The sequence below is a fragment of the Hippocampus zosterae genome, chromosome 18 (assembly GCF_025434085.1).
Source record: "Hippocampus zosterae strain Florida chromosome 18, ASM2543408v3, whole genome shotgun sequence".
Classification (NCBI taxonomy): domain Eukaryota; kingdom Metazoa; phylum Chordata; class Actinopteri; order Syngnathiformes; family Syngnathidae; genus Hippocampus; species Hippocampus zosterae.
Genome location: NC_067468.1, coordinates 11654914 through 11895824, shown reverse-complemented (window position 1 = coordinate 11895824; position 240911 = coordinate 11654914). Strand labels below are relative to the sequence as shown.

Genomic DNA, 240911 nt, shown 5'->3' with positions numbered 1-240911 from the left:
ATTTTGAAGTTAGAATGATTGGAATTATTTGAGAAATGATGAATAAAAAAATAGAGCATTTTCTCATCCGTTCTTAAAAAAAATGAAATGATTAGAATGGGAATCCGTGCTCGAGTCTCATTAACCCTTAAGTGGACAATCAGGTTACAGGGTGCATGAAAGGGTTGAACTTTTAATTCTAATTAAGAAGAATGGTGTTAACCTATGTCTTAAGAAATTATTCCAGAAATGCGTGAGAGAACAAAAACACAATTATTTGGGTCTAGAAAATGTCATTTACTTGACAATCCTCATTAGGAAGCAGAGGGCGAAAAGGGACAGCTCACACATACATACATTATGTACATACATATTTCAACAACATACCTCATCATGTCCATAGATATAATAATTGCACTTAATAATTATAGAGACACTTTTTTTCCCCCCCAGCCCCTATACAAGTCAACATAAATAAATATAATACAAGCAGTGCAGACACACAAGCAAGTACCCGCCGTGATGTTTTCAATTGCGTGTCGGCGGCACGACATTCCAGAGTTGTGGAGAGGAAATCAAAAAAGCAGTACACCTGCACAGTCTCGTGAGATCCGATCCAAGAGTCATATCGAAATTTCAGAAACATCTCGACACTTGCGAAGGAAGAATTTCGGCTCTTGTATTGGATTGAAACTGTTAACCCAGTAAGTTCAGTGAATGCTTGTTTCTTAAAATGACCCCAAAACAAACAAGAAACCTCCCCACCCCCCAGGTCAAAACACAATCAAAGGGCACGTTCTGCTTAGCCTGACCTGCGGCGGACAACGTTAGAATCAACTAAAACGTGACAGAATATTTATCATCGTGAGTAATGCGCAACACAGAAAAAAAATATTCACATCTTTATCCCCTACTCCCACCGCCATACAGTGAGCGCAAGAATCATATTGGAGAAGCCTGAGTGTTCATGATTCTCGACGAGCGGGTCAGCAGATTCTAGTACAGTACCTCTGTGTTTATTGTAATTATTATTATGATGGTGGCGGAAAATGCTCACTGTTAGCGCTCTACATCAGTGTGAAGAGTAATTAGCATCTCGGCTCACGATTGCCGTTTTCCTAGCAAAGTCCTTTCACACACGGGACTGAAAACTGATGGCGGACTCTCAAAATTTGGAATTCAACCCCAAATTTCAGGGTGGGGGGCGGGGGGAGTCAAACAATGGATTAAGGATTCAAAAACACATGCAATGCTTCGGGTTCCTGAGGGCTGTGATTAAAAAAAAAAAAAAATCGCCTCTGGTGGTACGCCAAAGAATCCCTGCCCAAGTGCAGTTCATTTGTATTTAGCGTGTCCGTTCAGTACATTAGCACGGTTTGTTTTTCAGCATTTAGGTAGGATTTTTTTTCATTGATTTTTTTTGTTTTTGTTTTTAATGTACAATACATTTTATTTTAATCAATCAGAAGTTTTTTTGCCCTATATTTAAGTGCAGTGTTAATATTCAGACAGTGCATAAGGTTCCAGTGATTTACAACAGTACTACATGTACTTTTTTTTTTTAGGTGGGGTGCAACAGTCATTTCTCGTCTCATTTTTGCTGAACCTTTAGGTCTGCTCACTACTGTATTTTAATTTTAGTCATTGTGGCAGTCGTTGGAGAGCTCGGAATTTTTCACGGTGGTCCTTGGTGTAAAACGTTTGAAAATCACTGTTCGACTTATACGGGCTGGTACAACTGCTAACCACTAGCTGATCTATAATTCTTCAAGGGGGGCATAGTGTGCATTTTTTTGCTGCTTCTCCTGCGCCCCCTCCACCGTGGTACCGGTGCTTTCGTAACTGTAACGACTGGGGGCGGAGCTACAGTATGAGGGATGCGGCCAGACGAGTGGCTACTCCTTGCAGAGCCTCGAGTGTGGGAGGGTAAAAGCACAAATTGAATTTTCACTCGCGGAGGCAGAACTTCATGGCCAAGATGCCCTAGCGACACTTGTCAAGTAACGGAGCGAATCTGTGCAGACGCCGCATGACCATATTTTCTTACGCCTGTATTAGAGCAACGTGCTAAAATTCAAATTCCGTGTTTTGGTGAGAATTCCTGAATATTTTGGTCAAAGATTTAGTGCGTTTTTCTGTCCAAACGGGGGCAGACTGGATTTCAAAGCGAGTTGCCTCGCGTCTCATCTGTAGACTGGAAGCTGGATGTGGGCGTGATGATGAGGCTGCTGCTGTTGCTGCTCCAGCATCTGTTGCGTCCCGGCGGCCTCGTACCCGTGGCCCAGCATGCGCTCTTTGATGCAGGGCGGCTGGATTTCACTGATGAGGCACTCCAGAGACTGCAGACTTCTGCTGAGTGCTGCGGCGTGGCATAGACTGGCGCCCGGCGGCCCGCGGCAGGCATTTTGCTCTGTGCCGTAGACCTGAGGAAAAAAAGAAATTGCAGTAAATTCCCTGAAAAGTTTTCCGTGATATTTTTAATGGGGAAATTGAGAATTTTGGAATTGAAAACATTCAATGGGAATTGAATACGTTTTTTTGTCATAAGAAGACATCCATGTAAAATGGAGATCTCTCCTTCCCCACATTCAAGGGCATTACAGGACCTTAAACACTTTGTTCCACTTGAATCAAGTGGTGGTCTATCTGAAGCTCCCCCCTCCCCAAAAAATAGACCAAGCGATGGCTCATAACTCTGAAATCAATTTGTTTTTATTGCGAATATGCTAAAATTGGGACAGGAGAAGTTAACCAATCTCTTTTTTCGTCAATGGATGCTACAGCTTCTTGTTGACTTTGAAACTTAGCTTGTAGCCGACGTGTGCACATTTTGAGCATGACGTCTCTGATCCACTGGTTAAAGGACACTTTGATTCTCTCCTCTTTCATCTCAAACCGCTTCAAACAACAAAGCGTGTGACGGAAAAGTGGTTAGGACTGCACGACTGTCTGTGTTTTATGTTATGTGTTGTGTTTATTATTTTACCTTATGTTAACTGTTTTGTAAAGCGCTTTGTTACAGCTGCCGCTGTTGTGAAAGCGCTATATAAATCAGCATGTATTGTATTGTATTGTATTGTAAAATGTATTTTTGAAACCACAGTGAACCCCCGTCATATTTGCGGTTTGGGATTCAAAAATTTGCCAATTCACAGTTGTTGGTGGTGGGGGAGGAAACAATTGGAAGTGAGTCGAACACTTCAATTAGACACATGTAGTTCTTTGCCGCGCTATGTTGACAATTACAAACCCATTTGGGGGGGGGGGGTGTCAACTATTCAGATTTTCGCAACAGGGCTCCTTCCCGAAACCACTTAAATAGTGGGAGTTCATTTATTAAGAGGCGACTTTCGAATGAGCAAATTCCTGGTTTATTTTTATTTGTATACAACTGTTAAATCCCATGGAATATTTCCAATTTTGTGAATTGCACCTCTACCTGAGGATGAACTGGAAGAGGGGGAGGATGGAAATGTGTCTGGTGGTGTTGGCGGAGTTGGGAATGCGGGGGCGCCATGGTACCCGGCACCTGAGAAGCGTAGCAGTCGCCATTGGGCGTGGCGGTGAGGCCGTCCCAGAGCGGCGTGAAGAAGTGTCTGACGGACAAGTGACCCTGCATGGGTGGATGCACCCCGTAAGAGGAGGACGCCAAAGTTAGGCAGCTTTCGGGAGATTGTCCCACGCCGCAGTCGGCCGCCGCGAGGTTGTACATCCTCGCCGCTCCCTGTCGGTAGACCTGATGGCTGCGCTGCCACACGGCGTAGTCTGCTTGGGCCACGTGGGCGGCGCTCTGCGTGGGGACCACTGCCCCGCCGAACGCCATGCTACTTTGCGTCGGGGGCACGCCCGCGCCCAAGTCCGGGCGCGCCACCGCCGCCACCGCCCGCAGAGAGGGGCTGGCCCTCGCCTCGCCCCCTGGCCGGGGGACTCTGTTCAGCTGCCTCATCAGGCTCTGAACCTCCGCCAGCTCAGAGTGAGGGAGCAGGCCGTGATCTCCGGAGGGCAGCTCGGCACGAGAACAAAGCGTTTCCACAGGAACGTCGGGCTTACACGAGTTTACGTGATAGGCCTTGTGCCCGTGCCGGTTGCTATATCCACCATTCACTGGATTTTTATACGGCGTCAGACAAGCCTGATTGTGCGTCTGTTTGGTCCTTTTCCCCTCAGAGTTCTTCACCACACCCTTAACCGCCGCCGCCTTGCCGATGGCTAACAAGCCCCGGTAGCCTCCGGAGTAGGGCTGCGAGTAGGGGCTGTAGCTATGGCCCGTGGTGTCCAAGCCGTTCACCGTCTTGTTCAGCTGTTTGTGTTGCGGTACCCGGATGTCCGAGGGAAAGATCTTGATGCACAGTGGATTGTTGGCGGTCTTCTTGGCGAAGGCGTCCAGCTCGGCGGGAGACGGGTAGCGGGAAGCCGCCGAGGGTGGCTCGCCTGGTAAAGAAGGGAGACGGAAACGGGACATTAATCCGGTTTTTCCTCAGCGAGTAATAAGAAGAGCGGACGTTGTATCGGTCTGTCGTGGTGAAGAAGGAGCTGAGCCAAAGGGCGAAGCTCTCAATTTACCGGTCGATCTACGTCCCAACCCTCACCTATGGTCACGAGCTATGGGTCGTGACCGAAAGAACGAGATCCCGGATACAAGCGGCTGAAATGAGTTTTCTCCGCAGGGTGTCCGGGCTCTCCCTTAGAGATAAGGTGAGAAGCTCAGTCATCCGGGAGGGGCTCAGAGTCGAGCCGTTTCTCCTCCACATCGAGAGGAGCCAGATGAGGTGGCTTGGGCATCTGATTCGGATGCCTCCTGAGCGCCTCCCCGGTGAGGTGTTCCGGTCATGTCCCACCGGGAGGAGACCCCGAGGAAGACCCAGGACACGCTGGAGAGACTATGTCACCCAGCTTGCCTGGGAACGACTCGGGATCCCCCGGGGAGAGCTGGAAGAAGTAGCTAGGGAGAGGGAAGTCTGGCCTTCCCTGCTAAAGCTGTTGCCCCCGCGACCCGGCCCCGGATAAGCGGTAGATGATGGATGGATGGATGGTAATAAGAAAAGCGATACACGTCACTGAAAGATGGGAGTTTGCCGTTTTCAAACCGCTAGCAAGATTTGAACATTAGCCTCACTTGACTCACTTATATCCAACTCTTTTATGCTTTCATCGATCACCTCTGACTCAAATTGGCTGGCGATTGTTCCAGGGGTTGGCCTACCTCTCGCGTCTGTTGGGATGCGCCGCAGCTCTTTTGAAAATGGTCGCGGTGCTCAAACCGTGACGAAAAATGGTTGCGGATGGATCGGCAAGACCGAGCCGTGATTGAATCGCAAGCGGAGAAGTCGACGGCGGGTTACAAACGGCGGCTGGATTTAAATGTCATTAGCCGGGTAATTTCAAGGCTGCTTAACGCTAAGCGACGGTGTAAAGGTTGGGGGGGAAAAAAGGCGGCCCCGTTTCAAACCAACGAGGCCCGGGCCGTCCGTTGCAGCCAGCTCGGAGTGTGTCGCTTTCATTAAAGTGGACGCGAGTCAGCTGGGATCATCTAAAGAGAAGACTGTGATCTGCAGTGAGAGTAAAAAAAAGTACACTTCATTTAATTCTCAATAACAAAACCAATTCCAGCTTTTGCGGGGGCGAGCGAGCTTGCTCCCGTCTCAAATTGATTCGGGAGTTTATTTCGTTTAAGGCCCGCGGTGAGCGCCCCCCCCCCCTCCCTACCTCCTCCTACCACCCACCACGCCTGTGAAAATGATTCAATCGACACGATCCTTCCCATGAAAGAAAGAAATTGGGTGTTTAAAATGGAGGGAAGAAGGCGAGGAGGAATGTTCAATCCAGGAGGGAATTGAACAGAAACACCACAAAGCAAAACAATGCTTGCTTAGTATGAGGAGCGCTACCACCGAAAACGATAACATCCGCCACGTCGGGACTGGAGAGACCTTAATACTCATGGTGTGTAACATGATCCATTTCTGAGCCGTTTTTTTTAACAAGCTTTCCCATCGGGAAAAAATAAAAAAATAGAAATCACAGGGTCACTGTTGCCATTACGAAACATGTACTGCAGGTTGTCGGATTACGACGAGGTTGCGTTTTTTGTGCGCCTTTCTAATTAGTTTGTCAGAACGTGCCTCACTCCCCCCCCCCCCCCAAAAAAACCAAAAAAGTTGCATCTCAGATTTTTAAAAAAAATGCTAAATTTGTTGACCATCTCAGGATTAGGATTCATTTAATTCCTGCGTTTTTTGTGCGCCTTTCTAATTAGTTTGTCAGAATGTGCCTCACTCCCCCCCCCCAAAAAAACCCCAAAAAAGTTGCATCTCAGATTTTTTAAAAAAATGCTAAATTTGTTGACCATCTCAGGATTAGGATTCATTTAATTCCTGCGTTTTTTGTGCGCCTTTCTAATTAGTTTGTCAGAACGTGCCTCACTCCCCCCCCAAAAAAACCCCCAAAAAAGTTGCATCTCAGATTTTTTTAAAAAATGCAAAATTTGTTGACCATCTCAGGATTAGGATTCATTTAATTCCTGCGTTTTTTGTGCGCCTTTCTAATTAGTTTGTCAGAACGTGCCTCACCCCCCCCCAAAAAAAACCCCAAAAAGTTGCATCTCAGATTTAAAAAAAAATGCTAAATTTGTTGACCATCTCATGATTAGGATTCATTTAATTCCTCCTTTATTGATAATACGTTAGGGTTGGTCGTGTGCTAATCCTCAACTAGATCCAAAAAAAAAACAAACGTGTAGCCTTTGACAAATAATTGAATATTTATGAACATAAAGGATAAAACTGTTCACGTGAGATGATTGGGGGGGGGGGGGGACGCGCAACGATGCATTTCGAGCGTAATTGTAGAAAAGTGCTGTAATTTTCCGTCCCAAATAATGCGAGCCAATTACGAGCCGCGGCTAATTTAGCGAAGAGAAAAAAAAAGACGTCGTTGGCGGTGAAAATGTCGCCGAGTGTGTGGAGCATGCATTGCCTCGGCAGGGTGTCTGGTTTTGTTAGGCCAGAGATTAGAGCCCTGTCAGAGCCGCCCAGACACAACACAGCTGCACTTCCCACTGTGGCTGCATGGCTGCGCTACTATGGAAACCTCATTAGTTAATAGGCACGAACACCCCCACCCCAAAACCCATCGCCTCCTCGTCCGAGCCACCCCATGCTGCACGCACAGATTAATCAACCAGTCAAATCACGGTTTAGTGAAAGGTTTTGGTGATTAGATATCCAATATGTAATTCGTTTTTTTCCGTTTTAGGTGTCACTTTTAGTCCACTTCGACGGGGAGTGACAAACGAGCTTGAAGCAAGTGAGCTCTTTCGAAAACCGTCGTCATGTGAGAGTCTTCTTTGCATTTCCTCAAAGTGATGTTACACGGTATGATCGTCCCCCTTTTTTGACAGCGCGACAGTGTGAACAGACAAAAAGGTCAGGGATACTTTTTAAAAAGTATGCTTTCATAAATACATATAAATCACACACACACACATATATAATGACTGCTCCTCATCAACAAAAACAAGCAGCGAGCGCCAAGGTTCCCCCGAGCAACCAACAAGTGTTGTCAGGTATAGAAATGGCACGCAAAGATAATTAACAGCCCGACCTTGATCACCCAGAAACCTGCCGACCGCACGCTGCGTCACAGGCGGGGGGAGAACGACCGTGTGGAAAAACAAGCATAGCAGACGACATCATGCGGTGCTGACAAATTCGGTATTATTTGACCTCCTCATGCTTGCCCCTCTCCGCAATGATTGAAGTAGATGCCGTTTACAAGACTTTGCTGACACTCGATGCGCTCCCCAGATAGCAGTAGTTCTCATTCGGGGGGCTTGCTCATTCCTCAAAATAGAGTCATAAATTGAGGCATTGTGATGCCCTCTCACGTGGGCAAGGTGAGCCACGATTTGCGCTTTCAGTTGGACGGAACAAACAGTCAAACGTGCAAATAACGAAACGAGAATGCTCACGAGAAGCCGCGAAAGGCCAATTCACGCACAGACGTTCACACTCAGACTAACTGGCCAACCCCATTGTAGCTCCTGCTGTGCCACTAGGCCACGCCCTGTAAAGGCAAACACTGAAGACGATACGTACAGTAATTACGCGATATAATCTGATGCAAGTGTGATTAAAAAAAAAAAAAAAAAATTCTCCCTCACTTCGCTGTCTTTCCCTATGTGACATTCGTGCACTCGCGGCCGACAATGAGGCGCTCTAAAGCAGCCAGTCGTACGGACCGCGGAAGGGAATGATTTTCGGGTTAACTTGCGAGCTAATAGCATGTTGCCGCGATGTTGGATAATCATTGATGTGAACGAAGATGCTCAAGTTAGTGGGGTGGGGGTGACCCATGTCGAGACCAAGGTGCATGAGTGGTGCCCCATTTTAGCCACCCCCTCCCCCCCAAAAAAAATCTTCTTAGACTTTACACAACGTTTCTGCAATTATCCTTAAACATCCATCCATCCATCCATCTTCTACCGCTTATCCGGGACCGGGTCGCGGGGGCAACAGCTTTAGCAGGGAAGCCCAGACGTCCCTCTCCCTAGCTACTTCTTCCAGCTCTCCCCGGGGGATCCCGAGACGTTCCCAGGCCAGCTGGGTGACATAGTCTCTCCAGCGTGTCCTGGGTCTTCCTCGGGGTCTCCTCCCGGTGGGACATGCCCGGAACACCTCACCAGGGAGGCGCTCAGGAGGCATCCGAATCAGATGCCCAAGCCACCTCATCTGGCTCCTCTCGATGTGGAGGAGAAGCGGCTCGACTCTGAATGAATGAATGAATGAATCCTTAAACATGTGTCAGGTAATTTCGAAACAAATGTTTGAATTCACTTTGCGGGTGCTTGAACGATTCCTCGGGGTTTGGTGTTTTGGCCCCTTCAATGATTGCGGTGGCACGCTGATTGCCAAGTGCAACACTTTCGCAGGCGAGTCATAATCCCCATTTCATCCCTCCGTGCAATCATCAACTTTCAAGCACCGCCGTGCATTGTGTGCACGTTTCGAAGTTATGCAAACACGGGTGGCGAAACATTTGGCTGGGGGCTGTTGCGCTGGTATGTAAATGGCCTTTCATAAGCTTTATTCCTCCCCCGAAGAAACCCTCGCCATGCTTTCTGCCTCTTAAAAACAGGCTAATCTTTTTCCCGTGGTCACACTTGAAGCCTTACACCAACCCACCCCTGCGCGCCCGCCACCCCTCCAGATTAGAGTGGATAGCTCATTGTTTGGGAGCGGTTAAGAGTTAATCACTGATTTATGGGCAAAGCAAGCCCCTTGCACGACCTCCAGCTGTTACCCGCAGGGGACGCTTAACGCAGAGGGCCCGCCGGAGCCGCCGATTCTCACGCGAGATAACGCCGCCGTTCATGCATTATTCTGCGATAATAATTTCCCCAGCACGAGCGCGCGCCCCTTTTTTGATTTCACGGCGAATCCTTTTCTCCCGAGCACTTTGCTGTGATATCACGAGTGCCGAGCAGAATGCCACTCGACGCGTACTTTAATTACAGCTCGGCGCACTTAGCAAATCGTGATATTTAACGTAACGGCCCGAGACCGAGCGCATGGGCCTTTGGAACGTATTAAAAAGCAAACCTGGAACGGTCGCCATGACAACCTCCCCGATGCACACACTTGGCCCAGGAAGTCCAGTCATTAAAACCTAGTAATTAATTGTCATTCCCTGCAGTCGTCTGTTATTTGCTGCACAACACTCGGCACCTCAACCTGTCAATGCTGAGCTCGGCAAGCGGCGAACAACGGGCCATCGCACCCCCTTATGTCCGTTGGGGGTGCGCCAGATGGAAGACTCCGTGTGAGTGTACAGCATTCCCCCGCTTGGTCGCGGTTCCTCTTGTGTGCCCCGTGTGTGGGTTGTGGGTTGCAAATATTTTTATGGATTTTCACAAAGGCTTTATGAAGTATTTTTATATCGGATTACTGTATTCTCAGAAGAATCACTTTTTTTTTTATTGGTGCCAAAATAGACTCAAACTGTATGTTAGAGTGAAATATCTAAAGTAGAGCATGAGTAGGTTCCTTGATGTTCAGATGCATGAATATTTATCTGGCTTCTTCACGTCTCCCCTGTGGTCGACGCAACCTCGCCGCCGCTGTAGACGACAGGGGGAAATGGGAAATGGGAAAAAAAAGCAGACGCGGGGGCATGTTGACACCGGAGCACACGCTCTTGGATGTCCCTCACACTAACTCTCTATTTATGACACGTCTTTCATAAACAGGCTGGAATAAAAATATACAGTGAATCTCTGCTCCCGGGGTTAGGGACCATGTCCTGAGAGGAAAAGCAAAAGTATATATGAATGCCACACAGGCCCCATTAAGAAAAAATAAAAAATAAAAATGGCTACCGGTATATAGTGGTGATACAAGTTTTTTTTTCCCATGTCCACACCCGTAATTAATTCATATCGCCAATAATTTTTACAAATGGATGGGAATGCCATGAATCCACCCCCCCCCCCCCCAAAAAAAATACGTGGGAAGAGGACCTTAAAAAAATTCACAGATTAAATTGCAATTGCAATTTTGAGCGGAAGAAAATCATTTGATGATTTAAAAAAAAAAAATCTTTCAACCGATTCAGGGTGTCCCCCGCCTACTGCCCGGAGACGGCTGGGATGGGCTCCAGCACCCCCCGCGACCCTAGTGAGGATCAAGCGGTACGGAAGATGATGAATGAAATGATTTCAGCAATATTTTTCAATTTTTTTTTCCATGTACTTTTGTATCTGTTAACAGGACTGAGTGACATGACAAATAAAAAGTGTACCGTTGACGTTTGTGGACAAATTCAAATAGTTGATTTCTTACCATTTTTTTCCCTGAAAACACAACAAATAATCTTTAAATTAAGTAAGTTTAAGTTGTTCATTTTCCCAAAATATTGGTATCCTAATTGTCCTGCAATTCTGGAATGATCAGGGTTCATTTTTGTTGGCTAATAATTTTATATTCCGTGGAAAAATTTATAAGTGGTTTACTGTACCATGCTCCCAATCACTGCATTTTTATCTCCTTTACATCGCGTCGAATTCATGCAGTATGACCTCGGGGCGCGCGCACACGCTCCTCAGCGCCCGTGTCACTACCCATTTGTTTCCGTGGCGCTTGGCCCAGCACGGGCAAAGTTTCCCTCGTCTAAACCAGGCCCGGGCAAGGCCATCAGCACAGGGAGAGAGTGAGGGACAAGGGCAGGCGAGAGAGGGATTGGGGGTGGGGGGGGGGGCATTTTCAGGCCTGGCTTTCAAGTCGAGATAAGAGAGCGGGTCGTTCATTCATTGCCGATCGCATAATTCCTTACAGTGGTTTCACAGAAATGGGACTCTTGGGCTTGCGAGCTTTCATGTCCGCTCCCTTTCCATTTATTGACAGCTAAAAATGGAAATGGCTTTGAAAAGCGCAGCTCAAGGATGTCCCCATTTAACTGGATCCAACAAGGACTCATTTAGCGAGCAGGCCACACAGAGTGAGCCCCCGCTGCCATGCTCCCACTTGAAATGTCAGCCTGGCCGCCGCAGGGGGGCTGCGCACACCCCCGGGGTGGGTGTCCCCGCAGGTAAACAGGATGAGAGCGCTGATCACCCCCCCACCCTCCTAAAAAAAAACATTCAGCCCGGAGGCCAACGGGGCCCTTCTGTTCCAGCATTTAGTAGACAAGCTCTCCACTGATTCCCAATTAATATTTCATAACAGGAAAGGCACAGACTTCACCGAGGGAGAGGGAGAAATGGGAGCATAGAAGGATGGAGAAAGTCTCTTTCCTCCAATTGAACCCGTTACATCAGAGCTTTTATGGCTCTTTTAATAGGTTCCGTGACCTCAGCGAGCATGAAACAAAAACCCAACGAGGGCTAATTACCTCAAATGTAGCGCAAACACTGAGCGCTGGATTCAAACAATGGAGCAGTGATTGGCGGAAAGACACAGGACAGTAGAGCCTCACAACCAGAGGGCGGCAAAAGGAGTCACACTCCGTGCAGTGACTTGCACTGACTTACACGACCCCAAATTTAGGAGTTTTTCCAACCTGCTGCTTCGCCGAAAGTTGGCTTTGTATTTAAGTTGCGAGCAAGCTAAAAAAATAGCGTTAAAACCACGGCCCGCTGAAAAATAGATTCTGCTTAGTTTAAGATTAAGATTAAGATTAAGAAAACCTTTATTAGTCTCGCAATGGAGAAATTCCAGATTCCAGATTCACAGCAGCAAAGTTAAATGTCACACAGCAACAGTAAAAGTTTAGCAACTTTCTTAAACCTACGCATCGCTAGCTACATGTTCAGTTGAAACCGCTAGAATATATCTCACGGGTTCGTAGCGGGGCTAGCTCATGAGCGAACGGGCTCCTCCTTTCGGTCGGCAGACGGGCGGCACCGTCATCCACGGTGTCACCTCTTCGTTATTTAAATAACGCCACCGGGCTGTTGTGCAAACTGGTTTACAAGGAAGATGTATTTTCGGGGCATAGCAAGCTAGCTAGCTAGCTGGTTGAAATCGAAACTACATAATAATTACAGCAGATAACCATGGATGTGAACAAAGGTGTTCACATTCTTGTGGGGGCGGGGGGTGAAGGAGTGATTGGTGGCATGACTGGGTGCTCTTTTAGCCACAAAACAAATTATTTTACTTTAAAGTAAAAGTTAAAAAAAAAGTTCAGACATGACATTTTTGTTTATTTTGGATCACTCAAGTTGTTAAGTTTCAGGATAAAAGAATGACATTTAGGGTGTTTTTAATTGCTGGTTTCCAAGGAAGATGCATTTTCGGGGCATAGCAAGCTAGCTAGCTGGTTGAAATAGAAACTACATCATAATTACAGCAGATAACCATGGATGTGAACAAAGGTGTTCACATTCCTGTATGGGGGGGGGAAGTGATTGGCGGCATCACTAGGTGCTCTTTTAGCCACAAAACAAATTCTTTTACTTTAAAAATTTTAAAAAGAAGTTCAGACATGACATTTTTGTTTATTTTGGATCACTCAAAGTTGTTAAGTTTCAGGATAAAAGAATGACATTTAGGGTGTTTTTAATTGCTGTCAATGTCACGGCCGGTCAAGTTTGACCTGAACAGTAAATACGTTTTGGAAGACGCGAAAAGAGACGAACCCCGTTCAACTCGGACTCACCTTTGCTAGTGTGTGGCTGCGACGGCGGGGGCGCAGGTAGCAGCAATGGTGGCGTCAGGACATCCAGGCTTGTCGGCACGCAGGTCAAATGCTGCGAAGACAGGTTCTGCCGTCTTTGAATGCAAGCCAGCATGGTGGCGCTTAATGGCTGCACACAGCCTGGGTGCACCTGCTGGGGGGGTGGGGGTGGGGGTCGAAAAACAATCCAGATCTTAATACAGGATATCTTGCGAGAACGTTTTTATGAGACAGTGGGGATGTTGTTTACGGGGGAGTTGGAAACGGTCCTGAGAACATAATTTGGTGGTGTGTAAAACTTGGAGGTTGCTTTATGTTGTCAGACAGACTCGAGGGAATAATTTTAACATTTCCCTCATAGGGGGGAATTGAAAAGCAGCATGTCAGTTGTCAGCGGAGCAGGGCAAGTGAGCCTGTAGCCGAAGCTGTTCCTCTTCCTGGAGAGGCCGCTGTGCTTTGTTGGATGTGATGGACAGAAGCTTGCTCAGCGTCGGCGTGTCTGCCACAAATGTCAGGCCGCTTCCTCCTCAACTCTTCCAACCAGCTCCCATGTGTTGGTCTGCACTTTCAAAATATATCTTGGCGACATCATGTTGTATAGATTATTTTTCAGATGACCAAGTTCTGACTTTGTGGTCTCTGGACCGCAGTTTGAGAACCTCAGTGTAGTTGTTGCCCTCCCCCCAAAGCCGACAAAACTCACTTACAAGTCGTCACCTTCCACGTCTAAAGGGACCAAAGACTCCATGTTGAAATGTCAAAAGAAGCCCTCCATTAGGGAGTGCCAGGAAAGGGGAAGGGAACAAGCCGGAGAACGTCTATCTCCTGGGAATCCCCTTTTACTTGGCAGACAATGAGATGTGAACGTTTCATTATGACCATAATTTGAGGATGGGACAGATTGGGGGAGAGAATACAACAGGGCGGCCATTATCATTGAATCAAGAACATACTTGGCGTGCCAATCAGTACAAACAATGACATTTTGCCATCTCAATTGAAATGGATTCATGAATAAGCAAGTTTGGAACATCGCAGCTAATGTTTTTGCATGCAGAAAGTGCTGTGCACGGCGACAACGCTTCACGCTAAATCGGGGGGAAACAAAATCAGAATTGGATTATTTTACAGAATTGTTGAACCCTAGCTCTGATGCAGACATTTTGCGGGCTTGGCGTGTAACACACATTTGCTTGGTTGCTCCGACATCCTCCCTAATAGGGTCAATGGGCGTCCTTCCTGTTACAATAACATTACGGTCAGGGCTTCCAAGTGGGTCCTCTTCAATCAGCGGATAATGTGCGCTGGATACATGATGCCAGAGGTTGGAGAGCAGATGTCTGGCGTCTTCACGCTTCCCTGCAAAAGCCCCCCCAAACCCCCTCCCTCAACCCTCGCCGACGCCACAATTTGTGAGGTCTCCCTAGTTGAGCATATTGTACCTTTTCCTGAAGTTCACTTTTGAACTTTATTTTATGTGTGACATATTTTAATCCATCATTTCAGTAGTTTTATTTAGGGGGCGCTATAGCACTGTCACAAATTTGTGTAGCCCCAGTTAAGCCACTGCAGCTTTTTACTTGATATTGTAAAATATACAGTAGGTATACATTATTTTTCTAAGCTCCCCTAATTTATTGGTCATGCCCCCCACCCACCCTCCTTTAACCCCGCTTCAAAAAAAAAATCCTGAAGCCGCGGGTAGGAAAAAAAAATCATCATCATACAAAAATAGTCCAATACAGTATTACAAAAAAAAAAGTTGTATTTGTTTTAGAAAAACGACAATCCTCCACCACATACGTGAGGTCTCTTGAGTTCAGCGTAAGGCTTTCTTTCTTCTGTCATGCATCAGGAGGAAAAGCCCCAGAAAGTTTAAGGTGCACGGGCGACTAATCTTTATCTGTCTCCAGTGACATCCGTTGAGGGGATAAGCGGCACAATGAGGCCCGGAGAAGGCTCACCGGGGGCGATAAAGACCGTGTGCTTTGCCGTCCATCTGCTGTACCCTACGGTGTTTCCGATAAGGACGCTTTGGCAGTCATTTGGATTTTTTTTTCCCCCCTATCTTTTCCCCGCACAGATTATGAGATGGCACTTTGTGGGACGATAGCAAGGTCAGGAGGCAAGCAGTCAGGGGCCGCTTTTAAAAGCGGCTGTATTAAGCTTTAAATGTTAACTAAATTTTCGTGACAAAAAAAATATAAAGGGCAGTTATATTTGTGTCGTCAAACTGGCAGTAAAAAAAAAAGCCGCTGACAATCTCATTGCGTTTTGCTGAGATAACCAAAATAGCACTCGAGCACGGACCGTCGCCAAGGTTGGCGCGTTCCGCAATCCGCAGCGTGTGCCCTGGCAATAATGAGGCAGTGGATGGCAACGAACGTCCTTTATTGTGAAACCGCACACAATGGACCTTCTTAACAGCCATGTCGCTTCGTGTGCAAACAGAAAATCTTGTCATTAAATGCAGTGTATGATACAAGTCAAATTGTCAATTGTATGCCACTATACCAACTAGTAAAGTGTCAGCCTCTTTCAGAAAAAAAAAAAAAAAACGAACTCTTGCTCAAGGCTCATCGTTATTATTACCGATAAAATGTAGCACCGTCGTAGCATAGCATGAGGCGTCATCAGTCAATGTTGGGGGTTTGGGGTGGGCCTTGGGGGGTCAAAGGAGCTCTGTTAAATTATGCAGGAAGCAGTGCACCTGTCTGACCCCACTGGCTCACCTGTGGCCCCCGGTGACCCTGCAGGAGTCACGCTGAATATGGCAGCTAATTACTAATCCGGGATGTGTGCCTCGCTCACTCCGGAAGCTCGGTAAATGATTTGATGGGAAGGGTGAAAAATGGGAGGTGAGATAAGGCTTTTCACTCACTGGCTGGATTAGCATAAGATTGCCATGCTAATTTCTATTACCCCAACCCACCCCCAAAAAACAAAACAAATCAAGAAATGGACACAAAAAATAGGTCAATTTAGATTAACATAGTGGATGAATAACATTATTCTTATTGTGCGAATGAACGATGCATTCTTTACTATCATGTAATATTTTATCAAGTGTAAAAAGAAGTTGTTAATAGTAAAAAGGATCCAACGTGCAGTCCATAAAGCCATTTTCTCGTCCTCCTCAGTCACTTACTGGTCACTAGTGCGCTAACATTCACACCTGGGCAATTTAGAGTCTATAATTAACCTGAACTGAATTTTAGTGAGAGAAGCAAGGTTGACCCATGACTGGTCTCCAGCCAATCGCAGCATTTATACACAAAGTTTACAAATAACCCTTCACCTTTACAATACATTCACACCGATGGACAATACTGAGTTTTTAGTGAACCGAAAGTAACTTTTGGTGAAAAAAATAGGGTACACACACCCTGGACTGGTCACCAGCCAATTGTAATTGACCCCCACCCCCAAAAAAAGGTTGATAATTACCTTGATTAAACTAGGGCCCCAACCAATCAATCGGCTAATGGATAGCTAGCCTTTTAAAATGGACAAGTGTTAAGCGACCATAAAACAAGTTATTGTATTCATTGTATACAGTATGGCGGCCCGGTAGTCCAGTGGTTAGCACGTCGGCTTCACAGTGCACAGGTACCGGGTTCGATTCCAGCTCCGGCCTCCCTGTGTGGAGTTTGCATGTTCTCCCCGGGCCTGCGTGGGTTTTCTCCGGGTGCTCCGGTTTCCTCCCACATTCCAAAAACATGCATGGCAGGCTGATTGAACACTCTAAATTGTCCCTAGATGTGAGTGTGAGTGCTGGCAACCGATTCAGGGTGTCCCCCGCCTACTGCCCGGAGACAGCTGGGATAGGCTCCAGCACCCCCCGCGACCCTAGTGAGGATCAAGCGGCTCGGAAGATGAATGAATGAATGTATACAGTATTTTAAAATGAATAAAAATTCTGCCAAATATCAGCATCACCCAAAGAAAATTTTGGATCGGTCAGGCCCTAGTTGAAACCATCTACACACCCTACTTTGATCCCAGAACACTTTAATAGCATTTCAAATTTAGATTCTCATATAAGGCAGACACAAAACGGCTCATTTGGTTGTAAGTAAATGACTAACAATGAGTGACGGCGGCGCAATCGATGAATAACAAGCTTCTTATTGTGTAATGAATTCCTTATTATGTCTGGAAACGCTGCAGGATGCTGTCTTAATAATGGGAGGCAGCAGACAAGTAGTTTGACACACACTGACTGAAATAGATGGCAGTGCAGCTGCCGGATTCACCCCCCCACCCCTCCCGCCCCCTTATACCCTTCATACATTTTTAATAGAATCTATTACTTCTGGATTAGCCGATAAGAGCCGGCCTGCTTAAATTCTATAATAGCTTGCATAATTGCTATCAGCGCGCCCGAGAAGATTTTTCCCTTTTCTTTTTCTGCAGAAGATATTTTTTTTAAGTCACATTAAGGTTTGCGTGAGGATAATTAAACAACCTGCTCTCAACCCCAAGGTTCATCAAATCCCATCCAACATATGTAAAAGAAACGCCTCGGCCAACAGGAGGACAGATGTCCGGGGCATTCGGTGGCATGAAAATCATGCTGAGCCCGAGCTGGAAAAACATTGTGATTATTTTTCTCCGAGCTGCCGCTAAAAGCCAAAGTGAAGACACAATAAGATGATGTGTCTTACATGAAGCGCCACAATTGACTTTTTTTTGTGTTTTTTTGGCAACTGGTCCACATTGCGGCTCCACTGCCAAACTATGCAAATGAATCGCGAGAATCATTGTAGCGTAGAGTGCCAATGTTCAACTGTAAAGTGAAATGCGACAATAAATCCACGATCTATTTGCCACCCAAAAATGATCTTGTTGCATTTTGTGCGCTTTCGGAAATGGTTGTAAGATGCCACCAAAACTCTGTGTCTATACAGGAAAGTAGCACGCTAGTGATAGTGAAACTGATGCATCTCGAGCGAGAGACAAGCTCTATATGTCGGGGATGGGCTAAGTTTAGCGTGGGTTGGTAGTTGAATACCAAGCGTCTTTACTACAAAGTGCTAAATGTGAGCAAGTATCATTTTAGAATTTTAAAAGGGGTACTATTAGAGCCAAGATGTCAACTAGTGCATACTTTTGTTTAGCTAGTAGCAAGTATAGCAGTACCTTAAGATAGAAGTGACCCGAGTTTTTATTTTTTAATGCACTAATGTAATGTTTCCATAAATGCAGCCCATGCCTCAGTTCCTATTTCTGACTGCCATTATATAAAAGTTGCCGTAACTTTTCTTTCAGCCAGATACAGACAAGATTTGTCTGGCATTAAGAAAGGAAAAAATAGTCGAATCAAGTCAAGAGTTTGCATTCTTGGACCACAACATTTAATTTTTGTGGGGATGGGCTTGTGATAAATGGACACCGTGTGCACATGTAATTAGCCCCCCCACCCCCAACCCTCAAAATTTGAGCCATTAACTTTTTTTTTCCTGGGCAATCACACCAAGCCCAAGGTAAAAGCAGTACACAGCAAGGGGTCCTATCTTATCCTCATCCCGGTGCGCTCGCTACCGAAGGACGACGGCTACGCGGTCCAATCTTTGTAAAAAAGCCTTGACTTCAAAACACTAACAGATGGTAAAAAACTTCGACAGATAAGATCTCAACATTTGATCAAGCCGTTGAGACATATTCTTTTTTTTTTTTTTTTTTTTGGTATTTATTCTCATTCAAAGCACGTTTGTTTGATCTGCGATGTACCAATTGCACTGGCAAAGGGAGCGGCATTCTAAAACGGGACACGTGCTTGACGTGCTCCAAAAGTACGGCCCTGCCTCCCTGTGTCACGTCATTAAAGAAGCCAATAATTCTCTTAAAAACTTGGAAATCTACCTGCTTTGCATCTGGTTTATTTTTCTGTTTCGTTAAGGTTAGGGTCTGTTATTCATCATGCCGTGCGAGTGTGCGTACGGGCATGTTGAACTGGTAGAAGATTGGCTGCTTGACTAGTCGATCTTAGGCCAAAAAAGTTTGGGCACTTCTGGTGTACATGTATTTGCGCCACCGTTTGTGTTTAAATATACATCTCCTTAAAACCACGATAAGCGATGCTAACCGTTAGCGTGTCAATGGTGTTTTAGAAAAGCAGTGATGCAAATCTTAGAATGGGGTGTCATTTGTTATTGGGGGGTGCGGGGGGGGGGGCACGTATTTTTGTGAAAGAAAATTAAATTGTTTTTTTTCTAAGGCCATAACTCCCAGTCATGGCAACAATAATAATAAATGTGTCTTAGTCTGTCCTCAGGCCGCTTTCAGTTCACTGCTTCGCTGTGAAAGGTCAACGATTCCCTCAAATCATTCAAATCCAAGCAGCCCGTGCATGTAATGCTCCCTGTAGGCGATAACCTTATGATAACCTCATAGAACGTTCCAGAGAGGCTGGGGGGGGAATTGGGTCACTGACCCGCCCTGCGAACCAAGCGGTGGGGGGGGGGGGGGGGGGGGTTCCTTTAGCAAGTGGCGAATAGTGATGCCTTCACTTGTAATTTGACAGCCTGCATTATTAATTTGAAGTAATGGCTAACCGGCACGCAAGCCAAAACAAAGATAAGCCCAACGCAAAATAAGCCTGGCAGTACTGCACCCGCCGCCCTCCCCCCCCCTCCTCTCCCGGTGACCCGCGGAGGCCTCTCCTGCTCCTTAACCTCCCACCCTTAACCCCTCTTTCTCTGCCCCTGGAAAGAAAAGACTAATTAGACACATTTCAAAAGATGGCAGCCGCCCTCTAATTACACATGGCAGCTAAAAGGTGATCACACAGGGGCGTTCAGCGCTAAACCAGCCTTGCCAGGCTGTGAAGGGCGATCAAGAGGGAAGGCGCCACCCCCTTCAAGTCCCCTACACTCCCCCGTAGGACATAGACGCTCCATATTTCACCAATTCAATGGGCAATACACATTTCAAGCTTGCCCTGCGTCCCCAAAAAGATCATTATTATATCATCTTCTCTAACTCAAAAATGAAATCCATCTCACCCTATCTGACTACCTCTTTCCACTTGACACACTTTTGCATCTCAAATGTTGCTCATATCTCAAGACAAAAAAAATGGTCACGTGACAGCTCGTGTCTCAAACCTCTTAAATCAAAGCATTGTATCTCAAGGCATCACTTTACATTTGGGCTGAATGATTTTGAAACAGAATCTGATTGCGTTCCCCCCCCCCCCCCCTCCACTTGAATATTGTGATTAAATGTGATCATTTTTTCAAGGTTCTCTTCCTGTGTATTTTCCCTAAAATGCCTACATTTGGTGACTTTTATGGCTTTTTGAGGCCTCCCAAGAAAGGCGATTCCAAGAGCACAGCCTAAGTAGACAAGTGTCCAGCCAAGAGAAACTCTTGAGTGCTTCTGTAAACATGTAATCCCACTAAACTGCAGTTTTCCTCTTCTCTGTGAAACACCCTACCTCTGCTGGCAATAAACATGATAGGATTTCACACCTGGCCAGTAATCATCTTAAAAAAGAGAGACGTTTTTTCTTGAGCGCCTCCAGGCCAACCTTTCCACCCTGTGCAGCAAGCGAGGTGCGAGCACGCCACCTCCGGCTTGCACACAATGGACGCGGAAAGGCGCTTTGAGAGAAGGGGGGTGGGGGAGGATCGGGTGGGGCGGGCACCCCCGTGCTGAATAGGGCCATGATAAAAACACTTCAAAGTGCTTCCCGGATCCGCGGAGATGCTGCTGACACATGAGGCGCCTTTCAATGGGGGCACAAAAGCAGCGTCCATTGCACACACATGCACAGTATAAACTGGAAGTGCTGACAGGCAAGACCAGGGGAGGGTAAACTTTCAAGCTACAGGGCCACGTTTTGATTACTAAACAGATGGGCCATGTCACCATAGACAAAGTTAAGAGAAAAACAAAAAAGTAAAATATTTGAAATATGTAACATTGTACATTTTAACAATAAATTAATGATTCCTTCTCTTTGTTTTAATTATAATGAACGACTTACTTTATGATTAAATACAAATGTTATAATTATATAATTACAATTGAATCAATTTCATTTTTATTTGCAAATCTATGGTTTAGTTTACAAATGCTATTACGACTATACTATTATAGAATGAGATTTTTTCTAATCACTTAAAAAATATAAAAGATGAACCTTTTCGTTTTCATAAATCAAACTACTTATGGAACTATAATAACAATGAATAAACTAATAATAATAATACATATGTATTATGTATACATATTTTCTCTCAAATATTTTATTATTAATAATAAAAGGGATGAAAACATTTTCATCAACCAATTTTAGTGTAAATGAATCCACCAAATCTGCATCTTAAACGCTTAGCGGGCCAGATTTAAAGAACAGAGCAGACCGCCTGTGGCTCCCCGGACCATACTTTGCCCACCACCTGAGACCCATTTAGATGCAAAACCTCGCTTATGACTTTACAATGCAGTATGTGCATCTTTTAATTTACGGTCATTAATTAATAAATAAGCATTGAACACGACTGTTTTTTTTATCTGTAATACACGTCGTATTGGAGCGTGAGTGCACGTGTAATATGTCGTCCATAAAAGGTTTTCTTACAGAGTTTTCTCCTCATGCGGCTTGTTTATCTTCTCCGCGGCTGGCTGGTTGGAAGTGCCAGTGTTTTCCTTCCCGCAGATTCCGCGATGCCATTGAACTCCTTGACGAAGCCACCGCGACGATTTTAATCCTTTCTTTCGCCGACCCCTTGGCCCCGGTTTGTTCGTCCCAGACAGCCCCGTAGCTCCGCGGAGGAAGAGCCGGTGTTGTAGTGCTGGCTTCCCCGCTTTGAGAGACGTCGCTGAGGGGAAATGATGAGTCCAGTCCGGCGCTCTGGCCAAACCGGCTCCGTCCCCCGGAGCCAATCAATCAACGCTGCCTCCGCGGATATTCCCACGGTTGGGCCAATCAGAGGACGGAAAGGGAGGGTCAGTGTGATGACGCCATTCCCGTCAAGCGAAGCACGTTGCTGTTTCGCCGAAACGCTTAAAGGACTCGGACGTCGAAATCAGGGGTGGGGGAAATATGTAAAAGTTTGTGATTTCAGGCGGTGTCACTTGAATTGATTAATCGCATATTTTGAATTTCCATAGTTTGTAATTTAGGTGAGAAAGTTTTGTTTATTTAGCTACATGTGCTCTGCCTTTCACTGTCCAGGGAGACTTCAGTTTTCTTGTAATTGTAAGAAAGACAAGCATGAAAAGAAATGACTTTATGGATAAAAAATATTACTGGCAAGTCTTGTTAAAGTGTTAAAAAACTTACTGAAAAGCATAACGCTCTTTGTTGCACTTAAAAAAAACTCGGGGAAGAAGACATGTTATTGACTACCTTAAATTTTTGTCATGGCCCGAGGTTGCTTAGCAACCAAAGGACCTTCCTTCCAGGCCAGTCACCATCCCCGGCCTTGAAATTGCCCCATACATAACATTCTTGTTTGCCTTCTTGTTGAGGGATAAATGAGAAAATCAATACCCCTCTTGTACTTGCCTTATTTAGGACACAGCCAGCAGTGCCGGCAGACAGCGCTTGCAGTCGTCATACAGGTGTATTTTCTTGGATATATTTGTTACCACATAAAAGTGAACACAGTTGAAGTCATTATTAACTACATTAAGAGGTAGACGCAATGTACACATCATCACAGCCATTCAATGTAAGTGTATTTAAAACAACGTTCACTTAGCTTCATGGTAACAAGCAATGGGAAAAGATTATTTACATCCTAACGTTTAGCATCATTAGTCAGGAGACTCAACAGAAACTGTGGACCAACTCTGTACTGTAGACCGGCAATAGTGGTTATCAGCAAACATATTTTTGAGGCCGAGTTAAAAAAAAAAAACACCTGAGTGCATCAGGTGTTATAAATGCTGAATGATTTCAGCATGTGAGAATGTCTTCAAGACAGGAGAGCAGGATGGACAAGTTTTAATTTAACAAAGGCAGAAGGCGTTGGCGACCACAAGTTTATGGTTATGAATAGATAAAGATCAAAGGCGGATGAGTGACTGACCTCCAGGCATTCTGTGACAAACTTCAAAGCCAAATGAGGATACGATTCATCCATTTTAAAAGTGCTGAGTCAAAAATAACCCAAATCGGGTGAAATGGCGAACCCAGCACAGGGTCCAAAGGTTGGGTTATTCATTCAACCCAACTTAGAGCACACATAACCTAATTTGCCCAAAATTTATAGCGGCCCAGCATTTTTTGGGGGGGGGTTCACCCTGGAAGACGGTGCATGCAGGGCGCACTGACAAAAAAAATATTCACACATCCACACCTATGAGCAATTTTGAGCCTTCAATAAACCTAACACACATTATTTGGAATGTGGTCAAAAATGCCACACAGGAAGTCCTGATTTAACCCCTGAACCTTAAACTGTGAGACGGATGTACTCACCATTAATGTGCCGTGCTGTTTTTCCAAGACAGACCCTCTGACCCACTGCCATGTGAGACACATGATTAAATTGTTTCTTGACAGCTCCCGCAAGTGTCACCGGAATATGAATAGACCTGCAGATGGCAAAGCAGGTTACCATGCCAACTCGTGTCCCCTATATTGAACGTGCAACATTGGAAATTGTTCTCCCACTTAATTACTTTCTTGTTGTTGTAGTACAGCTTTTCCGCTCGGGCTCACATGACTTTACGACTTACCAATTGCTGCCTCACTGTCAGCAGTTTCAACATGGCAATGAATTGCCTCCAAAACGTGGGGTTCATTTGATGCTTATATCGCAAAAAATAAGAGGAAGTGTTGTTTCGTTCCATTAAATACACTTTAGGACCTAATTTTAAGGGTCGATTCCATTTGAGGTTTGCCTTTTCATTGACTTTGTCACCATAGAAGGTTAATAAGGGGGCATGAGGAGGTTGAGTACCAATTTGGGCAATGTTCTGCATTAGACCGGCCTGGGAAATTGAAAGTGCTTTGGACTTTTAAAATAAATAATGAAGACTTTCAAGTGTAAAGATTCAAACAATCAGCAAAGACACAGATTTAAGTATCAACCTGATGCATTTTAACAAGTACCAGTGGAATGATAGGAAAAATCATAGATGACTGATTCAGTTATTTTTTGTTATCATCCCCACATCTCTCTCTCTCTTTTTAATTCTATTTAATTAATTAATTAATTAATTTGTTTTTAGTTCTCTTCTAAGCACCGTAGTGAACCTGGTCGTGACAGCAATGCAAAGCTCCATCTGCACCTGGCAGACATGAGCAAATTAGCCCATTAAAGAACAGTATGGAGAAATTAACTGTTTTTGTTCTCATGGCAGATGTCATCAGCAATGTTGTGATGAAGAATAGTGATTGCAGCGGTAATTTAGTACAAGCCTGTATGAAAAAAAAACGTTCGAGGATTGATGCATAACACAGAGGCATAAAAATCGGATTTTAACAATTGCTAAATTGCGCGACAGTAATCTTCAATGTAATGTTCTGTAGCGCTCCCTACTGGAAAATAAACGCTTTCCCCAAACATTCCTAGTACGTACTGTAAGTGGATTGACATCCTCCGGAGTTAGGCAGAATCCTCATAACTTTCATATTCGACCGTTTAATAATTTAAAAGTATTAAACAATTTCTTGAAATATAACAAATAATCTGCTATATAAGAATTGTGAATAATGTGCTTTGTAATTTGTACCGTTTGTGTCGAAGGAATTCTGTTCCAGTCCAAAATGTTTATTTTAATTTTTTCGTTTGACATTTTTGGTGATAGCTAAGCATTTTGCCTACCCGGGTGGGGTTTAAAAATAATATTCTCCACTTCTCAAATGATCGTTTTAATCACTGAAATGCCTACAATTAATAATTTAAATTAAAAAGTCCGTCTACTCTCTGTACGTATCGATTTTCCGGAGACGTCACCATGTATGCCGTTCCTAGGGCAACGGCTAAAGGCTTCTGCCCGAGAGGATCATGGGAAAATTGTGTTTCCCATGAAACGGAGGGAGTTTCGAATTCTTTCTTATCGTTCGCTTTGCTCAAATGTGATCATCACTCGATAAGTGAACTACTAAAGTAACGCGTCGTTCAAGCGAAAACATAAGTACGACGAATACGTTAGAAATACTTGGGCTTCCTTCTCTCCGTACAATTAGCTAGGTGGCTAATGCTATGAGCCGCTACGCGCAGTCGTGAGGGGCAACAAAATGCGCAAAAAAGAAATCAGTCGAGCTCGTTTTTGGTAAAACTTGTTGTTAAACGTGCCAAGAAGTGTTACTCAATTTTCACAGCATGGCCGAAGCTATCAGAATGGCTCAGCGAGGATGGCAGTGGTGATGATAATGAAGAAGAGGGCGTTTCATCCAGACCTGGGTATGTACAACGTAGTTAGCTAAACGTAGTACAGAATGTAGGGACATTTGTATTTGTTAGATTTGGCAATTTTGTCATTGGCGTAACCCACATGCTAAACTACAAATACGTGTGATAAATCTACCAAGAAGCATTGTTAAAACAACTAATCTTACCAAACACAAATTTCCTTACTTTTTGTGATGTTTCCATTCACAATCCCCTCACAAAAGTTGTTTGTTTATTTGTAACATATTTCAAAATTCATCTCCCCTGAAATGGTGCATTTTCCGAACACAAATAATTCTCGTTTTCTTCCCTTCAGCTGGTCCATGGTTGATTATTCAAAGGAGGCACGTCCATAAGATCGTTCTGATAGCATCGTTAAACACCGATTGTGTCTCGCCACAAGCATGGAGCTAAAGCTGGACGTCGTCTTGTCCTCCAGGATCAAACGAAAAAAGCCATGGCCTCGATTTTGCTGGCTTGGACAGGTACAGAAACAAAACAAAATCACCCCTGTTTCCAATTGAGTAGTAGAGTTGTAAAAAGGTGTCCAGTTTCCCCCAAATTACCTATTACGAGGTTAAGATGGGAAATTTTGGAACATTTCCACTGGAATTAATTGGGAATTTAATGAAACTCTATCAGATTCAACCATAAATAGTAACAATTCATTTAGTCATAAACAGGCATCCATTTAAAATTGATAGCTGTTCATGCAAATTCACTCCTGGTGTTGCAGGAGAAGGAATGCGTCTTCCTGTTCGACGACAAACGGATCAGCGAGATCAACATGGTGTCCGGTCGTACCAAGAAGAAGACCCCAAAACTCCATCCTTTGCTCAACAATGTAGTGACGATGGCACCGTCCCGCAATGGCAAGTTTAAATGTCAGGAGTCAAAAGTGTCCGCTACTTCACATAAAACATTCAATGTCCTTTTTGTGTTTCCCAGGGATGTGGTTTTGTGGACTTTTAACCTCGGGTGAGCTCTTTTTATGGAACAAAGACAACGACTCGTTGAGGACTGCCACAGCGGTCCCTGAAGTCATTCAAATAATTACTGCAATCCAAGGTGGGCCCCCAGCACTATTTGGACTGAGTGATTTAGTTTCAGACTTTAATTGTATTGTAAATGCGATATGGGATTGTGTACATGTTAGATGCATAGTGTTGGTGCATGACAAACCCGTTTTGCAGGAGGGCGTCCGTTATCGGGGTTTCACTGTACTTTTCAGATTCTTGTTTCTAAGGTGATGTTCAAATATTTTGAGATGATGAATTTTACGTTTTCATAAGCTGTTAGCTATAGGAAAGATTGATTATTATTGCAGGGGTACCTAATGATGTGGTGGTGAGTGTCTTATAATCTTGTATATCATTGACGCATAGTTTTAATGCTTTTTATTTTATATTTTATTTATTTGCAGGTAATTCTACCCGGATATCTGTCCACGTATCAGATGATGGGACGCGTGTGCTGTTGGTCACTACACTGGGGCAAACATTCCTATGGGAATGTACAGACATGGAGGATTTGACTTTGGTGTGCGATGGCTCAGTAAAAGGACACTGGGCGCAACTGCAGATGCCCCAAGACACCTCTCTGCCCACTTTGAAGGAAAAAGAAGCATCCCAGTCCAGCATCTTTGTGAGAAGCCAGGTACCACGCTTAACTGCAATCTATTGTCCCCGAGGTTAACATGTGTACCCAATGATGTACAGCAACCGCTATGCTTGAATTACAGACTATGGGTGATGTCTGCTTATCGGCGTTTGTATTCACATCTGGGAAGAAGCTTATAATCACCTGCCTCAAAATTGAATGGCTGGATCAGCATGTGCACTTTGGGTAAGTGTGCATTCATAGTTTTAACTAGGGGTGGGAATCTTTTTCCAAACGGGTCAGCATGGTGGGGGTAATGGTTAGCACGTTTGCGTTACTGCTGAGTGGTCCCGGCTTTGAATATCAAGTCAAGTCAAATTTATTTGTATACACTTTGATCACATAAATAGAAATAGAAAAAAAGTTCAGTTGGGGGGGGGCGGATTTCAGCAATTGTGTAAGTTGCTTAAAAATGGGTGAAAAAATACAAAGCATAATTTCGAATTTCATCATCACGCGCAGTTGACACCGAAATACATAATGAGAACACTAGCAAAGGGCTACAATAAGTCACTCTCTTTGTTCTCTAAAGTAACACATACAACACTTGTACTATATGTACGGCTTGTCCCAACGTACAATAATTAATTACACTTTGGAAAACCTGAGGATTGTATACAATGGACAGCAGCTTGTTGAATGTCCTATAAATATCACAATATCACATTTCTTTGATTAGCTCTTTGGGATACAGCATCCAGTGGGCCACCAAGACGTACCTCATGTCACGCCTCACCCCACCCTGCCAAGCCGTCAAATCCAGGGGGGCGTTGGTGGTTGACTTCTCTCCTGACGGACAACTGCTAGCCATCGCGCTGAACCAGCGGCAGCCCAAGGTGAGCGTCTACATGTTCTCCGTCTCATCTTGTGCATTTGAGATCAGTCTGTGATGTATTTTTTTTTCAATCTAGGCTACGCAGGTTCTGTTTGTGAGCACACAAAATTTTGTCTCTGTGTCAAGCGGTCTTGGAAGATGTGGATGTAAAACGGAGCAGGTTCCTCCTAAATACACAAGGTGGACTAATGCTAATGGAAGTTGTTGTGATTATGCACATAACTTACAAGCTTTTTTCTTTTTACATTTTTTTTGCTTTAGGTCATTCTGGGTAGGCAGTCTAAGTTGGTCACATGACAGCCTTTTCCTGGCCTGCGTTCTGAAGCGAGGCGCCCTCTTGGTCCTGAGTCGTCTCGGCGGGCTCCTTTCGCTAACCAGCTCCGGTTGCAATATCGACTTTGGAGCCGCGCACTTCCTGCCCCTTCACCCACTGGTCACTTACCGGTTGGTCTTTGTTAAAATCGACTGTGTGGTTAGCCTACTCAGTTAGACACCAACAGCGGCCAGTGAGGTCAGTATAAGAAGAAATGTGTTTTTTCACCATGCAGACCTCCAACTGGAAGCGCAGAGGCCTACCTGTCCAGCTCTAGTGTGTCGGCGCGAGACGCCATGAGGCAGCGCTATTCCGTCACGTGGCACCCGCGCCTCTTGTACTGCATCGTGTCCGACGGCTACATGGCCACCGTACTGAGGGTCCTCAACAGGCCTTCTCCCGCAATGCTGGTGAAAGCTCTGTTGGATAACACCGGCAAGGACCTTCAGAAGGCCTGCCAGCTTCTGGATACATCTCAGGTACTCGAACAGGAACTTAACTGATGGTGATGTATTAAACCTCCCCGAATTCCCACTTTTTTACAGAATTACGAATCAACATGGAACAATTCCCAAATCAAAGCATACATTTTCCAAACTCTCCCACAGTACTCAACCGATTCAAACCATTTCAGAACATTAGAAGAGGTTGTTTTCTGGTTCATGTTTTGTTGGTATTGCTCACTGTAGATGTACGTGAGGACGTGTTTGGAGTCCTACCTCGATCTGGACGGCAAGTCATTGACCGCGAGTGGGCCTCACCGTGCGGACTCGATCATATCTGCAGCCACGCAGGATTCCACCTTACCTTTCTTTCTTCAGGACCAGGGCACCTTCAGTGGCACTAAAGAGTTGTTCGAAAGAGTTCAGGTCTGTCCAATCTAGATACGTGATAGATTAGAATATGATTGGCAAGGTATCCCGTCTTCATTTCAGTGGTTCGATTGAAAAAGAAAAACTCGCCTATAGGGTGTCCCCCACCCCAAAAAAAAAAAATAAATCATTTGAAACATGGATATCTAACGAACTATATGATCTCTTCATTTTGTGTTTTGGGGTGCAAATTATGACTCCGAAAGGCCCTAAGATGCTACGAGATGTTGTCAAAGTCGTGTCTAAATAGGAATTGGTGTCAAGGAAGTATTTTGAAATAATCAACATCAGCGTTCGCTCCTTATCCTTCTTAAATAGTTGTATTGTAATAACTGTTCTCAACTAAATTAAACATTCCTTTATGTTTTTCTACCAATGTGATTTTCGCAGTCCTTCTTTGAAGATGACTCCGATATCGACGGCCCTCCACCCGGCTCACAGCTGGCGGACAGCGGACACTTGGAGTTTGCTTCCATGTTCGATACGCTCCACGCTTTGGACACAGACACTGACCTCAATCAAGATCACGAAGAGGACTTTGAGATAACCATAAGTCATCTTCGGCGGGATCTCAGTAAGATCCAAAATGGAATATTGACAACGTGGGCTCTCTGCATGTCTATGGGAAGTGCAGTGGAAAACCGAGCCCACCTGCTTAAATGTACCACCTTTCGCGTGGCGCAGCTTGCTGCTCTGTTACACTTGATGCCAAACGATGCAGCTCATTCTGGCAAAAGTGACCACTCTGGTTCTGCTTGCATCCTGGAGCTCCTCAAAGCGCTTTTCTCATTCCTCCCGTGGGATAACACTCACTTGGATGGGCCTCCTGGCCTGGGGCTGGCGGTGGAGCTTAGTCAGCGGCTGGTCCACCTGCTGCTCGCCCCGCCGCCAGAGTGCCACCCAGCAAGTTGTGTCAAGAGACTATCCGACGCTGTGCTCATTCTCCAGCTCGCCTCTGAGGCCCTTGACTGCGCTTACAGCCTGCAGCAAAGAACCATTTGGTCCTCGGTGGAGAAGGACCCTCCACTCTCTTCTTCAGATGTCTACCATGTGCCACAGTTACAGGATTACAGGGAGCACCGATGTGACCCTTTTCATCAGGTTCTGCCTTTACCCCAGCGACCGTCCAACAGGTTTGTTTTGTCTTGATCAAAACAGACAATGCGCAGCCCAAGTGACATTTTGAGCCACAGTGCTGATAACAGCAAAAAGAGATGTCTTTCATTCCCATTTCGGCATAAAATTGAGTGGAATGTGCTTGATTAATTCACAAAAACACAAATGGTAATAAAAATATATCCTCTTTGCCAATGGTAACACACTTGTCTTGCTTGTCATATTTTACGTTTGGTATTTTGATTCCAAATGGCCTCCAGACTGTTTGGAGTGTGGCAGTGGGTCTACAAGATCAGCCAGGATTATAAGGAAGGCTTGCGAGGCTTCAAGGACGACGATGGGTCGGAGGAAGGTGGCGAGGAGCAGTTGTCAATCATCATGTCCAAGATTCAAACAGCTCTGCAAGCAACCGGAGAGAAAATAGAAGAGGGTCCCGCACTGCTAAATCACACAGGTTAGAAACAACCCTTCGTTTTTCTTCTCGGGTTGAACAGGTTAAAAGGCACATTAATGTGATTATTTGTGTTGTCTGGGTATGTACGGGTGACCAATTTGTACAGTTTGATTATGTTATGCTGGCATTGATGCGCTACTGCTGATCTTGGTGTTTTCATTGCTCTCATATTGACGGCTGTCTGATACACACGAGGTTCAATATTCACATTTGTAGGAGGCCTGATTCCCACGAGTGTATCCTCGTTGTACCGTTTGAAAGCACAACACTGTCATTATCATTTCCAACCATCCAGGGTTCATTCATTCATTCATCTTCCGAGCCGCTTGATCCTCACTAGGGTCGCGGGGGGTGCTGGAGCCTATCCCAGCTGTCTTCGGGCAGTAGGCGGGGGACACCCTGAATCGGTTGCCAGCCAATCGCAGGGCACACAGAAACGAACAACCATTCGCACCACACTCACACCTAGGGACAATTTAGAGTGTTCAATCAGCCTGCCACGCATGTTTTTGGAATGTGGGAGGAAACCGGAGCACCCGGAGAAAAACCACGCAAGCCCGGGGAGAACATGCAAACTCCACACAGGGAGGCCGGAGCTGGAATCGAACCCGGTACCTCTGCACTGTGAAGCCCACGTGCTAACCACTGGACTACCGGGCCGCCCATCCAGGGTTCATCCATCTTAAATATAATAATATTGATGATGATGATATTGCTTTCTCAGGTGAAGAACTATTCCTATGTGGTCTGTACCAACACAGCACTGAGACGTGGCGGACACAAATTTGGGAAGAGAGTAAAAAGAGTATGTTATTTTCATTCTCAAATGGACATAATACTTTACAATATAGTCCAAATATGTTTCTCTCTCTCTCTCTCTCTCTCTCTCTCTCTCTCACCTTTTAGGTTGTCGTCGTAGCGCCTTCCAGGAAACGAGACTCTGTCTGGCTCTACTCTACAACTTGTTGTCCCAGTACCATCTAAAGGAAGCCGTGGAGTTGGGAGAACATATGGCCCACTTGGCGCTGCACAACGCTGCTCACCACCATAAGCATGCGACTTGCACAACAGGTCAGTCAGTTCAGTTGGGCAAATGCATCAAAGTTTCTCCAAGGTGCTTAGGGTTGAACTTTGTGCTCTGCAGCCGACCCCCTCCTGCCGACGAACCTTCACATCGACGCAGTTGTTGCCGTCATTCACACTCTAGGGAGGTTTATGGCTGCTTATTTTACCAATCAGCCACTCAACATCCTGCCTGCGCACCATGTGGCCGTTCTGCCGCCGTTACATCTACCTCATGGTTTGTGTTGTTAAGGTTGTCTTGACGATCACATTAAACTCACATCAAAATGAGTGAAGTGAGTGTAGAAAAAAAGGAAAATCAGAAAATGAAAACTTAAATATTTTTTGGGAGAGGAAACACATAAAAAAAACACAAAAAAAATACATTAAATGACAAAACCATTACAAAGTAGTCAGTAGTCCAGTTTATATTTCTGATTGGAGCCTAAAATGCGAATATTTTCATCTTTTTTTTTGGATGAGAAAAAAAACCTTCAAAAAAATGAAGCACCATTTTCATGTTTTAATTTTGATTGCCAATAAAAAAAAAAAAAAGTCACAGCAACCCAATCTCTTTGATTTCCTCTTGTGGCCCAGCCTCAAATCTAGGACGCCTGGTGCCTCTGTGTCAGGAGACAACGGCTCGAGCAGTTCGCCAGCAGTACATGTCAGAGAAGTGGACCGTGGACTACGCCGTGGACCTTCTCCTGCTTGGGGGTCTGCTCCCCGAGACGGCGTGGCTGGCGCACAAACTTGGGGACTGGAAGACGTCAGCCTCTGTCAGCCTTGCTTATGTGTATTACTGTGCCGGCCACTTGGACATGACACGGTCAGTGTGTGATGGGAGTGGTTTTGTGCTCTCTTCACTTTGTTTTCTGTACCACTCCGTTTTTTTTTTTTAAACAGGATCAGCAGACCGGAGCTTCACCTTCCAAAAGCTTTACTCCCCAATAGCATTTTTCAGACAGAGTTGCAGTGTCTTGTGGACAATGATAGTGGCGAGCACAGCGATGTCAATGATACAAGATTTACAGGTTTGTGAACATTATAACACAGCCACTTTTATCCATCCACTTTTATCCATCAATCCACATGTCTCTTTGATTAGAACACAGCCACTTTTATCCATCAATCCACATGTCTCTTTGATTAGATCCTGTGGAAGCGCAAGACTTGGATGCGTTGCAGGGGTCCGCCCAGGAGATCCTAAAAGCATCCGTCATCGCTGGTGTTGACGTTTTAACGTCACAATTGACTTTCTTACTGGAATCGGCCAAGGACCTGTGCTCAAGCATGTCTGCTCTAGTCCACAGTGGGCTGTATTTGCCATCCCCGCCTCTGTATTGTCCTCAGCCTTCCCCGAACACTCAGGTACTCAATACAAAATAACATGTTCATGTTAGGCTGGGCCATAAAGCCTTAAAACAAAATCTCCATTTTTCTTTTCTCACAAGCATCAGATTTCCAATTGCGCATAATTGATCCCGCCCCCTTTGCATGGAAAGCAAGTGACATTTTTTAAAAAACAAAATTTGTCATAGTTCCCTCAATATTCCCCTTGTGTCGACTTTTTTATCCACTGTGTATCATTCGCCTGACAAGAGTATGCGTGCATCTTTCAGGATCCTGTGGGGACACCGGGACAGCTCGCAGAAGTGGCAACACGCCACAAAGTGTCCGGCGTTCTTCAGAGGATCCTGCTCCTCCTCAGGTCTGCTCGATGTTGCCACCCTGCTGCTCAGTGGTATGTCGGCAACCTGCGGCGGGCCCGTCACCTACTACACAAGGTAGAGCATCTTCGACATTAGATGCTTGAATGAATTAAGTGAGCCATGTTATAAAATATACAATATTGTTTTTCTTTAGATCAAGACGAAGTACGCTTACCCATCCTTCCCCAAAGAAGAAAAGGCTCTCCCAGAGGGCCTGATGAAGTTTGTCAGCCGTGGTGGATTCTTCAGGCGGAGCCATAGCAAAGCTCTACACCCTGATTGTAGTCAAACTATTAGTAAGACACCACTCAATATGCCGTGAGTCAGTGGCTCTCAACCTGATTTCTAATTTGCAAGAAAATATGCTGTATGATTTAAGAGTGGACATACCTACAGGTACACGTGTCAAAATTTAAGAGCTGAATGCAAATGACGCCAGATCTACTTTCTGTTCCTTACTTAATTTTCAACCTAAAGTCTGTTTTAGGGAGCTGTGTGGTTTATGTTGGATGCTTCATGTCAGGGACCAGCTTTCTGTTGCCTGCAGGAGGTTTCAGGCTGCCAGAATGCAACAGGTATGATGGTAATGTTGAATTGGGGGTAATTTATCTTTTAACTGTGCAAGGCCTGAAGATTTTGCTTTTTTTTGTGTGTGTCCCCGCAAAGGACCCTGATAATTCACAAGTGCATTCATCCTGCATTAATGCACTTCTTTGGGCCACTCGCTATCTGCCTTTCTCTCACTTCCTGAACACAGAGGAAATCCTGCAGGACCTCCTCCTCAGCCTGTTGGCTGAATTGCCCCCGATGGCTTTGGTGAAATGTCTTTTTCATCCGTTTCCTCCCCAAGACATGGGAAAACGATAACTCACAATTTGTTGCTCTTCCTCTCTAGGTGGCAGACACCCTGGTACTTGCCTTCCCAGAGAAGGAAGAGTCAGTCAGAGTCTCCCTGAGGGAGAAGTACAACTCACTGCTGGAGGGCTTGAAGCAATGCAGTGTCTTTGGTACAATTTCATATATGTTAATATTACCAACACTTAATACATTTTGCCTTTTAAAAATAAACCTTCAGGATGTGGTTGTAGTGTGCATGTGTTCAACTGTACCGCATCGTACAATTTTGGAAGGTACAAAAGTTATAATAAATTTTTTTACATAATCCAATTACAATGATAAAATGTCACATTTAAAATATGAGGCGTTTCTTCAACTGCTTTCATGAAACCTCACAAAGTAGCCAATGAATATAGAAAGGGAGCCTTAAACAGCTTTCTCTCCTCCAGAGGAGGGCAAAGAGCCAGACAGCAAGCCCATGAAGGCTCTGATTCAAGAGAAACTCAGGCAGAGGAGAAAGCATCGAGGGCGCTTGCTGAGGCACCTGGCCCCCCTGGAGCTTTGGCTGTGGGAGAAAGACGAGGACGACAAACGCCAGGCGGCCACTCTGAGGCCATGCTCAGCAGGCGCAAGTGTGAGCGCCAGCACCGTAACCGACTGCGTTGATGGAGAAAGATCGGAGGCCACCTCTGAGGCTGTCTTACCTGATCCTGACATCTCATCCATAGCCAGGTAGCCAGTGCCATAATGTCAAACTCATTTACACCGCAGGCCACGTCGTTGTTTTTACTTCCTATTATAAGATTGTAATAATAATAATAATCTGTAATCGTAAAATGGATTAATCACCCTGCAAGAGAATCAACAGATTTTCTGTGGTGTGATTTATTGTGTTGTCTTTCGACAGGGAGGTAAAAGTGAAAGCAACGGGGACTGCTGTTGCGACTAAGAAGGCGATTAAGGATGTAGCGCCACACTCACTTCCAGTCATTGGTACCTGGGAGTTTGAGCTAGAGGATGATGAGTATCTCACCTTCCTCGAGCTTTTCCTCAGCTACATGTTGGAGAAAGAGAATAGCGACGGGGGCGAGCTTCCCTTGCTTAAGTCCTTTCACGCCGCTCTGCGAGACAAGGAGCTGCACTCGCTCACCTTTGACGTGCTCACCACGATTCACCGCCGCCAAAGAAACGGGCAGGAGCTCCCGGTTTTCAGAGCCGGATGCTGCCATAGGCCGGCAAAAGGCGGTACGACCCCCGAGTCACGGACCTCAGCAGCCTTGAACGGTGCTTGTGAAGCCAAAAGCAACTTATTTGCATCCCCGCTGTCGGAGCTTCGGACAGAGAGGCAAACGGGTTTGTTTAGTCTTCGAAGTCAGAAGAGAGCCTCCGGTTCTGACGGTAACCAAAATGCCTTGGCGTTCGCCTCCTCAACCACTGCGGAAGCCATCGTAGAACTTCAGCAGGTCCCGGATCCTAAATTAGAGGCCCGCTTTCCAGTGCTGGGCAGGCTGCTGCAGTGGATGCTGCGCTGGGCTGACAAGAGGGTGCTCCTTGGGCACACTGGCAAGAAGAAGAAGCCAAAGGGAGAAGGAATGTGCGAGGATGGGATAGTCATCCGCGTCAAAACTTCTGCGCCAGCGCTGCTCACTTCGCTGAGCCTGCTGGAGCGCAGGTTCATACATCTTCTCCGGCCAGGCTGCCCGGAAGCACGATGGGCCATCACCCTGTTGCTGCAATCGGAGGCGGACACGAGACTGGAGAGGCATAGCACTGTTGAGACCAGCCGCCATAGATCAGTTCACACTCCAGTTGCTGGTCTGGATCACATCGTAGATCAAGGAGAACTGTCTATGTGAGTATTTATTTTTCAGGTTTGATTTTTTTCCAGAAATGTTTCTTGTGTGTCGCGTATCAGAAACCGCCATTGTGTACTATGTACAGTATTAATTACCAATTTAGCAATGAGCCTTGATTCAACTTTTGTGGCTCACCATGACTTGGATAACTAAGAATTTTCACACAAATACAATCTTTTTTTTTTTTCATACCTGTGTATGCTCTTGTAGTTGTTCTCACGTAGACGAACCAGAAGAGTTGAAGTCTGACAGGATGTCTCTCCCCGATGAGCCAGAAGAACTCAACTTGACCACTCCGATCCCGAGCTCAAGATCGCAGCGACCGTGTTTTGATGATTTGGATGTCACGCCAGAAAAAGAAGGCACGATGTCCCAAACAGTCAGTACGTCAGCTGCAATAAATCATCTTAAGTGAACGTCAACATGTTTTTGTCACAGGCAAAAGCAGCGATGACCGCATGGAGCATTCGTCGTCTCTCTCAAACGGGATCATGTCTGAAAACCTTTTCTCGCCTCAAGCGGTCAATATCAATCTTTCACTCTGGCTATTACACACTGCGGTTTGCATTTATAAACAAATGTCTGTGTTATCGTCTTTTCAGAGTTTCAAGCTAGAAGACCTGATTGAGACGTTCAGCTCAACATCTGCGTGAGTTCTGAATCTCAGTTGATTCCGCATGTGAATAACAATTTAGAAACTTTTGCATTAAAGGTCCTGGCTTTGTCAAGTTTTATATCTCATAAAATAACAATGCGGCAGTAATAACATATTTATTGCATCACTCGTTTTGTTGTCCAATTTTCAGTCAGGTGGAAAACCATCCAGTGATCCGTGCGCCGGATGGTCCAATCCCACAAATTCCTCCGTCCGTCCAGCCTCAGGCATCGCTTCACACCGAGCTCCCCCATCCGAGAGCAAATCTGTACCCCAACACACCGTTAGACCATGCAGGTTCTCGACCTCACACCTCAACACCTGGCGCACCTGCTCTGGATCATTTTGGCCCAGACCAACCACCCTCACTTCAGGCTCCGCCAATGAGACAGCGTCTGGGTGAAGATTTGTACCGACTGGTCCAGGTAACACTTCCTGATTTGCCTCCATAGATGCATTGACGCTTACCTGCTGATTCAACTGTTGGCCCTGTGTTGCAGAACATCAACTACATGAGCCTGATGGATGTTTTGGGAGCTTCATTTTCCAATCTTCAGCTTGCCCAGCAGAATTCCTATTTAGCTCAATCCAATATGACCCCCCATTATGTGCCTTCACCTTACATGACCAATGTGCCACCTCAACATTATCCCCAACCTGCGCAAAACCCTTCAGTGTCTCAATCACAAATACACGTGCCTGACCAACACTCGAGCAACCCCCCATATGCCTACCAGACTCCCACACATAGCACACACGGACCTCATCATGTCAGCAACGTTGCCTATGCCAGTCATGACGCAGGAGGAACCTATCAGGTGTGTTATTACTTGATACATACCCAGCTAGGTTTTGGCGTGGTGTTGAATTTCTGCCTTGCTGTGTGAAGTTTGCTTGTTGTTGTTCTTTGGTTGAGAGATTTCACATACTCATGTTGATCTAGGTGGAAATGTACATCTCGTAGGCCACCCACAAATTTGGCTAGGGGTAGCACCTGACAAGTTACAAACAAAAATCTGCCTAATTTTGAGGTACATGTTTATCATGAGTTGATACAAAAAAAACATGCTACAAAAGGTAGACGTGAAGCATTTTGGTTCAATAGGTGTATTTTTACCATTTGTCGGTGACCTTGGATTATTTTAATCCTCGGGATTTTTAGCCAATTGCGTCCGAATGTGAATATTTATATATGTGCCCTGCAATTGATAAACCCGTTCAGGGGTAACTCCGCTCCTCGCAAAGTGACATCCAATCCACTTCCGATCACGGCAACCCAAATCACAAAATGTTGACGCTCCTAGCCCTTGGGCTGTGTTTTACGTGTAGGTTGTCTCGTCAGCAAGGCTATTTGTTCACACAACGTTCGTGTGTTTAACGAAACACAAACAACGCGCTATGAGTAGATTAGGATCGGGCGAAAAAAAAACTGATCAAGGAACTATTTATGTCCGTGTTATGGTGCAGAGTTGCGTGCGTAATTACACACTGCGAACTTTACCGTAATGTGTCCAGTTAAAAAAAAAAAAACTCTTCTGTGGTTTTTCCCAGAAGCGTTTCAGTTGATTCAATTTTTACATTCGTGCTGTAACGTGCATTTCATTTCGTCCATACACCCGCGGTCGTGTTAAATACGTCATTCAATGCGAGCTACGTCATAGTGTGAGCGCATCTGTCTGTTTAAAAGATGACGCGTGGTGACGCTCTGTTTGTTTCTTGTTATTTTCACACGACTAATTGAATCTGTACTACTTTGTCCCATTTGTGCTTCAATGGAGCCACACGTCTTCCTTTATTAGCACTCATTTTAATACGTTCTTTCTTGTATTATTTCTCTTTTTCAGGAATTTACCCCCCTCTCTGTGCAGGCCGAGTCAACAGACATTCACTTTCAGGAAAGCATTAGGTTAATCCCATCCAGCGAAGGGCTTCTGATCACCTCAAGCACTAATACGATAGCGCCCTCTATTGGTAGTATTTATGCAGAACCGTCCTCTCAAAAATCGGGCCTCAAGTTACTCCAGCTGCAAGGTGGTAGGAAGAGAGACAAGAAAAGGACAAAAGGCCCGTCTTTGACTCCAAAAAGACTTATTCGGTTCAGTCACAGTACTCAAACCGAGTCTTCTCCTGCGAGGAGCTTTCGTCCCCAGAATCCCACGTCTGATGTGACACATGGCCTTCGTCTTCTGCACCTGCAGTCTGGTGCACAAGGATACATCAATCTCCCTAAAACACATTCAACACCTCTTCCCAAGCATTTCTTTCTCCCTGCAGTGCCGCTGGGTGAAACGCCCAAACTTCAGCTTCTACATATAGACCGCAAACCGACAAGGGTGAGTATTTTCTACCCAGAGGTTCAGAAATGTACTCGAGTACAAAAGGAAACAGTGCAAAATAATGAATCTGCTATGAAGAGGGAAAAATTATTGAAGACGCCGCCAAATCAAATGTCCAGTTTTACAAACTGATAAACAGATTATTAGCTAATGATTACACCCAACCATTTTTTTAGATTAGAACTTTAAAAATGCCAGATTTGTTTTTTTGGTAAGGCTGACTCAAGACTCAACACAATTGCCCCAAGTGGTTATTGTAGGCGACAAGTCAATTCTGTTCATTTTATTCCGCAGATGTCCACCCCGGCACCTCGCTCATCTCAAAAAGCTCGCCTCATCTCCCTGGAGGAATTGGCTGGTTTAGTGGCAGGGAGGCGCAACTCGGAAGAAGCTCGGCTGCAGCTGCTCAGAGTCAACGACTCTGCCGAAGCACAGCGAGGGGCTACACCTTCCTCCAGCTCCAGCAAGAGGCACAATATTATCAACTTGTAATCCTGACGACCCGTTTTCATCATAGCCATTTGACTGACTGTGTGATTATAGGCAGAAGAGACGAGAAAGGGCACTGAGGACAAATCTGCCAAATGAGCAGCCCATCATCACCGCACAAGAGGTAAATCATTTTTAAAAATTAAAACAATGCAAACATTCTTGTTCATTTTTTTTTCTTAGCCTAATGTTGACCAAGAGGAAATCACCACTCCACGGAATGCTTCCATTCAAAGTGAGCTGCACACAATATGATAAAATGTACATTTATGATTGGGCTATCTGTCATGAAGTCTTTGTGTTTCTACTGTTATCAGCCACCATTCCAAGTCCCTCAGGATCCAGCCACTCTGTTTCGAATGGTCGCACATTATTAGACAGGACGAGAACGACTTCAGCCGAGCTCCATGCCTTCGCCTCCACGTGTAAAAGACCCCCAGAGTGCCTCGATGCTTTCACCAACACGGAGCCAAGTAAACCTTTTGGTTCTCCCCTATTACAGTATCAGCTTTCATAGCCTCCATCTAACCTGTGACCCAAATGAGGACGAGCGCTCTCGAAAATGGTTAGAGGGATTTTCAGACGGCGTATGAGAAAGCATCATGCTGTTTATTTTTTTCCCCCCGGTTTTCAGAATATTCTCCCATGCTTGTGGACAAAGCAGTGTCAGTCCAAGCCTCACTATTAGCCGCCACTTCTACAGGCAAGTCAAAAGAACACACTCCGGAGAAACTGTACAGAGAGAGCCCTCAAGACGCAAATGTTATCCCGCCTTTACAAGAGAGGAAGAATTTGGTAAGATCGCAGTCTTGAGACACACACTATTGAATGCAGGAATGTCAGTGGCAGTGAAACCCACGATAATGTCCGAGTGTAGAAAAAGATAAAAAATGGTCAGGTCATATCACGATCTGGTTCACACCCGATACAGTAATAATATTAATAATAATACATTTTATTTATAAGCGCCTTTCAAGACACCCAAGGAGGGGAACTTCATTAATTTTCAATGCCTGAAACAACTAAAAGTACATTTTTTTTCAGCAAAAGATATAACAAAAAAATCTTGTTTAATTTTAGAGCAGATATAGAGCCAATTTTCATGTTTTCTTGAGATTATAATGCCTTAAATGACTGAAATTCTTGCGTTAATAGCTATGACATTCTAATTCCAAAAACAGGGGCATTCGGAGATGTCATGTTTTGTTTTCTGTCTGTTGGTCACATGATACACTTTTAGTGGTAACAGGCACGAAAATGAACATGGTCTTCTTACACCGGTCACACTTAAGGTTTTTTTTTCCATGACTCTTGTTCTCTGCAAGGAAAATATTGTGTTTGACATCTAGGATCCAGTGAAAAAAAAACAAAAAGCAAATACCACAAGGCCATTTTTGTCATTCCTGCCAGGATCAGCGCGGCCGCAACTTCCTGAGCGTCGTAGACATCGAAGAGGGAACGCAGCATCGGGATTTGCCCCCTGCCAGCTCCAGGATGAAAGAAGCTTCTTCCATCCCTCCTGTGCTCACGCCTGCTCAGCTTCACATGCTCGCCACTTCCGGCATTAATACTGCTCACCATGCCGATCAGAAGATTCCCACAACTGTCACTGAAACAGGTCTGATTTGAGAATCTCATCATGGGTTCAACCAATCATTCCCAACCGCTGCTGCAACACATTAGTCTGAAATTATCCATTCTCACTTCATTGGTTTGAAAATGATTATTTATCAAGTCTATGCCCGAGACTTATTTTGCCAGGCGGAACAACTAACTGTTCCTCCACTAGGTGGGATAAGGTACAGTACATAATAAACATATGTATCAGTTGTCATTCATAAAATACAGATTTTTGTGGTCAAATAAGAACTTAAACCCGTATCTCAAGGCACCGTTGTATTTGTGTTCATATTCTAGACACCCGCAAGAGCACAACCGAGCCCACCAGGGAGCCAGAAAGAGTCTACTCTGAGAATGTAAACGATGGGGAGGTTTATAAAGCCATTTGGACAAGAAGAAGAGAGAGACCTCACAATTTGGAACCAGAGAGCCTCTACTCTGAGGAACGACTTGACTCTGAGCTCATGATAGCCATGAAGACACAGAGAAGAGAGAGACCTTCCCACAGTGAAGATTCAACAGACTCCGAGCTTTCTACATCCATCAGGACCCCAAGACTTGACGAACCTCGCAACCATCCGTCTGAAATCGCCGCGGTCTGGTTCTCGTCCCACCTCTCCAAACTGGATTCACAGCTGGCTGCGCTGCAGAACATCGCCGACTGTCTGGAGAAGGACCTGCCTCAGTCCAGAATTCCAAAAAAGGTATTTTAGCCTTGTGTTATTCATCCTATTCCGATTTTCATACGGGAATGCGGTCACATTTTATGTTTGTGTAGCCATACAAGCCACAGCAAGTCTCCCCAGTCTCACCTCCGAATGTGAAGCCCGCAGTACGAAAAACAGTAAGACTGTTTCTCCCAGCGGAAGAGCCCAAAACACAGCCAAAACACACTCCCATCAGCGTGAGAAAGCCCATCATCGAAACCAGTAAGTTTGTTTGTTTTTAACCCTCCTCTCAATATCAACGTCATAGATCGGCTAACGAATACGGTCAATGTCGCGCTTGGTTTCCCAAAAGGTAACAAAACATAAATGGAGCGTTGAAAATAAACCTCTTTCATAATAATTTGCATTGTAATCACCAAATAAGGAGCCGCGCCGCCTCCACCTCCACCTGCACCAAAACATGACATCCGCCAGGTTGAAGAGGACGAGAAACGAGATGCGTTCCCAAATGTCGATCACAATCCCGACCGAAAGCTGTTGGCTGCGCACCCGACTTCTTCCTCTCAGCTTTGTCATGGCCACCAGAGCCTTCCAAGTAAATTCACCTCATTCACACAGCGGCCAAAAACTGCACTTGTGGTCGTTTTAGTACCTGTTGTCCATTCGCGACCATCAATTCTTGTTATCTTATTGTAATATTTTATTCCTTCAACAGAGCAACTGTCAACCGTAACATTGGAAAGGTTTGACGAGTAAGTGCATTTTCATCGGACAGTAACACATTTTGAAAATCCTCTTGGTTTGGGTAGAATTTTATTAGCCTTTTGGTTCACACCTGTTCATTAACTCACATTTTAACTGTTCCGTCATCCCGCGTGTGCATGTGTGTGTGTGTGACCCCCAGGACTCCTGATGAGAGTCTGGACCACACGGGGTTGTCTGATACAGCGGAGATCCTTGAGGGTTTGGTGCGAGAAGGTTATATATCCCAGAATGACCTGGACGCCTCTTTATCCAACGCGCTCGACAGCGGGTACAGGTCTTACTCAATTATGCATGACTTGTGAGTATTGCAAAGCCGAAATACAACGTGGCTCTCACGAGGCAGGAAAGAGCAGCAAGAACCGAGTCTGCAGATTTCCCCGGTGCGTGCCGCCCGTGACGAGGACGACGAGAGACGGGAATTGAAGATTTGGATGAGACGCAAGCAGAGGGAGAGACACTCTGTGTATCAAAAACAAAAAGCCAGCCTGCGCGAGAGGGAGATCAAACCTTTTACCAGAACACCGGTCGGATCATTCATCGGGACAAATATTTTTCCACCAGGTTAGATCCATGTCGTTGCTCATCTGTGCTCTTCTTCACTGCAGAAATCCACCAGCCAAGTGACCAGCGGGCAAAAGACACAAGAAAAGCAAAAGTAAGATTTTTTTTTTTTTAAAAGGTGACATATTATGGTAAGTTGACTTAATAACAAATAGTCGTCTCCTTGAGTTTGTGGCCGCTCATCATGTGTGCAATGATACCACATCGCAGTGCAGCAGGTGTAAAGTCAGATGGGTGTGTGTTTGTGCAATGCACATTTGTAGTTTACAAACATGATTCTCATTTTCTTTACCGTGGCAGGTCCTTGCTTTTGAAACGATTCAACCAAAGGCTCCGCGACGCCAGGTTGTTGGCAGATCAACTTCGCACCAGCCCCTTGCCTGGCTCTCATAGTTTAGTCAATGATGCTACGGCCGTAAGATCCTCCTCCGCTCTGGCCACAGCTGTCAATCACAGGTACTTTTTTTTTTCCAGCAGTAAAATCTACACCTCTGTCTCATGTGTGAGCGAGACCCTAAGAAATTTGCGAATTGTCTTTAAACGATCTTGCCTGCATTTGATGACATTCAAATCTTATGTTTGGGTTTTACAGGAAAGAGAAAAGTCTGAAATATCCCTCAGGCCAAACGCACACCCAGCGTCGTCCTTGCACTGCTGAAGCGACTGGAGGACCTTCAGAGGACAGGGGGAGGCCCGAACTCCAGCAAAGGCCAGGTAGCAACAACAAATACCACACTGACAATTCAACAATAGCATGACAATCCATTCAATGCTTTTGCATCATTTTTCCACATTTCTTAATGATATGGCCACCTTATTCTAAAATGAACTGAATTCACTTTACCGTAAAATTCTTCACTTCACATGACTGTTTGACGTTCTCTCTCAATATCAGGGACCTCTCTGTCGAAGGAGCGTCCAGTCACCTCCGCCAGTGACCTCGAGGACCAGCATATGACCCAGCAGGGCGTCAATCTGTTACTGTCTGAATTAATAGACGAGGAGGACAGCGGCACCAGAGCGGGTGTGCCAGGTATGGAGTGGCTAGACAAACTGTCGGAGAGCGGCGGCAGCCTCAGCGAGGTCGACTGGGAGGCTATCGAGAGGATGGCGGCCATGGCACAGACCTGATTGTCTGCATCTCAGGCAAAATTTAACACTGAAAGGAATTTATCTGCCTTCTCGAGAAGTTACGAGTCATCGGTTGGGCACTTGTTGTTTTAATTTTTAATTTTTGCTTTGTGTTGCTCGCACAAATTTTACTTGCACATCAGCTTCAGCACTAAATGGCAGCAACAAACACGTCAACAACATCCAGCCACTGTCAGTTTACGTTGTTACCTGCAGTGAACACTTTGCCATCATATTTTATTTCCTAATAATGGGGCCTAGCCTAAGAAACTGAATGCTAAGATGAAGAAGTGCGATTCTGTCCTTTGAGCTTCATGGCAAAGACTATGAATACTTATATATACATGTGATTTCTCAACATTTTGTTAGTTTAGCACATTGAATTTGGAGAGAAAAAATGAAGTCAATCCCTTCTGCAGTAAGGTTGTAAAATGTGGGGGGAAAGTGTGAAGCTCTGCGAATACTTTTTGGATGCACACATATGTGCACCATTTGTTAAAACTGTAGTTGTGTGCCACATTTCTGCTTGAATTTTTCTAGTTCCTCACTTTTGTACACACTGTCTTGGATACATTTCACTTTTAATAGTTGAATAGTCTTTTGAAAAGGAACATTGAAAATGTACTTTATTTTGGGACAGGTAAGGTAAAAACGTCTTGGCATTAAAAGTGTAACACACTTTGAACTTTGTGCTTACTCTTTGGATGATTACAAATGCAAATAAGGTATCAGTAAAATTCTAAATTATTTTCCCAGTGAAATTCATTCAGCTATGTCTGACTATTATTGATCACCATATGAAAATGATCCATGTATTTGGCAGCGATTATTTCCAGACTCGTTTGGTTACTGAGTCATATGATTAAGAACGTCAGTAAATACTTTCCGCTCTATAATGGTTATTTCATATTTCAGACGTGTAGCTAAATAACTTTTAACCACTAAACGGTAATCGGGCATCGTTTTGGCATCTTGCACCTCGTTTATGAAACACTAGGTGGCACTGTAATACTAACGACAAGAAGTAGCGAAGCATCTCCGTAGAAGAAGAATCTTCGTTTCAAATATGGATCCCAACATCGGCCAAGGTACTCACTTTTGCTCTTATTTGTCATTTATTTTCACCTGATTTCCAATTGGGAGTTTTATACGACTCTCCGTCGACAATGTTTTCTCACCTTTCCGTTCCGTCTTTGCAATAAGGCTGTAAATGCGAAGGAAATTGCGCTTTTACTTGATTTTTAGCCCGTGTTGCGTTGTCTTAGCCACTGTTTTCCTCTCACAAACTAGTAATTTGTCATTTACAGGCAAGATGAACAACGATGGAGACATCACTTCTGTTATGGGATTCTCTGGGTTTGGTATGTGTGAGGTGGGGGGTGTTGATTGGAGTACATATAATCTTTAAAGTGCTCTTAAAATGAACGTTTTAAAACTTGTTGCCACTAGGAAAAAAGGCCCGCACATTTGACCTGGATGCCATTTTTGAACAGACCCGGCGAACGGCCATTGAGAGGAGTCGCCAAGTGCTAGGTAACTAATAAAGCCACATGCTTGTCCTGCTAGAGTCAACAGTGTTGTTAATGTTTTGTTCAGATGAGAGACAGAAGGAAATAGAGGTGCAAGGGGAAAGCTCAATGTCAGTCCACACACAGAAAGACGCAGAGAAGGCAGCAGCCACCTCCAGGTAACCATTTTGTGTTGTCTACCATTTTACATATAATTGAGGGCTTCAACATAGGGTTTCAATTCACCTTCAGGTTTCAAATTATGGTTTTGGGACAGGGTTTATGGTTTAAAAGTAGGGGTTTCATTCATGATTAGGGCTTCAAATTAGAGTTGTTTCAAAGTAGGATTACAAAACACCGTTAGGGTTTTAAATTAGGCTTTAAAATAAGGGGTTTCAGTACTTGATTACGTTTTCAAAGTCGGTCTTCCATCCCGATTGTGTCATTTACAGAAAGGAGGACACGGACAGCAGCAGTTCAGGCTCTGAACCTGTTGGCCCTCCACCGCCTGGAAAAGACTCAAAGGAGGTGGAGGAGGAAGATGAGGAGGAGAATTTGGTGGGACCCCCTGTTCCTCCTGGTTACGAAGGCGGTGACGCTCAAAGCAACAGCGACGACGAAGATGAGGAGCAAAATGAAGAGGACGATGATGACGTATGTGACATGCACCCAGCGATGTTCAATCAACAAATGAAACGAAACGAAAAAAGTGGGGCGAAAAAATGTGATTATGCTTCCAGAGTGTGTTGTTGTTGCTTTAAGCTGCCACAAGATAGCAGCACCAGAAAACAACACCTACCATACCTGCTTGTAGGTAAAAATAGGATACAATTACAGCAAAAATGACATTAAATGCTGGTAATAGTAAAAAGAAAATTTAAAAGACAATAAAAGCATTTGAAAAAAATCATGTACACATTTTTTATTTGAAGCAAAACTGTAACCAAATAAACGCAACCTTAAAAAGATAATAGAGGTATAACTTTTATTTAAAATAAAAAAAGTGAAAAAATGAACAGAACAAAGATGCATAGATCATTTATTAATCTTAACAATAATTCCAGAAAATGTTTACCCAGAACTCGGCTTAACCACTTGGCAACCATTACATCGCTGCATCTTTCACAATGAATCTCAAAAGCAGGCTCCAAAAAAAAAACAGTTTACCCGTTAACTATTCCACCAATATGTGTTCCCATTTTCCCGCCTCAGAATCCCGTCAAGAAGATTCCGGATACTCATGAGATAACTCTCCTGCACGGCACCAAGACGGTACCCGCAGCTGTCTTCCAGCCTCAGTACACTGAGTCTCTTTTTGTCAACTTTGTTTGACTTTGCGTCCATTTTCTCAGGTGTCCGCTATGGCCTTGGACCCGTCGGGCGCCCGTCTAGTGACGGGCGGCTACGACTTTGACGTGCGCTTCTGGGATTTTGCCGGCATGGACCGAGCTTTGCAGGCCTTCCGCTCCCTGCAGCCATGCGATTGGTGAGTCCACTTTACTGAGAAGCAGAATTGTTAAAAGCGACAGCTATAGCTAAGGTTCAACGAATATCAATATTTATGGGGGCGAATTCTGATATTTAGCAGAGAAAAAGTCGAACAGATGTTTTGGTACCGAAAAAATGTGAGGAATAATAAGCATAACATTGAGTGCATTTCAATACTCGGCAATAGTATAAAAAATCTGCTAATATATTTTGAGGGGCTGTTACAAATTGTTTTTTGCTTTGTTTGTCTCATGTAGTATTGTAATAGATTAATCAATTAACTCTAGTTTGACACTTTTTAAAACCAGTTCATTTATTTGCAGTCTTTTATGTCACTTTTTTGTGTTTTTATACAATGCAGAGTTATTTTTCTTGACAAAGCACCGGAACAGATGAATGAAATTTCAAATAATTTTACTGGTGGAAAACGGTTTTGATTCGTGGATAAATTAAGCGCGGTCACGGAACGAATTAAAGCCATAAGTCAAGGTACGACTTGACTTGTGTGCTCTGTTGCTTCCCACCACTGCCGAGAAACCCTGAGACATCTGCATGTCGTGCCACATCCACATCGTCCACGCACACACATTTATTTATCCTACAAGCAGATGGAAGCGGCTGTTTGTTTGCATGATGTTTACGCCATGATTCACCGGCGCAAAAAAAAAGAAAAAAGAAATGAAAAGGTTCAAATGGCATTTGTTGTTTCCAGAGCGCCGGAGCAGGCCTGCCCATTTCGTACCCGTACACAACATTTAAGTTGATTACTTCTCTCTCCGGGAGCTTTCGTGCTTCCGACTCCACAGATGTTTCAGACTCAAAGATTTAGCGTTTTGAGCCGACATTTCATTTTCACTTTGAACTTTTTGGACACCGTGCAGCCGATATGTTGATGCTCCGTCTACGTCCCGCTGTGTTAATGCTATTTGATAGTGACCTAAATTGCTAATCTCACCCGGGTTAAGTGGTGCGCACTTGGCTCGCATGCACTGCCGCCGCGCACATGCGTGCAACTTAAGACTGGACGGTATGGCCTTGAAATGAAATCTCCGATTTAATTTTTTTTTTTTTTTGCCACAAAAATCTCACTTTAAGTGATATTTTTTCCACCCTTTATAATAGAAAAAAAACAAATGACAGTGAAATATTCAAATGTATTGAACCTAAACGTGAATTGTACTTGTATAAAATATCACAAATGGCACTCAGACCATACCCTGAGAAGCATTGGTGGAACGGAACTGTTTGTGGCTTTGTTGCTGGTTCAGTTGAACTAAAGAGATTTATTTTTTTTGTCCCTTGAAGTCATCAGATCCGAGCATTGCAGTACAGCATCACCGGTGATCGCATCCTGGTGGTGTCGGGGAACGCACAAGCCAAAGTGTTGGACCGCGATGGCTTTAATGTGATGGAGTGCATCAAGGGAGACCAGTACATTGTCGATATGGTCAATACCAAGGTACGCTCTTGCGTCAATTTAAAAAAACCCAAATTAACAGATTTGGTGCTGGCCCTTTCTAATGCTGTTTTTAGTACATGTCCTGTTCTGCTTATGCGCAGGCGAGTTTTAGTTTAGATTGGTGCAAAATCATGTGATAACACGCATTTGTGTGTAATTATTAAGAAAAAAAATTGTGAAAGGACCAAAAATAATGTATTTTATTAATTATGTATTTTTCTAATTAATTTGCCGATTCATCGATTACTGAGATTTTACTCTGTCAAATATTGGAATTGGCATCGGCCTAAAAAAAATAAATCCATATTGATCAGTTTAAATACCCTTGCTTGAAATTGTCCATCGCATGAATTTTTTTTCTGCAGCAGCATAAGTCTATTCGTAAGCATTGTGCCACCGCTGGTGCTGAGACCAAGCTGAGTGTGTTCTGCTGTGTTGTTTGGTGGGGGTGGAGAGTGTGGGGAACCCCGCCAATGCTTAATCGTAGCAAGATGGACACAGGAGCGACCACTTAGTAGTGTCCAAAACATAATGCTTTTCCCTTGGCACCGCGAGTCACCACTGGATCCGTTGCACCTGCGTCTACAAAGACCAATGCTAATGGCTTGGTCATGTTTGGGTTTGTGTTTAACTGAGCGGATTGTTGGTTACCCAGGCAAATGTTTTTTCCACGGACGATTGATACCTCCCGTGTAGAAGGTCTTGTATGATGGACCGGACCTGAAAGCTATCTGGGGAGATGTTTGAATGCCATTATCGCTGTCTTATGTTGTAGTGCGTTAATGTTTCGAATTTGGCATTTAAAAAAAATCATTTGTGTTGATTTTGAAAAGAGCTAATATTGGTCGAGGGAAGTCCCACTTTGGTTCAATGACAACATCCCAACCCATCAGCCGTGCCTCGTCCCAGTCAATGAAAAGACATCACACGCCTCTTCCTCGCACACGAAATGCTTCTCTTTGTCGGTGGGTGGGTTGGGGGCAAAGGGGGCTACCCCTCTGTCACCGCTTTGATTCATTTGTTATGAGGAATTCCCGCTGAGGAACAGGGAAAAGAGGTCACGCCACACTCTACTTAAACTTTAGTTTTTCCTTTTTTTATGGCCAATTTGGTCGTTAATCTTGCAGAATTCCTACCGGACGTGTGTTTTAAAATAGCCTGCAGGTACATTAAACTTGGTTTAAACATAACTCAGGACTAGATGCGACCAATTTATAATGCAATTACACACCGCAGGTTGTACCTCAGCTCGGTTGTCATATTGCACTGTATTTGTCATTTGGTAAATAACTATGAAAAATGATCTATGTTTCGGCACAACCATAATCAACTCATTTCACTTAATTCAAGACTTTAGCTGTTTTATTTCTTTCCTGCTCCCCACAGGGCCACACGGCGATGCTCAATGACGGCAGCTGGCATCCCAAAATAAAAGAGGAGTTCATGACATGCTCCAATGACGGGTAAGTCCCTTTGTCATTTTAATTGTCATGATTTTTTTTTTTCCGAAGCCTATTTACCTGATAGCTACACAGTGCATACAAGGGGAATGCTTTCCTTTGCCACCAGCAGGGAGTCCTCTAATCCACAATTTACTTCTTGAAAGGATTTACAAATGTCCCCTGAAACATGCAGTGGGTATAAAAAGTGAACACACCCTTGTCAAAAAACAACATTTTTAAAGCAGATCCATGGCTTTTTAATATTAAGATAAATAACACACTTGATGGTTGACCGAGCCCTGCTGTGAGTAGACCCCCCCCCCCCCCCCAACCTTACAAACAAAAATGTTATTAATTGCCCATAAAAGCCACAGGATGGTGATGAAGGACCACTTTCATATCAGTGAAGCTCCTCAACTCACTTTAAATCGTATGCTTGGCACTGAATGGCTCTAAACTTCAAAGTCTTAAGCAATACTGTTCACTGAGGATTATTTGCCGAAATTTTTCCATGTAACAAATGCCAAACTGTGAACATGCAGTGTTTCTCTGTATCTGCACAAAAGTGAGAACAAAAAAAAAAATTTGAATCAATCTTGCATAATATGTCTCCTTTAAAAATGTGAGTCGAGTCTGATTGAATGTGACAAGCATGTGGTGTAGAAACCCACCGCGGTGGTAATTAATTAGAAACAGGAAAGACCTCTGCCCGCTGTTTATAGGCAGTACAACCCTCCCAGATGTGGCTGTGTTTATTTAGCTCTCGCTGAAAATCCTCCCCTGGCACGTTAGTGCCGGTTTAGCGTAAGTGTCTGTATGCGGGGGAGCAGCCGCAGGTGCAGCACGGGTCGGCACGGTGATTCGAGTCTCGCTCGGTGACGGAAACTGTCTTTTTAGCGTCTCATCACCTGCCGCGCCGTTTAGCATGTCTTCAATTGGCAGTTGATGAGCAGGTGACACATGCGTCGCATTTCCTCAAAATGTGTCTCTGTACATGGTGGGTTTGAGACTGTGTTTAAGCCCTCTTGGAATCATTGTTTACTGGTATGCAGAATAATTAATTGTCTCTCGGGTGTCCTCATTGTGTCTGAAAATGTTTTGCAAGGGCCAGTATTCCAGGGTGGTTGGGAGGGGAGGGGTTGCCTAATGTCTCCAAGTATGAATGAAGCTGGTGTTGTGTAGACCTGAAACACACCTACCAAAGGGCGCTTTTATTGTAAATCAATCCTTTTATGACAAAGAACCAAAATTCAATTGAATGCATAATGAAATTATCAATGGTCAGCATCAATAGGCCTTTTTTTTTCTCTCGATGAAGCCCGGTCCTCCAACTATACCAGCGGGTGTTTGCAACTGCCTTCTATATGCCTTTAATCTTCATTCTGACACCATTGTGTCCTGAATCCCATTTTCTCTTTTGTTGTTTATGTGAAAAGCGTATTAAGCATGATCACTGGACCGCCCAAACCTTTTTCATTAAAGTTCCAATTCGCATTCACGGCAGCTGCGACCCGGCTTCTCGGATATATTCACTCGCGCAGAATGTTTTCTTCTGGAGGGGAAGTAGTGCCAGCAGGTGGTGGTGATTGTCTTGCAATTTTTGTTTAAATATAGAAATGGCACCTAAAAAAAAGGCGGGGGGGCGTATTTTGACAATCGCTACACAAAGACAAACCTATGCCTGCTTCCGAAGCCATTTCTGGATCTTGTCAGGTGGTTTAACAAACCTTGAATCAGGGCTGTTATGTCTTTGAATGCTAACAAACTTCATGTATTTATAGTATCATCGGTAACAGGAGAGCTCTGTATTCCTTGTATGTTATTTCCTGGTGCCCCAGGTGAACATATACACGCAGCCCAAAGGGAGTCAAGTGAAGATAGGATGAATGGCCACTGGCTAATGGAACCCACATGTCACACACACACAATTCACACCCTACAAACACACACAATTTGAGGAATGTTTCCAAGGATTCCCGTCAATCTGGCCTGCTTACAAGGTCGCAGCTGGATTTGAACGTGAGGCCTTTTAAGGGACAGGCTGCTTACAAAACTGTTTGTAAACGATAGTAAATTTCCTACCAATCTAAAAAATATAATAATAATAATAATGTATTTCTTCAAATAGATGCCATCCCTTTTATATACTCGTGGACAAAACTTTTGTTCTGTCTAAGACGGTACACCATCAGGGTTCTTCTGAATAGTCCAATATTATTGTGTTCGCCCATGTCTGGAATTTTTCTTATTATTTTTTTAAGTGTGTATCTTGGGTCTTGATGTCAAACTTTCCGGCACAAAATGTGCTGGTATACTTTTGCTCTAGAATTGCCATGATAGTCTGGAGATGTCATTGTATATGTTTTGCTTGAAGTGCCAGTCACCCGACATAAATTGTACAGAAATGGCCCTCGCCCACTGTTTTCGGAAATATCAGAACAGATCATTTGTACCACATTTGGCAGTTTGTTCAATCTAAGTTAATTTTTGACACCCTTGTTTTGGTTTGATCGGACAGTGCTAGCCAGTGCGCACGGGGGACTCTGCTGGTGCTCGGACCGCAGTAGATTTTCTTGATTTTATTTTGTTTTGTTTTGCTCCCATTTTGCCCCTAAACCCTGACACGAACCAGAACCTTTCCCTTACCTGAACCCTTAAACCCTTTAGCCAAATACCAATCACCCTTCACCCCTAACTGACCTTCTCTGACCCCAAGTCTGTTTTCGTAACGTCCAGTTCACGGGAGCGGTGACTTTGCTCGGACAGCAGTGCCTTCTCTCCAGCTTTCCTGCACCAGTGCCATGATGCCTCCTCCTAAATCCCCCTCCAATTTATTCTGTTCAGCTCTGATGGAGGACGGAGCATCCTCAAATATCCCTCCTAATCCTTCTTTCCCAAAACACAGCCCCAGTCAGTCAGTTAGTCAGTCAGTCAGTCAACCTGCTATTACACAGCACAACCCAGTCAGCAGAACCTGACCAAAAAGTAACCCTATGCAAGCTCTGTGCATCTCTCTTGCCTTTATCTCTACATCGAGGAAATGGATCACCATCACTCCCGCTAGGCCTGTAACCTGATGGACGGATAAAACCTGGGAGGCCAGCGCAGTGGGGGGAATTGTCTCTTCTCAGATGTGCTAACCGCTGGTCTACCTCATAAAGTGGCCACGCATGACTGGAGATGTATGGTCCTCATTTTATTTCATTCACTTGAAGCCTTTGTGTTGCGGCAACGGGGAGGGAAAAAAAGGGGGACTGCTGACTGAATGGAAAAATAAGGGTGCAGGGATAAGGAACGGGGACCAAAATATTTTTGCTGGCTTCTTCAGACTTGGTGTTACTTTTTCATAACAAGCCGCATTCTTCAGAGTGACTCAAAAAGATGCCTCCCTTTGTGTGAAACACTCTGAGCGAAGGGGCCACTGTGCTTCGGGTGTCATTGGCAGATTGCCAAAGTGGTGTTGTTTTTGACCCCCCCAAAAAAGTCCTTGCTTTGTGGCAGTCGGCGCCTTTTTGTAATGTTACTTACTGCCACCCACAGGACTGGAGTGGAACATCACTGTCTCGCATTGTCAGATTTATTTGTCAATACATCAGACGGACATGTGTAGGATTATTCCACCTCGGGGGCCTGAGTGCTGTTCTTGTTTGCCTCGTTAACTCCTTTTGCTTTGTGTTGATTCAAGCACGAAGGCGGATCAAACAGAGTTTTCTTTGACCCTTGCCAGCTCTTACTCAAGCCGTAAGTCTTGAGCTGGCATTTGTGTCACATTGTTAGACTTTGTCCAAACACGGGCTCGAGAGTGCACGTCTGCGACGTTCTGGACTGCAGCGGAGGAGGAATTCTGTTAGTAGTAGCGGCCCCGACTGCGTGTTTACGCACCTCGGCCTGACCTCATGACCCAAAAGGTCTCGGTGTTAGCTACAACACACAGCGGGTTGCACACAAATTTGGAGTCTTGTTCCCTTGCTTGATCTTAGAATAGTCCAAATGTAGACTTGTAAAAATCTTTGACATCACATTGTCCCTTCACTGAAAACGTCATTGTAGTGAGCTGTCCACTCTAAATTTTCAAGGTATGGGTATGTTGAAATGCTGTGCTCAGCAGAGGTAAGTGAGACTCTGGTTTCATAGCAGTTTCAGGCCCACCCGCCTGATCTACTGTTTGCTCCCCTCCAACCTGTGAGACCACATGTACTTGCTCAGTGTATCTCTTTAGGATTCTGATTTATCGCCACACGGATATCTCTAATGACCCAATATGTTTGGACGGCGATCTTTTTTATGACTTTGATTCACGGCGCTCGGTTGAAGATCAATGACATTCCCATTCCCGTTTACTTCTCCGCAGCACCGTGCGAACGTGGGACGTAACGTCGGAAAAGAAGCACAAGGCTGTGTTCAAGCCTCGCTCAGTCCAAGGGAAGAAGGTCACTCCCACGTGCTGCACCTACAGCCGTGACGGAAAGCTCTTAGCGGCCGGTTGCCAGGACGGAACCATCCAGATCTGGGACAGAAACCTCAGTGTAAGTCCGAAACATATATATTGTATTATCTTCCCTTTAGCGTATCTCCATCTAGTGGATGCATGATGCAACTGCAGTCACTATTGTAGCTTTTAGTCTATGTCGTGCCAAAAATCGGCCATTCATTGAAGCTGCGCCGAGACGCCTTGTAGTGCGGATAATACGGTTGTTCAACGCTCGCTGTTTAAAACCACAAAATCTTATAGGCCTGTACAGTCGTAAACTAAGAGCCCTCAATATTGGCACAGGTCACTGCAGTCTTTTTCAATGGTTTGTGCTTTTGGGGTTTCTCTCTTCAGTTTTGTCTTTAGCAGTCAAAATGTTTTTATTCTCTTCACTGTGCAGCTGCGTTTTAGTATTGCAGTGATTTGGATAAAACACCAACAATGCCGTCACTGTCATGTTAAAGATTGTCAAGTGGAATGTTTGTGTTGTAATGCCTTGTAAATGTCATCATTATGAAATGTATCATTTTTTTCAACATTTATCAAAATCTTCCATCCACCTTCAATCTCTTAAAAATGATGGCAGAGCAGGAACATCTGAGCTGTCATCCAATTTTTTTTCAATCATCTGGAATTCATAGAAAAGATGTGGGCCAGTCCATTCAAGCAGATGTTCATTGTCAGGTTATGTCACCTGCTGGCACTCGGAGAAGCAAAGTCAGAGGTCAAGCCCGGAGTCATTAGGATTAATCATTGGGGCACCGTGCGTGTCTGTACCAAATTTCGTGACGCTCCCTCCTGCAGTTGTTTTGGATATTTCATGTCTGGGCTGGACAGCGCCTCGCTCACTGACTCGCTGCAGTTTCTGCCGTAAAAGTATGGAAGAAACTAAATCTAAACAGTTATGTAAGTGGATCTGACATGCTTTTTAGTTGAGATGCATGGGAGTCGATGAGATGCTCAATCAACATCACCGTTTGTACATTTTCCACTATTAGTGCACAATTAGCAATCACATTCCATTCTTTGAGAATGCTGAAGTCACTCGTTGATTTTGGCATTGTTGGTTCTCGGATTATTTCACATCCTCCTGCAGCCATGCATCACATCCAATCAAGCCCTCGTTTATTATTATTTTTTTGACTCATCTTTTTTTAAAATGTATTTTTCACTACTGTTAAAATGTTTTGATTGAAAAATAACGATTATACATATTTTTAAAAAGTCATCCTTAAAAGGCTGATCTGATCAGGGTTTTATGCTGTAAATTCAGATACAATCATCCATGAGTGAGAGAGGCCTGTACCGATTCTGATACTGCTCGAAAAGATTAGCTGCACCATTTTCAGTTGCACATCCACTTGAAATTCGATTGAGGTGAAAACTAGGGAGAGCATCAATGCCACTTTTTGACCAAGTACGAGTTTTACATTTTCACTAGTCATTAATCAGCACAAAAGCCATTTTTCACCCAAAGAACAAACAAAATACAACGAAAGGTTATCGGTACCTCCACTTGTCAAAACATACAATATAGTGTTATGACCTGCATGTCCTTCACAAATGGTTGTGAATACATTTGCGGGGCATTCTTTGAGATTTTGAGACCATTTCCAAGGCCCCCGTTTTGCTAATGTTATTTCATACAAGAACAGTGACAGTTAAACTGCAGCTAGCGAGTTGGAACGGCTCTATTAGACCGAGGAGCTAATCCAGATTAGTCGAATGTGAGTTAGGCTGCACCATAACTACTCACTCAATGAACAGTCAACTTTGTCATCAGATAACAACGCCAACAATGCGTTGTCGTTTTAGTCGTGAGTGACCGTGCTTTTCATGAGTCACAACGGTGAAGATTTTCTCTCTTCATTCCACTCTCGGCTGCTCGTAACAACACACTCCTGAGAGACTGGATTAAAGCTCTCAAAATTTACGACTGCTCCTTGTCCAAGCTAAATATTTACCATGCGTCCCATAGCAGCTCACAATAGTCATGTCTGTTCCCTGACCACTGGAGCCTGCGCCTGTCTGAATGGCTCGAGAATTTTCGCCGGTGCCCTCTGCCCTAATCAGGAACCTGACTTGAATTCAGCCACAAGCCTAAAAAGGAGTCGACCTTGTTCTTTTATTGCTGCTTCCCTCCCCCCCCTTGTCTGTCTCTCTCCTGTATTACTCATGGTCAGACTATGCAGAGCAGATCAATCACCATCAATCATGTGCAATACCTTGATCTGGAGACGCGCTATTGGGGGTGACATGGGCTTGATTAATCCTATGATGGCCAGTTGAAGTCGGTCCTCCCTGTGAACTCCCACAGCAAGTAATTGCCCGCCTTCAAACTGGTCGGCCCAAATCAGAGAAAAAAAAAAAGGCCTCTTCATACATGGCGCATGGAGTCTGCAGGCCTCGGTTCCAAAACATTACCCCAGAGATCGGTGGAATGCTATGAGATCATTGACGGCCTTAGATGTGAACGCAATTGTGTTATATTACAAGGATATTGACTTTTTATTTGCTTGTACAATTTTTTTTTGTTTAGTCTGTGTAGTTGACTAGACGACATTATGCAATGATGACAAATTCACATAACTGTCCATGCTCGATCAGGCAGCTTGGCTCGGACCAAGCGCCACCGCTTTCAATTTTTGACGCCCAGACTACACTGACTATAACACAAGAATGCGTTAGGGTAAACCAGAGCTGTGTTGAGTTTTTTTTGGCTATATGTGCGGCGGTGCGTTAAAGACAACGCAACGGGAGCGCTGCCGCTCTTCTAAAATCCAACGAAAATGTTTTGAAAACTATCAAGTAACCGATGACTCACTAAAGACTGCTTGATGATAAACATCTGTGTTGTGAGCTTCGAAATAGTCGGATCGTCTTCCTCGAGTCCAATGTTTTTTTTTTTAACAGTAAAACAGTAGTCTGGCTCATCGCCATTACATTAACGCCTGTCGTCTACCAATGAGCTTTCACATTTGCTGTTTGGCTTGGAACGTACCCGATCCTTGGAAAGAACCAAGATCGTTCTGGTTGGAAGGAGCCCCAAGTTTTACCCCGCCAATAAAGATTGGTTTGGAATTGCCGAGTGTGTTGTCGACGCAATAACTCAAAAGCGAATACACTGTCATGCATGAACGCTGCCTCAGTATCACCACTTGTTGACTTCCATGAAAGATCCGAGCAGCTGTCCCGGGCCGCGGTTTGACCACTTGATCCCCCCCACAAAGAAACAAAGGTCAGCGTGAGATGTCATTACTGGCTGCACAGTGGCCCTCGTCGAATGCTTCTTAGGTGTGTGCCTGTTAAGGTTTTGATGTGGTGGCGGCGGTGAGGGGGGAGCACGTGGTGGAGTGGCGGTCGGATAACTTGGTGAGAACATTTGGCCCCTGCGGTCGACCGGTATCACTGACGAAACCCGACGCACTGTTCTCTCTGCGATTTATCAACCCTCGCATCCGCGTGTTTTGATGGTGATTGGAGCACCATGAATGTCGGCCGCCAACCGAAGTGGGAGAAGTACTCGAATGCTTGTACTTCTACTTTTTTATTTTAGGTTTAGGATCTACTGTTTGCTCAATACACATGTGATCTCAAACCATTCGCCTTTCAGATTCTCTTTCCCTATAGAAATGAGTGGAAATGCAATTAATCCGTTCCAGGTCCCCCAAATAACGTCCAAAATTATAATTTTTTTTTTTAGACTCAAGTTGTTCTCCTGTATGAAATCACTTGTGCTGCATCAAAAGATTTATATATTCAGTTAATATGTATCGATGATTTTCTTAATTGATATAATCTGATTGAAAAATTTCGTTCATTTCCATCAATTCATCCAAAGACGGAACATTTCAAAAACCAAGTGACAGTGATTCACTTACTGGTTTCTCGGCAACATGTCAGAAAACGGACAAATATGTCGATTGTTGTCCAAAATACAACAAAATCTTGATGAACCACCAAGATAAATCTGTTTTCATTGAGGCCCCGCATAAATCTTTACTGTTGGGAGGGTAAAATTCTGAGGATTTGAACATCTTTTCAATCTAAGGTCTCAAAACGATTCATTATCAAAATAAGGATTAATCAATTCAATGATCGACAAGTTGTCGCACCTTTAAAAGCACGTGGTCAGAACGTTTGCTCTCCACGTATCTCGAACAAAGAAAAAGCAAGGGGGAAACAAACCTAGAATGCACCTAATGTAGTGTCCTTGTTCTTCTGTGCAGTATCCAGGCAGAGATGACGAACCAGCTTAATGCTACTACGTTACTGCTACTGACTGAAATTGTGACGATATATTTCTATTTTGTCACTTCCCACTACTGGCCGTGCACGAGTTTCTATGTACAGCATGCCAATGACACCCCCTTGGTTCGCCCGAGACTGTGACGCCCCCGAGAGAGAAAGGGCACGGTTTGCAGAGGTTGTCACACGGTACTTGAACGACGTACACACCGGGGTCCGGTTTCATGAGCGACTCTGTAGCTTATCACAGGAAGCAAACGCCCCGGCATCCAGGGACGCCGGCCAACATGGGGATAGTAAATAAACGCTCCGCATTTTCACAACAAAAGTATACAGGCTCGAAATAGCCGGAGAGGGGTCGATGTAACTACCCACTGGCAGCACCTCTGACAGCCATTATTACGCAGTTTGACGTTATTCCTATTGCATGCCGTCAAACAGGTTTCTTATTTACCAGTGATTCATCAAAGAGCTTCGCTACCCCCAGAACGATTGGGCGGAACGAATAATTTTCAATCCACAGGGTTGGATTGAGAAACATGTCTGCCGAGTGCCGTTCCAGTCCTTTGTCTGTTCAGATTTGTAAAATTTACGAACAAGAGTTAACATTTATCTCCCACGCGAGTCTATATCGTAAATATTTAAACAGATGTCGAGGAACTACTGTGCTAGGGGCGCAAAACACGTACAAAAGTTAGTGTAACTGTGCAAGAGACTACCGCATAAGAGCCATAAACGCAGCGAGTGCTAACCACAGATGGTATTCATTTTAGCAAGAAAGCTATCAACTCAAACAGGTTCTTTTAATTTACAGGTTAAACAGGAAAAAAAACTATGCCTGTGGAGAACATGTGACAACCCCCCCCCCACCCCCAAAAAAGCTTTACATATAAATAATAAAGCTTACAGTTACTTGGAATACTACCTTCCACCGCTTGGCTAGCGCTAACGTGGGACAAAGTTGATAGGTCTCTCGAGCTATCTGCTAAGGTGCACTGTTGAAGGCACACCTGTTCTTGGAAACATATTCTTAAAGCTATGTGCCACTACGGAGAAGAATAAAGATCTGGCAAACGATGCCTGGCGACAGGGTTTTCGATGTTACAAAAACCCCCGGCGAAAGGCTTGGTGAGAAGTTGACAATGAGAGAGAAAAGTTGAGTTGGCAGTCGGAGCCCAGACACCCACCCGCCTTGACTTGAGAAAATGTCATTTACTTTTCTTAAACTGATCCCCTTGGCTTTTATTCTGGGCTATGCAAAGGAAACGGTAGATAATGAGAGATGGGGGGGGGGGGGGGATGAAAGTCAAATGAGCCTGTGGTCAATTATTATTAATTTAAAATGACGTCCATGGAGAGACAAAACAAAGTGTCCAAGGCCAAGCCTCTGAAAAGTGGAATCCTGGTTATCTCCAGTTCAAGGTGACACGCTTATCTCTTTTGTCTCCGTTAATAACCTCACTCCATTTACTTTGCAATTCAGATATGACCTCAATTCCCTCCAGCATCGTGAGGGCACATCCCTCTTTTCACCTCTCACTCTCCGCACTAGCATTTCTCTTATGCTTCTCTATCTTATCTGTCATGGGCACTCGCCGCACTTAAAATTCCTTATCCGCCCCCAAAAAATCCTGTGTTGCCCCATTCTCTTTTCACTCGTTTATTTGCGCTGCGTTTAGAATTAATCAAATTGTCGTGGTATAAACCGAGGTTATGTTTGTTTGGGTGTTAGCAAGTCCACTTGTCCAGGCTATTGCTTCACAGGCATCTTTTAATGATCGATCGCTGTTATCTGCCTCGGACACAACCAAGTCACACGCAGCAGCATCCTCTTCCAGTTACTTTTTATTCGAACGTTATGTCTATGTGTTAAAAAGAGGTCCGGTTGTTTGTGCCACAAGGATGAAGGATTCAAAAGGATGAAAATTCAAAAAAATGTATTTTTCAAGAGAGACCTGGCCAAGAAGGCAGCATTTCACAGCTAAGTTATCTGACAGACAAGGCAGCTTGAGCTGTTACATTTATCAGGAGACCCCCCCCCCAACCCCCCGTCCCTTTAAAAACGACTGCACTTGAGTAAATTGATCCGTTCAGCTATTTTGAAGGCCTTGCAAAAATCATTTCAGATAGACAGGACAGTATATTTGAAAGTCTTTTTTTAACCTCCCAGGTTCTGTCCTTACCCTTAGGATTTGTAAGTAGAAGCAATTTGGGGGGGGGGGGGGGGGCTATGGTGAACATTTTTTCAGAGACGTGATGGAAGAACGCCAAGAGCAGCTTTTCAGATAAAAGTGAGCCAATCCTGAGATTGGGGGTTCAATTCTCAGCTTCCTGTGTGGCATTTACGTGGGTTTTCTCTGGTTAGCCTGGATGATTTGTGTGTTCCGTAAGACTGATTGTTAGTCCAGTATGTGCCCTGCGAATGGTGCACAGTACTCCGGTTCTCACGTCAAAAAAATAGTCGCTTGTCTACATGTGCCATGTGATTGACGAGATACCAATCCAGGGTGTACTGTGGCTCTTTCTCCAAAATCCAGCCAGGATAGGTTCTAGTTCACTCACAACACTGAATATAAGCAATTTATATTAAAAAAAAAAGTGTGATCCATCTTTTTTCCATCATGGATCACATTTGTGTTTGATATCAAAAATATGAGACAAGAAATTATTATTAGTGGTGTAGCCAACCAAAAAGCTTTATTTGGGTAGAAAACGGTACATATGAAGGGCAACCATATTCTGCTGTATATGTTAATTCTATGGCTTTTTCTCATTATCGTAGGTGCACACTAAGTTCCACTGTCGGCAAGCCCACACTCCAGGATCCGACATCTCCCGCCTTTCCTTTTCCTACGACGGCACCGTTCTTGCCTCACGTGGAGGTGACGAGTTGTGATTTTTCCTGAAATGAGACAGTTAATTTTATTATGTTGCTAACCTGTTGTGTTGTCTTTCAGGCGATGACACACTGAAGATTTGGGATATCCGCAACTTCAAGAAGCCATTAAACATGGCCAACGGACTGACTAACTACTTTGCCATGTGAGTCATCGCAGTCGCAGGACCACAAGTAAAGACTGGAATGACGCTACAACACGACAATTTCACGTGTTTACTTTTCATCCTGGGCAGGACCGACTGCTGTTTTAGCCCAGATGACCAGCTCGTCATGACTGGGACCTCAGTGAAGCGAGACGAAGGCAACGGGAAGCTGGTCTTCTTTGACAGAGCCACCTTTCAGCGGGTCTATGAGATAGAAGTCACAAATGCGGTAAGAGGCTCAGCAGCTTATTCCTTTTAGCTTGTTGCTAATGAAATAAATCACAAATTTATATTTAAAAGGTTCAATTAAGCCCTTCAGTTTAAAACTCCAATTAAGGTTTATCAAATGTTTTTTGCAAGTGTGAGAAAAGATGCTGCAGTTCGCGGAGTGAAGTGCGAACGCCATGTAAAAGAAAAACACGTTTCCTAGTTGAATAGTTTCAAGCATTTTTTTTTTTTTTTTGCGGGTTTATTAAGGAAAAGCAACTTGTTTAAGTGGCCGCTGAGTGGATCCAAATGTGCTTCTGACAGTTTGGAAGTCTCTCAATTCAAAGCTCGGCAGCCACAAGGGGGACAGCGCTTGTGTTTGACTTCAAGTCAACTGACTTCCTGTCATGTAATATTACGCGAATGAAGGAGAAAGTGTGACTCCTGCAGTCCCACTCGGCGTCAAAACTGAGAATGAAATCATCTGAGGAACTTAAAAATTGGGTCTGAGGACCCTTTAGAATACCTCACTCCCAGATCTGCCGTAAAAATAAAATATATATAAGTGTGGTACACACCTACTGATAAAATGACTCCGCTTTTCTTGTCACAGTATCTTTTTTTTTCTCCCCTCTTTTCAGTGTAGCCCTAAGACTCATTTCTAGATTCTGCCGCTTCTGTTAAAATAATCTGAGTCAAGAGGCGTGATGTATGTTATGTACCTCTGTAAACTGCCTTCCTCAGGAGGATCTCCGATGTTGTGTGGACCGCGGCTGAGTTACAAGTGATTGGTGACCCTTTGCATTTCGCTTCCTCTGCCCGCCTGAACTGCACAGCACTTAAATTCTTAGGCCGTGGGAGATAGTGACGGCTGGTGTAAACATAGTAAATACTTCATTCATCAGGTTCACCAAGTGTATTCCCGCCGCCAAAACAAAACAAAACCACAAAATGGTTTGGAAAAAAAATCTGGAAGAGCTATTAATAATATTTGGCTTCATTGGTAAAGCGACGACTTGGCAGTAAATTACTAAATACATTATCACGCGACCGGTCTTAAAAGTCCATTTGACATGCCAGAAACAAAAAGTGAAGCGGTAAATGCACTCAAGTGAGATCACAGTCATGGGCCAGTTTTATAAACAAGCGCGTCACTCTTTCTACTGTACACAAAAGAGACGATTGTCTGTTCCAGCACACTGTGAAATAAGGAGGCTGCACCTGCCTGCAGACTGCACTGCGTTTTTGCCACTGCATCGGCCCGACAGTGGATACAGAAAGTCTACACACCCTTGTTCAAATGCCGAATTTGCAGGATATTAAAAAAAGAACCAAAAAAAGTCTTATTACCGTTCTAGCTGAAGATGACAACTGCTTGTATTTAATCATTTTCACATTTTAATAAATCATAATATTTAAATTGCAGGCTTTAAAAATGTTTAAATCTGTGTTGGACCAAGTTAGCGTGAATGTGCGTGTAAGATCGACACTCCTTCCGCTGGTGTCCTGGTGGGACGCTGAACAGCTGGACGCTAAGCAGCTTTCCACCCTCGCCGAATCTGGACTACCCACCCCCCATCCCGCACACGACCGTCCTAGACCACCGACCCACCCCCCACACTGGTCTGTTTGTACGCGTCGAGCACTTTGTCCTGTGCGGCGCACCTACAAATCTCAGCGGGTTGTCCCAAATGTTGATGGACCCACACAGAAAGGAAAGTTCAGGACGCCAGGACATTCCCGTTTGATGCCTATATCGCTTTTTTTAAAAACACTTATTTCCATTCAAGGAAAGCAAGCTTGTGGGTTTGACTTGAAACACCCCAGATGTGCAGATGCTTGAATGGCTTGTCAACTACTCTGACAAGGAATTAAATAAAACACTAATATTTCATGTTGCAGGGCATTTAGTTGACCGTAGTTTTTTCCTCATTGATTTCAAAAGAGGGGAACCACCACATTACTTCATTGGAGCTCGTCGGCAGTGACTTTGCTTGTTGAATGATGGACGCACTTCTAACATATCATCTTCAATGTTTATATACATCTAATGTGGCATGTCTCGGATGGCCAGACCAATATGCTTTTTTTTTATTAGGCTGATGCTGATTCTATTTGGCAAATTCCGAGAACCGATTAATCAGCAAAATAATTGTAAAATAATAATAAGAGGTGAACTCATGGCCGAATGGAAGTGCGTCATTTGGTGCAGTTTAGCCACAGCCGCCGCGAACGATCGGGAAAACTGATATGGTTTGCAAAAAAAAAAAGCAAGAAACAAAAAAAAACCCTATCGCTCCACAATTGAGTACTACTTAGTCCTCAGTCTGCACGTCTTCAGCAATTGTTTTCAAACATGTATCATGTATTTCGAAACAAATCTCTGAATTCACTTGACGTGGTCATGTTCTACCTTAAATGTCACATCCAGTATTTACAAAATATGTACACCTATAATGTTGGTTAATCTCATTATATTTATACACCTCAAATGTAGAATGTTGCGGGACATGTACGTTTGAGACTGTTCGTGTAGCCTCAGACACATTTTACACACACACACACGCATGCACACGCACAACCCCATGGATAAATGTGGTCACATTTGCCTATTGGCACTGGGCCATCTGTCGCACACACACACATGCCGAGGGATCCGACTCCCTCATCCCCAACCACCAAATATAGTCAAGTAGAGCAGCGCGGCACTCTCGTACCACCACCAATCCCAACCTGCTCTCACACACAATGCATGAACAGTATGACGGCCGAACAGGCAGACCTGGAGAAAGCTTGCACCCCGTATAGCGCACAATAAAATGTCCATTCTTTCTATGTGTGTGTGTCTTTGTCATGGCAGAGTATTGTGCGTTGCCTGTGGCATCCCAAGCTCAACCAGATCATGGTGGGGACCGGAAATGGCCATGTCAAGGTCTACTATGATCCCATTAAGAGCCACAGGTATTTTCACACACACACACACACGCGCACACACACGCACGCTTGCACTGAAATATGTTCCAAGAGTCCTTATTGTCGTCCATATTCTGTATGATTGACGTGTCGACCGTCCATCCAGGGGAGCTAAGCTGTGCGTGGTGAAGAGCAAGACCAAACAGAAGCATGCCGAGGCGTTAGCCCAGGAGTACGTTATCACACGTAAGTTCACGTAAAGCCGCGTTTGCACTGAGATCCGACCAAAAAGTTTCATCAATGCCATAAGTGAAGATAATTAGAGAAGAAAAAGTCAACACACCCCTGTTGAAATGCCAGTTTTTTTTTTAATATGAAAAAAATGATACCAAGATAAATCATTTCAAAACTTTTTCCACCATTAATATAATCTGAGGCGGTCCGGTAGTCCAGTGGTTAGCACGTCGGCTTCACAGTGCAGAGGTACTGGTTCGATTCCAGCTCCGGCCTCCCTGTGTGGAGTTTGCATGTTCTCCCCGGGCCTGCGTGGGTTTTCTCCGGGTGCTCCGGTTTCCTCCCACATTCCAAAAACATGCGTGGCAGGCTGATTGAACACTCTAAATTGTCCCTAGGTGTGAGTGTGAGTGCGAATGGTTGTTCGATTCTGTGTGCCCTGCGATTGGCTGGCAACCGATTCAGGGTGTCCCCCGCCTACTGCCCGAAGACAGCTGGGATAGGCTCCAGCACCCCCCGCGACCCTAGTGAGGATCAAGCGGTTTGGAAGATGAATGAATGAATGAATATAATCTGATACATGAGCAATTTTCTTTTTAATTTTAGTTTTCAAATAATTGAATATGAGAAGTGGGTGTTAAATTTCACAAAGAGGGTACCGGCATTGCGTAATACCTTTTCTGGCTCCGATACTACCGCCGAAGTTGTCCTTAAAAGACTGAGCCCGCGGGCAGAAGGAAACCACGCGGCGTTCACGGCCTTCCATTAGCTGATGGAGCGTCCTGTCGCGCATGAGTAGCTGACCACGCTGCCGCCACGTGTCCCCTTAACGCTCGATCACACCAAGGACAAGCGCCTCTCCTGCTGTCTCTGGCGTGATGTTGCGAACCCAACCACCCCATCCTCACCCGCTCCCCTACCTGCCATATCGCCCTCTCACCCTGCTGTCAGTACAATTTGGACAGAATTCTCTCTTTTGTTTTGGGTCGTGTGACCACGGCGTGAAGTGGAGTGGTGCTCCGAGTGACGCATTTGATGCCCCGCCGTTGGAAAATTAGAGGACCCATTGAGCAGGGAAGCGGGGGAATCTGTCAAGGCGAGCCTTTTTGCTTAATGTGGCGTAGCGAAGAATTAACCACGATGGAAAATCACTTCATCTGAACCTCCGGCCACACACACACACACGCGCAAATCGTTCAGTTACTCACGCACACTTGCACACTCGTGGCGTAAAAGTGCCTGAGAGGCTTTTATTGTTAATAACGTTCATTCAGGTGTGAAAGGAGAACCTAAACATGGCATTACGTTAGCCCTCAGAACCCAAACATTGCAACCAAGCAGAATTCATAGAAAATAGTGAATGAAGGAACTTTGTCGGTTTCCGATGATTAGTCACCATGTGTGAAACAAACTGCCATGTTGAAACATGAAAGTTTGTGAATGAGACTGATTTTCCCCCCTTGTCGTCTCCGGCAGCTCACGCCTTGCCCATGTTCAGAGAAGCCCGGCAGAGGAGCACTCGCAAGCAGCTGGAGAAGGACCGACTGGATCCCAAGAAGTCCCACAAACCCGAGCCCCCCGTGTCCGGACCAGGTGAGGCCACTTGGTTTCATTGTGTCGTGGACAGAGGTGACAAAGGTCATGAAACTCGGTACTTATGTCGAAGTACTGCGTGACAAAGGCTCTGCTTGTGTACCCTTGAGCATGTGCGTGTGCTGCAGGCGCCCGAGCAGCTCTGTGAGCGCCAAGGCAACTTTGTCCACTTCCAGCTGGCTCGTCACTCGCAGTGTTTTGTTTCGCACTCGTCTCCTGACGTTTCCACTGCGAACTGCAGCGTTGCAAAGTTATTTCAAGCACGCCAAACCCGACATATGCTCGCCAAATGCTCGTAACTGTGGCGAGGCTTCCACCAAATATTGTTTCATTGTTTTAAAAACCGAAGTGGGGAACCTTTGAGTGCCAGTTGGTGCTCTCGTTTTAATGGACACTAGTCAAACATGAATGTAAGTTTCAGGGCCAGCTAGAATGTAAAAAGTGGGAAAAAATACGCGACAAAAAATTTGTATGTACTGTATGAAATATTGTTCAAGTATGGCTACAGCTAGCTCGGTACAGTACTTTAAAAGTAAATAACCACATCTGCAAATTCCCCTGTAAGTTTGGACAACGTATATGTTACTTATGTAACCAATAAGCGTGACTTTTTTTTTTCTCTTTTCATTCTAATGCGTAATTGACATAAAATCGTCACAGGACTCGATTCACCCACCCGTCTTTTGTTCCAGGCCGAGGCGGCAGAGTGGCAGCTCACGGCGGCACCCTGTCGTCGTTCATCGTGAAGAATATCGCCTTGGATAAGACCGATGACAGCAACGCTCGCGAGGCCATCTTGCGTCATGCCAAGGAAGCGTCAGAGAACCCGTACTGGGTGGCGCCGGCCTACAAGAAGTAAGATCATCCTCAAGGAGCGCAATGTCGACGTGAGGGCTCGGGGTTTCCTTCGCACCTGCTTGACGTGTAAATGTTTAAAGAGACGCTCGAGTTGTACAGGTCCTCATTGAAAGATGATAGACAGCTTTAGATGGTTAGAACAGAAAGGACTCCGTTAGATGGCTATCACACGCCGGGGGTGGAACGAAGCTGCCAGGCCGCACGTCCGCATGTTTGCACTCTCGGGCAGAAGCAGGTGAGCTTGGAGCTACCAAGTCGAAACATTTCCGAGTTGTATCAAAACATGCGGCACTAGATTGATCCAATAGAAAACCAAAGTCATTCAGAGCAGTTTAAATACAATTTTGTCGAAGTTGAATGACGTGAGGTTCGCCATTTCTTTTCCATTGTAGTTTACTTGTTAATCAGATTGAACATATTTATTTATTCGTAAATGTGCTTATTTTAGTGTTGTCTGGCATCAGAATAGACGAGAAGTGAATGGAGATTCCTTAGCTTGGAAAAGTATACAGCTATAGCAACTTTTTTTCTTTGCGTGAAGAATCATACAGCGGTAGTTACTTGATTATTTTAACAGTTGGCTGGTGCATTTCAACGTGGAGAGACTTTTAGCTCTGAACCTCATCCTTCATCCTTAATTCTGATTGATTGTCTGGCGATTGGGTTTGTCCTGCAGAACGCAGCCCAATCCTGTATTTGCTGAGGACTCCGAGGAGGACGAGGAGGCTGACAAGGAGCCAGAATGGAAGAAGCGTAAAATCTGAAGCCTTGGAAATCCGAACTTCTTATATTAAGAGGATAAGCGGACTCGCGGTTGCTTTCATAAAACAGGCCCAGAACGCAGGTACTGTTTGGGGGCTGTACTTGTATGACTTTGTCAGTGCAATTGTGATCTCGGTGTAAGTAAACTACACGTCTATGGTTCCCATCTCCCACCTGTTATCCTTCATCCTTCAGATTTTTAATAAACAGACAGGACAGACATGTCATCAAATCATTTGAAATCATTTGACTGAAATGCATGAGTCAATCCAGACTTGGAGTGGAGTCTTGTGATTACAGCACATGCTCTTCTAGTCTCAAGCTGGCATCAGCAAATAATTTACAAGCTCTTTTTTTTCTCGTCTATTAATTGTGTGCCACAATTTTGCCTATGTTATGCATTGTATTCATCACGTGATGTGTGATTGGTTAATTTTTATTTGGTGGTTTTACTGAAGCTTGGTCATCTGAGAACAGTTCAAGGTCATACTGTATAGCATGTAGTATGTCCGATGTAAGTAGGTTCGTACTACTTCACACAGGTTTCCCCTCAATTAGGATGAAGTCAATTCATCTATTCTAAATGTCTGTAAATACGGATGCTCGTCTTTGCCAATGGACGTCAGAGATGCCGAAGCTTCTTCATTTCCTCATATTGAGTCTTTTTTCACCTGGAGATGACTCGCTGTTTATTGGAGGTAAGGCTTTTTTAAAATGTTTTATTTAATTTTTTTTGTGCTCATGACAGAATTGAAACTCATTTTCTATCATCTAAATTCAGTGCTTGTAAAAGTGATTCCAAAATCATTTCAAATAGCTCTTGCCCACCTGCTAAAATAGTCAAATTTTTGGTAAGAAATTTTTTCATGCCTTCCTTGCAGTTAAAACATATGACATTTTTAATATATTACCCTCTGAAGTTGTGATTATTAACATCCATGTTAACTCACACAATCATTTTTTAGCCATCTGGAGGATGAGAAAAACGTTGAGCTACACGACTCAACAAAAATGTTGTCATCAAGCGAATCCCTTTTGGATAGGCCAACGGTAAGTCCTTTCCTTCTTCTTTTTGATTCTTGTGTTTTTAGTCATTTAGGAGTGTGTCACATAATTCAAAGCAACTGTGTTCCAAATGTTACCAGAAAAAGACCTTTTCAAATCCAAGGTTTTTTTTTTCTCTTTTCATTCAGTAGCTGGTTGTTCTTGACCAGTTAGCATAGCAGCTAACAGCTAGCATGTATTCTTGAGCAAAAACTCAACCCTGTCACTCAAAATAGTAATACTGAAATCAATTTAGTCTTGAAATACGTTTGGACTTTTGTAAAACAGTTATTCAGCAGTATTTATTTCATCGTGTACACTGTTCAGGTGTCGAACAGCCAAATTGGAAATATTTTGAAAGATCACCAACGCCCCGCGACGTCTATTTGAACCCATTAGTGTGTGAAGCTATATGTTACTTTGGCCTTTTAACTAAAGCTGTAATATCTTCCCATCAGAATGTGCTGCACATGATTGTTTTTACTCCATAGAAACAAGTCTTGAGCCCCCTGACTCACGTTTGTGTTTACTGTACGACCCTGGCGGGCGGGTGGACCGATGGGTGGGCTGGCGTTCAGGAATGCGGCGCAGGAAGGGGGTGGGTGGGGGTGTGTGTGCTGCTCTCCTATCAACTCCCATCCTCAATTTTACATTGAACTGATATAAACACACAGCAAGGCAAATCGGCACCATGTGTCACGTACTAAGAGGCAGAGAAACACACGTAGAAACAGATTTTTATTCTGTAAAAAGTCTTATAAAATGAATAGTGTACAAAAATAAAGTTTGCAGAGAGCTTTGGTTCTGGAACACGAAACGACAGAAAGCAAAATCCTTCACACTGAGGACTCGTTCACATGTTTACTTTCCCTTTGCAAGCCTCTTTTCTGCTGATTAGCTCTCCCTTTTGCACCCGATTCCCAATTTTAGTTGCACCTCAGGGTCCTCAAATACAGACAAAATGCATGATGGTTTGCAAGAACGTGGACGTAATACTGTACATCAATTCTGACACAAGCGGCAACCCGAACGTAAGCGTGACAGTCCTCACTAGATGACTAATGAACAAAGAAAAATAGGGGACACTTGAGTTTGTGCTGTTTACTGCAGGGGTTCACAAAACCTGGGGGGTAGGGGGGGTTCTTGGAGAATAGTTGTCTTTTCCACAAAGAAAGCATAATATTACAAGGATAAACGCATGTTTACAATTCATTCGTTAAACTAAAATAAAATGTTATTCTCATCAGAGGACGCATTTTTATCTAGGCAGACTTTATTTTCATAATATTACAACTATTTTTTCCCCATACAAAAACCCTGAATTGAAAATTATGACATGTACGGTATTCATGTGTAATTTGTGTTACGATTGATTGTTTTTTTTTTCCCCCCTTGTACCCAAGAAGTTTGAGAACCCCTGGTGGAAAGAAGCGGGACGCATACGATGGGCTTCTGGGAAGTCTCCAAAGTTGTCATCTGGAAAAAAAAAAACTTGTGGACCAAGCAGAGATGATGATCCAATTGATGAGGTATGCTGCGATAAAAGTAAGATTTTCTCCTTCCTTGTGTTTGGCCTAAATTCATCTCCATGTTGTGGATTTGTGTGTGTGTGTGTCGAATGGGGGATTACATGCTGTAAAGCTGCCTCGCTTGTTGCTGGGTGGGCACAGATACCTTGGTCCCCTAATCCGTGGTAACGTCAAGACCCTCCCCGAGGAATCATTCTTCCACTCGAAGTGCTCGCCTGTCCGCTCTGCCTTTATCCGGGATGTTGATATGCCCTCAATTGAACATGTTATTGCATGTAGAAAACACGCAGGGACCCCTCCCCTCCCGGTTCCATCTTATTTAAACGTTTTTGCTTTTGTTGTAACATCAATTTGACGCCGACGGCGGTACAGTAGCGAGCGTCTCCCTTAAAACTGCCTTAGCCGGCGGGGGATGTTTGCTTAAGACTCATGTTCAAGGGGGATCACTTTCAAATCCTTTTTTCAGAGTGGAAGAGTTGGGGGGCCTGCTCCCCCCCCCTCGGGGATGAGACTAAGCGTTTAGGATTCGGATCGTTGATTGGCAGGCGGCTCCTTTGACTCCTAAGTCCTCAGAAACCACTGCTACTCTTTTTTTTTTTAATTGTATTTTCTGCTTGTAAACATGCAACCGGTGGCCAGGACTCTGATTCTCAGTCGGTCATGTGAAAGAAAAATTAACCAGGCTAAGATAAACCCAACCAAAAATAATAATAATAATAATGACAGTTTCTGACCATTACTTTCTTTTGGTCCTGAGTCACTAAATCCTGTCATACAGAAATGCCCGTAAAATTGGTACATCTGAGACGCAAGAAACGATGGGACACTGGGAAAAAAAAAAACCCCGATGTGATGTGTGAAAGGGGCCTTTGGCTGTAGCTCCAGATGTTTCCACCTGGTCACGTGCCAAACTAAAGACAAACAAAAAGCCCAAAAAGTAGAGGGGGAACAAAAAAAAACATCGTCTTCTTTTGGTCCTTGTCCCTATCCACTTTTTTGCAACGTTTTCGTAAAATTGCCAAATCAGAAATGTAATCGCAGATGGAACAATGCCCCGAGAAGCCGGCAAATTCATGGTCAACGTTGACCCTTCAACCTTTCACACAAAACAAAGACGTGAAGAAAAAGATGCTTTTGATGCATGGAAGTGGCTGTTGATTTTTGAGCCGTGTCACTTCCAGATGTTTCTGCCTGGCCATCTGACAGAGATTGAAAATGAACAAAAAAAACCCCCCACCAAACTGAAAAAAATGGATTGCAAAATATGCACATTGCTGGCGTAACCCACCCAGCAAACCAGGATATCCGGGTGTCAAACTTGACACCCGCGTCCCGTTTTTTGCCATCTCCTTTCAACCAGCCTCCGTCCTGCCTTTCTGATACTACCCTCAGAAGACGGTAAATTTGTGGGTCGGGTTTGACGAGAATCAGCAGGGTGGGGGGGGCATATACAGGTGACAAACTCTTGGCCTCAAGAGGCAATTCACTGAAATCTAACCTTGTTTTCGGATGACTTTGAATGGATGAAGCTTCCAGAATGGACGTGAACATGTTGACAGCGTCCAGGACAAACCAAGCGTCTCAATAAATAAAGACGACAACTTGTGTCGTAAACGAAATAAATAACAATAAGTTAATTCCATCTTAATAAATATACCTCTTCCACACAAGTGTATTCATACATACAGTATATACTGTATATATAGAGAGAGATATTTATACACAGTATGTCTATATATTCATATGATGGGGGAGGGAGGGGATCTGCTGAATCCTGTTGTTTCCGAAAGAGTCCTCACCAAAGAAAGAAAGAAAAGGATATTTCCTTGAGGCTTTCCAGAAGAAATATTGTTTTTGTCTTTTTTTTTTTTTTTTTTTAGAAAACGCAGTTAGGAAAATGAGGAAATGTAACAGTATATTATTTGTAAGTTCCATTGTTTAGGATTTTTTTTTTGAGTCAGTCTCACACACAAGCGCACCTCTTAGCCGAGTGTTTCTTAAGCGTGTGGTAGACCACGTTATCATCCAAGAAGGACAGGTCGTCGTCGAAGGCGACCGGTCGGCAACAGGTGCGAGAGGGCGCGTCCCTGTCCAGCTTGTTGCCGTGGCTGAGGTTGCTGAGGATCTTGTCGTAGTTGGTCTCTGCCTCGGCGCACGGGCCGCTGCAGTAGCGGAAGATCAGCTCCTCTTTGGTCTGGTAGCCCAGACCCAAGTCCGTCACGTTGAGGTGGACCTCCTTCAGGAGGCAGCCTCGACCGGCACGGGCCGACGTCCTCCCCCGTCCGCGTTCGCCCCGTCCCGCCTTGCCTCCGCCAGCCCCTCGGGTCCCGCCTCCTCTGCTCCGACCTCGCTTCCTGTCGCCGCCGTGTGCCTTCCCTCCGCCTCGTGTGTTTTTTGCCGCCCCCCTGTGCCTTTGCTCCCGCTCCTTTGGGCCCCGGGAGTCCGAGGATCGTCGCAATCTGCCGATTGTCGCCTCGATGAAGTCCATGACATCAGCAAACTGCTCCGAATAAGGACTCGCGTCATCTGCAATGCACGTGGAACATGGAAATGTTCAGTTTCTTAAAATCATTATTCTTTTTTTTTTTTTGAACCACCTAAGAATGTACTTAGATTGAATGCAAACGTATGGAAATAAAAACAAATTTAATACAACGGAACTGTATCTTTCCCCTACTTTGAGAGGGAGCCCGAGTGTTTAAAAAAAAAAAAAAGTAAATATCTACACTAATTATGACAAATTTAAACTATGTTCTAAACCGAGGACCATTCTTGGTCGAATTGACATTTATCAAGAAAAAGATATTCAAACTCCACCTGAGAAAACCAAGCACCCTTTGCGTCTTGTCCTACTACGTTGTGCCAAACGGCTTGTTGGCTGTAAAAACTCTGCTCCCAAAAAATCTGGTAGGATGTTCCGAGCGTGTCAGTCAGAACTATAACAAGTGTAAGAAATTTATCTCATGACTCATGCGTCTGTAGAAGTGATGACGAGTGGATGAGTGAATGTCTCAGTGGTTGTCAAACTCTGGTGTGTTAGCACCGCTGGATAAATGATTAATTTAATTTAAAAGAGTTTTAGATTCAAATGGCATTTCATAAGCATTATGTGGAAGCGCTTGGAAAGATTTCTGGTTCCCCGAACCTAAAACGTTTGAGAATCTCTGGTCTAAAGCGGTTTTCATGTTTGTGAAAGGACTAAATGTTCACCTATACTCCAGCTGCTTCCTATCTCTTAACAAAACACATGAAATCGAGCTAGCGTATTAGCTTGCGCCATAACGCCACTGAGGAACAGCTGCCGCCGTTTTGTTTGGTGCCCTCTTCAAAGGACACCGGGAACTGATGTGTTTTCATGTGAATTATTTAGAAGGAAGAATACCATGATGCGCCGCAAACATCTGCTGGCAAGGAGCAGGTCCAAAAGGCTTTTTTTTGGGGGGGGGATCTCACGCAGTGCCGCACCACACGTTGCTTCAATTACACACAATAATGCGAGCATCTGTACCTCCCGCTCGATCATCTAAGGAAAAATTGTTGTTCTGTTGCATTCCTCCCATGTCAAGGCAAGTCGGTTTTATTTAGATTGCGCCGATTCACAACAGAAGGCGCTTTTACGCATTGAGCAGGTCAAGAAGCGCACCCTCCTCATGCATTAATGAAAAGCAGTCGAGGGACAGACACGATAGAATGTTGGAGCGATCGGGGGAGGGATGAGAGAACAATGGCCGCAACAACAACAGTAATTCCATGATGGCAGGTGTCTGTGTCCGGCTGTGAGGCCTGGCAGGTTGCGTTGTGGCTTTGCGTTGTCGCCAGACTTTCCTTACTCAAGAGCTGATTGGATCCAAGTGGAGAGGAGGCGGAGTCTAGCTGTTTCGGCACCTTCGTTATACTTTGGCTTTTCCCAACATACCGTAATTAGACTTTTTGTTTTATGGTGATGTTATTTTTGGTTTGTTTTTTGTTTTTTTTGTGGAACGACTAGAAGGATTAGCTTGTTACTTGTAAAAGTGAGTTTGTCTTGTCATGGAGCAAATCGAACTGGTAAATCAAGGTACCACTGTACATACAGTAAACCTGCTTCTATTGCGGATTCTTTATTCACTGGCTGCGTATTTCACACATCTATTTATTAATTTACTTATAGGGGTACAGTTGATAGAACTTTTTTTTTCCGCCTCCCATTTCTTCTGGGTGTAATTCCGCTGTTGGCTGCTAGACGGCAGCAAATTTATATTTGCGCCATGTCATTTGGAAGAAGAAGAGTGAAAACAGGAAGTATTGAATGTGACATTGTTTTTAAGCCGGCCTTTTATGGCTATGGGTTGATTTTATAATCGATCTCTGGGAATGATTATCGTCGTTTATTGCGAGATGAGTTTGTTTATCTGGAAATTGGATTTGATGACTGTAAACGGAGAGGGTTCGGTACACCGCACCACTGTTTTTGTCTTAAATAATGCGGCTAATTCTTCTCAATATATTGTTTTAAATGTTTGTTTTTCAAGACCTTAAAACTAGTGATGTAACTTTACTTATCACTGCACTTCACAACCGCGTACCCCCATATTTATCCACACAATTTGGAGATTTGCCTCGACGCATATCCAAAATTGGCCCCATGGGATTGAAAAATGCGAAGTGGGTCACTTGGGTGGTGTAAATGCAGCCTGAAGACTGACGGGCAGCGTGCACCTGCCGCCAGCCAGCACACTGCGACTGGTTGCGCAAGTTTGTGCTGCAACTTATCAGCAGCACACAAACGCTATCAGAGTCACAATGCTTCAATTTCGCCATTTTTTAACACCCCCCCCCCCTCTCCCGACAACACTGCTTCTCTCCAATGTGGGCTTACACCGGTGAATCCCAATTTCACTTAAGTGGTCTAAAAAACTGTTTATTTGTACCGAATAATTGTGGGACGAATAAAGGATATCTTATCTTATCTTATCTTATCTTATCTTATCTTAATGCAGCTTTTTCTCGCTATTTATTCCAGGGATGTATGGTGACAGGCAGAACAATAAAATGTGAGAAATGTTTAATATATTTTTTTTTAAAACAGGAAGAAAAAGCTGGTCTTTTTTTGTGACGAATATTGGCTACCTAATTTCGACTGATTAAATTGGCCAGCTCTTTAAAAATAAATGAATAAATTGATAACAAAATAAAATCCACGGCGTGAATATTTTGGGCTTCTGCGGCAGCACCACGTGATTTCAACGCGGCGCAAACAGAAGAGAGGTGGCAGGTTAAAGCCTGGCTCCACATGTTCCATTCCCTATCCACTTCTGAACACCCCCCGCCCCCCCATTCTGCCTCCTGGGTGAAGATGATCCAGTGTCACGCAAATCCAAACAAACTAAAATTCCTGCCCAGCGTGGCTGTTAAACGCACACATAAACAAAACGCTTCAAACTTTCCACTCCTGGCCGACGCGCTTTTGAGCGTCGAAAAAGCACGCCGTTGATTTCTGACTTCAGGTCGCGGAGGCAGTGGTGAATGTAAACAGCGGAAGAGAGGCCAAGTGTTTGGCAAGCGTCCTCCGCGCTCATGGTTTGGTTCATGAGACGCGCCTGTTTTGACACGGGGGTGATGTAACACGGAATAAAACACAAATTACATATCTGCTGCCCGATAAGCTGTCGTCTGATGACTTTATCTGTGGGCCACGCTCCACCGGACTGATAATGGTGGGAAATCCGAACCGCTCGCTCGAAGAACTAACCAGGAAACCTTTGCCACTTGTATACGGTATGTCGTCTAACCAAATTAGATTCTTTCGATTTTTAACGTTTTTTAAAAAATATGATTTTTTTTTACAATACGGGCAAGGTCAACTTTTAGAATTAGCCATATAATTAACAACTGATTCACTGCCAAAATGTCATATTTTGGCAAATATATATTTTTTAACAATACAGAAACTCAATCCCAGGTACGCATTTATAATTATTAGAAATGTTTTCACGTAATAGATTAAAGAGGGTTTGAATCTGGCTTCCACTGAATGAGTTTTAAGTGCAAGAAAGTGGCAGAGAAGGCCCCCTAAGAGGTGTTCGCGAATAATCGCCGTTACCACAAAGCAGAAAAATGTATGCCTGTGATGATTATTGCAAGCTCTTTGTGTTTTCAAGTGGCAGTTCTTAAGAGGGTTCTAATTACTGGCACATCTATGCGAATTTCCATTAGCCCGCCTATGGCCTTTTGCATCATGTTTGCATTACGCTAGCTGACGTTCGTTAGATAAAAACCAAACAATTGACCTCATTTTAATTGTGATCACACTTTTGGCTACCGTAACCAAACCTGATCAAATGAACGAGGACTTTGCGAGCAAGAGCAACTAAGGAATACTTTGATAGTCTGACTAAAAATCCAACAAAGGAATACTGTGATTAAAGTATATTTTAATAGGTTTAACTTGTGCTTGATAAGTCAGACGGTCTCTCTTGGTTATTAGTTATTATTGCTATTAGTTAACAGCAGAGCCAATGCTGTCTTTCCGTTTGCTAGCCAGCAGGCTACTTTGCAGTTGACGGAGGATTACATAAGGGTGGCGCAGACGTTGGTCGAAAAGCTTACATTGATCCTCCATGGATATCTCCTGCAGGTTGCTTTCGGCACTGCGCATCGACAAGTTGGCCCCCTGGTCCTCCGCGGACTGGTGTGCAGAATCAGAGTAGCTGGCAGGGAACAAGGTCCTCTTGGCTGGATGGATGTTTTGGTAGAGAGGCCGGGTAGCGACAGAGCTCAGGAGCAACAAACACATGGCCGCCACATCCCATAAATTCATCTTAGACTCAGTTCCTATGAGGAGAGCTGCAAAATAGGAGAGAGATCAAATCCGACATCCTGTCCAGAGTTAAAGTGGGGGTAAATTAATTTGTGATCACGAATGAAGTACAGCGTGCGCATGTAACGACAAAAAAAAAATGTGGGTGTGAAATAGTTAAAATCTGCACACCAAAAAACTTAGGTGGCATGGGATCTGAATGAATGTGCACAAAATACTCTCTTGTGTCCATGAAACGGCTACAAAATAGTTTGATGTGCATACATAATATTGATTTGTGGCTACGAAATGTGTATAACATGCAAACGAAACACAAATTTGGGGCCACCAAATAAGACATAACGTATTCAAAAAAAATCCGTCCCCACGAAATCCATTAGAACGTGCAAACTAAATATGAACTTGTGTCCACGAAATCAAAAATATCACAGCATATAAAATCCTGATTAATGACCTTGAAAAGGGATAACATGAGCACAAAATGCATGTGCTCAAGAATTTGTCGCCACAAAATACCGTCGGTATAACGTACGAACAAAATCAAGACATGATGTGGCCACAAAATACTAATTTGTGGGTTTAATATTATTCCGATGAGCAACCAAGACATCCAGGTAAGCAAACCCATCAATTATATTAACATTATTAATTTGTATTTAGCGCACACATTATACATACATCCTGACCACATTCTTTTTTTTAATGTGCATGTTATGCGCGGCCACAAGAGTGTACAGTTTCGTATTTCATATGCATGTTCCATCATCATTATTGTAGCCACACTGCCAGCGAGCAACATATAGTGACAGTCACGACACGATACAGTAATCCCGTGTCCACCTGTTGCCATTCATGCAACCGCCCCGCAGTTCACACTGAGTCAATTTGTCAGACAAGTGAGACGAGATCATTATTTCAGTGTTCATACATTTTGGTTTGTTGCTCGTGCCCCGCAGTCCAGCTGCAAGATGAATTTGAAAGTGAAAAGAAATACTCAAGATGTTGTGCCGGTCGGGTCTGGGAGGAATTTAGATTGTCGTTATGTAGAAAAAGAAGTGAAAGTAATTCCAAGAGCTTTTGAAGTGGATTGAATTTGAAAGTGCAGTTTTAAAAATTAAAGGCTTGCGACTTTTAAGTTTTGTGCCTTTCTATGCTCAGTTTGAAAATGGACAGGCACGTGATTTGTTTAGCATTAAAACAAAGGGGAAAACATTGATTTATTTATATTAGTTATGTTACAACTGTACTGCCTCTCCCATGACAACAAATTATACCGAGTTTGACACTCACCTTAAAGATGGCCCATGCAGACCTGCACCTCGCTGCGGTTCAAATCCAAACGTCATATGTTGTCCTCGAGTGCATCCCAAAATAAAAGGTCGAGAAAAAAAAATCCCCACTTGTTTGCGCGACAGTTTTATGTCCACCGGTGGAAAAAAAAACAGCTGAAATGCCACACAGATCCAGAACGTGTGCGCACTTTGGACCTCGGGGATCAATGAAACACAATCTGCTCTCCACGCTGGGAATCCCAAAGAGGCAATCTCCCACTCCACGGGTAGCACAAATTGTTAGTTTTTCCCCCCGCGCCGACGCGTCCTTCCTCGACGCGCCGTCACATCCCGCGTACAGAGAAGAGCGTCGAGGGGCGAGCGGTCTCCATGACCACGCGTGGCTTTCTCGTCCTCATCGCGCAGCCGAGCAGCGCCGAGCCGCGCTCCGCGGGCACTCCGGAGGGATTTATAGTCCGTCGCGCGCCCGCTTAGTGTCCGCCCCTCTGGGAGAACAAACGGGAGAGAGTAAGAGCGCACGGGCATGCGTGGAAATAATACACGCTTCGCAGCCACTCTGGTGTAGTAGTTAAGGCACTTGCTCCATCGTTATGAGGGGGGAAATGCTATTTATCTGTTCCAGCCCCCCTCCCAACCCGCAAACCACAATTTTAAAAAAAAGTGTTTTAATAAGACTAATAGCTGCACAAATAAAATCATACATTAGAAATTAAATTAGTAATTAAATAGAGCAGTGGCCATGTTGCGCAAAGGCGCCTTGAGATGCGAGCAGTCGTTCACCCATTTTTAGAAAAAAAATTCAGCTAAGAAATCCCTGTAGCTTAATCTCAACTAATGACTCACATTTGTAACATCGTATTATAGCCCCTTTTGCAATGACAACTGGAACACAAACGGTGGAGCAACACCATTGGTGTTCAAATATATACATTTTTAAAAGCTTTATAACTACCGCAACAGTGATGCTAATTTTGTTAGCGCATCTAGTGTTTCACATTATGTATTAGATCGCGGATTTAAGGGGTGTGGGTTGATTAGCACATGCATTTTTAAAAACTATTTTAGAAGCTAAAATAAGTGGATTTGAACTTTTAAAATGATAGTGAAAATTGTCATTTTCATTTCCCTTCCAAAGCGAGACGGCAATAAGGATTTAATACTGAATTTTAAGTTCCATTCGGCATTGCATTAACTGATGGCTCAACCAATTTGGTGATTTCATGTAGTTCTTTGGCCGCTTAAGAGAGGAGGCACACTTGAATGCGTGAAGATAATTTACTTGTAAAAGTTGATTTACTCCTGAAAAATGTGTCTCCCCCTGGCCCCCCCAACCTCTCCAAGTTCTGAAACAATGGCTGCGCCCCTGGCCGCCTACCTTCACTGGAGCCCCCTGTTTGGAGTTTTTAGATATCTCTGGGATTATGTCACACATCCCCTTGTCCTTGGATTTGGATGTCAGAATGTGGAATGTGATCTGGGCACGATTGGAACCTCATCATTGGCATCAAGTTCCCGTTCTGCTTGGCTTCTTGTTGTTGACTAAATGTAAGGTTATGCTTTAGAAGGTTATGTATTAGAAAACACAGCAGTCCTTTTTCTTGAACTTCATTGCAACATTGATGCTGCAAATCCACAAAAGTTCCACCTGCCCAAAAAGCTCCCGACTCGGTTGCAGCAGGGATGAGCGTTCCTGTTCAGACACGTTTTTCCTTACTAGATCCTGGTGTGCCGTGCCCTCTTCATAAAAGTCAGCGGGGTGCCGAGCCAAATGCTGATTGTATGAATTCCTCGCTGTCAAGTTCTCACACGGCCGCATTTAGTCAGATGACAGCAATCCGTTTCTATGTATTGTGTGCTTGTAATTTGCCTTGCAGCACTTCTTTTAATTTTGTTTTCCTACCATGCTAATTGTTTTGCCCCGTTGCTGCGAAAAAAGCCCACTGTAGCCTCTCATAGTTAACATATGATTGACCCCCAAATCATTTGACATGCTAATGGTCCAGACACACCAGCATGCTGTGCGTTTGGTACTTGGGTTCTTCAGTGAAGACTTTCCCGACATATATCGGCCACCTCCTGATATGACTATCAAATCGCAATTTAAAAAAAATAAACACACACACCGTTTCATCTACATCACAAGGAACACATTACTGTTATTTATTGAATGACATGACAATAAATATACAATTAAAATACATCATACTCACCAGAGTTATATATTATTTATCATATTAACATGTGCAATTTTCTTATCTCAATGACAAGATATACTGTGCCTCAAACGAAATGTCTGACCTGCGGAGTTCCCCAAGACTCAATCCTGGGACCCTTATCATTCAATCTGAACATGCTTCCATTTATAGCTTCTGTTATTAAAGTGTCCTAAAACCACTATGCAGATGACACCTGTTCCAGTTAAGCGGGCAAGTGACATAATTTTCAACCAACTAGCGATGTTTGAGGGCGGACAGTACAACAAAACTTGTACATCTTAGGAATTCGAAAAAACCATCAAAGTACCGCCCCTCCCTCTTCCCAGGTGTCTTCATAACATGTCTTTGTCAATTTTGCTATTGATAACTTGATCAACCCAGTGTCCTAATCAGCACCGTAGAAGTGATGGAGCGGGATGGAGTGGCCCCTAACATTTTAGCACTGCAAAGCATTTTGGATAACCTTCATTGACGTGATGATGTCACAGCCTTCGAAGTGTCAGACTTATTTTGGGGCATACAGACTGAGGCAACATTGTCTCCTTGTAGCAGAGTCACCAAGAAGTCCGTCCCCCTTGGTTTTGTGACTTGCCGATGTGTCATACGAGACCCTCTGGTGCAGATGAGACACTTGGGCAACAAGGACGTTTGGGAGGGAGCGGAAGTGTGACTAAAGCCAAAAAAATGATTTAAGCTGTTCCATATATCATTTGGTCATTAATTTAGAGCACAGACACGATAGTCACACACAAAATTTGGTAGGAAATTGTTTGGAAAGGATGCATTGCTATTAGTTATCACCTCGGCAGGGCCGGATTTATCATTTAGCAAACTTGGGCGACTGATGAAGTCCTCTGTTGTGTTGGCACTGTGTTGTGGGTCGTTGACTTGTTGCGGGATGAAGCTTCTCCCAATTCTCCCCACCGTGATTTTCAAACATGGAATCACATTTGAAAAAAACGAGGAACATTTGCTATGCATCATTGTATTATTGTTTTTCTTAGCAGGATTTAGGGAGTTATGTGCCTCTATGCGTGGCGAGTTGTCATCAGGCATGCACATAAAGCAAAGCAGAAGGAAGTTGGTCCATTATTAGGACATGTCATAGTTCAGAAGTGGCACTGCGCCAGATGCCCGAGCCATTGTGGCACTCGGGTCGGCGCCACGCTTCCATCTGTTTCGCTCATTGCTCAGACCTCTTAGCTGCGGCATATTGTATGCTTGCAAAAATACACACGAGTGTGTGCGTGTGTGTGTGTGAGTGAATGAGATCAGTTGGTACTATCAAAGTTCATGCAGGACTATGACACAATTATAAATAGCAGAGAGGAAGTAGGTTTAAATCTCTTCACATGCCGAAACTAAAAGCGTTGAGGGAAGGATCTAGAAGAGCCCTTCCACAAGTACTCTGTAAGTGGGGTTCACACATTTTTAGTATCTTAGCCAATTTTTAAAATGTGAAAGAACCCTCCCATGACGGGGGTGAGGGGGGGGGGGGGGTGGCATGGACGACGAGCATACTTCTCATATGGTGTGTGGCGTGCTGGAGATGGTCAGCACAGCACCAAGAATTGTAATTGTAGTACAAAGAATGACCTGTGAGAGGCAGCATTGTGCCACAGGCTAATCAGATAATATAGTAGTAGTAGTAAAAGAAGAAAATGAACTGCAAGAACATGTTTTGAGTTTTTCTATTTTCAGGGGGTGGTCGGGAAGGATTTTTTTTCTCGGTGCTCAAATTCTGTCCAATTATCGGTTGCGTGTAGCCCGCTTGAGGCTATTTCCCAAAGCTTTGGGTGGATGACATGCACAAACATTTGTTATCGTAAATGTTGAACAAAATGACCGTAGTTCTAATTGTTTTCTGAGCAGATCCGGGAAGAAGAATATCAAATACAATACAATACATGCTGATTTATATAGCGCTTTCACAACAGCGGCAGCTGTAACAAAGCGCTTAACAAAACAGTTAACAAAAAAATAAAACATCTTTTACAATTGTTGGCCGAACCCTTTCTTTCCCTAGCTCAGTGTTTACAACACACATTAGCATACTCCTAACACACCCCATACCAAAGAATAATCAGTGAGAATAATCTTTTTTGCTCAAATTTGACCCAATTATCGTTATGTGTGTACCCTGCTTCAGATGACTATCACTAACATCCAGTGTGCTTTTTCGAGCCCCAATATGCTTCCCGCATGACTTCCTGCAGGGCGTGTGAAGAACTCCGTCTTGGTCAAGGGTGAGTTATCACCCCAGCAGTGACTGTGACTCCGCTAATCTCTCTCCCACGAACCACTGGCTTTTACTGTGTCACAATAGAAATGAAGTCAAGAGCTTAGATTTGCACGTCTTACATCATGGCGGGAAATAAATGGCTGCAGATGATGCACTCTTAGAGAAAATTGAGGAAGAAGTGATGGAGTCTCACCCCATTGCTTGCAGTCTATTAGGAAGACATTGGAAAACATAGCTCCACCCCGATTTGCCCCCAACCCCTCCACATGGCATAGTGTCAGACTTTTCGGCTTTATGGTGTTTAGTGTTCAAAGGGTGCCCGCCTACCATCTTACTAAACAAATAGTAGTGTTCTAAAGATGAAAAGCTCCTCGGGGTGGAAGTGGCATCACATTTTATACGAGGGTCTCATCTTACGGATTTGGACTGAGCTATTTTTATGATAACCTTTGCCAGTGGCCATTTTGCATGAAGGGAAAGTAGGACAGTGCCCCACCAGATCCACTAGATGTCACTGTGGTGAAAAAAAAAAAAATCTATTCCGATTATTTAAATGTGCTAAGTGACTACGTTTGTTACTCCACTCATCTCAAGTCCTCCATCCCCACTAAAATGAATTGAAATGCGATTAATTTGTTCCAGCCTGCAAAGTAACAAGGTCACTCGGACGCAAGAAGCAAGCAAGGGCAATATCTTTGCCAGCCAACGTCGCGGAATGACAGCGGTGAGTCTCAGATCCAGTTCCCCGTCCTAATCCCGCCTGGTATGTGTTGAGAGCAGTCGCGACCATCGCAGCCCCCTAAATCATCTTTTTTTTTTTTTTTGCCTCACTGAAAAAGTACAAGCCGGCGAGAGAAACACAATGCTAGACTCCTGTTCCCTGTTCATATGGCACGAATGCGCCACGACACACATTGGCACCTCCTGCACACGGGCCCGCGAGAAAGGCTATATGCACATGCGGCCGGTAATACAATCGCGTATCACGTCCCAGAGTTGATCAGAGCTGCATGACCGCATTGTCGCCAAATCACGTCATGTTATCGCCTTGTAGTTCGTTCCCAGAAGGAGCTATTGATATTGTCGCGCTAACATCTCCGATTGGCATTTCCCCCATCGTCGACTACACCAATGAGGTTATATGTATTCCGAGCCATTTGTCAGCAGAAATTACCCAACGGAACAACACCTTACCGGGAATGTAAAGGGGGTTCGGCGTCATGTGATCATCAAATAACGTAACCCAAGTCTGTCCTAATTAAGGAAATGAAAGTCAAACACAGAGCGACAGCCTTGAACTTTGCTTCCTGAACGGCGTGTTACCAGCGACTTAGAATAACAGACAGAGTGGAGACAATTGGACTTAATGCCACAATAATCTAATCAGTTGGCTCGGGAGTGGAGGTCAGGGGAAACACCGCTTCCAAGGTCAGAGAAATTAGTGATAGCTACTGGTTGTATAAGTGGGTCCCTGGATTAGGTGTTAGACCTTAAGCGACTGCGGTCTTATTGATCAATTGGAGCCAATTAAACATCCTAACCTTGACATTGGGCTGTTTTGCGTCAAAACAAACCACTTCCTCGCAGGAGCTAAAATTAGCAAACGTAGGCGTATGATCCGGAGCGAAGGCAACTTCATCGTATATAAAACACTGATAAAAGGACCAAAAGGGTGTTGGGGTTATCACGCGTTATCGTCGTCACTGGTGGTGTTTGTTTGCTAATCTCCAAGGCGTTCAACCCCACGGGCGACATTGTCATGTAGCAAAGAGTGAAGTGAGTCACACAGGGCGTAGAGACAACTTTGAGCCCTTTTCAATACTTGTTGTGAGTCCACCTGATAGTCCAAGGATCTGGATACCTACGCCAAGGTCGTAGGTCTCGGTTCGGGTATCAGAATGTTGAATAGCTCCGGGCATACTGTCATCCTGCTTGGTCTGTTTTTGCAAAAGGTTGCTCAAACATATTTGAAAGGTTGACTGCTTGACCAAAAAGTACAGTTTTCCTCCACTGTAACAAGATCTAAGACGCGCTGTCGGCTTTTTAAGCTCGCAAAACCGGAGCGCGTCTGTCTGGCTGCAGGTTAGGATGCTGCAGCCAGGTTCAGGTTACCAACCGTTGGCATGCGCCGGTTTGTGCATAGAATGGTCTCGGTTGACATGCCGAAACAGCTGTGGACCAGTAGTACATCCAGACTGCTGGGCGGATGGATCGGACAGACACTATTTGTCCTTAAAAAAAAAATGGATGGGTGGGTTTCAGGATGTGCGTATCCTGCGTGGGTCGTGTCCGCCCAAACACGGCGATCGTTGGTCCCAAGCGCTTTCCGAGCAGAATCACTGGGTTGTCTTTTTGAGTCTACCGATAACCGGATCATTGCTGACTTTGATCAGAAGGGAGGGGGGAGAAAAATGCTGAAATTTGCCCCCCGATTTTCAGCATGTGTGTCCCTCACTTTCCAAGTCAACCATATGTCAATGGCGCATTCCTTCAGAGAGGTTTTTCTGCTGTTAAAAAAAACAAAACATCAAGAGCACAGAGGGGCAAAGCTTTGGCGAAAGACGACTGATCGTATTTCCAACACATTTCACAATCTTTGTACCTGCTGCAAGTGTACAACAAAGAGGTGTCAAAATTGAAATGAGATCGCCCTGTGTGACAAAACCGCCCGGAGGCATGAGTTTTGGGCAAAGAAAAGACCTGTAAACCCCCACCGTCTGGGCCCCTCTCGCCCCCGCAGCAGATGGGAGCTTTTTGGTTACGGCCCCGGGCGAGCGTCGAAACCCCAAGACGACGAGTGCGGCCACAAAAAAAAAGCTGGCAGACGCGGGCGGACCGTGAAACATGTCCCACGAGGCAAACGAGGCATTCTCTCACCTGGCCTTTGGTGTGTCCTCATGTTACCGGGCTTGCGGTGGGCCTCCGCCCAGTCCGCCTGCTCGCCATTGTTCGAGGACGATAGCGGGGGGCCGGTCCATGGAAGCGAGCCACGTTTCGGGGCTTATTGTTGCCCCGTGTATCTTTTTACCAACGCGGTTAAATTGAGCGATGACGGCGCCCATCAAAGCTCGCCGATACGACTGCTGCGCTCAGTGACCGAGTGGCTGCGGACGCGCACTACATCATGTCGACTTTGAAAAGACGCACCTGAAGACCTCTCCCTGAATGCCACACCTGCGCTTCTGTTTTTCTGCATACGTTGCATCCAGTGTCTGTCACCATCTGTCTTATTCAGGCCACCAGTATTAAAAGGCCCGTCTCCACATTTCATAGCTTTCGTGCTAAACTTTTGTGGGGCTTCGCACAATGAAAGGGAGATGATATGTGTGCGTTTGGGTGTGTTAGTTTACATGCCAGTCGGCCCGTGAGCGCGTGTGTGTGAAAGTGTGTGAGACTCAACCCGGCTGAAGTACTAACACAGCCCAGATGTTTTTAAGCTTAAAATAAGCAAGGGCTGAATGGAGTCGGGATTCCTGGTCGCAAATCCTTCCCTTGGCACCGCGACCCATAACGGGACGCCGCCGGATCAAACCAGAAGCTCACGAGAAGCAAAGACGTCAAACAATTACAACAGTCAGAAGCTAACGCACTCCGACTGGCTGTTATTTTTTTGCGGAACGTAAACAAGCGGACGAGCGCGTAAACCCTTGTCACTTGAACCGAGTGCAGCTTGGAATTCTTCACAGCTTTTTGTCCACCAGGGGGCACTACAATCCATACGTACAGTCACACACACAAAGAAAAAGACACACATTATGTCGACACAAGTCTGTCCAAATGCCCCAAAAATGACATCAAGATCGTTTCAAAACTTTTTCCATAACTTTCGCCTGTATAATGCAAATGAATAAAAACCAACATCCATCATTCTGAGGGAGTATTTCCTTTCCAATGACTTGGATTTTCTGTGTCTGACGGAGACTTGGGCAGGTACTGGTGAGTACAACGCTTTGATTGAATTGTTACCACCTAACTGTGGTTTCCTCGATACCCCGAGGACATCAGGACGTGGTGGAGGTACTTTAAGCATCTTTAAGAACAATTTCAAATGTAAACGGTGCACATTCACCACATCGGCCACCAGCTTTGAAAGCAACCTTCTTTGAAGTTGGTCGTGTTTTCCCGGTGCTTTGTGCTGTCATTTACCGTCCTCCTAAATACAACAAAGACTTTTTAAGCGACTTTTCAACCTTACTTGCGGAAATCAGGCTGAAATATGATCATATCCTCCTAATGGGGGATTTTAATATCCATGTGTGCTGTCCGGAAAAACCGCTAGCAAAAGACTTCTTAAGACTTATCGACTCTTTTAATTTTGTGACCAGCCCGACACATGAACAAGGACATATTTTAGACCTTGTCCTTGCTCATGGTCTACCGGTGTCGAATCTGGAAGTCCTTGAAAATGGGATTTCTGATCACATGGCAGTTTTATTTGAAGTAGTCATATTGCATGCTACTGTGAAATCTGGCGCTCCTAGCTGTAAACGCCGAATTTTTAACCCTCGCACTGCTAGTCGTTTCCTTTGCGTACCCTCGTCTATCACAGAGGAACTCACTTCTTGGTTCTACTCGTCATGCCGTGCCATCCTGGATTTGGTGGCTCCTTCAAAAATTGTGCTCCCAAAGCCTAAACCCGAGCCATGGTTTAACGACATTACGCGCGCAGCTAGGCAGGAGTGTCGCAAAGCTGAACGCAAGTGGAAAAAAGAGCCCTTTAAAGCCCTCCTCAAAACTCACTTGTATTCTTTGGCGTTCGACTCAGCATGATTTTACCGCTTGGTGCTTTCTACCGCCTTTATTACCATTTCGTCTTACTGTTTATTCTGTATGTTAAATCGCTCCATGTACAGCACTTTGTATGCAGCGATGGCAGTTTGAAAGTGCTCTATAAATACTGTTGACTTGACTTGACATTTGAAGAAGGGAATTACAAACACAGAACTGCGCTAATGTGACTGCATATTTGTGCACACCCTCTTGCAAATGGAAATATGGCTAAGTTTCACATCTAACTAATCACATTCACACTCGTATTAAAGAGATCCCTCGAATGCCGGTTTTTACTGCAAGATGTGAAAGCAAAAATGCCAGGAAAAGCCTACCAAAACATCTGAACTCTATTTGGGCTTAATCAAATGTCGCGAATAGGACAGGTGTATGCCAACTCCCATTTATGTGTACTTACGTACATTTCAGAGTTTGTCCTTTTACGAAATTAAGTGAGTTGAATCAGTATTTCTATTTCACGACAGATGTTTTTTTTTTAATCAAGTATATTTACTTTTATTTGAATACAGAGTATGAGTGCTTTTCCACTGCTGCATGTGCATGATAAGACAGTCCATCAAGTCAGCCAGAGGTGCTTTGAGCCTGCCCTCTCCCCACTAAGGTGGTATGGCAAAGCTTTCAGTGATGGGCTGGGGCGGGGGGGGGGGGGGGGGGGTTGGTGTAACAGACAGCCGCGTGGTCACACTCACGTGTCAGTGCACTATTTACAACAAGAGAGGCCCAACTCGGGCCACCTCCAGCTGCTGCACCGCTTTCCACGGGAGGGGGAGATGTAGTCAGTCAGCAAAGACTTTGTGGACCACTGGGGGGCGTTAAATATCCATGGCAGAATAGGACCTCCTTCAACTCGAGGTCATCAACATGGCAAGCAGCAGGTACCCTCCACGGAGGCTAAAAATAGCTTACTGCTGGAAAATCGTTAAAGTGATCATTTGAAAATGTCAATACAAATGATAGTTGCTAATTACTATGAGGAAACATTTCTATGATTGGCGCCTTGACGCCGATGAATGCCAGTAAATTATTAATTACTTCAAGCTAATTGATTCCAAGAGAAGTGTGAATGAAAGTGGGTACGCTTTTGTATTTTTATTTCTTTACTGTTGTTATTTAAAAAGTTTTTGGAGGGGCTGGAACTGGGATACCGAAAGACCACTGCCGAAAAAGACATGTTCCGTTTTTGTAGTGTCACTTCAACTCCTAACGTGAAAGAGCAGAGCAGCGGCGAGTGGTTCTCGCAGGGTCGCTGCCTCTCAGGAAGAAAATGAACTATGTCGCCCTCTGGTGGACTGTTTAACAACTTAAAAATTACAGATTAAATTTGTGGGGAGTTATGTTGTTTCTAAATCAAATAAAGATTGTTTTCAAGAAGACAAACTGACCTTTTTTTGCATCCAAATAGTTTATGGAGTGCTTGCTCGCCATTTTTCAGTGTGAAATCGAGAAACCAAATAAATCTTAGCAAAAATGGGCCGGTACAGTTGAATATAGTGAGTGGCAGTTTGGGTCCATTGGCAGTCTGAGTGAAGGGATAAAAATAAAAACCACAAACATCAAAGCCCAAAAGATGAGCACAAATGCATTGTTCTTTGTTGGCTAATGTGTCTCAATTATTGAGAAGAGTTCAATACCACACAATATGAAGTGCCTGTAGCCTGTCTGCGAATGTGCTTGATAGTCACAAATCCTCTTGGTACACATCAATCATAACAAGGACAAGAGAAGGCCACTGCATAAAATGATCATTTGAGGACATGGCACCGCTGACGGGGGTCGCTTTAGTGCAAAAAACAAAAAAAAGCAAACCCGAAGGAAACTGGCTAGCGTCTTCATAGAAAACAGGAAGAGGATGTGGAACAATACTTCACTGGCGGGGAAGCGAAGCATTCAGGTGCTTCCAAGCACGTCTGTGTCATGAAACACGGCAAATAAATTGGCACAAGGAACGCGTAGGCCGGATTTACGCCGCATGGCTTAAGTGACAGTTCCATTTTTGGTCTCGAAATGGGCGTGAGTGAGAATATGCGTGATAGGAGTGGGAAGGGACCAAAAAAAAACCCCAGAGGAATCGTATTTCTTGAGATTAAAATCAAATGGTGATGAAAATCAGACCTGATTTTTAACCAATTTGAGGGCAGCCTGTTTGTGGTCACACCAAAGCCCTGACTAATACAAAAGTATCGCTTTGGCACCAATCTTGTTGCCGAGGAACTATGTTGAAGTGAGCGGAGGCGCTTTAGATCCCCGACTATCACCCCGCTGAGTAGAGAAGTGACGCTTTGGCAGCACCTCATGGCATATGTTGGTAATTATACACTGCCTCAGGCGGGTGTCAAGACTCGGTCACCTGATGACATTTGCGTCCGCCCAAGTAACACTGCCTCTGAACTGAAATTGACGTCAAAATTCATTCGGGCTCGGGTTATTTTCTGGGCTTGCTCGTGTGACGTTTGCGATGTGAAAAAGCCTGAGGGCACTTTGACGGCAATTTCAGTTGACAGTAGGTGGTCATCCGCAACTGTATTTCAGTGAGGGGACATGCGGCATGATGATTGAGCCACTTGCCTTGAGACGTCGCATCACTCTTGTGTCTTATTGCATCACGGTGTACAAGTAAGATATGTCGTCAAGTAACGGTGCAATATGTGTTGTGTTTATTATTTTACTTTATGTTAACTGTTTTGTAAAGCGCTTTGTTACAGCTGCCGCTGTTGTGAAAGCGCTATATAAATCAGAATGTATTGTATTGTATTGTATTGTAATATGTCATTCAGCTCTTGTTCACCTCAGTTGCTCTCATCAATGTTGACACTTTCAACACCCTCCCTAGACTTGGCTTTGAAAATAGCACAAAGTAATGAGAAGTGGACCTGGCCACTCAAGCAATTCAGACTTCCTCAAGCTACAATGAACTACAATAATGAACTATAATGAACAAAGAACTACAAGGAAATACAAAGAACCTTTTCCCACTGCTGGTGGGCACTCCAGGCAGGGTCTTGGTATTGACCAAAAAATAAATAAATCTGTCTCCTCGGTAGGTTGCAGTTCCAACCAAACCAAATAACGAGAAGCGCTATAGAAAGTGTTATTTCAGTGACCCCCCCCCCTTTTTTTTTTTCTTATCGAAACAATCTTGGCCCCACTGCTTCTTTTGACCGCTCTTCATGCCTCACACCTCTTAAAGCACCCTCAATGTATTTGTTATTTCCTTTTTCCACAGAACCCCCTGACAAAGGTGACAGACGATGTTGGCAGTAATTGGCTGGCTGATTGTCGGGTTGTGAGGCCACCTCTGGTTGGAAAAAGTATAAACAGGCGCAGGAAGTTTCGAATGTAGAGCATTCACGACATCAACAGCAAATTTTAATCAAAGATGGCTCTCGGTGTCCCCAAATCTATTTTTGAGGCTGTTTTAAAGAAAGTCTATTTTTTTTTCTGAGAACATATATTTTTTTTTTTAGATATTTCAATTTTTTGTTTTTGAGTTGGACCGATAAAACCAACCAACTAACCTAAAACTAACTCAACCAACCTACCATACATGTTTTTGGAATATGGGAGGAAACTGGACTACTTTAGAGAACTCCCCACAATCCACAGAGGAATTGAACCATAATACCAATACAAAATACACATGTGAGATGCAGGTGTTATTTCTGTCCACGTGGGGTCGCCATAATCAAACTCCACGCTCTAGTATCTGATTTTGAATGTGTGTGCCTTTGAAAGGCGCGGCCTGTTGAGTGACATGGGTTGTTAAGTTTTGTCTTTCATGTGCCTTTTATGTTGTGCCACAATTTAATTAAAATTCATTTTTCTACTTTTATACATAAAAAACATCCTGGGGGTCTTCATCCTGAGGCTGAGGCAGTGCACTGCTGACTGCTCTCGTATTGTACCTAAATGGCAGATCCGAAACATGTCCTTAAAACATGCTCGGAGCTGACAAAGCGTTCTTTGTCAACAATTCATACAAAGAACAAATGCACTTTGGGCACATGATCATCAGCTGGTCATTTTGCCTGTTGCTTGGGAAAGAACGATGAGGAATGGCAGGGAAGAAATATCACAGCACATATTGATAAAAAAATAAAATAAATTAAAAAAAAATGTAGCTCATAATTTATTGTGATCCAAGAAAGTGTTATCAAGTGGTTTCAAAGTAACATGTGTCGAGCCATGTGAAAAGGGAGCCCATTCGTCGTTGCATAAATTCTTGGAACTCGGGATGGCCATTCTAAGAAATGACCTTGAGCAATCAATGCAATTTAAAAAATCATTTTTATGTACTGTTTTTTGTTGTTTTTTTACATTGATGTCTGCTTCACCACAATGAAATCTTGATTTTTAATTTTTTTTTTTTTTTTTTATTGGGCCTTTGCTGATTTTGATCGCAAGGGCACATTGAAAAATCGGGATTGGAAATTGTTTGACAGACTGTATAAAAGCAGACCAGGCATTGAAAAAAAACTTGAAAAAAAAAACGTTAAGGCCAAGAGGTGCTGCTGCAGCTGTCTGCTCAGTCGTGCGTGAGCCGATTAACACTGGGACGTTTTTATCTGAGTGCTTTTCTCAAGATTCTTCTTACACACGGCTAAGCACGTGAACAAATCTGATACTATGGATGAGCCTCATCCCTTTCCACCGGAGATTCCGCAAATGTCAAAGCGCCCGACAAGAGACTCATCATCATCATCATCTTCCTCGCCCCCTCTGAAAGCTGCTATGAGACTGATCCCTACATTTTATGACAAAACTTAGGCTAAGCATATAGTTTGTTTTGATACGAGTTGTCATTCATACGATTTATTTATTTTTCTCCGTTGGCAATAATCACCCATTTTTGCAAATAGTCTACATTTCATTCAAATTTCTTCTCAAATTAACATAAAACAAAAATTTTCCGGAATTTTTTTTCTTTTTTTTTTTTTGTTAAAATACAACTTGACGTGATATGTTTTATTTCCGGTCTTGCCCTTGCCCCCTTTTATAATCCCGTTTTGAAATCTGATGAGATTATATGGACCCACTGATTAATCAATGTAATGCGTTTCTTTCTTTCGATTTTTCATACGACCGGCATATAATAAACACGCCCCCCCCCCCCGCCCCATCGCCGCCGCAACCTCTTTCCACCTTTTACAAGCCGACAGATGTGTGTTGCCGTGCAGCCGCGCGCGTGCGCGCAAAGCCGCACACTGGCTTGATCAATGCGCGGTGCCAAATGTGAGCTGTGTGTGATGGGTTGCCAGCAGGGGCATGGTCAATGTACTGCTGCTTGTTTTCTGTCAGACTATTTTCATATTCTTGCAGTGTGCAGCAGCTTACCGATGCCTCCCCTGTATGACTTCAATCTCCCACTTTGGGATTAGAGACCCGCGTATACGGCGAAGAGATGCAAGCTTCATAATCTCTGCACAAGAAAAAAAACCCAAAAGGTACGTAAATGACTTTATGACATTATGGCAGCATGACTTTATGAAGCATTTGTTTAAATGTTAGCTGAGCAAAGCCTACGGAAATGTAGTATTTGGGTCAAAAATAGTACTTCTTATGTTTGACCATGAGAATTGTTATCAGAACCTCTCCTAGATGATGATTAAAACAAAAAAATATTTTTAAAATATTTGGAAAAAAAAATGTCTGTCTTGAAATTATATTTTCAGCACATGACTTGTCCAGGCCTATAAAACGACAACAACAACAAAATAACCAAAAAAGAACACATTGACACGTAAAGATATAAATTGGAACTTGGTTTTCAACTCGCCAATTGTTAAATATCGAAAAATGTATATTCCGTTATTTTCAAACTGCATGGTTTCTTCAAGCAAACATAAAAATGGAAGTGCTGTATGTTGACATGAAACAAGAAATGCATGATTTATTTTAGCCTATTATTGAAGAAAAAGAATGTTTATTAAAAAAGTATCTGATGTAGACACTGTCAGAACAATCATTTCAAATGCAAAAAATAAAATAAATCTCTTTAGGTCCCCACATTAGAAATAATTTACATATTTTTCCCCCTGATGTATTTTAAATATTTAGCACTGCATTGTCATGACTGTATGATGAAGAATTCAACTGTGATATCGCGGAATAAGAACGTGTGTTTCTGTGAACACGCACTTGTGTGAGAAGCTCTCCTGATGCTTCGACGGGCAGCCAGAGTGAGCACGGCGCAGGCAGACACGCGTTTGGTTTATGCGTCTCGTGTGAAGGAGGGAGCCTTGATGCCGAATAAGTGGAAGTGAGAGGTGACTGAGAGATCCGTCTGACGCACAAGTCTTCATTGAACACAGCGGGGGCGGGCCAAGGGGGGCGGCGGTATTGCTCTCTTGGTCTCACCATGAGATGCTGTGTGTGCACGTGGCAGCTCTGGTGGGAAGTAACAATGTTCAACTGTACTGTAAAACGAATGATTGAACAAATAGATTGTGTATTAAACCAAACCATTTTCTTAATGCTGACACACAATGTTCATAGGTATATATTCTTTATCCTCTACAAAAAAATCTTTGCAGTTTAGTTCACACAGTTACATCATCATCATCATATGTAAGCGTACGTGTCTGGATTGTGGCAAATGTGTTGCCAGTAGATTCTGGCATTTAAAAATTCTCATCTAACTTGCTCCCAGTAGCTACTTTAACTTTTTTTGTGTTGAGTATTTTTGCCACATGTTGGTGCACAGACGTGGAGCTAAACGGAATATAGACAAAATGGGGAGTGAGAATGGGAAGTAAACATTGGACCGAATTTGGTTTGATGTTGTCCAAGAACGCAACGGGAAGCCTGTTTAGAGTGCTGATAATATTGTGCGAACCAACGCGCGGGCACTCCAGCTTATCACATCAACAAAACATGGAAATCCTTTTATAATCAGCGTCTCGGCTGGGAACTGTCCACGCGGAAAAGTGACCCCGTTGTTCATCATCACAAAAGTCTCGACTTAATCACCACTTTGGTAAATGTGTTGAAGGCACCGCAGCGTTGGATAATTGTGGATGATTGAAGACTCGCACCGCACACACATCCGGCCCATCGTTAATTGTCATCTGTGTTTGTTCCTACTTGAGTTGATTTGGGCGGGGAATGTTCGTGTTTGCTCCAGTCCTAAAGGTGACCCTCTCGCATCCATTTATCTGACAGGCTTCCTTTTCCCGTTATGGTGGCAGTGAAAAAAACAGGCACTAGTTTGGCAGCTGGTAACCAATTCTTCTTCTTCTTAAAAAAGAAAAAGAGGTTTTAAGCCGTTTTTTTGTCACTCATAGTCGAGGTTTGCAGTCAAACTAACTTAGCTTATTGCTAACAGACAATGCCGCACACCACAGACAGGCTAACGATTAGCATCTGTGTCTCAGTGTTACAACCACTGAAGCAATGGATATGTGAACACCAACAGTGGAGCAGCACATATAGACAGACAAATGTCACAGGACCCAGAGGCATATTTTCTTTGTTGTCTACAACAACGACAAAAAAAGACTACTATTATTGCACCTAACAGAGCTTAGTTGTGACCATCTCCATGAAGACATGAATGTCTTCCTAAAAAGCAATATATAAATAATATAGTACCGAATATTGTAGGTCAAGCCTCAAAACCCAATAAAGGGTCGTTTATCCATTGCAGCGTGTCTGTAAATGTACAAGGCTCAATTGCTCTGAGGCGAAGACTTGCGAGAGTCCACTTTGGTCGTGATCGGCTTTGTCGTTGGGTGTTTGGTGGGCCTTAGCTACACCCCGGGTTGACAAACTCCCACCTCATCACATTCACGAGAACTACTATTGAAAGTGACGTACTATATGTGTGTTTGCTACAGAAATGGACCGGCAACACAGCTTCTATCGGCAGGTGGATGTCCAGGACCACGTCCACTACATTGTCGCTTTTTTTGTCCTGGTGATCGGAACAGTGGGTGTGACCGGAAATGCCTTAGTCATGTACGCCTTTTTCTGGTAAGAATCTTTCGATTGGTTTATTTGTCCACGATTGTCCTTGTAAAGGCTGCATCGGAATTCTGATCATGGCGGTAACAGAGATGAAGACATTTGATATCAACATTGATGTTGTCAGGGCAGGGACCAAGGATGATGGGGGGGGGGGGGGAATCAAGAAGAAAAAGTAATGCCGTGAAGTATTTAGTTTAATTATTTGATTTCGCAGTGTTGAAGCATAACGATATTGTGGTAGTAATTAAAAATAAAATGAAAATAATTTATATATATATTATAGCGGCCCGGTAGTCCAGTGGTTAGCACGTTGGCTTCACAGTGCAGAGGTACCGGGTTCGATTCCAGCTCCGGCCTCCCTGTGTGGAGTTTGCATGTTCTCCCCGGGTCTGCGTGGGTTTTCTCCGGGTGCTCTGGTTTCCTCCCACATTCCAAAAATATGCATGGCAGGCTGATTGAACACTCTAAATTGTCCCTAGGTGTGAGTGTGAGCGTGAATGGTTGTTCGTCTCTGTGTGCCCTGCGATTGGCTGGCAACCGATTCAGGGTGTCCCCCGCCTACTGCCCGGAGACAGCTGGGATCGGCTCCAGCACCTCCGGCGACCCTGGTGAGGATCAAGCGGTTCGGAAGATGGATGGATGGATGGATATATATTATATATATGTTGTTGTTGCACATACTGTGTACATCCCACATTGTGACATGTCTATTGTCTGAGGGAGAAAACATGTAGGGAGACCTTGTACATATGTTGTGCTCTAAACAACTCCAATAATTGTTTTCTTAAGGGACGGTGAGTCACAGAACGCATCAAATTATAAACTGGCAATTTATCCATTGTGAGATAAATAACGGTTTTCTTATCTTATTTTAAATCCTTTGTGGTTGTTTCTAGGGACACATATGAAAAGGCCGGACTATCATAATGAATTTCTGAAGTGTAAGGTAGTGTTATTGATGATGTCCTGGCCTACTGGACCAGAATCAAAAAGATACGATATGACCTTACTAATCAAACCCATATACAGTTCTCGCTGATCCCATTCATCGATGTATACAAACGCAGACGCCCGACGGCAAAGGGAAATCAGTTAACGGTTTGGCCTAATGGACTTCTGATGTCAAGAGAGCCACTTGAAACCTCGAGCGGTCGATGGCCATCGACGAGTCAAACCAAGTGTCAGGCTCGACACTGAGATTGCATTAAGTCGCGTACTCCAGTGGGGAATCTCTCGCACTTGCCTGATAGCTCGACATGCCGATACACAAGGGTGGTATGAGAGTAAATGTGGAATGGATACCAGAGTGGCTCACTATATGTCGGGACAGTAACACTGTAACAATACTGCTTTGATTTGGAAATCCTTGAGGGTTCTGGACCGTGGTGTTCCCCCATTAATCCATTTTAAGTCCATGACCATTTATAATTGAATCTTTGATGCTAGTAACATCATCAATGCTGCTTGTTCTCTGTCGTTACTAACTGGTGAGATGTGAAAAGCAAAACGCTGTACGTATGACGGACGCTTATTCAGGCGGATGGAAAAGTCACTAGCGCAAGACGAACACAACAGTCAATACTGGGTCTCTTTGAAATCAGCCGACATGTCAGCTCGGTCCCCGCATCTTGACGTCGAAAATGTCACCAAATGTCGTATGTGCCGTTTGTCAGAAGCAGTTAGCGAAAGCCGATTTCTCACCGCAGTTCATTTGGAATTGAAGACCATGTTCACAATGTACCCAAAGTCCAAAGTTGCTCGAGTCCATCAATGACGTCTCGCTCATTTGAGAGCGAGATGTGGTTTTAGTCAGGAGACTACAACCACTGTTTTGTTGATGCTTCCACAGGAACCAATACGGTAAATTATTATTTTTTTTAAGAATGTTCATTTATTTTATGATATCCTATTTATAATCAGACAAATCCCATGTTACCATTTCTTAGGACTTTTGAAAGATTGACTTGAGACTTTGGGGCTTTTGTGGATAGGTCAGCTGAAGAAGGGAGAGGAAGGGAATGACATGCAGGAAAGAGCCGCCGCCTCGTGACAAGGGGCGGGTGCGCTACCAACTTAAAACAGCCTTATTTTATGACATTTTAATCCTGATCAAGGTTTGGTTTTTAGAGTCATGGATTCAGTGCCTAACGGCCAAGACTGTCGGGGAGACTCAGTGCGATGCCGGTATTTGTAAAATTTGCCACATATTTATGTTGTAGTTTGGCAAAATTCCATCATGATTTGCTCACACATTCTCACAATTAGGCGGCTCACAAAAAAGATTGACTTGGTTGTGTCATTTCACACATGGGCAGGCACAAATAGCGAAGGAATTCCCATACAATGTCCCATTTACAAAGTGATGATTTGTGTTTCAGTAACAAGAAGCTACGCACTCCTCCCAATTTTTTCATCATGAACCTGGCCGTCAGCGACTTCCTCATGGCCATCACTCAGTCGCCCATCTTCTTTGTCAACTCCCTCTACAAGGGCTGGATTTTTGGAGAAACGGGTATTTTTTTCCATTGATCAAGTTTACAATTACCGTATTTTCCGCACTATTTCCTCAAGAGCCGACATTGCACCTTATAATCCGATGCGCCTTATATATGATTTCTTAGATGTAGTATTTTTGTTTTGTTATAGCTGCAGTGTTTATGAAAGTGCAATGTCAATACATCTGTATTGTATTGTGTTCCGTTTAGCTTAGCTCCATCTAGTGGATGCATAACGCAACCTCAGCCACTATTGTAGCTTCAATTCTATATGAGTTATAATGCGGTGCGCCCTATTCATGAAAACAGTTTTAAAATAGGCCATTCATTGTAGGTACGCCTTGTAGTGCGGAAAATACGGTATCTTCATCTCTTCATTGATTCATTACTTGTTCCTTCTAGCAAAACTTTCATGTCAGCACTACTCCAGAGGAAATTCTGTCTGTCTGTCTCTCTGTCCATCAATCAGTGCATCGATTCATCCACAGTTCCATGTTTTTAATGTTGGTCATGATGGTGGCGCATGGAGAAACAAAAAAAAGTTTGCACCACCAATCTGCAATATTGCATTTACAAATTACGATGCTGTCTTCCCAGGTTGTAAAATGTACGCCTTCTGCGGAGCTTTATTCGGAATCACGTCCATGATCAACCTTCTGGCCATCTCTGTGGATCGCTACATCGTCATCACCAAGCCTCTGCGGGCCTTACATTGGACCTCAAAGCGACGCACTTGCTTCATCATTTGTTTGGTGTGGCTGTACTCGCTGGCCTGGAGCCTGGCACCACTTCTGGGGTGGAGTACGTAACTTATTCACTCGCATTTTCTTCCATTATATTCTTGACGATGCGTTGTTGTCCGACACGTTTGTCTTGAAGGTTCTTACATACCAGAAGGCCTGATGACTTCGTGCACGTGGGACTACGTCACGTCGACTCCCGCCAATAAAAGCTACACTTTAATGCTGTGCTGCTTTGTCTTCTTCATCCCACTGGGCATCATCTCCTACTGCTATCTGTGCATGTTCCTGGCGACTCGCCGCGCCAGCAGGTGAATAAGTGTTGTTTCGTGCCGTTGTTGTTCTATTTTTCCAGTGTGAACTGTATTGTTTGTTCAGTCGCACAGCACCGCGACAAAAAAGTGCTGATGTAAAGACATGGGCAGGATGTTGTTGGAGTTGACGGGATCTTCTGCTTATGTCAGTTAAATGCTTTTTTTTCCAATTAAATTACAAGTTTGTGCAAAACGTGAAGGGGAAGTTGCATATAATTTAAATAAGAATGGATCATTCCCGTACTGGAGTCCTACATATACAGCAACTCAAATTGTTTTCCATTCAAATTAGTGAAAATGCAATTAATCTGTTCATTTTAAAAAAATAAAACGGAGTATTTACATAATTAAAAAGAAGGTAAAGAATGTAACTGTTTTCGCCACACTGTTTGCTTCAATTCAGCGGACATAGTGCAGCTCCTCCTTCTGTTTGCCACCAGGGGGCAATAGAATATAGACATACCGAGAGGGAGTACATCAGTAATAGTAGTCATTTACAGAGGATAAAGAATCCATGCTTGTGATTATTGTTATATTATCTGCCTGTGTGTTGCTCCACCCTTTGTGTTTACGTATCTGTCGCTTACTTTGGATTATAGGACTGTCCAGATGTTCTTTGTTTGCCCGTCTCTGTCTTTTCCCATTATATTAAATCATGAAGCGACCAGATTTTAAGGCATAGTTGTGTGGTTGTTTTAAATACAGAATGTGAAATTGTCTTTGTTAGATGTTTAGTTTGACAGCAAACTGGAACTGTGAGTTGAGTTTGCCACACTTAACTGTAAATGTGTGGGACAAATAAAGGATATCTTATCTTATCTTAATCGGACTCTTCTGTCCTGTCAGGGAAGTGGAGAAGTTGGGCTCTCAGGTGAGGAAGTCAACGCTGATCCAGCAGCAGACCATCAAGACCGAGTGGAAGTTGGCCAAGATTGCCTTTGTTGTGATCATCGTGTTTGTGCTCTCCTGGTCACCCTACGCGTGTGTCACACTCATTGCGTGGGCGGGGTAAATATGAAAAAAACAAACAAACAAACAAACAAAACCATAGTAACCGGTGATGTACCTGTACTGACGTGCAGAAAACACATTTCAGCTATGCAAGCATCCTGGACCCCTACTCCAAAGCCGTCCCAGCGGTTATTGCCAAGGCCTCAGCCATTTACAACCCTTTCATCTATGCCATCATTCATTCGAAATACAGGTGAGAGCGCCGACCCGCTCAGCGAGTCCAGTAACGTGAGCTTGAAACCGATACAAGGCCTTTGTCTGAATAATCACTGCGCTTCAACAGGGACACTCTGGCCGAAAAAGTCCCCTGTCTACACTTCCTCGGCCAGGCCCCCCGGAGGGACGCCATGTCAATGTCACAGAGCCAATCCTTCTTCAGGGACTCGGTGCTAAGCAGACAATCGTCTGCCTCCAAAAATACGTTTCTACAGGTTTCCTCGTCTTTATCCACAATGGACACTGTGAGTTAAGCTCTGTCACAAGTACAGTAGCCCCCCCCCCCCCGCCCCCGACATTCATGTATTGTAAACCCTTATCTGCATACACAAACCGCATATGAATGTGACCATCTCGTCCCCCGTGCAGCAGGTTTGCAGTGATGTGGAGCTGGATCCAATGGACCGGAACCCTTGTCTGAGGTCCAGCTATTCCCTCGGGGCGCTGAAGAAAAAGGATCAACCGCAATGATCGCGCAGGTGAAGCACATCTTCAACTATCTAGTGAAACTTATTGTCTTGTCAAGCATAAAATTGTAAATGAAGATCTCCACTGAAAATCTAGACCCCTATCGTAGACCCAAGCGCACTCCAAACACGTGGCCTGAGTCATTGTTCCACTCCAGGCTCGGTGGAGGGAAAAGGGAGGAGGTGGAGCCTGATGACAAGGACTCGGTCTTCTTCAAGAGACATACATGAACCAAGGAGGGCCAATGCAAGCCCAGCGGGAAGAAGAAGTGAAAGTCACGCCGGCTCCCGTCCAGCCAGACTCTTTGGAAAACACTGAGTGTGTGTCCATTCCCACACAATCAAAGACCCAGCTGCCGGACTCTGTGGAAAAACAAAGATGCGATCTTGACTTGATTTATTACTGTCCAGTCTGGATTGTTAAAGCCAAGTCTTGGAGTCAGGGGAACTTTTTTTTTTCCCCCTCGCCAGCACCCCCCCAAGTTAAACTTCGAATACTGTACTAGATTTCCTCAAATTGTGAGTGCCACAGTGATCTCGAAGCCTTACTTAATTGATTGACACAGCATGGTCCAAAAGACACAATGCGGATTTTGTTTGCTATCAATTGACAGAATTAGGACAATGCATCATGGTAGCTGAAAATAAAAAAAAGGGCATGGAATTGGATATCTTCAGAGTAGAATCAGGCCTCTTCCAAAAGATCCAATTCCGATATGTATCGGATGCCCGCCAACGTCAGTTGGATCAGATATACGGTACCCCGTAAATGCCAATTACACGTCATCGAAACTGATGACCCTACCGCATACGTGCACGTTTGCTCAAACGCTTCCAATAAACACATCCAGAAACAGTCGCGAAGCTAAACGACAGTGAAAGCATAGACAATCAAATACCTGTAGATACAGACACGCTCCATTAAATATGCAAAATAATCACTTGTGGAGTTATTCCCACTTGGTATTGGTGAGTACTTAAATGTATGTAATTGTACCCATACTCGGTCTAAACAAACATTGTTAGGTGTTAAAACCTGCGATGGGTGTCAAGTCTCCCGCTTAACACTCCCGACAGTACAATCATTTGCACCAATCAATCTCGTGTTTACGGCAGTGTGTTTTGTGTGAACTGTTACAGCGAGGATAAAGACTCGTGAGAAGCAAATTGGGGGGAGGATCATGTGGACGAAGGACTCCATGAGCACCATTGACACTTCCTACAATCGGTTCGAGTCTCATCATCATCACATTTCTGACCATTTAAATGGCGTTCATGAAGACATCGAGATAACTTACGGCCTGACGTAAAAAAGACCTGGTACACTTCAGCGGTCCGGTAGCTTTGCACTGGGGGAATTTGCAGGGGGGCTGAGCCTTATATATGGCAACAACATCACTTTGTTGCCATATATTGACATGGCTCACATGCAGCTGAAATCAGATGACCCTGCAACAGTCAAAGGCAAACGTGTCCTCTCCATTGACTGTATTGGCTGTGTCATCTTTACGAAATGTGATTAGTAGATCTCTTTATTAAATCGCTCAACACTATTACAGAGTGCATGCCCATTTTTTGAGTGACCACGAGAGGACCGTCGTTCATATTTTATCTTTATAAGCAGAGAAACATTCTGTCCATGCAGTCATAGCCTACTATTTTGTGAATCCTAGCTTCAACAGTGAAAACAATTTAATACAAACAAAGACGAGCCCTTAGCAAGGTTTACAATTGGTGTTTGATCCATGAAAATGTCCAACAAAGTCCACTTCGATGCCTTCCCGCGACTTTTTGTGAGTACTTTGCAAGTTGCTACTGTGTAGTTACTTAGTTATACAGTTCATTATGCATGATTTTCTATTGGTTGCTGGCATGACACATCAACACTGCTGTTTGTATGGGGAAATTCTGCCCTCTTGTGGAGAAACTGTGCAGCGCTCCCCTGAAGATGTGCAAGGTTGGGGTGAGGTCAAGGTATTTGCGAATGATCGAAGATGTAAGTTACACTTGATTGGAAAAAAACTCAAAGCCATCAGGTTCTCAATTTTAAAAGACAAGAAACAATGGGAAAAGCAACAGGCGATGGATACATACATGACGACAGCTTTACAGTATTCTTAATTACTAGACTGGGTTCTAATTATTCTGGGTGTAGTCTACGTGGTTTAAAATTAAATGTATTTGAAAAAGAATACATAATACACTCCATTGCGTGTGTGTGTGGAGAGCGGGCGGGGGGGGGGGGATTCTGTGAAGTGAAAATACTGTATGCCTCGTAAATTTGAGAGAGATATTTAAACTAAGTGGGGGGTGTTAAAAACACGAAAAAGCGTTCAAATTAAACGTGACTGAAATAACTGAACCTAAAATATTGCTTCAGCTGTGTGACAGTTTGGTGGCTACATTGCGAGGTTTTCATAGCTGCTCCCCGGGATTAACATGGTCTTTAAATTCCCCAAACAACAGCTGGAGTCGAGCCGTCCTCTCACGTTCCGAGCGGGAGACTCAACTTTGCTCAATTGACGCCGTCAACCATGCCCCAGCCTGCCTCAGTGTCGCCCGAGGGCAACCCCCCCTTCACAGTTGCAGTACGCCCCCTTACCGGTAGGCGTCTACGCGGAAGTGCCGAATCCGCTCAGTGTAGTCAGTGCCCTCCAAACTGAGAACGGATCGGACCGACGCGTCTCTCTCCCCCCTCCAGCACCGGCAGAGAGCGGCTTCGCAAAGCAAGGTAAGACCCGGCATGAAACATCATTCTCGGGGAGAAGCCTATGCTCGTGGTGCCTCGGTGGTGCTTCATTTTGGACGCTTCAAGTTTCACATGAACGACTTTGAATGGGTCGTATTGACAAGCATGAGCAATGTTAATGTCATTTTTGGAGTTTTATGTTAAGTCTCACGAGGAAAGCCAATGGGAAGTGAAGTTTTTTGTTAGGTTTGCTGGGTAATTTAACAGGCTAGCTAAGTTGTATTAACTGAATTCTAGTGTAAACAAGTAAACAGAAACCCAATTATGACTTTTGTCTCATGACTCTTCTAAGTGGGGTGTGGCTACACGCTTCTGGTCCACTGAAGTGAAGTGCATATTGAACATTTTATGTTTTGAAGACATCGGTGTTTTTTTTTTGTTCCGATTTTATACAAATATCGCAGGTACAAGTGCCCAATTTTTTGCCTGTCTGTTCCTCGGTGTACGTATAATGTCTTTGTTTAAATTGAACACACGAAACAATCCGACATGCACAAAGACCCAAATTGCAAGTAAATAACTCAACAATATGGAGCAAAACAATAATACAACGCAATTATTAATTTTACATCAGCATTTAATTTGCATGGCTGGGCTCTAACCTCCACATTAGTCCACCGCCCACTGTTGGAAATTATTTGTATTATAAGGATGGATAATTATTTTTAAATAATAATTTTAAAAAAAATGTTTAAAAATATGAGAATTATGTCACTTGAACAATGCAGCGTAAATCCAGCCTCACAGTCGAGGGTGGCCTCTGCTGTTTTACACAGTGATGGAGGTCAGATTTGACTCAATGGAATTTTGGCACAAGTATGTTGAGTTTGAGAATCTGGCTTCAATACATCACTTGTTATCAGTTTGTATACAAACGGTGGCTCACGAGTTCAGGTTTGCAGACGCTGTCATATCCGCACCGGGAGAGCTGGAGGTAACAACAGGTACTTCTGCCAAAAATGGTCAGTTGTACTGCGGGATTGATTAATGAAAGAAAAACATAATTTGTTTGTTCTGTTTTAACACACAGCGTGTAACAGTCGTAAATGGAATGTGAAATGAACTCTGTAAGGACATAAAATGATTTAAGCGGGCCACCTGACACGTTGTGGAATGTGCACGATGTATGAGATCAGCCACCGAAACTCGCTCAGATGTTTTCTTTTTAATCAATACTTCCCGAAGGCAATCTGGCGCACACAATAGAATGGGGCATTAACTTCAAAGCTTTGACTGATGTATACAGTCAACACTGTTGTGCTCAATTGGACTTGATAGACTACGTTCAGTTTTTCACAAGGTTTTAATGCGAACAGCACTTGGGATGATTTTGTTTGAATGGCCCGGCAGATTTTTATAGCTTTATTAAACTCATCAGATATGTGTGGAACTTTGATTGGGTACAGATTTCCACGGGTATTTCAGGTTGCATAGTATAGACGGTCTAACTTCTAAGGCTCAGAAAACAGCCATTCCTGGATGCCGGTGAATTCAGAATTGCTTGTGGAACTCAGGAATCCACCTAACACAGTCAGTAGCAGGATCGGGACAATCCATTATTGCAAAACCTGCCCTTCCCTCGTCATTTTTAAATGTGGAAATGTCATAGGCAACTATTAGCCTCGATGCGGCAGTGTTGAAACCCTTTAAAATTTCAACACAGAACAGCATAGTACAATATTCAGTCATATATTCTTTATCCTCCGCAAAGAAACACGTTAAACTTGTCTCTGTTAGCTGTGGATCTGGGTGAGAGAAATTGATCCTTTCGTTTTGTGTCTGCAATTGTGTAGCAAAGCAAATGAATTGTGCTGTAGTAGTAGAGGCCTTTTTTTTTTTTTAGCACAGTGCATACAGAATTTTTTTTAATTTCCATTGTATTTGGGTGTGAAAGTGCTGAAATATAAAGTGCAGTAATCTGCCATTCCACAAGATAAGGCTGAAGTGGAGGCAAGCCAGGAAAAGTGAGCTGGGACTCGCTCTGCTCGCCTTTTGACGCCTGTTGAATATAACCGCCGCACTTCGCTCCCTTCCACTCTTTCATCAACATTTCGTAGGCGTGGCCGCTCATGTCGACGCATGATACCGTCGATGGTCGCAAAGCAAGTCGCGACATGAACGTAGAGTTTGTCTTCTCCATATTAGGGAGTATGTGAAATGATATGTGGGTTCGACGTGATGTGTTGTTATGCAATTTTCTTCTTATCGAGATTTTTAAAGTGCCTCATGTCCCAACGGGCTACGAAATGCAATACTGCGGGACTCTAACGCGAATAACTCACATTTTTGTACTGTATCCATAAATAGTCATCTGTCATATGTCATATGTAGGGCGGACAGCTTTTGAAAAATAATTTCATTGTGATTTTTTTTTTTTTTTGGGTGTGAGTGTGTATTTGTTTTTAACACCAGCAGCAGTAAATGAATCTGTTTTACAATAAACAGTATCATATTTATTTTACATAAATATTTTCCATCTTTGAGGTTAGCCAAATGCTAAAATAAATGCAATTGAACCGTGAATTGATGACATGAAAGGTCAAGTAAGGTTTTTGTTACCATGACAACCAAGGGTAAGCGTGGCCACGTATTGAGTGCCGAGTGGGAGACCCTGTGGAGTTGCGTTAGCCGCGTTTCCTGTTTTGCAACGAGTCAACATACTTAGCACAAAATGACTCCTACAAACAAAATAGTCGGGCCCTTCTAGCTCAGTGAAACTTGTGTCGAGGTCAGCCGTGTTAACAACTACTGGGAAATACAATCCACTCGAAATGCAGTCTTTGTCCTGCCTCATATGAAGGTCACACGACATTTCGTTCTCGACATGCACATTGAGCGTATGCGTCTGTGTGTGTGTGTGAAAGTGGATTAGTGTTTGGATATCTCGATTGTAAAAGCAAGCGATATAAATAGAATAGTTCATCTCTGTGGTTCCCAGGTGTTCACGTCCTCACTATAATTCACACATGATATAATTTCTCGGAGCCTCTCCTTCCATTGGTGACTTGAAAGTACCTCCGGGCCACCATGTTGAGGCTGACCAGGTGACAGGCCACAACAGGTGGTTCGGTGACCCCGAGGGAGGCACTTAAAACCGCTTCGTGACATTCTGCGGAGATGACAAGGCATTATTATTCATGACCGAGTCCTTGCCAAAGTATGTTACGTCTCTTCACTCCGTTTATAATCCACTTCACGCCAAAAAAAGCAATTTTCTGCCATTCTGGGATTCCGTGTAAAAGCCGTGGGTAGGTTCCAAACCTGTGACAGTTTGGTATGATCAGAGGATTCTGCTTCCCACTGGTTTTCCGTGCATGTCTGTTGAAAAGCCGACCCCGGCGTTGCCCTTTTTCCGTGTAATTACGCCGAGCCGTGCGCGACGTATAACGCTAATGACTTGGCCTTTGATGTCATGTTTTCATGTCAGCTTCCACCCTTCCTGTCGGCGCAGGTCACAGGTCCTCTCATTCCACAAGCGCTGCGGTTTGCATTAAATTTAAACGCCGTCATAAAAGTCTCACGCCGACGTATTAAGAACCAAGCGGTGTTGTGTAAATATGACGAGTTTTTTTTTTTTTTTTTGAAGCCTTCAACAAGAAATGCATAAACATGTGACAGCACTTAACCTTGTCTCACCGCTTGCAATTTTCAGGAGTGGGAGTCGGGGGGGGGGGGGGGGGGGTGCATGGCAAAAAAAAGAGGGCCTTAAACCGGTGAAATTTAATCGTGCATGAAATATGTGAGTAGTGCACATGTGTCTCACATTTGGCACTGTCTCATTTGTGCGCATAACCGGTGCGTAAACTTTTTTTTTTGTGTGTGTACATTGATGCATTCAAATCTTCTCTCCTACTTTTACTGCTTGACTTTTGACTCCGCGTACGCAATATTAATCAGAATGCTATGGTTAGACTAGTAGGGCAGCATAGAAGATATTCTTGTGAAGAAAAAATTTGGGTTGATGCCACAATCTGGTGATGCCAATCAATGGCTTCCTGTTTATAATATCTCATCCAAACTTCTCGTTTGTCCCTCAGGTGAATCATGAGCAGCAACTACAGTGTCACTCTGGCTGGTTCGGCTCCGTGGGGCTTCAGGCTACAAGGAGGGAAGGACTTCGGTCTTCCCCTCACTATTTCACGGGTGAGTGGCGCGTACGACTCCTCTGTAACCTCCTGGGGCGATGTGGCCCATCCGTGCTGCGCGTGTGTGGCGTTCGCTGTTAAAAGAAGAAAGAAGAGCGGTACCTTGACTTCGAACTGTCCCTGGATGATTTTATTTATTATTTATACGGCCAAGTTGGGCCCACGTACAGTTATGGCTCTTTATATGAAACCATTTATTTTTTTATATTCTATTTTTATTCATCTTCCGTACCGCTTGATCCTCACTAGGGTCGCGGGGGGTGCTGAAGCCTATCCCAGCTGTCTCCGGGCAGTAGGCGGGGGACACCCTGAATCGGTTGCCAGCCAATCGCAGGGCACACATAGACAAACAACCATCCACGCTCACACTCACACCTAGGGACAATTCAGAGTGTTCAATCAGCCTGCCATGCATATTTTTGGAATGTGGGAGGAAACCGGAGTACCCGGAGAAAACCCACGCAGGCCCGGGGAGAACATGCAAACTCCACACAGGGAGGCCGGAGCTGGAATCGAACCCGGTACCTCTGCACTGTGAAGCCGACGTGCTAACCACTGGACTACCGGGCCGTCCAGTCTATTTTAAAATTATTATTATTATATACAATCTACTAATATATAGTGCTGTTTTCCTTTAATAAGAAATATGTAACAAAGAAAATGTGGGTTTTTTTGGGGTGGGAGTTGGAGTGGATTTATGGCTTTTTCAAATTCATTTAAATGGGGGGGGGGGGGAATTGATTTTAATATACGAGTACCGTTTGGATTGAGTCACTCGCCGGATTACCGGACGAATTAAATTGTAAGTCTGGAAATTCCATCGGGATCGTCTGACCATGCTATAAGTTCCCCCGTGCATTTACCAACTATAATGGATTCCTCCTAGGAACCAATGTTTGTTGTCATTTTGGTCATTTAAATGCGGGGGGATTGGGGGGGGGGGATATCACGCTTGGAACTTGGCCCGCAGCGAAATACTTTTAAGTACTGGGTCTGCACTTTTAGCATCTAAAATTTCTCCTCATACGATATGGAAACTTCAGAAAGCTGCTGTGGTCTCGGTAATAACTATATCAACCGTAGGGGCCGGATAATTTTCGAGAAATATTAAGGGAGAGGTGGCTGCCTATTCTATACATAGTTCGACTGTTTATCTTCCTGGTGTGAGGGCAAGAAGTGCAACACGCTCGATTGTTCCGAGAATGAAAGGAGGATCCGATGCTTGCCGCTGCAAAATGAGCTCCGTTATTTAGTTGACCGTTTCCTGTTATGAAGCTGGAAGCTCAAAGTCACAGCCGAGGTCGCCAGCGGTCGATTTGACCCCGGCAGCATCGGTTACAACTTGAAGACGGACGGCCCTTCTTTTGAGGAACTCTTTCCCATCAACTCGAATACAAAAAGTTGCCGACGTGATTGGAGCGACCCCCCCCCCCCCCCCACCACCCCGGAGCTGCGTCTATTTATGTCCCCACTTCCACTTTGATAAACTTGGAATGCGTGGCATGATGTTGTCACGCCGGCATGCCGATCTGAGTAGCAGCATTCTTTGCCGTCTATACGCCATTGGTAAAGAAACGTGTCGATGGACGCCATATTAGTTTGACAATGTCAATTTTTGACAAGTTGTCAGGAACTTGACTCCAAGCTGTGATAGTGACTGACTGTCATGTTTTACCGGGGGGAGGGTTAAAAATAATACCAGTCAGCTGAGTTGGCAAGGGAGTGTAGCCGGTGTCTGTTAAGTTGAACATTTGAAACTTTAAATTCGACTTTCTTTTATAATTAAGTCGTGATACCCCCCCCCCCCCCCCCCCCCCATCATTGGTGTGCTCAGTCCCTTGCATATTTTCCCGCCAGTGAACGGTTCAGCATTCCGGTTGTTGTCTTTTTTGACAGGAAAGGAGCCTTCCTCTTGTTTGTTTTTCTTATCTGAAATACAACCGCCACATCAGATGTAAAGGCAAGGATGCAAGGCAATTTTGAGCTGTATTTTGTTTTTTTTTTCCAATATGACGGAGGCTTATCGGTCCTGACGTGGGTTGTCGCAATGGGCGATTTGATTTTAAGTTCTTCCGTGGGAGAAGAATCCCTCAAAGATGAGTTATATGTTATACCTAATGTGAAGGCCGAGATCATCTCTAGGTAGTTTGGGGGCAATGATCATGCGTCGGCTGTAGTTTAAGGTCAAATCGTGTTTGGAAACAAAACAAATGGGAAGTGCGAGCACTGATGGTCTGAACCGGTTGAAAAAAAATCAGTTAAAATCCATCGGACTACCAACCCGAACTCTAAAAAAATGTCGGCGGGATCTGTGTTGATCCTCTGCATGAGATCAATCCAAAGTGATTGTTCAGTTTACTCAACGGTGACCCCGTATATCCGGAAAGCAAGCTTATAATTGACACAAGGAAACATCTGCCATTGATTTGAACATTCATTTACTTCCTGCATTTGATGAGTGAGTAGAAAATTGTCCGGACCGCAAGCTTATTTCACGGTTCGTCAGTCACCCGCGACGCAAAATAGAATCCGCTCGCACTTTCAGGATGAAGAAGGAAGAATGGGTTGAGTCTTCTCTGGCGTTCCTCCAAAGAATTGTGATGTCATTCACCGCATGGCAGCGGGCACTTGATTATGTCCGCTGAATTATGCCAGATAGATCGTGTAGAGTGCAAACCGCAGAAAGGGTATCGCAATGTATACATATATACATATAAATCATTAAATTATAAATTAAATTATTATTTATTATATTAATAAATTATATATATATATATATATATATATATATATATATATATAATCAGCATGTATTGTATTGTATTGTATATGCGTATCCTTGCGTCACAACATGACAAGACATTGTTCAAAATTGTCGGTATTTATCACAAGTATATGTGGAGTTGCTCTGTGAATGGGATGCTGAGTACCCGCAGTACTGTATGGATGATTTAAAGACCTAATTACTTCCAGTTATTTTCCGACTTCCCCTCGTGTTAGCGCTTATTCAAATATATTCCACTGGGAAAATATGCAAAGTCAACATTCATTAGCTCTTGGGATTTGAAAATATCCCTTGACCATCACATGAAAAATGGAACGGATTAGTTGCATTTCAATTCATTTCAATTGGGGTATTTGGTTTGATATAGTAACAATCCCAGTGAGTCTGTTTTTGACTGCACTGTGAGAGATTCAGTGTGCTGATGTAATGATGCACAAATTTGAAACTGCACGAAGGTGATCCGATGTAACAATAATATTCGTCTCAGAGGAGAAATAATGTATACCCGTGGGTGTTATTGTCTGTCTACATGTGTTGCTCTACCGTTTGTCTTCAAGTACCTGTTGCTTAAATGGTAACACCGACGCTATTTGTTTGCCTGTCTATGGCATTGTTTGTTAGCTTTAGGCTAACAAAACAAGACGTACCCCCCCAGTCCCCACCCCACTGCAAGAATGATGGATATTTATAGTTTGTAAATATCTTTACACCAAACCAAAAGAAATCACCATATGAGGGCAAGGCCTAAACCGTGGCTCAATTTGGACCTAGAAACAATAACAGGCTGCCAAAAAAAATCCCCAATAGAGCACTGGGATAAATAACTTGTATGTTTGCACTGTTGCCAAACAACACAATGTCTGCCACTCTGTCCATGTTTTTGGAATCTCTTCATTTTGTGCGATTGGTCACCATGCCTGTTACTCTTACCTACTATGTGTCATCTCTACCGCTATGTCTTTAGTGGCCTCCCAATATGATCTGTCTAGTGTCCGAGGTTATGCTGAAGTCATCTGCTTTCAATCATGGCTAAAGCCAAAATAAATAACCACCGAGTGGTTGCTATTACACAACTGAAGCCTCTGCAATAGTCTGCATGCGTACTCGGATATCTGCGCTTCCAGTTTCAGCACTTCTCATGAACTCATTAAACGCAACTCGGTTGATTCCTAAAATAATTTCGTGCTAAGTTCTAATGAGTGTCCAACGAAGGAAAGCTCAACGAACTGGAACTCGGCCTGCATGCTTGGGACATGCTGCCGCTATTTGATGTGGTTACTTGTGGGCAGAAGCAAGGCCGGAGACGCTTGAAATGCGAGCGGGAGCTGTAGACGTTTGCCAAATTTTCAATGCCACACTAGCAGCAATGTAGGGTAATTTACAAGGGGTTAGGCAAGCCTAATTCCCCCTCCCCCCCAGCCCCGCACTCAAACAAGTTCCGCAACACAACCACTTTGCCCAGTCTATAAATAGCTGCTCCCACTTTTTACAGGCCCATTAACCGCAATTGTGCGTCTGTCAACACAGGGGATGGGGAGCAGTGAGCCACCGCTGACCGTTACGGCTCAACTAGCCAACAACAGCAGGCGCACTTGCCAGGAGATCAATTAAATGAACTCTTTTTGCCGCGATGGCAGCCTGTGCTCTGTCTTCGCCTCCCCCGAGTGTTTTCCTGTCACACAAGCTCTTCATACACATCGTGTTATGAAGAGCGCCATGGGGAGGGGGGAAAAAAAAAAGATTCCAGATTGGATCTTGCAATGGAATTCCCACTCAAGTCCTCCAGTCCTTTCATCTCGTCTGGGATGTTTCTGACCGGACTACAGAGCGTTGAGCGTTCAAGCGCGGGGTCGCGCTGCTTTTGTGTTGTTTTGTTTGTGTCGTCATGGCGATTGGACTAAAGCGCTCCTGTTTAAGGTCGGCTGGGCACCGCGGCTTTTCCAAGGGCCTCATTGAAGTAATAAGAGGCTGTCGTCAAACCATGACAACCGTGCGTTGAACGTCCCTTTCTTGAGCTCTTAATTGGGACGTTTGAATGCTGAAAAGCGTTTGGCGCCCCCTGTATTGTTGCATTCGGCCTCTTCATTTATGTAATTAACGCTGCAGACAAAAAATAAAGATATTAGAAGTGCTTAATAATGGGCACTATCCCGGTGGGTTGAGATGACGCAGCATAGATGAGCCGTATCAACCGGTTGCCGTGGGAATGTAATCGAATTTCCAATGAAAAGTCATGCTTAGGCCACAAATTTTGGTTTGAACGCTGTGGAAATGAAATGTCCGAAACCCTTAAAGATAACCAATAAATTCTGGCAAAGTATGATTTCATTTTTATTTTTAAACTACATAGACCTACAGTTAACCACTTAGATGCCCAGTGAAGCAAAGAACATTAGAAAAAAAAACCCCAAAAATATATTTTTTAAATATAACCTAATCTATCTATTTTCTATGCCGTTTGTCCTCATCAGTGTCGCGGGCCATCTGATCCATGTTCAACCAACTCATTGGCCTATATCAGTCCAGTCCAAAGTCACATTTTAAATACTGCAGGTTATGGTTGAACTTCGCCGTCTTGCCTCCAAAACGTTAGCATAAACTTGTAGCTTGTGACATAGAGTCAATATCACCGCGAGGAAAATTTCCATTGCTCACAAATTCGTATCTATTTAATGCCACACACTTTATCGATAAATTTACTGCAAGTAGATCACGTGAGAAAAATATGTGAGCTTGCTGACCGGGTGGACATTTTGTTTGGCTAATGTTAGCCTTTATTTAGCACATGGTGTACTTTCACTCAGCAACATGAATCAATTTCCAAACTGAGTGTATTGTTTAATATTATAATGATATATTTTCAATTGATGGAAGGGGTTTATTACATATATGATATGATATGTCACTATAACTTAGTGGACTCGCTAGTACGTATAGCATATGATGATTATAATTGCTAAACTTATGTGGACATTGTTTGCCGTCCACGGTTTCGGCCTCCATTAAAGAAAGACGAAATGCTGGTTGCAGGAAGGCAATTTAACAGTCACAAGATGATTAAAAAAAATAAAAAGCACAGATCTAGAGACGCGTGGGATGTGTGTGAGCAGCCATGAGGGCGAGTCAACCTGCTTTCACTCCCGTTGCGATGACATCACGCTAGGCACGCGGGTCCTCTTCCATATAAGGCCATCCATCTTGGTTGACGTTGACGGCGCGCGCATCTTGGGGGGTATCGCAAAGCACTTCCCGTTACACGACTTCCCCTTTTTGCGAGACCAGAGCGGCCCTCTTCCTCATGCCTCGCTTTCACCGGCGGGAGGCAGGAAGTGCCGCAGCGGGAAAGATTAGGCACATTCCAAATGATGATGTGCTCTCTCGCATCTGTTTGCCCGTGTCCTCTTTTGAAGGAAATGCTGTCATTCATCCATTTTTTAAATGCTCTCCTTTCTCTATTGCGTGAAGGAGTCCCCGCAAGTCCCTCGGTTTTTGAAATACAGCGCTCGATTGCATCGTGAAGAATTCCATTTTGGCAGCAGTGTACTCCACAAAGGCTTTCTGGAGAGTCGTATATCTGAGCTGTTGAAAACAAAAACAAAAAAACATTACAAACAAACAAATCATTTATTGTGTGTGATTTTTCACTTTTTTTCCCCCCGAAGTAAATCTAAGTAACCACTTTTCTTTTTAAAGCTGTATTTGCTCAAGATGAATTGAAGACACATGTTGGGAGGCCGTTAATCTGTCTGGGTTTATTTGAGCCCCGTTAAACTGTTTTTAGTGGGATCTCGTGTGCAGGAAGAGCCATCGGTTGTCCGTACAAGTGGGAGAGTACGCATACATCAAAGTGCATCGTAGGTTCCGAATTTAATCATCGTTATGGCGCTTCGAAGCGGGATTCTTAGTCGATAAATCACGTATGGGGCAGTATTCTTCAATTCAAATATGCAGTCAGCCGGTGCGGAGAGAGGGACCACAGCAGCGACTCTCACGCGGCTTGAATCCCTTTCACACACTCGTCAGCGATCTGAAAACGTTTGGCCAACGTAACACAAAGTCTCTCAGCAGCCTTTGTGCTCCCTCGGTGAGACCTTTAAGTATTGTAGCTGTTAAGACGTTACAGTGGAAAACTCTTTAGGAGGCTGATCTGGGGAACTGGTTCACCTCGGGGTTTTTTTTTGGGGGGGGGGCGGTGGTTGAGTACCTGCTATGTTTGATTTATTCATCATGCAGTCTAAACTGTAATGATGAATGGCCATTATTTGTTCCATCCATCCATCCATCTTCTACCGCTTATCCGGGGCCGGGTCGCGGGGGCAACAGCTTTAGCAAGGAAGCCCAGACTTCCCTCTCCCTAGCTACTTCTTCCAGCTCTCCCCGGGGGATCCCGAGACGTTCCCAGGCCAGCTGGGTGACATAGTCTCTCCAGCGTGTCCTGGGTCTTCCCCGGGGTCTCCTCCCGGTGGGACATGCCCGGAGCACCTCACCAGTGAGGCGCTCAGGAGGCATCCGAATCAGATGCCCAAGCCACCTCATCTGGCTTGAGCATCATTATTTGTTTTGTTTTTAAAATTCTTTCTTGTTGCATAAGCATTAAAAAAAAGAAAGGTCAAGCACAGTAAAAACACAAAATACTTTGATAACATATCATGCCTATCGGCTCGTCGGACAAGACGACAGGGGGTCCTTGGTTTGTGATTCTAAAGTGGTTGCGCAACCCCTAATTTGGACGCACATCGTAATGCGACACAATCCATCATGAGGCTATGTCTTCACTCATCATGACAGTAAATATTTGCATGAAAAACACGGGAGACTTGATCCCCCCCGCCCCCCCCCCCCCCAAAAAAAAACTTAAATCCCTTCACGTTTTCTTCCAAAACCTTCCGTCTTCCGAGCCGCTTGATCCTCACTAGGGTCGCGGGGGGTGCTGGAGCCTATCCCAGCTGTCTTCGGGCAGCAGGCGGGGGACACCCTGAATTGGTTGCCAGCCAATCACAGGGCACACAGAGACGAACAACCATCCACGCTCACACTCACACCTAGGGACAATTTAGAGTGTTCAATCAGCCTGCCATGCATGTTTTTGGAATGTGGGAGGAAACCGGAGCACCCGGAGAAAACCCACGCAGGCCCGGGGAGAACATGCAAACTCCACACAGGGAGGCCGGAGCTGGAATCGAACCCGGTACCTCTGCACTGTGAAGCCGACGTGCTAACCACTGGACTACCGGGCCGCCCTTCTTCTTCCAAAACCAAAGAGAAAAAAATAAAAATAAAACCCATGCAGAGTTAAACTTGCTTTCCAAACTTAGGTCTGGCATGCAATGGTCTCTTGTGATTCAAAACCCCTCAAAAGTGCGATTTTTTTTTTTCTGATATATCCAAATTGTCCAATACGACTTTCTTCAGTATTATTTCCTACTCAAGTAGGAATCAAAGTCATCAAAATGACTTTGAAGCCCGTTGAAAGTCAAATTTAACCTTTTTTGCCCTTTGAAATGTCAGTTCCGTTTCATGACTCGTGTCCCTGTTGGAACTCAAATTGCTTTCCTCAATTGATATTAATCAAAACCACATTGGGGGGAAAAAACCCCCCCAAAACAAAACATCGTCCTCCTCTTTGACATCTTCAGGACATATCAGCCAAAATTCCAGTTCTTGTTTCTTTGTCATTCCGATTTCATTTGGGATTCCACCAGCCAGTCACATGCATTTGCTTCACATCTTTGTGAGAAAGACTGCCTCCAAAAATTCCTGCAAGACCGAGTTCACCGCAGCCTGGCCATTAAACACTTCACATTCTGAGAACTTGACAGATGTTTTCTCCTTCGTGCCCTGCAAATAGTTTGCTTTAAATTTACCTTATATGGCTCCACATAGATATATATTTTTTTTGTCCCACCAAAGCGGAGAATTCTTTGTCACTCCCCATTAGCTTCACAACCCACAAACATGCTAATACTGAGAGTTCAGACAAAGGTCACCAGTCTTTGGGCTGCTTTTCTTTGCCCCTCTACCGTTAAGTTTCTTGTTTTCAGTCAGCGGCTGCCGGTATCCTGGGAGGTGCAAAAAGCCGTTTTCTCGCTAGGACATGAGTCAGGGCATAGAAGCCGTTAAGAGACAATGAGTCACTTGAGGCATTGTACTCGCCGATGCGGTGGTCGCTAACACTTCACGATGAGCACTTAGGGAAGGTTTCCGTGACTTTTGTGTTTCTTACATAACTTGGCGTCGCCCATTGGAGGCTACCAAATGACTCCAAAGAAATGAGTCACAGCCCCTGCAAGTTTTGGCCTCCACCTCTGTCACTTCCTCATTCCATCCAGCTCAATTTCCCTTCTTTTGGGGGTCTTGTGAAGTAGAACACAATAGCGCGTTGTTTTCACCCCATTGTCCGTTTTTTTTTCCTACAACAATGGAAACGATTACATGAGCCAAGCTGAATGCTGTGAGAGAAAAGGTGTCAATTTGGTAAAAAAAACAAACTAATGGCTCAATTGACTTAATCGGTGGAAAAACCATTAAAAGCTTAGCTAGGAAAAAGAAAAAATTACTTTCCCAAAAGTAAATTACACTTTTACACACATTTAAAAATGCCACAAACGCAATAAATGACACGATGGTAAACTTATAAACAGTCTGCAATCAGTTTAACTCATTCAGTACCAGCCAATTCTGGACCAAGTCTGAAAAGACGTTTATAAACGTCTTTGGGAGTGAATGAGTTAAAATGTTTCCTATTTACTTTATTTTATTGAGGATGTCAACGCTATGATTGCTTTTGTTCTTCAAGTATGAAAAGGGAAAAAAAGAGCGATCGCCTAATCCTGCTGGTCATATTTTGTGCCCTGGTTTTACAACGAAGACCTTTTTTTTTAAAACCTGTCTCCCGATACTTGGCCATGTTCTCAGCCTTTTGTGAAGATTTGCCGAATGACGTTGACTTAATGACACCCAAGTATGACTTTGTCAACGACTCTGCCGTCTGCTTTTCAACGCCTTCGGGAAGCGATGACGACAGTTGGGCTTGTCAACATGAGTACACCTGCGCCGAAATGCCCGCCGCCCGCGCCCTTTCATGCTTGCAAGATGCCACGCATAGATATGACGGCGCAAAGCGAGCAAAAAGTCGTGTGTAGGGAGTGTTCTTTTCTGTTCCCACATGATGGCAACCAGCATGGCCGTACATGTTTGGTGCGTCGAGTGATTCATGACATGTGAGCTGCCCCGTCGCCACACCTTCGTGTACAAGCTTCTCATTGTGATAAATTACAGGACTGGAAGTGTTTTTGACATCATGTGTTTGCAAACAGGCAGGAAATAAAAAAAATGTTGCTCACATTAGGACCACTGTTAGCATGGTTGCTAGGTTCTGTTTTTAAATGTTGCCGGAGCCAGAAAAGAAAAGACGCTAAGTTAGCAACATTGAAGACAGAACACAAAGTCAACCACAGACGGGACGACGCTCGAGACTGGCCGTCGGTCAATCACCTGGCGGAAAGAGACAGAAGTCAGACATACTTGCATTTACACAGCCATGGAACATAAAACCGCGCTGCCTACGCAGACGTCAAGCGAATGAACTGCTATGCCGCTAGTGACAACATCTTGTAATCTTTGATGCGAATGAGAACTCATTTCCTTCATTTTTTTTTTTGCATGTTACCTCACAGCTGACGGATGGAGGGAAGGCAGCCAAAGCCAAGTTGAGCATCGGAGACGTCATCCTCGCCATAAATGGCATCTCCGCTGAAAACATGAGCCACCTCGAAGCCCAGAACAAGATTAAAGCCTGCACGGGCAATCTCAGCCTAAATCTACAGAGGTAATCGCCAACAAATAGTCAAGTTTTAGTGGGTTCACCTTTGGAATTCCTGCTCTGACTCGAGACCGGCCTGCGTCTTATTGTCTTCAATTATGTCAGAAGAAATAGCCTGCCGTATGTATTATTATAACATCTGCCTTTTCCCGCTCTTAATTAGCAACGGAGACAGGCTCTTAGCGGGCGGCTTCATGTACAGGACCCAAATCTGTTGAAGTCATCAGCTCAGGCTTCAGCTTTGGTTTATGTCAAGTCACGCTGAGAAGCGTTCCTCTGCTCTGCCCATTAGGAAAAGGAAGAATCCTGGAATACACGAAAACTTTTTAAGTCTGTGATCCACCGCGTGAGCAACTCCTTTCAGTCGGATCTGGCTCAAGTTAGGCGGAAAAGAAAACAGCGTCTCCACCCCGATATTTTAACAGTGATTTTAGCCACTCTCTCTGATCGGGCATGTTACAAAGCCATCAACGTCGGCAAATGAACCACTGCTCTGCCCTCCCCTTTTTCTAGCGGCGCTAGGAGGTGGCTACTAGTTGAGTCTGCCCTCGTAATGCCACCCTGTGTGGCAACACATATTAAACATACCAGAAACCGCCACTGATTTTTGATTTGTGCCGCTTATCAGAAACAAAAACTGATAGCGCTGTTGGCTAACTGCTCTTCCAACAAAACTCAATGCAGCGCCGGTTTCAGTAGTTTTTGGCTTTGATGTAGTGTTTCACACAATGTAGTCAAGACCATAGCTTTGAAATGGCGGCTCTTCTCCTAAGCTAGCTGTTGGCAAACTTTGCGTGTGCGCCGTATTATGTACATTAGCCGAAATGCGAAATCACAATTTCGCTAATACGTTGAACAGCGACCCAAATACTGTTTTTATACACCATTAGAAAGCGAACTTTTCCATAACGTGTTCCCTTTAACATTCATTGGCACGACTTTATTAGCCACCATGCTGTTGTGAGTTTTGTGATTTGTTTTAACCACCAAATTACACATTCCAACAGTGGGAGGTGTCCTGGATGATGGCTAGCTAACAAACACAAATGGCTCACATTCATGAGCGATTTATTTGTGCCAAACGCAGTAAAAACATTCAAGGTGACGACAGAAAAAGAAAATTAGAGCTAGGTTCGCATTGCCCCGGTGTTCTATCAGCAGATGGAATCAGTAAAGAGCCTCGTCACTTAATGGTGGGAAAAATGATCTTAAAATAGCTCCATGCCGCAGCTGCATGTAATCTTCTTTAGGCAACGGGTGCACGAAATATTGTGTTGACAGAGTACAGGTCTCCAAATATATACACAAGGCTGTCTTTAGACTTCTCGCACGGTTTCCAGCGTTTCATTTGGGTGTCATTAAATTGTCTGAGAAGAAAATGCTATTTTGTCAAGCTCGACTTTCTCCCGCTATATCCTCCCAATGTGATTTAGGATCTTTAGGGCTCCCACATAAGACTTTTGGATTTGTGATAATATCCCTACAAAGTGCCAAAAGATGATTGATGTGAGAAAAAATGTAGTCCCGGGCTGTAAGTCTCCAGAGGTACACACGTCAGCCTTGAGACGTGTTTACCTATGCCCTTTTCCAAACGGATCATGTAACCACCACCACTGGGGTTCCTAAATGAAACCTTAAAGCAACGCCTTCTCTTAAAATCACCGTTGTGAGAAAGCAAACAATATTAGCTCATTCACTCCCAAAGACGTTTTTACACGTCTTTTCAGACTTGGGCTAGAATTGGCTTGGACTGAATGAGTTAAAAATGTGCCACTACTCTTTGAACTATACTGACAAATTTATGACGCTTTATTTTGTGCAGCTATCGGTACTTTATCAGAAAATGATCATATCCAACAGGAACAGATGACTTGTGCTGCTAACAACAAGCCAACTCACCTCAGGAAAATAACCGACAAAACCCGCAAATTAAGTATTTTACGTGTGTTTATTGAGAGTGCGATTTGGCCCCAACAAACTCTTCAGGAAGCACGATCCTTCGATTTTATACTTTGATATGATCTGAGGTTTACGCTGAACTTTAATGGCCACGCTTTTTGTTCGCTGATGGAAAGAAGCTTGACCCCCGGAGCAGCCCGACACTTGAGTTACACAATGCAGTTGTGGGAAGCGGCCTTAGGAAAGAATGATAATTGCTGTTTATTTATTGTCATTGAAACTATGCAACACGCTGTAAAGAAACACCCCGAAGGTTGCATTTGGCAACACCTGGTTTGGACAGATAATACTGATCTGCAGAGCATGCGCGGTGATCCAACCATTTTTTTGTCTTTTTCCCAAACCTTAAGGCTTGAAACGCCACGGGCCTGTTTGACTGAAGGTTTGCCCATTCAAGAACGGGGGCCTGCAGTCGATTGCGCACGCAAACAGATGTGGAAGCTGATTTATTAACCGCCGTCAGGATTCTGTCTGCCAATGGGCCAAGCGGCCGTGCTGCTCATTTTGCGTCGTGTAGCAGGAGTATATGCCGCGATATGATTCCGCTTCTGATCTGGAATCAGAAGGATCGTACCATTCTTGGAATTGATAGCTCCATCCACACCGCTTAATGCCTTGGAGGCTGCTAGCCACTTATTTGAATGACAAATGAAAGGCACGCAGCTGCGGGTTGAACGCGCGCACGTATTCGTGCGGCGCGACGGAGATGGCTTGGCCACGGTTACAACCGAGGGAGGAGTTGATGCCTGAAGCCCCCACTGACTCCTGGCTGCCTCTGCCGCATGTGGCGTGGTGGTCAGAAGACAAGAATGAGGGGGACGGGAGCCCATCCAGTCGTGAAAACCCCCCCCCCCAAAAAACTCCCACCTATCGAATTCTCCTATTGGTCAACCAGTTTGGCCCCCGCAATATAAATCGCGTTGTTCTTTTGGTGATGTGTTGCAGCTTGCTTCACGGTTATCACTCACGCTGTCGGAAGACAAACTGTCCCATTTGGGACTTCTCCCTTTTTGACACGATCTCCCACCGCACCTTAAACATTCATCGTTCACTCCAAATACCGAAAGCTGGATCTCGTTGAGGAAGATTTGCGACGAATGAAAACCGTGCCTGACATGGCAAGCATGTGTGAATCCTCCAGTAGTTGGGCCCCCCGCGTACGCGGCCACGCTTTCACGAAGGAAAAAAAAAAAAAATTGGCCGGTTAATGGAACCTAATCGACAGTGGCAGATGTTTGAAGTCAGAGCTACGCGAGGTTCCGCTCCAATCAGTCGGCTATCAACTCGGGTTGCGCCTGCGCTCGCCATTTCCATCACTCAGTCAAGTGCCACATGTCCGACTGTTTCTCTTGGCTCTCGATGAGAAGCAGACGGGATGGAAACGCTGCCTTAACCCTCATTCCTTCTCTTCGCCTTCCACAGTGTGGGATATCTATTTGCCCGTGTGTGTGCGCGTGACGAAGTTGGTTCTCAGGGAAGTCAAGGTTGACGGGAGGGGGACCACTTAACGTCTCTTAGCTGTCGTGCCCCCCCACATGGAGTGACATACGGACCTATTTAGGCAGGGATACGTTTTCCTGAACAACTGCGGTAACAGCAAGTAGTCCATTCATGGCACACGGTTGGAAACATATTTCAAGGGGCCGTCGAGAACAATTGATCATTACACCTTACGGCGCCCCCTATTGAGTAATCATCCAAATTTGATGTGAAATTTCTTGGGAGAATTCCTACCCGTCACAAATGATCAGGTTTTGCACCAGAACACGTGATAGCCTGTGTATTTTGATAGCCACGATCCATTATCAAATAAGGTCATGAGCGCCTATTTCCACACACGCGGATCCATCTCCTTTCCCAAAATATTCTACGTCCATGTAGATACTCGGTCCAAAAGCCGTCAAGTCAAGGAGACAAAACGCAGAGGCGGCTTGGTTGAGCAGATGTTCGCCGGGACCACCCCGACTGGTGTTTTTTCAGTTTGCGCTGAAAAAAGACAGATAGGGTGTGAAACCGCCCGGCCCTGCCGCGCCACTCTGGGACGCTGATGTCACTCACACACACACACACACACCTCATCTTCCGAATGGAATGCGCCGTTTGATCTTGACGCCCTTTGCTGTTTTCTTTAGCCCGGTGTGATGTCGCCCCGTAAGTACGCTGGAAAATAAGCTTGGTCTATATGACCTGCTAAGTGGAAACAGCAAGTGGACGTACCCACGCCGACGACATGGACATCTGGCCGCGAGGGCGGGGCTCGCTAATAAGCCAGCGCCGTAACGGAAATGCATGAGACTGTTGACTGTTTTCCTAATATGGCAGCGTGGGAGGGAGGAGGAGCTTTCAAAGGATGGGGAAAAGCCTCGCTTAGTCACCTTGTTGCTGTTTCCAGGTTCCAAAGCATTGGTTAATTTGGTCCTATGTGATCATTGAGACAAAAATGAGCCTGATTTTTAATTATAGTATGGGATTTGACCATGGTTTCGCCAAGGTTATTTATGCTCATCAATGTACCATCAACCCCCAAGAAAAAAAAAAAGACAAACACAAAAAAGCAGGAGAGTGGTGCCTTGAGATACAACTTGAATTCGTTCCATGGCCGTGTTCGTAAGTCAAAACACTTCGATCTTATCGTCTTTCCCTGTAGGAAGGAATGGAAATACTGTTAATCCATTGCAGCTTCCTAAATGACAACAACAAAAATATTTGTAACTTTTTCTTTTATGACAGAAGTAAACAGATGATAAAGAATTAAATTGAGTCGCCAATTGTGTCGCGGTACTCTCGCCTGAATTGTGTGCGGGAAGCGTGAGTTCAGCATCGGAGTGTAAATGGTTGTACGTCTGGATATTTGCCCCGCGACTAACTGGCGACCAGTTCAGGTTGTAGTCTGGATAACCGCTGTTGAAAATGAATGGATGAAGAGCTAGATTGTTTTGTGTCACATTATTTTTTTCTTTAAAAGACATTGTGTTGCTCCTTCTGGAGACTAGGCTTTGGCCACCAGGGGGCAGTATACTACAGAATGTAAATGGTGTCAGTCGAAACTCCCCAATCCACTCCTCACTGTCACCATACAGTGCTCATATCTCAAATTTTTACTCTCAATTCAAAGCACATCGGGGGAGCGAATCTTAGAAAACGTGTCAATCGGTATATCTCAAGTAACGCCTGTATTTCAAATCAGACTACGAATGCATTTTTTTAACGTCTTATTGTTTCTGTCTTCACAGAGCCTCAAGTGCTGCCAATAGTGGGTCTAAGGTATGGCGTCAAATATTTGCCTAACTTCCTCTTCATGCCCTGCAAACATTTGCCCTTCTGAGTTTATGTCGGTGTGCTTCGCATGCTCCACTGACCCTGCAGGGGCCACATTGTGCTGTGTCATAAGCATGTCTGTATTCAAAGGAGACATATTATGCGTTTGTATCATTCGTCAGTTGTCGCTTGAAGGGGTCTCTGGATCCTCGCCCAGAATATTTGAGGATCTACCCGATACATTTACAGAAATAGAAATGAAATCTACTTGGAACTATTTAGATATGAGCTGATTTATTATTTTTTTAAAATCACGTTTCTATATGTCTCCTTTAAATATGATCACAGCTTCTGAGTTTGATATGACGTTTGCCTTTGAATGCTTCTTGACAAGCATCACAGCAGTTTTCTTTGATATGTGTGCGTATGCTGCATGTCGTGTGTCTCCACCTAGATGCCGGTTGAACCTCAAGAAATCATTAAGCCCGTCCCAATCACCCACACAGCTCCGACCGCCACATACACAAACCTGTCAAGTCAGGCCGCTCCCGCGTACAACAAGACACCCCGGCCATTTGGGGGCGACAGAGGCTCGCCGGCTCTTTCCTCCGCCCCAAAAGTGGCCTTCATCCCCTCGGAATCGTCGGCTTTCACGCCAGCTCAGCCTCTCGCTCAACCGCCGCACCCCCCTTTCCCAATTAAATCCACCCTCACCACCCCAGACTCGTTCCCGACTCCCCAAGCTAGTCCCGCTCGCTCCACTATCAGCTCCCCGTCCTCCCTCTCGTCCAATTCATCTTCTCCAGCCAGAGTGACGGCCCCTTCGTCCCACCCCTCTGTGCCGCAGCCGTCCGTCTATAACTCCCCCATCAATCTGTACTCCAACAACAACGCCTGCGAAGTGGCCATGGGGCAAAGGCGAGGCCTCCTGGAGAGCCAGGGGCTGTCCGACCAGTTCAATGGGTAGGTACCATCATCCAGAACCTCATTGTGTTCTCCCGTTTGTTGGTACACAGCGACAAACTGTCTGGACTGACAATCCCATCGTAGTCGGCAGGATCCGACATTAATTGTGGCCCGATGGCCCTGGGCCAGTATGACACTGTCAGGCCACCAGATAAATGGGAAGATATCAACACATCCCTTGCTTTGGACAAACACCAGATATTGTATTTTAGGTATGGTGTCACAGACTCTCTGATTCTGACGTGAAACGGAACTGAAAATAACTCGCGCTGTTCACAGTCACAAATAGAAAAGCAGCAGATTGTGTTGTACGTATGCCATGTCTCAAAAGTGTTTTACCACAATGAAATAGACCACGAGAATAATTTGCATCTGCAATCTCGGTAGCTAGTCGGCTAGCTGTTAGCCTAGCATATTTGATTTTTTTTTTTCTTCAAGGCAAAAACTTTCTTGATCTCCGTATTTTCTGGCTGTCTGGATGCCTTGTGGCACCATTGCTGCCGCTCACGGGTCACTCTCGTCCCGATGACATGCGTTCAATGTTTTCGTGGTGTGCCATGTCGGTCATCACCAGCACACCGCAAACTTAACGAACAGTAAAGCATACACAGTAAATGTTTTCCTTGTCATGTGGATCATAAAAATTGGTTAAGTTAAAAATTGATACGTACGTACGCCGTTTAAGTGCGCTTTAGTCGGCGGTTTCAGAGACAGCTGCGGTTCACCGAGGCTGCACATTATGCTACCGGAGAAAATGAAACATTCCACTCCATTTTGTCGTCAGTCACGCCCTCGTATTCCCCCCCCCCCCTTTTTTTCAAACGCATCAATCATCACCGGCGCTTTTACACAAGGCACAATGGCACATCTTGTTGAAGTATTCTGCAAGGGTGTAGGTCTTGGCAGTAGAACACAGTGTGAACTTGACGCTACCTCACCGCTGCAGCACAATCTTGGCAGCTTAGTTTCTTTTTTCTGGAGCCACTGGACTCTGCTTCATATGCAGTGGGCTTAATACTCCCCTGATAAATTATATCTGTGTGCAATCTGTGAAGAACACCTCCTCCCCCCAATCGTTCTGTCAGATGATATTAGTTAGAATATTGGAAAAATACTCCAGAATATGGAGGTGATGTAGTAGCGAAGACTTTCTACAAGAGGTTAAGGACCATCTCACTAAATGACAATGACCACAGCTTTTAATTGGGGACACTTTGAGGGGGCAAACCCCCCCACAAATACTTTTTTTTTAAAAACATCTGTGCGTATCCACATTGAAACAACCAAGTTGCTCCATCCATCCATCACTTGATTTATTTGAAGCACAACTTGTTGCTGCACGTGTGCATGTTGTGTTTTTTCTATGTCCACATTTTCTCAGAAGGGCTTTTTTTTTTCTTTACTCAAATACACTTACCCATACTCCGACTTGGCATCAGTCCTTCCCAATGTTGTCTTTTTTTTTTTTTTTTTTGCCCACAGGTGGGAGGAGATTCAGACAAGTCAGTCCTGTGAATGATCATTTATCTCCTACAGTAACCGAATGCACATTGCTGTGGTTTATGATTAACAACAGTGTGTTTGCACTCTTTTTTTGAGTGTGAGTGTGTGTGTGTTTATGTGCAGACTTGCGGGTACTGATGTCAAAGTCTAATACAGAGTCTGTTTGATAGGTGGATAGATTGACGGGTATCCATCATAGTTATTCATCAACAATGATGAAAACATCACAAGGGAACGCCACAAGGCCTTTTCGGAATCATTGTTGGTTATTATCTTCAGAAAATTGACTTCTAATATGAGGGCCCATAAATTCACCCATTTCCATGCCATGAAAACGAGTGTGCGTGCTTCTCAGATCGCCGCGTGCATCTTTGATATGTTCTTGTCTGTATAGTGCAGCCAGGCGTGTTGACAAGCTCACCACTGGCTCTGTCTGTTTCTGTTAGCGTCGTGTTTATTCAGGGCCCGCGCAATCACTGCTTCTGTTTAGACAGCCAGACGTGTCGTGGCTTTGATTCATCGGACACACGTCAACTTTTTTTAAACGGACTGCGTGCATGTAAACCCTTCGCATGTTTTTGTGGAGAATGTGGGAGCAAGTGCCTGGTGAAAACTCACCCCAGGTGGGAACACGCTTACTCCACAAAAAAGACCTGAGCAGAGATTCAAAGCGAGAACGCCACAAAAGAAACAAGTGTTGAAATTCGGTCTAAAACCGAGATTGGTTAACCTTTCGTACAGATCTCGTCTTGCATCTCACTTCAGAGTGCAGGTGTACATTTGCTTCTGGAGTGAAGGGTGAAGGCACATATTACAAAGCGCATGAGCACCATCTTGTGGTGGAAATGGGCACATCGCCGATACTTATTATTAAATCGTCTGCTCAATCGTAAAATGGCCCAGTGACCTAACACAACATTGTAATCAACACGCAGGAAAGAGTCCGACACGTATCACGCCTCGGCACTTAGTGAAGCCAGCAAGAAGCGACTAATTGAGGACACGGAAGACTGGCACCCGAGGGCCGGAACCAGCCAGTCCCGCTCCTTCCGGATCCTGGCCCAGCTCACCGGCACTGAAAATGGTGAGTGCGTGAACTTTTTTTTTGTGTATACATTTCAAATCACACATAAGCTTGGCTCTAAATATAAGAATAAAAAATATAATATACGATAATAAAAGATTTTCTGTTGTTATTTTCCAGAGGAAGCGCCGGAGAACAACGGGAAGAAGTAAGTGCATTTTTGTCCTCATCCTCGTATACCCCAAACTCATGGTGACTCCAAATGCATCTTGACTAAATTATTCATTTTAAATTACAATCTTAATTGAGTTTTGGAGAAATCCCTCTGGAAGTTGACAGAGTGTTGTCTTAAGATGTTTAATCGGAATGCTCCTCAGAGCTGACTGCCAAAGCCATAAGTATGTCACTGACTGAAAATGTGAGCAATTAAGTGGAATTTGCCAAAATCAGCACAGATCACAGGCAAGAGTCACGCCGCTGATGTCATTTTCTGTTCTGTCCCTGCCTCGCCTCCTCTTTGGTTTCGCTCGCTTCACTTGCCAATCTGTCTCCTCTCTTCTCTTGTCTTTTATTTCTGTGTGATGGTATGACTCAGGGCCACCAAGTTGGACCCAGAAGTTGTAGAGCACAAGTACAACAAGCTCAGGGATTGGCATCAGGGCGTCTCCGCAAAGGTGCTAAACGTGTAGCCGGAACACTTGGCGCTGTTGTCTATTTTTTTTTTTCCTGTGTATAATACTGCATATGTACGTGAGAGAATGATTCTCAAACTCACACAAAGGATCCCTAAAGACCCAATTCTTATTATGCATAAGACTTAACTGTGTATTCTGGGAAATGTTGTTTGTGAGGCTCTTTTTCTCCTTCACACTTTCTATACCCTCTTACTTAATTTTTCTGAATCCTGTTTCTACTCCGTCTGTTAATTCTTGATGAATTCATCTCAATAAACCTTTACTCTTTCTTATTTGTCTTTGTTTCATCTTTTAGTCCTTCAGGAATATGAATGACTCCATATTTAATATTGACATTATATATAGTGAGACTGATTTTTTTTTGGGGGGGGGGTTACAAGGCATTTTTCATATGACAGGCACAGTCGGATTTTCAAATGGCATGATTCCAATTGACTTGACGGACCAAATGATGACGCTTAATTAGGAAGGTATTTTATTTTAGTAACACTCCACTATTCATAAGAAATTGCAAGGGAGACATTTTTAAGTCAAAATTTTAACTCAAAAGTTTTTAAAAAATCAATTAAGTATTGTACTGGCATTAGTAATGGAAAACGTTTGGAAATTATTTATTTGTATCTCGTTTTTTAATAAACGTAAAACCTGGCATTTCAACAGGGGGGTGTAGTTTTCCTACTCCTGTCTATGTAGGTTTTTTTGTTGTTTTTTTTTTAATATGGCATTAAATGTATAAAGGCATCAATTTTAACAGGACATGACTTATCTGCCTGACAGTATTCGGTGCTTTTTTTCCCGACAGAGATCAGGAATAATGAAAGCAGGAATCAGTAGCAGTATTTTGTTGGGAAAAATATTCTCTACCAAAACGTAAACACTTTGCATGCAGGAGTATGTACAACATGATTTATTCCAACTCTGTATTTATTCCCTAGTGATACCGTGGATGAAACCTCTCCCAGTATGCACACCTTGCCTGCAGCCAAAACATATTCCAAAGTTACGCCTCCTCGGAACGGCAACGTTATGGTGGCTCCCTCTGCGTTCAAGAGCCCCGCGGCCCAAAACAAGCCTGGGGGCCCATCAGGTACTTTATACCACTGTTTCCTGACCCCTTATTGAGGTTCGGCTTTTTAAAATTTATTATTATTATTGAAAATGTGTGTGTGCGCGCGCGCGCGTGTGTGTGTGTGTGTATTTCGTTTTTTTCAATCAATAAAACGTGAAAAAAAAACCGAGAACCACTCCTCTCGACAAAACAAAATGCAGTAACGCCTTCTTTCCCACAGAGGGCGCCGTCGTACCTCCAAACCGCTCGGCCATAAAATTCCTTGCAGGTTTTCTTCCCAAAGCTTAGCCACTGAAAAATTATCGGCTCGATTAAAAAAAAATAAACCTCAGAGGTGTTCTGCTAATGAGGTTAGATTATTGACCTCCCTCCAGATGTCTTTTAGTTCATACGTTGTGAAATGAAGAACGTGTTGTTTGTCCACCGCTTGATGAAAAGTAACAGCTGAGCATCATGAAGTGAGCAACATGCTTCCATAGAGGCCACTTGTGGAGTGGCTGCTGAAATGTACCTGAGGGAGGCCACCGCCAGGGACTCTTTTGTCTCACTTTGCCAGTTTAACACATGCACCTCCAATTTGACTCCGTAAGAGTGGTGCGAGGCATAGCGCTAAGCTCTTGTTTGTATTGCTCATTAGCTTGCATTTTATGAGCGCATAATTAAGATGAATATTTCATGACTTCTGCTGGTTTTATTTGATTTCTTTCTTGCATAACAAACTTCCTGATGATTTTTTTTTACTTGCAGCAGTTTGGCTTAGTAAAAAAAATCTTTTTTTTTAATTATTTTGTTTTTGGAAAAACATTTTAGTTTCTGGGTCCTCAATTTATAGCTCTTTTTTATATTAAAGGAAGGTGAGTATCCAAATTAGGATTTTTTTTTGGTCTTGGTGCCATTTGATAGTCTTTAATTTTTTCAAAAAAGCCACGTCTTTGTTCTTGAATGAATAACGTCACCTACTGGCAAAATTCAGGCATCTGCAGACTGCGTATCAGTGAGGGTGTGTCATTTCTTTCTAACCCCATCAGTCTTATTCGGCCTTGCCTAAGGTCGTCTTCTTTGTCACTCATTGGAAAATGTGAGTAAAGTAGTAGTTCAGTCAGAATGCAGATGAGTTGCTGAATGAACGTCTAATACCAGATGCTAACACTTCAAACGTGTTTCGGAATAAGCCTAATAATCCTTTCGTTAAAAAAAAAATGCAGCTGTAATCAAACCGAGATACTTTTGAGTGCTGCAGACAAAGACGGCGACTCCTGCTGTGATTCGGTTTTGTTGTGGTCTCCCGCTGACTTCTCGCTTCTTATCTCTCTCACGCAGCCTGACTGCGGTGACACCAGTGGCTTCCCTCCCACCCCGTGCCTTTTACATTCTCAGCATAGCAACTTTTGTCAAAAATAAGAACCCCCTCGGTGAAATCTAATTTCCCCCCCAGCGGTGCGCATTCGGCATGGAGATGCTGTTCAAAGTAACCGTGCCACTTCTGATACCTCAATCGTCGCGTACTTTGACACATTCATCACCACACTGTCGGGATGTTTTTTTTTTTTTAAAGGAATTGAAGGGAAATATGTTGCTCGCCGAAAATTATAGTTACCAAAGTCATTTTAGTGCTCACATTACAGATAGAAATTGCAAATTTGCTTGCTATTTTTATGTTGATTAATTTGGATAATCTGCAAATGCTGGATCGAACAAATTCGATTTTTCTTGATTTTGGAATTTATTGTGGGTGGAGGGGGGGCTTCTTGTTTTTGTTTTCCCAAAACGTTGGGCTCTTTGGGAAACCAAAGAGGGAAACTTACCTCAGCTAGTTGCTAAAAAAAAAATCTTTTAGCATCTTTTGTAGTTTTATTTTCTGAAAATGCCACAAAATGGTGCCAAAGTTCTGGCAAAATAGGAAAGTAGTAATTTGTGTCACTCAAGTTTGTTGAAATCCTTCTTAGAGACCAACTTTGTTTGTTGTTATCTCGCCCACTCCCAGAATAACAAATTTATACTTTTCTTTTTAAATTCACTAATTCTTTGCGCCCCTCCACTCCCGGAAGGAAGCTTCGGCAACCCTTATTTGACTTCTCAAACGGTTTCTCATAATGCTCTTTGTCAGCGGTGGGTCTCGTCATGTTTCCCTCCAGCTCTTTGTGCGAGGGCAGAAAAACAGCCGCATCCATCCTGGAAATGTTTTTGCTCGCGGAAAGAGGAGAGGGAGCGGAGTGCATCCCTTGCATTTGTTTTGAGCCGAGACGTTATTTTTGCAGGTGTGCACCACTGACTGCCGCGATGTTTTTTAGCCTCTTGTTTCTGCGGTGGGTGGGGTTTGCTCCGCGAGGTCCAGATGTCTCATGAATCATGCAAAGAAAAGAAAACGGGAGATTGTCAAACGATTCCCTTTTTTTTCTGATAACACAAATTTAACCCCTAACCACACTAAGCTCCATCCCCAAAGATGTGGATGAAGTTGTCGTATTAGTTTACTCATCGTCGTCCTTGTTTTAGGCTTCTCCAAAGTCGCCGTAGCCCCTTCGTTTGGCAAGGTGACCAACCCCCCTCCCAAAGGCCCGGACCGGCCTATCCCGCAGCCGCACCCCCAGGACCTGAACTCAGTGGTGCAGAGAGCCGAGCACATTCCAGCCGGAACGCGCACCCCCATGTGCAACAAGTGCAACAATGTTATCAGGTAGTTATGAACGTATTGACAGTAAAACAGTTCAGTGTCAGAAAAGTTCTGGATCAGATTATCTATAACGTAGCGAAAAAAAATATCTGCGATATAAAAGCAGATATGTACGACTTACAAAAGCTGCGATGCAGTGAGACTGCAAGGAAGTGTCAGATGCTCGTGGCAAGTACTGACATGGAAGTTTATCGTTGATGTCACTAGTCCTGCAACTTTTTTGACACATCTGGTTGACATGTTTGGGGCTAACGTTTTCCCCGTTTGCTAATAGGGGCCCCTTCCTCGTAGCCATGGGCATGTCCTGGCACCCCGAGGAGTTTAACTGCGCTCACTGCCGCTCCTCACTGGCAGACCGCGGATTTGTGGAGGAGAAGGGCCAGGTGTACTGTGAGCACTGCTACGAGCAGTTCTTTGCTCCCACTTGTGCCCTGTGCCAGCAGAAGATCCTGGGGGTGAGCTTCTTGATTGGATCTACTTGGAAATTAGTAATTGGTGTCAAGGAAGTGTTGTTAAAATGATTCAAATGACTTCAAAACGCGTCCTTTGCTCGGGTGATTCTTTCAAACTTTTTCCTCCTGTCTTGGTTCACAGGAGATCATGAACGCCTTGAAGCAAACCTGGCACGTGTCCTGTTTTGTCTGTTCAGCTTGCCAGCAGCCAATTCGGGGCAACATGTTCCACATGGAGGATGGGCAGCCATACTGTGAAATGGGTACATACAGTACCTACATACATGGCATGCTGCGTTTGTATCCATTTTGACCCTTTGTTACTATCCACAGACTACTACAAACTGTTTGGCACAAACTGCCACGGCTGTGACTTCCCCATCGAGGCAGGGGACAAGTTCTTGGAGGCTTTAGGATTCACCTGGCATGACACCTGCTTTGTGTGCGCGGTAGGTACCGGACATTTTTGGAATTCCTCCGAAAGCCCACCCGAATATACTGTACGTCTATAGATAACCATATGTATGTACATCCATACATATATCGTGGCCGCACAGTGGTCAACTGGTTAGCACATCCGCCTCACAGTGCAGAGGTGCAGGATTAGATTCCTTTTGTGGCCTTCCTGTGTGGAGTTTGCATTATCTTGACGTGCCTATGTGGGTTTTGTCTGGGTATGGCATGCTGATTGAACACTCTAAATTTGACTGTGTGTGCCCTGCGATTGGGTGGCCACCAGTTCAAGGTGTCCCCGCCTACTGCCTGAAGACACCCCAGCAGGCCCGGGATGAATAGAAAATAAACTACGAAGCTAACTCCAACCCAAATATGAGATGTATAATAAAAGAGGTGTCGTGTGTACGTGTGGCTTTCTCTTCAGGTGTGCACTGCCAATCTGGAAGGTCAAGCTTTCTTCTCCAAGAAGGACAAGCCTTTGTGCAAGAAACATGCCCACACAGTCAACATCTGACCCTGCCCCTGCAGAATTTTCTAACAATAGCTGAATTGATAATGACAGTCAAATGCTCCATATTTAAAAATGACTTTACGTGTATGTGTATACTCGTTAAATAATAACGGGTCCATTGTTTTTCCCTTTCTGCTTTATTACGATTTATAGATGCTTTTCAGGAGTCTGCTAGCCTTCTCTTATGGTTCTTGGTTCAATTTTAAGATTTTGGTTTCCCACTGAGCAGGATATGATGCAGTCTTTGGGGTCCCCCCCCAAAAAAAGGATTTCATTGCTATTATGCAGTATATGCACAGTACGGTATAGTTAAAAGCACATCTGGTGACAGACTAAACATTTAATCACCATTTATTTTGAATAAAATACATGATGATTGTGTTTTTTTAGTATTATTTTGTAATATATATTTTGTATTGCCCATTTCTTCATTTGAGTAATACCAACACGGTAGGATTTGCCCTAAATGATGAGCAATTAATCCCACCTTCATTTCTTGTACTTACATAAAACAATTGTAATATATTCCTCCCGAATCTGCTGCGTTACATGCGCCTTGCCCATTTTCACGAGGGGAATAAAAACGGTTTTATGCAAGACTGGATATGTTTTGATACTGCTCCATGTTATACTATAAATATTTAGTTCATAAAGTGAGAATCACTATCTGGAAAGGCAGAATGTTTGGCAGAGCGCTCACTGTGTAGTGTACGTAGTGTCCGTTGGCCGCTGCGGGGATCGTGTACTTGCACTTTTACGAGTCGCCATAGGTTGTCGCTGTTGTAGCAGGAAAAAGACGTCGGTTGACAGCCGGGAGAAGCAAAGAAAACGCAGCAGCTCGACTCCCTCCCGACAACTCTTACCTACACAACACGAAGGGCGAGGTGGGATCCGTGTATGTTGACAGTGCCGCACCACTTAGTCCTTCTTGGAGCGAAAATCATAAGGTAAGAATTCTCGCAGTATTTGTAATCAGAAACATGAATGGACGCTCTCGCTTGTTCCGAGGAGACAGTGGAAAGGTGAGTTTGATGATGTTGGTAAATACATTATGTATGTCTGAATACATGACGTCAAATCGAGGTAACAGTCAAATCAGTGAAGTCTCGTGTTAGTTAGAGTAATAATATTAAATTAATACGAGACACAAATCAAGTCAATGTAGACACCTACCGACCCTTTCATTAGGTACACGTGCAAGATGTATCCAAAAATCAGCCCAGTTTTGATTGTCACTCTCTTCAATTGTGTTCTGTAAATAATGTATGTATTTACATATACATATTTAAAAACTGCTACATCATACTGAAATTTTGAAAGCATCTGAATATATACGTAAAGCAGGCAGCACGTTGCATTGTGGTAATGCGTCTGCCTCACATTTCTTGATGTTCTCAGTTTGAATCTCAATTTCCAGGGCTACTCTTGACTTCCTTCCAAGAACATGTATGTTAGTTTCTCTAAACACTGTCTAAATAACAATGTGAACTGTGAACGTTTGTCTAATGATGACTAATCCAGGGTGTATGAGACATCTCTGTCTTTGGTTCACCAAAGATTCTTAAGTGTTGATAGATTTGAAAGTGAGTCTGAATGCTTCTTTGTATGTCTGTGCCCTGTGATTGGCTGGCGACCGATCCCAGGTATACTTTGCCTCACGCGCAAAGTTCGGCACAGCCGCGACCCTAATGTGGAAAAAGCAGTATAGAAAATGGATGGACAGGCTGTACAGAGAAAGTTATCATGTTGGCCTCCAGTCGAGATGTTCTGGTCTGGGTTTGGATCTTGGTTTTCTCCTAGCTCCCTTGCACATTCCAGAATGATGCATGCTGTGATTTACTACTCAACAGGTAAGCAGATTCAAATACAGATGTGCAGGAAATTCAGACACACTGTACCGTTGTTAACATGATCATTGAAGGGACTGGCAATTTTGGCCACTAGGCTTTTCTGGTGTTTGCATTAATGGCGGTGAAATACGCAGCAGGCTAACCATTATATTTTGCTAAATGTCTCAAAATCAGCCCAAGCAAAAATTTTGTACATTCTTGTGAGAAACTGTGTTCCACAATCCCAATTATGGAGATTTGTTTCCCAGCTGTCCCAGTAGACACCTTTGAAATCAAGTTTAGACCAGTGGCCACTGTTGGAGTAACCTGGGCCTTTAAGACGGGGCGGGGCTTCCACCGACAGGTGACCATTCACGTGACTTATTTAATTTAAAAAAAAAAGGTGTTGCGGTTTGATTCAGTAGGAAATCACTCACCCCAAAATGGTAAGATACGTTTGTTACGTCCGCTTTTCTTTGTCAGGTCAAATTTCGTCAAGATTATCTTGCATGCTTTGTTTGTCTGCTTTGCTTTGTGTCCGTGAGGTTTTGTTTGCTTACCTCTCTCGCTTACCGTTAATTGCTGTTCGCAATCGAAGGTGCAAACACCTGCTGGAGTAGCGTTTAAACGACGTGGGCAAAAGTTGGGAAGTAACGACTTGCAATTGCAGAGGTGTCCATGCTTAGTTCTGTTTTGTTGGAGTGTTGTCACCTCATGGTTGTTCGGCTGCATTGGAAAGTATAAAAGATGATTTTGCGTTACCGCTTGAGATAGCCATGCGGCGTTTTGCTTCCGGGTTCGACTGCTCGGGATTGCAGTCCTTGTGTTCCGTTCCACTTGTATGGTTTCTCAGTTTTTTTTTCAAGACTTTAAAGGGCCGAGATCAGAACTATAAATAAATATGAATTGAGACAAATTTAGGTTTATTCAGATTTCTTTTAATATATTGGACTTAGTTGTGGATCATGGGTATGGCACACACACATTTGACTCTGAACGAGTCAACTTCTGCACTCCTGGGGCTGCACCCGAAGGGGGGACTGCTAATAGACCCCCAGATGATTTGTTGCAAATAATGGCGAGCCTGATGAACTTACTCACTCTTTGATTTATAGTTCAAATGAGGCCTTAATTTGTGCAAATGATGGGCGTTGACACACTACTGACCATTGATTGGGAGGAGAACTGCTGCAAATGTTTAGTAGCTGTGATGAATTAATGTTGAGTATGAATTCCAGTAATTTTGATACAACTCTTTAATCTGACCTCTGTTTTTGTTCAAGACGGCCTCATCGATCCGTCACTAGAATGATTGACAGATTAAGGAGCAAATGCTTCATATGAGGCATCATTGAATTGAAACGCTTTCATTGTCAAAGATTAAGAAGCTCATAGGAACAAATGTTTCCTTTTAAAAGGAATTGTTTGCATTTTTTATGAACATTCTCATTGAGGATTTTACCATCTAGCCCGACAGTGTTGTTACACAGTCCACTCTGGTTCCCATTAGCAAGGAAGCACATGGGTTACCTGCACCGGCCATCTGCTATTTAAGAGTCAACAGTAGACTGTTTTCTCCCAAAGTGCTGGATAAGAAACAAAAGCAAAAAGAAGGGCAACAATGACTTCAAGCTGCTGGAAGTTTGACAACATGTGGGAGAATGAATTGAAGAATGAAAACATGCATGAACACAGAAGAGTGTCGTGTTTGGAGTCGGGAACACATTAGGCCAAGCTGCGTCAAGATTTTAAGGGGCAGAGACAGAGTCAAGAAACCAAGTCTTGAACAGATATTGACAAAAAAAAAGTTGAAGCCGTAGGTCGAAATCAAGTGAAGACTTTGAGGAAGCGAAACCATGTCGAGAGCAAGATTTTCAAGACCATGTTCACTTCAACTTCCCACATTGATGTGTTTTGGGAAATGTGGGGGAGAAGCTGGAATGTCTGGCGAAAACCCACACAAGCAAACTGGAAGCTCCACACGGGAACTTTTCAACACCAAATCTCTGAACTTTGAGGAGGACGTGACACTCGAGCTCCTTTTAATAACTCGTGTTCATTTGAATTTGATGGGAAGCTCCCTGTCCTTTTTTTTTTGTAAATTCAAAAAAATGATACGCACAAAAAGAAGACTATTATGTCAGCACTCTCCTGACAGATATCACATCGACCCTGGAACACACACTCGTGCGGTTTCACTTTGACGGCATCGTGACGAAAGTGATATCCAAAGCTAAAAGCTGTATTGATCCAACAAAGACCGGGTGTTCGTTTTCTTTCACCGGCGGTAGTGGAAGGTATAGATTCTGGCATAAACTAGTGAGGTGTGTTTGACCTCCAAAAGAGTCCCGCTAATTGACACTCTGCTGGACACCATTTGCGCTTTGTAAAAGAAACCACATGACAACGAAATCGTCTTTTTCGAAATGATCAAATGTGATCGCCCAAGTCAAGACCTCGAATTGAAGGCGCCGAGACAAAAGTTCTGCTATAAAAAATAAAAACGCTCCATCTCTGCCCCACTAAAATAGTCTCGGTGTGTGAGGTTAACCCTTCGCTTTATGGGCATGACAGCCACTTGACGTCGGTAAAATCGCGCGGCGGCCCGGAGCCAAGTGATGATTTATGACGGAGATAACTCATAACTGTGAAGAATGTCAAAAATGTCTTCCAGTACGTTTACGACATGACACCCGTTTACAGTAGAATTTAGTTGGAACCCCCCCCCCACCCCCCCTCCACGAACACACAAAAAAAAAATCCAGTTTGATGTATGTGTTAGCATTGGGACTCCATCAGATTTGTTATGATCATTTTCGATGTCGTTTATCCTGTTTAGGATCATCGCAAGGAGCCTCAACCCATCCCAAATATTTTGTGGTTCAATCTGGAGTTTTGAATTATTGAAGACATTGTTCTGCAAGCACCAACATTCAACTCTTGAACGGTGCCACAAAGTTCAGCTTTACAGATACCATGAACACCCAACTTGAGTTATTTCAAGTAGCGCTCAACGTTCTGTCCGTTACCGGTTTTGCCTTCCCTTTCGCAGACTCGAACTATTTGACTTTTTTTTTTAACCAAACATAACTTTCAATGTGCATCCCGAAAATGGCTTTGGAATTTTTTTGGACTTTTTATTTATTTCTTTAAGAAAAAATTATAAGTGCATGGTGAGTTTGATTCCCATTTTGCTAGCCATGCTAGCATGTTGAAACATTCTTCTTTTCATTGATAACATTTTTTTTTGTGTGTCCTTGCTTACATTCAAGCACATACCAGGGAGAGGAAGAAGCAATCGTAGCAAGAAGAGGAAGAAGAGAAAGGATGTTCGTTTGATGAAGTGCCTGTTGTCATCGCGTTGTTCTGGGTGAGTCACGATTTTAGTTTCGTCAAGTATTTCTTACTGTTACAATTGACAAAGAAATGGTTGCTAGAAATGTTTTAGGAGGCTAACTAAAGTGAGTGACTACTTAAAAATACATATGGACTCTATTTCAATCGAGCCACTCTTTTCGGCTTTACTCTTGTGTCAGTACTCTGTGTTCAATATAAAACGGTATTTTGTGATGTGGGATTAAGTTAAAAGATGTCCTCCAATGGTGAGTTGTGCTGGCAATTTGCACGTCTGTCCACGTCGGCTCCCTTTTGCTCCTTTGCTGGCTCGCTCCTTGGTGTTGCAGCTCTCACATTGTGACAGCTGCGCCGCTTTGTTGATTCCGCCAACAGGCCGAATGAATTTTTTTTTTTCCCTGCTTGACTGCGACTGAGCCTTTGTGGTTTGGCCTCAAGTGACGTTCACGCGTGGCAGGTCTTCACTGTGTCGAATGTTGTTGGGGTTGTTGAATAGTGTCGTTGTTCTTTCGTGGCTTGGTCACTGTGTGTTTTTTGTTTGTTTTGAGCCACCGCAACTCGCTCGAAGAGTCAAGGACAACCTGTTTTGTTTTAAAAACTTATTCGTCACTGTAAAATGTAAGCCGACAACGAAACACTGCTTTAAGATACAAGCTTGCGTATCTCAAATCATCTTTTCCCATTCACATGAATGAAAATGCTATTAATCGGTTTCAGCTTCACCCAATAAAGAACAAAAATGTTTGTAATTTGTCTTTTAATAAGAAAAAGATGCACTCTATATTAGTATACTTAAAAAAATACAGTAATCACATAATGTACAGAATGTAAATAAATTAAACGGCCTTTTGCTATATTTTTATGTCTTAAAATTACGTAAATGCTATAACACCCCTCAGGTGTGTTTCTATTCCACGGATTTCACTGGTCGAGGGGTTGTATATTGATTGGCCTTATAGCAAAAGCGAAATACAACTAAACTGTTCTTAGGCATCTTGGGAAACGCTGCTCGATGGGGTTTGTGTCTGGAAAATGACTTGACGGATTTGAAACCTCCCACTTGCTAACAAATATTGGAACTGGTGAGTTGAAATCAAATGTGCTGATTTTGAAGCATTATTGTTATTTCAAATGAATGCGGGTTAAAAAAAAATGACTGAGCCACACAATATTGGCCTTTCGTCCGCTGAAAGCTTCATCTTTAGTTCCGCTGCTGTCAAACCCGAGAAGGGCCCCCTCTTGCTCGACTGGCTGCATCAGCGGCTCTGAGAGCTTTAGCTAGCCCGGATCAGATGACAAAAAAAAAAAAAGGAATAAAAGAGCGAGCTAACCTGCTACAGGTCGGATTGTTGTTACAGGTGCGGTGGCAGGGCAGACTCAGCTGTTCATGATGCCCGCATCACAGAACTCCATACCCGGAGCTACGGTTGCGCGTGACCGGTCGCTCGTTAACACGCCGGGATTCACAGATGAGGAATTTTTTTTTAGGAAGGTTCGACATCCCGCCCGCCCGCTAGCACGTACGCTATCAGCACGGAGAAACGATGCTAATCATGTCACTCCGGACAGGGCGAACTGGCCGCGCCATCTTGATTTTTCTCCCGGTAACCCTCTCACCGTAGGCAGTACATTTTTGCTTGAGATCAAGCAATAATAAGAAGAAGGGAAGGGAAGGGGGGGGGGGGGGTCGGGTCAGAAACAGAATCCTTAGCTAGAGCTAAGTCCCTTAAATTGAACCTTCATTGGGGGGTTCAAAAGGACAAGCTAAGATGTGAGGAGGAAGGGGAAAACTGTCGTTCCTCTGGTCAAGACAAGTCCCAAGGCTTCCTTCTCAGGGATCTGACTTCTGTCTGAGTAAACATGTCTGGAATGGTGTATGTGTGTATGTGTGTCAAGTGCACTCCATGTGAAGTGTAGCTCACACACTCTGGAGGTGGAGGCATGATCAGGAAAGAGTATCAGAATGTCTCGCTAGACTCCTGCGCTGCACCGTGACTGTGTTTGGTATGCGACTCGGTGTAAGGCACACTTTCAAAACACGCTGCGCCATTTCCAAGCTTCGGTCCAGTCTGTTGCTGATGTCACTTCTTTTGCCCCCCCCCCGTTGGAAAATATGTTGCCGTCATTCATACAACCAATATTGACTGTCCAGGTCATTTCTTGTTTTTGACTGTTGGTCCCATTCACCAAACTGCAAAAAGTGTCTCGGCGGCCACATGTGAGTGCATTGCAGCAACTTAAACGAGTCGTAATTCAAATCATTTAAAATATGGCTAGTAGTAGCAGCGTACTCTACAGATCTGCGAAACGGGCAGACATTTTCATCCCGATACAGTCGATTTAGTATTTTTCTCTCAAATAACATGAAATGAATGGCGCTTTTCAGGGATCCTTCCTCTGTTTATTTATAAAAGTACAGATTTCATTCCCGCCCTCACCCCCGCTCCCAAACTATACCGTACGATGGATGTTTTATGTCGTATCTACGACATACTCAATCATAATTCATCCTACATAGTGATGAGTGACTCCAAAGGTGCCCTGGCCCCATCTGGTACCTTTTTAATTAGCAGCTTCCGTTGCAGCACAAGGGCGATAAGGAGACAACACACTCCGCTCTCCACGTCAACGCTCGGCCTTTTTGACAACCCCCCCCCCCCCATCCACCTTCCCCCCTGGGAGTCAAAGCCGCAACGGGCAACCCGACACCCATGATGTCAAGCCTCAGAGAGATCGGACGACGACCGAGCGTCAATCAGTGCTCCCAAGCGCCCCCCCACCCGCCTCCCCGAAATCAGCCGTACAAAATAACGCCGGCGATTTTGTTTTCACACTCGAACAGCTGTGCAGGATTATGTCCGCACCACGTGGATAAACCGGGCGACCCAGAGGCAAGGATTTGTTTCCAAAATCGCAAAAAGGAACTAGAGAAAATGCTCTTGCTGTGCAAATTTGAGTTATCCTGATTTCAAATCCAACGCGGGCTGTTTTAAAATTTGTCTTGAGCACCCCCCCCCCCTATTTTTTAAAATTATTATTATATTTTGCAGCAATCCCTCTTGACGAGCCGCAGTCTGCCCCAGTTTAGGCGAGGGTCCACCCTGGACTGGTCACCAGCCAATTGCCGGGCCTATTTTTATAATCCAGTCAAATATCATGTATTGTGTTATATTGTCAGCGGCGTGTCGGCATTCTCGCTTTGTTCCATGAGATCACGGTGGTGGCAGATGCCGGACAAACGGGGAGCAGCTGTTGACGCTCCGTCTTCTCCGGTTACAGACGCTGGCAGCGTTAGCCGCCCGCCCCCTCGACGGATGGGCACGGGGGGCACGCCGTAGGCCCTTAATCGTGTTTGTTCTCCCGCGCTGGGCACGCTTCTCCTCGGGGGGTGGGGGGGGGGGGGGGGGGGGGGGGTTGGTCGCCGCCGCGCTCCGCTAGTATTCCTGGCACAAGAATAGAGGGATGTGGGCCAAGGTGTCAAACGAGAGTGCGGGTGGTGACAAGACATAACACGCAACTGGTCACTCTCTCCCAGGACCCATGGCGCCATCGAGTGCCCTGCAGTCAAACGTCCGTCCGTTTTTCTTTCGCGCTTGTCCTCGTTACGGTGGCAGGGGGGCTGACTTTTGGCAAGAGATTTATTTATTTATTTATTTTTGCACAGCCGGTAAGATTTTTTTTCCTTACGCCTATTATCTTTGGGTGTAATTCCACTGTCGAACACTAGATGGTGGCACACTATTTTGTGTGAAGGAAGGAGAATGAGACCAGCCGAGTTAGTTGTTTCCACAGGAACAATGTCAAATCCTTTTGAGTCCTGCTTTTTACGCCAACAGAAAGGAACAGCAGCTTGATTATTGCTACTTAATGTAACATGATACGTTTGTTAGCTTGTATTGTATTATTTTAAATGTGTTTAAAGACCTTAAGTGATCTAGTGTTGTAAATGCAATAAAAACATACCTGGAAAGAATTTCTATACTGCTGGATGGTGTCGCTGAACACATTGCGCACAACTCTTCAGACAAATTAGGCCTCCGGCTGTATAATATTTTTTTTAGAAGCGGTGCCTCACATTATAAGTGATATAGCGTTTGTAGCTAAAAATGCTAAATAATATATCAGGTAATACACGATGATATGACGGGGGTAGTAAATTATACCCCACGAGACGTCTTGTAATATCGAAGCATAAGAGCACGCCGGTGCATTTATACGAGTGCTTCTTCAGGTTTTTGGAACTGATGAGTCCATTAAGACAACTTTGCCGTTTTAGACTTGGTATGTAAGTGACGTCTCACTGCTGCCCGAGCGCGCCCGCTTTCAGCTTTTCGCCCTCCGACCATGCCGGCACTCACGCCGGCTTCCCGTTAAGTGAAGGAGTTGATGTATCAGAGATGGATAACATTTCCAGCACTTATCGACTAGTCAGCAGCGGCCCGACATGACACCGCATCGGGATACATTAGCCGAGGGAGGGAGGGAGGGTGTGTGATGGAGGGGCGGGGGGGGGGGGGAAACTTGACAATCTTCCCGAAGAATAGAGTGGTTTCCCAAGTGCGGAGGGCAAGATGTTAAAGCACGTGGTTCTCCCGAAGCGGGGCATCGATCTCGCCGCGCGCTAGTTCCTGTGTTTTCATTGCAGGAGGGCAAAACAACGCTGCCAATTGCTGCATATCTAATGCCGCCTCATCTCCGGGGAGGGTCGCGTTCACGATGATGTCGAATGGCGTGCAGGAGTACGGTGAAATCGTGCTTCACCAAAAAATGCGCCACGAGTGAACACTGGCACTTGGGGGAAACTTTGAGCAGGAACAGGCGCAGGGCGGTGGTCAAAGACCTGCTGCTGGCTTTGCAGTGGAAATTACGTGCGCGGGTGTTAGCATGCGCGTTGGATTTCGATGAGTGTCTCTACAGCAGAAAGCGAACAAGATGAGCTGTCGCAACGGCCTGCCGAGGCTCGAGCCACACGCTGTCAAAGTGTGTCTGCCAATCAAGTCAATTTAATCTGATTGACAGATGGACCATCAGCCCCTCCCTTTGGAGCAGATGGTTTAACACTCTCGTCGACTATTCTGGAGGGAAAAATACTCTGGTCTCATCTGCTCCTATTTGAGCTGAGGCATTAACTCCGAGACAACCCCTCCGCCCCCTTACCTGAAGAGGAATTCGGTGTCCCCCACCGCCATCCTTCATCACCTTCCGCGCAGTTAATAAATAAATAAATACATAATAACCTGTGAACAAATAACAGTCAAACAATCCCAAATGATCCGCCGGGGATTGTTGTACGACATCATGTGTAAAAACCAGGAAGTAGCTCGCTTGAATTGACTTTGACCCGCACGGACAGCTCAATCCTTAATATCATCGCAAACACTAAAGCCGCTGCTTCACGACGCGTGTTATGAAATAAAAAGCCCGAAATAGCTTACTTTATTTTATTTTTTTTAAGTTTGCTGACAGATCATCGCTCCCGCTTCCATTGGTTCCCGTGGATGTTGGGAGAGCTTTAATTCACCAAAGTGAAGAACATTTCAAAGCACAAAAGAATCGGCGCGGCGTGTTATTTCCCTGAGAAAGCCTTCCGTTGAAGTGTGTTTCACGGTGCCTGCGTTGCATTGTGACAGCCCCCCCTTGCACGCACGCACGCACCAAACAGCAGATGGAAAAAACATGCACTTTGACAAAAGGTCACAGTTTTGTTGCTGAGCTCCAGCTTGGAAGTACTTTAAAGACCTGGACAGCTGTGGGATTGGCACGTTTTGCGAGCCGCCGTGTTTCCGTGTGTCCGCACAAAAAGAACTCTCATTTCAAGGAGTACCAGAATATACATTTGAGTTCACATTTTAAAACCGGTCCCAGATGTCTTAATAACGAATCTTTATACCGTTTAGTTGAAATACCCGAAGGATGAATGATTACAGCAACTTGTTTTTGTGTGTGTTTTTTTTTATGCTGAGCTGAGGCAATGAAAACAGTAAAAGAGGGTGTCTTGTATTTTCACTAGTGGAGGCAGCACTTCATCATTAAGCCACACATGCATGACGGAATTACAGTTGGCAATCTAAGAAGCAGTGAAGGGGTACTCTCATCCCTTGAATTCATTGTCGCACATTGAGGCCTTACTCGCAGCGTGACACATTTTGGGAAATGGACAGTTAAAAAAAAGTAAATATTTTTTTTTTTTTTTTACCTTATTCATGACCAGACAGGCACTTTCGAGTAGGGCAGGAGCAATGGATCGTGTGATTGAATCAGCTGCTGTCAACCTTTTTGTCATTGTACTTTTATTTATGTATTTAAACACATTAACTCATTGCATCATAAGATAATAACATTCAAACACTCCCCCCGCCCCCCCAAAAAAAAAATCTGCAAAAAAGTGGTCAGTTTTTTGCAATTTTTCTCTCTGGTAAAGTTAAAATGACTGCAAATCAGAAAATTCAGCCTCTAATTCATAAGTTTAAGCACTAAGGGCCAAAAGTTATTTTATGCATTATTATATGTTTTTTTCTTCAATCGGTTATTGGGATTTTTTTTTCTGCCAAATCTCGGAATCAGCATCAGCCTCAAATAATCCATCTCGGTCGAGCCCTTTTCTCGAGACCCAACCATTTGTACACAAACAACCATTTTAAATATTAATTTGCAATATTTCCAAAACCTCGCAGTTCCGGTTGTGTGCAACGATTTTCCAGTCTCCTCATGATCATATTTGACTCTCCTCAACTCCGTCGCGATGTTGACAGGCGGGGCGTGGGTTTTTCTTCGACAAATGTTGCAAAGTAATCACGCGGCATGCCACTGTGTTTGCTACATCAGCGTAGCACTTTTCACGCCGGTCACACAAAGGAGCTTTATGCTGTGAGGTGAAGAAGAAGAGGAGGTGGGGGTGCGCATGGAAAATGTGCACAGAAGACGAACCCCCCCACCCCTTGCCCCCTCTTCCTCCTCTTCCTTCACTTCATTCACTCCAGCAACATGTAATTGAAGTGAAACGACGCCTGATATATGAGCGATGGGACATGTCTGGAATCTTTCTTTCGGACGGTTGATGATGCATATAGAGCCCCTGGTGGGCCAACTTTTGTGCCATATTTGATTTGGGGGAAATGGACAGACGTGCCAACACTTAGATTCTCATAGATGAGGTAAAAAAAAAAGGCTGAGTAAAGTTTATTTTCATCCTCATTATATATACATTTACTGTATATCTCAGTCACTCCTTTGCTCATTGCTGACAGTCGCTGAAACAAAACAACTCGTCCCTCATTAAACCTTTCCTGCATCTCTGATCCAGTGTGCAAGTGCACCAATTAATGCTCATTAAGGACCGTGTGATTATGGTAAATACGCTGCAATTTTCCCCCGTAATGATGGCCCTTCTTCCTTCTCCCGAACCAGGCAGGAAGCAAATCCTCGCCTTGTTCAGTGTCTTCTAATTGAATTTCATTTGGGTCGAATGTTATCTGGGCCTGTATATTATTATAGTCCATAAAAAGAATCATAAAGTGATGATGCAATGCTAGAAAATGTCAAGAATAGAATGTTTTTTGCCACATTTTTGGGCTTTCATTCAGTGTATATTGTGCTGCTCCTTCTGGTGTCCTTGCTTTGGCTCCCTGGCGGCAGTATGACTCATTTCTGCAATACCCTAAAATTCCACTGCATGGCGCTGCTAGTAAATTTATTGCTTCCAGTGTTTTTTTTTTTCAAACCAAATAATACAATACAATACATGCTGATTTATATAGCGCTTTCACAACAGCGGCAGCTGTAAGACATTTCTCTTTGAAGGGTAATTTTCGGTTGAAACTCGTTTTAAGTGTGTGTGGTTCATCAGAAGCTAATGCTAATCAACGCAGCCAGCAAAACTCAGTGCTATAGCATCATGGCGGGGACGCACTCATGTTTGGGGGTGGTGGAGTTTTTCAGACAGTGTAGTCCCAACTGTCACTCCCCCCCGCCCCCACCTCCCATAGTACTAACTCTATCTCTTATAGGGCCATCAAATGTATTTATCCAAACAAATAACAGCTTTCAGTTTCATGCACTGCTTTTTGTTTGTGGCAGGCACGTAGGTGTCAAGATTGTGTGTTGTCATGCGTTTTTGTGACATGTTGAGGCTTAATGAGAGCAGGCAGGTGTGAGGGTCACGGCCAGTTTGCGGTTCGACCCCCCGCCGTCCACTCTGGTCTGACCGGCGGAGGAAGTCGCTAATTAGCGCCGCTTGCTGACGCGGCCCCTGCCGAACCCACCATCCCCTTCGTGAACGCTTGTGCTTGTTTTCCTTCTTTCTTGTTATTGTTATTGAGTCACAGTGCATAAATAGGCCTACAATTAAAATATTTTATCATTATTCTTGACATTGTATCGTCGTTAAATTTTGCCTTTTGTTCAAAAAAATTTGACTTGTTTAGACTTCCGTCGCAATTTTATTCCTCGTTTACAAATACAACACTTAAATGTTGGCATTTGCAAAACACCCACAGTTTTTCTTGCCCCCATCGAAACCTTTGGCAGGCAAACAGCTGCGTTGCCACGGTAATAAACTTCTCTGGGTGACATCACTTTTAACTCCGCTAATCTTCTCGATTTCACGGAAGCTCGAAACGTTGGCCGTCCGACACGCATTCCGACGTCATCATCTGTCCTCTTTTGTTTGGCGGGTTAGCCTGGATCGCTCCCACTGCTCTGCTTGTACACCGTGAACACGATTTAAGGCCCCTTTTTTTTTTTTTGCTTTGAAAATGAAATTTGAAGATTGTCACGGTGCGTTGGGGTAATACGTTAAGTATTAGCGCAAGCTCTCTGTTTCATAAGAAAATGTTTGTCTAAGAAATGGAGATGGAGTTTTGGGACTGTACAAAGGAGCCACCTTCATGTCAACATTACACAACAGTATCGTTGGATCTCGTGGCATTTTGTTACTCTATCTGGCTAACAAGCTAGCTATATCCTGAGCTAGGGATCTTGCGAACTAGCTAACCAGCGTGCTAGCTAACCAGCAAACCAGCAATACAATCTTGTTCCAATCCAATCTATCCAGTATTTTTTAAATTTACAAACATTTCTTCTTCCTCTTCTTCATAATTATTATGTGGTGTATTAATTAGCCCCCCCCCCTAGCAGTTACACAATTAGTTAAAAAGCAGTGGTGGTGGGGTGGATTCTTGTGGGCGGCGGGCAGAAATATTTAATTCGTACAAAAAGTATCATTCAAAAATTGTCCTGCTCCAATGAACACAACAGGAGGGCAAAGGAAGTTTTCACTGGCAGTCTGCCCCACTTCCAAGCCCCATCTTATGTCTTACCCTGACTCCCCCGCCCCTTCCTTCCCCCCACCTAGTGACTCTCACTCCCGCCTTCCAGTCCCTCTCTGGAGGCTCCACGCTGGGTATGTGCTGGAGTGCAGAAGACCATGTGAGGTGCACTGACCCATTCTCTTCAGGCCCCCCCGCCCCACCCCCTCCCATACCCCATGCCGCGAGGTTGCACAAGCGCAAATGGAGCGGCGGTGGGGTTGGGGTGACATCTCCGCAGCCCCTGGGCCCGTGGAGGTGCGGCTCCTCACACTTGGAGTGGAAGCAGGAGGCAGGAGTGCTGAGGGCCATTTGGCTCCAGCTGCTTTGAAATGTTCTGAACATCACCAAGAATTCAAATCTGCAACTTTGAATCATATCGCGTCCCACGTATCGAGAGATGTCACTTTAATTCACATAGACCCTCATCATTTTACTATCATAAGACTGCGAAATTAAAAGTATTTTAATTGTATTGATATTGGTGAATTATTTTCATAAATGTGCGATTTTTATTTTTATTTTTTTTTATCCCAAGAATTTGCCTGTTTACTTTCGTTCACCCATCGGGAAGAGATTCTCACAAGAGTATTTGACATATTTGTGATTTTATTATTATTTTTTTATTCTCGGTGAACTTGATGTAATCTGGCTAATAGCTGGTTTAATCCTCTTCCGACATACATATTGACGGGAGGAATGTGTCCCCATTGTTAACGTGTGTGTCCGCGTCGCGGATTAGCGGCGAGTTACAAAGTGGCGGTTGCTGCGCCTGGAGGTGTGAGCTCTAATCCGCCTCCTCATCACCTGACGCCACGCCGCGGCTTCTGCCCCGTTCACACACACCTCCGGTGGTGCGCGCACACGCGTTGCGATCGCCTGCTGTGTAAACCTCTTCGATCCCAATTAGGAACATTTTTGGAATGCGTTTTGCAGGAATATGAGAATACCGTATTTTCCTCACTATAAGGCGTATAAGCATTATAAGGTGCACCTTCAATGAATGGCCTCTTTTAAAACTGTTTTCGTATGTAGGATGCACCGCATTATAAAGTGCATGTTTAGAAGCTACAAACGTGGCTGCGGTTGTGTTATGTATCCACTAGATGTAGCTACGCTAAAGAGAATACAATACAATAGAGCTTTATTTCGACGGCACTTTCACAACCGCCGTAGCTGTAATGAAGCGCTTTAAGACCATTTAAAGTACAGTACTACGTCCAAGACATCAGTATAGTGATCCGTATATAAGGCGCATCGGATTACAAGGCGCACTGTCAGCTTTTGTGAAAATTTGAATGCTTTTTGTGGCGCCTTATAATGCGGAAAATACGGTAATAATCAAGGTGTGTGTGTGTATGTGCAACACAGGAAAAAAAATGACGGAAAGAAGCCTTTCTCTCCCAAAATTATTTTTGAGGGCTGTCACGATATGATCTTTTTAGCATAGATTAATTGACCAATTATGTCATCGAATAGATTTGTATGTGGGTGTCCGTAAACATGGATCGGCTTCCAGTGAGTCGATATCTCCGCTACCCCGACGGCTGCCCCTGTTGCCTCCCTGTTGACAGTGCGTTGTGCGGTCAACGTGCGCTCAGCTGTTGACTCACTGGCAGAAAGGGCCGGACACCCAGAGAGAAGTAACACGCCCGCTTCATACCCCCCCCCCCCCCCACCCACCCCCATTTTGCCTTTCTCTCCCAGGCTGTCAGTGTCGGAGTGGCGCAAGGAGGTAGAGGAACGGGGAGGGCTGCGGCAGACGTGTTCGGCTTCGACGAGTTCTTGATTGCTGCCGGGAGGATTTGAAAAGCGGCGGTGGCGGCAGCGGTGGCGCAATGCTGGCCTGGCACGCTCTGCTCCTGATGACGCTGCTGAGCCCAGGATCGCAAGGTGAGTCCAGACAAGTGTGGGCTTCTCCGGCGGGTCATCCGTGCGAATGTTTCAGATTTTGCACAGTCACTGTTGTTTTTTTGGGGTTTTTTTTCTTAATTGCTTTGTCGCAAGTGGTAATTGAAGTTTTTTGCCTAATGCTCAACTGCTGCTAAATTCTTGAAAACACAACATTCTCGTCTATGACGCAATCTCTTAAAAAAAGAAATCGTAACCCTCATAAGAGCGAGCCGCTGTGCCTACGTAGCCTGGGCAACTTTCCCATCAAAGGCGATGCAAGGTTGGAAATAGCTGATTTCGACCATTTTAACCAATTTTCATGAAATCTATACAAATCTATACTTTCTTTTTTTTTCAACACCAGAGTGTGTGCTATCAATTTGATTTTATTTTTTTTAGTCTTGCGAAGTTGAATTAGTAATTTATAATCAAGGTCCCAGTTCGATGGCAGTTCTTTCATGTCCATCTGCACACTCCTGCGCTTTGAATCGTTTAAAGATGGGCAGCCAGTTGTCTTTTTACGATGAATGCCAACAGTGTCCTGCTGGCCTGTAAGGTTGTGACAGGCGGGAGGGTCCGTGACCCCCACCCCCCCACACCTCCCATCCATCCAGCCCCTCAAGTGGGGCACCTCGGCATTTGTTCTCTTTCTAGTCATGAAAATGATTGACAGCCGACAAGATTTGTATTCAAAACACTTGAGCGGCACATTAGACACGACTCGCGCGTTCCCGTGGGAAGTGAGTAGCGAGTCATACCTACAGTTGAACACCCATCACTGCAATTTTTTTTTAAGTGCATTTATTTTCATATTCTCAATGCAAGTACTCATTATAATGGGTAATTTTGCGTGGAAGTATTTTTTTTTTTAGATGGTCACCTGGTCCAGGTTACTTGTGACTATCTCGCTCCTTCTGTTTTTGTGAGCCCCCCATTCAAGCCCACAGACGTTGTCGCGGAGTCGTGCTAAAGATATCGACCAGCTGTAAAGTCCAGTCGGGACTGTGTGCTGTCTTGAAACTTTCACAGTCGGTGATGAAATATCTCCTGTGCTCTGCTGCAGCTGATGATGTCGACGAGTGCCTCGTCGTAACAGGTCCCTCGTCAGTGTGCAGGGCAGCATCATCATCATCACTTCTGTGCAGCACTTTCTTAGCGCTACGGTTCCTTTTTAAAGTGCTCTATAAATACTGTTGAGTGCACCTTATAATCCACGTGACTTTATGACTAGTGGACTATAATATGCCGATAGCACAACGCCATTACTTATAAAACCCGAGTTTCATTATTCATCTATATTTTCATACTGGCCAAGTTCTAATGATGTGCACGCCAAAAAAACACTTTGTAGGGCAATTGAGCCGATTGCCTTAAGACGCCAAAACAACCCCCCCCCCCCCCCCGCACACTTGCCTTTATTCTTTCCCCACCCCCTCTGCCGTACTTCCTCGCCTATTTTGTGATCTGATATGTTGAAGGTCTCTCCAACGAGTAAAACATGTGGGAGATTGTCCATAAATCTGAACGGCAGTCTTTTACACCAGCCACCTGTTTCTGTCGGGTGGCCGCTTCGACTCACACACATTCTTGGACTACTCGAGACCTTCCTTGCTTTTGACATTAGTGTCGTTTGTACTGTTTCGGTTGGGCCCACCGCTGAAGTGTTTGTCGAAGGAGCCGCCTCCAAACGTTCAGTGAGCACCACCCGTATTTTCCGCGCGATAAAGGCACACCTAAAAGCATTGCATTGGGTGGCAGAAAAATGATCGTAATGCTACGCCTACTCAGCCCGTGTCTAAGTGCAGGTCAACACCGGCGTAGGATAGACGGCTACCCTGATGTGACGCATTTCATTCAGAAATGATTGCTTGATATCAGTCCGCAAGTGCCGACTTATCGTCGCTTATGTGCGCCCGGTATTGTATGAGAGTCTGTTGTGTGGCATTTCAAGCCAATGAAATGAGTCGCTTGGATTGCCCATTAAAGTCAGCTTTGACCACTCCCACAGCGGCGCAGCCCTCGCTCCCGCAGAACCGCCGGCCCGCGCACTTCTGCATTATTACCAACTCTCCTCTGGGCAGAGTTATGCCGTGCTGGATTTATGCGAGTCACAACAATGGCGCCATGAAAGTGATTAGAAATTGCAGATTGATTAATTGACCGATTTTAGCGACGGATCGCCACCAAAGAAAATCTGCAGGATGGTGCGGGTGCGAGATAATGAAGCGACACTTCACTGAGGTTTGTCCTAGTATTTACTGTAGTTTATTCTTAACTCATTCACTCCCAAAGACGTTTTTAAACGTCTTTTCAGACTTGGTCCAGAATTGGCTGGTACTGAATGAGTTAGAGTTATTTGTCCATGTGGAAGCTTGCCTTCATGATTCTCCAAAACCAGCGTCTTAGTTTGTAGCCTGTCTGTGTTTGCGTGTTGTCTTTTGTGGATAGAGCACCTCTCTGCAAAACTCGCACCCGCGCGCCACATTTCTCAGCCAGCCAGTGCAAATTCGACAGGAGTCGGCCCGAGAATGCGCGGGATCGGAGGGCAGGCAAGTCCGGAATCATCTTGTCATACAATGACCGACACTTCTGCGCCTTCTTCATCCTCGAGGCTGCACGGTCACGGCTGGTAAACGCGGGGCAGGTTGCCGTAACAGTCGAAACAGATGACTCGGAGGGGGGTGGAAAAGGAATTGGAATGCGCTCTTCCGACACATTGACGCGCACGTACATCCAATCTTTGAAGCCCGTTGAGGGGTTAAGCGGCGTGAGTCTGAGGCCTAAGGATGAATTGACCCCCTTGGCAGGGTGCTCCCTGTCCCCTCTCGGGGTCGGAGTGCACCCCTGAGACGCATAGACGATGTCTCTTTTGAGCGGGAGATTTATGAGGGCCACCTGGAGAAATTTATCTCCCTCGTCATCCTCCGCGCTTCTGAGGATGTGATTGAGTGGTCGTCAGGGTGGGAAATTGGCACTCGGGGAAAACGAGCATGATCGTTTTTTCAAAACTCCATCAATCAGTCAAGCTTTATGGGCAGCAAAGTGTGTGTGTGTGTGAGATTCTTGTTGTCATTTTTTATGTGTACTGAGAATGTGGCGTTTTCTTCAAAAGTGTATCTCTGTATGTTGAACGATTCGACTGTATGCCAATGTAGGTGGCATCTTTTTAAATCAAAACCAATTTTTCCAATTAAAATCATTTTTTGTCGCACCCTATTACGTATACACATTTTAGAGTTTGGGTATTCAAAATTAAGTGAACACGAAAACCAAGTCATGTCTCTTCATTGTTTGTGCCCGTTTACAAGTCACACTCTTCTGTATGCAAATGATGACGACAAGACCACTCCAAAAATCAAAAATGGATGGTGAACTTCATTTCTGCAAAGGAGATTAAATTATGTAATTCATAATTACAATTATGAATATAATTATTATGAGTAAAGCATAGAACATAAGTTAAAGAATGAGTCATTAATTGTTTCTGGTGGCTTGTGTCCAAAGTCGAGGTGTTGAGAGCTTTTCATCATTCATGTGGAGAACGCTCAATTGTTGAGAAATGTCAATAACATACTGTACATCCAGTGTGTGTGTGTGTGTGTGTGCGCCTGTGTACGTGGAGGAGCAGCCTGTGGAATGTGTGGGGGATGGAGATCAGATTTCGGGGTGACCTTGAATGCGGCCGTCGTCTGTCTGTTGGCTGCGCTTAACACCAAACTGCCTCAAGACTGACAGACACTTTTTTCCCCCCCTCTTTTAACAATGAGTTTAATTATATCACACTCCAGTATCATCATGCTTTATGGTTGGATTTGACATCTATTACAAAAGTTTAACTTTTGAAGTCTGAATTTGACAGCTTGAAACCATTTATTTTTTTTGTGTTTGTAAAATGCTGCACATTACCTACTCTTAGCTGTTCCTAATATTTCGCATCAGATGTGTTGATTTTCGCCTCTTAGATCTTGATCGATCAATAGAATCAATCTATCTGAATGAATATGTCTCATCTCTTTAAATTCTATCTTGCTAGCTAGCTTGCCGGCTTGGTAGCTAGCTTGCTGGCTTGCTAGCTAGCTTGCCGGCTAGCTGCGCCGACTCTTGTCCCTTTAATTCTATGTAGCCCATATCTGTGCGCACTGTGTTCAAGTGCAATCCAATAATGTTGTTGACATTATGTTAAAAACGTGGAAATTGTTCTGGAAGTCGATTTTTGCTCTGGGGTTTTCTGACCGTGTTTGTTTTACCCTTTAAACTGAGCATGGACACTAGTTAAAGTCCGAATCCCGCAGTGGGAACCGATCGTTGTCCTGCGAACTGAGGATAAAGACGCGAGTGCGTCTTTTAGATGAGTGGGGGTGTGAACGTGGGCAAATTCTCCCACCTTCACATGCTGGTTTGCGTTTGCAGCCTTTCCCCGAGCTCCAGACAGGATCACAAGAGGGAGTATCATTGCCCTGATAAGGTTTTGCTTTGCATGTGACACCCCCCTCTTCCCCTAGAAAATATGACGTCAGCTTTCCCTGAATGACCTGCCCCTGCGCTCGTTGATAAAAAACAAATGCTGATTCGAGGTGAAGTGTATCTAAAAAGGTTTGATGACCTCATGAAGCATTCCACCATTTTTTAAAATTTTTTTTTGCATGGTGCGCACCCTTTGTAGACTTGCAGATGCTGATTAAAAAAAGACGCCAAGGTCGCTTTCGGTAGATCAGAAGGAGTGTGAAAACCTCCCATGAACGTAGATTATTTGAGTAGAACACGTAGTGGAATTTCAAGAGGACAACAAAGGTGCTTCTTTTTTTTAATCTGATCGGCTTCGTTTTTAATGTTGGCGCTTCATAGGATGGTACGAAATGAATCAACATATTTTTAAATTAAAAACTCTTTGACTGTACACTGAGCGATCCCGATAAAGACTTCACTAATAGACTATTAGTAATAGTACAGCTCGCATTTTGTATTTCAGATGTACGTAATTAGGCGGCAATTCTGCCAAGCGGTAGTTGCAGTGTGCATTCTGTCCGCTAGAGGGTGCGACAGTACTAACAATAAACACTTTAACAGGTGGTCGTTTTTCTTTAAAAACAAACAAAACAAAACAGTTGGTCAGTGTTGGCTCATAAAAGTCCATTTTGTTTTCTTTTAGTTTTTAATCAGTTTCTTTTAAATAGAAAAAACATAGATTTCCTTTTAAAGAGGTATTATAGTGAGAAGATGCATAGTTTGATGTCCCATTGTGACAATGGGTCCTTCCTTCCCGGTCTGTCGGCATCATCATGTTGGTCGCTTGAGTCGGCACGCTGGATCCCGTTACCATGGAGACGCTGGCAAAAACCGCCCCCTTTCATCCCGGTTCTTGCGACGATCCTTTTGACCCTCCCATTTGCATCTTCTGACTTTGAACTTGTCTCTTGATGTTTTCAGGCAACTTGTTGGACAGCTTGCTGCTGAGGAGTGGCTGGAAGCAGGAGTCGGAGCGGAGGGCCGAGGGGAGCAGCAGCAGCAGCAGCAACAACAGCAGCAGCAGTCGTGGGGCCGCCGTTATGGCCCAAAACATGTTGCGGTGTCACTGCACCCACCAGTGCCCCGAAGACTCCTCGAACAACAGTTGCACGTACGCTACAATAAATTCATTCTGCACAAATTATAAACACTTCCAAATCTCATCTGAGCAAGAATTTTTAGAGCCACTTAAATTGTTGTTGGTCAGGACGGATGGTTTCTGCTTCACCATGGTGGAGGAGGAAGAGGAGGGCGGTCTGGCCGTCTTCACGTCAGGCTGCCTGGGACTGGCTGGGTCGAAGTTCCAATGCAGAGTGAGTAGTCTTCTCCCCATGTGTTTTGTGCACCTAATAGTGGGCGGGGGGGTCTCCAAAACCCACGCGAATGGGAAAATAGCTATTGATTGAGAAGGTCTGACAAGTTCATTCAACTTTTCTGCCCGACCGATGTCAAGTCTGACTTACAATGCTCGGATGTGTGTGTTATTGCCGGCTAGGATACGGCGAACCCTCGCTTCCGGAGAGCTCTGGAATGCTGCACGGATCGGGACTATTGCAACCGTAACCTTCACCCGACTCTTCCTCCCTTGCGGACCTCAGGTGAGAATACACGAAGTGGTTGTCTTCCGGCCAAGGCGGCAAACTCAACACTGACGAGATGTAACGTTAAATTGTCCCTCAGTGCGAGTATGAGCGCGGATGGTCGTTTGTCGATGCGTGCTCTGTGATTGGCTGGCGACCAGTTCAGGATGTACTGCGGGGGGCACAGGCGAAGCGGCTTTCGAAAATGGATGGATCATGGAATCGGAATCCCTCAATGCTTTTCACTTCCCATCCCTACCCCCCCAAGTCCGTTTTCCGACACGATATTCAACACCGCACATGAACCGGGAGGCCTCTTTGCAAATAAATGCCGTTTTTCAAATAAACATCTGACACCGTCTAAAGTTGAGCAAGTAAATGTCCCCTCGGCTGCAGTTTCAGGAAATGCGACGTGGGAAAATGAACGAAAGCTTATTGTTGGGCTGCAGCGGAGCATTGAGGGGTGGGCAGTCTTTGGGGGTGCAAAAGGGGGTTGGGGGTGGGAGGGGGGGGGCACATCGCAGGCGAAACGGAACCTGCTGGCTCGGCTTGGTCTCTCACCCTCTAATGAAAAGGACAGCCGCTCCCCGGGGCCCGCTTCAGTTTCCTGACGGATGCGAGATGTCTGTCAGTCCATCTGTTTCGCCCTCGCTCTCCCCGTCACACAGGCGCACAGTTTTGCCGCTCTCACACTCGGTGCCTCACTTTTATTCTCCATCAAACACTTTGGCGACAGCAGGTTTGTAAAGTTGCGAAAAGTGTCGTTTGTCCCGTTTGCGTCTATTTCTGGATTTTTGGTTGCGATTTTTATTTGAGTACAATTCACCTATTGGATCTCATGACTGGTTGAAAGTTTAGAGCCCCCCCGAGCTGCTTCTGGAGGCATGTCGGTGTGATATGTGATCTTTGGGGCATTCAGGAAGGGGATGCGATTGATTCTTGCCTTGCGGGTGCACAGTGGGATACTTGTATTTGGAAAATTGGCAAAATGTTCTTAAGACACTAAATGTTTTTTTTTTGTTTGTTTGGGTTTTTTTTTAGATTATGTGGACAGCGGTTCTCATTACTTGGCTCTCCTCATTTCCAGTACGGTCTGCGGCATTTTCGTGGTCATCGTCTTCATCATCTGCTGCGTCAGGTAACGCTTCAGCTCGGTTTTGTCACCAATTCACGAATCATCAGGGCAAAGTATTTGTACTTTGTTCCTGTACTTCACTTGATTTCTTAGGTCTGGAATATTGATCTTTCCGATGACTTTTTAATTTTGCTCCCTCAATTTAAAGTCGGGTAACTTTTACTGCTGGCATTGTCAAAACAGGGAACCTAAAAAATGTTTTCCCTCTTTTGTACAAACATGAATTTCAGACTACTTTGTTTTTCTTTCTTTTACTTAAATATGTATTTTTAACCTGCAGCGTATCTGTACTTCTAACTTGCAGGTACAAGCGGCAGGAGTCGCAGCCGCGCTACAGCATCAACCTGGAACAGGGCGACTCTTACATCCCCCCGGGGGAGTCACTCAAAGACCTCATCGAACATTCCCACAGCGTCGGCTCTGGTTCGGGCTCAGGGCTCCCCCTACTGGTACGACTACGTCACTGCACTCTGCATGGACGTCCGCCTTTGTCGGCTCTAAATAAAGCAACGGTGTTTATTTATCTTTTTGCCGGTGTCACCAGGTTCAGCGCACCATCGCCAAGCAGATTCAAATGGTGAAGCAGATCGGGAAGGGGCGCTACGGGGATGTGTGGATGGGCAAGTGGCGAGGAGAGCGAGTGGCCGTCAAGGTGTTCTTCACCACCGAGGAAGAGAGCTGGTTCCGGGAGACGGAAATCTACCAGACCTTCCTCATGCGACACGACAACATTCTGGGTGAGAGGTCGCCAGCGATGCGCAATGTTGATATGGCCTCAACATTTTTTTATATGATTGGGTGGTGGATGAGGTTTATTTTGATTTAAAATGCTTTAAGAATAAAAATGAGAAAATAATTTAAAAAACAATAAAATAAATTATATTTTTAAGTTTGTTTTCTTTACACATACTGAAAAATAAATCAAAATTAACATTTGAATGTAACAAAAAAAGCTTTTTTTTTGATCAGCCCTTACCAAAATACAAAAAATCCGAAAATTATAATGAAAATTAATGAGTAAAATCACTCACCCTTTGGAGATGCAAATAAAGGGAACAGCTAGCATTTATTATTATTATTATGATTATTACGACTACGACTATTTCCGCCTTCCTTGGTATTGCTGGAATTCCCGAAGATGGACATTTTTGTCACGCATTTTATTTTTTTGAACATTGCTACCATCAGGCTTCATAGCGGCCGACATTAAGGGCACGGGCTCATGGACGCAGTTGTACCTGATCACCGACTACCACGAGAACGGCTCGCTCTACGACTACCTCAAATGCAACACGCTGGATGCCAGGGCTCTGCTCAAGCTGGCCTACTCGTCCATATCGGGCCTGTGCCACCTGCACACCGAGATTTACGGCACGCAAGGCAAGCCGGCCATCGCCCACAGAGACCTCAAGAGCAAGAACGTCCTGGTCAAGAGGAACGGGACATGCTGCATCGCGGACCTTGGCCTGGCTGTCAAGTTTAACAGGTAAATGCTCAACGATTGTTTTTGGTTGTCTTTCGTTGTTGAGATTTCATTTTCTCTGGTCTAGCGACACCAATGAGGTGGATGTGCCGCCCAATCTGCGGGTGGGCACCAAACGTTACATGCCTCCCGAGGTCCTGGACGAGACCTTGAACAGGACTCACTTCCAGTCCTTCATCATGGCCGACATGTACAGCTTTGGCCTCATCGTGTGGGAGATAGCCCGACGCTGCGTGTCTGGAGGTAACGTTCATTCGATTGAATATGCTTAACCACACGCTAATAATTGTTGGTGTTTGTGTGATGCACCAAGGCATCGTGGAGGACTACCAGCTACCCTATTATGACCTGGTGCCTTCCGACCCCTCTTATGACGATATGAGGAAGGTGGTCTGCCTCAAGCAACAAAGACCGGCGTTTGCCAGCAGCTGGGCCACTGATGAGGTATTTGTACACCATTGATCACTTCCGTGATGAGTGCGACATAATTTATGTCTGGGCTTTTGTTCGTCTTCTTCAGTGTTTACATCCGATGGCAAAACTGATGTCGGAATGCTGGTCACACAAGCCGGCTTCTCGCCTCACCGCCTTGCGGGTGAAGAAGACCCTCGCCAGGATGTTGGAGTCTCAGGACATCAAGCCTTGACACACGTACGCGCACACAAGAACCATACTACTAAGACCCATTGGACAGGGGGAGGAGTTAACTTGCCTTTGTGTTGATACCATTGTGCTTTCTATGAAAGCTGAGTGGCTCTTCAGGGGAGCCAGGGGGGATACCAACCCCTTCCTCGACAGCCAGGCACCCGTATTTATATGTGCAGTCTTTTGTACTGTTGATTTTGTCTAGCCTAGGAACATAATGCTCAGTGACCTCATTAGGGTCATGATCAGTTGGATTAAATTAATTGAAAAGTAAATGTATGTTGCTTCCTCTTTCGTCAGCGTTGGGTTTCCACCTTTCAATTGTACGTCCCAAAAAAATATCCTGAATTGTTCATCAATATGTTTTTCAAATTGACGTGCGTGTATACTTTACCTGTATAATATTTTGAATGCCTGCAGTATTATTTGAATTGCCAGAAATCCTCTTTTGGTCAACACTGCTCTTGGGATTGCAATGAAAGTGGTTGAACACAAACAATAAAATGCCACACTGTCTTTTGTCGTCAGTGTTGCATATAAATATAATTTATTAGTTTTAAAAATCACATTTCTTACACTTTATACAATTACGTTGAGACTGGAGCGTCTGTTGAGGATCCTCACTTACAAATCGCACACGTTAGCATCATAAAGCCGTACAACAAATTAGAAAGAAAAAATGGCCACCCCCATTAAGGACATGTAATTCATGTAGGGGAAAAAAAGGTTGCATAGACGGCTTTACAAAAAAAAAATATTACTGATATTGATGTGACAATCATTCATTTCAATTGCATTCCCACCTCAAGTGAACTTCACTCATCTTGTGTCAATTATTTGGCAAAAATCGACTGTACTGTTTACATCTGATCCTAGAAAAATAGATTTTTTTGGGGGGGGGGGCATGAACTACATCCACCTCTCTTTTGGGTCTCCTTTGTCACAATGTACAAATAATCATGAGGAAAAATCCTTGTTCTTAACCTTTTCAAGCCAAACGGTTGGATGAAAGACGGCAAACGGTAATCATTAAAAACCAATGAATTGGCGCTCATTTAGAAAAACAAAAGCATAAATGGGATTATCATTATTCATATTAAATACTATACTATCACAGAACATGAGTCAGTTTGCCGGGTTGCCGTGGAGACCTGACCTCCCAAGACGCTTCTCTTCAACATCCATCTTGGGATTGTTTCTCGTGAATAACCCGAGGCTGTTTCCATGGTGACGGGGTCCATGAATACGACAAAGGTGTGCGGAGGAGCGGTGGCGGCGGTGTTGTTTCCGATATGATGTCAGTGCTCATTGGCGGCGGGCAGGAGGCTGTCGTGGCGGCCCATTTCTTCCAGGACTTGGGCCAGGCGGCTCAGGTTGCCGTCGGGGAAGTGCTGCGCCTCCCACAGGTCCAGGATGACCCCCGTTGGGCTGGACTTGGTAGCAAAGTAGTTCAGGTACCTGAGCATGTAATGCAAAACAACACATGGGGTTCTGGAGTTTAGGGTTAGGGTTTCAAAAAGATGAGGGTTTTTTTAAGTCGGTTTCGGGTTTTGATGTATTTTTCAAAGTCGGTTTTTCAAACCCTTTGCTTGTGTTAAACCCTACTGTAAAACTAATACTCGTTTGAAAGTAGATTTAGGGTTTCAATATATTGTTTCAAACTAGAGTTACTGTTTCAAAGTAGGGTGTCAAACTAGGCTTAGTGTTTCAAAGTAGGCGTTCATCATAAGTTGTTCTTGCCACATGATAAGGAATACACGAGTGTGTGTACTGTATTATATTTGTGTGCTTGTGTGACAATTATGCTTCGTAAGGAGTTTTTAGCCGAAAAAAACGACCATGTATAGGAAGGCGTTTTTAGCCGAAAAAAACGATCATGTATAGTAAAGCGTTTTTAGCCGAAAAAAACGACCATGTATAGTAAGGCATTTTTAGCCGAAAAAAAATCGAAAAAATACGACCATGTATAGTAAGGCTTTTTTAGTAAAAAAAAAACAAAAACAAAACGACCATGTATAGTAAGGCGTTTTAGCCGAAAAAAACGACCGTGTATAGTAAAGGCGTTTTTAGCGACCATGAAAAAAATGACCAGGCGTTTTTAGCCCCCCAAAAAGCGACCATGTATAGTAAGGCGTTTTTAGCCGAAAAAAACAACCATGTATAGTAGGCGTTTTTAGTCCCCCAAAAAACGACCACGTATAGTAAGGCGTTTTTAGCCGAAGAAACCAACCATGTATAGTAAGGCATTTTTAGCCCCCCCAAAAAACGAACATGTATAGTAAGGTGTTTTTAGCCGAAAAAAACAACCATGTATAGTAGGCGTTTTTAGCCCCCCAAAAATCGACCATGTATAGTAAGGCATTTTTAGCCGAAAAAAACCACCATGTATAGTGAAGTGTTTTTAGACGAAAAAAATGACAGACAAAAACGACCATGTATATAGTAAGGCGTTTTTAGCCCCCCAAAAAACGACCATGTAGAGTAAGGCGTTTTTAGCCGAAAAAAACGAACATGTAGAGTAAGGCGTTTTTAGCCGAAAAAAACAACCATGTATAGTAAGGCGTTTTTAGCCGAAAACCCATTTTCCTGCAAACCCTCCAAAGTGCATGTCAAATATGCCTATCACGCAGAGTAAATGACACTGGTGGTGTAGTGGAATACACGCCGACGTTCCGTCCAGTTCAAATCCAGCTCAGTGACGTGGGAAAAACAACACCAAACATTTTTTTTCCTGCAAACCCTCCAGAGTGCATGTCAAACATGCTTATTGTGCCGAAGAAATCACAGACACTGGTAGTGTAGTGGAATACACACCGGCGTTCCGCCCAGGCAACTGCGGTTCAAACCCAACTTTGCGATGTGAGAAAAAAAACAAACAAAAAAATTTTTTTTCCTGCAAATCCTCCAGAGTGCATGCCAAATATGCCTATTGTTCAAAGCAACTCAGAGTCACTGGTGGTGTAGAGGTATACACACTGGCTTTCCGTCCAGGGAGCGCGGGTTCAAACCCCGTCCAGTGACAGCATATACGTCGGTTCCAATGGCCTAAAGCTGGGATAGGCTTCTCAAGTTCCCAGTGATAGTCGTCCATGTAGAAAAGGTCTTTTAGCCCAAACTTAATGACCATGGAGAGTATGGCATTTTTCTTGCCCCTGAAACACGACCATGTATCGTAAGCTGTATTCAGCCCCCCCAAAAAAACGACCATGTATAGTAAGGCGTTATTAGCCGAAAAAAACGACCATGTAGAGTAAGGCATTTTTACCCACCCAAAAAAACGACCATGTAGAGTAAGGCGTTTGTAGCCGAAAAAAACAACCATGTATAGTAAGGCGTTTTTAGCAGAAAAAACGACCATGTACAGTAAGGCGTTTTTAGCCGAAAAAATTTGAAAAAAACAACCATGTATAGTAAGGTGTTTTTAGCCGAAAAAACGAACATGTAGAGTAAGGCGTTTTTAGCCGAAAAAAACGACCATGTATAGTAAGGCCTTTTTAGCCCCCCAAAAAACGACCATGTATAGTAAGGCGTTTTTAGCCGAAAAAAATCGAAAAAAACGACCATGTATAGTAAGGCGTTTTTAGCCCCCCAAAGAACGACCATGTATAGTAAGGCGTTTTTAGCCGAAAAAAAACAACCATGTATAGTAAGGCGTTTTTAGCCGAAAAAAAACGAAAAAAACGACCATGTATAGTAAGGCGTTTTTAGCCCCCCAAAAAAAGACCATGTATAGTAAGGCGTTTTTAGCCAAAAAAAAAACGACCATGTATATTAAAGCGTTTTTGGATGAAATTTTTAGCCGAAAAAAACGACCATGTATATTAAGGCGTTTTTAGCCGAAAATAACAACCATGTATAGTAAGGCATTTTTAGCCCAAAAAAATCGAAAAAAACGACCATGTATAGTAAGGCGTTTTTAGCCGAAAAAAATCGAAAAAAACGACCATGTATAGTAAGGCGTTTTTAGCCGAAAAAAATAAAAAAAAAAACGACCATGTATAGTAAGGCGTTTTTAGCCGAAAAAAATCGAAAAAAACGACCATGTATAGTAAGGCGTTTTTAGCCCCCCAAAAAACGACCATGTATAGTAAGGCGTTTTTAGCCAAAAAAAACGACCATGTATATTAAAGCATTTTTGGATGAATTTTTTAGCCGAAAAAAACGACCATGTATATTAAGGCGTTTTTAGCCCCCCAAAAAACAACCATGTATAGTAAGGCGTTTTTAGCCGAAAAAAATCGAAAAAAATCGAAAAAAACGACCATGTATAGTAAGGCGTTTTTAGCCGAAAAAAAACAACCATGTATAGTAAGGCGTTTTTAGCCGAAAAAAATCGAAAAAAACGACCATGTATAGTAAGGCGTTTTTAGCCGAAAAAAATCGAAAAAAACGACCATGTATAGTAAGGCGTTTTTAGCCCCCCAAAAAACGACCATGTATAGTAAGGCGTTTTTAGCCCCCCAAAAAAAGACCATGTAGAGTAAGGCGTTTTTAGCCAAAAAAAAAACGACCATGTATATTAAAGCGTTTTTGGATGAAATTTTTAGCCGAAAAAAACGACCATGTATATTAAGGCGTTTTTAGCCGAAAAAAACAACCATGTATAGTAAGGCGTTTTTAGCCGAAAAAAATCGGAAAAAACGACCATGTATAGTAAGGCGTTTTTAGCCGAAAAAAACAACCATGTATAGTTAGGCGTTTTTAGCCAAAAAAAATCAAAAAAAACGACCATGTATAGTAAGGCGTTTTTAGCCGAAAAAAACAACCATGTATATAGTAAGGCGTTTTTAGCCAAAAAAAATAAAAAAAAACGACCATGTATAGTAAGGCGTTTTTAGCCGAAAAAACGACCACGTGTAGTAAGGCGTTTTTAGCCCCCCAAAAAACAACCATGTATAGTAAGGCGTTTTTAGCCGAAAAAAACGAACATGTAGAGTAAGGCGTTTTTAGCCGAAAAAAACAACCATGTATAGTGAAGTGTTTTTAGACTAAAAAAATGACAGACAAAAACGACCATGTATAGTAAGGCGTTTTTAGCCGAAAAAAACAACCATGTATAGTAAAGGCGTTTTTAGCCGAAAAAAACAACCATGTATAGTGAAGTGTTTTTAGACGAAAAAAATGACAGACAAAAACGACCATGTACAGTAAGGCGTTTTTAGCCGAAAAAAACTACTACTATATGGTCACCATACTACTATTTCGCTTTTTTCGGGGCAAAAACGCCTTACACTATGTCGTTTTTTTCGGGGCAAAAACGCCTTACTATACTATGTAGTTTTTTTCGGCTAAAAACGCCTTACTGTACATGGTCGTTTTTTTCAGCTAAAAATGTCTCACTATACATGGTTGTTTTTTTTCAGGCTAAAAATGCCTTAGTATATTATGTCGTTTTTTTGGGGGGCAAAAACGCCTTACTATACTGTCATTTTTTGCAGGCAAAAACGCCTTACCATATTCTGTCGTTTTTTTTTCGGGCCAAAAACGCCTTACTATACTATGTCGTTTTTTTTCGGGGCAAAAACGCCTTACTATATTATGTCGTTTTTTACGGGGCAAAAACGCCTTACTATACTGTCGGTTTTTTTGGCTAAAAACGCCTTACTGTACATGATGTTTTTTTTCAGCTAAAAATGTCTCACTATACATGGTTGTTTTTTTTAAGCTAAAAACGCCTTAGTATATTTTTTCGGGCTAAAAACACCTTACTATACTGTAATTTTTTTCGGGCCATAAACGCGTTACTATACTCTGTCGTTTTTTTTTTCGGGGCAAAAACGCCTTACTATACTATGTCGTTTTTTTCGGGGCAAAAACGCCTTACTATACATGGTCGTTTTTTTCGGCTAAAAACTCCTTGCTATACATTGCCGTTTTTTTCGGCTAAAAATGCCTTACTGTACATGGTCGTTTTTTGGGGGGCTAAAACGCCTTACTATACTATGTCGTTTTTTACGGGGCAAAAACGCCTTACTATATATACTGTCGTTTTTTTCGGCTAAAAACGCCTTACTGTACATGGTGGTTTTTTTCAGCTAAAAATGTCTCACTACACATGGTTGTTTTTTTAAGCTAAAAACGCCTTAGTATATTTTTTCGGCTAAAAACTCCTTACTATACATTGCCGTTTTTTTCGGCTAAAAATGCCTTCCAATTCATGGTTGTTTTTTTTCGGGCTAAAAACGATCACGTATAGTAATGCATTTTTCTGAGAAAAAAAATGACCATGTTTAGTAAGCCCTTTTTTTTTTTTTAAAGATGACATGTATAGTAAGAATTTTTTAACGTGTCACTAATATTACAAATCAAGAGAATATGCAAAGTCCACACAGGAGCTTGAGGTGAACCCTGTACCTCCGCGCTAACCAGTCGGCCACCGGGCCGCCCTCGCTTTGTTATGTTACATTTCAAGTTTTAGTAGATAAGTGTTTACCTGTTACTACTACTACTATTACAGATAATGTTTAGAAAATCAAATCGTCATCATGTTCATTAATCATTCAGTATCAATCAAGATAAAGACCTTTACTTTTTGCCCCCCTCCAATACTGTACCCACACCTGTCGAGGTTGAGTTTGTGGGCCAGCATCCTCCAGTCGTTGCCGCGGGTCTGCGGCGCATCCAGGCTGCCGCACAGCTTCTGGCGGATGGAGACGGGGATGCGAAAGGCGTTGGGTCCCACCAGCGTGGTTATGTTGCTGGCCGGGTCCAGCAGTGACGTGTCGATGCTTTGCGAATCCTGCGAGGCACAACATGGAATGCAACATGAAATGCCAATACACACACTTGGGAGTATCAAAAAACCCACATAGCTTTAAAGCCAGCTTGTGAAATTTTGACATGTCTTGGGAAATGCAATAGATGGCCCAAAAAAAAAAGGCTTTCAGCAAAGGCTATTTCAACACAACCTGAATTGTGTCACTTGCGGTGTAAATCCAGCCAAAAATCAAAACGCCGACGTCTATTAAAAAGCTGAAAAAAATCAGACGTTTCATTGCCTTCCGTTTACTGACTGAAGCAAAGTGATTTGGACTTAAAGCAGGCAGAGGGGAGCTTAAGTGCTGCTCGACATTCTCCAGAAGAGAAGAAAAGGAATCCTCTCTGGGATATCATACAACTCATGTCATTAAAGAAGCACAAAAGCACACAATTGCTCCTCCATACTTCATACTCTATTCTTGTGCCAAGAGCCAATATAATCATGATTCTCGCCTCCCACGCAGAAATAGTAGCATTAAAAAAAAAAATCTATGCATACATACATGCATAGACACGCATTCATTGACAGTTGACAATGCAATGTTAATGGTTGACCCCAAAATGTAATTTTTGCAGTCTCCCGAAAGGCCTTATGATTCTGAACGCCTGATGAGTCCACCCGACGGCGGCATCGTGTATTATTTTTCGATACTATTTCCACATTTTTTCCGCATTGCCCACCTCTGATAATGTGGTGTCCAGCTGAAAGATCTGACCTTCCCCCTCCACTTGCCGCACGCAAATCTTGCAGGTAAGGTCCACAGTGGCGGTGGAGAAGCGCTCCAGAGTGAAGCAGCAGTGGAGGTTCCTCTGGGAGCCGTCCCACACTTGCTGGAAACAGAGCTCCTGCAAAAACAAACAAATAAACACTCTTTACCTTTCCTAGAATCCTGGAAAGGATTATTAAAATTTGATGCTACGAAATTAGCATCCGCCCACATTTGTCGGTTCCAAGCTTTCATTGGGGGATCATTTGGACAAATGTCCTTGTGCAGTAAACTACGGGCCCTGGAATTTGCACAAAATGGCCGACTTGCTGTTTAATTTGAGACTTTTTCATATATTCGTTTATGACTGACACGTCCACCCAATTTCCTGATCATTGGAATAACTCTTTACAAATTTCCAGAGGGCGCTACTGAGTAAGTTGTGGGTTGGCGTGCTTGAAACCACCAAACTAAGAACATCCACTTGTCAAAATGAGTTTTCATACCTTATTCACTCCCTCAATTCATGGGGGAAAAATACAAACCCTAATAAAGATAAAAAATGAATAAATAAAATAAAATAAAAATAAATTCTTTGAGCAAGCCCTAAGAAAATAAATGGTAACAATTTTTTTTTATTTTTTTTTTGCACCTGATACTTGGCCAGCAGCTTGCTCTTCCACAGTGTGTGAGGGACGTCATGGATTGAAAGTCTCAGGTTGTGTGTGCTGTCGCTGAAGTTGAGCGTCTTTGGTTCGTCGAGCAACTTCCCGCCCATTTGTTTCTCCATTTGGAGGACTTCCTGAAATTCCGCAAAAAAAAACATACAAACTCAGAAAAAGGCAACACGGCGTGGCAAAAAAAACCAAAAACGCGCACACAACCTTGAGCGCGTCCTGCGTGTCGTCCAGGCAGTAGACACGAATGTGGTACTCGGCGGCGGCGCACGTGAGCGGCCCGAAGATGGCCAGCTTGAGGCGTTTGTTGGTGGCCGCGCTGAGCGATTGGCCCACCAGGCAGTACGTGCCAAGAGTCTCGGTAAGGATGTGGCACGCCTCGTCGTCCATCTGGATGTAGCACGGCGTGGTGAAGTTCTCCTCGCCCACCACCACCACGTCCTGACAAGGAGATGACAAGTCTGAGTCTCATGAAGGGGACAAAGGAGCATATGGAACAAACGGTGTGATTTCATCTGAAAAAGGCAAATCTTGGCCCGGTTGTTATTTTATTCATCCTCTGCTTGATCCTCACTAGGATCGCGGGGGGTGCTGGAGCCTATCCCAGCTGTCTTCGGGCAGCAGGCGGGGGACACCCTGAATCGGTTGCCAGCCAATCGCAGGGCACACAGAAACGAACAACCATTCGCACTCACACTCACACCTAGGGACAATTTAGAGTGTTCAATCAGCCTGCCACGCATGTTTTTGGAATGTGGGAGGAAACCGGAGCACCCGGAGAAAACCCACGCAGGCCCGGGGAGAACATGCAAACTCCACACAGGTAGGCCGGAGCTGGAATCGAACCCGGTACCTCTGCACTGTGAAGCCGACGATCTAACCACTGGACTACCGGGCCGCCCTCGGTTGTTATTTTATTTTTATTTTATTTTTCGCTGAGCGAGATAGCAGCTCAATGTTCAGGATTGACGTCGACAAAAGCCAGAAGATAGTTAAACCTGCCTCAGACCGTCTCTTGGAAAAGGAAGTGCCCATTTCTTTTCCTTGATCTTTCCACACTCTCCGTTATAATCCGTGCGAACAGGCAGCGCGGCATTAAATCAGACTATTAGCGGAGACGGAATAGAAATTGAAGGATTGGGTTTGTGAGTCGGGGCCGTTTAAGCGGCGCGTTAGCGGCGATCATTCGGCTGCTCTGGGACGTTGAACCGCGATCGTTGATTTGAGCTGGCGGAACAGTCAAATAAAAACACTAAAATTCAAATCTTCCTTTGCTGTATGACTAAATCATCAGCACAGTGAAAGCTGTGATGCTATTTTCTTCGCGGTACTGTACATTCACCAGCGGCAAAAAAAAAAAAAACAGAATCAAATGATCATAAAAAGCTAATTTAAAGGAAACAAATTGGTTCAAACTGTCGAAAATATTTCTTCATAAATTGATATGAAATCTCAGCGTATGATACCGATTTGCAAATTGCGTCTTCTGCAGAGTCCGTTTGACAGCCGCATTTTTTTTTTTTTTGACAGACACTATTAATTTGAGCAATATTTCACGGTGCCTCAACCCTCAACGGGAAAAAAAAGAGCTCATAAAGTCAGGACGTTGGCGCCGCATTGGGCCTCGCATCCGCATTTCCGACAGGTCCGAGATTTGATCAATGCTTATGACTTCCTTCAAGAATCCCGGCTCGCTCCAGGTAATTCATCTGTGTCAGAGGCACGCTGACACCTCCCCCCCATAAACTCACACAGTAGCGGCTGCGCTGGCAAATGCGCCGAGACTTGAGCATCTTACGAGACACGGTTCAATGGCGAGCTGACAGAAGCAATCTAGTCAATGGGAAACGCCGCACATTCGGTATATGTGGTTGTATCGGCAGTGCTAAAACATCCGCAGCGAGCCCTTGTTTATCACCCCCCCCCCCACCCCCCCATTGAAACGAATGGAAATGCCATGAATCAGTACCTCCCAAATGCTCTGCGGCGATTGGCTCTTGAGCTGGATCAACCAGTCCTGTTGGCCGTCCGAGACGGCGCAATGGTGCATGGTGAGTACCAGGGGCCGCGTCAAAAGGGCTCCCGGAGGGCCGCAGCTCACCACGGGGCTCAAAACCGCTTGCCCGTCTTCCACTGAGGGCCTGAAAGGCGGGCGGAAAAAGGGAGACAAGGATTCGGGGCACATGTTCAACATTCATGGTCTGCTTCCCTCCCCGCCCCCCCCCAAAAAAACCCTAACAAAACTCTTTGTTTATGTGTATCTGACCTCCCGTGCAAAGGTTTCCTACCTCAAGGTTTCTTTCCTCTGGACGGTCACGTACATTTCATACACTCGACCCTGTGGGATGGCTCCTGCCGGGATGAGAAGACTCACACCTGGAATGTATAAACACACAAAATGAAATATTATGCATTATATATTTTTTTTCCAATATTTAATTATTGGACAAACTGTGATCCTAAAAACTCTATAACTTCCACTAACAACCCAGGCTAAACTTAGCTCCTCCTCCTTGAGATGTATCACCACATTATACTTCCTTGACACCAATTACTACTTTCCTGGTGCGCTCTCGTGGCATCTTTAGCTTTTTCTGTCAAAACTTCCACAGGAGGGGGCGGGGGGTGAATTTGTGAATAGCGAACAAGTGAGTGTATTTTGTCATAAAAGTTTAGTGATGACAGTTTGACATGGGAAGTCCAGTTTTAATTCCTCAAATTTGGGAAAATAAAATATTTGGAAAGATGAAGAAAATGGCAGAGCCGCACATCAATAATAATGTGAGATAAATGGAAAAGAAAGCTTTGATGTTAAAAAAAATAAATATGTACATCACTTCATATAGGTGCATGGGAGGAATGGGACATTTTCATTCGAAAATCAATGAGCTCTTCCCTCGTCATGGGATTCTCATATTGCTGCTCATGGCGTGATTTACATTTTTCCATCTCCCATCGATTTCCTTTGATGCCTTGTCAGAAATGCCTTTGAAAGGATTCCCTCATGGGCACACAAACACACACACACACACACACGCCCCAGTGTCGGATAGCGCATTGATTTCTCCTTGTCCTTGAAGTGAACTTTTCAACAACAACAAAAAAAGGTGACAAGTCGGCTTCTCGTCTTGGCCGGCAAAGTAATCACAAGTCGGCCATGGGGACCTCATTGCAGCAAACTTTTAAAAGACAATTTTCTTACTCACAGTTCACCCCAACAACTCCCTTAACGATATTTCATTAAGAGTTCTCCAACGTTTTGGGAGTCCCGGGACTCCTTGCGGGGAAGATTTTTTTTTTTCTTTCCAAAGACCCCTCTGATCATCCCAATGCTAATTAAAACTAGCTACCACACGTGCCCCTAAATACCACAGGAATTGAGCACTTTCTATTTTTATTTTATTTTTTGAAGTCTGTGTTTGTTAGCTTTGGGTCAAATGTTTCAGAATGCCAATGCTGGCGATCAGGTCACTGTCTAGAGAAAATTAACAATTGGATGTCGTCACATTTCCTTCAATTAAATGAAAAAACAGAAGGAATTGCTTTTCGCATGAAAGACAAGAGGACTGCTGTTGGAAAACACCTGGAGTATTGTGATTAATTTTCAAGGACAAGAATAAAGTCATATTTTATCAACAAAGGCATAGTAATCTTTACCAGCAGCAGGATGTTTTTTTTTTTGGTCAACATAAAAAGTTGTAGAGTTACAAAAATAAACTCGGAACATTCCAATATTAAGCACCATGCACAGACAGTCAAGTCTCCACTATCATCCGCTGGCGCCCACGTCACTCACCATATCTGTACACACTCAAAGTCACAGATACAATGTGTGTACAATGTGAAGACGGTAACCAAAAGTCGACAAAAATAATAATAATACCTGCACTGTAAATGTTATATGTGATTCATAATGATTTTTCAAAAAAATCTGATTACGATATTAATTGATGGAATAATCGGTAGTATCGTGTATTTGATCTGTTTGTTGATGTGTTGAGGGCAGTCGTTCTCCAAGTGGGGTCCCCATAGTAGGTACAGTATGCACTTTTTTAAAATAATACAACATAGTGAACCAAGAAATTATTCTATGGACCCTCAAGCCACAACTCATGGACCCCCAGAGGGAACGGGGACCTCAGTTTGAGGAGCTTTGACTTTGGCACGTGAACTGATGAAATATTCTCACGTCCTCCTTCCCTTGTGTTTGTGTAACATGACGAGGTGCCTTTTCCAAAGTACAGCTGAGAACAATTTGGCAGCAATCAAAATGAAGAGCTGAGAACTTTGAGAAACCGGAGGAGACGTCGTCGCCTTTAATGTCGCAGCTCGTTTGTCTGCGGCTGTCAGCGTTGCCGGGGGGGCGGGGGGGAAACTGACGAGGGCTCGCGTTTGAAACGAGGACATCCGAGCGCACGGAAAAAGCTGTTTGCCAGCGAGACGCTCTGATCCTTCGCGCACGTTGCGCACCTTTGCTCTCACTCAGCGTCACGAGTGCAGTCGCGGAGAGTCGCGCGGATCGCTTACGTACGCCACAGCGAGTCATTTGAAAGGTTATCGTGCTCGAAATGATACAAGACATCATTTTAATCCAAACAAAGCATCAGCTCCTTGTAATTGTCTACTGTACCTGAATTTGGGACAATGAGGTGGCCCCCTTGCGAGCTGAAGGATCCCACCGCAGTACAGGAAGGGTCCCTGGATCGCAGCAGCGTTTGCGTGCGCCGCCCGATCGTGCCTTCGCCGCTGTCCAGCAGGCAGTGCGGCGGCTTGGGCGACAGCTTGGAGAACTCGCCTCCCAGGTCGTCCTGCGGCGTCACCAGGCCGGAGGAATTGTACACTTTGATCTTGAGGTTGGGCAGAGGGTCCAGCAGGGGCGAGTTGGTCATGGGGATTTTGTCGGCCACGTCGTGCAGGGCGTAGACGGGGCCTCGGTACATGGCGGCCGCCGAGGTCAGGTCAGGGGGTGCCGTAAGAAGATCGGCTGGCGTGAGAAGCGAAAAAAGAGACCGTGAGATGTTTGTTTGGGTGACCAAAAAAAAAAAAAAATCAAAATGACCTCGAGGAAATGAAGCGGTGGCCTCAATCAGCGGGACTGCCGCGCCCGCCCGCTTTTGCCCGCCCGCTTTTTACTCATTAGGAAAGTCAAGTCTGCCACAACGCAACATTACTCAGTCTGAGGAGCTGAAGGCACAGCTGGGATTCATGAGTGCCAGATGGCAGCGCTAAGGCTGCGTTTAGCCGCTAGGTACAAGGATGAATGTTTCTCGTCTGGGCTGAGGACATGCTGCTCTGCCACTCGTTCTTGCTCGCTTCAAGATGAGATGTGCGCAAATGAACAGATTGACTCTTCAACAAGTCGCTTTTCGGTGGAGTTGATGGCACACCGACAGGTACTTTTTACATTCAAAGGTTGGCAAACTGTTAGCTCATCTTGAACATTTCCTTGAGGAAAAAAAAAATGGCTCCGAAAGTTGAACATTCAGAAGTATTTTGATGACTAAAATGATGATTAAAAATTGATGACTAAAAACAGAAACGCGAGTCGCGGCGAGCCGAACCTTTACGCGTCGTCTTGATGCTGACGGGCTGGAAGCCTCCGTTGAGGGCGGAGGAGTCCAAAATGTCCGAGTCGAAGTCGCGGTGGTTCTTCCGGTAGATGAAGAGCGCCACCACCACGGAGATGATCAGGCACATGATCACGGCGATGACGATGCCCACGTAGAGCGCCACGTCGTCCGTGCTGGGGGCCACTGCACAAGGGAACAAAAACAGGGAAGATGTAGATGCGCCATACATTATATTATGTATATTATTCATTCGTTCATTCATTCATTCATTCATCTTCCGAGCCGCTTGATCCTCACTAGGGTCGCGGGGGGTGCTGGAGCCTATCCCAGCTTTCTCCAGGCAGTAGGTGGGGGACACCCTGTATCGGATGCCAGCCAATCGCAGGGCACACAGAGACGAACAACCATTCGCACTCACACTCACACCTAGGGACAATTTAGAGTGTTCAATCAGCCTGCCACGCATGTTTTTGGAATGTGGGAGGAAACCGAAGCACCCGGAGAAAACCCACCCGGGGAGAACATGCAAACTCCACACGGGGAGGTCGGAGCTGGAATCGAACCCTGCACCTCTGCACTGTGAAGCCGACTTGCTAACCACTGGACTACCGGGCCGCCCTGTGTATATTATATTATCATATATTATATCATTATCATATATTATCATATTTTGTTGGCCATGGATATCACAGTCTCGCGTCATCCATCTGCCTTGGATACCCGCTTCCCATTATTTGGGAAAATTCATTTTTGTGCTTCCTGTTATGAAAGTCAAGTCCATCCAATTTTATGTCGATCGGTGAACATGGTGTCCGGAACGACATTTGCCGCTTTCCAAAAAGGCAAAAGAAAAAGACTCCAAGAGGGGCCTTCGTACTGCTTGGGCCCGTCATTCGTCAATACATTAAGTCAATAAAACAAACTAATATCCTGGTTAGGATTGAGGCCGGATATTAATAAAAAAAAATGAACACCAAATATTCTGTTCTTGCCTTCATTTTGCGGGCTGCTATTGTGTAATTCAAGAGAAAGGCGATGATATGAAAAGCTTTGTGGCGCATCACGGCGCTTTCACATCGTTCATGTTTCGCACGGCGTTCACTGCAGGGGGAAAAGGGGGCAAGGTGGACGAGGGTCGCTGATTGCAAAGCAAACAAATAGTTAGTAGCCTGGCGCGGTTTCACTCTTGTTTGGATGTGAAGTCGGCTGCAGTTCGGCAATGTGGATTAATCATCACCGCCACTGTTACTGTGAAGGAGGAGATGACTAAAGACGGCCAGAAAAAGGGTTCGCAACAGGATCTTGAGGGGTTCAGGCTCTTCCGTGAGCTACCGTTATTTTTGAGACGTGAGGTGTGTTTTACACTTCTTCAAATTTCTGGCTTTTTTTCCCCAATGGAGCTTAAAATTCATTCATACATCTTCCGAGCCGCTTGATCCTCACTAGGGTGCTGGAGCCTATCCCAGCTGTCTCCGGCAGTAGGCGGGGGACACCCTGAATCGGTTGCCAGCCAATCGCAGGGCACACAGAAATGAACAACCATTTGCACTCACACTCACACCTAGGGACAATTTAGATTGTTCAATCAGCCTGCCATGCATGTTTTTGGAATGTGGGAGGAAACCGGAGCACCCGGAGAAAACCCACGCAGACCCGGGGAGAACATGCAAACTCCACACAGGGAGGCCGGAGCTGGAATCGAACCCGGTACCTCTGCACTGTGAAGCCGACGTGCTAACCACTGGACCAACGGGCCGCCGGAGCTTAAAATACCACCCAAAAATCTTATTCTTCTCACTCTTTTCCAGTGTGCAAGTGCTTTTTCCCCCCCCTTGATTATATAACGTTTATTTATCCTGCCGTCATTTTCATTTAATAAGCGAACAGAAAGAAATATCTGGGAAAAAAATGCTCCCAATCAGTTTTGTCCATTGCATACATTTGTTTAAGATGCTTGCACATTAGCCAGTAGATGGCAGCAAATGCCATAAAAGTCCACAGACTGCACACTGTCTCTGCCAAACTGTATTTCAGCACAAAAGGATGATAAAGAGGGGTGGGGTTGGGGGGGGTGGGGTGGGGTGGGGGGGGTGGGGAATCCAGCATGACCACCGTCGCAGAACCAACACGACAATGACTAAAATCCACAATTAAGTCAGGTGGAAAAATGCAGGATTTCTGAAGTCTGAAGTGTCGGGATAACATCGTCATCCCCATCCTAATCCTTCCGTTGCCACAGACGGGAAACGACAGCCGAGCGGGGAGCCGAGTGATGAAAGCGGGAGAATCTAATTTCACTTCTCCAACTTCCCTGCGGTTATTTAACGTGCAGACCCCCCCCACCCCCACACACACACACCCCACTTCCCTTTCTCCGATTTCTCCCCCCACCCACCGCGGAACAATCTTCCGTCCGTACTTTGATGATAAAGACGGCAACCTGCTAAGTGTACGCATTAAAATGTATCACTTAGATGAATACATCCCTTTGAATGTGAGCCATTGTCAGCGCTCGGAAAAAGTACAAGGAGTGGAAATGAAAAGGGATTATTGTTATGATTATGATTATGATTATGATTACTACAACGATGCAGACGTGAGAATTGACATCCGGCTTGCCAAACAACGTAAAGACAGGTCACTGGGCGGTGACAAAATAACAATACGTTGATATTAGAGAGGTGCTTCGGCATGGAAGTGGAAATTTGGTGTGACGATGAAATTATGTAAATTAGTCTCATTGAGATGTCACAACATGGCAAATTTAAGACCGGTTTGCTCACCGACGTTTTCAGAAATGAGCATCTCACGAAAGATTTATTGGGTCATGCGGCTTCCCACTTGATGGGTGAGCAGGCGCTGCAGAGATCCAGTCAATTTTCCTCATTTAAACAAGTCATAGCCCAAGTATGAATATGAGCGTGAATGTGCTGCAAAGCACAATTAGATATTGACTTTTCTCCCCGCGTAAAGGACATCATTTGGAAAAACACAATCAAACAGCTGCCTTCGCCGAGCGAAGGGTCGGCACTCGGGTCGGTTTTTATTGGGTTGCCGATTGTCGGCGTGAAAATGCTGTAAGCGGTTTTATTGATCTACACGAAGGAACATAATTTGGCTGCAATTGGCTTTATGATTCATGTTTGTTGTGGGTCTGATGGCCGCACTGATCTATTTTGGCCTATGTTTAAATAGCCCCCCCACACCCTAATAAATAAAACAGGACGCTGTTCTGACTGGTAAAGGGCTCCTTCAAATAGACGGCAACCTTTCACCATCACAAAAAAAATAGCCTGGTCGGAATTATCCCAATACATTGACACGATTGCTGAGTCCATTTGAACTTGGTGCTAACCAAAACAGCATCAGCTACCAGGTAAGATTTTTTTTTTTTTTTAAACAAAAGGCCTCCAATTCATTAGAAAATAATGTGAAGAGCCTGAAGCTTTGGTACTGAGAAGTATGGAGAAAAGAGTGTCAGAAAAGACAAGACATGGAAATGATAAACAACAAATGAAAGTAAACAAGCAACTCACATGTATTTCCCAAATCAAGCTTCCCTTTAGCCTCAGCTGACTTCTGATATAAGGAACCTTGAGGGAGAGAGGGAGGGAATGGACGGGAGAGTTATGGGGTGGGGTAGGGTGGGGGGTAGAGTTGGAACATGGCGGGAGAGAGGGATGATGAAAATCAAATTTAAGCCAACAGAAAAACAAACGCAACAAATGAGACAGCAACAAAGTCATGAGTAGGAAAAATGACACGGGGGAAGCCATCCTTCTTGATTTGGTCCCTCCCTTCTCCGGCATGGAGACCGATGAGGAGCGACTGAGGGAACGCAGGGTTCGGGTGAGAGAGAGAGAGAGACGCCATCCATCAAGCCGGTTTAGAAGCTCAACTAGAGTGGCGCCGTTAGTGCTGGGCAGGTGAGGGGAACGGCGTACTGTCATCAGTATTCAACAGAAGCAGAAAGTCTGCTGTGTGTCACAGCGGCGGAAATCAAGGCTGGATTTATACGGCAGGTCCAAGTGCTCAGTTCCGATTTAATACCTGTATCTGATTTATTTTATTTATTTTTGGACACATACCCAATATGACTGTGGTAACCTCAGGATATTTTTTTTAGCCGCGCAAGCTAGCCGGGGGCGGCCCGGTAGTCCAGTGGTTAGCACGTCGGCTTCACAGTGCAGAGGTACCGGGTTCGATTCCAGCTCCGGCCTCCCTGTGTGGAGTTTGCATGTTCTCCCCGGGCCTGCGTGGGTTTTCTCCGGGTGCTCCGGTTTCCTCCCACATTCCAAAAACATGCATAGCAGGCTGATTGAACACTCTAAATTGTCCCTAGGTGTGAGTGTGAGCGTGGATGGTTGTTCGTCTCTGTGTGCCCTGTGATTGGCTGGCAACCAATTCAGGGTGTCCTCCGCCTGCTGCCCGAAGACAGCTGGGATAGGCTCCAGCACCCCCCGCGACCCTAGTGAGGATCAAGCGGCGCGGAAGGTGAATGAATGAATGAAGCTAGCCGGTCGCAGCTTGTCGATGTTGCAGAGCAGTTAGCTTAGCATCGAAGGGAACCTAACTAACCTAGTCGCAATTTTTGTGCGGAGACTGGTCACGTCTCATATTTATTATTGTTTTGACACAGTTTGTGACATCTTGGTGCCAAGCACTAATGCTTAACTAAGGGAGGAGCTTCATTTGGTCAGACCATAGATTTGTACAAGAGTAGTGCTTTGCTGCCATCTATTGATAATTATACACCTTTATGTGGGGTTTTTCAGTTACATGATTTTTGACATTCACAGCAGGGCTCCGTCTCCATCCCACAGGAATTTACACAATACATTTGTGCAAATCCAGCCAAAGTGAGTCTGAAAAATAATGATGTTAGGAAATACAGGAAAGTAGTCAGCTTGAAAGATGAAGAAGAAAAAGTATTGGAGACAAATCCAGCAAAAGAGACAAGTCCAGGAGTCGTTACGTCCGCTTTACCAATACACGATAAAGATTTCTTAGCCAATGCAAGCAGAGATGGAAGAGGAGGGCTTCCTGCCACGCATAGTGCACGACGACACATAATATTCGCTCTCACAGGGGCCTTCCATAAACAACTAGACAAACAATGTTGTCTCTATCGGCGAGGCAGAGAGCCACAGGAAGACGAGTGGCCAGCAGCAAAATCAATGAGGTGATAGATGAGGACCACTTGTTGGTGCAATCAGCAAACGGGGAGGCCGGCCTATCCAGGCTATCTTTTGGTAAGAGAAGTGGGGTACACCCTGAACTGGTCACTAGCCAATTACAGCTGACAAACAAGCATCGAAACTCACGTTCACATCGACTCACCCTTTGAAGTGCCTGACTGATACGCAATGAAAAGGGAATGGACATTTTTCCGAATGATGGAGTACCCTGCTGGTGGTTTAGGGGTACTGCAGGAGTGAATACATATAAGCGTATTATTTGTTTTTCTTAATGGATCATCTCGAGAAATCAAACGAGAAATATTGTCACGGGAATCCACAGTACAACAGTGACTGTCCACTCTCTGGTATTTGATAAGAGTGAAGCATTTGACCTTGAGGGCGTTCGCTCGCCAAGTTAATGTCAGCAAAATGTTGCGTCTGAAAAAGAGCACTGGGAAAGCAACTATGGGGCGCACGAGAGCGGAAAACAGAGAGAGCAAAAGATGGGTGCCAGACGGTCTGACTCGCTGACCTGTGAAAGCTGCGTCGGAGATGTAAGCTTCTGAGGGTGCATTCACATTGCATGGTTCAAGTGGCACTCGTGTATATTTTAAACATCGGCGCATATCAATAAAGTAGAATGTAGAGGGAAACATTTTATTTTAGTAGTTCAATTAAATTCAGATCAGAAAAATATTACAAAACTGAATTAAATTTGTGGTTAATAAGAGGTTATTTAAAAATGGTGGAAGGTCTGTGCTTGGTTAATTCTGAACACGACTGACGAATGGACATCCCCAGTTATAAGAGGGTGTGCACACTTATGCAACCAATTAACTCAGTTCATCTTTAGGTCTCCTCACGAATCTTTTTTTTTTCTCCCCAGGTTACAGGTCACTGAAAACAAATTCAAATTCAAATTCATACTGTATCTTGGTTTGATTTTTTTTATTATACCTCACAAAAATCTGGCACTTGGATTGGCCGCGTAAACTTTTTTTATATATATGAATTCACATTACAACCGTTTATTTTTGGTCATTTTGATGATTTATATTTACGGCGACCAAATACTCCAAATACTGCTGTTACTATACGCTGCAGCAAACAGAGAAAATTGAAGAGCGGAAAAAAGATAAACAAAGGCATCAAATCAGAATTGGCCCCATTGCACTGCAGTGTAAATCCAGCTTTAAATGCGTAATTACATTAATTCTTGGTCGAGAGCACTCGCACGTTCTTTATCAAATTCTCTACCTTTCGCGCAAGATTGCCACAAAAAAGTTTTAAAACGAGATCCAAAGACAGAAAATAAGATCAGCAACATATAGTGGCTTCCGAAAACCTGCCAGCATACATCACTGTAGGGAGTGAATCAGCGCTCCAGGGGTGAGTTCAGATTGCGCACTCCGACTTCCATTGCCTTAATGCGAGCTTTCACGTAATGGCTCCGACATCTCAGTGTGAGTGGAAATGGTCATTAGTATTGACATATGCGGCTTCACCCTCTTAGCTTCTCCTAAAAAAAAAAAAAATCCATACCATCATGGCTTTCTTTTCATGCGACCATACTAATGTGGACCAATAATCTGCACCAAGACTGAGGTTGGCGTAATAAGATGAAAGTAATTATACTTTTCTCGAAAAATGTTAACAGTTGCTCACGCTAATATTTTTAAGTGGTTCTCAATGTATTTAGTATTTCCACTCAGTGCCACCTTAACAGCGGAAATTAAAAGACAGCTTGTGGATGGATTTGATATCAGCACCGCTTTTAAGTAGACAATAACGACTAGGCAGTGATTCACGGCTTGTCATGTTGATTTTGAGGGAGATAAATACCAACACATTGGAAGGCGGACATGTTTAGCAGTGTCACACTTGAACAAAATATGTCTACTGAGTTTTGTATACCTCACGGTAGGCCGTGGATAGTATCTGTCATGATCATGAAAAAAGATGAAGCAGTTCATGGAGTGAATGTTTATATCAATGTGATGTTTATTTCAGGTGAGTATTTGGGATGCGGCATCTATTAAAGGGGCGGTCACTATTTGAGGAACTATGGTAATTCCCGTAGAGGTGTTTAGAAGTCTTTAGGTGCATAAGTAGACATAAGGTGGGCTTTGACTTATGAAAACAAACAAGTGTAAATCATCGTATTTCGCAGGAGAGTTGGCAGCATGTTTGGGAAGCGCTTGGCTTTTGTTCAAATAAAAGATAGAAAAGCTCTAAACAACCCATCGCCCCAGGAAACACTTCTGAGTGCATCACAACAAACTATCTTGTTTTTTTTTTTCCCACACACACCCACCTAACAAAACAAAACCGATAGAGGGGGCGGGGGAGGGGGGGGGGGAGAATAAAAACGGCATTTATGAAAAGGCTTTCAACTCCCGGAGCTGTTTGTGAACTTTGAAATGATTGTGAAGGCGAGAGCGAGCCATTACGAGCAATAATTGCTCCCTTTCAGAGACAAGGAACCGCCAGGTCAAACTCATGCCATGTTGCGGTCCCGGGTTTCCTTCCACAATTTTCTTTTTTTAAATAAAAAATAACAATCAACACTGACTGTTGAGTGATTGCCATATAATTTCCATTGAAAGAAAAAAAAAATCTCATACAGCACAGTGTAATCTGCATGTGCCTATTTCTAAACCTACGACTTACAATTTAGTTGCATTATAAGGTGCTGCTGTGGCACTGATTAGCAGTGCTGAAAATTGCAACTGGTACAACGCAGACTTCAATGGGATCAGTCTCGCTCTGATAGAACTGAACAAGAAGATTTTTAGTTCTGTGAAACAATTGGTAAGTTTGAAGAAGGAGGAAAAAAAATCAGGGATTGCTATCAATAAAGTTTTGGGGTTTTATTTGGGAAGAACCGTCAAATTTAAAGAAGAACGGCAAAGAAAAATAATCACCGCTCGTGTACGGGATCAAGTCACATGTTGCAGAGAGCGAGACAAAGCTGGAAGTAGATTGCTGCTAGTGTTTTGGGTGAAATGAAACAGAATGCGGGCGTGATTTCGGCGAAGGAAATGGTTTACGAGCGAATGAGCCGACGCTGACACCGTGGCTGGAGATACTCACTCTGCATGCACAGGCCATCCGTGCAGTTCTTGGACTGCAGTACCATGCCCTCACAGTCCTTGCCCCCATTTTTGGGTGCCGGCGCGCCGCATTCCCTCCTCCTCCAGTGGGTGCACTCGGTCCCACAGGTGGACCACTTAGTCCACTCTGTCCACAGGCCATCCACTACCACACAACAGACAGCACACTTGAGGCGATGGCACGAGCCAATGCGTGAGTGAAAATGGGGATGGGGTGAATTATGCCGGCGTGAAAATGCTAGGGTTGCAAAATTCTGTGAATTTTCAAAGTTGGGAACTTTCCATGGGAATCAAAGGGATTCATAAAGTCATGCCATGACTTCTAATTTCTTCATTCAGATTTGTATTATTTTTTCGAGACTCAAATTAATGGCCAATTTTAACTAAACATTCCCATACATGCGAAAACACTTCCAGGTGTGCGGTATCGAAGAACGCACGTCACAAAATACTGTGCACTCCTCGCATATGTACTAAGTCACACATGCGTCTGTCTATACGCGTTGCTGCACCATTTGTGCTCAAATAACCATCGTTTAAAGGTTTATAACTGCCACAATATCGATGCTACTTTTGTCAGCCTGCCTATGGTGTTTTGTATGATGTGTTAGCATTAAGCTAGCAGAGTTTCATTTGACTCAGTTATGTTCGGTTTTACAGTACACTTCAACTGCTTAGGTTCCCATGGAAATTTACCAGAAACTTTCCGGAAATTCACCCGGAAATATTCTACTCCTTTGCAACCTTAAGTAACTCCAACGAATATAACGCACATTTTTAATGAGTACATGACTAACCTGGACAGAGAGGATTGCACGGCAGCTTCTGGATGCCTTGTCCGTCGCAGATGGCGCCGCCGTTGAGTGGCGCAGGATTGGTGCAGCTGCGTGTGCGTTTCTGGTAGCCCCGCCCACAGCGGCTGTTGCACACCGACCACTCGGTCCATGTTGACCAGCCACCATTTACTAGGGTTAGGCGAGAAAAATACACAATGAGCAGATTGCTTCACACAGTGGTACCGGTACGTCAACATTCAAACACGGTGAGGCGCTTCAAACAGGATGGCACGAAGATATACGGATGTGAAGTGTGCTGTGTATATCTGAACAAAATATCCAGGTATCCAGGTAGCAATACATGCATGTTTTCTTTATCCTCTTCAAAAACAATGACTATTACGCCTTCTTACTGAGGAGTGGTGACCGTTTTCAATCTATGTATTAACTTATTTGTTGTGGGCAGGCATCACCATTCATTTCAGTAAGGAAATACGGCACCGCTATATTCTGTACATAGGTAAGAGTGTGTCAACAAAGTGTACAACTTTTTTATTTTATTTTATTTTTTACCTCCCACACTCAGGCCATCACTTTGTCACGCAGCTGGATAGTACATGACGGTCAGATAGCAGCTAGTTTCCAGTCACCGATTTCTCTTCATGCTTCTCTTTCCTTCTCTCATCCGTCTTTGTCAGCCGCAAAGATCCAGTGCGCAGCGACAACAAAGCTACCGTGGCCGGCATCTCCCCGCTGACATTTTACATCTGGTTATGATTGCATGACCGTCTATATGTCTTATGGGTTTTGTAACATTACCATTTTTTAAAAATTATTTCCTGTTAACTGTTCTATAGAGCGCTTTGTTACCATCTGCATTTAAAAAATATAAATCATGAACAAATTAAGTTGTGATTTTGTTCACTTAACACTTACGGATAAAAACATTATAGGCAGCCACTATTTTACAATACTTTGGTATTTGTTCGACTTTACGACATAAAAATTGGCAAAAATCAGGTCAATTTTTTTTCTGAATTGTTGAGGGGGATTTTTGAAAGGCATTGTCTTTCGTTGCAATGCGTTAATGGTAATTGAAAAAAAAAACAGTCAGGCTCAAATTGTATGTTGGTGGTGTTGTTTTTTTTTTTTTGGTTTTGCTGTTATTTCTTTACTTTTGAGAAATAATACCCTGACCTCATAATGTGACAACAATATAATCACATAATATTACAGTTTTTTCCTCTTGTCATTGAACTTCATTTTTGTGGAAGCATTTGTTTTTCCTCACCCTAATACTCCTTTTGTGGTGACTAATGTACTTCCCATTGACCTAAAACGTTGCAAGCTATTTATTTTTTGGGACATATTTTGACACGAATACAAAATTCCCTTCAACTCTTCCCATCTTTGCAGCGCTTTTAAACATGACACAATTACGCATATGTGTATACCGCATCCCATTTTGGAGACATTACAGCACTTTACCTGTCAAGGATTAGCTGACATTAAAAGTGCTTTCCCCTGCGTCGATGACAGGGAATCTTTGCCGAGATGTTGAGCCCAATGGTTGTCAAACAAATTCGCTCTAATTCCCCAAAATATAACAACAAACCAGAAACATTTCGTTTTTGGCGATACTCCATCGTGAACAAGGTGTGTTAGCATGCACATTAGTGAGTTGTGGGGCGTTTCTTCAGCCTGAGATGCAAGAGGTTAGTCATCTTGAGTGCGCAATCTCTTTACCAGAAAAATTATTTTGTTTCCACCCTCGTGAGGCCAATATTTCTGAGAGCATATAAATAAAAGAGCGGCGCACCGTAGACGATGACCGTGGCAGTGGTACTGCGTCGCTTGGCCACGATGTTCTTGGCCACGCACGTGTAGTTGGCCGTGTCAGAGAGGCGCGCCTGTTTGATGATCAGATTGTGGTCGATGGTGATGTAGAAGTTCCTGTCATCGGCAGGGTCAATCACCTCCTCGTTTTTCAGCCACTCCACCTAAGACCGAGAAAGAAGAAGAAACGTTCCTTTAGTGGAGCACAGACGGGCAGCGTAACCCAAAACTATCAGCAAATTTTCAAGTCTCCTTTCGTAGATTGAAGACTCTGCAATGAATACAATTTGGATAAATAGTATGAAAAAAAATACAAAAGCACTCAAAGACTTTTAAAATGAAAAATACGTTTTAGAAATTTAAATGTTGTTTTCTTTTGATCTGAGACTTTCATGAATAAAAATGATTTTGTATTGATTTCTGTGTTGCTGGATATTTGTAGCAAGAGAAGAAGGGAAGGTCAGTTGTTTGAGAATTGTAGTTTAATGGACTATACTAAGTGACCTTTGCACTCCACAAAAACTCCATGTATAAAAAAACTAAAACAGATCTTAAAGCTAATAAACCTAAAGTAAAACCAAGCATTTTCAAACAAGATAAACAAAAAAAGCAATTAAAAACAAACAACCAAAAAAACCCTCAAAAGTCAAAATGAAATCAAAACAAACTACAATGAAAACTCCCAAACTAGAAAATGTCTGTTTATCTGGCGTTTGGTCTGCTGGCTATCTGCGACTTGAGCGTGTGATCCCTTTGCAAGATAAAGATTTTTGTTATTACCCTCGCAAGAACATCACGCGTCTTTTATAAGAGCCCACAAGTGAGTCTGAGGAGCTTTTTAACCTTTTCTCACTAGTACATTTCTCTAAAAGGATGCGGATATTGAACTCCTCCGGTAGAAGCGAGGGGGGTTATATCACAAAAATAACCTTTTCTTTGGTGGATGATTTAGAAAGGAAACCAGCAGACACTTTGATTCCAAATATTTCCTCATCTTCAAAGAGTGCAGTCAAGCCATGAGGGGACACGGCACGCCGACTTCCTGCTCATTGTTGCGTCCCACGACGGCACGGAGAGCCCCTCACCCCCCAAACCGCCGTATGTGAGATAAGACGACGATCGGGGCAGGTCGAGATAAGCAGGATGTTTATGTAAGGATGAAATGAAGTGCAGGGCTCAATGCAATTCCTGCCAAGGTACAACAACACTGTGGCCATTGTTGTGAGAAAATAAAATAAAATACAGCTTTGTTAGACGTCTCCCAAAGCAGACGATTAACTGATTGTGACACAAAGTTGGTTGGAAGTCAGCGCCGGCAGAACATCCCAAGCGAGTTCCTAATGTGCCTCAGTAAGCTGGAGTAATAATATTAGTCATTCTTTGCAGAGGATAAAGAATATGCGCCAAGTTGGTTGGAAGTCAGCGCCGGCAGAACATCCCAAGCGAGTTCCTAATGTGCCTCAGTAAACTGGAGTAATAATATTAGTCATTCTTTGCAGAGGATAAAGAATATGCGCCAAGTTGGTTGGAAGTCAGCGCCGGCAGAACATCCCAAGCGAGTTCCTAATGTGCCTCAGTAAGCTGGAGTAATAATATTAGTCATTCTTTGCAGAGGATAAAGAATATGTGCTTGTGATTATTTTTTTGTTGGCTTTTTACGTGTGTTGCTGCATCCCTTGTGCTCAAATATGCCTTGCTTAAACCTTTACAACACTGCCACATAGATATTTATTAGATGCTCTTTGGCATTTCCCATTTTGTCTTAGCGTTGAGCGAGCCTTGGTGACAATATGTGGTTGTTTTGGAGAAAATGAATTTTTGTTTTATGTTTAGTTTGACAGCAAATGTCAACCGGGAGCGTCACATAACTTGAATCCTCATTTTTGAGGAATTATTTAAAATTTGCCAAATTGGTCATTCGAATCTTAAGCTACCACCATACAGGCATCAAATCGGAAGTTGGCATTTGGCCCTGTTATGTAAACACATCCAAAGATAACCATTAAATTGGCAAAGATTCTGTTATTATTCATCTTTAGTGTCTCATTGTTAAGCGAGAACAAAGTGTGATTACTAACAATAACGTTATGATTGCCATTTTGTGCCGCTAATGGAACAAATAAAGGAGGACGAGGAGCAGTGCTTTACAAAACGAGACTGACAGCGAGTTCCAAAAAAAAAAAAACTGCTTCTTGTCCAATTTTTCTTTGCACCATTCACAGCGACGGCCTCTGCAAACGCGACGCGTTCGGATGTCAAGAGCACTTTGATACGGAGCGGGTAATTAAAAATTGAACAAAAGAGCTTTTCAGTGTAGATGTGGTGCTGTTGTGGGGGGTGGGGTGAGGGGCAGGCATTGGTCGAGCAAGAAAGAGAGAAAGTGAAAGTGAGCAACGCTGCAGTCCTCACATTTTTCTCGGCCGACTATAATTAGGACTCATTAATAAAAGTAGAGATGAAAAGGTAAGCCTGAGTAGACATCACATTTCCCCACAACTCGCACAACTTTTTTTTCACACCGCCCACACACACACACACACACACTCATTAGCTCCTGATTGGCAGTGGAAATTCCGGAAAAAGTAATTGCAACATTTTTGGTCTTTAACCGGGGTGAAAACTGCCACATTGTCGGCAAGTCACAGAGACGACGAGTCAAACAAAGATGAGAATTTATCATCCAATGTAAATCGGCCCCTATATAAGAAAGTCCAAAGGCATGTACTGAGTGCTTGAAAAGAACGATCCAGTCGAAGGTTAGCGGCGAGAACTTGAGATCAAGGCTGTCACACAAGTTTGCGCTGCAGTAATGTTAATTAAAAAAAAAAATTTGCTGGACTGTGAAGGCCGAGTTTGATCTATATGTTCTGTAGCAAAGCATTTCATGAAAATATAACTGTGAGGACAAGGCCTATAAATAAAATAATACAATTCGTATCTTGGCTCACTTGTTAAGTGCCTGCGTAAGACGAAGCCATTCATTACTCAGAGATCTTTCAGAAATAGAACACGGAGCACAATGTGCTGTACAGCGAGTCGTGCCGATAAATCTGCTCCGAGGGGTCTTAAATGACACACCTTGGAGGACATGCCGCTTTAAAAAAAAAAAAAGTTACAAGCTAATTATTCAATTGTTCACGGCAAGGTAACGGGAACATATGTGCCGCATCTGACTGTGTGACAAGTATGGAAATGTCAAGCTGTGAAAATTTTAACACAGAAGGAGAGATGGCAAGAGAGTTTTTGAGGTTTCTAAAAGTTGTTTTCCTCCCCAGGAGAATCTGATTCTCAGTCATCTTTTTTTTTTTTTTTTTGCGATGGGGATTTCTGTAGAAGATAACGCTTCAAATGTATTTTTAGAATGGAATATTCTACATCTTATTTGATTGATTTGACATTATTAACCTTAATATTGTGCATGAGGTACTTTGTGTGGCTTTAAAAGACAGGGCCTGGCTTGGCGAGTGTCGTGTTTCGGTTTGTGACCAACAGGTGGCACTATGGGGCTTTTCCCCTGCAGCTGCACACCTGTTGGTCGTTAGGTAATTAGTGGCTATAAAAGGACTCCCGGCCGACTACTCACGTTCAGGTCATTGTTTGTATGCTACTGTCATGTTGTTTCAGTCAGGTTTTGGTCATTCTTGACTTGATTGTTATGTTTTAACTTCAGTCGTGCGTTTAGTTTGATACTTTGGACTTTGTTTAGGATTTAGTTTTCTCTGTTTTAATACAATTCATCAAGTACAACCTGCTGCTCTCTCGTGCCTGCTTTTTGGGGTCCACAAACACCTTGCAATGTGACGGTGAGTGACGTGGGTGTCGGCAAATGCTAGTTTGTGTCTTGAAAGGCTTGCCGTGACTTTATGGCAGTCGGCACGTCGTGTGTAAATGTTCTCATGATGTGTTTCTTTTCTGAGCAATTGTTCAATAAGGTGATTGAAAGTGGAGTTGGCTGCGTCTGTCCTTAATAACTTGACGTTGGCGTTACTGTACGTTCTAATTAGCGACGGTAGTGTATATTCAATTAGCCAAAATCGATGTGTTAATTGCGTTAATACACTTGGTGAGATTTGTACAGTTCACGCTAATGTGCATTACAAATGCACAACTGTTTTTTTTTCTTTTCTGTGGGGCTGGCTTGAAGAGTCGCATTAAAGCGTGGATGTCATTTGTGGAGCGGCGAAGATATAAATAAGTACACCGACTCAAGTTCAACATCACCCTCCAACACATTTTAGGCTGATTATGAAAGTGTTTGGCTTAAAAAAAAAGTGAATTCGCTCATTAAAACCTCATTTTCATGTTAAATCAAAAGAAAAAAAAAGGCAACCACCTGGCTCAGAGCAATTCACCTTCCCAAGAGTTCCAGATTGCTGGGAGAAAAAGAAGCATTTTTCTCCGCTATATTTGGAAACGTAAACAATAATTTGCTTGCTTTAAGCAGCGCCGTTTCCTCCTTCTGTTCCAAACATGTTTCTAAAGGCAGAGTCATGACTTACTGAGGACTTGAAGAGTCAACCACAGCGATTTGCCAACAACGCTTGGCGTGATTGACAAGTGAGCGCCTGGAGGTCAATCTCGACTGCCAGGGAGGCTTGCAAGTGGCCCCCTGACACCCCTGCTCTCCTGGGGTCACTTAAATGAACACACACACGTACGTCACCTTTTACAAGCTCCTCAAGCCGTGCTCTTCTTGGCAGTCGTGGCAATCGATGCTTTGAGGAGAAGAAGACGTCGCTTCGGGAACATACTACTTCAGCTATCAAGTGAAACTGGCGTGGTAAGCACAACATGGTTGGATGCAAGCTCAACCCTTGACCTCTGTCAAGCATTACAACCACGGAGACTACACGAAAGGCTACGTCCACACTCGCAATGTGATTTTAATCGTTAAATACAACAACCGAGGATATGATCGCAATCCGGGGCCGATCCAGACTTCTCAGTGTGTTGAATCGATTGCAACTGCACTGTTCTGGTTGCCTGAGAAGCCGTTCCGCCTCTCACCCTAACAGGCCTCGTCAGTTCTACAACAAGTCTTATTTGGGAAGAGACGACAAGTCCGAAGCCTTGCGGGGCCGTTATTAGTGCAAGCAGTGCACGGCAGCTCGCAACCAATTCAAAAGAATTGGCTAAAGTTCCTTTTTTGCATATTTGAGTGACTTTTTAGGTTTAAAGAGAAATCTCATGGCTTTTTGGCATGCATTTGGTTGTGAATTAGGATTACAACAGGGTCCTCTGGAACAGGAGTACCTAGACCCAGAAAGCTTAAGATTCCCTGGTGTAATAAATACATTCTCTGGTGGACTGAGTTCCTCATAGGTGATTTCAGACACCCGCCCTCCTATAGTAGGGATTTTGTTCCATTGAGCCTAAAAGTCTGTGTGAAAGCATTTAGTCACCGGTATGTCCTGGGCATCAGTTTTAATTCACGCGACTGTAGAGAGACTTTGTTCTTGGCTTGTCTTATCATGGCAGCAGGGCCCCCCTTTACCCAACCCCAACCCACCACCCCTGCGGCGCATCAATGGCCAGCTACGCCATAATAACGCTGCAGGACCCCGGCTGACTGAGGAGATGCTTGAATTAACGTCCGACTCCCATAGAAACGAAGGCGCATTGGCAGCTCCGAGCGCCGCAATCACCTCTGAACCCTGGTCTTTCTTTCGGCTCTGAAGTGAGGAGACCGCGGAAGGAACAAAAAAAAATTCATTCTGCCATTGAGCGGATTCTGTTTTATGGGGCCGCATCGCATTATCGTGTATGAAAGGATTTGAGGGCTTCTCGCGAGGAGGATCATAAGAATGAAAGAGTCTCGCCGAGGATCTCAAACGAAGGGTTCTGCGTGGCGCGTTGGGTCTGCATCTTCATCTTTGGACCATCTAAGTGCACACAACAGTCTTCGGCCAAATCACACATACTCTTGTTCCTCCTCCTCCATACCGTTCAACAGTAATCGTCATCCCTGGAGTCCAGTTCAAAGATGGGGATGTGGATCTGAGGTCAAACCCAGTGGGGTGCCAGTTTCAGGATGAGTCTTGCTCCAGTTACTTTGAGGCATACCGCTGTATTTAGCAATCTGGCCAATTGATTCTTTCCTTGAAAATCCTGCCATGTGGTTCAATACAAGAATAGTACAGTACATTAAATGTGTCACTTTGAAATATTCCTCCCCCCAAAAACCACCAGGAGTCGCAGTTTGTCCATTGGGCCAAGTTGGTTGGACAGAAATCCTCAACTCGCTTTGGGTCTGAGCACCGCAAAAGACTTTTCAGCTTTCATTGTTCTGTGTTAAAAAGTGTCAGGACCCTTTCGGTGAAAAAGTTCAGAGGAAAACACTTAATTCGGGCAAAGCTGAGTCCAAGGCGCTTTAGTAGTTCGTAAAGTCAAAAAGCCTGACTTCTTCTTGCAAGAAGAACTGATTTCTTGGACTCCCCATGATTGCGAGTCTGCCGCTTGACTGTCCAACAAAGTCAATCGCATGTAGTCATCACAATTTAATAAGAAAATTGTATCGAGTGTTTTAAACCGCAGTCGGCCGTGCAGCCAGCCGAGCAACCACACCAGCTCGAGACGTCTCATCTTCCCCGTGCCATGTTTTCCTTCGTCGGATGGTGAAATATGACAGATCTTTCCATCGCAGCGTCTGTAACGTATTTCTCTAGACCCAGATGAAACCTAAGATGCTGCACATCTGGGGGGGTGGAGGGGGTTTCCTCCGCTCACGACAATGTTCTCTTGTGTCCAGCTGTGTTTGAGTTCAGTGGTGGAAAAATACATGATGCAATGGAATCTTTGTCTTTTTCAAGCATGTGGTAAGAGGGAGTAATTAAAGAATCTGAAAGCATGCTTCTGTATATGGCGAACCTGACTGGCAATGCACAAAAAAAACAAAAATCACAAAAAAATGTGAATATGCCGGCGCCGAACTGCTTTACTAACAATATATATTCAAGCACAAAAATCTTCAAACAAGCCGCATGATTTCATTCAATGAAAGTCTGCTAGCTTAAAGCTAACACCGAATACAGTAATGCCAAACACCATTAGCCTCTCACCAAAAGTAAATTGAGATCGTCTCCAGCTCCCCGGTGACCCAAAAGAAGACAAGACACAATAAATGGATGGATTTCTTCTTCACAGACTGAAAAATGAAGACGACTACGAATCCATCTTCTTTGCTGACCAATCATTGTCATCCATTTTGAGTTAGCGTAGCGCCCCGCTGTGCCCTTAATCGCCGCACCAAGCAAATCCGCAGCTGACGGGAAAAACTTGGAAGACGCCGCAGACACTTTATGGCTGCTGCAGGCAACTCGAGCTTGTATGGATTGTTTAAGGACAGTCTGTTGAGTAGTGCCTGAAACTTTGGGGCCATTTAGCCTGTCAGCACTTTGAGTGCGGATAAATGTTGTGCAGTTCCACTCGGTTAACTCGCAGTTTCCAGGTCAATCACAAGCCTTGACAGGGTTCATTCCGACACCCCCCCAACCACAAAACACAAACGCGCGCACACATTCGCCAGAGCGCCCCCCCCCCCCCGCCTGCCCCACATCAATCTAGTCTTTCATCCTGTATTTATAGTCCTGCAATCTCAAGTGAGCCTTTTCAAATGCACGTTTATAATGTTCTCCTCTTGACTGGGAGGAAGTAACACAGGGGGGACACAGCTGGTTTGATTCTCAAATTCTTCTCTCGTTCTTCACCCCCCACCCTTCTCAAATTTTATTAGCTGTGTTAGTCAAACAGATGAAATTGCCCAGAAAGAGGCGATGGAAAAAGAACTTCCATACACGCAGACAGAAGAGAGCAAACGTTTTTAAAAAGTCACCCGCTAACAATGTTTTCACTCATAGCTTACCTCAGCCATCGGGATGCCTTCGGGTGGGCGGCATTGAAGCAACACTTCCTGTTCCAGTGACACTTCCTTCCCGAGCGGTTCTTGGTCAAAAGTCTTCCGCAGATCTACAATGAAGAAAATTATATTTTACGTTAATATTTGGAATGCATTAGTAACTTCTTCACCAGGAGTATAGATTGGTCGGTGGGCTCGCTCTAGTGGTACACTGTGTCAATACAGTTTCGTTGTATTAGTGGAATATATTTATATTCAATCTTTACGAACCGTTTTTAAACTAAGATATGCGCATTCAAATATTAATTGTGAAATACAATGATATACAAATGTAAAAGTAAAATAACTGCTATAACGGTTGACGTGGCAGTCATTTCCATAAAAGTCTGCTATGAAATCTGAAGGGATCGTCTGACTGACGGTGCCCATTTAAAACCATACTGTGGCTAACGGAGAGGAACGGGGAGAAAAAGAAAAGGCGAGAAAGGTAAGTAGATGCGTGGGCGTGAAAAGAGGAAAGAAGAGTGAGGGAAAAAAAGGTGAATCCAAAAATTTGCATTAATAGCGTTTTGTGATTTTAAGTGAAAAGTTGGTTTTCTGCCATCTGCTTCTGTGAGTTGAAATATGACAGGGGAAGAGGGAAGATCAAGTGTTTCGCTGCAACGTGATACACTTCAGAAAAATAAAAACTGCAATATGAGGTCATATTTATTGGGCTGTTTCCATCATCCTAGTAACCAGCGATACAAATAGAAAAAAAAAATGTAAACTGCTGAAAGCATGAGCAAAAATCAATAATAGACCAAAGTCCTCTAACCCAATGAGTGTGTGGTACAAATAGCATTAGCGGAGTTTGGGCTGCCTCTAGTGGCACATGAAAGAATGACTGAATTTGCTAAAAAAAACAGCAGTTGGGGGCGATTATATTTGACAGATATGTGTCGCTAAATCGCCAAGCTTATATGGCTGCAGTCGTGTCCTATAATTTTCTGCATTCACAGTGAAACATGGGTAAGAGTTCCCGCTAATTGCTAACGGCAGCTTTACCATCATCCGAATGAGTCGCATACAAAAGAGGTTATTTGGAATTCGGCATCTTTGTTATTTGCTCTCGCACAACACTCGAGTGAGGCACGAAAAAGCTGTTGGACTGGTTCAGTCATTACCCCATATGGTCCCATAGGGACCATTTTTGGGCGTTTCTAATGTTTTTCGTCCTCTCCGAGCAATTCGCCGATACTCTTGGGAACCGTGAAACGATTTGTTTTGGTCATAAAACACAAACAATTCCACACAATCAATTTGTTCTCTTTTCAAAGGCATCGATTTGATTCATTTTGTTTCATCTGCGCCGTGTGAAAACACACTCGTTGCGGCTCTCTTGTAAGTAATCTCTTCGAATGGGGGCGGGCTATCCCAAGGACTTTGTGCATTTGTTTTGTCCTCCGCCGAACGCGTGCACGTTAAAAACACTTTTAATTTTGTGCGTCGAAAAAGGCACTTCTCCAGCACAACACCTCGCCCGCGCCTACCGTGACTCACAATCTCATTTAAGTGTATATGTTCACATGGTTGGAGAAGGAGAGCAAAACAAGCCAATTCTTCCCATTATACTGACGGGATCGAGTCTGGCTGTGAAAAGATGCCCATGCGGGGAGTGAGCCCAGTCGAGGAGCTAATCCATTCAGTGGGAGCTAATGGGAGGGGAAGAGGGGGTCCATTGTGATTTGAGGGATAGGTTAGCGCTGGCAGGCTGCTCATCATGGGTGATTATAGGAGGCGGAGCGGCAGGGGACGGCTCAGTGGGGGACCGACGGGCATGGATCTGGAATAACAGCGGCGGAAACAGCGGTTGAGTGTAGGCAGGGAGTAAACGCGCGGCACAGAGCTGCTGCCAGTCCGCTTTCGGTCCAAGCGGTAGCCGAATTCGAGCCAAGTCAGTCGACGTGACCTCCTTTCTCTGTGCATCAACTCGCGATGTAGCACTTTGGTCGGACTATAATAGAGTGAAGAGCCCAGCTCGTATATGCCTCCCTCTCTTTACATCGATTCGTAGGAGTCGTACACTCCTAGCACATCGCGCAACCCCAATGACTACGTTTAAGCGCTTCAATCGCACAAGGTGGCGCAAAACCCAAACTAGGTTAACTAAGAAATACGCGAGTGCCCAACTTATAAAATGTTTCAAGCTGTTTATTGTGGCGTACGTGGTGCCCAGGCCCGGCCCGGATATACACCGGCCGTTTGGGAAAATATATTCTCCCAAACTTCCCAAGGGCAACCCCACCCCTGGACAGACCTAGGTGACATGAAACACCATCGTACAGGAGCTAACTTAGTCAAACTACTTCTGACCTTTTCAAAGTCTAATTAGCGTCCTCATTTGGTGGAAAGTTCCGGTACAGAGAAGGGATGGATCAATGGTTTGGCACGATTATTATTATCGCTACTCTCTGGCAGTCGTAGAAAAGTTGGAAATGGGAACTAATTTGTGACAACGGCAACAAAGTTAGCTTAGTTTAGCATAGCTTGCTATGTGCGAACATCGGTACGCATGGTCTAGCGTGAGTCTAAATGATGATTATTGTGGGCAAATATGTCCAAAAAATATTGTATTTAATATTTTGAAAATTCCATTTATTGACTCAGTGGAAAAGCCAAAAGGATAATTGATTCTAAAATGATTTGATCGTCACAGCTTTACTTTCAGGAAAGGATATTTGAACACTGATATGACAACGTGAGCCGGACGTTGAACAAGCGAACCGGGAAGACAACTGGGTCAGTCGTAAAGCATATAGGGTGAACGCTGCTTACGAAAGGAGTTGAAAGTGCACCGATCCGTCCCTTCAGGTGCAATGATGACAACGATGCGCGCCGAAGTGTTACGTGACGGCGCTTTATGTAACGACGCGATCGCCTTGATGCTGCAACTAGAACTAGAACTGTCAACTCTGATGGGCTTTTATCACGCTTTGACTGGCAGGTTGTTTTTGAAGGAGTTCAAGAAAAAGCCCAAAGAGGCGTAAAGTTGGTCTCTTGTCGTGTTGGAAACTATTTTGCGATGCTTCTGAGTGGGTGGAGAGAACAAATCAAGACCATCAATGGCGAAAACACGAGTGTAAACATACGGCGTGGCCTCTTTTCTGTGTATATATGGTGCGGTTCGCTGTTTATGCTCTATTGTACACAAGGAAAGTAACATTCTGTTCAAAGGGACACTTGGTTCGCACATGTGCTCAACTTGATTACAAAACATTTCCTCCGGAGGCAGCATCATCTGACATTAACGCTGGCCCAACGGCACTGTATCGGGGCCCCTGCGGATCTTCCAGATGCTGGAATATAAAGAAGCGGGACGAAAAACGAGACAAAGGGGAACCGAGAGTACTCACAAGCGATGCGGACGTGAGCTTTGCGGCTCTTGGTGGTCCCTGCCGAGCTCCAGGCCACACACTGGCACCAGAAGTCCTCGGGTCCAAAGAGCTCCTCTACCTGCTGGCGAGTGATCTCGATGCTGGCTTCTCTCACCACCAGCCCTGCGAGGACGGACGGATGCAAGATGTTTACCGGAGTATTGGACAAAATCAGCAAATGGTGATTCCAACGTAATACAGTACCTCCATTTCCATCTTTGTAAATGGACATCTACTTTGTGTATATATGTGTGTGTGTGTTTGTGTGTGCGCATCGACTCTGATTCCAAAGGCACGACGTTGAGCCTTGGGGTCTCACGGGGGCGGATTGGGAGCATTACAGCCAAGACAATCCTGTTTGCTAACCCCACTGATTAGTGCTCATCTGGGTGCCAGGCCTCAAACCAATAAATCCTATGCACAAGACAAAATGCTGCCATACCCCACAGAGCTGATTACCCGGCATCTGTGGGCACCGAAATGGTGGGCGGAGACCTTTATTTGTTCTTGTTTAGAAGAATTTCAAGCAATATTACCAGGAAATGGGACAAGTGAGCAATTCATGCCCCGCCCACACCAGTGACAAGTTTCAACTGGAAAAAATAATGATTGTAATTTTAAGAAATGAATAAGCACATGCATGATATGTATAGGCGGCCCGGTAGTCCAGTGGTTAGCACGTCGGCTTCACAGTGCAGAGGTACCGGGTTCGATTCCAGCTCCGGCCTCCCTGTGTGGAGTTTGCATGTTCTCCCCGGGCCTGCGTGGGTTTTCTCCGGGTGCTCCGGTTTCCTCCCACATTCCAAAAACATGCGTGGCAGGCTGATTGAACACTCTAAATTGTCCCTAGGTGTGAGTGTGAGTGAAAATGGTTGTTCGTTTCTGTGTGCCCTGCGATTGGCTGGCAACCGATTCAGGGTGTCCCCCGCCTACTGCCCGAAGACAGCTGGGATAGGCTCCAGCACCCCCGCGACCCTAGTGAGGATCAAGCGGCTCGGAGGATGAATGAATGAATGAATGATATGTATATTACTGTAGTTTATTTCAATTATGCGATCATTCATTTGAATTTGATTTATAATTACCGTAATTAAAGAATAAAGGCGTATCACTTCAACATAATTCCCTTACAATTAAAAAAAAAACACTGGATCAAGAAAGTGGTTACAAAGATTTATTTCAATATTAAAATAATACATTTTCCGGATATTAGAATTCACTAATTTTTATAAACTAAAATGGTTAAATGTGCATGGAATTTTTTTCAATTTTTTTTAAAATTTGCAATGAATCAATTGACCAATTATGTATTGTGAATTAAAATGTGATTTAATTGACCAATTTTAGGGACTCAATGACTATCACAAATATGAGCAGTTTTCTTGATATTGCTCAATGGGCCGAAGCACACACTTTGCCTACCCCTGCTCTAAACCGAGTTGTTTGGTTTAAATGAGTCAAAAGAGTCAGGTTGATGTAAGAATCCTGGAAGCGTCACGCACGGTTACCTCATCATCATTACAGTTAATGCGAAGCATTGAAATGAAGGCCCAGTAGAAAGCAAAAGGGCCTTTTTTTTTCTTTTTTTTGGTCCAACTTCAGAGAACATTTGCCCACGCTCCATTACGGCAGCATTACCAGCCCGTGCCAATACAAGCCACCATTTAGGATGCAGACGCTGATGTTGTTTGGATTCCCAAGTCGGACCCTATCATCAGCGTCACAAAACCACACCAGGCAACTCTTCCCACTTTTGGCTCACTCGTGTCCATTTATTGTTCACAAATACATCAATTTGCTCTTTTGACATGTTATTTTTTCCCTCCACAGGACCACGCCTTAAGACTTACTAACTAGGCAATAAAATGTAATTAAACTATAAATTATATGTAATGAAGCAGGCAGAGGGCATTACGGTGACTGGTAAGCATGTCCGCCTCACAGCGCAGAGGTGTAGGGTTCGATTCCGGCTCGGACATCCCTGTGTGGAGTTTGTATGTTCTCCTCGGGCCTGCGTGGGTTTTCTCCGGGTACTCTGGTTTCCTCCCGCATTCCAAAAGCACACATGGCAGGTTCATGAAACACTCTAAATTGTCCCGAGGTGTGAGTGGGGATGGTCGTTCGTCTACGTGCGGCCTGCGATTGGCTGGAGATAAGTGGATCAGAAAATGAATGTATGGGTGGAAAACACCATATTAAAAACAATGACTTGAATAAAACAAAAAGTAGAGTGGGGTGTTTTATTTTAGGGAAAGGTTTATTTATCTTTTCCTCCGAATGTTTTTACCGATATGCACCGTGAGTTACTCGCAGGTGCAGTAATGTTCATCTTGCTGGAAAACAATCCATATCGTAAAACGCCGCTTAACTTTTGCCGCCCGGAATTCAGCCAAAGTCTCATGAGAACGCTCGGATTGACTTAAAGCGCTACTTGAAAACGATCCTCAACACGGAGGTCCGTCGTTTTTTCCAACGGCTGTATTCGCACACATCTGCGGCCCGAGGGCGAGCGTTGCCAACTGCTTCACAAGATTTGTTGCGGCCATTTTTAATCTATAAGTTGGGACTTGTTATGCGAGCGAGATACTTGTTCCCCGTGATCTGTCATGTTTAGCACACTTAAGGGAACCCGTGTTGACATGATATCATGATGTGACTAAACGGTTCGCTCAATCAGAATGCTAATCTCTGCAGTAAATCTCATTCCGAACACAACATGATGCGTGAGCAAATCAGTGTGGGACAATGCGAGACTCCAAAGGTGCAGGAGCGGGGATAAAAAAAAATAATTATGGAGTGGGGATAAAAAATAATTACGGACCATTTGAGCTGAGCTGTGACTGTTTTATATCCGGGGATCTACGTGTGGTTTTCTTGGTGTGTCTTGATTTTCTGACTTGGGGGTGGGGGGGGGCAAAGAAAGAGTCTGCTTTTAAAAATGAACATGCCATTTTAGTTCGGGTTCAGTGCCTTCACACACACGCCTTGTTCGGTTCCTACAGTCGCATCCCGCGCAGCTTACTGCTCATGTAAAATTTATGGCGAGTACGCAGAGGAGCAGACGTGAGTGCTCCGAGTGTTTTGAATAAGAAACTTGTGTGGAAGGATAACAGAGGGGGCAAATGGACCAAAACATAGTTCTAGGATTCGTGCTGATTTCTTTAAATTTTGGTGATCGATTACTCTTATTTAAAAAATATTGCCCATATTTTTTTTTTTAAATTCTGACTGTATTTTTACGGATTATTCACAATGGTGGCACTGGAGCGAAGGAGACTATTTTGAGCACCATTGACATCGTTGATCTATCTGCAACTGATCAATGACGTTGCAGAAAAATGTAAAATATCTGCCGATCTGATTTGTGTAAGATCAACTATGATTACGGATTAAAGCAAAATAAAACATTGTTGGACGTTGTCTGGAAACAACAAAAAACAGGCATGTTACCATAACTTGGATGAATGAGAATCTACACAGAAACACAAACAAAAAATATCTCTATTTTTTAGCAAACACATCCCCCCCACCCCCTACATATATTCCTTGGAAAATGATGCTATTATGCTAACATTATATAAAATAGCATTTGCTTGTTGAAAAAAGTAAATACTGTATCTTATTCTTTTTCAATAGACGACAAACATCATGACACACAAACTTTCCCCTCGCTAAAAGAAATTGGCAAAAACTCAAGTCGATTTTTGCTGGAGGGTGGGGCGTGGGTTCTCTATTCAAACTGAAGGAATAAAAGGAAACTCGTCAGAAAAATGACATAATTGAGTACATCCAAAATCTATAGAAATCTACTTAAACACAGCAACCAAGTTCTTGTATTTAGACACGTCCCACCAATGACGATGACACGGCACGCGTAGACTCATATGGGTCAACGGGAGCACTCGGGCGGTGATTCAACGATTCAATTTAGAACGTCATTTGATCGTCGCCGATAACGACAAGCTCCACGCAGACATCAGGGGAGTCATTTTGTGACTTCACGGGCCTCACATGAAAAAAGCTTCTTGCTTTACTTTCAAGGTATCACAAGGATCAGTCGAGCAGAAGAGCCCGTCGTCTGAAATAAGCCTGCTGACCTCATCTGGTAATTTCGCTCAGTCTGCTGCCCATATTTGATCGATTCGAGATACTAGCTAACTTGAAGTTGCTTGCATCTCTTTTTTAATAATTTTCTTTTTCATGGGGAATCCTCAAAGTCATTCAACTTTTATGTCATGCTACGCTCACATTAGATGGCGTAAGGCCAAAATGTAAACCCGTCCATCTTGGATACAAAGTACAAGTCCAGTAAAACCACAATGGCTGACTTTCTGTTATATTTCGGTGAATTCCGGGTCCTTGAGAATAACTCAGCTCGTCATTTTATTTATTGCATCACGCATCGCGAAAAGATCTTTGAAAAATAATTTGGTAGGATTGTCATTTGATTTTGCTTTGCAGGTGACTTTTTGCTTTCCGTGCTTTTAAAGGCTCTCCGAAGCCAACGTTGGCCCCTTTATTCACTCACAAGCACCCCCCACCCTAAAAAATAAATAAATAAATAGCACCCTCAACACTAATTGCTTAACAAACAACAAGTAAGTCCTATTATTCCAACTCCCCGAGCAAAAAAAACCCCGTCACACTCTTCGCCATGGTAACCCGCTCAAACACGGGTCACAAACACTCCGTGGTGTAATTGCATTTTAAATCACAGGCAATGTTAAGACTGTCGAGAGTCGCTGACAGGCAGAAAAGAAGACAATTACTAGCTTGGATCAGACATGATGTATGGTGACTTTTGCCCACTGGCGTCCACTAAGTTGAGCGCATTCTGTCTGGTCACTTGCTCTCCAAAGACACGTTTGGCTGCGGCTGCATTATTTCGGAGGGTCTTTGATGTAGGACCAGTCCCCCCCGCTTAGGGTTGGGGTGGGGGCAACAGTACCGGCTCATTTCATGACACGATTGTCAGGCTGTGTTATGCTTATGTGGTCATGTTGTACTATTATTGTGCACTCCACAGTCTCCACTTGGCTATTTTGTTTTCTTGCGGCCCTCAGTCTCATCTCGGATAAAGTTGCCTTTTTGCCGCGGAGGCCCGTCTTCTCATCTCTGAGGTATGTTTGCTAGTGTGTGTTTTCAAACTGCTGGTTGATCCCGTAATTTGACATTCCGCAGTCTCCACTTGGCCGTGGTGCTCCTTTTTCTCGATACCCTCAGTCTCATCTCAGATAAAGTTGTCTTTCTACCATGGAGTCTTAACTTTTCATCTCATAGTTGCGTTTGTTCCCGTGTGTTGTAATAGACGTGTGACGCAGCAGTTTGATCCTCCTGAATCTCCACTTGGCTGCAGTGCTCCGTTTTCCTGCTGCCCTTAGTCTTACATTGGATAAAACTAGTCTTTCCTTGTGGAGAGTAAATACACAAAAGCTCTCATTCTCACCTGCTGATTAAATTCCTTTACAATAGAGTACACGGATACTTTGAGAGGAAAAAGTAGCTCTTTGAAACATGTTCCATATTCCGACCGCCTTTTTTAATCGAATTCTTGAATAGGAGCAGAGTTCATTTGAAGGATTTAACAGATGTAACAGAGCTGAAGACAAGCTCAACACTTTTTTTCCTCATATTTAAGTCTTGCTTTCAGATGTTGCGGAGGCTCTATTTTATCAAAGGAGGAATGGCGCGCATTGAATATATTCGCAATAACAAAATTATACAATTATTTGATTGTATTCAATGATGAGCCTTTTGGGGGCATGCGGTCTAGGTTTTTTCCTTTGGATTAGATCCATAATTTGGGGGGGGGGGGGGTTATCAAACAAAGTTTTTGTTTGATAAACGCCATTTTATGATCTTTTCTAGTCTGGTCTGTTCATCCTCCTGCTCTGACATTGAACCTTCTGTTGTATTCTTGACTTGGTGGCTCGCTCACTTAGTCTGCGGCACTGTATTTCAAAGGTTTCTCACATCTGCGGAATGTCATGAACACATTTCATAACTCGCCCCCCCAGCCCCCGCCCTCCTCATTTTAACCAGTCTCAATCAAGGTCAAATTGTTTGTATTGAAAGATCTTGGTGATGTGACGCATCTGAATAAGGATGCCTTTATGGCTTGTATACATGGTCCATAAAAATCCTTCTGTATGACTCTCCATCTTGTCCTAGTTTTCAGAACATCATGAGTGATTGCCCCGACATGAAAGTGGGCGCAGAAAGGAGAAGATTCCATTTCTGCCAGCTACTGTACATCATCGCAGTTTTCCATGAGAGGCGGTAACTTCAGTAGTATTTTGTATGGAATTGAATGCATTTCAATTTGTACACAAATCTACATTTACGTTATTCTGGCTGGTCTATAGATATCATCATGAGACAAAATATACTGTACATATATATATTTTATTTAATTTTTTTCAAGTTAATATGATCGCACAGTTGTACATGTCCTTTAGTGGAATGGCCTACATAATGCCACCGACAGTACTGGATTGAAACAAAAACAAATATGACTCCACATTCTGTGCAGTTTGAGGTGTAGCGAAAAATAGTCCAGTTTTAAGGACAATTTTTGACAATTATATCTCAAATCCATGCTTGTCTTTGTAATGTGTGTGCCAACTGCAATGTTAGGCAAGATGTGATTATGTGTGCTTGCGCGTGTTTGTAGGGTTCGGGTAAAGAGCATCCATGAATGAATATCTGCACAGGAAGTAGCCCGTGGGCCTGGAGCGGGGGTCTCGGTGTGTTGACGCGTGGGCTGTTGTTCTGTGTTGATGCTTTTAGCGCAAACCCCTTTGACACGAGGAGCCAAAGCAACACGGCAACCTTCAAACGCCTTCTTCACAATAACAATAAGCAACACAAAGCGCAAGTAACATCTCAGGCAAAAGGGCAAAACTTCAATACGCCTTCGCTTTTTTTAAGGTTGGCTTGCAACACACTTTTTGAATCTGCTTCTCTGGGTCCGTGTTACGGATTGAAGCGTATCGAGATGTCCACGTTGCGACAGCGGCGAATGAATGTGCGTGTGATGCGGACGAGGAGTAAACAGCCGGATGAAAACGGGCTAAATGTCAAATTATTTGTACCTGTGGGGGAAAGAAAGAAACTAAGTTTCCTATTACAGCAGCTGAATGTAGCCAATCAGTGCCTGCACTGTTGGGTGTAATAGCTCCGGTGCCTTCGGGGGCTGAGAATTCAGTGTGGAGAGAGAGGGGGGGGGGGACTAGCTTGCCATGAGCGTCACTCTTTTACCTTCCTCTGGATGAGTGCAAAGATTGAATGCAAGACTGACCACTCACAACGGCAAGACAAAAATTCATACGCACGTCTGAGGACAATTAAGTCTCAAAATATGGATTTTTTTGGTGGGAGGAACCCGGAGTAGCCTGTCGAATGTAAAAAACACACACAGGTGTTGGTTTCTCCTTACCAGAGTTCTCATCCACACGCTCCTCCACCGTGTGCTCCTTCTGGTGCACCCATTCGCTGTTGCACTTGAAGTAGATCTGCGTGGCGGGCGTGGCCTTACAGTACAGGTTGACGGGCTTGTTCTTGACGATGTAGGCCTCCTCCGGCTCCATCAGGAACACGGGCAGCGGTTCTGGCGGGTCCGAGGGGAAGGTTTCCGGCAGCTCGCTGAGACCGATGAAATCGTCGTCCACTAGAGGGAAAAGGAAGAGATTAGAGAGTCTGAAGCTAAGCAAGTATATCAAAATATAAAGCTTCCAAATCATGAAAAAGCAAGCCTCGCTCTCTGCTCTCAAACGTTGCTGGGGTGTCTGCTGAATGCGGGGAAAAAAATGGATGGATGCTACTTAGTCAGGCAACTCTGATTCATACTGGTAATGTTCGAACCACTTAAAGCCTTGGGTGTGTGGAATATATCCCGCCGGTTGACACTTGCGACCATCTTGCGAGCTAACAAGCCTCCAGGGGTCCCCTTGGGCAGTTGAGGGGGAGTGGGCTCGTCCGTAGCGTAACCTATTCACTTTGGAATAAGGTCTTAAATAACGACACACACTTGTTCTATAAATTGAGGCATCCCGGGAAGATGTTGAATCTGAGTGTGGGCTTAGCTAGCTAGCTAGCTAGCTAACTGTACTCTTTCGAACTAGAGATGATATAATGGGGGAGGGATGACTCATGGCAGACGCATACATGCATCAACCGGTAAAGTTGTGTGAATTTCACCGCATTTCAGAGTTCAGAGGTAGACTCAGATGAACTGATGTTCCAAGCTGTCGCTCGGTTTCGGTTTTGCTCTCCCCTCCTCTGTGCTTTTTGTCTCACTGGCTCGCACACACACTCACCGAAGATCTAATGACCTGAGGCTGCTGGCCCACTTTGCGCCATTCCTCCAATACTTCTGCAGTCGACAGATACGCTTCCCTGTAATTACAACTCCCTTTCATCTTTGTGTCTTGAATCGCACACGCCGCTGCTGCCGCAAATGCAAGCGAACACTCGCAGCGGCGGCAAGCACCACAGCAATGGACGGGCGAACACAGGGAACTTCTCCTTTGAAGAGGAGGAGGAAGCCTAACCCCCCCCCCCACCTCATTTGTCACCTCCAGAACTGTTCTTATTCCTACCATTAATTCGGTAAGGCATCAATAACTCAAGAGATGGAATGTAGACCAAACCCCCGTGTCCGCAAGAGCTTGGATTGTTTTGATAGGGTCTGAATGCTCAACTTTATCTGTTTTTACGTGATCACTGTCGAGAAGGACTAAAAAAAAAAAAAAAAAAATTGGAGTGTATCAGTGCATCAGTAATTCTTCCGTGCTCTTGTGTCCCCACCCCCAACCCCCCTCCCCACCGTCCTTGTCCTGTGCGGACACGCTGGAGCCTTGATGTCTGACAGAGGTTGCCTCCTGGTTGCCTTTGCGGCGCTGAATAATCTCTCTCGCGGCCACATATCTCCCTGTGATGTCTCTCTAATGTTATCTCTGCCTCCATACCTGCCACGGCCCCCACCCGAGATGATGGCTGGGAAATGAAAAGTCGAGTGAGGCGAGGGGGCGGTTGCGGGGGGGCGGGGGGGGGGGTGTTGCGTGACCGAGGCCATCCTCACTGATGGGTGTGAGGGGAAGGCAGGGGGGGTGGGGTGGGGGGGGGGTCATCTTGTTTACTTTGCTGTTAACCTGTGGTGAATCGCAACCTGAGGTGACCTATGAGCATCCCATAGCACTTTCTGGCCTTGCTCTGTTTGGGAAGGGGGAGGGGGGTGGTCCTGTTTTATTCAAATGAGCCAATCCCCCCCCTCCTCCGGGGTGGACCCAATTCAGAATACGCCTCCCGTTAAAATGCCGGGTCAAGTTGATTCCTTCGTCAGCGATTCATGGAATCACTTCATCGCCGTTAGGCAGACAATCATTCGCGTGTTCACTGGCTGGCGAACGAACCAATGACTCGGCCTCAAATTCCACTTCACATTCAACCCGACGCATCCTTGTGACCATTTCGTCCGAGTGATTTGTTGACACGTTCTCAAGTTTCATCTCTTTCGCTTTGTCTTTTCACCTGACAACTCCGCGAAAGCCCGAGCGGGCCCCCGGCTGTCAGTCCGCCCACGTGCTCAATGAGGAGACCCGGACTCAGAAAAGAGGCGAGAGCCGCAGCTGACGGAAACTCATTCCAGATTGTGTTAGCCGTCTCTCACCTGCTATTGCCATTATCTCCCCATCTCTCTCTCTATCTCGCTCCTGGCGCCTTTGCTGCGTCGAGCTGCGAAGCGGCAGAGATCTGAGCCGACCATGAAAGCGCGCACACGCTCGTTCGTGGAAGGGGTAATAGCCAGACTTGCCAACAGATATTCTAATGAATCAACTTCCTCGCTGACAGAATTTTTACGGCGGACATGAATGGAAGTGGTGTGAAGGGGCTGTGGGGGTGGGGCAAACCCCCCCTCCCCTAAAAAAGCAAACACCTGATCCTTATCAACACTCATTTACCTTGCCCCCCCTCTCCGAACTGTATCAAGCTCAGGCATTTATCCGTAATGCAAAGAGGGCTCATAAGACGGAAAGCCAAGAGACTAGCAATCAAACGGATGCTGATGCGCATCCGAGTAAATACTGGATGGTAAGTGCGCGGCTACTTTACAGTAAGCGGGTGAGCCGGCGGATATTTTGCTGCTCCGCCGGGCGTGATAGTCTGGTGAGGGCAGCAGACATTCATTCATTCATCTTCCGAGCCGCTTGATCCTCACTAGGGTCGCGGGGGGGATGTAGGAGCCTATCCCAGCTGTCTCCGGGCAGTAGGCGGGGGACACCCTGAATCGGTTGCCAGCCAATCGCAGGGCACACAGAGACGAACAACCATTCACGCTCACACTCACACCTAGAGACAATTTAGAGTGTTCAATCAGCCTGCCATGCATATTTTTGTAATGTGGGAGGAAACCGGAGCACCCGGAGAAAACCCACGCAGGCCCGGGGAGAACATGCAAACTCCACACAGGGAGGCCGGAGCTGGAATCGAACCCGGTACCTCTGCACTGTGAAGCCGACGTGCTAACCACTGGACTACCGGGCCGCCCGGGCAGCAAACAGTCAAATCCAAAGTCGTCTGGAAACCGCTGATTCTAAGACATTATTTGACTTCAACATTTAAGTCGTACATTTTTTCCCCCCCTTATTTGAGTGCTATGTTATTAAAAGCATTTTACACAAATCTGCCATGAACCGAGTACCCGGAGTACTCGCTAAGCCCAAAGACGGTTGCTCTTAAATCAAGTGTACTTGCGCAACCACCACCGAACTGTGCCCTAGTCTGCTTGGAACCGTAAACTTTGGATTGTCTCATTTGGTCCAAGTTTGATTCTGTTTTGCTCAAAATGAAACACAGCAAACGGTAAAGTTGTCTTAATTAGGGGCACGGTTCCCAATCGAGTTCTGTCTTGAAATTTGTCACGCGCAGACCCGATTTCTTGCTTGTGTGTGTCGTTTTTGTAAACATAATACACAGATGAAACGAATACCACTTAGAAGCATCAATAAGGCATTTCAAAGTCATTTCTTTCTATTCGGCCCCATTTGTTTCACAAGTCTGTTCTGTCTGATTAAAATGCAATATGGGTGCCTGTATTAAAGATTTGTAATTATGTGGCTTGATTTTAATCTCCACGCTGCTAAATTGTCTTTATATTCAGGCTTTAAAATTTTAATGAAACGTGTCCTCGCAGTACTTGTTTTATTTTTTTTTTCCAGTCCAATTGTATTATGCTTCATAATTAGGGTGAGTTTTGCTAATTCCCACCGGAAGTCATATTAGGGAATTATTTAGGAGGCAAAGGGAATATTTGTTAAAATGGATAATCAAGGCTGGAAGGTTGTCATTTTTGAAGATGGGAGCGATTAATAACCCCCCGCCCCTAAATGAGTTTGTCCTCCTGCCTTGTTACCGAAAGAACAAGGCAGAATGCAGAATTAAAGTGAGCCCGGTTCACCACGTGGGAGTGGACAAGAGCTTTGGGAGCTCGTCTTGGCATTAGCGGCGAGTTGTTGCCTTCCCGAGCGGCGGGAGTGCAGCGCTATTAAAAGGATGACAGCGTGGACGCAGGCGAATCAAAGCCAAACGCTGGCTCCCAACATTGGCATCATTACATATTAAAGCACGCTCTCGGGCAGGGGAGATGTGAGGCGCGCGGAAGACGAGAGACTCGCATAGTGAGAGTTAGCATGAGCCTAAAAAGGAACAGAAACATGTCAAAACGACACGAGCAAAACGGATCGTTATGGCAGTGTTATGACTCTTTAGGCAACGTATATTATTTAGAACACAAACGATGGAGCAACGCGTGCAGTAGACATACGATCACAATAAGCACTGGCGTATATTCTTTATCCTCTGCAAGGAACAGCTAATATTGCTGCAGCTTTCTGAGAAGATAAGATATCCTTTATTTGTACCACACTGGGGAAATTTACAGCCTCCAGCAGCAAGAATGTAGGTAGAAAGAAGAAAGAAGGAAAAAAAAACAACAACAAACACCGTTCAATTAAGTGTAATATAAACACAAAATGGATAAATCGCAGTGCTATTTACAATTGTCTTTCACATCATTTAATTATTATTATTATTATTGTTGTTTTTTTTTTTTTTTTGCGTCGGTCTCCATCCATCTTTGTGTTCTCGGATGGCTCGTTAAGACATCCAGGCTCCAATAACGTCATCGTCGAGTGTGCACTTTTTAAGACCCAAAACATGTTGGCTTGACTGGCGGCAAAACAGAGTTTCTTCGTTTTTGAAGAAATGGGCCAATTTAAAAAGAAAAAAAAATGAATGTGTGTTTTGCGAGTGACAAATTAAAAAAAAAAAAAGGTTTCGAGGCTGCCACAAGATCGTTAGTTAGCACGACGGTCACTCGTGCAAATCACGATTCCAGAAGCATTCAAATGAGTGCCTAAAAGTACACGCGCGGAAAACTGATTGACATTCATTTCATTTGCTGCAGTCTAATGAGACCCGGGAGAAGAGTCGCTTTTGCTTTGTGTACAATAATACGCAATGTTGATTGACACCGCAAGCACTGTTTTCCATATAACAATATGTTTAGAACGTTGCCTGTGGTTTGAGGTGAACGGCATCATACTGACAGCTGCTAGATAACGGGCAAAATATGAAAGTATTCAACTCCTTTTTTTATCCATAGCCATACTTTGTAAAAAATAAAAAATAATAAAAAATCTTACTATAATCATCCCCAAACATGACATGAACTCAATGTTTGCCTTCCAAGAGTGCTCCCCCAGTATATACCAAACATGCACTTTACATCATAACTCCAACTTGGCTCGATTTCCCCATCTTGCATCCTGTAGGGTGAGATATTTGTGGGGGCGTTTTTCACAGATCGTATATATTCTATTGTGTGTGTGTGTGAGAGAGAGTATCTTGTGATAAGAGAGTCTGAATGTCAGGACTGTGACACCCCCCGTGCCAGATAAGCTCTCCATATATCCCCGTGTGTCCTCAAGCAGATTTATTTGGCCGAGGAAGAGTGGGGAGGGAACGGCGCTGACGTGAATTTACCGTCATAGTTTTGGACTACAGTGAAATTCATGGTTCAAAAATTACCATCACTGTGATGTGTGTGTGTGTGGGGGGGGAGGGGGGGGTACATTGGTGACTTTTTGGGGGGGCTTTCTGTAACACCCTAAAATCACAGAAGATGAATGGCGGTAAAAGAAAACAGAGCAACCGGCCGGATGGTTAAGTCGACAACAGGGGGGCTTTTACTTGCCAATGTTTTGATATGCGGTGATGGAGAAGAGCGCGAGGTGCTTTACAGCTGAGTGGTCAAGCAGAATAACAAACCACTCACCTGTCATGTCAAGCCAAGCGGCAAAAATCGACTGTCAATCAGCGCTGACTTATAAATTGCCCGAGAGCACACCTCCCCATTATATTGATTGAACATAAATCAATGCTAACGGCGTCGCGCGCGTCGATGCTTGTTAGTCTCGGATTAAGTAAAGGCCCGCTCATCCTCCGCGAGAGCCGATCGATAAGTGATGCCATTGTCTTTAACGCCGAGCTCCACGAGAAGAAGGTAAATAAGCAGCAGGCTTACTTCCACTCTAATGTCTGTTTGCGGCCGAGTGCTTCATATCCGCAAACGTGTGTACGCGCGTTTATTTGTGGGGCCGCGGCTAACGGTTGGCTGCGGCGTGGCGATTTATTGATTCCTGTTTAGGGGGGGGGGGGTGACCCCATCAGAGCCCCCAACCCGCCAGCCCCACTCGCTGTCCTCTCAACCGCTCATATTTCCCCTCCAGGGGGAAGGCCGCCATCTCGAGACAAACAAGAGGACGCTCTTTTGAGTTAGCTGTCAGACGCTTGCGGGGTAAACACGCCAGCCGCTTCACTGACGTGCCGCTAGTGGTCAACAAGCCCAAAAAGGGAGACAAAACCTACTCAAGTTGCAACTGAATATACGTTTGAAAAACAAAACAAAACAAAAAATTCCCGTTGTGGAACCGGATATACAATATATATTTTTTTTTTAAGTGAAAGACTATTTAGTGGATGAATCCAATTTACGTCTTTTCATAAACGACAAAGGCAATTTGGTCTTCAGAGAACCAAACTTTTTTTCATAAACACCAGGCAACTGAGCAAAGTTGGTTTGCTCCGGTTGTACTTAAAAAAAAAAAAAATCTAATAAAGTGGGCGTCAAGAGGAGAGAAGCTTGAGGCATCAAACTTTCGAATGGTAGCAAAATGAAGCGTTTTTTGCCTTTGCTACACTGTCATAAAGCGTCAAACTTAGTGCATATTTCCCCTTTCGCTACACGCGAGAATACGCGAGTCATACAAGCAAAGCGAGCGGTAATTAGGACGTCTATGCGGAAAACCATTTGAAAACCACCGCCTCATCTCTGCGGCTTATTTTCAAGTCTCCGAGCGTACCCGCTGCTCCTTGCACATCCGTCATGGCCGTTTGCTTACACGTTGCCTCTGACTGCCGTCCCTGACCTTCACTCCGCCCAGTCTGGCCCGCACTCTGGCGGCGAGCGGCTGCCGCTCGCCAGCTTCACGGCAGGCTTTGGACGATTGACTGGCTGTTCAAGTGGCGTCTCTGTGCTGGGGGAGGAGCAAGGTCAGAGCGTCGTGCCAATCTCAGAAGCCGACACTCGGCGCTTTTCCGATGCCCTCGAAGCCATAAAAACGGCAAAGACGGCGGCGTGGGAGGGAGTAGTTGCAAATGTGCAATCCAATTTAAAGCAGGGCCAACGGAATGTTCAACGCTCACTTAAAGAAACAGAATTTTTTCTAAACAGATCAATTAAAAAAAAATCTTCACCTTTAATTCATTCAACACGCTAAAATAAATCCATCAGTGTCGGTAAAGATATTCATCCATCCATTTTCTAACGCGCTTAACCAGTTTAGCGTCACGAGGAGCTGGAGCCAATCCCAGGGGACTTCCGGCGAAAGACAAACAACACCCTGGACTGGTCTCAAAGAGACAGACTCAAAATAAATACGACGTTTTGAAATGAATGAATAATCAGGTGTATTCATTGAGATTTCAACATCAGTCAGAATCATTTTGAGGGTGATAATATTACATTTTGGGCGGCCCGGTAGTCCAGAGGTTAGCACGTCGGCTTCACAGTGCAGAGGTACCGGGTTCGATTCCAGCTCCGGCCTCCCTGTGTGGAGTTTGCATGTTCTCCCCGGGCCTGCGTGGGTTTTCTCCGGGTGCTCCGGTTTCCTCCCACATTCCAAAAACATGCGTGGCAGGCTGATTGAACACTCTAAATTGTCCCTAGGTGTGAGTGTGAGTGCGGATGGTTGTTCGTTTCTGTGTGCCCTGCGATTGGCTGGCAACCGATTCAGGGTGTCCCCCGCCTACTGCCCGGAGACAGCTGGGATAGGCTCCAGCACCCCCCCGCGACCCTAGTGAGGATCAAGCGGTACGGAAGATGTATGAATATGACATTTTTTCCATCACTACCCTCAAATTTCAACAGACATAATGTAGGGGCGGGCGAGGGCGAATTGTGAAGACAAAAATATGCGCGGCCCCACTCGTCATCCCTCTCGGGGCTTCAACATATTTTGGGGGAACGGAGAGAATTCATCTTATCTTACGCGTGCGTTTTGATGCCCTTCTTTCCATCATATTTTTCCACTCGCTCTCCAGCAATTAGGAGCTTTCACTCTCGCATCTCGTTGGAGCCCCCCCTCCTTGGTCCCTCCCGGATGAAAAGCTATTTTGGTGTGTGATTGGAGAATGATGCCGCTACTTAGCGAGTCACTCCGTCAGTGCAAATGGAGGGAACGGGGGGGCGATAAAAATTTTTAAAAAAGGAATGGAAAGGAGGGGAAAAAAACCTCGCGAGGAGTAGTGGCTCCCCGGGGCGCTGTAGCTGTGATGGGTGAGCTGTCAAACGGCCCATTGTCCAAATTACCCAGCAAGCACCGTGTCACCACCCGGGACTAATTTACGGTACTCTACGAGCGGAGTCGGTAGGAGAACGGAGAAGAGGATGTAGGTGAAGAGGCGGGGGTGGAGGTGAGGTGGGATGGGGGCGGTGAGGCAATGGTGGGTGGCGGGTACTGTCATGGGCTTCTTACCTAGCACCCTCTACACAGAATGCATTCAAACGCCACAGAATTTATGGAGGCCTCCACGGCAGGTGCCGATACAAATATGGAAGCTCGGAAGAACGTCACACGTCAACCTCAACCCAACCGGTGGGCCGTGGCGGACGAGACATGTCACACTCTCTCAGGCCCCTTCGCCACGCTCTCTGCACTTTGATGCGATGACTGTACTTTGGCTAATTGGCTGGGAACAGCGGGCATCCGCTTTCTGGCACCAGACAAGTAGGCGAATGGAAAACTACCTCCATTTAAAGCAACGTGTCATTATTTTGGTAATAAACTGGTACTATGGAGGAAAACATCTCAGTCACAGTGACGCTAGTTGGAACGGTGGACCAACTCAGATATTCGCCAGGGTAAGGAACTGAACGCTGGCTTCAATAGCCAAAACCATGACTGTTTGACCCAACCTTACATATTTCTATAAAGTTCAACAAACACGAAACTTTTTAAAACTTGATAGTATACACGCATCAAATACCTAAAATATCAGTAAAAGCAGTGGAATCTGAAAACATGAAACCAAAAAAATCTTGACATTTTCAATAATCCAAAGGAATATTCGGCAGCTAGCTACTAGCTCAATGAATTATATCATTTCAATTAATTTCTTTAGATGTGTTGTAGTAGTAGAGTCTGGTTTGATACTGACACCGTATTTCCACGTACAAATATAAAATATTTTTACAGGAGTGACTAATAAAAAGCTTATTGTGAGGTATTTCAGTATTTTAATATTACCGGTACACTAGGTTAGCGCTAGCTAGCTAGCTAAAGTTGGAGGCTGTATGCTAGATAGTAAACTGAAGAAACCTGAACAGATTTTTACAAATTACCTTGATTACTAAATTTACAAAACGTGATTTTGAAAGGTTTGACATCCTCTTGTCAGGAGCTACGAGCATTTTACGGAATCCGTCCACCCAAGAGGGCTGATTCGTCAAGTATAATTTCATTCACCCCAATTTACTGATTTATTTTCTGGGTCAAATGACAACATCAGGCCTGATAAGTCGCTGAACGAAAAATGTACCGAGTGTGCTTCTTTTTCTCCCTGTAGCGAAATCCCTTCTGACACTTGGCTCCACCCTCAGCAGTCATCCTGCTTTTCCTTTGCTGCATGAGCTCATGCACTTATTTGCCTGCCTTTCCTCCCTGTGCATTAGTCGAGTCACACTTGCCATAGGCTCAGTCGTCCGCTTCTATTTGGTGACATATTAATCATTGCATAATAATATTTACCCCATGTTAAGCACACAGAAGTAACAACTTTCACACGAGGCAACCAAGCTCGAGCTGACAAATGGCTGATACCGCCACTTAAGAGTCCAAATGACAGCCATTCATTCCTTCAACATGCCGGTGAAAAGGAATGGAACCTCGGTTTACAAACAATATTTTACGAAAATCACAATCAAAACAGAAATTAATCAATTATTAATAATAATCCAATGAAATAACTGAAATGATGTCCTGTATTTTTTTTAATCTGAAAAACCGACAGGTTAATCTATTTTCAGAATAATACTTTGCTGCAGCCCTAATGATTTGAGATGCAAGTGTTTTGCTTTACGAGCGTAGCCACGTCACAAATTAAACTCTTATCTCAAGGCCCCACGATATATGGAAGCAGATGGTCGATTTAGTTGTTTTTTTTTTGTTTTTTTTTGATGAAGACGTTACATCGTAATTTGACACTTGTCCAGCAGCCTCGTCATACATCACAATAAGCATTTGTTCCACCGCTGCGTCATATTTTTCCCAACATTTAACACGGCCCTTGGTAGACTTTGACGTAATGTGCCAAAACGCAGTGCGGCGCAAGTGCATGGATATGCGTGTGTGTGGGAGTGTGTGTGTGTGTGTGTGTATGAATGAGTGTGGGGTTTAATCTATCTGAACATGTGGGTGCCTGCGTGTGCTTGTACGGTGCGTGTGTGATGTCTGAATGCATGTGACAAGGCAGATGTAATGCAGATTCATAAATCTTAGCCTCGGGATCAGTAGATGAGGAGAGGAGGCTGATATATGAAAGGACGCGCGCACACACACACACACACACATATACATATACATATATATATATAGATTACAACCGCAATAGTGCCTAATAAACATGACTATATATCTGGACCTCATATGCGCTTATGATGCGCATATGCATACACACACACACACACTCACACAGTCACACACATACTTTCACATTCTGTACATTCACAAAGGCACTCACTCACACTCATAATCTCAAAATGCGCTCTCAGTCTCCAGTGCTCACACACTTTCACAAACTCTCTCATGAGCTCTCATGCACAGAAAGACTCTCACATCCTCTCTCATTGTCTAGCACGCACAAACACATGCGCTCAGCACACAAACTAAAAGACACTTCTAACCCCCCCACCAAAAAAAAAAAGTAAAAAAAAAAATCCAACTCACACTCTTTTGCGCTACTCTCACATTCGCACTATACCAGACTCTCTCATATCCTCTACAGTTTCTCACACAAATCTCAAACACTCACACAGAGACAGACACACACAACTTAACAAATCAGACACACGCACACACACATGGCCTCTCTCTCTCTCTCGCTCTCTCTCACTTATCCTCTTCCACAAAAACTCATCAACTCACATATCTCACACTAAGACACACACTCTCACCAGTTTGTCTCCCCCACACACAGATACACACACACAAACTTTCTGTTGATCTCACACTATTTTTCACACCCTCACTAACTGGCACCTCTCAGACTCTCATGCACACTAAACACACAATCTCTCTCTCTCTCTCACACACACACGCGCGCACACACACACACCACCAATACAGATATAATAATCACCAAAGTCTATCCGCTTTTCTAGCACTTCATTACGTCGATTTGAGCCTGAACAGCTCCAGTATTTGATGTGAGGCCATAAAGCTGTTAACATCTCAACAGTGTTGCATAATCTCGCCCCCCCCTTGTCCAACACACTAATTTTTGACTTTAAACGAAGGCAAAATGCTGCAGCGGTCCACAAAACTTTGACCAGCTGATTTGTAGCTTTGATGCCAAGATTCTCCGCAGACGGCTGCGGGGAGAAAAACAAAACAAAAAAAAGACAGCTGAACGCTTGATATCACATCAGATGGCTTTTTAAATGCTCCGCTAAGCCGGTAATAACTGTTTTGCAGGTTTAATTGCCACCACGCAAGCCCCGAGAGCAGCCTCTAATCAAAAAAAATGTCCCCTCCCCACCCCTTTCCCATAAATTATAACAACATTTACACTGCAGTTGATGTCAAATTTATAAAGGGGCTTGGACTTAATTTCAAAATTTAATTTACCTCGGTAAGCAGTTGTACACAAAAAGGAGTACAGTGGCCGACATTGAGATTTTTTCAAAATTTTTTAAATGAGAAAAAATAACACGCTACAATGTTGTACGTACAGACATGCAGTAATAAAATAATTAAATAAATTATACATAATTTAAAGAGTTTTATATCACGATTTCATGCTTCAATGCCCATGGACAATATGCTCCTTCTAGTGTACCTGCCTCGGCCGCCAAGGGTCAGTGTATAGTACAGTACAGTACAGACATGCATGATACAAAAAGAACTTTGACTCAATACATAGTGACGGTAAGATGAGGTCATATTTATTTTTCACAGAGGATAACGAATATATGCCGGCAGTTAACGTTACAGTGTCCATCTGTATGTGTTGCTGCGCCATTGTTGGGGAAATGTGTGTTGCGCAAAGGGTTATCAGTATTGCAACATCAAAGCTCTTTTGGTTTGCCCATTCGTGGGTTTTGCAATGTGTTTTAGCGGGATGTTCATTAGTTATGTGGTTTGGATAAATACACAACATGTAATTCTCTTTGTTTTGTTCTCTTTTGTTCTAATAGAAGTCTGTCTGAATGTGCAAAATCGCTGAAAAATGTGCGACGATTCTTTCTAGTACAAGAGACACCAGGAAAAGCCTGAATTCATACTGTGGACTATTTCAGAGTTATCCAGTGGAGGGATGTCATGGAGTACACATTTGTAGTGGATTGTGTATGTATCTGTACGTAAGTCCACTGCCAAAAAACAAGTTTAAAAACAAACAGTTCTGAAAGATTAAATGCAAATTTATAGAACTATAACATTACGTATAACTACACCCTAGGACTGCATTAAAATGTGAGCTATTGCAGGACCACAGTATTGCCAGAGAGACGGTTATTACAATACTGTATATAAAAGATGGGAAAGAGTGAAAATACATCATACCTGTTAATGTGTTAGAGCCACTTGGGTCGGAAGGAATTGTGTGTGTGTGCGTGTGTATGTGTGTAAGGGCGTGACTGCATTAGGGAATCACACAGCCAGCTCCACTCACCAGGGGACCACTGTCAGCCTGTGATTTCGCCCGTGTCCCTCCGAGCCAGTGAAATAGGTCAACCACGTAAAATGGTGGGGCAACGAGGAGCAAGTATGGCACCCCCCACCCCTCCTCCTCAAGACCAGCCAGGCGCTGAAAGCGACGTCCCCCGCCACCCCCACCACCACCGGGGATGCGGAGGATGCAGCCACAACACGTCCACCTTGCAGGCACAACAACCATTTACAGACTGGCTAGCCGGCTCGTGCAATTTTAACACTCATCGGCTGCCAAACAACGCAAAACGCCATTTATAGGCTAACTATAAGCACCAGCATGTTAAAAAAAATACACAAACGGATATTATCAACACAAGTGGAGAAGCAACACATGCCTGACAGTTGCTGTAACTGTGCTAACATACATATATTCTTTATCCTCTGTGAAGAAGAGTGTCTCCATGAACACGGGCCTGTCTGTTTCAGGTTGGCTTCTGAGCTGAGTCAGGAGCTAATGGGGTTCTCAAAAAACAAAACTCTTATTTGTAGATTTTCACCTATTGCAGGAGTGTCTGGAACCTTCACTTGAACCTTCATTCATTCATCTTCCGAACCGCTTGATCCTCACTAGGGTCGCGGGGGGTGCTGGAGCCTATCCCAGCTGTCTCCGGGCAGTAGGCGGGGGACACCCTGAATCGGTTGCCAGCCTATCACAGGGCACACAGAGACAAACAACCATCCACGCTCACACTCACACCTAGGGACAATTTAGAGTGTTCAATCAGCCTGCCACACATGTTTTTGGAATGTGGGAAGAAACCGGAGCACCCGGAGAAAACCCACGCAGGCCTGGGGAGAACATGCAAACTCCACACAGGGAGGCCGGAGCTGGAATCGAACCCGGTACCCCTGCACTGTGAAGCCGACGTGCTAACCACTGGACTACCGGGCCGCCCTCACTTGAACCTGTTTTTAAAAAAAAAAGCTTTCACATAAAATGTGGAAAAAGTGAAATGCAGTGAACACATGCGATAGATGCATCAACAAAAACAAGTAAGTGTCTTTTTTTTCTTTTTGAGAAGGGGGGGTGGGCATCATGTTACCACCACCCTCCACCATCTCCCGTGGCTTTGACCTTTTCTCTCCAGTGGAACAGGACACTGCACGTCTCCATCTCCCTCATGCATTAATGATCCGCGGTAAAGCTGAAGGCTCGGGTCTGTCTTTCAGTCCGCAAGTCGACCCACTTCCAAGGACGGAGGGCCCCGTCGCCGACACAGCCGAATCGTAGCGACATTACACCACTGATGTGGGTTGGCCAATGCAAATTACTAGCCACGCCGAAACTGAGAAAAAAGGATAGATGGACAGATAGTGTCACAGTCTTAATAAGTGGAAGGCTGACTCTTCTCATCTCGACAGCCAGCATTTCTATGACTCTCCCTGGTGGCAGATATGGAAAGCACAAAAAAAAATAAGGAAAAGAAAAAAAAAATGGGAGATGACGGCGGGTGGACACAAAGCAACTGAAGCCAATTATCTGGCTTATATTGAAGCTCGTGCACATACAGCCAAGACAGGAATGGAGCTGCTTTACAGTGGCCATTTAATAGCATTTGGGGGGGAAAAAAACTCATTTGAACATAAAATGTGACTTATCTAGACGGGCGCATTGTCCTTTTTCATATTTATTCAAACTTTCTTTGCGAAACCTTGGCAGGACTCGTAACCTCCAATCTTACGAAACAGTTTATTTCTTATTTATTGTAATATCTTTTTATAAATTGTGTTTTCTCAGGGCTCTTGTGACAAATGCGGAAAACAACACGTTTTCTTTTTTTTTAATGTAGCTGAACAAAATTGTTGACCGTGCCATGTTGTGCTTTGCAATGTTTGGCTAGGCTAGGCAAGGTTAGTTTAGCAAAGGATGAGTTACACGAGGCTAAACTAAGCAAGGTCAGGTAACGTTAGGTTTAATTATGTTAAGTGATCAGGTTAGCACAGGATAAATTAAACTAGATTAAAAATGGCACAGTTATGGTCGGTAAAGTCAGGCTGGTCAAGGTTTGGTTCGTTTAGCTTATGCTCATCCATGATAGGTTAGTCAAGGCAAAGTCATGCTAGGTTAGCATAAAATAGTAAAGGATTGACTCGCCCAGGCTAGTTTGTCATTTAATCAGCATCAGAGAATATCTGGGACATAACCTAATCCCCATATTTTATTTAACTTTTTTTTTTAAATTTACTGCCTACAAAACGGCATTGGGATGACACCGCCCATATGATATCAAGTGTTCACTTTCAAATGGGAGACATGCACAAAGTTACAACAGCTATCGTCATCCAATGGCTGGTAATCACTCTTTATTTTGTCTTTTGTTTGTTCATTGTCTCATTCTTCCAAGCATTCGATCCATTCTGACAGACACAGAAACCCCCCCCCCCGTCTGCGGGGGATGAAAAGATCTCTGGCGTGCGCCTCCCAGCCGCCCCATTCCCAAATATTTGACTTTGCCTGTGATCCGCAACCCTCCCAGGCTTCTGTCGCGCTTTTCCGCACCGCTGAACTCTGTTTCCAAAGCAGGTGTTGAAAACAAAACAAGCCGATGAGTAATCCAAAAACAAAATCAAATAGAGGAGAGTGGCTCGGTTCTTGAATTCTTATGATTTAAAAACACCCCTTCCTAAAAATAAAATAAAAATAAACGATCAACAGCAAAATAATACAGCTGGAGGGTTGCATTTGACGTGCCAATTACAAAGCGTCAAATGATGCCGATATAATTTTGGCTCGCTTCAGGGCGATGGTGAGTCCTTGACATGTTCTTCCTCACAACAGAACAAACATTCACAGGAAAATTGGGTTGAGGGATCAAAATGCATCACCGAACGGTAAGAAGTGCTCAAAAATTCAGAAGGACATTTTTTTTTGTCTCATTGTTGTTTGTCTATTTTACATTTTTGTGGTTGACGGTTTTACTTTTTTTGTTATTTTTGTATTACTGTTGTTTTTGGTACTCTTGTACTATTGCCGTTGGTATTTTTGTATTGTTGTCGGTATTTGGGGGATTATTGTTGTCATTTTTTTTTTGTATTGTTATTTTTTTATTATTCTTGTTAGTTTTGTGCTGTTGTAACTATTTCTGTATTATTACAGCTGTCGATCATTTTGTAAAATCGTTGCTGTTCTTTTGTATTGAATTTTAGTTTGTATTTATTTGTAATATTCTTCTTCTATTATTATTATTATTATTATTATTGTATCTCTATATCTGTTGTGTTTTTATTTGGGATGCGGGGACTCGTGTTTTGAGTATTTCACTTTAATCGCTTTTGAAACGTGTGTCGCAGCTCAACAAATTAGGTCACAAATAATCCGGGAACATGAAAGGTTTCTACTTGACACTCCAGAGAAAGAAGCGCTACCGGTGGCATTTACCGTCACTTCGTATTAGTAAACAATTTGTTAAAAGCGTGACAATAAAGCGACCTTGATGTCATTAAGCTTGAAGCAAAAGAATATACCGTGCAATATATATTAGGACGAACATGGTGCAGGATCTGAAGAATCTGTCTCAAGGTCAACCACGACTGGATAAAGACAATGCAAATATAAAAATGTTGGTTGGAAGGGATACTTAGCAGCTTGAGAAGCAGAAATTAGCATGTTCCCATACCAACATTGTTGTAATTGTCAGAAACTCAACTTTCAGTGCACTGCGTGTGTGTTTGGAAAAAAAAATGTGCTTGGTTATGTTAATGACAAAAAAATAAAAATAAAAAGCTGTCAGAATTTGAACGCAATCGAAATGCAACGGGACTGCAGCATTGAGAGCCGGTCCCAGTATCCGTGTCACATTTTCCTCACGTCTTTTTTTTTTTTTTTTTTTTTTAGCAAATTGACATCATATTGTGGCTTTTTGTACGAAATGTTCCTTGCCTTATCATGTAGTGTCAACATTGCATATTAAAGGCAATATACCACAAGCGTCTCCCTTCCAAGTTTCATATCCACCTCGCTGTCCCCACTGGATCCATTAGCGTTTATAGGCCTGTACATTTGCCTGTGTCTGCTGCCATCCGCCATAATGAAAACAACACCTACACGATAATGTGCAAAGCAACACATCCCCACATGTACATCACACAAACGTGTCTTTCGTGTGTCACGAGAAGCGATCGGGACAAAACGGAGCCTCTTTATTCAGTTCTAATCAGTCAGCAAAGATCCAATCATCAAGAATCTGTCTGTAAACAAAAACAAAAAACTGTCATTAGATGACAGTTCCATTGTTTGAGAGTATTTTAGGATTAATTAATGAATTAGACCGAACATCCCGAGTCCAAATGAGCCAACATCTGCAGTTCTGCAGCACGCAGACAACAGCTGTGAGTGAAGACCTAGACAGTGGTATTAAAGGTCACGACCTTTGTAAGAGCCTTCAAGCCTCAGCACACACGTTGATGAGGTCAGCTCGGCGAGCATTTTCAATCGCACGTCTCACTCGCCACCTCTGTGCTCATTTTCTTTCTTCCAACAGGCTGGCGCAGATGTTCTCCCGACAGCGCCCACGTCGCGCCCAGCTTCACGTCACCATCGCGCATTTGAAATATGTAAAAAACAATATGCCGGGGAAACGACAACAGCGGTTTGGTTTCCTCCCACCAGAACAAGAGGCGCATTGGTGAGCGAAATTGATGCGACAATTAGTCACATTTCAAATCCTCTGCTCCATTAGCGGAAAAGCTCCTGCATGCCGTGTGAGTCCAAACGGAAGCTTGCCAGAAATACACTTTTGCATCATCATCTCCATGATGATGATGATGATGATGATAACATTTTACTCTGCAGCTCTAAATTCCCTCTAACGATATTTGAGTGCCTTTTATCATTTTAGTTTCACTGTTCAATGATGCCTCGAGACCCTTCTGGTGTGCATGAGTTGGCCACAGGGGGCAGTATAACTCAGTCATGAAAGAAGAGTTTCACAACTAGCGTAAGTGACTCCGTAAGCGGCATTTTTTTTCTGTAGAGGATAAAGAATATATGCCTGGAAGTATCTCTTGCTTAGCATCATAACACCGCCATATAGGTGCTATTCGTTAGCAAGCTAAGGCGTCTTACGTTGTGTATTAGCATCAAGCGGAAGGAAAGGTTGCGTGTTTTTAATAGATGACGTTTTATTCTCATTATGTTTTTAGTTCAACACAAATATGTAATTCTCGTTTTTTTTTAAATGTTTTGTTTTCCAGTTAACTTCAACTGAGCATCCCAATAAGAAGTTTTCTGAAAGTACAGATTCCATTTTTTTTCTTTAAAACGCTTACACAGGGGGCACTCCAGTTGAGTCAAGGTACTGCAGTACGGATGTAAGGCAATGTACTCCTGAGTCGCAACTTGTGTCAATCAGTCAGAGCGCACGAGTAGCATCAATCTCACAACAAAAGGGCGCAAAGAATGCGGGCCGCCGCCGAGCCGTCAGTCACGCCGCATTAGGAGACAGCTCGGGTCAGCGCTGGTAGTCAGAGGTTAAAGCCATTACGAGCGAGCCGACTCAACTCGCCCACCTCTGACCCTTATTTCGCAAACACGCTCTTGGTCGTTGTGTCCGGGCGGCTTTTGGGCCACGGCAGGTGTTTTAATCTCTTGAGCTCTACTGTGAAAGCTCAGAACTATAATTCAATTCAGATGGAAAGAGAAATTGGTTGCGCTGACAGTCGTATTGCAATATTTTGAGAGAACAATGGTCAAGTTGATTTATTTCAAGACTTTTAATTCAAAAAGTGAAATTTACGTAGAGTAACGCCGACATACAGTGGAGTCCTTATAGAGGAAAATATTTTTTAGAAAGCTAATTCTGAACTAATTTCTATTTTTTTATGATTTTGATCACTTCTCATGTCATATTTGACAAATGTAGTAATAAAAAAAATCGTGAAATATTTCACTCTGAGCTGCACTTGCTCAAACTCAATATATGAAGTTTGATGAAGTATTATGCTTTAGGTACATATTAAAAAGCAGGGTTGCAAAAGATATCAAAAATATATATATCAGCGCGATGATGGCACATGCAAGATGTTTTTCACCAAGATGTGCGAACCATTTTATTTTGTACTCGATATAACGAACATTTTTTAATGTCACGACTAGTAACTTAATAATTACTGACAGCAAAGGTGTATTTAATATCGTACCCGTTGTGGCAATAATCCACGTTGGCTAAAAATGGTTCCTATTTTAATAAGTCAAATAAGCCCTCCTCCTTTCATTCCCCCCCCCCCCCCCCATCTTTCAAATACATTACACTTGCCGTTCTTTTATTTTTGATGAGGGAGGGGAATGAGGGCTCCAACCTTGCTGCACTCTCAGCCTTATGTTTTAATATTTCATGTCCAACGTGCAGTTATACCCATGGAACGAACGCGCCCGCGCGCATACACGCGCACACGCGTGCACACAAGCAAGCGATTCACTGCTGAGAGGAGGTGTCCCTAGCAAATGCTAATTGAACTAGTCCACGGGTCAGCGAGCCTTTCTGTTTTCCCCTCCTCCGGCAGATCCATTCTGACGGGCCAGGGAGCGAAGCCACTAACGGAAGTTTTTGCTTCTCGCTGTGCTGCAAGGAACACTCCGAGGTCGTACGGGAAACCAAGCGGGTGGGGGTGGGAGGTAGGGGGGGTGGGGGGGGGGGGGCAACCCGAGCCAGAAAGTCGAGAGTTTGTTTATGAACCAGCGGGCATCTGTCTGTTTATGTGAACCTCTTAACTGTTATTGCCTCGCTCACAGTGGATTAACGCGTCACTGACTCATCATACGGTGGCGGACCTCAAATGTTGATTCGATCCACGACCAAGCTCGGAAGCGACTTGCCAGTTTTTTTTGTTTTTAAATTCAGTCTGTCTGCAAATTTAAACAAAATCTGAAATCTAAACACCTTTTTAAAAAATATATAATTAACCAAAATTAAACAAGCCACCAATACTAACATTGAAACGATATTTATGCGAATGAAATGAAACACGAGAGTGCTTTTAAAACACAACGGCCAGTGTTTACTGTAAAAATAGAAATGTATTTCAATAACATTAAAATACGATTGGCCTTCACATTTACACAGTGGAAAACTACAGCGCCCCACCATTATGTGGCCACCGGTGGAACTACACCCAAAATGAAGGAACCCCAACAACAAAAGACCATGACAAGAGACCATGTGAAAACACTGGCCTCCAAGTTACCACAATGTTTAGTTTTGTTTTTAAATCAGTGTCTGTAAAATTCCTCGTGGTGAACAATGTTCAATGGTAAATGGAAAAAAACAAAAAAACAAGGATGTTTTTGAATACGCTTACCTTTGTTTGCGATGTTATCAGGAAAATATGAAGAGCGTGGGAGAGAGAGAGAGACAGAAAAGTCAAATTAGCAAGTGAGCACAAATCAACAACGTCGCACACAAACGAAAAGCATAGCATCGCGTCTTTGTGGTATCAAGTTTTTGTATGCGGATATATTCCATAACAAACAAGGGAAAAGAAGAAGCGGGACAAACACCGCTCCCCTTTCAGAGCACCCCGGGAGGAACATATGTTTCCGGGAGCACCATCAAATATGTTTTCAGAGCAGGCCAAACGCTTTTAATTAGCCTCGACTCTATTTGTTTTCATTTGCGTGATTTATCCCCTTTCATTTGGCAGCTTGCTAACATGTCCCAGACCAGGGAGGCCAACGTAGCCTGGGGTAAAAGGATACGTATGGCCGGCTCTTGAAAAGAGCGGCGCGAGCTGGTGGGTTTTATTGGAGCGGCGTGGAGGCCACCTGTCGTGCGGATAGACTCCGGGAATACCAACGGACGCGCTTGAGCGGGGATATAGCGTATGATCCTTTGGGTAAACACATTTTCTTTGATGCAAAGGCCTCAAGGGGAGCGAAAGGTATGAGCGAGATGAAGGTGGGATGTAGCCTAAAGACCTAACCATGGCTTATTAGATATTTGGACAAGCTTTTTCGGACCACATAAAGCTCTCATTGCCGGAGGGGAAGAGAGGGGCTTGATGCTTTTCGGGGCTCCGTAGTACAAACGCTTGTATGGCTAACATCTGGCCTGATGAGGAAAAATCAATCATGAGCTAACATCTGCATTATCCACAAATGCGGTTCTCAAACCGGGGGCTTCAGACAGTCCGGAAAAGGCTCTCCTGGTTCTAAAATGATGTTGCGTCATTTTTTAAAAAACGACATAGCTACATATGGGAACCAGAATGCTAAACCAGCGGCTAGCGGCGTATTCAATTTGTTTATCGCGACGACATTGCAATTATATAACGAGATGGTACCCCGTGATATTATGACTCCGGTCCCGTGACGCAAAATGTTTCAGATCAAGCATAACTTTCAAAACAGACAAAGTAAATGTTTGACCTGGATTCTCGACATGGTCGCCTCGAGCATTTAAAGCGGCAACGCAAATAAACGGGGCAGCAAGGTAAAACACGTTAAACACCAGAAGGCCTTAAAAGACAAACAACGCACCCCCGTTCAGCTTTTGATCGATGGATATCATTATTTTTCTTTATGTCTACAGACCGGATCTGTCTTTCCTCAAACGCAGCGTGTTCCCGCAGGCCGAGAGGGAGGGGTGTCTCAGGACATCAATACGGTGGGGGGGTTAACCAGCAGTGTTAAGATTTAAAAGGAGATGTAAGTGGTCTCCATTAGAATGTTTCTAGCCCGAGGGGCTTTGAGGGCGGGGGCCGATGAAGCCGAAGTGCAAAGGGACAGGAGATGAGGTGCCCCTGAGACATGACACCGAGGCGGTGCAGGGGGAAAATGAAGCCAGAGGGCGACGCGACCAGGGCGGCTCGGCCTCCAAATGAAAGCGGAGGCTATTTACCGCCTAGCCTGGAGACACGGGGCAGGAAATGAGAGCGCGCAAAAGGGCCCCCGTGTGTTACAGTAGCTTCACAGTCTAATCAAGGACCGCAGGAATTGCAGTTAAGACTCATGTGCTGATCCAGTCATCAAGAGAGAATTTTGCTCAACATAGTATGAGCTCCCTAGAGCCAAAAAAAAAAAATGCTGACAGCTGGTTGTGACTGGCCAGACTGTTGGAAGGTTTAAATGTGCCACGGAGCAGACTTTAACGCAACCTATGCTAATGGACCCGTCAGGAGATGATCAGCGTCACATCCCACCAGCTAAAACCACCTTCGCTGTCGCCTTTGGTGTCTTCAAAATGTACCTTAATGGTTTCCAAAATGACGTTTCGAGGTTACAAACCAACTCCCGTGCCCGGCCGGGAAAGACGGAACTGAATAAGGTTTGTTTTTGGGGGGGTTGGCGGGAGGCTGGACCGAATTAAAGACGTTTGCATTCATTTCAATGGGAAATGATCATTTAAGTTCCAAACGTGATCACAGAACTAATTCAACTCAAGGCCCCACTGTACTTAAACTTCAAAAGCGATGCTCGGAACTGAATACGGTTTGTTTTTTTGGGGGGAGGGTGTGGGGGGGTGGCTGGACCGAATTAAGGACGTTTGCATTCATTTCAATGGGAAATGATCATTTAAGTTCCAAACGTGATCACAGAACTAATTCAACTCAAGGCCCCACTGTACTTAAACTTCAAAAGCGATGCTCGGAACTGAATAAGGTTCGTTTTTTTGGGGGGGGGGGGGGTTGGCGGGAGGCTGGACCGAATTAAAGACGTTTGCATTCATTTCAATGGGAAATGATCATTTGAGTTCCAAACATGATCACAGAACTAATTCAACTCAAGGCCCCACTGTACTTAAACTTCAAAAGCGATGCTCGGAACTGAATAAGGTTTGGTTTTTTGGGGGGGGGGGGGAGGGGTGGGGGTTGCTGGACCGAATTAAAGACGTTTGCATTCATTTCAATGGGAAATGATCATTTAAGTTCCAAACGTGATCACAGAACTAATTCAACTCAAGGCCCCACTGTACTTAAACTTCAAAAGCGATGCTCGGAACTGAATAAGGTTTGGTTTTTTTGTGGGGGGGGGGGGGGCGGGGGAGGGGTTGGGGGTTGCTGGACCGAATTAAAGACGTTTGCATTCATTTCAATGGGAACTGATCATTTAAGTTCCAAACGTGATCACAGAACAAATTCAACTCAAGGCCCCACTGTACTTAAACTTCAAAAGCGATGCTCGGAACTGAATACGTTTGTTTTTTTTGGGGGGGGGGGGGTGGGCTGGACCGAATTAAAGACGTTTGCATTCATTTCAATGGGAAATGATCATTTGAGTTCCAAGCGTGATCACAGAACTAATTCAACTCAAGGCCCCACTGTACCTAAACTTCAAAAGCGATGCTCGGAACTGAATAAGGTTTGTTTTTTTTTGGGGGGGGGGGGGGGGCTGGACCGAATTAAAGACGTTTGCATTCATTTCAATGGGAGATGATCATTTAAGTTCCAAACGTGATCAAAAAACTAATTCAACTCAAAGCCCCACTGTACTTAAACTTCAAAAGCGATGCTCGGAACTGAATAAGGTTTGGGGGTTTTTTTGGGGGGGGGGGGGGGCTGGACCGAATTAAAGATGTTTGCATTCATTTCAATGGGAAATGATCGTTTAAGTTCCAAACGTGATCACAGAACTAATTCAACTCAAGGCCCCTTTGTACTTAAACTTCAAAAGAGATGCTAGTTTTTTTTTTGGCCAATTTCAATCTAACAAGCTTTTTATTCACTGATCCAGCGTTTTTAATTCAATTTTCCCATGAGGAGTAACCCCTTGGCTAGGCTAGGCAGAGCAATAAGTAGAGGTCTCAACCCAGCACTTTAATAAATGTGTTAATTCCGAGTGCGGCGGGCGGAGCCAATGCCAACGTGGGAGATGAGTTCCCCACCATTCATTTCCGCCGTCTGTCTCACGGTGGAAACGGGGGAGCGGGAGACGGGCCCGCGGGGGGGAAATGAAGACCATACATCAGGCTGAGGCACCCCGGCGAGTCTGACATGGCTTCGGGTCCGCCTCGGGTTCATGTAGACACGCTTACTTAAAGACTTACTTGAAGAATATAGACTACGATATTATAAAAACATTTAGGGGATGATTGATTTCACATGCCGATTTGATCTGAACTTCCAAAGCCATTATGCTAGCGAAATTCAACGTACAGTACAGCGTCGGCTGCATATTAACAACATCCCCATGGAGATTCCGCTTCCACTCAACCTGAATGTTTCTATTATTAAGCGGCGCAAACGAAATCCTGGAGGTAAGACCATCCGCGCTGAATAACAAGTCTTTGTCTAATTACATCGCCGGTGATCGCGAACAACAAAGACGGGAAAAGGGACGTGCAACTTTATGAAGCTGTTGCCACGGCGGTTCCATGAGCTCATTAGCGTTGCCTGTGACCACCCCGATGGCAACATGATAATCACATTACAAGTACGCACTTTTTCGAAGCGCCGGCACCTGTGAGTGATGGAAAATTCGATTTAATGTTTACCTTATTGAATCATGTTAGAAAAGGAGAACGGTACTGCAGAACTATGTTGAAGGAAAGGTGGGCGTGTACTTCAAGGAAATCAGAATTTTAGTTTGATGGCATTCAGATTTTTGGAGGGGAGGAAAAATAACATTCATAGAAGGAAAAGAAAGGATGGACTTCAAAACCTCCTTTGAATAATTTTATAAAGGAATTTGCCAATTAACAGCAACTCAGTTCATGGATTAGAACGGCAGGTGACTCGTCCAATGTTTGTTCAGTTACTCCGTTTTCGCTTTGATTTTCACATTTTAGCCTGAAACAATAGTTTTTCACTCGCCAAACGGTTTTGAGTGTCATTTCACCCGATTTTGGTTCAGGCACGGCAGTTTTTTGCTGGAGTTTTAAACCATTCCTTCCTTGAAACTCACGGTTGTTGTTTCCATTTGTGTTCAATTCATAAAGGTGAACAGAAAGGACGCTCAAAGGCAGGGCTCAACCCTTCTGGAACATATTGACGGCAGATATCCGCGGTCAGAAACCATCCCTCGGCGAGGTTTTGATCATTGACGTTTGCTTAGAGAAAATCCATGTTTTCCACGATTCAACTCAACAGACTGGGAGGTTAAAGGTCACCTCTGTCACATCTGGGAGATTTCAGAAAAGCCTGTCATTCCTGAGCGGCATGCACAGTAAACACAGAGCGCCATAGTCGTCCCCCCCGCCCTCTCCACTCATTGCCACATAAACACACAACACGCAAAAGTTTCAGGTTGCGGGCCTTCGATAAGGCTCAACGCCGCCCCGGCTTGTGTCACCGAGTTCAGCTGCCTTTTAACGGCTTTTTCAAACCAGACTGAAAGCTTTTGTCTTGACTCTCGCTCCCCAGTTTGTTTAAACAAGATAATTAGCGGCGCTTGATCTGACGGGAGGCCGGTGCCTCTCTGAGGTCTGTCGCACATCACAGCGCCATTCACGGGGGAGGGGGTGGGGGGGGGGGCAAAGACACGCTAAGCTCATCTCAACAGACCGGCGAGGGACGACTTGACTAAACATGTTAAACAAAAGGAGCAGACCATCCAGACAGTTTGAAGTAACCTCTCAAAGTTCCAGGGGTACTTCGCGGCATGATGATAAACAATTACAGGTCATTAATGCATTTATAGCGTGTACAAAAGACTTATCTGGCATTAGGACGATGACAAACAACACACTGTAAACTTCAGATTTCACCCAACCACGTACAGACGCATTGCTTCTCGTCAGTAGTGTTGCGCTACTGGCACTGCCTATATGTTCCGAACCAAACTCCAGAGTAATAGTGGAAAACCGTATCATAAATAATGCACCATTTCTAGGGTGAGTTTCAAGCAACATGAGTATCACTCAAACAGGCTGCAAGAAAGAATTTAGACAGTAGCTGTGGTCTTTTGGAAAGAAAAAAAAACACGATTTTTGAGAGCAAAAAGTAAGGAGAAAGTGTAAATAGACAAATGATTCACATTGGTAATGGAAATTCATCAGAAGAGATAATACAGGATCTATTGCTAGAACACATGAGAGAATAATTCTTTTTTGGTGGGGTTGGGGGAGGCAGTGATAGTTTTTTTGACTTGAGAGCCGTCATTTGTCATTAGCATGGCACCATTAGCATGGCGTCATTAGCATGCGTGTTCTTTTATTTAGAATTGATACACAATGGAAACTCTATTGAACATAATCGAGGACAGAAAATTGTGTCCAGTGACAGTCCACGCAAAAATCCCGTTTGGCCGACAGCTGCCATAGTCAAAATTGGCCACTGTAAACGCAATCGACAGACAGAAACTGGTGAAAGCTATTATCAAAGACTTACAGTACAGACGTGTCTTTGTGGCGGCCATGTTGGCTGTGGCAACAGTCCCATCAAAGGCAAACAATATATCGCGAATGGTCATGTATTAGTTTCGCATTGCTGTACTTAAGAAGCTCAAAAGGAGCGCGTTTAATCTACGATTCATATCTATGGCATTTGTTTAATGGAGGGAGCTCGTGTGTACTCGTCACGCAAACATGCGATATATGTTACAGTACATAGTTGCTGTTCGTCAAGCTCTTCCTACAATGGCATTTAATCACAACAGAGGTGAATAAACTCCATTCCCACTTAAGATGGCGACATAATGTCGACGTTTCCTCGACCGTGCAATTTATTTGTTTTAAGGGAGACAGGGGGACAGAGCTACAACTCGCATGGAGAATGCGTAGTGACGAAGAGATAAAGGGGGTTTAAAAAATGAGAGGTACGACCAGAGGTCTCGTCTCTGGAGCGATGGAGATGCATGAGGAGAAACCGTCTGACATCCTTGTTCAAAGCAGAAGCGAGGGCAATCAGGGATGCCGGATTGTCGAGAAGGAGATGTCAAGCGAGCGTGTTGACAGCTGGGGGAGCTTGTGGTGGTGGTGGTGGGGGATGGAGGTGTGGGGGGGGGGGGTTATTGATTAAGAGAGTAAGGAGGAGGCATTGGAAGAGAGCCTGGCAAGAGTGAGGGAAAAGGTAGAGGTAAAAAGGCGAGGATGAAAAGAACAACGGAGGCGAGGGAAGTGCAACAAGGGGAGTTGAGTGGGGGTTCACTCTCGAGTAGAAGGGATGGTTGCTTTTGGGGAAGCGATGCGTCGGCATTGCCAGTTCCACATAATGACTGCTCACCCCTTGGGATCGTGACTGGAAGAGTGGTGTCATTCTGGCACACCCCCTGCTGTCCCGGCGTGTATGGGAGGGGGCACAGGATTCCCATCCTAATGACTTGTTTACATACACATCAAAACGGCTTGGAAATTTCGAGAGTCTCCAAACGTGTCGGGAACTGTTCGGGAATTTAGCATCAACGGTTAAATCCCTGCTATCGAGCTGTGTCACAAATAGCGAGGAAAAAAAAAACACGTGAGTGACAGCTGTCATGATCCAAGCATTTCAGTTCTGAACAAATAAATAAATAAATAAAATAGGCCTCGAGTTGTTTAATGCCACTACCTGATTATCAAACTAAAATAGAATTACACATTAATTTATTTAATCAATCACACAACTTAATACTTACATACGAAGGAATTGGCATGCTAACGATTAACATCAATCCCGATGATTCGATTAAAAAAAATGTATATATCATGCCAATACAAATATTGACTTCATAACCCATAAAAATAGCAATTGTCGTTTGTTAACTTCTGTTTTATTTATCCTAAAGCCACTCAGCAGAAGATAAATCTAAAAAACGCAGCGTAGAGCTTTCCGATTGCCCGTCACTTTGCCGCCCTCTTGTGGCATCTCAGGTCGACTGCGCGGCGACTCGAAGCGTTTCTCCCGCGAGAGTTCGTCACGAAGACCCGAGCGCCGAGGGATCGCGTATCAGTCTTCTTTAATGATCCAGATTAATGTTAAGTAGCATTATGCTAATGGAGGCAGCAGGCCTATTCCCACTTTATTAAATAAAGCTGCTGGAAAATGAATGCGATTATGAATTTCGAAGTTGTTAATGGAGCGTGGCGGGGAACAGTGTTGACTATTCTACTCCGATATGATGATCGGGGTTATATTTCACGCACATGAGCATACTCACTAGACGGGAGTCGCATCTAATGTCTAATCTGGAATCACGGCGGGGAATGGGGGGGTGGGGGGCTTTTAATAAATGTGTCTTGCGTGCTGAAGTACATCGCGAGAGACAAAGTAAGAGGAGGTGAATGCCGTTGAAATCGACTCATCTTCCAATCCTGCAATTCGCAGAGGACTTTCCACCCGCGAGCGGAGTGTTTGGTCGACAACAAGGCAACGCAGTCCTCGTACATTTGATTGTGAAAGTGGAACCATGACACACAAAAAAATAAAAAGGTCGAGGGAACACTGCACTGCGCTGCAAAAACATCAATGACGTCAACAACGAATCAACTTTGAGTTTCATCATTGTTGTTGACTACAAAAAAAAAAACTTTGGTCATCCAACACCCTCATTGGGGATTTCCATCATCCTCAAACCCCGGGGGTCCATATTCACTGGAGGTCTTAGCCCAGCCCTTTTCCAAAAGCTTTCAAATGGATTTGTGAAGCAAACTGCAGTTTTCCCGATGTTATCTCTGTTTCCCGTTGAGAGTCCCAGGTGGATCGTTACAGGACGAAAACAGGAAGGAAGACTTGTGGCAAACTTGTGGCATGAGGGTCAAGCTCATGAAACGACATCTTGGAATATACAATAAGATCTCTCCTGGGAAGTTCTCATGGTTGCCCTCAAGCTCCCCCTCAACCCCCCCCCCCGACCCCTTCCTTTACACCTCTTTCCTTCACGTCCCCAGAGTCTCAGACACCAGTGCACTTAACCTCAACAGGCCCCCCTCCCGTACTCAGTTTGCCCTCGTCGTGGCATCACTTCAAATCAGCGGCTACGTAGCCTGCAGTATAAATAATGAATGGAAGAACGGGGTGGTGGGAGCCATTAGGGTCCCTACTCCCTCTTTGCACTGGTACACGCGTAAGGGTTTTTCAAATCTTAAAGGATTTTTAAAAAACTGACAAACTCCACACATCAAGAAAGAAAATCAGGAATTTTACAGTTTTACATTTTCAAAAAAACGAATAACGCAAACTCGCCGATGTGCGCAGATAATACCCGAGTGTTTCCGAAGCAGACCAGAGGAGGGGGCGTTGAAAAATGGCGTCGCCGTCAGAAAATACTTCTTACAAACTACCAAATAAACTTTTATGAAAAAGAATAATTATCAACGGGTAGGACATTTACTTGTATTCATCCTTGTTCATCAGTGAGAGCGTTTGATTGGCTACACCGTCCCTGGCCTCAGTTCTCAATAAGTAACTTTGCCATGTCGACCTTTCCGAAAAAAGGAAGGCCTTCCTGTGTCGCTACCTCAGCCCCGAAGTGTCACTTCCACTTTACATTCTCCTACTGGGAATCCCGCACCAATTATTTGGACGACATTACACACTTCTCCTTGCTGCACGAAAACAACGACACCAAATACCACGTCTTTGGGGAGTCTTCCGAAACAGAAAAGGAAACACATCTCTGGATCTTGGACAACATTCCACTGGAGGATTAAGGGAGTCAGAATACAACCCTGAAATACCTCCTGACTGTTAATTGAATACGCCGAGATAAACATTTTGAGAGTGCTTCCCCTTCCTTTGAATAGATATAGCCCGGAGCCAGGTTACACGAGGCGGCACAATTGGATAAAGAGATAAATCAATGGTGCAAGTAGATTACACGCCAGCGTCGATTTCTTTAAACATACCTCTTGATATTCTCCAACGCGAGCGAGTGAGAGAGCGAGAGAGAGACGAGCCAGGAGCATCCTGATGACACACACATAGATACACACTCTGCTTATTGGATATTAAGAGTGAAAAAAAATAACAAATCGGCAGTCTATTCAACCTTGACAAATACAACTAGTGACCGATGCCAAGGCTCAAACAAGCCATGACGTGCGTGGGGGGGGGTTAAAAATAATTTTCAGCGAGGGTCACATCAAAGTCTTGTTTTCTCTCAGGATCTCTGATAATCATATACAGTGGGACCTCTTCATATTTCAAGTTACATATTCAAATTTTCAAGTTACGAAACGTCTCAACAGGATCATTTTGCCTCCTGTTACGAAAGAAATTTTGAGATACGAAAGGTAAAAATGCAGCATGGCCTGCTAATCGCAGATCTGAGTTTCCTGAACGCAACATAGTTATAGCTGCTCTGCCATTGGCTGTTACTCTAGCATCATCCTGGCATCCCATTGGCTAAGAGGGGCTAAAACCCAATGTGTCTATGCCGTGCAGTACCATGTATTTGTTCGATATTTTGATGTTTTAGGAAACATGTATGTCTGGATTTTGGGGGGTCTTGGAACGGATTAGGGCATTTAAATGGAAAACGTGTCTCGACTTACAAACTTTTCGAGCGAAGAAATTTCTTCCAGAACCAATTCATTTCGTAAGTTGAGCCGTTATGAGACCGAATCGGATTTAATACGATACAGTGAGACCACAACAAAAAGAACTGCAATATGGCGAAAGACGACTGTGGAAAAAACGTTTTTTTTCCTCTCTCCATCGTTTCAATTTTCAAACCTCAAGCAGAAGTCGATCAAATTGCGTTTCCTTCTAATGTGAAGTCCCTCTCTTCCTTTGATCATGTTTTGCATATTGGCAGAGAACTGACTATTCCTGGCGCTAAACATTATTTGCTCTCTATTAGATTCTACCCCCCCCCCCCGCCCCTCCCAAAAAAAATAAACTTTCAGAAATGGGTTCATGTTGCTTTGCGCAAGCATTTCTAACATTGGCAGTGACGCGGGGCTGGAAACCCACCGACACGGTGAAGGGATTTCATTTCCTGGCATTCGGAATCATCATATAAATTAAAAATGGAAAGCCCAGATCAAGCCGGGGCACTTTTTTGGCTCCATACTACAGCCGTCCAACACGGCACCTTACAGCTATTGCCGACAATCTCTGGACACAGAACCTTATTCATTATTCAGGTAGCACGGGGGCCGAATCAATTTCCTGCCCCGGAGTCCTTCTCCCCGACACCGCTGTCCGCTCACCTCACCTCTCACCTGTCTCCGCTCTACCCCCCCCCACCCCCACCCACCCACCCACATCAACATTCCGGCCCCTCATTTTCAGGGCGAATTTCAGGAGTTCCCCAAGTCGGAGCGGATTTTTGGTTTCGCGTAAACATACCTTGATCCTTAAATCTCCCCTAAGCCTGTTTCAGTTTCAAACAGCAGGACTGCACAAATACTTGCCGGCCGGCCGGCTGGCTGGCTGGCTGGCTGGCTGTGGTAGACGTCGTGTACAATCTGAGTGGAAAGGCTCCAGAAGAATTAGTATGACTTGCGCATGTGTTGAAATATCTGAGCTTGTGCCCTGCCTACAGGGACCTGCTCCTTTAGACACATTTTCACCTCATCTGCGTTTAAGGACATTAATATTGCACCAGCCACCGTGGCGGGGTTAAATGGATGACTCAAAGAGAGGAGGTGGAAGGGGTGGGGGGGGAGGGGGTGGTAAGGCTTGTGGCGGTGGTGGTGGTGGTGGGGTCTGAATGTCAAATTCAATCCCCTCACCCCCTTCATTGCCTCTTGCTCTGCTTTACTTGCAGTCTCGCGCTGATCGGCTACGACAAGAGACATTTTTGGTGGGGGCGAGTAAGGGACGCGGGAACAAGGGGACCACAGTACGAGCATGTGTTTTCAGTTTTTTGTTTTTTTTTTGGAGGGGAGGGTGGGATATATGATATAGTTACAAAAGCATAATAACGGAGTATTATGAATTCTGCCCATTGCGTGGAATGGCTTGTGGATTGGTTGTGGAGGACGGCGAAACGGAACGCACAACTTGGCCAAAGCCGGCAGAGATAGTCCTGAATCGGTCTTGACTGGATTTGCTGTCTGAACAAGACGAGCAAATCAGCATGTATTGTATTGTATTGTATCATGATGTCAGTTAAGGCCCTAAAAACAAATTGAAGTCACAACAACAGCAACGGCAACACAGCTTTATATTCCACCCTCCAACACGGAGGAGGTTTTGTTTTGTTCCGGGGTTTGCCGGCACAGGGTGAATTTAATCCGTGGAGGCTATGTTGAACACACAAGGCTATCAGGGCGATATGTGATATGAGTGCTTGATTTCCGTCATGCTCCGCGTTGCTATATCCGACCCGGGATGTGTTCAATCTTTGTGCATTCATGAGGGTAGTCGTGTGCTGCCCGGGGGGTCAGGAAGCTTGAGCTCGGTCACGTTCTGGGGCTGCTTTGCCACCTCTGACACTGGATGTCTTGGATGTGTGCAGGCTATCATGAAAACTCTAAATTATTGAGACATTCCGGAGCAAGGGGCGGCCCGGTAGTCCAGTGGTTAGCACGTCGGCTTCACAGTGCAGAGGTATAGGGTTCGATTCCAGCTCCGGCTTCCCTGTGTGGAGTTTGCATGTTCTGCCCGGGCCTGCGTGGGTTTTCTCCGGGTGCTCCGGTTTCCTCCCACATTCCAAAAACATGCATGGCAGGCTGATTGAACACTCTAAATTGTCCCTAGGTGCGAGTGTGAGCGTGGATGGTTGTTTGTCTATGTGTGCCCTGTGATTGGCTGGCAACCGATTCAGGGTGTCCCCCGCCTGCTGCCCGAAGACAGCTGGGATAGGCTCCAGCACCCCCCGCGACCCTAGTGAGGATCAAGCGGCTCGGAAGATGAATGAATGAATGAATTCCGGAGCAAAATGTGCAGCCCGGTTTAAGGAAGACTTGTTTCTTTTAAGGAATGGGGCTGCTTTGCTAAATTCAGTTCTCTCCCGGAACGGCGCTATTCTCGGACAACAGCCTTTTATGGTTACTCTTGCAATTAATTCCCCATCACTGGATCACCAATCACAAATGAATTCATCACCAGGATGAATATTTATTTTTTTTAAAAAGCACGACTCGAGGGCCCGGGGAGACTGACATCAGCGAGGTCACCCCGAGGTTAAGTTAACATGCATACAAGCTCCTGAAAAATTAAAGGCCGCAGCTCACGGAAGCTTTGCTCGGAGCACCAAGTGGCAAGACCTCGATAGGCGGTAGGGAGAAGTTCAACGTAGGTTGCGAGCAGACGGAGAGACAGAGAGAGAGAGAACTGATGTTCTTCTACATGGATAACCCTGCAACACACATTCTGACATGCGCGCTCAATCTTCCCGCACAGACAAAGACAAAAAAGAAAAAAACTCAAGTGATTGAGAGCTCAGCGAGGTGAACAGCTGCAGCCCGAACGGGCAGACGCAATGCCGCTACAACCGTCTCATAAGTCTTTGTTTTCTCACCCTCTGCATCGACACGTGCGCACAGGCGGGGCGGTTCACCGAGTGCGCGCTGTCGGCCATGTCCCGGGTGTTGATATTTCCACTCCAAAGGTGTCAGAACGCCAATTACAAATGTGTTGGGATGTCAATTAGAAAGAGCGATCGGCAAACGGCGATCGGCAAACAGCGATCGGCAAACAGCGATGGGCAAACGGCGATCGGCGAAAGGCAAACAAGCGACTGGCTACTCGGAACAGAAAAAAAAATTGAAGTAAGAATAGGATTCAAACACGGCACATATTGAGACAAACGAAGCATTGACGCTCACATTCATGCCAATGGACAAATGACGGTCTTCACTTCAATTGAGGACCACCGCACGCCGCCCAACGTGACAGAAATGTAACATAATATGCGCTCCGACAGAAAACCCTAAACCGTAAAAACATAGCGTGATTGTCAACGAGAAAAAATAAAACAAGGCGCGGGCACCCGTCTGTTGTCTGTTTAGGAGGGAGGAAATTTCATCTGTGCTCTATGTGCACATTTGACAATGAAGTTGTACTTGATACTTGAAGTGACACTGAAACGTGATGCTCAGTTTGCGCACCGACTTGGGGCAATTTTGAACGGAACCACCCGCTCTGCATATTTAATGAGGTCCCATATTTGCTCGAATCAGCAAACGGGTTGTGACGGACGGCACATCCCAGATGAGAAGCTACAGACTAATGCGCTGGTGTCAAAGTCAAGGCCCGGGGGCCAGATCTGGCCCCGCCACATCATTTGATGTGGCCCGCGAAAGCAAATCAAGCATGTCAAGTTCCACGACACCTACTAAAGTCTCAACCGAAATTTCAAATTGTCATATGTAATACACAATGACGGTCATTATTCTTGACTTCAGATTTTAAAACGAGTTATTCATCAATTTGTTGTGCGCTGCGTATGTAATATGTGGAGGTGTTGAAACATTTATAGGGTTTCCCCAAATTCAGAACGCCCCTCCAAGGCAAACTGTAACCACGATGTGGCCCGCGACAAAAATGAGTGTGACACCCCTGGTATAATAATAATAATATCATTCATTCATTCATTCATCTTCCGAGCCGCTTGATCCTCACTAGGGTCGCGGGGGGTGCTGGAGCCTATCCCATCTGTCTCCGGGCAGTAGGCGGGGGACACCCTGAATCGGTTGCCAGCCAATCGCAGGGCACACAGAGACGAACAACCATTCGCACTCAGACTCACACCTAGGGACAATTTAGAGTGTTCAATCAGCCTGCCATGCATATTTTGGGAATGTGGGAGGAAACCGGAGCACCCGGAGAAAACCCACGCAGGCCCGGGGAGAACATGCAAACTCCACACAGGGAGGCCGGAGCTGGAATCGAACCCGGTACCTCTGCACTGTGAAGCCGACGTGCAAACCACTGGACTACACCCATAATAATAATAATAAATCTTATTGATAAGCGCCTTTCAAGACACCCAAGGACACTGTACAATAACAAAAAAACCCCCACAAAACAATAATGTGTCTGTTATTCGGAGAAAACAGCAAATCCAATCCGTTTCATCTATCGACGATGCACCTTGCACTCAGCCTCAGCGCACTTTTGTCCACTCTCTTTGCAAAGAAGTCTCAGAGAGACAGTCGGCCACATTTCCAAGCATGCGTTGTGAAGCGCAATAAAAGATGCGGCCAAGTTTGTGGGCCAGTGCACGCACGAGGTCCTCGGGGGGTAGCCGTGAAAGATATCCAGCGTTGCCATTTTCATGACCACGCCGGACGCAGGTGGCAATATTGAAGCATTCATCATTCAAAATTCCATTCCCGCCTTTGCTCATTTTTCTTCTCCTCCAAAAGTCTACCACGCCATTGTTGAAAATGAATGGAGCGCCCCACTTTCTTCCATCTGATCACACTACTTTTAGCTTCCCAACACTCGAGAAGAGCTGCTTTTGGACCCCAAAATAGCCCTACACACAATACAAAGAATAATATATTGGTAAAAGAATAAGAAATTGTGTTGGTCCTGAAAGATCAGTACGCGGAACTCAGCTTTCAAAACGGCTAGCTGTGAATTAGTTCACAAAAGAAACTCGTGCTTGTTAGCTAGTTAGCGGTCTGCTTTCCGATTCAGGTCGGATGACTCCATCTCGGCACCGATTGCGCCAATTTTGATCATTGAAAACTCAAATTTGTCCGTAAATGCGCAACCCTAATGAGGACATGTTGTTGGCTACAAATTGATCTCAATAAATTCAACAAATGCCGCATAGCTTTCCCCCGCGACTTCCCCGAGATGATGTGTTAGCTAATCCATCATCACGGAAATAAAAGGAAAGCTCTCAGCACACACGGAAAGAGCAAATCTCAAATTATCAGCCATTGGGAACCAGTAGGAAGTGCGGAAGTGCGTTGGGGGAGGTTGAAAATGACGGCGAGAGCGTCATATATCCTTCCACCTCCGGGCTAATTGACAAGATAATTACACGAGAGAGGCGACGGTCGACAAGTGACACTCGGGGGCTGCAAATGCTTTTCGGAGGCAGCGGCGGCTAAGTTTGTGCACATGTTTTCAAGAAGTGTTCATTATGCCTACAGCTGTATTTGCTCATTTTTGTCACGGGCAAATTCGGATGGAAGAGAACGACTCGAATATGCGATAGGGTCTTTAAAATGAGTTTCTGCTTTTTGCAGAGCAGTACAAAAAAAAATTAATAAAAATCCCGTTTCATTTGTTAAATGCTGTTGGCAGAAATTAAGTAACCAAATGGGACAAATTTACATCAATGCCATGACTTCAGCCAGTTAAAAACAATGATTTATTGGTGTGAAAGTTGATTGTAAAACTAACATTTGGGGGATTCAAATGACTTGTGTATGTGATTTTTGCCTTTTTAAACGGTACAAAATAAGATCAAGATATTCAAACATTCACAAATTTTTAATCACCCAATTTTTTTAAAAAACCTGCTAATTTTCCTCTCTGCTGTAAAGTTAAACAAATATGAGAACAAAGAATTGCAAAATAAAATAAGTTATTTTATTCTGCACCTATTTTTTTTTAAACTGTCTGATGAATCGGTTGGCGAAATTTTATTCTGTCGAAATCAGCATCGACCTGAAAGAAAAAAAAGTTGGGCCTCTCATGATCAGACCGTTTGTGTTCTCTTGTAGTCTTCATCATTTATCTTAAATTGAGCATTTCACGGCGTCTGGTGCGGCATGCTTCTGTCAAAACGATGTTCTATCAACAAGCCTCATTTGGGAACTCTACATGAAGATCTCACACAAAGCGGCGGAAGATAAACGCTGGCCCGTAAAATGTGGCGGAATTGTTCCGGGTGGGTCTCGCCAAGAGTCAGTGAGTCATTGGCTGCCCCCCCCCACCCCCGGGGCGGGATGACATTCAACTTTTCTCATCTCTGGATCGCTTTCTCCTTCTTTCTCTCGCTCACGGCTTTTGCGCCACGGTTCAACAGCTGCGGAGCAGTGCAAAGGGGTCAAGGGGATCTCTCACTCGCTCTCTCTCTCTCGTTCTCACACAAACACACTCGCAGAGACACACAATGACGGGCTACTGTTGGCGGAGAGTGCGGAAGGTGCAGGATAAAATTTTCCCATGTCAGTAGTTTCGGGCAGTGGCTCTATTTTTTTTTTTTTGTGAATGTGGCGAGACCTCCAGTGGCCTCTGGACACCTCCCCCCATCCTCTCGGTCTCCTCGGCCCACAGGCCGCGTCTTCTCCCCCCCTCCTCCGCCCCCCCACCAGGACGCTCAATGGCCTCAGTGTGCAGGCGCGATTGTGTGTTTGCGTTAAAGGCCAACCTCGGGAGGGGTTCTGTCACTCAGTCGTCAGCCTTTCAAGCGGCGGGACCTCGCCCGAGGCGAGTCATCTGTCTTCAGTGGACGACAAAGGAGGGATTTCTGTTTCAACCGAAAATACTCGCAACGTTGCAACCCCTCAATTTGGGTTTTGGGAAGCGTATTTTGCTTCTTTCCTCTTTGCGGCTCTCAAAATGACTACAAGGACTGTGCCCTGCCGCAAATGGCAAAAAAAAACAAAAAAAAACAAAACACAATTGATGCCCTTCAAGAATCTGCAATAATTTCAGGAATGACGTTTTTAACTCTAAATACGCCACAAAACTATCAACCCAATTCAGTTTAATATTACCACAAACTAAAATCTTACATTATCCTCAAAATGAACACACTTGTTCCCGCCCCCCCCCTCAAAAAAATGTCCCAAAGTCAGAAAACTCTCCTTAAATCTGCTTTCGACCCAGGCTAAACTTAGCTACTCCTCAACATACAGTCCAAAAATGTAAGATCCTTCCATGAGACTTGGACCGCCATGAACGACCATTTTGTCAGTTGACACGTCACTGACAGTTCTTTGAGCGCTCCTGTTTCCGAGTTCATGAATGCAACACGCTGTTCCCCGAGTATCCAAAAAGTCAATCTGTTAACAGGCGCGCTTCCATGATTGCCTAAACGGCTTTTGCGTTTGAACTTTGTCACTTCGAGACTCGGAAAAATGGCGGCGGCAGAGCGTCGCTTCCTACCCCCGACTCCCGTAGCTCATTACGCGCCATCGTTGACCTTGAAACCTCGTACGCCGAGGCC

General features: G+C 44.4%; 8 protein-coding genes and 6 long non-coding RNA genes across 24 annotated transcripts in view; 6 read left to right on the top strand and 8 right to left on the bottom strand.

Annotated features, from left to right (window-relative positions):
- Nucleotides 1-427: 427 nt before the first annotated feature.
- Nucleotides 428-23021, bottom strand: LOC127591435 (protein FAM222A). Of its 2 annotated transcripts, none has more exons than XM_052051613.1 (4): nucleotides 21743-23021; nucleotides 13135-13306; nucleotides 3419-4410; nucleotides 428-2402 (listed from the first exon to the last, which is right to left on the bottom strand). In XM_052051613.1, the coding sequence occupies exons 2-4, from the start codon at nucleotides 13265-13267 to the stop codon at nucleotides 2163-2165; spliced, it is 1365 nt and encodes a 454-aa protein (XP_051907573.1). In that variant the 5' UTR covers nucleotides 13268-13306; nucleotides 21743-23021; the 3' UTR covers nucleotides 428-2162. The 2 variants fall into 2 exon arrangements, with proteins under 2 accessions (XP_051907573.1, XP_051907574.1); XM_052051614.1 differs by having other exon boundaries at nucleotides 13135-13303.
- Nucleotides 4366-6115, top strand: LOC127591550 (uncharacterized). The gene is made up of 2 exons (XR_007959900.1): nucleotides 4366-4494; nucleotides 5044-6115. It is a non-coding gene; the product is annotated as an uncharacterized LOC127591550 (long non-coding RNA).
- Nucleotides 8772-13134, bottom strand: LOC127591547 (uncharacterized). Its single transcript, XR_007959896.1, has 3 exons — nucleotides 12988-13134; nucleotides 12234-12691; nucleotides 8772-12123 (listed from the first exon to the last, which is right to left on the bottom strand). It is a non-coding gene; the product is annotated as an uncharacterized LOC127591547 (long non-coding RNA).
- Nucleotides 23022-24315: 1294 nt separating the features above from the next.
- cplane1 (ciliogenesis and planar polarity effector 1) lies at nucleotides 24316-45137 on the top strand. 2 transcript variants are annotated; one of them, XM_052051394.1, is made up of 48 exons: nucleotides 24316-25523; nucleotides 25828-25996; nucleotides 26248-26383; nucleotides 26460-26579; nucleotides 26935-27167; nucleotides 27253-27356; nucleotides 27850-28006; nucleotides 28082-28185; nucleotides 28267-28449; nucleotides 28554-28797; nucleotides 29008-29187; nucleotides 29581-30323; nucleotides 30567-30760; nucleotides 31485-31565; nucleotides 31667-31831; nucleotides 31905-32060; nucleotides 32420-32651; nucleotides 32729-32856; nucleotides 32976-33193; nucleotides 33445-33609; nucleotides 33689-33830; nucleotides 34012-34109; nucleotides 34201-34350; nucleotides 34430-34541; nucleotides 34821-35103; nucleotides 35279-36223; nucleotides 36438-36589; nucleotides 36666-36748; nucleotides 36830-36876; nucleotides 37034-37307; nucleotides 37383-37700; nucleotides 38727-39215; nucleotides 39513-39688; nucleotides 39762-39831; nucleotides 39891-39942; nucleotides 40025-40180; nucleotides 40342-40502; nucleotides 41118-41325; nucleotides 41625-42031; nucleotides 42106-42256; nucleotides 42420-42590; nucleotides 42711-42747; nucleotides 42900-43028; nucleotides 43104-43284; nucleotides 43366-43415; nucleotides 43622-43777; nucleotides 43914-44035; nucleotides 44217-45137. In XM_052051394.1, exons 2-48 carry the CDS (start codon nucleotides 25916-25918, stop codon nucleotides 44450-44452), a joined length of 9180 nt encoding a protein of 3059 aa, XP_051907354.1. In that variant the 5' UTR covers nucleotides 24316-25523; nucleotides 25828-25915; the 3' UTR covers nucleotides 44453-45137. The 2 variants fall into 2 exon arrangements, with proteins under 2 accessions (XP_051907354.1, XP_051907353.1); XM_052051393.1 differs by having other exon boundaries at nucleotides 36666-36876.
- Nucleotides 28505-68909, top strand: LOC127591408 (WD repeat-containing protein 70). 2 transcript variants are annotated; one of them, XM_052051555.1, is made up of 18 exons: nucleotides 28505-28511; nucleotides 45758-45813; nucleotides 45902-45985; nucleotides 46049-46139; nucleotides 46413-46614; nucleotides 47173-47232; nucleotides 47313-47446; nucleotides 48754-48907; nucleotides 50294-50370; nucleotides 54701-54875; nucleotides 61851-61950; nucleotides 62026-62110; nucleotides 62201-62339; nucleotides 65178-65278; nucleotides 65397-65476; nucleotides 66941-67057; nucleotides 67750-67912; nucleotides 68592-68909. In XM_052051555.1, the coding sequence occupies exons 2-18, from the start codon at nucleotides 45765-45767 to the stop codon at nucleotides 68677-68679; spliced, it is 1899 nt and encodes a 632-aa protein (XP_051907515.1). In that variant the 5' UTR covers nucleotides 28505-28511; nucleotides 45758-45764; the 3' UTR covers nucleotides 68680-68909. The 2 variants fall into 2 exon arrangements, with proteins under 2 accessions (XP_051907515.1, XP_051907514.1); XM_052051554.1 differs by lacking the exon at nucleotides 28505-28511 and adding an exon at nucleotides 45433-45540 and having other exon boundaries at nucleotides 45760-45813.
- LOC127591548 (uncharacterized) lies at nucleotides 36102-37860 on the bottom strand. The gene is made up of 3 exons (XR_007959898.1): nucleotides 37724-37860; nucleotides 36420-36619; nucleotides 36102-36188 (listed from the first exon to the last, which is right to left on the bottom strand). It is a non-coding gene; the product is annotated as an uncharacterized LOC127591548 (long non-coding RNA).
- A 509-nt stretch (nucleotides 68910-69418) lies between the features above and the next one.
- opn4xa (opsin 4xa) lies at nucleotides 69419-103348 on the top strand. 5 transcript variants are annotated; one of them, XM_052051655.1, is made up of 12 exons: nucleotides 69419-69727; nucleotides 71125-71250; nucleotides 93907-94031; nucleotides 96423-96558; nucleotides 98931-99064; nucleotides 99645-99848; nucleotides 99927-100098; nucleotides 100948-101109; nucleotides 101198-101305; nucleotides 101396-101573; nucleotides 101698-101807; nucleotides 101893-103348. In XM_052051655.1, exons 4-11 carry the CDS (start codon nucleotides 96425-96427, stop codon nucleotides 101797-101799), a joined length of 1194 nt encoding a protein of 397 aa, XP_051907615.1. In that variant the 5' UTR covers nucleotides 69419-69727; nucleotides 71125-71250; nucleotides 93907-94031; nucleotides 96423-96424; the 3' UTR covers nucleotides 101800-101807; nucleotides 101893-103348. The 5 variants fall into 5 exon arrangements, with proteins under 5 accessions (XP_051907615.1, XP_051907618.1, XP_051907617.1 ...); XM_052051658.1 differs by lacking the exons at nucleotides 69419-69727; nucleotides 71125-71250 and having other exon boundaries at nucleotides 93555-94031; nucleotides 101701-101807; nucleotides 101954-103348; XM_052051657.1 differs by lacking the exons at nucleotides 69419-69727; nucleotides 71125-71250 and having other exon boundaries at nucleotides 93557-94031; nucleotides 101701-101807.
- Nucleotides 73099-79910, bottom strand: gdnfa (glial cell derived neurotrophic factor a). The gene is made up of 3 exons (XM_052051702.1): nucleotides 79340-79910; nucleotides 77839-78075; nucleotides 73099-73776 (listed from the first exon to the last, which is right to left on the bottom strand). Exons 2-3 carry the CDS (start codon nucleotides 78047-78049, stop codon nucleotides 73214-73216), a joined length of 774 nt encoding a protein of 257 aa, XP_051907662.1. The 5' UTR covers nucleotides 78050-78075; nucleotides 79340-79910; the 3' UTR covers nucleotides 73099-73213.
- Nucleotides 103349-104359: 1011 nt separating the features above from the next.
- Nucleotides 104360-134117, top strand: pdlim5b (PDZ and LIM domain 5b). Its single transcript, XM_052051769.1, has 13 exons — nucleotides 104360-104526; nucleotides 108582-108687; nucleotides 119151-119302; nucleotides 124489-124519; nucleotides 124968-125476; nucleotides 127918-128066; nucleotides 128187-128214; nucleotides 129637-129788; nucleotides 132267-132447; nucleotides 132719-132899; nucleotides 133039-133159; nucleotides 133230-133345; nucleotides 133777-134117. Exons 2-13 carry the CDS (start codon nucleotides 108589-108591, stop codon nucleotides 133864-133866), a joined length of 1809 nt encoding a protein of 602 aa, XP_051907729.1. The 5' UTR covers nucleotides 104360-104526; nucleotides 108582-108588; the 3' UTR covers nucleotides 133867-134117.
- LOC127591551 (uncharacterized) lies at nucleotides 114877-117701 on the bottom strand. The gene is made up of 2 exons (XR_007959901.1): nucleotides 117462-117701; nucleotides 114877-115053 (listed from the first exon to the last, which is right to left on the bottom strand). It is a non-coding gene; the product is annotated as an uncharacterized LOC127591551 (long non-coding RNA).
- A 4692-nt stretch (nucleotides 134118-138809) lies between the features above and the next one.
- Nucleotides 138810-159868, top strand: bmpr1bb (bone morphogenetic protein receptor, type IBb). Its single transcript, XM_052051573.1, has 12 exons — nucleotides 138810-139062; nucleotides 150059-150244; nucleotides 155672-155861; nucleotides 155958-156063; nucleotides 156246-156348; nucleotides 157372-157468; nucleotides 157770-157914; nucleotides 158010-158202; nucleotides 158654-158951; nucleotides 159016-159191; nucleotides 159262-159392; nucleotides 159469-159868. The coding sequence occupies exons 2-12, from the start codon at nucleotides 150190-150192 to the stop codon at nucleotides 159592-159594; spliced, it is 1620 nt and encodes a 539-aa protein (XP_051907533.1). The 5' UTR covers nucleotides 138810-139062; nucleotides 150059-150189; the 3' UTR covers nucleotides 159595-159868.
- A 220-nt stretch (nucleotides 159869-160088) lies between these two features.
- The window catches only part of unc5cb (unc-5 netrin receptor Cb), a 105830-nt gene continuing 25007 nt past the window's right edge, over nucleotides 160089-240911 (bottom strand). Inside the window, exons 1-17 of one of the 4 annotated variants that reach the window (XM_052051474.1) lie at nucleotides 224508-224583; nucleotides 202921-203151; nucleotides 195462-195605; nucleotides 192073-192176; nucleotides 184195-184375; nucleotides 182397-182564; nucleotides 181580-181744; nucleotides 176843-176899; nucleotides 173298-173489; nucleotides 172367-172720; nucleotides 170025-170112; nucleotides 169706-169877; nucleotides 167944-168177; nucleotides 167712-167861; nucleotides 167034-167198; nucleotides 166154-166332; nucleotides 160089-161051 (exon numbers count right to left, since the gene is read on the bottom strand). In XM_052051474.1, the coding sequence (XP_051907434.1) occupies nucleotides 160892-161051; nucleotides 166154-166332; nucleotides 167034-167198; nucleotides 167712-167861; nucleotides 167944-168177; nucleotides 169706-169877; nucleotides 170025-170112; nucleotides 172367-172720; nucleotides 173298-173489; nucleotides 176843-176899; nucleotides 181580-181744; nucleotides 182397-182564; nucleotides 184195-184375; nucleotides 192073-192176; nucleotides 195462-195605; nucleotides 202921-203151; nucleotides 224508-224538 (2775 nt within the window). In that variant the 5' untranslated portion in view covers nucleotides 224539-224583 and the 3' untranslated portion in view covers nucleotides 160089-160891. Of the gene's footprint in view, nucleotides 161052-166153; nucleotides 166333-167033; nucleotides 167199-167711; nucleotides 167862-167943; nucleotides 168178-169705; nucleotides 169878-170024; nucleotides 170113-172366; nucleotides 172721-173297; nucleotides 173490-176842; nucleotides 176900-181579; nucleotides 181745-182396; nucleotides 182565-184194; nucleotides 184376-192072; nucleotides 192177-195461; nucleotides 195606-202920; nucleotides 203152-224507; nucleotides 224584-240911 lie in introns of those variants that run through there. The other 3 variants (XM_052051472.1, XM_052051473.1, XM_052051475.1) reach the window with 3 other exon arrangements.
- On the bottom strand, nucleotides 187503-189665 carry LOC127591553 (uncharacterized). Its single transcript, XR_007959903.1, has 2 exons — nucleotides 189457-189665; nucleotides 187503-189024 (listed from the first exon to the last, which is right to left on the bottom strand). It is a non-coding gene; the product is annotated as an uncharacterized LOC127591553 (long non-coding RNA).
- LOC127591546 (uncharacterized) lies at nucleotides 216575-223020 on the bottom strand. The gene is made up of 2 exons (XR_007959895.1): nucleotides 221790-223020; nucleotides 216575-221743 (listed from the first exon to the last, which is right to left on the bottom strand). It is a non-coding gene; the product is annotated as an uncharacterized LOC127591546 (long non-coding RNA).

Bases quoted from the DNA above. Each gene is read 5' to 3' on its own strand.
- LOC127591435 (XM_052051613.1), bottom strand. From the start codon at position 13,267: ATGCTGGCTTGCATTCAAAGACGGCAGAACCTGTCTTCGCAGCATTTG. The intron at 4,411-13,134 runs GTGAGTCCGAGT...CTTCTTTACCAG, and splicing joins GCAGCCACACACTAGCAAAG to GCGAGCCACCCTCGGCGGCT. The intron at 2,403-3,418 runs GTAGAGGTGCAA...TTTTTTCCTCAG, and splicing joins CTCTTCCAGTTCATCCTCAG to GTCTACGGCACAGAGCAAAA.
- cplane1 (XM_052051393.1), top strand. From the start codon at position 25,916: ATGGAGCTAAAGCTGGACGTCGTCTTGTCCTCCAGGATCAAACGAAAA. The intron at 33,194-33,444 runs GTACTCAATACA...TGCATCTTTCAG, and splicing joins AGCCTTCCCCGAACACTCAG to GATCCTGTGGGGACACCGGG. The intron at 39,832-39,890 runs GTAAATCATTTT...TTTTTTTCTTAG, and splicing joins CCATCATCACCGCACAAGAG to CCTAATGTTGACCAAGAGGA.
- LOC127591408 (XM_052051554.1), top strand. From the start codon at position 45,519: ATGGATCCCAACATCGGCCAAG. The intron at 54,876-61,850 runs GTAAGTCCGAAA...TCATTATCGTAG, and splicing joins TCTGGGACAGAAACCTCAGT to GTGCACACTAAGTTCCACTG. The intron at 65,279-65,396 runs GTATTTTCACAC...CCGTCCATCCAG, and splicing joins GATCCCATTAAGAGCCACAG to GGGAGCTAAGCTGTGCGTGG.
- gdnfa (XM_052051702.1), bottom strand. From the start codon at position 78,049: ATGAATTTATGGGATGTGGCGGCCATGTGTTTGTTGCTCCTGAGCTCT. The intron at 73,777-77,838 runs GTAAGCTTTTCG...CGTGCATTGCAG, and splicing joins GATATCCATGGAGGATCAAT to ATGACGCGAGTCCTTATTCG.
- opn4xa (XM_052051655.1), top strand. From the start codon at position 96,425: ATGGACCGGCAACACAGCTTCTATCGGCAGGTGGATGTCCAGGACCAC. The intron at 96,559-98,930 runs GTAAGAATCTTT...TTTGTGTTTCAG, and splicing joins GTCATGTACGCCTTTTTCTG to TAACAAGAAGCTACGCACTC. The intron at 101,574-101,697 runs GTGAGTTAAGCT...TCCCCCGTGCAG, and splicing joins CTTTATCCACAATGGACACT to CAGGTTTGCAGTGATGTGGA.
- pdlim5b (XM_052051769.1), top strand. From the start codon at position 108,589: ATGAGCAGCAACTACAGTGTCACTCTGGCTGGTTCGGCTCCGTGGGGC. The intron at 119,303-124,488 runs GTAATCGCCAAC...CTGTCTTCACAG, and splicing joins CTCAGCCTAAATCTACAGAG to AGCCTCAAGTGCTGCCAATA. The intron at 128,067-128,186 runs GTGAGTGCGTGA...GTTATTTTCCAG, and splicing joins GCTCACCGGCACTGAAAATG to AGGAAGCGCCGGAGAACAAC.
- bmpr1bb (XM_052051573.1), top strand. From the start codon at position 150,190: ATGCTGGCCTGGCACGCTCTGCTCCTGATGACGCTGCTGAGCCCAGGA. The intron at 157,469-157,769 runs GTAACGCTTCAG...TCTAACTTGCAG, and splicing joins TTCATCATCTGCTGCGTCAG to GTACAAGCGGCAGGAGTCGC. The intron at 159,192-159,261 runs GTAACGTTCATT...TGATGCACCAAG, and splicing joins CCGACGCTGCGTGTCTGGAG to GCATCGTGGAGGACTACCAG.